This window comes from Lithobates pipiens, unplaced genomic scaffold, assembly GCF_037356315.1.
Source record: "Lithobates pipiens isolate NorthernLeopardFrog02 unplaced genomic scaffold, aLitPip1_a1.2 Scaffold_23, whole genome shotgun sequence".
NCBI lineage: Eukaryota > Metazoa > Chordata > Amphibia > Anura > Ranidae > Lithobates > Lithobates pipiens.
The window spans coordinates 254,613,440-254,901,797 of NW_027507785.1; the positions used below are offsets into that span (position 1 = coordinate 254,613,440).

General features: G+C 43.9%; 3 protein-coding genes across 8 annotated transcripts; 2 read left to right on the plus strand and 1 right to left on the minus strand.

Moving 5' to 3' along the window:
• Positions 1-6,004: 6,004 nt before the first annotated feature.
• On the plus strand, positions 6,005-177,623 carry AGL (amylo-alpha-1,6-glucosidase and 4-alpha-glucanotransferase). Of its 6 annotated transcripts, none has more exons than XM_077453051.1 (34): positions 6,005-6,076; positions 48,587-48,736; positions 72,189-72,399; positions 76,709-76,875; positions 79,516-79,719; positions 86,370-86,551; positions 90,222-90,357; positions 91,703-91,826; positions 94,563-94,665; positions 98,481-98,578; positions 101,689-101,828; positions 112,322-112,509; positions 119,416-119,539; positions 125,235-125,398; positions 129,104-129,205; positions 129,340-129,495; positions 130,394-130,544; positions 132,415-132,539; positions 132,628-132,740; positions 136,299-136,433; positions 141,772-141,902; positions 145,784-145,920; positions 147,629-147,762; positions 149,457-149,632; positions 150,040-150,142; positions 152,894-153,119; positions 154,323-154,434; positions 154,531-154,666; positions 157,904-158,016; positions 160,481-160,692; positions 165,928-166,025; positions 170,986-171,073; positions 171,154-171,287; positions 176,821-177,623. In XM_077453051.1, the coding sequence occupies exons 2-34, from the start codon at positions 48,655-48,657 to the stop codon at positions 176,936-176,938; spliced, it is 4,623 nt and encodes a 1,540-aa protein (XP_077309177.1). In that variant the 5' UTR covers positions 6,005-6,076; positions 48,587-48,654; the 3' UTR covers positions 176,939-177,623. The 6 variants fall into 6 exon arrangements, with proteins under 6 accessions (XP_077309177.1, XP_077309176.1, XP_077309175.1 ...); XM_077453050.1 differs by lacking the exon at positions 6,005-6,076 and adding an exon at positions 48,140-48,265; XM_077453049.1 differs by lacking the exon at positions 6,005-6,076 and adding an exon at positions 48,353-48,510.
• On the minus strand, positions 8,618-23,688 carry LOC143928273 (myelin-oligodendrocyte glycoprotein-like). Its single transcript, XM_077453056.1, has 3 exons — positions 23,456-23,688; positions 13,713-14,087; positions 8,618-9,150 (listed from the first exon to the last, which is right to left on the minus strand). Exons 1-3 carry the CDS (start codon positions 23,517-23,519, stop codon positions 9,041-9,043), a joined length of 549 nt encoding a protein of 182 aa, XP_077309182.1. The 5' UTR covers positions 23,520-23,688; the 3' UTR covers positions 8,618-9,040.
• Positions 177,624-238,745: 61,122 nt separating the features above from the next.
• Positions 238,746-280,377, plus strand: LOC143928274 (putative ferric-chelate reductase 1). Its single transcript, XM_077453057.1, has 6 exons — positions 238,746-238,904; positions 247,146-247,354; positions 253,132-253,271; positions 255,719-255,807; positions 266,417-266,504; positions 279,237-280,377. The coding sequence occupies exons 2-6, from the start codon at positions 247,159-247,161 to the stop codon at positions 279,315-279,317; spliced, it is 594 nt and encodes a 197-aa protein (XP_077309183.1). The 5' UTR covers positions 238,746-238,904; positions 247,146-247,158; the 3' UTR covers positions 279,318-280,377.
• Positions 280,378-288,358: the final 7,981 nt, after the last annotated feature.

Consider the following 288,358-nt stretch of genomic DNA (forward strand, 5'->3'; position numbering starts at 1 on the left):
AACCATACTGGACCATTCATGGTCCTGCTTCAGATGTGGGGCCATAGAAAATGGTACGGTACAGTTAGGGCAGAGCTACTGGCATCACACAATACATTCCACTGATTGGCGGACAGAAAAAACTTCAATGCTCAAGTGAAAGGCATTTTTTCTAAACCCCGTATGGCCCCTGGCGGTCTAACTTGCAGTGGAAATGCTCACCTGAATAGGCCGGACCATTCTAACCCTTCCAAACTGTACCGTCCTGAACCGTTCGGCTCAGTGGAAATGAGGCATTAGTGCTCTGGATTGAGATTATAAAGGGATATGCTTTGTTCATGTCTGAAGTTTACAACAACTTTAATATAGACCAATAACATATAGACTACTGTATATTGTCAAAATTATTGGGACGCCTGCCATGCACATGAACTTTAATGGCATCCCAGTTTAAGTCCATAGGGTTCAATATTGAGTTGGCCCACTCTTTGCAGCTATTACAGCTTCAACTGTTCTGGTAAGGCTGTCCACAAGGTTTAGGTGTGTGTCTATGGGAATGTTTGACCACTCTTCCAGAAGCACATTTGTGAGGTCAGGCACTGATGTTGGATGAGAAGGCCTGGCTTGCAGTCTCCGCTTTAATTCATCTTAAAAGTGTTCTATCGTGTTGAGGTCAGGACTCTGCAGGCTAGTTGAGTTTCTCTACCCCAAACTCGCTCATCCATGTCTTTATAGACCTTGTTTTGTGCACTGGTCCAAATCATTTGGCTCCAGGGCCTTCACAAGTGTAAGAGGTAGTCAAGAAATTAGATGTGTAATTTATGCTCCTAGAACGCCTGAAGGTGCTCCCTGCATGTTGGACGTCTGTATGTGGCCACGCTGTGTAATGCCCCGTACACACGAGCGGACTTTTCGACATCCAAAGTCCGACGGGCTGAGTCCGTCAGACTATCCGATCGTGTGTGGGCTGCAACGGACTTTAGTGAAGCTAAAGTCTGACGGACTTTAGAAATGAAGCATGCTTTAAATTTTCCCGACGGAACTCCGCCGGACCCGGTCCCCTTCGAAAAATCCGCTCGTGTGTGTGCTACTCCGACGGACTAAAACCGACGCTAGGGCAGCTATTGGCTACTGTCTAGGAACTTCCTACGTCGAATCCAGTCGTACGTCATCACGTTCGACTCCGTCGGAGTTTGGTGTGATGGTGTGTGGTCAAGTCCGTTCGGTCGAAAAGTTCGCCAGAACTCCGGCGGAACTCCGCTAGAACTCCGTCGGAAGTCTGTCAGACTTAATCCCTCTCGTGTGTACGGGGCATAAAAGTCTCACACATGTGGTATCGCCATACTCAGGAGGAGTAGCAGAATGTGTTTTGGGGTGTAATTTGTGGTATGCATATGCTGTGTGTGAGAAATAACCTGATAATATGACAATTTTGTGAAAAAAAAAAGAAAAAAAAATCTTCATTTTGCAAAGAATTGTGGGAAAAAATGACAACTTCAAAAAACTCACCATGCCTCTTTTTAAATACCATGGAATGTCTAATTTCCAAAAAGGGGTCATTTGGGGGCTATTTGTACTGTCTTGGCATGTTAGGGTCTCAAGAAATGAAATAGGCCGTCAGTACTTCAGGTGTGATCAATTTTCTGTGATTGGCACCATAGCTTGTGGACTCTATAACTTTCACAAAGACCAAATAATATACACTAATTCGGATTATTTTTACCAAAGATATGTAGCAGTATAAAATTTGGCCAATATTTATGAAGAAAAATTATTCATTTTCAAAATTTTATAACAGAAACAAAGAAAATTTTATTTTTTTACAGAATTTTCTGTCTTTTTTTATTTATAGCGCAAAAAATAGCGCAAAAAATAAAAAACCAGCGGTGATTAAATGCCACCAAAAGAATGCTCTATTTGTGTGAAAAAAAGGACAAACATTTCATACAGGTACAGTGTTGCATGACTGAGTAATTGTCATTCAAAGTGTGAGAGTGCTGAAAGCTGAAAATTGGTCTGGTTAGGAAGGGGGTTTAAGTGCCCAGTTGTCAAGTGGCTAAATACCCAGGGTCAGCCCAGCTAGGGAGGAGTTAATGGTGATGGAGTGTTAGGCTGTCGGGGAGTAACTGTCACTCAAAGTATCACAGTTCTGAAAAATGGCCTGGACAGGAAGGGGGGTTAACATGCTGGCCTTCAAGTGGGTAAAGCAATGAGATACCAAAGATATTTGCACTGACCATATAGGCTACAACCTAAAGCCAAAATGTTTTTTTTTTATGTGCTTTGGGTCTATAGTGCATTGTTCCACTTTCAGACTCTCCACCCCCCATCCTCAACGGCATTGTCTGGCCATGATGCTAGACCATAAGTGGTGGCAGCTAGAAGTGAAGACAGTGCAGTCAGCACCTGAACAAATGTGAAGAAGGACAGCACTGCAGGTGCACCGTACTATACATTCATAGTGCCTAATGCCGCGTACACACGATCGAACTGTATGACGTACTTAGTCCGTCATACAATCCGACGGACAATCCGGCGTACTTTCCACTGAACGGACTTGACCACACACGGATACACAAACAGTCCGACGAAAGCTTGCGCGATGACGTACAGCACGTACGACGGGACTAGAAATAGGAAGTCCAAGACACAGCAAAGCACCCTTTGGGCTCTTTCTGCTGACTTTGCGTTAGTGGAAGTTTGGTTAGAGACGATTCGCGCTTTTATTTTTATTTATTCTCGAATTGGAATATTAATCATAGGATGAGGATGAATAAAGACATTTGTGATAACTCTGTGAATATAAGCAGCAAAGCAACGTCACTTTTCTTGCATTATGAAGAAGAAAAGAATGTGCTATATAAAAAAAACACAAAATTAGCAGCATGACGAATATGCTAGCTTCAATACGAACACTAGTTTTACAAGACAGAGCGCTTCCGCCCTGTAAATCCTTTCTGGGCATGCACCATTCTTAGTCCGTCGGACTAGCATACTGACGACCGTATTGTCCGCTGAAACCAAAGTACGACGGAAAGATTTTTGTGCAAACCGAAATTCTTAGTACTCCGGACTGCATGCTGAAAAAGTCAGCTGAAGCCCACACACGAGCGGATTGTCCGTTGAAATGTGTTTCAACGGACTAAGTACGTCATACAGTTAGACCGTGTGTACGCGGCATAAGATATTGCTTCTCAGCTGTGCAACTGGGTTTAGAAAACAAAAAAAACAAAAAAACGGAACCTTCTGGTTTGCACCGCATTCTTTTTTAACATGCTGCACTTTAACCTTCTTAGAATGATCTCAACTATGATAGTGGCTGACCCTGGTTTGCTGAGCTGTCTGCTCTCACCCCTCTATCCTCCACTAACACTTGTCTATTGGGGCGAGGGCACTTTCTCTGTGCTACCTCATTATTTTCATCTGTTTTTTCATGCCTATATTTTAAATTTTTGAAACATTTATAGACAAAAGGGTGGCCACCAGGGTTGCCAACCTCCCGCAGCATTTTTTACTGACAAAACATAGAAAATTTAGCAGTGGTAAATTTATACTGAGCTAGAAGGCTGTCCCTTTCTAAAGCATTTTCCTTATGGGCTTTTTTTAGTTTTGGATAGAGTAGAGAGGGATTGGAAAACCTGTTAGCTTTTATAGCTTTTTGTGTTCCCATTAGGTAGATTCACCCTCTCTATGTGTTCTGTTTACCATTATTACCAAAAATGAAAGTAAAAAGAAAAAACAAATTTTGGGCTGTCGCCAGAACAATAATAGAGGCAAAATCTTCCAATGCAATAGTATTAATAAATATAAACTGCTAAATACCTTTTCTCATCAGCAGTATATAGCAGTCGTGTGACTTCTATCAGTGTCTAGTTAAAGCTTGAAAGGGGAAAATGTAATTGTCCTATGAGGATGCAGGACCCCTGATCCTTTGTCTGGACAGTGCTGATTGGCCCTGTGCTGATCACATGCACTCTCCCAAAACAAAACAAAAATCTCTCTAGCAATACACACCAAACTGAGTATGTGCAGCTTAAGCTATAGCCTCTGTACTATCTATGGATTGGGTACTGTGGAGGAAGGGGAGGATCAGAGAAGACAGGATCAAACAGCCTTTTTACACAATGCAGAGGATTAACCCCTTAGGTTCCACAGTGAGTATAACAAGCACGCTTTACAGCATATACTGATTTTACTGTTGTGGGTTTAGTAACACTATAACAGGCTTGCTGTGGCAAGAAGACAACACTGGACCAGCACTTTACCAAATGCATTGGCTAATGTACAGGCACACATTTAGACATGCACAACCAGAATGCAACATATTGGTATTGGTGTACAGCTGCAACCAGCAAATTAATCAATGACAGGTGATAGACACTGGGGCTGTGATCCTGTATCCCAACATCTGAGAAGTTACATGTGTCCAGGGGTGGTTATGCAGCCCAGGTCACAAACTATTTGCAACCAGGGCTGCTGGTCTGTCCTAGGGTTGCCACCTGTCCGGGATTCACCCGGACAGTTCGGGTTTGGAACCATGCGTCCCGATTTCAGACTGACTGAAACCCGGACACATTATTCAGACTGGACTATGACTTCCCAGCAGGGTTGCTGGCTGCAGTTGGCTAAGCAGAGAGTGTCTGTTACACTCTCTTTCACACTGCCCAAAGCCAACACTAATAATACTCCCACCTACAGATGGGAGAGGAAAGAGGGCTCAATCTGCTCCTCTTCCTCCCTTTCTACCCCTCTGTGTCTGCCCACACTCTAATCCCCAGGGGCCAGAAATTTGAAGTCCAGCAGCCTTAGCCACATCTGGATGAGAGTTGCTGACTGCCAAGGGGTGAGGGAGCTCACCATCCATCCGTGTCTGTGACTGAAGTCTCCCCCCTTCTCCCCTGCCTCTGAGTGAGTACACTAATGTAAATCAGGTTCTCAGAGCACCCCTTACATCAGTTCCCCTTTACACCAGAGGCCACAGTGTTCCCCCTTATATCAGAGTCCTCTCCATATACCAGAGTTCTCGGTGTTCCCCCTTAGATCAGGGTTCCCAGAGGATCCCTTATGTTAAAGTCCCCAGAGTTCTCCCTTACATCAGTCTGCAGAGTTCCCCCTTACAGTGAAAGGGAACTCTTAAGAGGAGCTCTGTAGATTCAGATGTAAAAGGGGGAACTCTGTGGATTCTGATGTAAAGGGGGAGGGGGGGGGGCTCTTGTTATTAATTTCATATGATTAGAAATGTTATTTAATAGCAAAATATATGTATAATTTTTACTATAAAAATAAATTGCTGTGCTCCGCTATAGTGTTCAGGTTTGACTTGAAGAAAAGGTGGCAACCCTAGTCTGTCCCCATATGCGTTTAACCACTTGGATGTGCGGTTACTAGGGGTGAGCTCAGGCACGTTCGCATGGTCCACGTGCAGAGCCCGCCAGGAAGTCGGCGCAGTGCTGCGCTAATCACAGGCAGTGAGACATTGCCCCAATCTCTGCAGCCGCACATCAGGGCAATGTCTCACTGCCTGTGATTAGCGCAGCGCTGCGCCGACTTCCTGGCGGGCTCTGCACATGGACCATTCGAACATGCCTGAGCTCATCCTTAGCGGTTACATGTTAAAGCTGTGGCCATTGTCAGCCTGGCATTGATTTTTACAGACTACTGGTCGCAGCTGCATGCAAAAGCCTGCGATTCCTGGGTGCAGAAACACTGGATTCTGGAGGTCTACGCCTGAATGTGTCCATGTGCATGAGCCCCATTAGAGGTATGTAGTGTCCACTCTTGGATCACTGTTCTACAATGTGGGCTTTAATGCATTAGACCTCCTGTGTTCTATAACTGATGGGTTTAGCTTTACTATTGGACTGTCCATCTAAAAACTCATAATAAACACATTAAAATGCTTTATAGGCATCTGCTGCAAACTTATCATAGCAAGCCAACCTAGTTCAACAACACAAGCAGCTGCTCAAAAAGCACAACTCTGTTCTCTGTTCGTGTGCTAATAAAGTTGCTTAGGACAACAAAAAATTGAACGAACTTTATTGTCCTTGAAGAGGCTGACAGTAGGAATTGTGGGAGCAGCCGAGGTGACTGGAAGGTGAGAGCTGTTTATAGATGGCTGTATGGATTTTGGTGTGTGTTTTAGGGGCGGGGCGATGTGTTTAACCCTTCATTGCCGCCTCCGTGACCACTGACTCGATTAGGACCCGTGTAAGAGGATTGTACGAGGAGAGGGAGAGACATTGATCTGTGAGCAAGAGGCTTCCAGGCGCAGGAGCGAAGCATCCTGGGATTTGTAGTCTGCAGGCAGCTGAAGGGTTTCATGTATTGATGTGTTTATTGTCATTCTTTACAGATCCTGTATACAATACGTATACACCTAATACTGTATATAGAGGGGGATATTATGGTATTTACTGTCTGTATTAAAGAGGTGCAGTTATATCCAGGACAGTGTCTTCCTGTACAGGATTTTATAATGATGAGAATGTAGAGTCTGCCATGGCACACCTCCACCAGTGTTCTGTCTGTCAGGTGATCCAATGATGTCATTACTTTGTAGTGCACGACCAAAACTGCCACGCCCTGCACTACAGTGACACGCCCTCCACCACAGTGACACGCCCTCCACCACAGTGACACGCCCTCCACCACAGTGACACGCCCACCACCACACTGACACTATCCACCATCACACTGACACGCCCTTCTTCACTCTCCAATACCATCGCACTCCTCTCTATCCATCACCACCACACTGACCCACTCCTCTCTATCCACCACCACTCACCCACTCCTCTCTATCCACCACCGCCGCACTCCTCTCTATCCACCACTGCCACACTCCTCTCTATCCACCGCCGCACTCCTCTCTAGCCACCGCACTGACCCACGCCTCTCTATCCTCCACCATTGACCCACGCCTCTCTATCCACCACTGCTGCACTAACGCACTCCTCTCTATCATCCACCACCGCACTCCTCTCTATCCACCACCGCCGCACTCCTCTCTATCCACCACTGCCACACTCCTCTCTATCCACCGCCGCACTCCTCTCTAGCCACCGCACTGACCCACGCCTCTCTATCCTCCACCATTGACCCACGCCTCTCTATCCACCACTGCTGCACTAACGCACTCCTCTCTATCATCCACCACCGCACTTCTCTCTATCCACCACCGCCACACTCCTCTCTATCCACCACCACCACACTCCTCTCTATCCACCACCACCGTACTCCTCTCTATCCACCGCCACCGCACTCCTCTCTATCCACCGCCGCTGCACTCCTCTCTATCCACCGCCGCCACACTCCTCTCTATCCACCGCCGCCACACTCCTCTCTATCCACCGCCGCCGCACTCCTCTCTATCCACCGCCGCCGCACTCCTCTCTATCCACCGCCGCCGCACTCCTCTCTATCCACCGCCGCCGCACTCCTCTCTATCCACCGCCGCCGCACTCCTCTCTATCCACCGCCGCCGCACTCCTCTCTATCCACCGCCGCCGCACTCCTCTCTATCCACCGCCGCCGCACTCCTCTCTATCCACCGCCGCCGCACTCCTCTCTATCCACCGCCGCCGCACTCCTCTCTATCCACCGCCGCCGCACTCCTCTCTATCCACCGCCGCCGCACTCAGCTCTATCCACTGCCACCACACTCCTCTCTATCCACCGCCACCACACTCCTCTCTATCCACCACAGCCGCACTCCTCTCGATCCACCACAGCCGCACTACTCTCGATCCACCACAGCCGCACTCTCGATCCACCGCCGCACTTCTGGGTATCCTCCACTGTCACACTCCTCTCTATCCACTTACTCCTCTCTATCCACCACCGCCGCACTCCTCTCTATCCACCACCGCCGCGCTAATGCACTCTTCTCTATTCACCACCACTGCCACCACCGCTGCACTGACCCACTCCTCTCTATCCATCACCGCCGCACTTCTCTCTATCCACCACAGCCGCACTCCTCTCTATCCACCACAGCCGCACTCCTCTCTATCCACCACAGCCGCACTCCTCTCTATCCACCACAGCCGCACTCCTCTCGATCCACCGCCGCACTTCTCGGTATCCACCACCGCCGCACTCCTCTCTATCCACTGCCACACTCCTCTCTATCCTCTTACTCCTCTCTATCCACCACCGCCGCACTCCTCTCTATCCACCGCCGCCGCACTCCTCTCTATCCACCGCCGCCGCACTCCTCTCTATCCACCGCCGCCGCACTCCTCTCTATCCACCGCCGCCGCACTCCTCTCTATCCACCGCCGCCGCACTCCTCTCTATCCACCACCGCCGCACTCCTCTCTATCGACCGTGGCCGCACTGACCCACGCCTCTCTATCTACCACTCCCGCACTCCTGTCTATCCACAACTGCCGCACTCCTCTCTATCTACCGCTGCACTCCTCTCTATCCACCGCCACCGCACTGACCCACGCCTCTCTATCCACCACTGGATAATTTGCTATTGTCACACAACTGGGTGGGCTCACTGCAAGCTGGGATCGCTACCTAGATGGCAGGTCACTTCCTCATAGAAGAACTTTGTTTGGCTCTGCACAATAGTGCTTTGTTTAGCCAGTGAAAGTCAAATAAAATAAAGGTTGTTAGGAGGAGGGGCTTGTTGTCATTAATTATTTATTTTATTACAGGTATTTACAGAGTGCTGACAATTTACGCTTTACATATATATATATATATATATATTTCACATGCACATAAGCCCCACCTTCAAGGAGCTTACAATCTAAGGTCATGCTCTAAAACTTACAAAAATGCATATTTTATGTGCTACCATTGAAGTCTATGGGGCTCGCTACGCATATTGATTCACCAAAAGCGCAGTACTATTTTTCCCAATGCAGGACGGTGTGGTGCGCTAATGTAAGCAGAAAAGATTGGCAATCCTCCTGTGGCAATTATGCACATTGTGTGAAATCACACAGGTTACATATAGGTTTAACACACGTATTACACACATAACTGATGGAGGTTACGTAGTAAATAGTTTGTTTTCAAGCAGGTTGCAGTTTCTTGTCTTCCATCATTTGAGTTGTTGATTTTGCTGCGACCCCCATCTGTAGAAAAGGTAAAGACAGAGCAAGAGGAAAAGGAGATACAGGAGCCACACCATCATAACCTGTTGTGTTTCACCTGAAGAGAAAAAGAAAAAAAGTTATTGGTATGCAAGTAGAAGGCAGTCATGTCATGTGTAGGGTGATTAGAATGTTGCTCGGGCTTCCTATGTTGCCTGTGTATCCAGTGCATTATGGATGTGAGAGTCACTTTCTCTGCCTACTGTTGTTTCTCTGAATATACCAACCTTCAAGACGTGATACTGTACTGGCGCTGATTCATCAACTCGATTGTAAACAGGAGCAGGGCCATCTGATATCACTGCCAGCCAATCAGATCATTTATTTTATTTTTTCAAAGATAGATCAAAAACCAGACTGGTTACTATCAACTCTACTTCTGTAAAACAGCTGCAGGATCAATGGCTGTTTGTGGCAGGAGAGAGAGATCCTTCCATCCCAGCTCCACTCCTTTTTTTGAAAGCCATTGCCGACAATCAGTATACTATACGAATGGCCTCGTAAAACTAAATTTTTTACCAGATGAGAAGATCTCAGTACACCAATTCGGAGACTAGTCTAATGCCCCGTACACACGATCCAAATATCGTATGACCGTTTATGGTCAATAATCGCAAGTAGAAATTGAATAGCTAAATAAAGTCACGAAAATTCTCGTACGATAGAAAAAAAAAAAATCGGAAGTGATGTCACATGTTGTAATGTATTTGTATTGTATTTTCGAACGACAACTATACTGACTAAATGAAAATTGTACGATCTGGAATCGTACGAGGAAGATTTCCGTGCATGTCCGATCGAATATTATCAGATGAACGGTCGTGATCGGCTGTCAAAAGTAGTGTACACATGATCTGAAGAATCGTACGATCCTTCCTCGGATGACCGTTTTCGTACGATATTCGGATAGTGTGTATGGACCATAAGGCTGGTCATACGCGGTGCAAATTTCTATCCTGCAATCACAGGTTGCATGAATGAAATTTCCCCCATCAGCACGGATCAGCAATTGTCGGCGCCCCCCCCCCGCCGGGAGAAGACCGTGATTGTCACTTGCAATAGTGGGAAGCAAATCTGGTGGGCTGATTGTACCCAATTGATCAATCAATCAATCAATCAACTTGGTATTTTCAGCCTTACCATTAATGGTTGGAATATCGGCCAGTTCCTGCTGAATCGGCTGAGATTCAAACTGTGTATGGCCAGCGTAACATCTTCAAAAGGAGGTTAGCAGTGGCACCCCCCACCGTGTGTCTTTAGGTTTGCATTAAAGTGGTTCTAAATTCATATATTTCTTTTTACTGTAACCACCTACTGTGAGTGGATGGCAGGTGTAGCTACAATCATGTACCGGTACTTTGGCTCTTTTTTCTGGGTTTGGGGGTGCACGCCCCCTGCCAACCCATGCTGTGATGGGGCACAGCATGACTTTGGCAGCTGATTTCAGTCAGTGATTTTGGCTGAAGGCAGCTGATCAGCTTTGTCCAATCACACACAGAGTTCTGTGTTTACAGACACATAGAATGCTGTGTGAATAGGACCAGCGATCTGGCTGTTTCTTTTCCCTGAAAGGCAGGGAGAAAAAACAACCAGATAGCACACATTACACATCTTTGGGCACACAGCTAACATCTTGATTGCTCTTAGATGTTAATCCCTTCTCAGCCAGTGTCATTAGTACAATGTTAGTGTACAGTATTATCACCGATCACTGTATTCGTGTCACTAGCGACATCAGTGTCAGTTAGTGACCCTCTCAGATAGAGTCTGTTAGTGCCAGATTGTCCATCACCCTATTACAGTATAAGTTGCTGATCACCACTATTACAGTATAGTGTCTATTGCTGAGTAAATTCCAGCATACAGTATGTAGCACAGATAGTTGACGCTATAGCTTTCATACAAACAAATAAATATACACTTATAAAGACATGGAGCAGAATATATTTTGGCTTAAATTTATGAAGAAATTCGATTTTTAGATTTTTTTTTTGGATATGTTTTAAAACAAAAATGAGAAAATATCACTTTTTTTTTTCCCCCAAAATTTTCAGTCCTTTTTGTTTATAAAATAAAAAACCCAGTGGTGATAAAATGGCACCAAAAGAAAGCTCTATTTCTGTGGGCGCTATGCTGATGCCTAAACTTTTTTTACTTAAAAGCAATGAATGAAAAAATGTTTAGGCATCAGTATCGCCCCCTCACCCCTCTTTTTGTTATCTGAGCCCTCATTCGATCCAGCGCTCTGCATGTCTGCAGCTCCCCCCCTCCCCCGCCTTTTCTTCTGGGTCTCCATGACTTTGCCAAGACACGGGAAGCCATTGCCTCCCCCTGCTGTCAATCAGAGGCAGTGACGCGGGGGTCCCGCTGTATTTTTCAATGAATGGAGCAGCGGGGCTCGGGAGCGAGCTTGCATGAGTGCCTCCTTGGGGAGCACTGACCAGAGAGGAGGAGCCAGGAGTGCCTGCGGGGGACCTGAAAAGAGGAGGTTGGTGGGCACTCTGTGCACAGAGCAGGTGAGTGTAGAGGTAGAGATGTTTTTTTAAATGTACCTTTATAATCTCTTCAAAGCGGAGTTCCACCCACTTTAAAAACTTTATCTCAATGTATATATCACTGGCCATATTTTCTTCAATGGGCATTCATTTTTATTTTTTTCTGTTATCTTACCTTGATTGTAAGCTTTTCCATATCGATTCCAGCTCTCCCACCCGCGGATATCTCCATCATACTGTCTCCTGGGAGCTTTGTGTCATAATTCCCAGGAGTCAGTGTGGCTCGCCTCTGCCACTTATCATTGCGAGATTACAAAACTGGATCTTCGTTGCCATCACAACAGGGGCGGGTACTTCAGATGACGACGCCCGTTGTGATGGCAATCTGATACATTTCCTGCACTGTGAATTGTGCATACTGCACATGTGCAAGAATGGGCAGCGCTGAATCCCAGAAGATTATGCTTGTGGGCTTCACATGCCCACAAGCAAGATGGGAAATACCAAGAAAAAAAATATAAGGTGATTTTTGATCTAAAATAGTAATTTTAGTATAGGAATAATGCTTGTCATTATTCTACATTATGATGTAAATATATAAATGTAAAAAAAAAAAGGTTGATATGTTGTTGGAACTTCGCTTTAAGCTAAGAAAACCTTCCACTGGCTGTTCCTTCTCCCTCCCCCTAAACACTTACCTGAGTTCTCTCTCGATCCAGTGCTTTTTGTAGGACACACAGGCTACATCCATTGGCTCCTGCTGCTGTCAGTCAAATCCTAAAAGCAGTGAGCATGGGCATGGCCAGCCGCGTTGTGTGTGTCTATGGACGCACACAACCTGGCACGGGAGTGTGCCAGCATATTGCTTGCTATGGGGGGGCACATGCCCGGAGAGGATTAGTGAACAGCGCCTGCAGGGGACTCCAGAAGAAGAGGTAACGGGCTACTCAGTGCAATATCCTTGCATATAGAAGGTAAGTACAGTCATGCTCAAAAGTTTGTACACCCTGGCAGAAATTTTGGCATTAATATTGAGTACTGCTTAGACCTTGAAGAAGGGCACATACCCCGGAAGCTTGTCCTGAAAAATTGTATGTTAGTGCAAATAAAAAAAGTATCACGGACAGTACTCAATTTTCTATGTCACAATTGCACTAATATGGCTACAATCACATCAGGCATTAATATTGAAAATATGACTGATCATGCCGAAAAACTGTATTTTATTAAAGATAGCAAACATGAAGCCATTTATCATCGCATAGTAACAGCACAGAAATCACCCAAATGGCCCTGATAAAAAGTTTACATACCCTGGAATGTTTGGCTTTGGTACAGACACAGAAGGTGGCACACACAGGTTAAAATGTCAATCAAAGGTTTATTTCCCACATTTGTGGCGTTTTAAAGTCAGCAGCTAAAAACACTGCAGCTGCTGACTTTTAATAATCGGACACTTACCTGTCCCAGGGTCCAGCGATGCGGGGGAATCGAATCCCTGCTCGTTTCCCCCTCCACTCGGCGACGCCGGCATTTTAACTGTGGGCGTCCGGCTTCACATCCAGGCACCCACCGTCAAGAGCCCAGGCGCTGAAGAAGGCAGATTTCGACCACGTAGCAACAGGCATAAAAAGGTAAGTAAAAAAAAAAAATAATTTCCAAATTTTTTTTTTGTTTTTTTTTTTCATGCACATGAACTCCACTTTAAATCACAATTAGTGTCTGTGTATAAATAGTCAATGAGTTTGTTAGCTCGCACTTGGATGCACTAAGCAGGCTAGGCACTGAGCCATAAGAAGGTACAAAAGATCAGTCAAAAGACCTGCGTGAGTTAAAAATAAAACATTTTCCAAATGTTTTTTTTTTAGTTTCTTTTAGGAATTCTAATGATTTTTTTTTCTGTGCAACACCACTTTAAATAAAAGACTTTTTTTGGCATGATCAGTCATATTTTCAATATTTATGCCAAAATTTCACAATTTCTGCCAGGGTATGCAAACTTTTGAGCACAACTGTATAATCTCTTTTTTTTATTTTTTTATTTTAGGAAAAGAAAGTGGAGCCTTTACTATCACTTCAAATACATTTAGAAAATCATTTGTATTTCATAAGTGATCGTCCTTACCACTCTTCCTCTGCTCCACTTGCAACTTCATGGAGCAGCACTTGTGTTCAGGTAGAGGACCCACTGAGGACTCTTTTATCCAACAGCTGTATTCTCCTGCGTCGTGCTGTGTAATATTCTTCACTGTCAGAGTCATCTCACCCTGAGTCCACCATTGCTCTGACATTGTAGCTCTGCCAATGTAGGCTTTGCTCTGGTTCATCATTTGGGATTTTGTATTTCGGAAGGACACCACAATTTCCTCCACTCCGACTGTTCTCTTCCATAGTACCACCCCAACGGTTTTAGGGGTTTTTGTTTGTAGGTGGCATGACAGGACTGCAGTGCCCCCTACAGGTGCAGCAACGTCATTACTTGATGAAGACAGAGGAATATCTGGATATCAGAAATAAAAGTTATAAAGACTTCACCTTTCGAATAAAATTCACTATGTAGACAGGGGGCCTCAGTAGGTTGAAAAACACTGAGGAGCTTCTAACATGCCTGTAGAACAATGGTCATCAACCCTGTCCTCAGGCCCACTACCAGGGCAGGTTTTATGTATTACCTTGGGGAGATGCAGACTACAATACTGCAATCACTGAGCAGCAAATGATATCACCTGTGATGTATTTCAGTTATGTTGCAAAACTGGCCTGTTAGTGAGCCCTGAGGACAGGGTTGATGACCACTGCTGTAAGACGTTTGCAGCACCACCAAAGCCTGACCAAAAGACTGCCATTCTGAGCATTCTCCTATTCTGCTTAGCTTGTAGGACAGCTAAGCTCCACCATAGCTGATACAAGGTCAAGGAGAGCCACTGTGGAAGTTTTGAACAAGGAAGAGGACTCCATCCCTACATACCTCAACTTTTTGAGATGGGAACCATGGACACCTATTAGGAAAGGTATGTAGGCATAGGACACACCCCCTGCCACTCTCTCTTAAAGTGGTTGTAAACCCTCCCCCACAACTTTATCCCATGTAAATCAGCATAAAAAACCCTAATGAACACTGCTTGTAGATATCTCCTTACTTGCTTAGTATTGTTGTAATCCTTTTTGTTCTTTAGAATGAAGTCACTGAGCATGCCCAGATCTCCCCTGATTTACGGGAAACTCTCTATGTGCTTGTCTATCTGTTATCAGGACTTCCTACGGCACAACACTGAACTCCCAGGAGACTTCGGAATCACTCAGATCTTCCTTCTACACACCATGTGACCATGTGACATGACATGCTGTGTAAACTTGGCCATTACTGCAGTCTTATCAGTTGAAGCTGATAAGACTGACAAAGGGAAACATTAGACATCAGCACAAGTAAATAGTATGAAATAAAACAAGTCAGGGAAGCAGGGTTGAACAGGGAAGCAGGGAAGCAGGGTTGCCATAGGAACGTTGGGTTGAGCAGGAGGCTTGGTTAACAGTAGAGGAAGTGCTCAATGTAAGGGCGGAAATACACTCCACTGTGGACCCCTGGAAACAAGTTTTTTTAAAGTTTCTTTAAACAGTAAGTAATATGCGATTTGGGCTGGATTACAGTGGCTATAGTCTGATAATTACTTATTATAATGGTCTAAATGAAGAGAAGCATCGGAGTGGGAGAGTTTACTTCCTCTTTAAAGAGAAATATACGAAACAATGATTAGTTAAACTCACTAGTGCTTTTTTTTTTTTTTTTTTTTTTTTTTTTTTTTAGTACTACTATTCCTTTATACTGGCTGTTGAAACTTACAAATGTATAAATTGAATGGAAGGTTTAGCACTGGGAAACACTTTATTTTACAGATAAAAAGTGAATTTTATACACAACTATATAGATCAGACCAAATTGAGGGACAAATGAGGAGGAACGAGGGACAGAGGGACTTTGTTCCAAATCAGGGACAGTCCCTTGAATTCAGGAGCAGTTTCATGAATTCAGAGGCAGTTTCATGAAATCAGGGGCAATTTCATGAAATCAGGGACAGTTCCATGAAATCAGGGGCAGTTTCATGAAATCAGGGGCAGTTTCATGAAATCAGGGGCAGTTTCATGAAATCAGGGGCAGTTCCATGAAATCAGGGACAGTTCCATGAAATCAGGGGCAGTTTCATGAAATCAGGGGCAGGAACGAGGGACAGAGGGACTTTGTTCCAAATCAGGGACAGTCCCTTGAATTCAGGAGCAGTTTCATGAATTCAGAGGCAGTTTCATGAAATCAGGGACAGTTCTATGAAATCAGGGGCAGTTTCATGAAATCAGGGGCAGTTTCATGAAATCAGGGACAGTTCCATGAAATCAGGGGCAGTTTCATGAAATCAGGGGCAGTTTCATGAAATCAGGGGCAGTTCCATGAAATCAGGGACAGTTCCATGAAATCAGGGGCAGTTTCATGAAATCAGGGGCAGTTTCATGAAATCAGGGGCAGTTCCATGAAATCAGGGACAGTTCCATGAAATCAGGGGCAGTTTCATGAAATCAGGGGCAGTTCCATGAAATCAGGGGCAGTTCCATGAAATCAGGGGCAGTTTCATGAAATCAGGGGCAGTTCCATGAAATCAGGGACAGTTCCATGAAATCAGGGGCAGTTCCATGAAATCAGGGACAGTTCCATAAAATCAGGGGCAGTTTCATGAAATCAGGGGCAGTTCCATGAAATCAGGGACAGTTCCATGAAATCAGGAACAGTTCTATGAAATCAGGGGCAGTTCCATGAAATCAGGGGCAGTTCCATGAAATCAGGGGCAGTTCCATGAAATCAGGGGCAGTTTCATGAAATCAGGGGCAGTTCCATGAAATCAGGGACAGTTCCATGAAATCAGGGGCAGTTCCATGAAATCAGGGACAGTTCCATGAAATCAGGGGCAGTTTCATGAAATCAGGGGCAGTTCCATGAAATCAGGGACAGTTCCATGAAATCAGGAACAGTTCTATGAAATCAGGGACAGTTCCATGAAATCAGGGACAGTTCCATGAAATCAGGGGCAGTTTCATGAAATCAGGGGCAGTTCCATGAAATCAGGGGCAGTTCCATGAAATCAGGGGCAGTTTCATGAAATCAGGGGCAGTTCCATGAAATCAGGGACAGTTCCATGAAATCAGGGGCAGTTTCATGAAATCAGGGGCAGTTCCATGAAATCAGGGGCAGTTCCATGAAATCAGGGACAGTTTCATGAAATCAGGGGCAATTGGGCAGGACAGAAGAATGCACAGAATGGAAGATTTTCAGCTAAACTGTGGGAATGCTGTAAATGGCCCACTGGCACACCGTTAAAATTAAAGTGAAACATCACTCTATCAATCAACTTTGATTATTCTTAAAGCGGGGTTCCCACTTAAAAAAAAATAGAAAATTAAAAGTGAGCAGCTATAAAAACTGACTTTTAATAATTGGACACTTACCTGTCCCAGGGTCCAGCAATGCAGGTGATCGAAGCCCCGCTTGTCTCCCCCTCCGTTTGGCGGCGCCAGCATTGTAAATGTGGGCGCCGGCTGTGGCCTCACAGCTGGGCACCCACTGTGCATACGCGAGCAGCGGAGTGCGCCGTGATTGGCCGCGCAGTCATCTGGGACCTGTCACGTGTCCCAGATGATTGACAAGGGGGAGGGGGCAGAGCTATGCCCTTCCTGTGCCGAGGGGAAGTGACGTCAAGAGCCCAGGCACTGAAGGAGATAGACTATGAGGGACACCCTAGCAACAGCCATTTAGAGATGAGTAAAAAAAAAAAAAAAAATTCCAATTTTTTTTTATTTTTTTTTTATTTTTTTTTAGGCACATTCGTAATTTTTTTCTTTTTCTTTTTGGGTGGAACACCACTTTAATCCTTATGCTTCTATCATTAGTAAATAGATAGGATAGTTTATTGTAATGACTTTTTTGTTTTTTACATTTCTTCAATTACTTCCTGGTTTCCATGCCTAGGCAAATGATGTCATACATCCCAGGAATCTTTAGGAGGGGAGGAGGGATTTTCTCATATAAGCATAGCCTCCTGCTTTCCTGCCTCAGCTAAGGGCAGATGGATTCCAGGAAGTAAATTCTACATGAATCATCTGCTTTTACTGGCTGCACTAGGAAATGCTGGGGGGGTGTTTCTCAAAGTGATTTCTCAACACAATAAAGCATGAAGACATAGATGGATGGGGCAGTTTGCTTTAAATATCAAAAATGTATTAAATAGCGTTACCATACTGGACCCCTCGACTAGTGAATTTTATTCAAAAGGTCAACATAGCTTTTAAAGTAGATATAAACTCTAACTGGATGGCATTTCTGAAGAAATATGTATAATAAACAGCTGCCATGTTTTTTTTTTCCTTTTGTAAAATGCTATTTTCCATTTTTTCCCCATCCTGTTTTTGCATCCCATCTCAGTGCTGCCAATGTCCCAAATCCTCCTTGAGCCACTTCCTGTCTACATGCACTTACCTCAGTACCTACTGCACATCATTGCTCTGGTCCATCTCCTGTCGGTGACAACAGTGGAACGTGCCTGCAAAGTGCACGCTGGCAAGGCCAATGATTCTCCAATGGGACCCATGTGACAGGGTGACAATGCAAATCTGTCACCCTATTACAGGGAGTATTTTGAGAAGGACTTTCATTGCAGGATTGCCAAATATTATTTTAATGAAATCTGCAGATTTCAAAAAATGTAAAATGATTTTGGAATATCATTCACTTTGTGATATTTTGCTTGCCTGGGTTTACATCTATTGATTAGGATCATATGATATTAGACTGGTAATGGACATTTCTAGTATACCTCCCAACTTTCTGAGAAAATGGGATACTTTGGCATGCAGGAAAAAACATGGCACTGTCCGCCTCTAGTTTTGTGAACTGTGAAGAATTCATTTTCAAAAATGATTGATCCACAGTTGTTTTTTTGTCGTTTTTCAGAATAACAAACGTGATCATTTAGTTGGTCTTGCCCAGGCTTCCTCTAGAGATCGCCAGGGGTTCCTTGCCCTGTGGCTGATTGACCTTCCATTTGATGGTGTTTGCATAGTTTTGGGTCAAAGAAAGAGCCAGCGGCACAACACCAATGATCTTTTAGTCTGCCTCTAAGGGTGGCATTTCTATCCCCACTGTAAAGTGGGCATTCTTCTTATGGGCCACCAAAGAGTGTGTTCCTCTAGGTAAAAAGGTTGAAAAAACATGATTTAGTGGCTGTATGTCTCTATGCTTTATTTGGTTGAAAAAGCATTTCTAGCTGCAGCTATCTTCAGTAAGGGCCAAAGATTTATGTAGAATTCACTGCCCTTAGCTCAGACATGCAGGCAGGAGGATGTGTTTAGCTGAGAAAGCCCCTCCTCCAGATGAAAGAAAAAATGTCCAATCACAGCCGGTCACATGTAAACACAGAGATGCCGGTAATCCGCACTCCTCGCCTCACACTGACACAGTGTGTGGTGAGGAGAGACGATCAGCGGCATCTCCTCGCAGAGGACATCTAGATATGTAATCAGGGCAGTGATCATCAGTGCCCTCATTACAATAAAGCCCCCACAGTGCCAGCAATGAGTGCCCACCAGTGTCAGCAATGAGTGCCCACCAGTGCCAGCAGTGAGTGCCCATTAGAAAGACCAGTCAGTGCTGCTCATCACTGCTGCCCATCAGTGTCGCCTATCAGTGCCCACTATCAGTGCTCATCAGTGTCCATAATTGCAGCATATTAGTGCCTCCTCATCAGGAAAAAATAAAAAAAACAGAAGTGATTAAATACCACCAAAATAAAGCTCTATTTGCATAAATAAAATGCCAACAATTTCACATGGTTACAGTGTTGTATGGCCACGCAATTGTCATTCAGAATGTGATGGCGCTATAAGCTGAAAAATGGCCTGGGCAGGAAGGGGGGGGGGGGAAGTGCCCTGTATTCAGGTGGTTAAAGAGAACCTGTCACTATAAAAAAATCATCATATGGGGACTTTTTGTGCCCTATGTGATGAAAAAAAAGTTAAAGGGGTTGTAAAGGTTCATTTTTTATTTTCTAAATAGGTTCCTTTAAACTAGTGCATTGTTGGTTTACTTACCTTTTCCTTCGATTTCCTTTCTAAATGTTTTTTTTCTTTGTTTTCTTTGTCTGAATTTCTCACTTCCTGTTCCTCCTCAGTAAGCTGTTCAGGCTAAATAAACACCGCTCAGATGATGGTGTGAAGTTTACTAAGGAGAAACAGGAAGTGAGAAATTCAAACAAAGAAAAAAAACATTTAGGCCCCTTTCACACTGACGATCCGTTCAGGCCCGCCTGTCAGTTTTTCAGGCGGACCTGAACGGGTGCTCCATAGAGCTTTATGGAGCGTCGGATGTCAGCGGTGACATGTCCGCTGATATCCGACCCGCTCCGATTGGAGGGGAGAGCGGCGCTGTGACAGGTCTGTCCCTGGGCAGTGTGCAGAGACAGACCTGTCATCTCCCTGCTCAGCGGGGATTGACGGAGTGATCCCCGCTGAGCAAACGGATATCCACGGGGCGGATCAGAACTGATCCGCTCCGTGTGAAAGGACCCTTAGAAAGGAAATCGAAGGAAAAGGTAAGTGAACCAACAATGCACTAGCTTAAAGGAACCTATTTAGAAAATAAAAAACAAACTTTTACAACCCCTTTTTGCAAAAAAAATAAAGTTACACCCAAGCACATAAAATACGCCTGCAAACATTTTTTGAGGACCCCCATCCCAACATATACGCACATGAGAACATAAACACATGCATCATGGGTGCCTATGCATGAAAACGTAGATTGCGATACACATGTTACATATCGCTGAGCACGCCGGAGTGAGAGCAATAATTCTAGCACAAGATCTCATCCGTAACACTAAACTGATTACCTATAGGGGCTTTTGAAGGGGTGCCTATAGAAAATATAGCTTGTTGCCATTTCACGGGTGCACACAAATTTAAGATTTACATGTTGGGTATCTATTTACTCGGTATAACCTCATGTTTTATATTTCACCAAAAAAGTGGCCAGTTTGCTGCATTTGTTTGCCCTAAAATTCCCTTTAGTGTGTTTTGTTCTGAAATTTTGCGTTTCCTAGACTCTTGCTGTAATATTGTGTGACATAAAAAATTGGTACTACCACTATTTTAATCCCTAGTGTGTCTGCTTTTAGAAAATATGTAATGTTTGTGGGTTTTACATATTCTTCAGGGCTAACATTTTTTTTTTTAAACGTGTGCAAAAACGGCTCTGGCAGAGAAAAGGTTAAAGAATAACTAAGGGCAAAACTTTCTTTTCAGTTATGAACAGAGCGGAGATAAAATTAGAACACCTGTCTGTTTTTATTGTGGTCTGTGTCCCCCTTTGTCCTGTTTACCATGTACTGCTGGGACCTTGAAGAAGGTGACATACCCGAAAAGCTTGTCCTGAAAAATTTAATGTTAGTGCAAAAAAAAGTATCACGGACAGTACTCAATTGTCTTTTTCAATTATCATTGAAAGTGAAAGTAATAGAAAACCCCACATTTTGGGTTTCCCCAGAAAAGTAATAGAGGGGAAACATTCAGAAGGGGACACTAGTTCTAGTGACCTGGGGGGTCCCCAAAGAATTCTCTTAATTTGCAGAGATTTCCTCACTTCCTGTTTGGCTATGGGGCAGGAAGTAAAAGGAGATCTCCCCAATCTTCCAAAATGGAAAAAAGTGCCTATAGTCCTACTTTAAAGTGGTTGTAAACCCATACAAACCACTTTGACCTACAGGTAAGCCTAGATTAAGGCTTACTTGTAGGTCCAAGAAATATCTCCTAAACCTATATGGTTTAGGAGATATTTACAAAAAGACAGGCACCGTAGACAGCGGCGCGCAGGTGCACTGAGCATGCCGCTGCTAACGGCGATATGCCATTAGTGGCGGATCCCGTGCGCATGCATGAGAGTGATGTCATCACTGCTCCGGCGCTGTGAGAGGCCAGAGCAGCGATACCCAGAAGAAGATGGATGCTCTGTGGTACAGGTGACATCGCTGGTTACTGTGTCAGGTAAGTGACACATAATGGGCTACTATGCGAAGCATAGTAGCCCATTATGCTTTATCTTTGCAGTGAGACAAAGAGGAAGTAAACTCATCAGGGTTTACTTCCACTTTAACCAGTTCCCGACCAGCGCACGCCGATGTACGTCGGCAGAATGGCACGGGCAGCGTCGAACCACCTCCTTTCCCCCCCCTCTACTCCCTTCCCCATCCCTCCTCCCCTTACCCACCTCTTTCCTACCCCCCCCCTCTCCTCCCTACCTTCCTACCCTATTCCCCTCCCCTTCCCACATCCCCCCCCCCTTTTTTTCTCCTTTTTCTGCCCTCTTTCTCTTTTCTTGTTTGTGCACTTACTTCTTACCCTTTCTTTTAATTATGACCCCTAGCCTGCTCACAATGACCTTAACCTATGATTGCAGGCCAAGAACTCGGGGTATTAGCTGGACTTGGAATAGTTCTGGCTTCTATGCCAGATCTGACCATGGAAGTGCTGTTTATGAGGTCGACTTACTGTTCACATTGAACCGAACGGTTGTTAGTTGTAATATCTGTTACTGTAAGGCATGTTCGGGAGGCTGCGACCTTCATTGTATATGTTGTCTTTTCCTGTTTTGGGGCTTTACCCCATAAGTGTGAAATGAATATGAATAAAAATAATATTTGAAAAAAAAAGAATGGCACGGGCAGGCATATTGGTGTACAGGTACGTCCAATCTTTAATGCCACCCTGCGGTCTGGAGCGCACCGCTGGTGGCGCGCTCGCGTGCTGGTCGGGACCCCCGTGAGTCCGGTCGCAGGTCCCGCGGACTCGATCGCCACGGGTATACCCACGATCGTATCACGAGTCGGCTGAACGGAGAGATGCCGTTGTAAACAGTATCTCCCCGTTCTGCCTAGCAACAAGTGACGCTGATCTCTGCTCCATGTGATTGGAACAGAGATCAGTGTTCACTAAATGAAAGCCCAGCCCCCAACAGTTAGTAACACACCCCTAGGAACACTTAACCCCTACACTGCCACCCACTAGTTAACCCCTTCACTGCCAGTGTCATTTACACAGGAATCACTTCATTTGTATAGCAGTGATTGCTGTATAAATGACAATGGTCCCAAAAATGTGTCAAAAATGTCCGATGTGTCCGCCATAATGTCGCAGTCACAATAAAAATCGCTGATCGCTGCCATTACTAGTAAAAAAAATGATTATTAAAAATGCCATAAAACTATCCCCTATTTTGTAAATGCTATAACTTTTGCGCAAACCAATCAATAATCGCTTATTGCGATTTTTTTTTTTTTTTACCAAAAATATGTAGAAGAATACGTATCGGCCTAAACTGAGGGAAAAAAATGTTTTTTTATATATTTTTGGGGGATATTTATTATAACAAAAAGTAAAAAATAATGAGTTTTTTTCAAAATTGTCGCTCTATTTTTGTTTATAGTGCAAAAAATAAAAACCGCAGGGGTGATCAAATACCACCAAAAGAAAGCTCTATTTGTGGGAAAAAAAGGACGTCAATTTTGTTTGGGAGCCACGTCGCACGACCGCGCAATTGTCATTTAAAGCGACGCAGTGCCCAATCGCAAAAAGTGGTCTGGTCTTTGGCCACCAAAATGGTCCCGGGCTGAAGTGGTTAAGGGCCACCATAATGCTGATGTGGCCTGTAATGAATTTGAGCTTGACACCACTGCTCTAACCCATGCTATAAAACATACTTCTATTAAATTATATTATTAATAATAATAATAATAATAATAATAATATTTATAAAAGTTCAGGAGGGGTGTCACTTACTTGCTAATCCTGCTGTGTGGATGACCGAGTAGATGCAAACTAATTCGGGGAGGACTGAGCCCATGGTTGGTCGTTTCTCCTTCCCTGGGAGAAGACTTTTAATAACGTTGTAAACCGATTGCAACTCCAACTAAGAACAGGAATTAGTTCTTAAATACATTTTGGTTTCACATTTGGTTTATTTATTATAATAATGTTGACTATTACTGTAACCAAGTACAGGAAACCAAACGTCACACATTGATAGGAAGTTGAAACTAAAGACTTAAAGGAGAACTGTGGTTTAAAATGAAACAATTGCGAGCAGGCAAGCTTTTTAAAATCTGAAGAGATAGACTACACTATATTGACAAAAGTATTGGTACACCTGCCTTTACACGCACAGTACATTTAATTGCATCCCAGTCTTAGTGTGTAGGGTTCAATGTTTGACCATTCTTCCAGAAGTGCATTTGTGAGGTCAGGCACTGATGTGGACGAGAAGGCCTGGCTCGCAGTTTCCGCTCAAATTCATCTCAAAGGTTTTCTGTTGGGTTGCACAGAGTCCTGGCCAGTCAAGTTCCTTCAACCCAAACGCACTCATCCACACTATATTGTCAAAAGTATTGGGCCACCCCTCCAAATAATTTGGTGGCGGGGAGGGGGGGGGGATTATGGTGTGGGGTTTATTTTTCAGGGGTTGGGCTTGGCCCCTTAGTTCCAGTAAAGAGAAGTCTTAAGGTGTCAGCATACCAAGACATTTTGGACAATTTCATGTTCCCAGCTTTGTGGGAACAGTCTGGGGATGGCCCCTTCATGTTCCTACAAGACTGCGTACCAGTGCACAAAGCAAGTTTCATAAAGACATGGATGAGCAAGTTTGGGGTGAAGGAACTTGACTGGTCTGCACAGAGTCCTGACCTCAACCTGACAGGACACCTTTGGGGGGAATTAGAGTGGAGACTGCGAGCCAAGCCTTCTCATCCACATCAGTGCCTGACCTCACAAATGCTCTTCTGAAAGAATGGTCAAACATACCCATAGACACACTCCTAAACCTTGTGAACAACCTTCCCAGAAGAGTTGAAGCTGTTATAGCTGCAAAGGGTGAGCATTCTCAATATTGAACCCTATGGACTAAGACTGGGATGCCATTAACCGCTTGCCACATGCCGGCCGTCGCACCACGAGCAGGTGGCGCGGCTGTCGTTCTGGGCGGGCATCATATAATGTCCGTCCATTTAAACAGGGAATGCGCACGATCGTGTGCGCTCATCCCTGTTTCTTAGATGGTGGTGTGTCACGGAGACACCGCTCGCCACCGAGGGGAGGAGAACAGCCATTGGGCGTTGCTGTTTAGCATGATGAAGGCTCACCCCACTTTGCACGGCACATGCGCACGAGCGCGCTGCACATGCACTTCGGTGGCAGCATGTTCCCGGGAACACTGCTCATCACTGACACTGGTAAACAGCCATTGGCTGGCAGCTGTTTACCACGTGATCGGCTATTATCCTTTCACAGCTGATCACTAAACACAGAGTGGTAACGAGATGTTACCAGGTTCTCCTCCTCACACATGATCGGTGAACCCGGTAACATCTCGTTACCGCTTAGTGTACACCAATCTCACTGATTTTCGCCCCCCCATAAAGAGGACCTGTCACCACCCATCAAAGTACCTGTCACAGTTCTTCTGAGTACCTGTCACAGTCCATATGAGTACCTGTCACAGACCATCTGAGTACCCGAGTACCTGTCACAGACCATCTGAGTACCCGAGTACCTGTCACAGACCATCTGAGTACCCGAGTACCTGTCACAGTCCATCTGTGTACCCGAGTACCTGTCACAGTCCATCTGAGTACCGGAGTACCTGAGTACCTGCCACAGTCCATATGAGTACCCGAGTACCTGCCACAGTCCATATGAGTACCCGAGTACCTGTCACAGGCCATATGAGTACTCGAGTACCTGTCACAGTCCATCTGAGTACCCGAGTACCTGAGTACCTGCCACAGTCCATATGAGTACCCGAGTACCTGCCACAGTCCATATGAGTACCCGAGTACCTGTCACAGTCCATATGAGTACCCGAGTACCTGTCACAGGCCATATGAGTACTCGAGTACCTGTCACCGCTCTTCAGAGTACCCAAATACCAGTCACCAGACCAGTACCCGAGTACCTGTTTACAGCTCATCAAGTTACCCGAGTATCTGTCTCCAACCCATCAGAGTACCCAAGTACCTAGTTGCAACTCATCAGAGTACCCAAGTACCTAGTTGCAACTCATCAGAGTACCCGAGTACCTATTTGCAGCCCATGCCTCATAGAATATACGTTAGGGTGTTTGCTTTCCAAAATGGGGTAATTTTGTGGGTAATTCCATTGTCCTGGTGCTTCAGGACCTTCAAACGTGTGATAGGTAGGAATGGAATGAGATGTGTAATTTATGCTCCTAGAACGCCTGAAGATACTAGTTCAATGTACAGGGCCTCTATATGTGACCATGCTGTGTAAAAGTCTCACACATGTGGTATCGCCATACTCGGGAAGAGTAGCAGAATGTATTTTGGGGTGATTTTTTGCTATATACATGCTATGTGTTATAAATATCTTATAAATTGACAACTTTGTGTAAAAAAAAAAAAAAAAAAATGTGTTTTCATTTTTTTTCCCACATTTTCCAAAAACTTCTGGAAAAAAATCAACCATTCAAAAGACTCATAGATTATACGTTGGGGTGTTTGCTTTCCAAAATGGGGTAATTTTGTGGAAAATTCCATTGTCCTGGTGCTCCAGGGCCTTCAAAAATGTGATGGTTGAGAAATGAGATATGCAATTTATGCCCGTAGAATGCCTGAAGGTGCTACTTTAATGTTGGTCCTCTGTATGTGGCCAGGCTGTGTAAAAGTCTCACACATGTGGTATTGCCATACTCGGGAAGAGTAGCGGAATGTATTTTGGGGTATAATTTGTTGTATGCATATGCTGTGTGTGAGAAATAAACTGATAATATGACAATTTTGTAAAAAAATAAATAAAAAAAACATCATTTTGCGAAGAATTACAACTTAAAAAAACTCACCACACTAATGACTTAATACCTTGGAATGTCTACTTTATAAACAGGGGTCATTTGGGGGGTATTTGTACCAGTGGCGGCTGGTGAAGTTTTAGGATGGGGGGTGCCAGACCCCACCCTTCCTTTTTGACCCCTCCCACTTGGTGAAAAATGGCATGGTGTGAATGAAATAGTGGGTGTGGCTCTAAGGTGGTGTGGTTAGCGTATGAGATGAACGAGGCATGGAGGGAGAGGAGGACAGCAGGCCCAGATCCTACCCAACAATAGAATTGTGTATTCTAGAAAGTTTAACAATCAGCAGATAAAGATATTCCAATCACCTGGTGTTCACACTTCAATCATCCAGGCACCATGGTTGTTATGGTGTCAGGATGATTGAAGCGCATTATTTCTATTATTACATTGTAATATAAAGTGAAATCATTCAACTCACCATAATGCAGAATCAGCGGGAGCCCTGAGCGTGTCACTAGTCAGGTCACCTGCCACCAGATGCCATCAGGCGTCCCCAGCAGAGTCCCTCCTTACATTAGGTTCCCCCAGAAGAGTCCCTCCTTACATGCAGCCTGCGCCCCATCAAATGCAGCCTGCGCCCATCAAATGCAGCCTCTGTCCCTTTAAAGGCAGCCTCTGTCCCAGCCTCTGTCCCACCAAATGCAGCCTCTGTCCCACAAAATGCAGCCTGCGTCCCCCCCCCCCCAAATGCAGCCTCTGTCCAACCAAATGCAGCCTCTGTCCAACCAAATGCAGCCTCTGTCCCACAAAATGCAGCCTGCGTCCCCCCAATGCAGCCTGCGTCTCTCCTAATGCAGCCTGCTTCCCACCAAATGCAGCCTCTGTCCCCCCTAATACAGCCTCTTTCCCCCCAAATGCACCCTCGGTCCCCCCAAATGCAGCCTCTGTCCAACCAAATGCAGCCTCTGTCCAACCAAATGCAGCCTCTGTCCCCCCCAATGCAGCCTCTGCCCCCCAATGCAGCCTCTGTCCCCCTAATGCAGCCTGCCTGTGTCCCATTAAATGCAGCCTCTGTCACTTAAAAAAACCCTGTCCCGTTCTCTGCACATCGGTACTTACCTTGCTGTTGTCCTCTCCTGCGGTGTCTCCTTCCACTGGCATCGGCAATTGAGCGGCATACTTCCTGTTTCCTCTCTTGGGCGCAATGGGAGAGAGAAACGGGAAGTGACATTAAACTTGGATGGCAGTCAAACCGCCCGGCCGTAGTAATATATACTACAGGCGCCAAGCGGAAGCTACTCAGTGCTTCAAGAAGCGCCGCAAGGCGGGATAAACGCCCGCAAATGAAGCACCACGTCTGCAATCTCATGATTGCATAAACGTGGCACTTCCCATAAGCACACTGTGTCCGGCATCCGAACACAGTGCACTTAAGGACTCTTTTTGTGGATTTTTTTTTTTTTTAAAGGGCCAGTTTTACATTTTTTCTTTTTGTATTTTCCTGACTTGTTAGTTTCTCAAGAAATGAGATACCTGATGTACTGAAGGCCTGATCAGATGTGATCAGTTTTCAGTGATTGGCAGCATAGTTTGTAGACACTATAACTTTCACAAAGACCAAATAATATACACTAATTTGGGTTATTTTTATCAAAGATATGTAGCAGTATAAATTTTGGCCAAAATGTATGAAAAAAAATACTAATTAGCAAAATTTTATGACCGAAACAAAGAAAAAGGCAATTTTTTCACAAAATAGTCTTTTTTTATTTATAGCACAAAAATAAAATAAAAACACTAGTGATTAAAGTGGTGTTGCCACCAAAAAAATAAGTTGCTTAAAATTCTTAAAAAAAAAAAAAAAAATAGCAATAATTACTCACCTCTAAATACCTGTTGCTAGGCGGTCCCTCGTAGTCTGCCTTCTTCCTTGCCCTAACTGGTGACGTCACTTCCCCTCGCACTGCACATTCACCTGGGACCTGCCACATGTCCCAGGTGACTGTACGGCATATCACGGCGCCCTGCGCCGCTCGTGTATGCATGAAGCCACAGCCGGGTGCCCAGAGTACGCATGACGGCGCCGCAAGCGGAGCGGGGAACGAGGGGGGGCTTCGTTCCCCCACATCGCTGGACCCTGGGACAGGTAAGTGTCCGATTATTAAAAGTCAGCAGCTGCAGTATTTGTAGTTGCTGACTTTTTTTCTTTTTTTTTTTAGGGGGTACCCCACTTTAAATACCACCAAAAGAAATCTCTATTTGTGTAGAAAAAAAGGACATATTTCATATGGGTACATTGTTACATGCCTGAGTAATTGTCATTCAAAGTGTGAGAGCACTGAAAGCTGAAAATTGGTCTGGGCAGGAAGGGGGTGCAAGTGCCCTATATTGAGCTGGTTAAAGTTCATGTGCGTGTAAAGGCAGGCGTCACAATACAATACTTTAGACAATATAGCGTACAGTATGTCTCTTCTGCAATAAAACCTTCTTACCTGCCTGTTTACAATCTTCCACAGAATATACACTGAGCTATGCATGTGCAGAGTGATGTACATTCTTGGCACACCTTGGTGCACACCTTGGTGCTGGGATGAACTTTTGTGCACATCCGCTGGAATGACATCATCTCAGCATAGCCAATCAAGATGGGTGCAGATTCCAAACCCTGGAGGAAGACTTGGCTGAGATGAAGGAGAGGTAAGTATAGCTCCACTTTAACCTCCCTGGCAGTATTTCCGAGTGTGGCTCAGGGTTCATTTTCAGTACCAATAGCGGTAACCCCGAGCCACACTCAGGATTGCATCACAGTATCCAGGTACAGGTACTTACCTTGTCCCTAGGATCCCGTGATGTACTCCCACTGTGTCCCCCAGCTGGATCCTCTGCCCAGTGCATCACTGTTCCGGGTTCCATACCCTGTGAACATCGCGACTCATTAGGGGGGAACCAGCAGCAAATTCAAAAAGTACAAAACACACATATAATACACTGCAATCTGCTAGGATTACATTACTGTATCAGATCATTTGACATTGGTTTTGTGCCTAGTGCTTTGTCCGGTGCCCTTCCTGCACTTTTACTATTCTTTCTGCCTGGAAACTTGAGAACGTCCATGGCATCCAAAAAGCGGTTTATGACCAGCTTGAAAACAGCGATAGTGAATTAGAATCACTTGCAGAATTGATAGTGATGTGTGATCAGAGACTGAAAGTGACGACAGCGATGATTCTGCGACTGAGCTCAATGATGTGCAAACTTCGGTATGGATCAGGCAGCGCCCCCTAAATTTCCATGTACTGGAGCATCTGGTATGAAAGTAGATGTTGAAGACGACAACCCCTTGGTATACTTACAATTATTTCTGACCAAAAATAGTGACTAAGCAACTATTAGCCACTACACGTCGCAAGTTTCCAAGAATCAGAAAGTGGGAACCAGTGACCAAAGGTGACATTTGGAAATTTCTGGGCCTAATAATACTTCAGGGAGTGGTGGGGAAACCCCTGGAGAAGTGGTATTGGACAACTAATAAATTGTCACTACATTCTTTGGCACATTCATGTCAGAGTACAGATTTTCCCTGATCATGAAATTTTTACAGTTTAAAGACAAAAAAGAATTTGATGAAATTACTCATCCTGCACCAAAACTCAAGAAAATTTGCGAAGCATCTCAAATGTTTCTAAAGAATTACCAACGGAGCTATGTGCCAGAAAGATATCAGTATAGATGAAATTCTAATGGCCTACAAGGGAAGGCTCAGCTGGATACAATGCATTGGGGGAGATTTACTAACTGGTGCACACATGATCCGGTGCAGTTGTGCATAGTAACCAGTAATCAGCCTCCAGGTTTTATTGGCAAAGCTTAATTGAACAAGCTAAAGAAGTTAGAAGCTGATTGGCTACCATGCACAGCTGCACCAGAATCTGTGTGCACCAGTTGTCATATTTTTTAACTCAAAAAAGTGTATTTCTCTTTCCTTCATTGACGGACACAGCTCCTTTAAATCTTGACCGTAGGCTTATCACACCACCTTCAGGAGAGGACTAGGCAGAACATGTAACACATGTAAAAATAACAAGACTGCATAGTTCCGCCCAGGGGGTGGTCCCTCTGGCTAAAACCCCCTCAGCCTGCTTCCTGCAGCTCAGTTTTTTTCTGCCTAGTGAAGGAGAAGGGCCTAGGCTCCCTGAAGGGACCATTGGTCCTCGGGCTTTTTTGGACTTTTCCGCAAGATTGTGATCCTGTGATCTTCTATCAACAGCCGGCTGGGTGACAGGCTGGATAATGTAGATCTTTGTAGTCTCCCCAGCCTGGCCATCCAGCGTGAGCAGGCCCTAGCTACGTGCTGGGCGGCCACGACATGCCCCTTCTGCTCCAGGGGCAGCCAGTGAGCTATATGCTCCGGGGCACACATATGACCGGGCTACTGCTGTCTGTGTCACAGTGTGCCCTGGCCAGCAGCCACCCCATACTGCTCGGGTGATGGGTCTGTGGTGGAATGCCTCCAGCTGTTCCGTACCTTGGCAGGGGCTGTGCTGGCGGTTTGGGTCTGTGTGTTGTTTTTTCTGCCCCTTTTTTCTCTCTGTGTCTGCGGTGCCTGTGAAAACTTTTCCTCAGCATGTGCCGGCGCCACTTTCCGGCGGCCACCGCCATTTTCCCTTAGTTTCTTTACGGAGCATGGCTGTCAGCCATTTTCTAGAGGTTCGGTGGCCATTTTACCGGGTGTTTTTTTAATACAGGAATGGCCGGCGACCATTTTCTTGTAGCCTGAGAGCGGTTTTACCTCCAGTGCTGGGCATTTCACCTCAGAAGAGAGCTCCAGGGCCTCTGGTCGCGGGAGGAATCCCAGTTGCCGATCAGTGTGCTCGAACTTCGGGTGATCAGACTATGCCTCTCCACATGGTCAACGAGGCTACAGGGGCATCCGATCAGGATCCAGCCAGACAACACCACTGCGGTGGCATATGTCAACCATCAAGGAGGAACAAGGAGCTCAGCCACAGCACGAGAGGTCGCTCACATTCTCCTGTGGGCAGAACGACACGTGCCGGCCCTGTCGGCCATATACATCCCGGGTGTAGAAAACTGGCAGGCGGACTACCTAAGTCGCCAGATGCTGTACCCAGAAGAATGGTCGTTGCATCCGGAGGTATTTAGGCTTTTTTGCATGTGGTGGGGCACACCAGATGTGGATCTCTTGGCCTCTCAGCTCAATCGAAAGGTACAGAGGTTTGTGTCCAGGACAAGAGACCCCTGGGCGGACACCTCAGACGCGTTGGTGGCTCGATGGGAGCAGTACCGGCTGATTTATGCCTTTCCTCCACTCAAACTATTACCACGTCTGCTACGCAGAGTGGAGGCCGAGGGGATTCCAGTCATACTGATTGCCCCAGATTGGCCTCAGCTTCCTTGGTACGCCGACCTAGTATGTCTGGTGGCTCCTTGGTGGTTGCCGTTGCGAGAAGACCTCCTATCGCTAGGTCAGATACTCCATCCTGCTTTACCGTCACTGGTTTTAAAGATGGCTGTTGAAAGCCAGGTGCTAAAGGACCAAGGTCTGTCAGACTCGGTAATTTCCACTATGCTGAGGGCACGGAAATCTTCTTCTCAGAAGATTTACCATTGTACATGGAAGGCCTATATCTCCATGTGTGAGGAGATGGGGTAGCATCAGTGCAATTATTCGGTTTCCAGGATCCTGCTGTTTTTACAGCGAGGAGTGGATCAAAAACTTGCCTTAAGCACCATCAAGGGACAGATATCAGCCTTAGCTGTCTTTTTCCAACACCCCTTGGCATCTCACTCATTGGTAAACACCTTTGTGCAAGGGGTTCGGCATGTAGTGCCTCCGGTTTGACCATCCCTACATTCAGAAACCGCCGTTTGAGAACATCAGCGAAATTCCCTTGTTGACTCTTTCCCAGAGAGTTGTCTTTCTAGTGGCTATTACATCTGCCAGGAAGGTTTCTGAGTTGGTGGCCTTGTCTTGCAAGTCGCCCTATCTGGTTATCCACAAGGATAAGGCGGTGCTACGTCTGTAACCCTCTTTTCTTCCAAAGGTGGTTTCGGCATTCCATCTCAATGAGGACATTGTATTACCATCCCTTTTGTCCTAAGCTGACACATCCAAAAGAAGTTGCCCTTCATTCCCTGGACGTGGTCTGGGCTCTGATGGTATATCTGTCTGCTACGGCTCACTTCCGGAAGTCAGACTCTCTGTTTGTTTCGGTGACTGGTCTGAAAAAAAGTCTGGCATGTAATTCCAAAAAATGGACCACCAGCCGCCAATGCAGGCTGTGTTGATGGGAGAATCAAGTAATTTTCTTTCGTAATTTTCTTTCGGTTGCAGGAGAGAAATTTGCACAGTTTATGGCCTGCCTAAGAGTATCTGAGTCAGCATTGGCCCGTGGTAGATTTACCAGGGGCACTATATCAGGGGTTGACAAATTTGCTTGGAATCTAGGAGCCAGCTAAAAAAGTTAGGAGCCAGGTCCGTGACGGCGATCTGGACCTGTCCCTGGCCTGACATGGATACGAGTGAGGGGAAGATAGCCCCCAGCCCCCCACCTGTCTCCAAGTCATTGCCCATAGCTCTTAGAGGGACATTTTATTTGTTTTATTTTTTTCAAATGACGATTTTTTTTAAATTGCATTTTAGTGTAAATATGAGATGTGAGGTCTCTCTGACCCCAGATCTCATATAGGACCTGTCATGCTTTTTTCTATTACAAGGGATTTTTACATTACTTGTAATAGGAATAAAAGTGACACACATTTTTTTTTTTAAAAGAACAGTGAAAAAAATAAAAATAAAAGTTAAAATAAGAAAAAAATTTTTTTTTAAATGCGCCCTGTCCCGCCAAGCTTGCGCGCAGAAGCGAACGCATATATGAAAGCGATGTTCAAACCACACATGTGAGGTATCGCTGCGATCAGTAGAGTAAGAGCAATAATTCTAGCCCTAGATCTTCTCTGTAACTCAAAATGTGCAACCTGTGGAATTTTTTAAACATCGCCTATGGAGATTTTAAAGGGTAAAAGTTTGTCTCCATTCCATGAGCGGGCGCAATTTTGAAGCATGACATGTTGGGTATCGATTTACTCGGCGTAAGATTATCTTTCACAATATAAAAAAAAAATTGGGCTAACTTTACTGTTGTCTTATTTTTTTTTTATTAAATAAATTATTTTTCCCCCCAAAAAAGTGCGCTTGTAAGTCCGCTGTGCAAATATGGTGTGACTGACATTATTGCAACGACCACCATTTTACTCTCTAGGGTGTTAGAATAAAAAAAAAAAAAATTAAAAATTATAATGTTTAGGGGTTCTAAGTAAAGGAGAAGGCTGGCAGGGCAAGCTCCATTAGCATTGCTGGTTGTAATTCCAACGGCCACCACAAAAGGGCGCCAGATTCCAGAAGGAACCATAGGATCACAGAAGGCCTCAAAGCCGGGGGCTCAATTACCGGCCGCCGGCGGCGCGGCCCAACGCGATCACGCCGGGGGTGTCCACGGAGACAGGATACCCCCAGCTGTGCTGCCCCAGGCGCCAGGTTGCTAATTCTAGTCGCAAATGCGATCCGGGTTTTGTCGAGCCCTGCACTATATAGTTGGTGTCATTGATTCAAGGCTTATGATTGTGCTCCAGGAATTTTTCCTCACTGTGGTGCATATGGAAATGTACATAGGGGGGTTATTTATGAAAGGCAAATCCACTTTACACTGCAAGTGCACTTGGAAGTGCAGTCGCCCTAAATCTGAGGGGTAGATCTGAAATGAGTGGAAGCTCTGCTAATTTTATCATCCAATCATGTGCAAGCTAAAATACTGTTTTTTATTTTCCTTGCATGTCCCCCTCGGATCCACTTCCATGTGCATTTTCAGTGCACTTTCAAGTGCACTTGCAGTACAAAGTGGATTTTCCTTTCGTAAATAACCCCCATTGTGTTTGTGTTGCCTTTGAAAGGCCCCATAAACAGCATAACATGCTTTAGGACTTTCCTGGCTTTCTTTTGTCTATGCATGAAAAAATGTATAATATTACTGGCAATGAGACGGAGCTGTTATGGGTGTGTACTGTACTCTGGAGTTCAAACATGCCTGTGCCAGCACCAGCTTTTGTGTTGTTTTCTATGCCACACACTGGTGTACTGAGCAGTGCAAAGAAAATTTCCAAGCACGGACCAAAGGTCAGGAGCCCGCCAGTTAACCACTTCAGCCCCAGCAGATTTTACCCCCTTCCTGACCAGAGAGCACTTTTTGCGATTCGGCACTGCATCACTTTAACTGACAGTTGTGCGGTTGTGCGTCGTGGCACCCAAACAAAATTGACGTCCTTTTTTTTCCTCACAAATAGAGCTTTCTTTTGGTTGTATTCGATCACCTCTGCAGTTATTTTTTGCGCTATAAACAAAAATAGAGCGACAATTTTGAAAAAAACACATTATTTTTTTACTTTTTGTTACAATAAATATCCCCCAAAAATATATAGAAAAAAATATTTTTTTCCTCAGTTTAGGCCGATTATGTATTCTTCTATGTATTTTTGGTTAAAAAAAAAAGAATCGCAATAAGTGTATATTGATTTCTTTGCACAAAAAAGTTAGTGTCTACAAAATAGGGGATAGTTTTATGGCATTTTTATTTAAAAATAATTTTTTTATTAGTAATGGTGGCGATGTACAATTTTTATTGGGACTGCGACATTATGGCGGACACATTGGACACTTTTGACACTATTTTGGGACCATTGTCATTTATACAGCAATAAAAATGCACTGATTACTGTGTAAATGACACTGGCAGTGAAGGGGTTAACCACTAGGGGGCGATGAAGGGGTTAAGTGTGTCATAGGGAGTGATTCTAACTGTGGGGGGGATGGGCTTCAAGACACGTGACAGCGATCACCGCTGACAGGGAGTGGTGATCTCTGTCATTACACAAGTCAGAATGGGGAAATGCCTTGTTTACATAGTTGTTCCGAGGCTCCGTGACACGATCACCGGGAGACCGGCGGACATCGAGTCACCCTGTACATAGCGGGCGTGCGTGCTATCTAGGGTTGCCACCTTTTTGTAAAGCCAAACCCGAACACTTTAGCAACGCGCGGGAATTCTTTTTGTAGTACACGCTATAGACACTCTATATGATTGTAGGAGACTTGGGACACCTTTGAGTTAGCCTAGGATAGTAGTAAGGAGGCGCAGATAGCGCGCTGCAGTGAACAGTGGCTGTTGCCAAATTGTGTTCAGTGGAGAGGGGGGTAGACTTAAAGGGACATGGTTAAATAAAACAAAAGCATTTGAGTGACCATAAAATATTAGATTATTAAAATAAATGTCACAGTTAAAATATGAACCTAACCTACCTTAAAAGTGGACACTATCAGTAGGGCAGTGGATGGTGTCAGTGGGAATGGGATGGTGTTAGTGGGGCAGAGGATGGTGTCAGTGGGCAGGGGACGTTGTCAGTGGGGCAGAGTGCGGTGTCAGTGGGGCAGAGTGCGTTGTCAGTGGGCAGTAGATGGTGTCAGTGGGCAGTAGATGGTGTCAGTGGGCAGAGTGAGGTGTCAGTGGGCAGAGTGCGGTGTCAGTGGGCAGAGTGCGGTGTCAGTGGGCAGTAGATTGTGTCAGTGGGCAGTAGATTGTGTCAGTGGGCAGTAGATGGTGTCAGTGGGCAGTAGATGGTGTCAGTGGGCAGTAGATTGTGTCAGTGGGCAGTAGATTGTGTCAGTGGGCAGTAGATTGTGTCAGTGGGCAAAGGATGGTGTCAGTGGGGCAGAGTGCGGTGTCAGTGGGCATGGGATGGTGTCAGTGGGGCAGAGTGCGGTGTCAGTGGGCATGGGATGGTGTTAGTGGGGCAGAGGATGGTGTCAGTGAGCAGGGGATGGTGTCAGTGGGCAGGGGACGTTGTCAGTGGGGCAGAGTGCAGTGTCAGTGGGGCAGTAGATGGTGTCAGTGGGGCAGTATATGGTGTTAGTGGGCAGAGTGCAGTGTCAGTGGGCAGAAGATGGTGTCAGTGGGCAGTAGATGGTGTCAGTGGGGCAGAGGATGGTGTCAGTGGGGCAGAGGATGGTGTCAGTGGGGCAGAGGATGGTGTTAGTGGTGCAGAGGATGGTGTCAGTGGACAGTGGATGGTGTCAGTGGGCTGGGGACGTTGTCAGTGGGCAGAGTGCGGTGTCAGTGGGGCAGAGTGCGGTGTCAGTGGGCAGTAGATCGCGGTGTCAGTGGGCAGTAGTTGGTGTCAGTGGGCAGTAGATGGTGTCAGTGGGCAGTACATGGTGTCAGTGGGCAGAATGCAGTGTCAGTGGGCAGAGGATGGTGTCAGTGGGGCAGAGTGCGGTGCCAGTGGGCATGGGATGGTGTCAGTGGGGCAGAGTGCGGTGTCAGTGGGCATGGGATGGTGTTAGTGGGGCAGGGGATGGTGCTAGTGGGGCAGAGGATGGTGTCAGTGGGCAGGGGACGGTGCCAGTGGTCAGGGGACGGTGTCAGTGGGGCAGAGTGCAGTGTCAGTGGGGCAGTAGATGGTGTTAGTGGGCAGTAGATGGTGTCAGTGGGCAGAGTGTGGTGTCAGTGGGCAGTAGATGGTGTCAGTGGGCAGTGGAGGGTGTCAGTGGGGCAGAGGATGGTGTCAGTGGGGCAGAGGATGGTGTCAGTGGGGCAGAGGATGGTGTCAGTGGGCAGGGGACGTTGTCAATGGGCAGAGTGCGGTGTCAGTGGGGTAGAGTGCGGTGTCAGTGGACAGAGTGCATTGCCAGTGGGCAGAGTGCGGTGCCAGTGGGCAGAGTGCATTGTCAGTGGGCAGAGTGCATTGTCAGTGGGCAGAGTGCATTGTCAGTGGGCAGAGTGCGGTGTCAGTGGGGCAGAGTGCAGTGTCAGTGGGCAGTAGATCGTGCCAGTGGGCAGAGTGCGGTGTCAGTGGGCAGAGTGCATTGTCAATGGGCAGAGTGCATTGTTAGTGGGCAGAGTGCGGTGTCAGTGGGCAGTAGATGGTGTCAGTGGGCAGTAGATGGTGTCATTGGGCAGAGTGCATTGTCATTGGGCAGAGTGCATTGTCATTGGGCAGAGTGCGGTGTCAGTGGGCAGAGTGCGGTGTCAGTGGGCAGAGTGCGGTGTCAGTGGGCAGAGTGCGGTGTCAGTGGGCAGAAGATGGTGTCAGTGGGCAGAATGCGGTGTCAGTGGTGCAGAGGATGGTGTCAGTGGTGCAGAGGATGGTGTCAGTGGGCAGGGGATGGTGTCAGTGGGCAGGGGACGTTGTCAATGGGCAGAGTGCGGTGTCAGTGGGCAGAGTGCGGTGTCAGTGGGCAGAGTGCATTGTCAGTGGGCAGGATGCATTGTCAATGGGCAGAGTGCATTGTCAATGGGCAGAGCGCATTGTCAATGGGCAGAGTGCATTGTCAGTGGGCAGTAGATGGTGTCAGTGGGCAGTAGATGGTGTCAGTGGGCAGAGTGAGATGTCAGTGGGCAGAGTGCATTGTCAGTGGGCAGAGTGCATTGTCAGTGGGCAGAGTGCATTGTCAGTGGGCAGAGTGCGGTGTCAGTGGGCAGTAGATGGTGTCAGTGGGCAGAATGCGATGTCAGTGGGCAGAGGATGGAGTCAGTGGGGCAGAGAATGGTGTTAGTGGTGCAGAGGATGGTGTCAGTGGGCAGGGGATGGTGTCAGTGGGCAAGGGACGTTGTCAATGGGCAGATTGTGGTGTCAGTGGGGCAGAGTGCGGTGTCAGTGGGGCAGAATGCGGTGTCAGAGGGCAGTAGATCATGTCAGTGGGCAGAGTGCGGTGTCAGTGGGCAGAGTGCATTGTCAGTGGGCAGAGTGCGGTGTCAGTGGGCAGAGTGCGGTGTCAGTGGGCAGAGTGCGGTGTCAGTGGGCAGAGTGCGGTGTCAGTGGGCAGTAGATGGTGTCAGTGGGCAGAGTGCGGTGTCAGTGGGCAGAGTGCGGTGTCAGTGGGCAGAGTGCGGTGTCAGTGGGCAGAGTGCGGTGTCAGTGGGCAGAAGATGGTGCCAGTGGGGCAGAGGATGGTGCCAGTGGGGCAGAGGATGGTGTCAGTGGGGCAGAGTGTGGTGTCAGTGGGCAGAGTGTGGTGTCAGTGGGCAGAGTGTGGTGTCAGTGGGCAGAGTGCGGTGTCAGTGGGCAGAGTGCATTGTCAGTGGGCAGAGTGCATTGTCAGTGGGCAGTAGATGGTGTCAGTGGGCAGAGTGCATTGTCAGTGGGCAGAGTGCGGTGTCAGTGGGCAGAGTGGGCAGAGTGTGGTGTCAGTGGGCAGTAGATGGTGTCAGTGGGCAGAATGTGGTGTCAGTGGGCAGATGATGGTGTCAGTGGGGCAGAGGATGGTGTCAGTGGGCAGAGTGCGGTGTCAGTGGGCAGAGTGCGGTGTCAGTGGGCAGAGTGCGGTGTCAGTGGGCAGAGTGAGGTGTCAGTGGGCAGAGTGAGGTGTCAGTGGGCAGAGTGCGGTGTCAGTGGCAGAGTGCATTGTCAGTGGGCAGAGTGAGGTGTCAGTGGGCAGAGTGAGGTGTCATTGGGCAGAGTGCATTGTCAATGGGCAGAGTGCGGTGTCAGTGGTCAGAGTGCGGTGTCAGTGGTCAGAGTGCGGTGTCAGTGGTCAGAGTGCGGTGTCAGTGGGCAGGGTGCATTGTCAATGGGCAGGGTGCATTGTCAATGGGCAGAGTGCATTGTCAATGGGCAGAGTGCATTGTCAGTGAGCAGAGTGCATTGTCAGTGGGCATAGTGCGGTGTCAGTGGGCAGTAGATGGTGTCAGTGGGCAGTAGATGGTGTCAGTGGGCAGAGTGTATTGTCAGTGGGCATAGTGCGGTGTCAGTGGGCAGTAGATGGTGTCAGTGGGCAGTAGATGGTGTCAGTGGGCAGAGTGTATTGTCAGTGGGCAGAGTGTATTGTCAGTGGGCAGTAGATGGTGTCAGTGGGCAGTAGATGGTGTCAGTGGGCAGAGTGCATTGTCAGTGGGCAGTAGATGGTGTCAGTGGGCAGAGTGCATTGTCAGTGGGCAGAGTGTGGTGTCAGTGGGCAGAGTGTGGTGTCAGTGGGCAGAGTGCGGTGTCAGTGGGCAGAGTGCGGTGTCAGTGGGCAGAGTGCGGTGTCAGTGGGCAGAGTGCGGTGTCAGTGGGCAGAGTGCGGTGTCAGTGGGCAGTAGATGGTGTCAGTGGGCAGTGGACTTTTAATTACTAAAAAAATCAATAAAAAAATCAAAGCAATCCACAGGCACCCCATAAATAGAGAAGAAACAATATTAAAGGCTACTGAGTGAGCACTGCACAATGAAGTAATGATGCCAGGATGGCACTGAAGGTAGAACTAGACTGCAATCTTTAATTAGCAGCCACGTCCTGGAAAGACCAGCATGACAGTCCCACACTGGAGAGCATGTGGACTGTGAACTGCAGGGAAGTAAAGGCCCTCAGCTCTGCACTTACCCAGCGGTCTGTCTGTGTCTCCTTAGCTTGCTCAGCAGGCTCTGTGTCTGTTCCTCTCGCTTTTTGGAAAGGTCACATGATCGGCTTGCAGAGCGGAAGAGCCGAGGCTGTGTGTCTACATTAGGGTTGCCACCTTTTCTTCAAGTTAAACCCGAACACTTTTGTGGCACACAGCAATTTTTTGTATAAACTATACATATATTTTGCTACTAAATAACATTTCTAATCATATGAAGTTAATAACAAGAGTCCCCCTTTACATCAGAGTCCACAGAGTTCCCCTTTTACATCTGAACTCGCAGAGTCCCCTATCAATGTAAGGGGGGATTCTGCAGACTCTGATGTAAGGGAGACCTCTGGGGCTTCTAACATTAGGGATGCACTGGGAACCCTGATTTAAGGGTGAACACTGAGAACTCTGATGTACGAAGAGGACTCTGATGTAAAGGGAAACACTACGGCCGCTGGTATAAAGGGGAACTCTGATGTAAGGGTGCTCTGAGAACCCTAATTTGCCTTACTGTACTTACTCAGAGGCAAGAGAGAGAATGGGGGAGACTTCAGTTACAGACAGGGATGGATGGATGGTGAGCTCACTCACACCTTAGCAGTCAGCACCAGATGGACTGAGGCTGCTGGACTTCAAATTTCCGGCTCCCACTTTCCTTTTCTGAGGCACAGCACCGGGGATTGGAGTGTGTGCAGACACAGAGGGGTAGGGGTGGGGTGGAAGAGGTGCAGATCAAGCCCTCTCTCCTCTCCCATCTGTATGTGTTTGGGGGGGGGGGGGGGTGGTTTGTTAGTGCTGGCTTTAGGTGCTGTGAAAGAGTGTAACAGACACTCTCAGCTGAGACAACCACTGAAAAGCCATAGTCCAGTCTAAATAATGCGTCCGGGTTTCAGACAGTCTGAAACCCGGACACATGAACCCAAACCCGAACTGTCTGGGTGAATCCTGGACAGGAGGCAACCCTAGTCTACATGGAGTAGGCACTGGCGACTGGCGTGTCTCTCCCCCCCTCACAGCCGCCCTGCAATGTAACACAACTTAAGTTACACAGTGCAGGAGACTCGGCCAGAGCGCCGGGCAGTGCAGGCAGGGAGGGAGACACCTGCACGGGGAACCCCAATACACAGTAATAATAGGAGACTCCTCAGCACTGTGTCCGGGGCTCAGGTGGACAGATCCCCGAACACAGGATTCAAAACCCGTACTGTCCGGGTGAATCCCGGGCAGGTGGCAACCCTAGTGCTATCCCCGGCTCTTATAGGGGATGTACAGGTATGCCCGTTTGCCCACCGCTGCCATTGTACCAACGTATATCGGGGCAGCGGTCGGCAAGTGGTTAAAGGAGAAGTACAGCCAAACAAGCTTTTTCTATGGATCACAGGAGTGCAGTTCGTTCTGCACTCCTGTGACCTGTTTTCAGCAGAAAGCGGGCTGAAGCCCGCTGTTGGCTGACATCACAGAGCCAGTCCCTGGGGAAAGACCACAACGATATGGTCGGAATCCACCCACTGAGAGCCTGAGCCGTCCGCAGGGGGTGGGGCAGACAGCGGTGACTGACACTCACCAGCTCTCTGCTCGGGGAGCCCTGAGCAATCGCAGTGTTTGATTGCTCGGTTCTCAGCCTTAGAGCCGGTGGGGGACAGATGCTGCATCCACCTAGGCAAGTATGATTCTGCAAAAAAATAAAACATACTTCGCTTTTAGGTTCCTCTGGTATTAAAGAGGATATGTGAACATACTTTGTGCTCCTTTTTATAATGCGTTATTTACATTGCAGCTTGTATTAATCTGTGACTTCTTATGAAACATTCTGGAAGTATGCCTGTGTGTTTATATGTTTATTTAAGGCTGTACTCCAGGCGGATATAAAATACACAAATGAAAGGATAAATTCACCTTGTGAAGTATATTACACCCATATATAGCATATTGTATTACGTGTCCCAGCATCTGCATTCCCCTGATCCCACCCAGTGACAGCGGGTTAGAAATCCTCTCCCCACACCCCGGGCAGAGACTCAGAACGGAGCTCTGCCTATGTAAACAAGGCAGAGTTCCGTTCTGACAGGGGGGAAAGGATGGATTCTGGGTACACCTATGCATTTTTAGTGCTTTTTGCATTTTTCAGATTTGCACTACAGAACGTGTTCAATAGGAAACCGCAGTGCAAATCTGCGAAATGCAAGAAGCACTAAAAATGCAAATCAGGCCTTCCTGAAAAGCAGAAATTAAAATCCATCTCTTCTCCTAGTAAAAGCAGCACACATAGTAAACACAAACACTAGCAAGGAACACAGTTAACCCTTTGATCGTCATTAGTACAGTGAAAGGGCATGTTTTTTAGCAATAATAATTGTAATTGTGACACTGGTTCCTGCAAGGTGTCAAAAGTGTCAGTTATTGTCTGATTGTCCGCCGTAATCTCGCAGTCCCACTATAAGTCGCTGATTGCTGCCATTACTAGCATAAAAATAAATCAATAAATACAAATTCCAGTATATATATATCCCATAGTTTGTAGATGCTATTATGTTTGTGTAAACCAATCACTATATGCTTATTGGGATTTTTTTTTGACCACAAACATGTAGCAGAATTCATATTGGCCTAAATTTATGAAGACATTTTATTTTTTATTTTTTTTATTGGATATGTTTTATAGTAGAAAGTAATATATATATATATATATATATATATATATATATATATATATATATATATACATATATAATATAATTTTTTTTTTCAAAATGGTCATTCTTTTGTTTATAGCGCAAAAAATAAAAAACGTGGTGGAGATCAAATATCACCAAAAGAAAGTTATATTTATGGGAAAAAAATTGTTAGTTAAAGTACTGCAGTGTTGTATCACAAAAAGTGGCCTGGTCATGTGGGGGGGGGGTAAATCTTCCAGAGGTCAAGTGGTCAGCTTTCAGCGCTGTCGCACTTTGACAATTCCGCGGTCATGTAACACTGTACCCAAACAATATTTTTATCATTTTCTTACCACAAATAGAGCTTTCTTTTGGTTATATTTGATCACCTCTGGGGTTTTTATTTTTTTGATAAACAAACTAAAAAAGACCAACGTTTTTGAAAACGTTTTTCTTAGTTTTTGTCATAAAATTTTGTTTTCCACTTCACTGGCGGGCATTAATGAGGCGGCACTGATACGGTGGCACCGATGGGCACTGATGAGGAGGCACTGATATGTAGAATTGATGGGCATTGATATACAGCACTGATGGGCACTGACAGGCAGCACTGATGGGCATTGGCAGGCGGCACTGATAGGTGGTACTGATTGGCACTGACAGGTGGCACTGATGAGCAGCACTGATGATGAGGCACTGATGTGTTACTGACAGTTGACTGATTGTCACTGTGGTGGGCACTTGAAGGCTTTTTTATTGGGGGAATACTGGGCACTGATTGGTAGCACATCTGGGGGGGGGCTGTGTTGATAATCAATGTGCTGATTATCAGCACAGACCCCCTCTCTGACAGGGAGAGCCGCCGTTCGGCTCCCCTTGTCAGCATGAAGCGAGAAATGCAGTTTACCAGCACTTCCTGGTTCACGCTGTGATCAGCTCTGATCGGTCACAGCTGATCACGTGGTAAGAAGTCTCTAACAGAGGCTTCTTATCACGATTGGAGATGCAGACTGACACGCCGCATTCGCGATCGCCACGCTGAGCCCCCCATGGGCGTGAAGTGGTTAAATACAGATAGTGTATGCACTTGAATTTGACTTGGTATCATCCTCTTGTAATCCCCTGTACAGCAGAGCTAAGACTGGAGGAGGAAGAAGCAGCACAAAGAGACAATCAGTTTTGCTGTGATACTCGTGTGTTAACACGCACTGCTCTTCTCCATCAGGGGAGAGATCAGAGTGACAGACAGGAGCTCAGTCTGCTGCTTCTCCATTCACTCTCTAATCACAGGCTGACGGAGGCCCAAGGCTTGCAAACGTAACTTATAGGGTTTGTGAACCCTCGTTTTTGTGGCCACAGGGTGAAGCGACGTAACATAAGGTTGTTTCACTCAGCCGCATCATTCTGCCACAATAAAACTGTGGTGGCTGGTCGGCAAGTGGTTAAAGACGCTGTGCAGGGAAGATCAGCATCTGAACCCAGAGAAGGTGGAGGCTTTTCCATGCATACACAAAGATGCCTATTAGAGAAATCTGAAGATTTCTAGGGCTATAATGAGGACACGGGGTGGGGGCAGTGGAGCTGTTAAAAGTTCTGCTGCAGGTAGTGGATATATATGGATTCTTTTTGGAGACTAAGGTTATTGATTAGTGTCACTTTAACTGCTTGCCGACCGTCTCACACCGATATACGTCAGCAGAAGGGCACATACAGGCATAGTAACGTACCTGTACATTGCCCCTTAAGAAGTGGCTTGCAGGCTCCGTGAGTGTGATTGTGGGTCCCACGGACTCGATGTCCACGGGGATACCCGCAATCGTCTCATGGAGAGGAAGAATGGGGAAATGCTGATGTAAACAAGCATTTCCGCCTAGTGACAGGACACTGATCACTGCTCCCTGTAATCAGGAGCGCTGGTCAGTGTCGTGTCACACACAGCCACTCCCCCACACAGTTAGAATCACTCCCTAGGACACACTTAACCCCTGCAGCTCCCCCTAGTGGTTAACCCCTTCCTTGCCAGTCACATTTACACAGTAATCAATGCATTTTTAATTGCACTGATCGCTGTATAAATGTGAATGGTCCCAAAATAGCGCCAAAAGTGTCCGATGTGTCCGCCATAATGTCGCAGTCATGATAAAAATCTCTGATCACCACCATTACTAGTAAAAAAAAAAAAATAATAAAAATGCCTTAACCACTTGACCACTGGGCACTTAAACACCCTTAATAACCAGACCAATTTTCAGATTTCGGTGCTCTCACATTTTGAATGACAATTACTCAGTCATGCAACACTGCACCTATATGAAATTTTTGTCCTTTTTTTCACACAAGTGGAGCTTTCTTTTGGTGGTATTTAATCACCGCTGGGTTTTTTATTTTTTGTGCTATAAAAGAAAAAATACTGAAAATTCGGTAAAAAAAAGAATTTTTCTTTGTTTCTGTTATAAAATTTAGCAGATTAGTCATTTTTTCTTCATAAATTTTGGCCAAAATTTATACTACTACATATCTTTGGTAAAAATAAGTACAAATTGGTGGATATTATTAGGTCTTTGTGACAGTTATAGAGTCCACAAGCTATGGTGCCAATATCTGAAAATTGATCACACCTGAAGTACTGACGGCCTATTTCAATTCTTGAGACCCCAACATGCCAGAAAAGTACAAATACCCCCCAAATGACCCCTTTTTGGAAAGAAGACATTCCAATGTATTTAGTAAGAGGCATGATGACTTTTTTGAAGTTGTCATTTTTTCCCACAATTCTTTGCAAAATCAAGATTTTTTTTACTTTTTATTTTTTCACAAAATTGTCATATTATCAGTTTATTTCTCACACACAGCATATGCATACCACAAATTACACCCCAAAACACATTCTGCTATTACTCCCGAGTATGGCAATACCACATGTGTGAGACTTTTACACAGCGTGGCCACATACAGAGGCCTAACGTGCAGGGAGCGCCATCAGGTGTTCTGGAGCACCCAGGACAATTCTGACATTTCTCTCCTACATGTAAAAATCATCATTTATTTTCTAGAAAATTACATAGAATCCCAAAACATTATATATGTTTTTTTAGCAAACACCCTGGAGAATACAATGGTGCAACTTTTTATCTCGCACGGTATTTGTGCAGCAATTTTTCGAATGCTTTTTTTTGGAAAAAAAATGTTTTGTGCTTAAAAAAAAAACACAGTAAAGTTAGCCCAATTTTTGCATAATGTGAAAGATGAAGTTACACCGAGTAAATAGATACCTAACATGTCACTCTTCAAAATTGCACGCGCTCGTGGAATGGCGCCAAACGTTGCTACTTAAAAATCCCCAAAGGCGACGATTTAATTTTTTTTTACTGGTTATATGTTTTGAGTTACAGAGGAGGTCTAGGGCTAGAATTATTGCTCTCGCTCTAACGTTCGCAGTGATACCTCACATGTGTGGTTTGAACACCGTTTGCATATGTGGGCGGGACTTACGTATGCGTTCGCTTCTGCATGCGAGCACATGGGGACAGGGGCGCTTTACATTTTTTTTTTTTTTTTTTTTTTTTATTGTTCATTTTACTTTATTTATTTTAGTTTGACATTTTTTTTACCCAAAAATAAATTTTTTGATCACTTTTATTCCTATTACAAGGAATGTAAACATCCCTTGTAATAGGAATATGGCATGACAGGTCCTCTTTACAGTGAGATATGGGGTCAATAAGACCCCGCATCTCACCTCTAAGCTGGGAAGCCTGAAAGAAAAAAAAAAATTCTGGCTTTGATCGTATTGGCGAGTCGTTTGAAGCACCAGAGGGCGGCGGGAGGGGGGGGGGGTGTCTATGGCTGGGTATTGCAGGGTATCACCGACTATGGATGGGTATCTCAGAGTATGGCTGGGTATCTCAGAGTATGGCGTTGCAGAGCATTGCGTTGCAGAGCATTGCAGGGTATTGGCGGGTGTTGCAGAGCATTGCAGAGTGTTGCAGGGTATTGGTGGGTGTTGCAGAGCATTGCAGAGTGTTGCATGGTATTGGCGGGTGTTGCAGATCATTGCAGAGTGTTGCAGGGCATTGCAGAGTGTTGCAGGGTATTGGCGGGTGTTGCAGAGCATTGTAGGGTATTGGCGGGTGTTGCAGGGCATTGCAGAGTGTTGCAGGGCATTGCAGAGTGTTGCAGGGCATTGCAGAGTGTTGCAGGGCATTGCAGGGTGTTGCAGGGCATTGCAGGGTGTTGCAGGGCATTGCAGAGTGTTGCAGGGTATTGCAGAGTGTTGCAGAGTATTGCAGAGTATTGCAGAGTAATGGCAGGGTATTGCAGAGTAATGGCAGGGTATTGCAGGGTATTGCAGAGTATTGCAGGGTATTGCAGAGTATTGCAGAGTATTGCAGAGTAATGGCAGGGTATTGCAGAGTATTAGCTGGCATTGCAGAGTATTAGCTGGCATTGCAGAGTATTGCAGGGTATTGCAGAGTAATGGCAGGGAATTGAGGGGTTAAATTTCGGTGAGCAGCGATGTGGGCACTGCAGATGCAGCCCACATCGCTGCTGACACCGATCTCTTCCCCCTCCGCTGTTCCGATCGGTACAGAGAGGGGGAGGGAGGAACCGGCGTCATAACGTGACGCCGGTTTGTTTACAAGTGATCACTCCGTCATTTGATGGAGCGATCACGTGGTAAACGGCCGCGATGAGCGGCCGTTTACCGTGATCCGTGATGCGACCCGGGGGGTCACGGATGCTCTCGAGTGCACGCCCCAGGGGGCGCGCGAGAGCGGAATTCTGGGAGGACGTCATATGACGGCCTCCCAGAGTTAAACAACCGCCCTGTAGCTGTCATTCGGCTATGGGCCGGTTGTTAAGCGGTTAAACTATCCCCTATTTTGTAACCGCTATAACTTTTGTTCAAATCAATCAATACACGCTTATTGCGATTTTTTTATTTTATTTTTTTTAACCAAAAATATGTAGAATACGTATCAGCCTAAACTGAGGAAAAAAAATGTTGTTTTATATATTTTTGGGGATATTTATTATAGCAAAAAGTAAAAAATAATGTGTTTTTGTTTCAAAATTGTCGCTATTTTTTTGTTTATATCGCAAAAAATAAAAACCGCAGAGGTGATCAAATACCTCCAAAAGAAAGCTCTATTTGTGGGGGAAAAAGGACGTCAATTTTGTTTGGGAAACACGCCGCACGACCGCACAATTGTCAGTTCAAGCGACGCAGTGCCGAATCGCAAAAAGTGCTCAGGTCTTTGCCAGCCAAATGGTCCGGGGCTGAAGTGGTTAAATATTTCTGTCTATTCCACAATACATTTTAGCATGCAGGGGAAACGCTGATGTGAGTGTTGTCCATTGTAGAGCTTTAGGTGTCTAAGGAAAAGACTGATGAATAGAGGAGCACATCAGAAGGTGTGATCTGTGGATGTCACCATGCATTCAGTGGGGGACTGGAGCTGAAGGAGCAGTAAAAGTCAGCTGTTTGTATTTTCCTGCAAGAAATGGGAGGGTTTAGGCTGTGTGTGTCTAGTACTTGGCGTGCGATTGGTGGGCTGAGATGCATTGAGCCCAATGGGAGGTTCCTGGTCTTTGCACTGTCCTGACTCCGTCCCTCTGTGCACGTCCTACATTCTGTCTGGGTCTCAGGGACATTTAGAGGGTCTTTGAAGGGGGAGAAAGGCGAGGAGGAGGTGAGATGCATATATATTTAGATTGTTTGCTGGATAACAAGCATTGTTTGGATGCCAGCATCATGTTATTACTGCTTCTTCTGTTTCCTGGGCACACTGTGTATCTGACAGGCTCAGTGCATGGCCATACACCTTCCTCTCTGATCCCCGCTGTACAGCCTCCAGATCAGTGCTGTAATCTTGCAATCATAGACTGGAAATCAGTTTTTTTTTCTCTTTATTGAGCTTTGACAGGCTTGCAAAATGTAAGTGTGCAGCTTCCACCATGACGTCTCATGATGATTGGATTTCTTTATTTATTTCCGTCTTTATGTTTTGCAGGGGTCACTTGTGTTTCTATGTCACCACTGCCTGCTGTCTAAGAAGAAAAGCAAAGCCAGGAAACCACAATGGAGCACACTAAGCAGGTCCGGGTTCTGATGCTTAATGATATGGAGAAGCTGGAGAAAAGACTCTTCAGGCTTGAACAAGGTAGGTTCAGCGATCCATTCTGCTCCTTCTGGCTCCGTGACTTAACGTTCCACTGAAGCTAAACCTACCAATACACTGGTGGGGGGGGGGGGGTTAGGTCTTAGGCAATTATTTGCTAATGATCTGACCTTTGAAAGAGGTTTTTGTTTTTCAAATTACACAACCTTTTTTAGCATTTGTTGTGTAAAACTTTCTTACGTCTATAGTTTAAGTTGAGAACAATGGAGAATGGATGGATTATTTCCAAAACACTGAGGCTGGGTTTACACTATTGCGAATTGGATGCGAGTTCTCCACATCCAATTCGCAATAGCAGGAGATTTTGACCGGCTCTCTATGGAGCCGATTCACTTATCTCCGCGTCGGCTCCAGTGTGAATTTGCTCAGGAGCCCTGTGCGTCTTTTGGTCCATATTCAGCCAGAAATTTGGCCTGAAATAGTGAACAGGGACGCACTGGACCACTGCTGTGAGCCGCATGTGAAGATAGTGTGAACCCAGCCTTAACCAACATTTTTTTTCATTCAGTTGATTTTTGTAAAAAGGGACCAAAACTATTTATATATCGTGCAGCAATCTTGCTCTGTGTATCTCAAATCAGGGGTATGCAACCTCTGTAAAAACAACAAAGAAAAGTTCCCAGCTCACTAGCCAGCCTGCAACAAACCGAATTGTCTGGTCTAACAATTCACGTTAAAAACAAGGAGTTTCATTTGCACACATTTGCAAATACATGCATAAGCTGCAGCGGCCACGTCACGGTACTCCAGTTTTATCTGCAGTCCTAGCTCTAGAATTTTTCTCCTGAGTTGGAGCACTTATATAATAATGCATAGGTTCAGTCCCGGTTCACATAGGTGCAATGCGGGAACACTGCAAATCCACTGTGGCTGCCCGCGTCGCACCTGACTTGCAAGGCAGTTCACACTGCCATATGCAAACTGCTGGGAGTGTCAATAAAATGTTAATGACACCCCCATTTTCATTTGCATATCGCAGTGTGAACTGACAGTTCGGACAGGAATTGGATCTGATTCTGGTGTGGACCACAAAAAAGGGTCCCATGCGAGTTTCCTCCAAATGCGATGCAAATTCAGCCATACTGTCTGTTTGGCTGAAATCGCATCGCAAGACATCGCATGTGATTTGCAGTGCAGTACAAATCACATGAGAACTCGCACAGCGCACCAGTGTAAACCCAACCTAAGAGCAGGTATGCCTGGAGAGAGGCCACCCATATTTAAAGGTATAGGGATGTGCTGGGGCACCCAGTAATAACACAATGGCAGCAAGGTATCCAGTGCATCTGGCCAATTACCAACAGTACAAATAAATGGCAACAACCCATCACTGGCCTTTGCAGCAAGGAACACATAGAGAGCCAACGCATATCAAAAAACAACAAACAAAAATTCATAGCTCACTTACCAGCCAACCTGCAAACCTCAGCACCCCAGCTGTTGTGGAACTACAAGTCCCATGAAGCATTGCAAGAGCGACAACCACGGGCATGATTCCAGAGGCCGAGGCATGATGGGACCCGTAGTTTTGCAACAGTTGGAGTGGTTGCCTACCCCTGATTTAAGATACATATAGCAGGATTGCTGCACCGTATAAACATTTTTGATACCTTTTTACAAAAATCTAGTGAATGAAAGAAATGTTGGTTCAGAGTTCTGTCTGAGGTTATACCTGCTATGGACAGACATATCCTCTACTCAGCTAATTAGCTTATATGATTATTATTATTATACAGGTTTTATATAGCGCCAACAGTTTGCGCAGCGCTCAACTTATATAGCTGTTTGAGACTTTAGTCAGGATGTAGTTATCTTCCTGCATGCTGGGAAATCTACACCCAAAAATACAGACATCCAGGTCATGCTTTTCATTTGTGCTTTGGTAATCCTTGCACTGGCCAATTATTGTGGAAAATGTCAAAATGGTCACATTGCTGGCACTGCAGTGTATGTTTAAGCCGGACGGTTCGAATCACAGCCAGTTTAGCAGGGACCAGCCTAGATCCGTACCATGTTTGGGCAGGATGATTGTGCCCAAGTCAATCTATCGATCGACTTTGGTATAGCCAACCTGTTGGATTTTTCATGTGGATATTGCCAGCGACTGTATAATAATAATCACTGCGGGGTTTATTTACTAAAGCTGAAAAGTACAAAATCAGGCTCCCTTCTGCATAGGCTTCCAGGTTTTATGGCCAAGCTGAGGTTAGAAGGTGATTGGTTTCTAAGGATGAGCTCCGACATGTTCGCACATCACACGTGCAGAGCCCGCCAGGAAGTCGGCACTGCACTGCGCAAATCACAAGCAGTGAGACATTGTCACGATGTGTGGCTGCAGAGATCGGGAAATGTCTCACTGCCTGTGATTAGCGCTGCGCCGACTTCCTGGCGGGCTCTGCACGTGTGGTGTGCGAACACGCCGGAGCTCATCCGTATTGGTTTCTATGCAGAAGATTTTGCACTCTCCAGCTTTACTAAATAAACCCCTGTGTGTTCTCCTGGCCAGGACAGGTCCCCTCCCCCTCCCAGGTTACACAGGTCACAGGGAGCTGTGACAAAGAGAAATGATTCTGTAGTGCTACAACTGATTGTAGGTATCATGGCTTTCTGTGGCCTACATAAGAGTTTGTATTCACACCATTTACATGCTAAATTGGTAGGAATTTGCAGGACAATAGTGGCAGTTCTCAGCTGTCCATCCGAATTAAGAAAATGTTTGTGCATCAGCCATAGAGAATAGTTCACAACAAGGTTTTCGGTCTAATAACCGCAGGCTAATGTTACATAATCGCAGAGCTGTAATAGCTACCAAAAGAAATTGCAAAATTCTAAATTGCAGTTAGTGTTTCCTTTGTGTTTGCAGAAGAGTCATTGTAGACCTAAAATTTGTTGAATGCCGTTCTCTAACCTTTGATATGACTTGTGCAGGAAAAAGGGCAAAAGACAGATACGGATTTGGCATTCCTTTATTTTATTATTTGTCTTTCATTGATCAATTATTTTAAAACTGCCTGCCAGCAAATGCCAGTATACAAGCCTGCATCTGTTGACCTGGTCCCAGCCCCCATCTGCTACCCACCCCCGGGCTTTGCTTGACATACATGTGTTAATTGGGTTTTAATTCAATTGGCCAGCTCTGCTAGGTTTATGTAAATGAACAAGTTTACTATAGAATTAATCATACAAAAGCAGCTTAACTTAGTACTGTACAACCACAGTTTTATACATAGTGCCGGAAAAATATCAGCGTTGGCCAATGAGCGTTTGCCAGCATTGGAAATTCTCACTATTTTTCAAGAGATTACTAACAAGATTTGAAATATCTGCTTCCGATAAGCGAACATTGTTGCTTCACTGGAGAAAGTGAAGACACTTTATTTGTCAATGTACCAATGTGGACTGATTTGGGGAAGTCCGAAAGTCACAGCAGGTCTGGCGAGGGCTGTGATATGATGTCCGTATCAATTACAGGTTTCTTTCGTGAATGGTTAGTCTAAAGCCCCATACACACTATCAGATTTTCTGCTTATTTTTGTCTTCAGATTTACTAAAACCATGTAGTGCAAGGGCCTGTCTGATTGCATGCAGATTGAAACTCCTAAGGTTTGACCTCATATTATATGGTTTTGGTAAATCTGAAGGAAAAAAAATCAGCATAAAATCTGATAGTGTGTATTTCCACCCCAAAATCAAAAATGTATTAATGTGCTTAAAAAAATTTGGAGGAAATTATTATTTTTTACTCACCTCTAAATGCCTGTTGCTAGGAGGTCCCTCATAGTCTGCCACCTTTGGCGCCCGGGCTCCTGACCTCACTTCCTTCGGCGCAAGAAGGGAGATCACCTCTCCCCCTCCCTCATGTCAATCATCTGGGACACATAACCGGTCCCAGTTGATTGCGCAGCCAGTCACGGCGCGCGTCTCGTGCATGCGCAGTGGGCGTCCACAGTTAAAATGCAGGCGCCGCCGAGCAGAGGGGGAGACGAGCGGGGCTTCAATCCCCCTCATCGCTGGACCCTGGGACAGGCTTGATTAATTGTTCCTCTGAAATTTGATTGGCCAGTTGCCATTTACAGAACCCATAGTTATGTTGATCTCTCTTCATTTGAGAATCAGGTACTGGCTTGGAGTCCGTTGCTCCTCCACAAATATCTAGTTAGAATTCCAAGGACAATCTGCACACCAATGTTGTCTTCACAGGCAAAGCTTGAATCATCTGACAAGCTTCACCCCCAGGACCACCTCTCATGGGCTTAATCATGATTAATACTATCAAGTTCCCACAATGCACTTGGCAGATAGAGACCATGTCACCTTTGCCTGTGATGTAAGTGACATGATGCAGCACAAAGCTTAATCTTTTTTATGGTAGGAAAGGCACTGTAGTGCTGAGACATGCCGAATTGTTTCAGGTGATTTGTAATCATAAATCTATTTAAACTGAGCTGATCGTGTTCACAGTGGTATGAACGGATTTAAGTGAACACACTCAGCCAAGTACAGATTTTTAAGGCTGACTAGTCTGGCCATACACAATACAATTGGATTGTGCTAGCTCTGAAACTCTTTACAAAAGTCAATGGCAACACATGATGCATCTTGGGCGGTTCAGCAGGGACAGGCCAAAATTTTAAACCATCTATGGGTAGGCTGAATATACTCAAGTCGATCCATCGATCAGCTTGGGTACAACCAACACGTCAGATTTTTGGCATGCAATTATTGCCATTAGCTATAGCCGCTAGCAATAATTATTGTGTTCTGCCAGCAGGGGACAGCACCCCCCATCCCTGCTGGGAGAACAAAGAAGCTCCACAGGATGCATTCTCCTATCAACACTAGCTGTGTTGATGGGGGAATCTAGTGATTTTCTTTCACTGCAGGAAAGAAAATCACACCATCTATGACCCGCCTTATTCATGCAGCGCTCTTCATTAAGGATGAGCCCCAGCGTGTTCGCAAAAAGCACGCGCAGAGCCCACCAGGAAGTTGGCACTGGGGAGCGTTAATCACAAGCAGTGAGACATTGGGGGGTATTTACTAAAGGAAAATCCACTTTGCACTGAAAGTGCACTTGGAAGTAAAGTCGCTGTAGATAGGAAAGGGACATGCAAGGAAAATCAAAAACAGCATTTTAGCTTGCACATGATTGGATGATAAAATCAGCAGAGCTTCCACTAATTTCAGATCTACCCCTTAGACTTAGAGCGACTGCACTTCCAAGTGAACTTTCAGTGCAAAGTGGATTTGCCTTTCGTAAATAACCCCCCATTGCCCCAATGTGAGGCTGCAGAGATCGGGAAATGTCTCACTGCTTGTGATTAGTGCTCCCCAGTGCCAACTTCCTGGCGGGCTCTGCATGTGCTGTTTGTGAACACGCCTGAGCTCATCCTTACTGTTCATACATGTGTTTTTTTTGTTAAAATTTTCAAGGACCCTATTCAGTGGGCTTGAATAGCAAACATGTCAATAGATAGGCAGTCCAATTGTACCCAAGTCAATCCATTGATCTACTTGGGTAGAACCATCAAGTCGGATCATCGGCATGCAATTTTTTGCCAGTGGCTATAGCAACTAGCAATAATCACTGCATTCTCCTAGTAGGGATGACTCCCTGCGACCCTCGCCAGCAGAATACAATAGCTCCGCAGGATGGGGGAATGAAAATCACCTCATTAATGGCCTGCCTAATTGATGTCAATAGAAGAGCCAATGCCCTCTCATGGTATGTTAGATTGCATCATCGTACTTGAATAGTACAAAGGGTTGACAGGCTGCAACTTAGATAAGGGATAACCATTAACATTAAATGTATGTCTAGACACCAACAGTTACCATTTATTAATCCACTTCACTGGCTTTATTTTTAATTGTTTAATTAAAGGGTTAGTTCACCTACCAAAAAACTACCTATGCATGTAAGTGGTGTTTTCTAGGTAAAAAAACAACTATGCAGCTCTGATTAAAGTTGAATAATGCCCATGCATGGCCATTTACATACCTCCCAAAGCCTGATTGGATTACTCCCAGGACATTGCTAAGTGGGTCTAGTCATTACTCCTCACCTCCACCATCACTGGAGGGAGCTCTCACATGATCAGGGGAGAGAAGGAGCTTGTCCTCACATCAATCAGAAAGAGCGCCCCCCCTATGATAGAGGAAGTGATCAGGAACGACTAGGCCTCACTTAGCAACATCCTGGGAGTAAGGATGAGGTCAGGCGTGTTCACGTGCTCCACATGCAGAGCCCGCCAGGAAGTGGGCGCAGCACTGCGCTATTCACAGGTAGCGAGACATTGCTCAATCTCTGCAACCGCACATTGGGGCAATGTCTCACTGCCTGTGATTAGCGCAGCGCTGCGCCGACTTCCTGGCGGGCTCTGCACCTGGAGCATGTGAACACGCCGGAGCTCATCCTTACCTGGGAGTATTCCACTCAGGCTTTGGGATGTATGTAAATGGCCTGCACCTATAGTAAGGGCATTATTCAACTTTACCCGGAGTTGCACGGTTTGTTTTTATCCACAAACACCCTTTGTCTGCATAGGTAGTTTTTTTCTTTTGTAAAGGTGATTGAACCCTATAAGGCTGGCTTCACACCTAGGCATTTTTATTGCTTTCTGCATTTTGCAGATTTGCACTACAGAACGTGTTCCATAGGAAACCATGGTACATGGACTGTAGTGCAAATCTGCAAAAAGCACTAAAAATGCCTAGGTGTGAATCCAGCCTAAGGGAGGGGGTAGAGGTTTTTATTATAGTCCCTTTTAGATTGTAAGCTTTCATTAGCTGGGCCCTCTCTCTGATCCCTATTGTATTGTAACTGTACTGTCCCCATCCCTTTTGTAAAGTGCTGAGCAAACTGTTGACACTATACAGTATAAATCCTGTAGAAGACTAAACTTTGTGGAACACTATTTGTTCTAAACACATATAAATAGCTTTTCCCATTGTTTATATAGTATAGATGATGCTTGCCTTTTGCATTTAGTTCTCTTTCAAATCAGGTAGGAGCCATTGCTGCCCGCTATAACACCCATTCCATATTATGTGTAATATGCCCAGCTGTCTGTTCTGGGTCAGGCACACTTTTTTATCAGTTTTTGAAGACACAGTGACAGGGTCAGGTAAGATGCCATACATCTATTATCTAATTCTTCTTTAATACTTTATTTCTGCCTGTGATTATCGCTGTGCAGTGCCCACTTCCTGGCGGGCTCTGCACGTGCGGGTTGCAGACACACCTGAGCTCATCCTTACTGTTATACCTGCAAAGAGTGGGGCAAATCAATATTGAACCCTACAGAATAAGACTGGGATGCCATTAAAGTTTGTGTCATGTAAAGGCAGGGCGTCCCAATACTTTTTACAATATAGTGTATTTGTGTGCATAGAGATGCATATTATTTTTGCCTTAGACAGATGCACTGTCATATGTCTATATGTGTTTTCTTTGTGCATTAACATGTGTGTTTTGATGTGCATTGGTGTGTTTTTTCAATGTGTTGTTAAAGTTAGGGATTTGCAGTGGATAGCATTAGCAGTCATTAAAGCAGTTGTAAACCTAGGGGAAAAAAAACTGCAAGACAAAGGCATAATGTGCTAGTATGCATCGCATACTAGCACATTATGAAATACTCACCTTAGAAGAAAGCCCTCTCAGCAGGGCGCCTGGTCACCGCTGAGAGGGCTGACATCTGCTTCCATGCTTTCTTGCAGGATCTCGGGCTCCGTCGCTATGAGTAGCCGGAGCCGCAATGACGTCACTCCTGCACATGCACGCGAGAGCCCTCGGGTTCCGCCAAGAAGCTCTGAAGATTCGGCACGGATCCTTAGATGGACCTTCAGAGCGCATGTGCCCCTGAAGTCAGAGGCTGGGTGGTTTAGGGTGAATATCTCCTAAACGATGCTCGTTTAGGAGATATTCATCTTACCTACAGGCAAGCCTTATTATAGGCTTACCTGTAGATAAAAATCACAAAGTTGGGTTTACAACCGCTTTAACCCACGTTTGTTAATACATGCTGGCAACACCTCAAAATGCACATTATATGCAATTTGTTGCGCTGCCACTGATTTCTATGGGCCTACCAAAGCATTAAATAGTAGAATAAAAGCAGACAAGTCATATTTTTCAAAACATACCATGATATAGCTCTGAAATGGGAATATACAAAATTTTTATCATAGACTACTCTTGTTGTAGTGTAAGTGGGCCTAATATTTATTAGTACACCACAATGTTTCTTTTTCATATTAAGTAACAAATGTCAAGTGATGATTTTTTGGCAAGTGCTGGAAGTCATATTGTAACAGTTATACATATTAAACATTTTAAACCTATTCAACACATTGTGAATATACAGTATAATATACTTATAATAAAATTATATGTAAATATACTGTATGTACAGTATATGCCCTTAGGGCCCTTCCACACTGGTCCATTGAAAAACGCAGTAAAAACACAGCACGTTGGTGCATTTTCTGGTTGCCTGGCTCCCAGCATGCACCTATGAAACATGGACACGTGACTCAAAAAAGTGCACCAAAAACATAACCATGGTGAATTTTTGATGTGTTTTTCTATTGATTTAAATGGGAGGTGCGTTTTTGGTGTCCTGTTTAAACAGGGCACCAAAGATGCAGCATGCAGCATATTTTGAAAACACACCGCACTGCAGCACATGGGTGAAAAGAGTCCGATAGGATTTTTAAAGGGAATATTTTTTTATTGTGTTTCTCTTGCACTTTATGAAGGGCAAAAACGCACCAGTGTGAAAGGGCCCTTGTTGTGACACAATTGATACACTGTAGAGAAGTATTCAGTTTAGTCCCATACACTCCTACAATCGCACTCATACACTCAAGAGACAATTTGATTGGGGTTGACTTACTAAAATTGCAGAGTGCAAAATCTGGTGCAGCTGTGGCTAGAAACCCTTCGGTCTGGTGTGTATTTTAAGGGGAACCCCCATGCTGCCCCCCCCCAAAAAAATCCATACCAGACCCTTATCCGAGCACGCAGCCCAATAGGTCAGGAAAGGTGGTGGGGATGAGTGAGCCCAGGGGTGGACTGACAACTCATTGGGCCCCTGGGCAATAAGAGATTATGGGGCCCCCAGGCAATCCGAGATTATGGGGCCACACAGTATACACACACACAGTACACACATACATGTACACACAGTATACACAGACATGTTTCTATTGGCTGAGAAGGTACTGGAGAGGTGGGGCAGCTATAGTCTCAGGATTTTTAGACAAAAAGGATGTCAGTAAGGGACATTTCAGAGACAGATGTAAAAAAAAAACACTGATTTTTACATACTGTCCCTAGTTTTACCGAGGCTGGCAACCCTGATGGGGCCCCCTTGTGGCTTGGGGCCCTCGGGCAGTGCCCGAGTGGCCCAATGGTCAGTCCGCCCCTGAGTGAGCCCCACCCCTTATGAACCGTAGCAGACCACATACCCTCAACAATAGGGGGGATGGGTGCTTTGGGGCAGGGGGGCCTTGCGCCCCCCCAAACCAAAGCACCTTGTCCCCACGTTGATGAGGACAAGGGCCTCTTCCTAAAAACCCTGGCTGTTGGTCATCTGGGTCTGCGGGCGTGGGGCTTATCGGAATCTGGAAGCCCCCTTTAATAAGGGGGACCCCTAGATCACGGCCACCCACCCTATGTGAATGAGTATTGCAGTTACCCCTACCCATTCACCTAAAAAAAAAAAAGTGTCAAAAATAAAACACAGTACACAGGTTTTTAAAGAAATATATTAACAGCTGTGGTGTCTATTAAGATTCCTTCTCCCTTCTCCGGCTCTTCTCCCTCCTCCGCTGATGTCTTCTGCCTCTGCCGGTTCTTCTCCCTTTGTCTGCTGTCTTCTGCCTCTGCCAGGTCTTGTCCACTGTCTTATTGCTCTTTTGCCAAGTCTTCTCCACTGTGTTCTCCATCTGTTCTTCTTCTGATGTTGCTCTCTCCCGCTCTAATGCTGGGTGCGCAATTTGCCACTACTTATATTGGCATGGAGCATATCACCTGGTGAACTAGCAGAGGCAGGTTCACCCAGTGAAGAACCAGCAGAGGCAGGACACGTCAGCGGAGGAGTCAGAAGAGCCAGAGAGGGGAGAAGAAATGGGAAGAGATGCCAGAGCTGCCTTAATAAATTGCTTTAAAAACCTGTGCACTGTTTTATTTTTGATGCTTTTTTTTAGGTGAATGGGTAGGGGTACAATGTACTTGATACTCATTCACATAGGGTGGGGGGCTTCCATATTCAGATAAGCCCCCAACCACAGACCCCAAAAACCAATGGCCAGGGTTGTCGGGAAGAGGCCCTTGTTCCCATTAACATGGGGGCAAGGAGATTTGGGGTGGGGGGAGCGCAGGGCCCCCCTTGCCCCAAAGAACCCACCCCCCCATGTTGAGGGAATGCCGCCAGGTACGGTTGGGGGGTGCTCTCGCTCATCTGGTATTGATTTTGGGGGGATCCTTAAAATATGAAACGATGCCAAAGACGCACAGGACCCTTCTGCAATTCGGACCACAGATGCCCCAAAGCTGTGTGAACTGGCTCCATTGAGAGCCACTTCACTTCACTCTCCTGTCATGCGAATTGGATGCAGGGGAACCCACATCCAGTTGGCATCAGTGTGAACTAGACATGGGCGGTGTCCAAAAATTTGTTTAGTTTCATTTCGTCCGAAAAAAAAATTGTAATTCGTGTTCAAAATTCAATTCGGATTCCTATGAAATATGAATTTTCGTTAGATTCATGAACTTTTCATTAAAATAACGAAAGTTCGTTATGATGAATTTACCATTATGAGGGACTCCCACCATCCCTGTGCTGTGCTGACTTCCTGGGTTTTTAACGTTTAGTTTTGTTAACTTTTCGTAAAAATAACAAAAGTTTGTTATGATGAATTTATCATTATGAGGGGTTCCCACCATCCCTGTGCTGTGCTGACTTCCTTTGATTGGTGAACAAAACACCAGTCACGTTTCTTTTAATTCGGACCTGAAATTCGTTAATGAAATTTCGTATTTTGTATGAAATTCGTAATCATAGAAATTCCCATAGGGTTCCCACCATCCCTGTGCTGAGTTCCCAGGTCTGTACACCTACTGTGTGTCCATTATGAGGGATTCCCACCATCCCTGTGCTGAGTTCCCGGGTCTGAGTGTACACCCGCTGTGCCAATTATGAGGGGTTCCCACCATCCCTGTGCTGTGCTGACTTCCTCTGATTGGTGAACAAAACACCAGTCATGTTTCTGTTACTTTGGATCCGAAATTCATAAACAAAATTTCGTATTTCGTACAGAATTCATATGCATCAAAAATTGTATTTCGGATTCGCGTGAATGTATGAATTTCCGGAAATTCGTATGAATTTTCGTTTTATACAAAACTATTCGCACATGTCTAGTGTGAACCCAGCCTTAACCAAGGTCCCATGAAGTCCAGCAGTAAGTATACAAAACAATGCCAAGGTGGTCAACAATTAGGAGTCCATTGCTGTAGTGTAGAACAGGCCATATTCTAATAAAAGGACAATCAACAAATAGTCGGTTGGCAGCTGTTTTTAACGCATTGGATGGTGTTTGGTGATGATGTGCATTTCTTTTATTCTCAGCAGGAGCCAAAATGCATTCTTTGTTTTTTGTGTATCTGGCAGTGCGGTGTGTTGTGAAGTGTTGCAGTGTGTTGTGCTGCATTATAATTCTTCTAGTTTTATTTTTACTCAGCCTGTTGGAAGTAATGTTTTCAATGGGTCTTCACTGAGCAACGCAATCCAACACGTTTTTCGTGAATGGGCCCTGAAAGTTATATTTGCAGTGCTATAGGCAAAACCTTATTTGTTCATTTTGGATGGAGTAAGGGAACCCTAAAACCCTATAACCTCTGTCAGTTTTTTTCTCACTATCTGTGCCCCATTGCTGACATTTCCCTTTACTTCCTGTGCCATAGCTGAACAGGAAGTGAGAGGAAATCCTTGTAAATTCAGGGAATTCCTCAGTGCCCCCAGGTCACCTGAACTAGTGTCCCCATTGGAAAATTTCCCCTCTATTACTTTTCTGGGGACACCCAAAATTTGGGATTTGTTTTTACTTTCACTGATGAAAGTAAACCGGACAAAAAGAGAGGGTGAATCAGGGGCACAAATGGCAATAAAAACTGATACGTACTCTAACCCCTCTTAAAGCAGGAGTAAACCCGCTGACGTTTTTTTTTTTTTTTTTTTTCAGACCTGCAAGGGAAAAGGCATACTGAGCTATTATGCACCGCATACTAGCTCATTATGAAATACTTACCTTAGAACGAGGCCCCGACATCTCGCCCGATCCACGCCGGGGGGGCTGACATGTTCCCTCGGCGTGTCTTCCGGGTATCGCGGCTCCGGCGCTGTGAGTGAGCCGTGATATCGCCACTTCCGCGCATGCACGCAGGAGATTTCTTTCCGGCAGGGTCCGGCGTCTGCTGGGCTTTCAGCTGAGAATCCCCTGTGTGCATGCACCTGTGCAGTCAGCGGCTCATTGCGAGGGGAATATCTCCTAAACCATACAGGTTTAGGAGATTTTTTTTACCTACAGGTAAGCCTTATTTTATATAGGCTTACCTGTAGGTAAAAGTAAAAAAAAAAAAAAAAAAAAAAGACTATATAACTGCTTTAACTAAAAAAAAACTAAACTAAACTAAAAAAAAAAAAAAAAATGCCTTTAGCTATATTTTAAAGGTAAACCCTGCTCATACACTTGCATTTTCTTTGCTCTTCTGATATTATATTCAGCCGCTGGGAGGGAAGAACGACTACCCTATGTAAGCTGGCACAAGCTTGCTTATCTCCACCCACATGTGCCAGCGCAAGGCCAAGCACTGAGCTTTAGCGCTGTCACATGAAGTCACATGTTCCTCCAAAAGTATCAGGAATTTTCATTGGTTCCTGTGGCTGAACAAAGCAGTGAAAGAAAAGAAAGTACGTCAAGGTCCAGCCTGAGAAGAAACCGTAAAGCAAAACTATTGTGTAGCATGGGAAAAACATACTGTATGGATGGAGCAAAATATGGCTTCCCCATTCACATGTATAAACAATTGTAGAATCTAGGCTTTAAAATGTTTAAGATCTAAAAAGTTAAAGAGATGTTACATTCCTTTTTAAGGCCGGGTTTACACTGGTGCGACACGACACTTGTCCTACTTTGGATCCGACATTGCCCTGCGACTTAAAGTCAGAGACGCGTCCGACTTCAGTAAACGGGGAGCCGACTTGGATCCCAGCCAATACCAGGCACTGTGTTTGGTATGAATCTTGAGGGGGAACTCCATGCTAAATTTTAAATAAAAAACTGGCATGGGTTCCCCCTCCAAGAGCATACCAGGTCCTTCGGACATGAGGGTCCCTCCAAAATCAATACCAAACACTTATCCGAGCACGCAGCCCGGCTGATCAGGAAAGGGGTTGGGGACGAGCAAGTGCCCCCCTCCTGAACTGTACCAGGCCACATGCCCTCAACATGGGGGGGTGGGTGCGTTGGGGCAGGGGGTGCACTGCGGCCCCCCCCACCCCAAAGCACCTTGTCCCCATGTTGACCCTGGCCGTTGGTTGTCGGGGTCTGCGGGTCCATCACCTATACCCTCAGCTTCTTTAGCAAGGCCGTGGTCATCTTGGAGGTGTGTTTGGGGTCGTAATGTTGACATACTGCCCTGTGGCCCAGTCTCCGAAGGGAGGGGATCATTTTCTGCTTCAGTATGTCATAGTACATGTTGGCATTCATGGCTCCCTCAATGAACAGTAGCTTCCCAGTGCCGGGAAGCACTTAGCAGCCCCAGACTATGACACTCCCACCACCATGTTTGACTGTAGGCAAGACACTTACCGTATATACTCGAGTATAGGTCGATCCGAATATAAGCCGAGGCCCCTAATTTACCACAAAAAAAAATGGGAAAACTTATTGACTCGTGTATAAGCCGAGGGTGAGACATGCCTGTCCATCCCTGTGTCCATCACTGTGTCCATCCCTGTGTCCATCCCTGTGTCCATCACTGTGTCCATCCCTGTGTCCATCACTGTGTCCATTCCTGTGTCCATCCCTGTGTCCATCACTGTGTCCATTCCTGTGTCCATCCCTGTGTCCATCCCTGTGTCCATCCCTGTGTCCATCCCTGTGACCATCCCTGTGTCCATTGCAGCCTACCTGTGTCCTGTGCATGCCTCCGGGTGCCAATCTGCAGCCTCTTTGTCCTTCTGCAGCCTCTTTGTCCTTCTGCATCCTCTGTGTGCCATTTTGCACCGATCTGCATGTATAAAAAACATACGGCGGCCATGCCAGGATCGCGGCACCTCTCCTCCTCGTCTGTGACAGACGGCGGCCATTCCACTGTTCAAAAGCAAATCAAAAACAAGCAAAATTTTTCCCAACACACTTACCAGCCAACCTGAAAAGCAACTGAAAAGAGTTTTTTTTGTGCACACATTTGCAAATAAAAGCATACCCCACTTTTAATTACACATTGGAATTTATTTACTAAAGCTGGAAAGTGCGAAATCAGGTTCACTTCTGCATAGAAACCAATGAGCTTCTAGGTTTTATTACCAAAGCCTAATTGAACAAGCTGGGGTTAGAAGCTCATTGGTTTCTATGCAGCAGTGAGCTTGATTTTGCACTTTACAGCTTTAGTAAATAAACCCCATTGTGTACTTAAAAGTGTATATGTATTGTATATGCTTAAGCCACAGTGCCCACGTCAAGGCTCCTCTGTATATACTGCGGTACTAACTCTAAATTTCCAGAGCCTCCATAATAGGAGCACATATAAGAATAGATATATTAAGGGCAGGTGTGCCTGGAGGGAACTCACCCCTCACTATAGACACAAAAGGACGCACGTGATGGCCAGCAAAAGCACAATGGCGGTGAAGGCATCCAGTGCACCCCTGCACCCAATTTCACAACTGTGCAAAAAAGTGGCAACCACCCCAACCTATAACTGGCCTTTGCAGTAAGGTGCAATGCAGATCATAAAGAAAGGATTTCCCAACACACCAGCCAACCTGCAAAGCAACCAAATTGACCCACCTAAAAGTTTACGTTAGAAACATTTTTTTTTTTTACACACATTTGCAAATGTATGGTTAAGCCGCATTGCCCACGTCAAGGCTCCTCTGTATATACTGCGGTCCTAACTGTAAATTTCCAGAGCCTCCATAGTAGGAGCACATACAGAAATAGATAGATTAAGGGCAGGTGTGCCTGGAGGGAGCCCACTCCTCTTTATAGGCACAGGGACACACGTGAGGCCCAGCAAAAGCACAATGGCAGCGAAGGCATCCAGTGCATCCGCATCCAATTCAACCAGCTGTACAAAAAAGTGGCAACCACCCCAACCTATAACTGGCCTTTACAGCAAGGGGCACCTCTTTATAAATATTATGGTTACAGTGTCTAAGTTACTAAGTGTGTAAGTGACAGATGTCTTACAATATTACATTGTTGTGTGACGTTCACGTGTCCCGTGTGACTAAAGTAATATAAGAAGCATTCTTCTCTCGGATCATCACACTAATGCACTGTAGCACTAATGTATTACAGTACATTAGTGTGATGATCCGAGAGAAGAATTCGTCTTATTTTTTTGGTAAGTGGGAAGCTCCCTCCCCCACCTTGTCTTAGGCAGGCTGGTTCAGCAGGAAGGGGGCCCGAGATTCGAAGTCTATGGGCAGGCTGAATATACCAAGCTGATCGATTAACTTGGGTACAACTAGCCTGCCAGATTTTACTTGCGATTGTCGCTAGCTGTTGTAATAGCCACTTGCAATAATCACGGTCTTCTCCCAGTGGGGGCGGCTTCCCCTGCCCCCCTGCTGGGAGAACACAATGGCTCGGCAGGAGAGATTCCTGCATTAACACTGTGTTGATGGGGGAATTGAGCAAATTTCTTTCTTGCAGCCCGTGGTTGTAGGAAAGAAATTTGCACTGTGTATGGCCAACCTAAGGAATGCTGATTAACCTATAAAGGAACCCTGGTTAAGAAAGGTTGGTCTAGGATATGTTTTCCCCCAAAAAAATGATTATTTTCTAAGAGACAAATTGGCACTTGCATAAGTCCTACCCTATAGACACTTATGTGCTAGTTTGCCTAATGGGAACATTGTTCATTGGAATGCTTATTTTGTATCTGAATCACGCAATGACCACTGGCCACCATTGATTGTTTGTAATCACCTTACTTCCAGTATACTGTGCCAGCTTGTAGGTATTTGTGACACCTTGGCTGCCAAGATTCTATACTTTGTCCAACTTCCGGAGTCTAGTGAGAACTACATCTAATGAAGATAACTTGTCAATCAATGCCGTACTGAATGGTACCAATGATTCAGATCCTGCATATTCTTCATTCTTCCTCTACCTGAACTCATTTGTTTTTTTGTAGCTATTTGTTTTTTACTAATGTGCAAATTAAGGGTGAAAATTATATAGAATGTAAAACTATTTGTATTTTCTGTACCTTCTCGGCAGTGCTACAGATTTCTATATTTTATTTAATTTTAAAACATATTTAGGGGTATACATTGTTTGATTGCTTAATCTAGTTATATTACTAAGTGTCTAAGCCCTTGTACACAAGATCAGAGATTCCGGAATGTGTCCTATCGGACCGTTTTGTCGGATAATCCGACTGTGTGGTATGCATCGGACTGTTTCCGTCTGACCCAATTTTCCAACTTGTTGGAAATATATTCCGACAAAATGGTCCGATCGGACATACTCCGATCATGTGTAGAGAATTCCGATCGGACAAAGTGCCACGCATGCTCAGATCAAATTCCTACATCAAAGCTATTGGCTACTAGCCTGAACGTAGTCCCGTCGTAACGAAATAACGTCATCACGTTCTGAACGATCGGATTTTCCGACAACTTGGTCCGACCGTGTGTATGCAACAGTTTCGGACACAGTCCATCGGACAAAATCCGTCGGACAAAGACCAACGGATTTGGTTGGCAGAATGTCCGATCGTGTGTACAAGGGCTAAGTGTCAGATGTCTTACAATATTACATTGTTGTGTGACGTTCACGTGTCCTGTGTGACTAAAGTAATATATGAAGCATGGGGTTCGCCTGACCTTATGTAAGGCTTTTCACGTTGCCGACATCTCCTGAATGGTGAAAGGCCAAGCTAATTTAAGACAAATATTCCTGGTGTCATCGCCCTCAGAAACAGGACACCGATGGCATATATCCTTGCAGGACAAGCTAATATTAGCAGACAGTGCAGTGGGCAGGCTGGAATGGGGCCTGGAGGTGACCTTTCAGTGTCATCTACTTATCTTACAATGAAATGAAAGTCATTTGCTGTCCAGTTATGCTTTTAGGATAAGAGAAATCTTATACATTTTTTTACAGATATGTTATATATATTATACAATTTTTTTATTTATTTTTTTTATTTGGGAAACTCATCAGGTGAGGATTACCGTATTTATTGGCGTATAACACGCGCCAGCGTATAAGGCCGCGTACACACGGGCGGACTGTTCGCCCAACTTTGTTTGTCAAACAGTTTCGGCAAACAGTCCGCTCAAAATTAGCATGGACGGACATGGCCACACACGGCACTTTTTGAGCGGACTGTTTCAGCGAACTGTTTGACAAACAGTTCGCTCAACTTTTGAAATGAACGGACTCGCCCACGTAAGGCGGAGGCAAATCCGCCCATTTCGAGCGCGTGTACAGGTAGGCGGGGCCCACGAGGGAGACGTCGCAGGCTCCGCCGCCTGGAATGGACTTAAAGGGGAACCCCAACGCCGAAAAAAATCGGCGTGGGGTCCCCCCAAAAGTCCACAACAGACCCTTGTCCGAGCACGCTACCCGGCCGGCCAGGAAAGGGGGGCGAGCGCGCCCCCCCTCCTGAGCCGTACCAGGCCGCGTGCCCTCAACATGGGGGGGTGCCTTGGGGAAGGGGGGGCCGCGCGCCCCCCCCACCCCAAAGCACCTTGTCCCCATGTTGATGAGGACAAGGGCCTCTTCCCGACAACCCTGGCCGTTGGTTGTCGGGGTCTGCGGGCGGGGGGCTTATCGGAATCCGGGAGCCCCCTTTAAGAAGGGGGCCCCCGGATACCGGCCCCCCACCCTATGTGAATGAGTATGGGGTACAATGTACCCCTACCCATTCACCTGTGAAATAAAGTACAAAAAAAAACACAACACAGAGAAAAAATATTTTATTGCACAGCTCCGGGGGTCTTCCGTCTTCGGGGGTCTTCTCGCCGGACTCCTCCGCTATCTTCGTGTAGCTCTTTTACTAGCGGAGGAGTCCGGCTTTCTTCCTCCCCGCCGCCGGCCTCTTCTCCCGACTTCGGGGGTCTTGTCCCCCTCTTCGGTTCTTCTGCCGGGCCACCGCGCCTTCTTATAGCTCTTTTACAGGCGGTGGCCCGGTCTTCTGTCGCTGTCGCCGTCGCCGCCTTCCGTTCTTGTTCTTCTTCTTGTTGTTGTTCTTCTTCTTCTCCAGGAGATGTTGACACGTCGCTCTCTCCGGCTGGAATGCCAGAGCCGCGCTGTGCGGTCACTTATATAGTGACAATGGGGCGGTGTCACATGGTATATGTCACATGGGTTGGTCACATGGGTTGATGTCACATGGGGACTATGACATCGTAAGGGGGCGGGGTCACCATGTGACCAACCCATGTGACATATACCATGTGACACCGCCCCATTGTCACTATATAAGTGACCGCACAGCGCGGCTCTGGCATTCCGGCCGGAGAGAGCGACGTGTCAACATCTCCTGGAGAAGAAGAAGAAGAACAACAAGAAGAAGAACAAGAACGGAAGGCGGCGACAGCGACAGCGGCGACAGAAGACCGGGCCACCGCCTGTAAAAGAGCTATAAGAAGGCGCGGTGGCCCGGCAGAAGAACCGAAGAGGGGGACAAGACCCCCGAAGTCGGGAGAAGAGGCCGGCGGCGGGGAGGAAGAAAGCCGGGCTCCTCCGCTAGTAAAAGAGCTACACGAAGATAGCGGAGGAGTCCGGCGAGAAGACCCCCGAAGACGGAAGACCCCCGGAGCTGTGCAATAAAATATTTTTTCTCTGTGTTGTGTTTTTTTTGTACTTTATTTCACAGGTGAATGGGTAGGGGTACATTGTACCCCATACTCATTCACATAGGGTGGGGGGCCGGTATCCGGGGGCCCCCTTCTTAAAGGGGGCTCCCGGATTCCGATAAGCCCCCCGCCCGCAGACCCCGACAACCAACGGCCAGGGTTGTCGGGAAGAGGCCCTTGTCCTCATCAACATGGGGACAAGGTGCTTTAGGGTGGGGGGGCCGCGCGGCCCCCCCTTCCCCAAGGCACCCCCCCATGTTGAGGGCACGCGGCCTGGTACGGCTCAGGAGGGGGGGCGCGCTCGCTCGCCCCCCTTTCCTGGCCGGCCGGGTAGCGTGCTCGGACAAGGGTCTGTTGTGGACTTTGGGGGAACCCCCACGCCGATTTTTTTCGGCGTTGGGGTTCCCCTTTAAGCCCATTCCAGGCGGCGGAGCCCGCGACGTCTTCGTCGCGGGCCCCGCCTACCTTCACACGCGCTCGAAATGAGCAGACTTTCCTCCGAGCGGGAACAGTTTGCTCATTTCGAAAGTAGCCTACACACGGGCGGACTGTTCGCTCAAACACAGTTTCAGCGGACAGTTTTTCGGAATTTCCGAAAGACTTTGTCCGTCAAACTGTCCGCTGAAACTGTCCGCTGAAAGCCCACACACGAGCGGACTGTCCGCCCAAACACTGTTCAGCGGACAAGGTTGGGCGAACAGTCCGCCCGTGTGTACGCGGCCTTACACGCACCCCAAGTTTAGGGGGGAATTTAAAAGTAAAAAACCTTTTAGGAGGGAAGTTTAAGGAAAAAAACTTACATTTAAATGCCCATCAATGCAGCTTTATCAGTGTCATTTGCAGCCTTCCATTGCAGCCTTGTCAGTCATTTGCAGCCTTGTCAGCGTCTTTGCCATTTAAAAATGGCGCTGCTGAGATACAGAGCAGATGTCCTGTGTATCTCGGCGGTGCTCGGTAGTTCTTGGCCGTTCTCGGTGGCTTTCGGGTATTTTTGGCCGTTCTTGGCTATTTTCGGCCGTTCTCTGCTATTTTTGGCCACACTCGGCCGTTCTTGGCGGCTTTCCGAAATTTTTTATCTCAATAGCACCTTTAGAAATATATTTACCTAGAAAAATGGTGACGTGTTCAATACTTATTTTACCCTCTGTATAAGTCCCCTTTCACACGATTGATCCGCTTGTCTGTTTTTTCAGGCAGATTGGATGGGGCCACCCATTGACTTCTATGGGAAGGTGGTTGTTAGCGGATATCCGAATCAACAAGACCTGCTCAAAACAGACAGATGGCGATATGTTCCCCATCCATCCTGTGGACTGGATGGGAATGGATGAAAACGGACAGGCGGTTCATTTTCATCCGATCTTCCCATAGAGGATGGCGGGGCTCTGACAGGTACATCTCTGCACTGTGAGCAGAGATGGACCTGTTATCCACCTGCTCAGTGGGGATCAACAGAGCGATCCCTGCTGAACTGGCGGAGTCTGTCAAAACGGATCCACCCCATGTGAAAGGGGCCTAAGAAGAAAATAAATACTCACCTCTTTGTACTAATGAGTGTTGCTCCATTAAAAAAAAATACTGTCTGCAGTTTTCTGAAATTATTTTTGGGAGTGTTGATCTCTTAGTCAGTCAAAAGCATGCAATGGTTCATCTCACTGACCGTTACGTTACTACAGTACACAGTGGGGGACAAGGCGATAGACACTCCAAAAAGAGCTGGTTTCTGAAGAAGCCAATGTTTTCTCTTCAACTGAGTGACATTCGGTAATGCCAGGTGCAAAGAAGATTTCTGTTTGCTATCTTCTTCACAGGCACACGTGTTATGGGCAATTTTTGTTTGATGGCAGGGTCACTTTAACTTAAGGGGGGGGGGGGGGGGGGTTAGTCCCGAAGCATGTGCTTCGTAACTTTCTCTATGCTTGTTGTTACATTACCTTACATTAGGCTTTATATGTGTGAATGACAGCCAGGAACATGCTGGGAATACCTCTTCTGCTTCACAAGGTTCCCAAGTTGGGTATACAATATGTGATTTACTTATTAAAGTAAATAAGCTGAACTCCAGGCAAAACCAAATACATAGGTAAAATCAGATTCCTTATATGTATTTTAATTATCAAAGGATTTGTATTTGTATCTACCCAGTCTTGAGGTTTACCCAACCTTGCCAGACACCACTGCAGTTAAAGCTGAATTCCAAGTATGGCTATTTTTGCATAGTTACACGTTACTATGCATACACCATACATGGCTGATTTACGTGGAGGTTGGAAATCACTATAGTAGGCACCGTTACTACAGTGATTGCCAATGGCTCCCGGGTCCTGTGCCGAGTGGCTGCCTTGCTGTTGAGTGAACACAGCAGGTTGCTCGGTACAGGCGCCATTCAAAGAACACTTTGGATCTTTTCAATATATGCAAAGTGTTCTCTGATTGGATAGGCTAAAGAGTGTGATGTCACTTCTCTACCTCACCTAATCAGAGGAGGCTTAACATAGGACCAGGACACAAGTGGTAATCACTGTAGTAGAGGGGCCTACTACAGTGATTTCCAGCTTCCACGAGGATCGGCTAGTATTACACATGCAAACTTACATAGGTCCAAGCTGGACCAATGTAACTATGCAAAAATAGCCATACCTGGAAGCCAGTTTTAAGCAACACAGCTGTGACAGTCCTACCCCTAGCTGTAATTGAAAAGGAAAGCATGAGCAGACTGATGAGTTCACCTCTCTGCTGTCTCCTCCTGTAAGCATGTTCCTTATGAGCACATGTGAATGCAGGACACCTGATTGGTTACATTTGCTGTCTCTTCTTCCTTTTCTTCTTTTCCTACATTAAGCTAAAAAATGTTCCAGTGGAAGTATTGCCCCCTATACTTACCTGAGTCCTAACCCGATCCAGCGCTGTGCTTGTCTGCAGCCATGCTGGCCTCTCTCTCTCCTCACAGGACAGAGAATCAACACGGGCGCCATTGGCTCCTACTGCTTTTAATCAAATCCTGTGAGCAGAGAGTGGGGGGGGGGGTGGGGCCAAGCTGCACTATGTGTGTCTATAGAGAAGTGGCTTCCTAGGTGGCACACTGAGAAGGGGAGGAGCCTGGAGCTCCGGCAGGGGACCCTAGAAGAGGAGGTTCAAGGCCAATACCTGTCCACAGATCAGGTATGACATTCATTATAAAAAAAAAAAACGTAAAAAAAAACTGAAGCTTTACAAATTCTTTAAAGCGGAGGTCCACCCTAAAGTGGACCTCCGCTCATCGGAACCCTCCCCCCCTCCGGCGCCACAATTGGCACCTTTCAGGGGGGAGGGGGGTGCAGATACCTGTACAGTACAGGTATTCTGCACCCACTTCCGGGATAGCACTCTGCGGAAAGGGGCGTAGATTACGCCCCTTTCCGCAAGTGCCCGCCCCTTTCTGCAAGTGCCCCGCTGCCTGCTGGGAAACACACAGATTCCAGAGGCAGCGGGGACCATCCTTATTGCGCAGCGCGATTCGCGCATGCGCAGTAGGGAACCGGGAAATGAAGCCGAAAGGCTCCATTTCCTGATTCCCATACCCAAGATGGCGGCGGCAGCACCCGACAAGACGATCTAGAGATCGGCTTCGGGTGCCGACATCGCGGGCGCGCTGGACAGGTAAGTGTCACTATTTTAAAAGTCAGCAGCTGCAGTATTTGTAGCTGCTGCTGGCTTTTTAAAAAAAAAAAAAAACGCGGAGTCCCGGCGGACTCCAGCTTTAAATCAAGTTAAATTCATATTTCTTGCACTAGTTGAATTTAAAAATACATTTAATGACTGTAAATTATTGTATAATGATTATATAATTGTTTTTTTTTTTTTATCTCTGCCTGGAGTTTAGCTTTAACTTGCCCTTTTATGTCATTTATACAATACAGAATGCAATAATAAATATGTGAAGTTCTTTCAATTTTTTTTACTGGTATTAAGAATCTTGTTAAATCTCAATGACAAGCGTTTGCCCATTCTTGACAAATTTTGACTGTATTTTGACAGTGATTTCCTATGATGGGCAGCTCCATGTTGGTGATAATGTGGTATTGTTTCTGATTGCGGTATTTCAGAAAAAAATACTGCATTATGGCTACATAGGAATTACTATATTAAGTAAAATTAAGGTTGCTATTTGTCAAGGATTGGCGAATGCTTCTCACATTCATCAGTTTTTTGTATAAATAGACTCCGTATCATTCAGTATGAAAGGCCAGTTACAATATTGTTCTGTACATTTATGATTCAGTCCAGGTAAGCTTTGCCGTGTCTCATATAAGGTCAGTAAGCATTACCGTCTTTTCTTATTCTAGGCTTTGAGCTACAATTTAGATTGGGTCCAACTCTACAAGGGAAGAATGTCACAGTGTATACCAATTATCCACCACCCAATGGCACCTTTGACCGGAACACTTTCCATCCATTACAGTGGCACAACCCACATGGCCGGGAAGAAGATTCAGACAAGTACTGCAAACTAGATCTCCAGATCGCTGGCTCATTTCAGTATCGCTTTGATCACGAGTAAGTGACAGAAAGACTGTACATTTCTTTTTAGTTCTTCCCTTCCACTTCTGAAGTTACATCATTTTTTTATTTAAATCCAAACTATAAGAAGTTTTATAAAGGTCACTTGTTTAAAATGTATTATTTAGAGTTTAATCAGCCGAACAAATCTTTGTTGGCCACTCCCTTTATTCATTTCATATCTTATCGTCTCTGAAGACGCCATGTGGATAAATATTTACTGAACAGTTTTTATCAAACACTCTTTGCATACTGAAATTACTTATATTCCATGTACAATCTCATACTATTGATAATTTCCAGGGAACCAAAGTGAAATTTCAAAATTCCAAAATGTTTAATTTCAGGATTGGCAACCTTATATATAGCAATATTTGTATTAATCCTGCTTGCTTACCTTGTTGTTATTAATTGTATTACAATATGACGTACTAATTATGTTTATTTATTTTGTATCATATCTCTGAAATTTTATTAAATGCAGTATATACCAATTATTGCATTATGCCCATTGCTGTCATTATACAATATCTTTCTTTATTATATTCAATGTCTCATCCTACCTGAGCAGTGTGTTTCATATAAAGTCCCAATGCCCACCTGTCCCCAATTTTCCCCCTTTTTTATATTTAACCTTATATTCCTGCTTTGTTTGCGTTCATTAGATTTCCTTTCACTTCCTGGTGTGTCACAGTAGCAGGAAATGTTTGCGATATTTCCAATGTTCAGCATTTAACCACTTCAGCCCCAGCCACTTCCCGACCAGGCCATTTTTTTGTGATTCGGCACTGCGATGTTTTAACTGACAATTGCACGGTTGTGCGACATGGCTCCCAAACAAAATTGACGTCCTTTTTTTCCCCACAAATACAGCTCTCTTTTGGTGGCATTTGATCACCTTTTGCGTTTTTTATATTTTTTTTCTTTGCGTTGTAAACAAAAAAAGAGCGACAATTTTGAAAAAATAAATAAATAAATACAATTTTTTTTACTTTCTGCTATAAAACATTTCCAAAATTAAAAAAAAAATATGAAATGTGTTTTGGCAGATATGTATTTTACTACATATTTTTGGTAAACAAAATCTGAATACGGTAAGTGTATATTGATTGGTTTGCACAAAAGTTATCATATCTACAAAATAGAGCATATATTTATGGCATTTTTTTAATTTTATTTTTTTACTAGTAATGACGGCGATCAGTGATTTTTAGTGGGACTGAGACATTGCGGCAGACAGATCGGACACCTTTTTTTGGTGACATTATTACAGTAATCAGTGCTGAAAACTGCACTGTTATTGTACCAATGACACTGGCAGGGAAGAGGTTAACAGGGGCAATCAAGGGGTTAAATGCGTTCCCTGCAGGTGTTTTCTAACTGTATGGGGGACTGTGTGACTGGGGAAACACACAGATCCGTCTTCCTGCATAGCAGAAAGACTGGATCTATGTGATTTCCCTTGTCAGAACTGAGATTTGCCTTGTCTACACAGCTGCCACTGTGGGGAACGATCACGGGTGGCCGGTGGACATTGAGTCCACCGGACCCGCTGATTGGCTCCCCGGCTGGCCAATGGGAGCACGTGCGTGACCACAAAAGCGAGTTCCCGAGCCGACATACACCTACGGCAATTTGTAGGATCTTGCCGCAATATAATGATGGTGGCTGCCAGCACAGCGCCCCAAGTGTGAAAGCATTCAATCTGTACACTCACTAATTTACATTGTAGCAAAGTGTCATTTCTTCAGTGTTGTCACATGAAAAGATAAAATAAAATATTTAAATATTTACAAAAATGTGAGGGATGTACTCACTTTTGTGAGATGGTGTGTGTGTGTGTTTATATATATATATATATATCATATTTATCGGCGTATAACACGCACCCCAAGTTTAGAAAGGGAATTTTAAGGAAAAAAAACGTACATATTAAATGCCCATCAATGCAGCCTTATCAGCGTCCATCTGCAGCCTTGCACACTGTCCATCTGCAGCCTTCCCCAGTGTCCATCTGCAGCCTTCCCCAGTGTCCATCTGCAGCCTTCCCCAGTGTCCATCTACAGCCTTTCTCAGTGTCCATCTGTAGCCTTCCCCAGTGTCCATCTGCAGCCTTTCTCAGTGTCCATCTGCAGCCTTCCCCAGTGTCCATCTACAGCCTTTCTCAGTGTCCATCTGTAGCCTTCCCCAGTGTCCATCTGCAGCCTTCCCCAGTGTCCATCTGCAGCCTTTCTCAGTGTCCATCTGCAGCCTTTCTCAGTGTCCATCTGTAGCCTTCCCCAGTGTCCGTCTGCAGCCTTGCAATGACCATCTGTAGCCTTCCCCAGTGTCTGTCTGCAGCCTTGCCCAAAATTACAGTATGTTTGGGTTTAGAATTTGCCTCCGCCACCGAGATATTCGGCTCCTCTCGCCGCCGACATAGACCGAGCCAAGCAAAGTGTACTGTGTACTCAGCTACTCCGCTCCGCTTGCAGTCACACCCCGTCCCGCCCCTTGGCCCAGCTCCTATGATGGACACAACACCAGGTCAATGGCCCCTTTCTCCCTGATCTGGACATCTCATAAAGGCTAGGAGGCGGGACTGGGCATCACTCTGAGTGGAGGGCAGCCAATGTCGGCGGCACTCCTGTTGCCCCCACAGACAGCGGGGATGGGTGTATAACATGCACCCGTGATTTTCCCCTGATTTTAAGGGGGAAAAAGTGCATGTTACACGCCGATATAAAAGGTGTGTGTATATATATATATATATATATATATAATCTTTTTTTTATAGTTTTCCATTTACTATTGTTAATTGTTTTGTACATTTTAGATGTTTTAAAGATAATGAAATTATGCCAGCTAATTTAAAAAGAATCACATTATCTACATTAAATCTGAACCATAGAAGCCATGGGGGCTGATTTACTAAAACTGGAGAGTGCAAAATCTTGTGTAGCTGTGCATAGTAGCGAATTGGCTTTGTTTCTTTTACCATAGCTTAAGGCCCCTTTCCAACTAGTGGACCAATCTGGTCCGCCTGTCCGTTTTTCAGCCGGCCCCAATCGGACCATCGAGTCCCCTATATGGAGTGCCCGACATCCAGATGGCAGTAGGGCGTTAACCTCCCTGGCGGTATGATTAGTTCTGGTTTTAGGTGGTGAAAGCGGTACAATTATTTTGCATGGAAATTTGGCGTTTTATATTGTAGTCCTGTAATTCTTAGGAATAACTCTCTTAAATCTGTTCAAACCAGAGTCTAGCAGACATCCCGGGTATGATAAAGTTTATAATATAATAAAGAATAATAAAAATTATTCAATAATGTAATCAAATCCTAAAACACTGAAAAGGGGACACTTTCTGGTTGCTGTGGACAATCTCCAAATTCCAGGCAGAAAAAACAGTATTTCTAATATAAAAGTGCATGCAAGGCACTGCACAGACCACTAGGGACAAAAGGGGTGTGTAATTTTGTAATACAGTACTGTAATCTGTAAGATTACAGTACTGTGTGTGTTTTGTGTCTTTTTACTTTTTTGAATTTGGTGCCGATCTCCGCTCCCGTGCGCCGTAACGTCGCAGGAAACGGAGCTCGGCGGCATTCGGGCACTGTGAATCGAGCGAAGGATGGCTTGATCACACAGCGTGGAGGACATCGCTGGATCCAGGGGACAAGGTAAGTAACTCTCCCTTGTGTGTTTTTACTTTTTTGAATTTGCCGCCGATCTCCGCTCCCGTGCGCCGTAACGTCGCAGGGAACGGAGTTTGGCGGCATTCGGGCACTGTGTGAATCGAGCGGAGGACAGCTCGATCACACAGCGTGGAGGACATCGCTGGATCCAGGGGACAAGGTAAGTAACTTCTCCCTGTGTCCTCCTTGTATCCAGCGATGCGATCCCGAGTCTGGCTCGGGGTTACCGCTCGTGGAACTAAAATCCCAATCCAAGCCAGACTCTGGATCGCCGCTAGGGAGGTTAATGGGCAGGCGGTCCGTTTACATCTGACCACCCACAGAAGAGAGTGGCCTGTGTCTGTGTCCACTCTGTATAAGTGGAGCAGACATGGTACAGCCATTCGCCTGCTCAGCGAGATCAGAGGAGAGATTCCCCTCTGAGCAGACAGACTCCAATGGAGCCCGCCCCGTGTGAAAGGGGCCTAATTGAACAAGCTGAAGTGAGAATCTACCATGCACAGCTGCACCATATTTTGCACTCTCCAGTTTTAGTAAATAAGCCCCATTAGGCACTGTATATTATATTGTGTCTGTTGATTGATTCTTGTAAAACAATTAACCATATAATGTGTGCTATCTCTTTTGCAGTGGACAGAAGAGTGGGGAAGGTTACATTGTAGTGGATCCAGTTTTGAGAATTGGAGCTGATAGCCGCATTCTCCCTTTGGATTGTATCACCCTTCAGACTTTTCTTGCAAAATGCCTGGGGCCATTTGATGAATGGGAAGACAGGCTGAAAGTTGCCAAGGAGTCAGGTATTACAGTTCTGCTGATCAACAAGCCATTGTCTTGTTTTCCCAGAGAAGACAATGGCTCTATTATTAATTTTACTGGTTTATCAGTCAGGGGTGGCAAAGGGGCAGATGCACCAAGGGACCTTGCTGTGAAAGGATTGTGCCACCTACATGCCTATAGGACCTCACTGCTCCTCTGTATGTATGATGTTTGCAGGCCCTCAAGGCTAGTTTTTATTAGCTGTACTGAAAAAAATGCATGAAATTACATTGATTACAATGCATTAAAGACCAAATGGAGATGCTGGCTGCAGTACACTTCACGTGCTCTTCAAAATATTGGTAGGAGTGCTATTGAATGCAGATCGTTGTCTCCCAATGTGCCTGCAGTGCAAAAAAAAAATAAAGGACATACAACAATAATGATAATGATAAACATATCATACCCTGTAAAATAGAATTGAATGCTTTAGCTGGCCATACACAGTTGGATTTCTGTTGTTCAGCCCTGTGGGATAGAAATGCATTGATTCCCCCCTATCCATGCTAAAAGCTGTGGAAGGACGGATCTCCCATACAGCTGCGGCTGTCAGAATACCTGGGCAGTAGCTGCACCTGATTGACTGCAGCCACTGTTGGGCCAGCAATTTTCTGCCAGGCCCCTTCAGTTTTCAGATCAAAGGATTTATAAGGGAGTGGCAGAAATTTGCTAAGCATATTGCCAGCTTTACACACTAAGCTTGTTCATCAAGGTTAGTAAGTAGTATAGTATTATTTAGTTTTTTTCCTGTAAAGATCCAGACCTGTTCTCTTTCTGCTCTGCCTGATTGCCACACCACAGTATTAACTACATTTTAGGCCTAATCGTAGTGATAACTGGAAAACTTTAGGCTGCATTCACACCTGTACGTTTGGAATCACAAGGGGAATTTTAATGGCACCTAAAAACGCAGTGGCTCAGACACGATTGTCGCCTGAAGGCACCAGATCCTTTTTTAGAGATAAGCTTCATGCAATGTGGTTTGGCGCGTGATAAATCATGGCAGAACCGCACCACGTTTTTCAAAACGCCCAGGTGTGAATGCAGCCTTATGCAAGCCATACACGGTCGAATTTCAAACTAATTTTCTTTTCAAAATCAGAAAATTTGTTTTTTTTCTGATCCGATGATGCCACCATTGATTTTCGAAATTCGGCCGACCAAGCCTTCAATTTCACCTCATGTTGCTACAGAAAATAATTTTCTTGGGCGGGAATCTTCTTTTCTCTCCTTACATTTTCTTTTCTCTTGGTACATTTTCTTTTATCTCCGTACATTTTCTTTTCTTTTTACATTTCTCGCACAATTCTCCCATCATTGATTAGAAAATTGTTCGTTTTTCAAAAAATTTCCAACATGTCCGATTCCTCAAATTTTATTTCCGCACGAAAATCGGCTGTTGCTGCAGCCCACTAATGGTGCGAAATTCATACGAAAATTCTTAGATACGATTTTCGAAAAGGAAATTCTTTCGAAATTCGAACCGTGTATGGCCGGCATTAGGCTTCATGTACAATAAACTACACTGCCAGCTCCTAAACTTGAGTTTAGGAGCTTTTGGCGTTTTTTTTGCCAAAGCTCCCAAACTCAACTCCATAAAAGCCTATGTGTCAATGTACACACAGGCTTTTAGCAGAGTTTAGGAGCTACCATGTTTAGGTGAGCTTCAACTTTCCTTTCCTGAATGCGGAGGAGTTGCGTTCAGGATAGGAACGCTTTTGACCACCGGCCGCGGGAAAATGCAAAAATGTGCCACAATTTTGCCATGTTTTGCATTTTCCCATGGTAAATGTAAGCCGCTACATTAGTGACTACTGGAGGTCGCTCCACAAGCTGGCTTGTCTATTCTGGCCGTTTAGGACTAAGCTGACTTCTGACCATTGGAAAGGCTCATTATCACTTCAAGAGATTGCCCAACTCTGGGCAGAAAAATGGCTCCTTGAGCCCTGTTTTTAAGTGCTACCCATAGGATTGTATGGGTATTGCTATTGTGCTTCTGACGTTGGTTTACAAAGCATTTGTGAAGATTTGGAAATCATTGTTTGAATTTTTATTTGGATGGCACAGTGTTTTGTGATTATTGTTGCTTTCATTAGGCTTTTGCTTGTATTTGTAGCGTTGCATTAAAAAAAAATAACCAAAATGAAGTGAAGCGCTTTGATTCTATTAGTAAGTAACTTTAGCATGTTTTGATTAAATACATAATTTTAGGCTAGGTTCACACTTGTGCGGTTGGTTGCTGTTGCGGTACCACACCTGTTCCCGCACCCGTAACCACCAGGCAAAAATGCTCAGCAGTTTAGGAGATGCATGGGCTTGCCATTTTTTCCTAATGGCACCCCCACACAATGGAAACTGCGTGGGGGTGCCACTCAGTTTCCCCGCACTGGGAACCACACTGGACTTGCAGTTTCCATGCGGGCCGCATTTTAAGAAAAGGGACCTTTTTCCTGCTTTTTCAGGAGGCACAGCAGCCCATTCAAATGAATCAAAGGACTATCCTTAGTGTTATTATAAATGGTACAAATCACAGAATAAAATGTGTTTTATTTATAATAAAAAATTAAGCGCTTAAATATTTTATTTATCATTATTATTATATTTCATTTAATACATTCTAGGTTACAACATGGTGCACTTTACCCCCCTCCAGACTCTGGGTAAATCACGATCTTGTTATTCTTTGGCTAACCAATTGGAGCTGAATCCTGATTTCTCCAGGGCAGGGAAGAAATACACATGGAATGATGTTGGAAAATTAGTGCACAAGATGAGAACAGAGTGGGATATGCTGTGCATCACTGATGTTGTATATAACCATACAGGTGAGAACTCATGTACTGTATATAAAGTCATATGTAAAAATGTGGGCACCTATCAGAGAGAGAGGTAGCAGGATCCCCACCTTATGACAATCTGCCAGACCTTCTCTGGTTTATTTACTTTATGGCTTGGATGTTGTGTTTCTCAATATAGTTATAGCAGGGACAGGTTGTTAGTTATATCATTTCTTTTGCTTACTTTAATTATAATGCAATCTAACTAAGACTGTCATATTATTGTGTAAGTTTGTTTTTGTAATTTTGAAATTTTGTAATAAAGGCATAATAAAGACTAATGCCGCGTACACACGATCAGACTATCCGGCAGACTTAGTCCGGCGGACAACCCGCCGGACTTTCCGTATGAGCGGACCTGCCCACACACGACTGGACTTTTCCAGCGGACAATCCGCCGGACTATGGCGGGAGTCCGCCGGACTTTTGAAATGAACGGACTTACCCACACACAGAGTAAAGTCCGTTCATTTTGAAGGTGACTCCAGGTAGACGGGACTAGCGAAGGAAGTCAATGTCACCACCTCGCTAGCCCCATCACCTGGTATGAATTTAAAGGGGAACCCCTACGCTGAAAAAACGGCACGGTGGTCTCCCCAAAGTCCATAGCAGACCCTTATCCGAGCATGCAGTCCGGCCTGTCAGGAAAGGGGGTAGGGACGAGCGAGCGAACCCCCTACCAGGCCGCGTGCCCTAAACATGGGGGGGTGCTTTGGGGAAGGGGGGGCCCTGCGGCCACCCCACCCCAAAGCACCTTGTCACCATGTTGATGAGGACAAGGGCCTCTTCCTGACAACCCTGGCCGTTGGTTGTTTAATAAGGGGGCCCCCGGATTCTGGCCCCCTACCCTATGTGAATGAGTATGGGGTACGATGTACCCCTACCCATTCACCTGGGGAAAAAAGTGTACATAAAAAAAAAAACACAACACAGGTTTTTAAAATACTTTATCAGACAGCTCCGGGGGTCTTCTTGCCGGACTACTCCGCTATCTTCTGCTCTTTTGCTAGCTCTTTTACTTTCTCCTTCGCCGCCGCCACCGTCCGGGGGTCTTCTTCCGACTTCGGGGGTCTTGTCCCGCTCTTCGGTTCTACTTGCTGGGCCTCCGCTTTCTTCTTCCAGCTCTTTTTTTTTAACAGAAACGTTTTTATTAATCAAAAAAAAAAAAAAAAAAGGCAACAGTACAACTTATGCACAATTCTCAATACAAACATATTTGACAGAGTTCGAACCTCAATCTTGATGTAAACAGGTAAGGAAAGAAGGAAGGTGTTACATTCAGACAGTAAGAGAGTGGGCACTCAACCATGGATCCCAGATACCGCCAAATTTCTTGGGGCATTTCCGCCCCATATATGTAAGTTTATATAGTGGCAGCACTGAGTCCACCATCGAGTGCCACTGGGAAACTGTAGGGGGAGACGACTGCTTCCACATCTGCAGGAGTGCTTTTCTAGCATAGAAGCAGAGATAAAACAGTAGGAGACTTCCATAGGTAGTCTGAACTACACTATCCGTTATGCCAAGGAGAAGCACCTTAGGATCCATGTCCACCGAGAGACCAGTAACAGCATTGATATCAGCAAGTATGTGTTGCCAATACTCCTGGATAAGTGGACACTCCCAGGTGACGTGGTAGAATGTACCAGTCGCCTGCTGACACTTAGGGCAAAGTTCCGACTGGGTGGGATAAATCCTAGCCAACCGTTGGGGAGTATAATAGGCTCTATGTAAAAATTTTAGCTGAATAAACCTGTCTCTTGCGGAGATTACCCTTGGGAGGTAATTTTGAATCGCTGAGTCCCACTCCTCCTCGGAGAGGGACGGGATGTCCCCTCTCCAGACTAGAAATAGGGGTGAGTCCTCACCGGGGTGCCCACAGGTGAGGCGTAGATATATAGAAGAGAGAATCCTGTCCACCCCACGGGAGGCAAGAAACCTCTCCACCCCTTGAGGCTCAACCAGGACCCTCCCGGGGAATTGGGCTTGCGAGGCATGCTTCAGCTGGAGGTATCGAAACAACATCCAGGAGGGAAGATCATAGGCCTCCCTAAGGTCTGGAAAGGGAATGAGAGTCCCCCGAGGCATGACATGCCCAAGGGTAAGTATTCCAAACCTGGACCACAGGCCAGGATCTGGGATAGAGGCAAAATGCCGAAGTTTGGGGTTGCCCCATAGCGGTGTATGAGGGGAAATAGAGTCATCAGCCTTAACAGTGGCGGCGACTCTGTCCCAAACTTGGATGGTAGTGCGCATCTGGACCGTTACATGGGGACTAGACTTAGATCCACAGTAAACCAACCCCGCCAAAGCTGCGTGGGAGCCCAAAATCGCCGCCTCTAGCGTAACCGCCGGGTTGGATTTAGGAAGAGAGAACCACCATCGAACTGTGACTAACACCGCCGCCCAATAGTACCGTCGGAAACAAGGTAGTGACAGTCCCCCCAAGGACAATGGCATCTGCAACTTGGCCCTGGAGATCCTCGGAACCCTACCACCCCATACAAAGGAGGAAACCACCCCGTCCAACTTACGGAAGAAAGTGTTAGGTATCGGGACGGGGGTATTACGGAACACATATAAAAATTTAGGGAGAAACATCATTTTAAGTAAATTGACCCTCCCTACCGGTGTCAGGGGCAACGTCTTCCAGATTTGACATTTCGCCAATAAGGCGTCCAGAACCGGGTATAAGTTATCCGCCAGGAACTGGGAGAGGTCCCTGGAGATCTCAATCCCCAGGTAACGGAAACGGGAGACCAGCTACAGAGGAGACGAGGAGGGTGGGGGGGGGGTGTAGAATCAGAGAGCAAAAAAAGACTGGATTTACCCCAGTTAATCCGCACCCCCGAGAATCCACCATACTCGTCAATTATGGATAAGGCCGACGTAAGCGAGTCCGAAGTATCCCCGAGATACAATAAGGCGTCGTCCGCATATAGCGAAATCCGCTCCACCAGGGGGCCTACCCTCAGCCCCTCCACCCCCTCCGCCGATCGCAGGAGAATCGCCATGGGCTCAATGGCCAGGGCGAAGAGTCCCGGAGACAGGGGGCAGCCCTGCCTAGTGCCCCTACCAAGACGAATAGGGGAAGAAAGGACACCACCGGTGCGTATTCGGGCCCTAGGGGAGGCATACAGTTGTTGTATCCAGGCCACAAATTTAGGACCAAACCCAAAGCGGTGTAGAACCTGCCAGAGAAAGCCCCACTCCACGGAGTCGAAGGCCTTCTCCGCATCCAGAGAGGCCACCGCCCCCGCATCCTCCCCCCTCCCCGCCCACGCTATATTCGTGAAAAGGCAACGCAAATTAATATCAGTGCCTTTCCCGGGCATGAAACCAGTTTGATCCCCATTGATTAGAGCCAGTATTACCGTGTTCAGCCTACCAGCCAGTATCTTCGCAAGTATCTTCGCATCGACATTTAACAAAGATATCGGCCTGTAGGATGAGCACAACTCCGGATCCTTCCCTGGCTTTGGTATTAACACAATGACGGCCTCCGAGAAGGAGTCGGGAAGTGTATCCATCTCCAAGGCCTTGGTGAGGTTAGCGTGATAATAAGGGACCACCACTTCCATATTAGCTCTGTAAAACTCAGAGGGGAGTCCGTCAGGACCTGGAGTCTTCCCCGCCTGAAGGGACTTAATTGCCCGCTGAACCTCGAGTACAGAAATAGGACTTTCCAGGGCCAACGCAGCCTCTCGAGTCAGGGCAGGGAAAGCCACCCGGTCCAGAAAAGACGTCAATTGCCCCTGGGAGTACACCGCCTTGGATTCGTATAGTTGAGTATAGTACTGCTCAAACCTGGCGTTAATTTGGGTAGGGTCAGAAAGGAGAGAACCATCCACCTCTCTAATGTTGGCTATGCAGGGGCTACCCGTCCGCTCCGCAGCCAGCCAAGCCAGCAACCTCCCCGGCCGTTCGCCTTGTTCGAAAATCCTTTGCGTCTGGGAGAGGAGGAAGCGACGGCAGGAAGCGGTGCGGAGTAACGCCAGCTCCCGATATGCGGTGAGCATATCCCCGTGAGAGCTCGGGCTAGGGGAGCGGGCGTAACGGTCCTCCAGGGCCATTGCTTTACGCTCTGCCTCCGATAGCGCTAGTCGCGAGGCCTTACGGATCAAAGCAATGTTGAACTGGTACCTACCCCTGGCATACGCTTTGAATGCATCCCAGACCGAGGCCGGCGATGCCGAGCCATCGTTATGGGTCCAATAGTCTCCCAGCTCTGACAGCATCAGCGGGGCTACCTGTTCGTCTGTGATCCAGTATCTGGAGAGTCTCCAGAGCCCCACCCCCGCCACCGAGTCAGTCCGGAGAGTCAGCATTACCGGGGCATGATCGGAGATACCCCGCGGTAGGATAGAGACCTCGGAAACCCTCTGCAGCAAAGGGGTACTCGCATAAACCAAGTCTATGCGCGATAAAGTGGCATGCGTAGCCGAATAACACGTATATTGTTTGGCTACGGGGTGTTTCCACCTCCACAAATCGTGTAGCCCAAATGTTGCAGCCCATCTGCCCAAACCCACATCCGTCACTCTCCCAGCCGCGAGTCTGTCGACACTCGGATCCGGGGGTATGTTGAAATCCCCAGCGAGGATCACATTAGTGACTGGATAGCCAGCCACTATAGCAAGGATCTTCCGGAGTATCGAGAGGTCCGCCAGCGGAGGGATATAGAGTCCAACCACCATCACTTCCACCCCATCACATAGAGCATGTAGAATAACATATTGGCCATCAGGGTCCAAATGCAAGTTAAACAATTGAAAAGGGAGCGTCTTATGCACCAGAACACTGACCCCCCTGGAATGAGAGGAGAAAGTGGAGTGGTAATAAGAGCCTACCCAGGGCTTCTTAAGCGAGAGGATACGAGAACCCGTAAGGTGTGTCTCCTGTAAAATACAGATGTGCGGGAGGTATTTCTTCAGGTAGGCAAAAACCAGGGACCGTTTGATTTTAGAGTTCAGCCCCCGCACATTCCAGGAGATCAACCTTAGGGGGGCCATATTAGGAAAGACAAAAACATTACAGTCCCAGCCTCAACTTCCCCTCCCCCACAGCCCAAGACTGAAGTATAAAAGCAGAACTCCATACCAGGAGATAGATAGCTCCTGCAGGTTGCAGTACAGTGAGAAAAGTGCATACAAACTTTCTTCCAGCTCTTTTACTAGCGTTGGCTCGGTCTTCTTTTGCTGTCGCTGCCGCCTTCTGCTTCTCCTTCTTTTTCCGAAGTTGACACAACGCACTCTCTGGCACAGCAATGAGGTGTGAATCACATGCAATGTCTGGCATCGCACCAGCGTGAACCGAGCCTTATTATTAGGCCTCATGCTCACTGGATGTTTTTTGACGTTTTTACAGCAGCTGTTTTTGGCTATAGATGTTTTTTTCTACAGTCATTAAACTCTCCATCATGTTTTCCTATGTGTCCATGCACAGGTTGGCTGTGATCAGCAGTTTTGGGCAGTGATGTTTTTGGGCAGTAAAAAATCCCCAAAACTAGTGGGTTCTGAGAGACGTTTTTTTCAGCTGCAAAAATGCTCAAACGCTGATAAACTTCAATAATAGCTCAAAAACGTCACTCACCAGTGTTTTTTAACATTTTTGATCCATTGAAAATAAAAAATAAAAAATTTTCTTAAAAAAAACCAGCTTTAACGCTAACGTGGAAAAACGCTAATATATGCTAAAAAACGCCATTGCAAAAACATTGAAAAAAGTTGAAAAACTCACTGCAAAGTTACTGATGTTTATATAATGTTATTTTAATGTCCAGTGAGGCCATAATGTTTTACGTAGCTATACCCACAAAAGAGGCCAGCCTGAAGTGATCTAGCCGGACTTAAAGTGTAACTTTAGGTATAAAATGAAGTCCTGCTTGATCACTTCAAGCTGGCTCCTTTTGCAGGTATAGCTATGTAATTCATTAAAAATAAGTGTCTATACTATTTAAAATCCAGTAATACACTGTCTCACTCTGCTCTGCACATGCTCAGTTGCTCTCCATTAGTCACTGTGCCAAGTTTGTAGAGGCCAATTTGCTGACAGCCTTAAAGCTGAATTAATCCCTACTGCCAAAAAAGATGCTTCTGTTTGATCAGCAACTACCATGGTGCTTCACATGTGATCATGTATGACACCAGACATTTGATGGTTTGACAAGTTGGTCACAGACACAAGCAAATATGACATTCCAGGAATGTAACTTTTTTTAAAACTATTAAATCAATGGGTTTAGTTCAGCTTTATGATTTACTGATGTTCAGGGGCTCTGGGCTTCAGCAAAATGGCAACCTCCAGCAAGAAGAAACAGGAGCAATGCGGGAGACAATTTATAGCACACACTAATTCTGGTAGCATAATTATTAATAAGGAATGGATGTTCCTTGCTAAAGAACATTATTTTTTGTTATGGGTAAAATTCCACTTTAATTTTCTGGCTAAAGTGACAGTGTGAGAATTGTACGTGGCCCATGTATAAGCATTGTAAAGTTATGTATAATATAATAATATTGTATCACAAAATATTTTTCCAATATAGTATAAGCGCTGTTTGTTGATGCTGTTTTTCTGCACTATAATGGTACCTTGGTGTCATTTTATTTTATTGTATGCAATTTTATATTTTACAGCTGCCAATAGCAAATGGATTCATGATCACCCAGAGTGTGGGTACAACCTGGTCAATTCTCCTCACCTCAAACCAGCCTGGTTACTGGACAGAGCATTATGGCACCTTACCTGTAAAGTGGCATCTGGAAAATATGCTACCCGGGGGCTTCCAGCACTCATCCAACATGACCAACAACTTAATGTGAGTTAGATGACCTTACATGCTTTAGAGACTTCAGTAAGATCCAACCTCGTCTTAATAGTACACCAAGCATTCATTTTCAGGGTTCGCAGTGAGGCAATGGAAGGTGCAATACACTTGCTGTACACCGTTTATAGTTAGAGGAAAAAATAGCAGTCAGACAAAGCAAACCTATGTAGGGAATAGCCACAGTTTTACATTTGAACCCTTGCATTAGCCCATACGCATGTTTCCCTTGCTCCCTTACTGCTCCATTCAGCTGCTGGAAGCAAAGAGAAATACCCAACCCTTTGAGTATAGGGTAGCTTTTCACATTCTCTGTTTTCAACTGAAACTTAGAACAGAGCCATTTGCATAGTCTAAAAGAAAGAGGAGAAGGTGGGGTGTGTCACTAAAAAGGAGAATGTGAAACACATGAAAAAAGAGCCCAACCCACTGGCTCCATATAAAATACATAATGTTCAAACACAGTGGGTTGATTTACTAAAATCTGGTGCAGCTCTGCATAGAAACCAATTGGCTTCCAGGTTTTTTTTTTGTTAAAATGTTGTTGAACAAGCTGGAGTTACAAGGGGATTGGCTACCATGCACAGCTGCACAGATTTTACAGTCTCCTGTTTTAGTAAATAAAACCCAATGTTTTACAGTTTACTGACTCTATAGGGTGATTTACTGAAACTGGAGAGTGCAAAATCTAGTGCTGCTCTGCATAGAAACCAATCATCTTCCAGGTTTTAGCCCTCGTTCACACTGAACACGGCTTTGAAATTTAACTCGCACAATTTCAAAGCCGCGTTTTATTCTGACTTCGGTGGGCGACTTGAAAGATATCTGTGCAGGTTCGCGCACATACGTCCATTACAATCGCCCCCAAAGTCATCAAAAGTAGTGCAGGAACTTCTTTTGGAAATCGGTGCCATAAAGTGGGTGTCGCACTGATTGGGATACTCCTATTGCCGGAAACAGGCTCCGATTTGACATGGAATTCGACCTATCAAATTGCACCGATGTGAATGGGGGTTTATTGTCAAAGCTTAATTGAACAAGCTGACGTTAGAAGGTGATTGGCTACCATGCACAGCTACACCAGATTCTGAGTGCTCTGGTTTTAGTAAATTGCCCCCTAAATGATAATTACAATTTTATTTTTTTAGCCCTGACCAAAAAAAATAAAGAAGGAAAATACAGTCAATACAGATGTACATTTTTATTTTAGGCCTGTCTAGTATGAAGTTGTATATGCATTGATGTCAGCAGATGGAGCTACAGATGATATATGGATGCTACACTGGTTGCTGATCCATTAGCTTTCATAAATCTACGCTCCTTGCTTGTTTTTATATCAGATATGTTCACTTCAGTTCAGCATTTCATTTCTAGAATGGATGAAATTGTATCTTGAAGCTAACTTTATGATGCCAGGGTGTTAGAAATAAACTACACTGTTGTGATTGATGTGGCCTGCTGTATGCCTGGAAATATACTACTGGCAGGACCAGCTTTGAATCCATTTATTTACCTGACCAGCTGACCAGGATGGCTTTGGGTCCCCTCAGGACCGAAGTGTGATCTTGGCGAGCCTCCTGTGAGTTTAGGCTGATGCATAGTTTCCTAAAAACTGGAGAGTGCACAATCTGGTGCAGCACTGCTAGAAAACAATCAGCTTTCAGGTTTGTTTGTTTTTTGTCAAAGCTTCATTGAACAAGCTAAAGTTATGCCGCGTACACACGACCAGACTTTTCGGCAGAATAGGTCAGACGGAATCATTCCGTCGCATAGTCTGATGATGTGTGGGATAGTCCGATCGTTTTTCTTTAAAAAGTTCAGACGGACCTAGAAATAGAACATGTTTCAAATCTGTCCGACTCAATTCCTATCGGGAAAACCGTTCGTCTGTATGCTGGTCCGACGGACCAAATACGACGCAAGTGCAGCTATTGGCTACTGACTATTGAAATTCCTTTTCTAGTCCTGTTGTACGTCATCACGTTCAAAGCGAACAGACTTTCGAATGGACTTTAGTTCATTCGGAAGTCCGTCGTAACTCCGTCGAAAGTCCGTCGTGTGTACGTGGCATTAGAAACTGAATAGCTACCATGCAGAGCTGCACCAAATTTTGCACTCACCAGTTTTAGTAAATCAACTCCTGTATCTGAAATAGCATGTACAAGATCCTGCATGTTTACAATCAGAGTGTAAAGATTTACAAGCCATGTACATTGAAAATAAAATATAGTCTGCATTTACTTATTGAATTGCATCCTACACAGTGGGGACTGGTTGCTTTGTATGGTCAGCAACTTCATTTTGTACTAATTTTCCTTCTACAGTTTTAAAGTAAAACACCTGTGTAATCGAGCTCTGATAGAAGCAGCCACATATTTAGTGAGTAGATTAAGCCCCAACACCAGACCAATCCTTTTGGGGACACAGATGACAAAATAGTCTGAAAGAGGTTTTAACCCTTTACCGGTCTAGAATGGAAAGAAAAAGTTTTGCTTTAATGACCTCAAAGTAATGTGAGAGAAGTTCTTGAATATAATATGTAAACCTGTCACAAAGCATATAAGGAAAAAATGTGTAAGCAGATGTTATAGAGAACTGAAATGATGTACACTTTTCCTGTAAATGGTGAGCTTGGCTTAACACCCTTTAGCTCCAAAGATCCCCCTGGTGGCCAGTTATGCCACATATAACCAGTCTATACATTTATTGGGGAAATTTCCCTTGGTTACTTCTGCCAGAGACAGAACAGGATATCTGTTACTAGAACAGGTTTTCTCATTGGAAGATCCCCCCCCCCTATTCCGGTTCCTGTGACAACTCAAACATTTTGGACTTCCCATTCTGTACTGGAGACAGTGGTCACCAGGACCAGTAGAGAATCTCCCCAGGTGGAACAAAAACCGTAATGAAACTTGACAGAAGTGATAACTTTTCCACAGTCTATGCAAAATTGAATTGACCGTATAAATGAACTGGCTTTCAAATATTAAATCTGGATCAAGGGATCATTTAGAAAACTAATTTTAAGTTAGGTAAAGGGCTAAAACAGACATTTACCTACAGAATGAAGCCATTAGTAAAATCATTGTTGTGCCTACATTTGCTGTGTAACTGAAAGCAAACTGTTTTCACGTTACTGGTTATTTCGAGCTGAGCCTTGTGTAGTATAATACCCATCCCTTCATGCATGCAATGCTCATATTGAGATACTAGATATTCAGGGGTTGAATATTTTAATTAAAGTGGAAGTAAACCCATTGATTTAAACAGATAAAAAAAAAGGCATGCCGGGAATGCTAACTGCACATTGGCTGTGCTCTCAGCCAAACTATCAAACCATCCAATGGCTGGTGTCATAACGAATCACATGTGCATAGCAGTTGAAGGTTAAACAGAGGCAAAGATGGCAGCTTCCTTGGCTGAAAACGATAGGGGAGTTTACTTCCACTTTAAGATAGATAGTTGACTTTGCAAGGGAATTTTCCCAAGAACTTGTGAACTGGTGAAGTTTCACTTTGCAAAAAATACCCAATCATGTGGCATCTTCCCTTGCAAAGTCAACAACCTATTTTGCTTTAGTAAATCAACCTCGTTAAGAAAAAGAAGACCAATGTGTGAGGACCTATATGTGACATACACATTTTTACATTTTTTTTCTCTGCAGAGTATTCGTGGCATCATATGGGAGGAGATCTACCCCAAGCTCAAATTATGGGAGTTTTACCAGATCAATGTGGCTAAAGCTGTGGAACAATTTCGAACTCTCCTTGCCTCTGGTATGCCACACAGTATCCCTGGTAGTAAGTAGACAGGAAAGATCCCTCCGGGCTGGAGACACAGTTATATATATACATTGTAGGTAGAACACATTGAAAGCACTTGCTTATCAAAGGGATAATTGTTTTTGCTGGCCACAGGTATTAAAGTGGAATTTCAGACTTTTCCTAACAATACTGAAACCTGCTCCCACCTCCCTTCTAAATCCAATTCTAATTACTTTGTGAAAGAAAAATGCTTAAGCCGTCTGGCTATGCATGTATCAAAATTCAGCTGGATTAGTAGGCATCAACCAAATTTCGATCAATGTATTGGCAGGATGGTTGTACAGAAGTGGATTCACCAGTGGACGTCTGTATTACCTCCCTATTGAATTTTTGCTGCTCAAACAGGACAGAGGGCTATAGCTTGCAGCTCTGATCAGTGTATTCTGACAGCATATTTCCACCATCAGAATAAATAGCTAGGAATAGGGTAATCAAGTCAGTTTTTGTTTCAACCCTCTGGCTCACCAAAATCATGTATGTGCTGCCTTATACTTATCTATTCTCAGAGGGGTCTGCTCTGGTCACATGATCTCCCCAGCAGCCGGCTTCAGAGGAGAGGAGAGATAACTGACAATGGCTAAAATGCCTCTGCAGTGACGTCACCCATAGGCTTTCTATGGGGCATCTGTTGTTGGCTGTCCCTCCTCTTCCCTGAAGCTGACCGCTGGGAGCTGATCACGTGACTGGACTGAAGCGCCCTTAGAATTGGTAAGTAGAATCAACTTTTTTTCAGGGTAGTTTAAAATAGAATTTAGAAGGGGGATGAGAACAGGTTTAAGCATAGTTAGGAATAGCCTGGATTTCTACTTTAAAGTGGTTTTAAACCTCAGACAAGAAATATGAACAAAGCATATCCCTCTATAGTGCGTACTTGTTTAAATTAAGAGCAGGTTGATCTGCTGGTGGAGTTCGCCCCTTGCAAAAGAGCCCTGAGAGCCCAAACTTCATTACCTAATAAATTATTAGTAGGATAGGTGTGGTGCTAAAAATGTTAACAACGTTCCTTGTGGTATATGTGTGTGTATATCCACTATACATTGCTGCAATAAAACAGTGGATTGGGTTAGAGATTGTTCAAGAAATGTTAGTCATACCAGTTAGTATAGGTGTGGGGTAGAAAGTAACCAATACTTAGGTCGATTTCATTCATGAAATCTATTTTCCATCATACTAGCTAAAATGAAAATGCGTGTTTATATTTAATGCACAGTTATTAAATGAAAGTCACCCCTCAATATTATTTTGGGGGGCTCACAGATTATGTAGTCACACATTCCAGTCAGTGATAAGTCTTAAAAGTGTTTGACGTTGTATGTTTTAGGTGCCCAGAAGAAAGGATCAAAAGCAGACCCAAAGAACCTAGTGATCATTCAGGACCCACAATTTAGGCGGTTTGGTTCTACAGTGGATATGGAAACAGCCCTCAGCACATTCATACCACACAGGTAAGAGCCAGGCTGGTTTCTCAAAGTCCACTTCTTGTCACTGTGCCTATGAGAAATTTGGAGGTCATCATTACTGATCTGAGAATGATCTTAGCCATGACTAAGGACTAACGTCCGAAACGTGTAGGCTGTTTTACAGCTCTGTACATGTATTTAATAATGGAATACTGTTTTGAATGTCATCCTGAGTGCTGACCATTTCTTTCCTTATACTGATGAATTCATGTGCCTGCATGCGACAGATACATAAACCAGGTGCAAGCACTGATGATTTTGGTATTGCGCCCTGATGGAATTCTAAGACCCCTTTCACACTGGGTCATTTTGCAGGTGCTATTGCGCTAAAAATAGTGACTGCAAACCGTTTGAAACAGCCGCTGCTGTGTCTCCACTGTGAAAGCCCCGAGGGCTCTCACGAGCGGTGTACTAGCAGGACGATTAAAAAAAGTCCTGCTAGTAGCATCTTATACCAACATTTTGGAATACCCCTAGTGGTGGACTTTTAAGGCACGTACAGTAAATATCAAATTTTAAAGATACAAAAAAGTTTTTTTATTGAAAAGATTAAGAAAATACATAAAACAAGGAATGCATAAATACACTGGTAATCTGTACGTATATTGGTTACTTTCAATACCCTACGCGTTTCGGAGAGACTGAATCTCCTTCTTCAGGGGGTATGTACAATTGTAAGAGATAATCTATTAGAACAGAAAATGAGACATACATTAGAAAAAATTCCTATCTTAGAAAAAAACGCATACATAGTATATTCCATATACATCGCTATTGTGATAATCATTTACATATTCAGAACAGTGTGTTGAATAGACATTCCATCAGATTTGTAATTAAAAACACAACAGAAAACCAGGGTGGGTGTTGCCGATGGTTTTTATACCCCCTTGGAGCCTTGCAATGTGGTCACTCTGACAGAAATGGCCGAGAGACCAGCAGGATGTCAAAAAGAGACCAAACCCCTAGCATTGATGGGCAGTTGGAGCTGAAAGCTCCCAACACGGGAGAGACACTGGGGCAAAGCAAACGGTCCTAAGTAAGAGTAAACAAAATAAGATATATTTTCAAACCCATCACGGGGAGAGCAGTGAAAAAGAATCCCCTCCCTCCCCACGATGTAAAGAGAAACATCCTTTATTATATAGAAGGGATAACTAGATATATAAATGCATACATGAAATGAAACATATCACATCTGAGATACAGTAGATAATCCTAGGGATGATGTTAACAAACAGAGCAGCTCCTAAAAAGATTTATATTTGTAACAGTGTTATGAGTGTATATTTATTTGTAACTAATATATAATAGGTAGGCCAGAAATATTCTGGTCAAACAGCCCGCTATGGCTGTCGAATATTATACAAATATATGGATTTGGTCCTATAGTGAGACATTTAAAAAAAATATTTTATAGAAGTCAAACTAATATATTGATCTTTAGTTATTGAATATAATAGGTGGCCAGGCGGCACTATAAGATGACCAAGATATTGAATATGCCACCATATTTTGCCAGTATCTTGTTATGATGATTTTAGGTGATTTTAATTAAGAGATATGGTAATCTTTATTAGAGAAAACCAATAAAATTTATAATAATAAACAAATGAAAAAAAGGGGAATTATAGATGCTAATAAAATTTAGTTGCCACCAATAATATAGATATATTCTATTCCTTAACCTCCCTGGCGGTATGATTATTTCAGATTTTAGGTGCTGAAAGCGGTACAATTATTTTGCATGAAAATTTGGCGTTTTATATTGTAGTCCTATAATTCTTAGCCCTTGTACACACGGTCAGAGAATAAAACTGCATGCAGGACACTGGACAGAACACTAGGGACAAAGGGAATGTGAAATAATTACATACAGCAATGTACTCTGTAAGATTACATTATACTGTATGTATACTGTGTGCTTCACTTTTCGAATTTGGCGCCGTTCTCCATCCCCGTGCGTCACAACGCTCGCAGGGAACGGGGCTCGGCTCCGTGATAGATCGAGTGATGCACGGCTCGCTTGTACAACGGGGGGACATCGCTGGATCCAAGGGAGAAGGTAAGTAAAGTCTCCCTGCATTCAGTGATGCGGTCCCGAGTCTGGCTCGGGGTTACCGCATTTGGTATAAAATCTCCACCCCGAGCCAGACTCGGGAATACCAACCAGGGGGGTTAATAGTTATCATTAAATGTAAACTATCCAAATATTAATTATTCATGTATTATTGTAGGAATTGATTTCATTATTTTCTTCCCTATATTATATCCGTTATTATATGAAATATTGTATTATGTTATAGACCATCGATATTATAAATAAATAGTGATTAATGAAAAATAAATAAATAATTTAAAGCTAAAAAGGAGCTAACCTTAGTATTACTAGTATCCACCTGTCCGTCACGGCATTCAGCACCAGAATGTGAGGGATGCTGAATGGGCGGAGGCTCCAATCCTTTATAGTGATCCCTGTCCAATCAGCTGCCGCAATTAAGCATCTTTGAAGTGGTGAAGGAGTGATGTGTATACCACTCCTCCACTGCTCAATCAATCAATCATGTGAAATCAATGGGACACTGCGGCGCCGACGGAACTCCTTTTCCAGTGTGAAAGGGGTCTAAAGAATGTTTAGAACCCCCTTTATAAATTCCCCTGAGTGTGCTTAAATTGTATCTTTCATTGTACTGAATTAGTGCACTTTGTTTACCCCTACAGTAATGGGCCTGCTGCCATTGAGGAATGCTGTAATTGGTTCCGCAAGAGGCTTGAAGAAATTAATGCTGAGAAGCACAAACAGGTTAACTTCCACCATGAACAGGTATAATTCACATCCTTCAACCACTTAATTACTGGATTCCTTTTCTTTCCAGTATGAATTCATTGTAGCTGTTTCTCTTTTATTTTATACAATGTCAGTTTGATATTCATACTGTAAAATTATATAAATATCTGCTTCTTATATAAGGACAACAAAGCAAAAATTAGCAACAAGGAAAAATTAGCAAATGAAATGCAGTACACACTGAAAGGCGAATTTACTGCTGACTCTGCAATGAGGCCCCCTGACCCCCTTATATGCGCTTTGCCTGCATTCCATCACCACTCCTTCCTCTGTCACAGTTGGCTTTGAAATCGCCAATGTCATTGTTACATAGTAGGTGAGGTTGAAAAAAGACACAAGTCCTTCAAGTCCAACCTATGTGTGTGATTATATGTCAGTATTACATTGTATATCTCTGTATGTTGTGGTTGTTCAGGTGCTTATCTAACAGTTCCTTGAAACTATCAATGACCCTGGCTGAGGCCACCGGCTGTGGAAGGGAATTACACATCTTTTCTGCTCTTACAGTAAAGAACACTCTATGTAGTTTAAGGTTAAACCTCTTTTTTCAAATTTTAATGAGTGGCCGCGAGTCTTGTTAAACTCCCTTTTGCAAAAAAGTTTTATCCCTATTGTGGGGTCACCAGTACGGTATTTGTATATTGAAATCATATCCCCTCTCAAGCGTCTCTTCTCCAGAGAGAATAAGTTCAGTGCTCGCAACCTTTCCTCATAACTACTATCCTCCAGACCCTTTATTAGCTTAGTTGCCCTTCTTTGTACTCACTCCATTTCCAGTACATCCTTCCTGAGGACTGGTGCCCAGAACTGGACAACATACTCCAGGTGCGGCCGGACCAGAGTCTTGTAGAGTGGGAGAATTATCGTTTCATCTCTGGAGTTGATCCCTTTTTCATGCATGCCAATATTCTGTTTGCTTTGTTAGCAGCAGCTTGGCATTGTATGCCATTACTGATCCTATCATCTACTAGGACCCCCAGGTCCTTTTCCATCCTAGATTCCCCCAGAGGTTTGCCCACCCAGTGTATAGATTGCATTCCTACTTTTGCCACCCAAATGCATTATTTTACATTTTTCTACATTGAACCTCATTTGCCATGTAGTTGCCCACCCCATGAATTTGTTCAGATCTTTTTACAAGGTTTCCACATCCTGCGGAGAAGTTATTGCCCTGCTTAGCGTAGTACCGTCTGCAAATACAGAGATTGAATTGTTTACCCCATCCTCCAGGTTGTTTATGAACAAATTAAATAGGATTGGTCCCAGCACAGAACCCTGGGGGACCCCACTACCCACCCCTGACCATTCCAAGTACTCCCCATTTATCACCACCCTCTGAACTTGCTCTTGTAGCCAGTTTTCAATCCATGTACTCACCCTATGGTCCATGCCAACGGTCCTTATTTTGTGCCGTAAATTTTTATGGGGAACTGTGTTAAATGCTTTTACAAAATCCAGTTACACCACATCTACGGGCCTTCCTTTATCTAGCTGACAACTCACCTCCTCATAGATGTCATGCCTCCAGAGAGTGGGGACCTTGCTTTTTGGGTCATATGACAGTGCTCAGGCCTAGTGATTGACTGTTATGCTCCAGCACTGTCACAGGGAAAGAGGTCACATGCTTCCCCCCCATACCCAGAAGTGTCAGGTAGTGTTACTGGCTGCCATGGGGGAAGGAGCAGTAGGAGGAGCACCCTCAGCATAGGTAAGTATACAGATTGTTCCATTACAGGGTAGAAAGAATAGGCTTAAGATGGAGGTGGGAGTAGATTTGGGTAGACTTAGTGTTTGGTTGAACTTCCACTTTAATTTAACCCTTCATATGAACACTAACCCGAACCTTGTCCGCTCTCTAACCTAACTATGAAGATTAAATTATAAGTAAAGGCAAAACTTTTTTTAGTTTTGGATAGAGTAGAGAGGGATAAAAATGCTTGTCAGTTTTTATTGCTGTCTGTGTCCTCGTTACGGAGAGTCGCCCTCTATTTGTCCTGTTTACCATTATCATTGAAAATGAAAGTAAAAGAAAATCCCAAATTTTGTGTTCTCCCCAAAAAAATAATAGAGGGGAAATTTAACCTGGGAGCCTCAATGAATTCCCATTGCATTGACTTCCTGTTTGGATATGGAACAGGAAGTGAAGGGAAATTTCTGAAATGGGACACAGATGGCGAAAAAAATCTGGCAGGGGTTATAAGGCTCCCTTGCTCTATGTAAAATAAAAAAAAAAAGTTTTGGCTATAGCTCTACTTTAACCTGTTCACCGTTTTCAGGTCCGATTTCAGTCCGAATTTTTGGCTGAATTCAGACCTGAAATGGACCAGAGGACGCACAGGAACTCCTGTGCAATTTGCTTTGGAGATGTGTGAACCGGCTCCATAGAGACCCACAATCTCCTGATATGTGAATTGGATGTGGAGAAATCCACATTCAATTTGCAATAGTGTGAACCCAGCCTTAAACCTAAACCCTAAAACTTAAAGTGGTTGTAAACCCTTACAACACACTTTTATCCAAGAAATATAGATATTTGCCGAAAGACAGGCACTGCTGTCTACGGCGCATGCGCCATAGACAGCGGCACGCAGGCGCACTGAGCGCACCACCATCAACGGTGATATGCCACGCGTGGCGGCTCCCATGCACATGCGCGGGAGTGACGTCATTGCGGCTTTGCCGAATAACAGCGGCGGAGCAGCGAGACCCACCGAGAAGATGGATGCGCTGGACTACAGGGGACAGCGGTAACTTCGCTGGCTGCTGTGTCAGGTAAGTGACACATAATGGGCTACTATGCGATGCATAGTAGTCCATTATGCTTTGCCTTTGCAGGGAATGAAAGAGGAAGTAAACTCATCAGGGTTTACTTCCTCTTTAACCTGTCACTTAACAACTAAAAAAACCTCAAAAGCTTAGGTTAACCCTAAGACCTCTTTCACACTGGAACTGCCCGTGCGTTACCGCTAAAGCGCCGCTAAACAGCAGCGCTGTTTAAGTGCCGCGTTTTGGCCACAAGCGGGGAACTTTTAACCCCAGCTAGCTGCCAAAGGAGTTAAAATCGCCTGTGTCATGGTGCTTTCGAAGCACTTTTCAGGCGCTTTGGAAGCGCTGGCCATTCATTTCTATGGGCAGGGCGTTTTGGGAGCACTGTGGCCCGTTCACAGTAGAATGCTGTGAGGGAAACCCCCATTCTGTGTGCATTTCCCGCACCGTATTAAAACCGTACTGCCCTTGTGATCTGTTGTGGGCTTTAGTGCAAAGGTAACGACACCCCAAACACAGTTTGCATGCACAGTGCGTTTGCCAGCACTGGATTGCGTGGTGCAAATGTACCATGTGATCTGTCCGCAGTGCGTTTCCAAGAGTAGTGCATGTACTCCTTTTGGTGTAGTTGTGGTGTTATTTCAGCCCATTCAAAATGACTAGGCTGAAATGGCACTGCTCAGTACTGCATGTGAATCGCACAGGAACTCTAGCCTTAGCCTAAGTATAAAGTGCAGGCACCACCAGGGTTCTGTACAGTCCTGGTGTTATTAAGTGCTAGGAATTTGGTAACTCAAAAAAAAACAAAAAAACATTATCCAGTATAAAGTAGTATAAAGAAGACCCTGCAAGTCCTCTGCGCTATCTCTGTATACTTTGAAGAATCTAGCAACATTATGACATATGATGATATTGGCAAATAACACTGTTGGTATTCAGTATCACATATCACAGCTTGATGAATCAGGCACAGAATTTGCATTCCATAGACTGCAATATCTCAGTAATATCTTTTCTTTGTTTAGGCCGTAAACTGCCTTTTGGGCACCGTGACTTATGAGCGTCTAGCAAATAATGGCCCAAAGCTTGGAGCCATAACAAAGAAGGATCCTATAGTCACCAGGTAAACAGTCCTTTAAAGGGTAACTCCACTTTTTGTGGAAAACAAAAGTAGCAAATATAAATAAATAATAATGTAGCATATACAATGCTTAGTGTCAAATTGTAATTGAATGTTAAAATCATGTCTAAAGGCATACAGACCCAGTACACTCCTTATCAGAGCCCTGCAGGTGCAGCAGGTGTCTGATAATTATAAAACAACTCCCATACAGACTCACTCGGCACACGAAAACAACAGCTATTTCTTCAGAATAAGAAAAGGTGGGAATCTAAAAGGAAGTTTGTTAAAGTCCTCCCAACGTACATAGATCACCCAGAGGGGAATGTTTTTTTTTTCTCAACAAAAATTGAGTTATTCTTTAAATTTCTATTTTTCTTTTTTTTTAAGGGGGGGAAGGGAGGTGGGAACATAACCATATATTCACACATTAAGAATCTGGTATTAAATTTAGTAGAATTCATAACATAGTGACATATATCTGTCAAGTCCAAGTGTAAAAACCGATATTACCAAAAGTATTGGGCCGCCCCTGCCTTTACACGCACAGTCTTTGTAGGGTTCAATATTGATTTGGCCCACCCTTTGCAGCTATAACAGCTTCAACTCTTCTGGAAAGGCTGCCCACAAAGTTTAGGAGTGTGTCTATGGGAATGTTTGACCATCCATCAAGCAGCGCATTTTTAAGGTCAGGCACTGATGTGGATGAGAAGCCTTGTCTCCACTCAAACTCATCCCACAGGTGTTCTATCAGGTTGAGGTCAGGACTCTGCAGGCCAGTCAAGTTCCTCCACCCCAAACTCGCTCATCCATGTGGTTATGGACCTTATTTATGCAATGGTGTTGAACCAGGAAGGGGCCATCCCAAAACTGTTTCTTCAAAGTTGGGAGCAGAAAATTGTCCAAAAAACAAACCTACACCATAATCCCCCCCCCCCCCAAAAAAAAGATTTGGATTAGTGCACAAAGCAAGGGTCCATAAAGACATGGATAAGCGAGTTTGGGGTGGAGGAACTTGACTGGCCTGCACAAAGTCCTGGCTTCAACAACTTTGGGATGAATTAGAGCAGAAACTGCGAGCCAGGCCTTCTTGGCCAACATCAATACCTGACCTCACAAATGCGCTTCTGGAAGAAATTTCAAACATTCCTATAGACACACTCCTAAACCTTGTGGACAGCCTTCCCAGAAGAGTTGAACCTGTTATAGCTGCAAAGGGTGGGCCAACTCAATATTGAACCCAACGGACTAAAGCCCCCATACACACTATTGGATTTTCTGCAGATTTTTGTCTTCATATTTACCAAGTAGTGCAAGTGCCTGCCTGATTGCATACAAATTGAAACTCTAAGCCCTTGTACACACGGTCGGACATTCTGCCAACCAAATCCGTTGGATTTTGTCCGAAGGATTTTGTCAGAACGAATTTTGTCCGAAACTGTTGCATACACAAGGTCGGACAAAGTGAGCCGCGCTTCTGCTCATTTACTGAGCTCTAGAGAAACTGCACTTTGCAAGGTGCACAGTCTATTTGCCTTTAGTAAATCAACCCCAGTACAGGCATACCCCACTTTTAAGTACACAATGGGGTTTATTTACTAAAGCTGGAAAGTGCAAAATCAGTCTCACTTCTGCATAGAAACCAATGAGCTTCCAGGTTTTATGACAAACGTTTAATTGAACAAGCTGGGGTTAGAAGCTCTTTGTTTTCTATGCAGAGGTGAGCCTGATTTTGCACTTTCCAGCTTTAGTAAATAAACGCCATTGTGTATTAAAAGTGGGGTATGCCTGTATGTAAAAGATTAGGAAATAATGTTGTATTTTACTTTTATTTCATGACAGAATTTTTTTTAGAACAAAGCTTTTATTTCCTTGTATTTTCTTTGTCTTTTTTATAGTTTGTACAGAACAAAGTAGCTGTAAAACACAATGGGGGTTATTTACAAAAGGCAAATCCATTTTGCACTGCAAGTGCACTTGAAAGTGCAGTTGCTGTAAATCTAAGGGGTAGATCTGAAATGAGGGGAAGCTCTGCTGATTTTATCATCCAATCACGTGCAAGCTAAAATACTGTTTTTTATTTTCCTTGCATGTCCCCCTCAGATCTACAGCGACTGCACTTCCAAGTGCACTTTCAGTGCAAAGTGGATTTTCCTTTAGTAAATAACTTGTTTTCAGTCAGTGCAAATCTTTATGAGAAAATACAGAAAGAGAGTACAAAAATAGTAAAATTACACATTCGGGGGGGAGGGGGGGGTGGGTTGATTTACTAAAATTAGAGAGTGCAAGATCTGGTGCAGCTGTGCATGGTAGCCATTTTCTAACCAGCTTGTTCAATCAATCTTTGGCAAGAAAATAAAAAAACAACTTGAAGCTGATTGGTTTCTGTGGAGAGCTGCACCAGATTTTGCACTTCTAGTAAATCAATGTCCTCATACTACAATATACAGAATGAATCATAGAACAGGATTCCATATTGTTTCCGATACTACGATCCATAGCACATGGGAAAGATGATGGTTACAGTCTTCACTCCCAGTAGCTAAATATTAATTGCAATGGATCTGAATCCAAAGCATTCCCCAAAAACATCTGCTATATAATTAGTTATTTGTCTCCAGAATTTTAAGATGGGGGAACAGGACCAGGGACCAGGGGCGTTGCAACCTGTTCCCCACATTTAGGGCAGGAGCTCATGTCATTCATACCCCATCATCTAAAATGAAAAGATAAACAAGCCCTATGTAGGATTTTACACTTGGGGGTTGAATTACTAAAACTGGAGAGTTCCAAATCCGGTGCAGCTGTGCATGGTAGCCAATCAACTTCTAACTTCAGCTTGTTCAATTAAGCTTCGACAAAAAAGTGGAAGCTGATTATTTCAGAGCTGCACCAGATTTTGCACTTCCCAGTTATAGTAAATCAACCCCTGTGTTTCCCTCCAGGATTCATTGGTAATGACAATATTTAGTTAATAGCTTGCTGACTATATACTCCATTGGGAAATCAGACCCCAATTTTGATACATTCGATATTTGTAACGGGAATGCACTGAGATTATTTAGGGAACGGTATATAGTATATATGGAAACACATATTGTTATCGTTTGCAGATACTTCACTTTCCCATTTGCAAAAATGTCTTTGGAAGAGGAGGAACTACTAATGCACCAGCAAGACAAAGCATGCTACTTCATGGCTCACAATGGCTGGGTGATGGGGGATGACCCTCTGAGAAACTTTGCTGGACCAGGTACTTGCCATTATTTACTAGAGTAAATCAGACTTGTGCAGTTTATACTGTTTTAATTAGAGTCCCAGGTCTGCAGATTTACCATGTTCTGCTTGACTATATAGTCTATAGCCACAAGGTTGATATATTTTAGCATCAACCAGTCACCAAATTGTCGGATTCAAATGATTATGTGGTATTGTCCACATGGATGATTTCATGTAGTACTGGATCCTGTGTACTTGTATATTCAGCACAGGGTTATGTGCAGCTAAGGAGTCCTCATGAGCTCTCACCAGGCAAGTACTCCAGAAAACACAAGCCATAGTTGACAGGTAGCTTTCTCTGGTTCGTGTAACATGTATATCAGGTAGAGAAGAACACTGGACTCCCTAGCATTGAAAAACATTGTTTAAATCATTATTACAGTTTATAATTATTGTTATAAGTAAAAAGTGGGAATACTGTCATCTGAAAGGCTCCAATCCATATAATGCATTTTAAACAAACACCTTCCTCCATACGGTTGATGCAAAAGGGTCAGTTTAACACATTGATTCTCAACCGGGGTTCCTCCAGAGGTTGCTAGGGGTTCCTTCAGCATTGGACAATTTCTGTCTTTCAGATAAGTTCCCACTCACATCATTGATCTTTTTAACTATGTGTAAGGATGTAATTCTTCCCAGTGACCTCAAGTGTAAGGACTATTTTTCCACTGACCATCACACTAATTTATCATGAGTTGCAGACTTCTAATTCCCTGAGACCAAAAGACTATTTCAAGGGTTCCTCTGTGTTGAAAAGGTTGAGAAAGGCTTGTTTATCATATAGTTAATAAACTCTCCATGTTGTCTAGTATGAAGATAAGGACAGTGTTTAGAATGCTTGATAAATGTACAGCAGAAACGCTATCTTATCTTGATGTATAAAGTGAACCACTCATCTAAGGTTACATGCACAGGAGCGGTTTGGCCTGTCACTGGGTTCACTGAAACCTCCTCAAACTGCACATGCTTTTCCTGTTCATGGTTTGCTGGAAAGGCTTATCTATTCTGAGTGGGATCACCCACATAAACATTTTTTTTTCCTCCTAAAAAGTTTTCTACACTTTATCCTATGGAGAAAAAATTTACTAAGATGTGGGATATACCGGAAGTTGACGCCGCCATTTCCTCAGTAAACAAAAGCCTGACTTGTCCTGTTGACAACGCTCAGATGCTTAGGGATCCAACTGATAAGAAAATGGAATTCCTATAAAAAAATGTTTTCTCCTTGGCAGGTTCAGTAGCACAACCTGCAGTGTCAGCAATAGGAGTCTGTCAATATTTGAGAGACCATGTTAAACAGGTGCTTAAAGCTTTACCTGAACAGCAAGCCGGGGGTTAGCTAACCTTCCAGCGGCTCTGTGTTTTGCTGTTGATGCTATCAGAGATTCTATCCTTCAGGCCTCTCACCTTATGCTTGAATTGATACACATGCGTAGAATCTTGTGGCTGAAAAATTGGTCAAACGAATCACCATGTAAGAAACTCCTGGCAGGATTTTCCTTTTCATGGTGCAAAACTGTTTGGAGAGGTCTTGGACAATTATATCCAGAGGATCTCTAAAAGCACCCTTTTACCAGTCAAGAAAAGGAGTAAACGCTCCTCCTTTAAACTGGTGCTTTCTCCAGTGCCAAGGCCACAGCCTCCAGGCAGTCACGACGGCCTCCTCCGTCAGGCTCTAAGGTTAAAACTGAGAGTCAACCCCAGGGACAAAAGAAGTCCTGGGGGAGAAGGTCTTCAAGACAAAACGCTAAGCCCTTGTACACACGGTCGGAGATTCAGACGGAATGTGTCCGATCAGACCGTTTTGTCGGATATTCCAACTGTGTGTGGTCTACATCGGACTGTTTCCGTCGGAGTATCCGACGGACCAAGTTTTCCAACTTGTTGGTAAAATTTTCCGACAAAATGCTCCGATCGGACATACTCCGATCATGTGTAGAGAATTCCGATCGGACAAAGTGCCACGCATGCTCAGATCAAATTCCTACACCAAAGCTATTGGCTACTAGCGTGAACGTAGTCCCGTTGTAACGAAATAACGTCATCATGTCGGATTTTCCGACAACTTTGTCCGACCGTGTGTATGCAACAGTTTCGGACAAAATCCGACGGACAAAATCCGATGGATTTGGTTGTCGGAATCTCTGACCGTGTGTACAAGGGCTAAGACCTCCTTATGAAGGGGTGCCCCCCGCTCACTCGAGTGTGGGGAAGACTACTAAAATTCTCAGGGCTCTGGCAGGAGGAATTTTGGGACAAAAGGGTGGTCTCCACAATAACTCTAGGTTACAAACTAGAATTCCGAGAATTCCCTTCTCCTCGTTTCCTCAGATCAAATGTACCCAGAGACCCAGAGAAAAAGAAGTCTCTCCTTCTAGCGTTGGAGCGACTATTGTTGCAAAAAGTTATCATGGTAGTTCCCATGCAAGAGCAGGGAATGGGGTTTTATTCAAACCTTTTCATGGTACCAAAGCCAAACGGAGATGTCAGACCCACTCTAGATCTCAAAGATCTAAACCGATTTCTAGAAATACGGTCCTTTCGCATGGAATCGATCCGATCGGTAGTCTCCATCCTACAAGGAGGAGAATTTCTGGCATCAATAGACATCAAGGATGCGTACCTGCATGTACCTATTTTCCCTGCTCATCAAAAGTTCCTGCGTTTCGAAGTAGAAAAATGCCACTTTCAGTTTGTAGCTCTGCGTTTCGGGCTAGCTACTGCACCTCGGGTGTTTACAAAGATCTTTGCCTTTCCTCTGGCCAGATTAAGGGCCCAAGGTATAACGATAATAGCATACCTAGATGACTTGCTCTTGATAGACCGGTCGGTAGCCCGTTTGGAACCAAAATTTGGTCACCACAATCAATTACCTGGAATGCCTAGGTTGGGTTCTCAACTTAGAGAAGTCTTCTTTAAAACCAGTAAGAAGACTATTTGGGGTCATAGATACAGCCCAGCAGAGGGTATTCCTACCCCAAGCAAAGATCAGTGCTATAAGAGAACTGATTCAGGTAGTTAGGGCAAAGAAGGGTCCTTCTATTCGTCTTTGTATGAGGTTGTTGGGGAAGATGGTGACTTCATTCGAAGCAGTTCCCTCCGCTCAGTTTCATTCAAGGCTACTGCAAAACAGTATCCTATCGGCCTGGAACAAGAAGGTTCAGGCGTTAAATTTTCTGATGCATCTGTCCCCTACAACGCGTCGAAGCCTCAGCTGGTTGATACCCGAAAAACTGCGGAAAGGAAAATCCTTTTTACCAGTTACCTGGACAGTGGTAACAACAGATGCCAGTCTTTCAGGTTGGGGAGCAGTCCTGGAACAGTCAACTGTCCAAGGAAGATGGTCCAGGACCGAAAGGGTCTTACCCATCAACATTCTGGAGATCCGTGCAGCGTATCTAGCCCTAAAAGCCTAGACACTCAGGTTGCAGGGTTACCCTGTCAGGATCCAGTCCAACAATGCCACAGCAGTGGCTTATATCAATCACCAAGGGGGCACCAAGAGTCCTGCAGCTCAGGAAGAAGTAAACCAGATCTTGATCTGGGCAGAAAGACGTGTGCCATGCATATTGGCAGTCTTCATTCCGGGGGTAGAGAACTGGCAGGTGGACTACTTGAGCTGCCAGCAGTTAGTCCCAGGGGAATGGTCTCTCCATCCCGACGTCTTTTTGGTCATATGCCAGAGAGGGGGGGGGGGGGGGGGTTCCAGATGTAGATCTCTTTGTGTCCAGGTTCAATAATAAGGTCGACAACTTTGTGTCAAGAATGAGGGATCCTCTTGCATGCGGGACAGATGCGTTGGTTACTCCATGGCATCAGTTCTCTCTGATTTATGCGTTCCCTCCTATTCTGCTACTGCCAAGACTGCTTTGCAGGATCAGGCAGGAAAATAAGTTGGTGCTTCTGGTGGCCCCAGCATGGCCCAGAAGAGCTTGGTATGCAGAAATATTGAAGATGGCGGTAGGCTCTCCTTGGACCCTACTATACCGTCCAGACCTGCTATCCCAGGGACCGGTATTCCATCCTACCTTACAAACGCTAAATTTAACGGTTTGGCTATTGAAACCCACATTCTGAAGAATCGTGGGCTTTTGGGCCCTGTGATATCTACCTTAATTAATGCAAGAAAGCCAGCTTCCAGAATGATTTATCATAAAGTCTGGAAAGCATATGTCTCCTGGCGTGAATCCAGGGGTTGGCACCCCAGAAAATATAACATAGGCAGAATCCTCAAATTTCTGCAAAATAGGTTAGAGATGAAACTGGCCTTGAGTACCATCAAGGGCCAAGTCTCGGCCTTATCGGTTCTGTTTCAACGTCCACTTGCTTCACACTCTTTGGTCCGAAGCTTTATACAAGGGGTAACGCGCCTTAATCCTCAAGTTAGGGCGCCTCTGAACCCCTGGGATTTGAATTTGGTTCTGTCAGCTTTACAGAAGCAGCCTTTTGAACCTTTTGAACCGATACATCAAATTCCTGTTGACAAGGAAATTCATTTTTCTGGTGGCCATTTCTTCTGCCAGAAGGCTATCAGAATTAGCAGCCCTCTCTTTTAAAGAACCATATCTGATAATGCACAAGGATAGATTGGTGTTTTATGCCCTCATCCTAGTTTTCTACCAAAGGTGGTCTCAGGTTTTCATCTGAACCAAGATATTGTTCTGCCTTTCTTTTTTCCAAATCCCTGTTCTACGGAAGAGAAGTCACTACATTCTTTGGATGTAGTGAGAGCAGTCAGAGCCTATCTGGAAGCGACGGCTCAGGTTCGCAAAACTGATGTTTTGTTCGTATTGCCAGAGAGGACAGGCAGCATCAAAATCTACCATTGCTAAATGGATTAAACAAGTAATTGTTCAAGCTTTTGGTTTGAAGCAAAGGATCCAACCTTTTCAGATCAAGGCGCACTCCACTAGGGCTGTTAGTGCTTCGTGGGCGTTGCATCCCCAGACCTCCATGGCTCAAATCTGCAAAGCTACAACCTGGTCATCAATCCATACATTCACCAAATTTTATCAAGTGGATGTGATGAGGCATGAGGATTTCGCCTTTGGGCATAGTGTGCTGCAGACAGCGGTACATGGTCCTCAGGTCTGAGTACACCCTATGTTGTGTGGTTCCCCTCCCCTCAGATAGCATTGCTCTGGGACATCCCACCAGTAATTACTGAGTCTCTGTGTCCCGTGATGTACGAGAAAGATAAATGTAAATTCAAGCAAATTATAATGTCTAGAGGTTCCATTGTGTATACAGAACTTTCTGCTACCACGGTTCTTGCCATATTGTTTGGCAGAATAGTTCTTACAAGAAAATAAAGAACTTTCAGTAGACTTTCAGTAGACGCATTTCATTACTACTCATAATTACAGAGTAGAAAGTGGGTTGAGAGGAGTCCTAAACACTGTACATCAGGTAATCGGCATGCAGATTGCTTCCAAAATTCCCAGAGAACACAGAAAAGGTTTTATAAGAACATAAGCTTTAGGTGCCTGCTCTGGGATCATGTAGATTTCTTAGACCCCATTCACACTGTGCCGCCACTGGCGTCAGCGGTTAAGCGGCGCTATTTTTAGCGCCGCTTTACCGTAGTTTTAGAGGCGCTATTCGGCTGCTAGCAGCCAAAAAGGGGTTAAATCACAACCGCATCGGCGTTTTGCTGGCCGTATGACATCGCTGCCCCATTGATTTCAGCGGGGAGCAGCGGTGGAGGAGCGGTGAGTTCCAAAGCTCCAAAGAAGCTGCTGGCAGGACTTTTTCTGATGCCCTGCCAGTGCAACGCTCCAGTGTGAAAGCCCGAGGGCTTTCACACTGGAGTGAATTAAGCAGCTGTTTTAGGGCGGTTTGCAGGTTCTATATTTAACGCTATAGTGCCTGCAAAACACCCCAGTGTGAAAGGGGTCTTAAAGCAGAGCTCCACCTTAAAAAAAAGTTATTAAAAACCAGCATCTACAAATACTGCAGCTGCTGACTTTTAATAAATGGACACTTACCTGTTCCAGGGTGCCCGCAATGTCGTCAGCAGATGACAAGCAATCACCCTCGGCTGCCCCCACTGCCATCCTCGGTCAGGGAATCAGGAAGTGAAGCGTTGCGGCTTCACTGCCCGGTTCCCTACTGCACATGAGTCACTCTGCGTGGCTTCATTGGTCCCCGTTGTGTTCTGGGAACTGTGTGTTTCCCAGAACGGGGGGGGGGGGTCGGGGGGGGGATATCCGGGCATCAGAAGTGGATGCAGATACCTGTATTATACAGGTATCTGCACCACCCTCCCCCCTGAAAGGTGCCAATTGTGGCACCAGAGGGGGGGGGGGATCTGATGAGCGAAAGTTCCACTTTAGGGTGGAGCTCCGCTTTAAGGTGAGTCTGCTTTGCTATGTACCTGTCCTGTAGTACATGTTGGCATACTTCAGTTTTATCAAAATGTTTTAAATGTATTTGAAAAAAGGAATTCTAATCTTCATTACAATCAAAACTGAAAATAGTTCCAGTTACTACTTATCCTATTAATGCTTTTCCTTCTTGTTGCATATTGTCAACTCATGTATACAAGTTTAACTGATCTTAGAAATATATGAGCAGCCATACAGTATAAAATGTGTTGGAAAACTAGAGTGCAATAAAATATTATTATATGGTACAATTACTTTCATGTTTAGGTGCCTCTGAATAATGTTCACAAATAGCAGTTTGGTAGATTTCACTTTCTGGAAACATGTACTGCATGCTAGCCAATGCCGTGCTGTAGAACTCTGCTGCTTTGGCCAGCCGGTAATGTGAGAGGTGATAGGGTCATTGACAGGCCACTTTTGTAATGTAATAGAGTTCTGATTTTTATGACCCAGATATGCTGAACACACAGAAATGCTAAACGTCTCAATGCATAAATATATTTATAAAAAAAATTTGATAACTGTTAGTTTAGAAAAATGTATTAATGGGGTAAAACTTTATCCTCCTTTGCAGTTATGTTTTTAGATATGCCTTTAAGCGAATTTAAGAATTGAAAATGAACAATTGAAAAGATAAGAATACTCTGATCTGAATGGCCTTGTTATCAATGTGTAAAGTTTAAAAAAAAAATAAAAAAAAAAAAAAAAAATATATATATATATATAACATATTTGCTCATTGCGTGCTAGGGTTCGGCTTCCTGCTTTGCAGAGTAGTGCACAATGATTGCGATTTACTACCCCTTCTCACAATGCAAAGCTATGAGTGGACCAACTTATCGCGTAGATTGCACTCCCTGTCTGGCTAATCTCATAAATGAGGCAAATAAATTGCCCAAATCAAGGATGCATGTTAATGAAGGAACCGAGTTCTCCCTGCTCGCTGTGCCCCTTCCTGCATGTATTTTGATTTACGCCATTCTTAAATACCTTTAAAATCGAATTCTTTGCAAAGTTCAAGTGGCTGTGATTCTTCCTTCCAACTACAGGCATACACCACTTTTAAGTACACAATGGGGTTTATTTACTAAAGCTGGAAAGTGCAAAATCAGGCTCACTGCTGCACAGAAACCAATGAGCTTCTAACCCCACCTTTTTCAGTTTAAGGGATTGTAAAGTAATTTTTTATTTTTTTTGTAACCTCCCTGGCGGTACGATTATTTCGGATTTTAGGTGCTAAAAGCGGTACCATTATTTTGCATGAAAATTTGGCGTTTTATATTGTAGTCCTGCAATTCTTAGGAATACCTCACTTAAATCTGTCCAAACCAGAGTCTAGCAGACATCCCGGGTATAATAAAGTTTGAAAAATGAAATCATAAATTATAATATAATAAATAATTATAAATAATTGTACCAAATAATAATATAACAATAATAAAAATTATTCAATAATGTAATCAAATCAAAAACACTGAAATTTGCTCAGTTGCAGAATTGTCACTGTCATTACTTTTCAGTATTTGATGACGGATCTCCCCACAAATCCCTATCGCTCAATTCTGCGAGTGATTCCAATTTATTATTGCTGTTTTCTAGCTGATCTAAAACCATTTTTGATGTAAAGGGACAGTTTTGGTTGCTATGGACAATCTCCAGTTTCCAGGCATAAAGAACAGTTTTTATTACATAAAACTGCATGCAGGACACTGGGCCGACCACTAGGGACAACGGGGATGTGAAATATTTACATACAGCAATGTAATCTGTAAGATTACATTATATTGTATGTTTACTGTTTGTTTCACTTTTTGAATTTGGCGCCGATCTCCGTCCCCGTGCGTCACAACGCTCGCAGGGAATGGAGATCGGCGATGTGATGCATCGAGCGAGACACGGCTCGCTCGTACAGCGGGGAGACAACGCTGGATCCGAGGGAGAAGGTAAGTAAACCTCCTACTGGATCCAGCGATGCGGTCCCGAGTCTGGCTCGGGATACCGCTTTTGGTATGAAAATTCCACCCCGAGCCAGACTCGGGAATACCGCCAGGGGGGTTAAATAACAAACATGTTATACTTACCTCCACTGTGTACCTTGTTTAGCACAGAATGGCCCCAAACCTGCTCTTCTGGGGTCCCTCGGCGGCTGTCTCTGCTTCCTGACGCAGGTACTTCTCACGTTCATGCGAGCTCCCGTCCCATGGTGAGAAGCACCTGCGGGTGCGCTCTCGTGATACAGCCGGCAGGCTATAGCCGCTCGCTGTATCACACGGCCCTGCCCGCTGGCGCACTGCATCAGTGGATGTGATTGACAGCAGCGCGAGCCAATGGCTGCGCTGCTTTCCATCCACTCCAGCCAATCAGCGGCCAGGCTGAGCAGTGAAGAGGACGGCGGGGGATTTTCGAGGGGTCAGGTAAGTAAAACGGGGCGGGGGGGGGGGGCTGGGGGCAGTGTCAGATGTTTTTTCACCTTAATGCATAGAATGCATTAAGGTGAAAAAATATTTACCTTTACAACCCCTTTAAGCCTGGTAATAAAACCTGGAAGCTCATTGGTTTCTATGCAGAAGGGAGCCTGATTTTGCACTTTTCAGCTAGTAAGTAAACCCCATTGTGTACTTAAAAGTGGGGTATGCCTGTATTCAGTGTTGGCTAGTCAGAAAAGTAAAGCCTCATACGCATGGTAAGATTGTTGGCAGGGAATTGTCTGTTGACAGACTGTTGTCCTAAAATCTTACCGTTAGTATGCTCCTTTTGACAATTGTTGTCCAATTTTCGGCCAACAAATATTGGATGACAGGCTAGTAAATTTTTGGTGGACAACAGTTTGACGTCAGATTTTCGTATGGTCAGTACACAAATCCGTCACACAAAAGTCAAAAGTACAAACGCGCATGCTCGGAATCAATGCTCACGAAACACAAAATTAGCAGAAGGGGCCCATAGGGTGGTGCTGAAGAGCTGAAATTCCTTGTAGTACGGCACTACGTTCGTGTTTGTGGCACGACAATTGTGTACCGTTGGTATGCGAGACAAGATCCAGGCACACGCCCTTTTGACAAAAATCAGGCGCTCAGCTGGTCAACAATCGTACTGTGTGTATAAGGCTTAAAACAGCAAGCTGACATCATAAAGCAGAGATGTACACCGCTCGGGGACAACATATGCCAGGAGATATTGCACCTGTCTCAGTGGTAGGGACAGGTGGAAGTTGTAGTGACACAACTTTTATTGTAAGCATAACAGGGCTCATCAGTTAGAATTACATACTGCAGTTAGTAAAGCCCGCTCATTACGGTGCTGGACGTCATGTAGTCTGAAGTTATAAAATGCAGAGTAGGTAGGAACCATGCAGTAGGGAACAAAGTAAAAAGAGCTTTGCTATTATGCAGCCAGGATGGGAAGAAATATTTAGGATCATCCAGTGGGGTCAGGCTAGAGTTGTGCTTTGATATAATAGGAAAAATGTGAATGTGCAAGCATTTAAAGAAGATCTGTCAGTATAATTTTTATTTTACAGTTCTCTCCCCTATGGCACAAAATACATGTAATACTGTCCTGTGTTTCTGTGCTCTTTGACCTTAATTATGAGGTCTGACCTGCCCCCCTCTGCTCCTGATGTGGCTGACAACAGCCATGAAGGAGACGGCTGATTCATAGCTGCAGCTTCTCTTGCCTGTGAGCACATTCCCGAGAAAGTAGAATTTGTCTCAGGAAAGTACACATATCGGAGACAAGCTACAGCTATAAATCCCCTATCTCCTTCATGGCTGTGTACGGAGCGGCCTCGGCAGGAGGGGAGGGAGGTTTGTCAGGCTTCATAACTAGGGTTAGAAAGCATCAAGCAACATGAAGTCAGAACTGTAAAATTACTATGATAGAACCTCTTTACAATATTAAAGTCATATCAAAATTATTGTGGAAATATCACAAAAGATATGCTTATTAAAAATATATATTTTCCTTTTAAAGAGTAAACCTTTCAGCTGTACATTTTAAATCAGCCAACGTTAGTTTTTAAATATATTTTACACATTGTAGGATGCTACAGTATATATCCTTATGATCTCACTTTTTTCAGATTCCAATGTGTACCTGCGCAGAGAACTGATCTGCTGGGGGGACAGTGTAAAGCTGAGGTATGGGGACAAGCCCTCAGACTGTCCTTATCTGTGGGAACATATGAAGAAGTATACAGAGATCACTGCTAAGCATTTTCATGGAGTGCGCCTTGACAACTGCCACTCCACACCAATTCACGTGGCAGAGGTAAGCAACTTCATAACACTTTCTGATCAAATATTGAGTGATGTTTTTTGTAGATGTTCTACATCTTGTCCAGGTATGAAAGAAAATACTTCAGTTGTCACTCAGTGATGTAGTTCAGAGAATAGTACAGGCATACCCCACTTTTAAGTACACAATGGGGTTTATTTACTAAAGCTGAAAAGTGCAAAATCAGACTCAGTTCTGCATAGAATCCAATGAGCTTCTAACCCCAGATTGTTCAATTAAGCTTTTGTAATAAAACCTGGAAGCTCATTGGTTTCTATGCAGAAGTGAGCCTGATTTTTCACTTTTCATCTTTAGTAAATAAACCCCATTGTGTACTTAAAAGTGGGGTATGCCTGTAATGTACTTCAAACTGTGGTGGCAAAAGAATATATTTAATCTGTAGTGGAACTCCAATTAAAACTTGTATTTCTTTTGGATACAGTAGAGAAAAGTTAGAACCTCTGTCTAGCTTTTATTGTTGTCTAGGTCCTCCTTGAGGAGGGTTCTACTAATTGTTAGCAGGAAAGAAAGTGAGGGGATCTAATTAAAGGGGCTACTGAGTAGTTTAATTAGTAAATTTCAAAAGTTAAGTAATGAAAGAGGTTCTAAATCTCACTCTAAAAAAAAGTTTTTCTTGCTATTGTCTCATTTTTCTTTCTTTGTAGTTAAACATAAAAACCTGACATTAGGGTTGATTTACTAAAACTGGAGAGTGCACAATGTGGTACAGCTCTGCATAGAAACCAATCAGCTTCTAACTTCAGCTTATTCAATTAAGCTTTGACAAAAAAAAAACTGGAAGCCGATTGGTTACTATGCAGAGGTGCACCAGATTTTGCACTCTCCGGGTTTATTAACTCAACCCCACAGTGTGGCAAAAGGACAGCATCATTTTATGTTGGCGAACCCCTTAAAACTGCTTGTATGCACATATGTGACAACGAGGCGGTGGGCTTTCAAACTGAGTTGCCCCGTATGTGTGTACATTCTTGTTCTCTGCACTCAAATGACTCCCTACAGCACCGTGGCATTGACAGCTCCTGGTCATTGTTTACTAACAGGAGCCAGTGGCACAGGTGATAGCCAAGAGTAATGCCTTGGGCATTGCAAACTTTTGAAGGGCTGACTCCAGCTGGCTGGAAATGGTTAAAGTGTATGGAATTCTTAATCTTTTTTCAGTATTTTTGACATTATGTACACAGTTTTATTCAGCAAATCGTTCTTGAGAATACGTTCCGAAGGTTTTCTGCCTGGAGATACTACCTGACAACACTAAACCATTACCTTGCAATTAGAAGCAAAATTGTCAGTTTACTGTGTGTGCTCCTTCAGTTGGCTGTTGGGTTGCCTATCTAATAGACCTCATGGCAGCCCAGCAAAAAAACGAAAAGTTTATTAAATTGTATTTCTTTATATTAAAATTAGGGATCGGCCAATATGTTTTTTCTGGTGGTGATACGATACCGATACGTCGACCACCTCTCCTGCCGATAGCCGATATTTTTGGCCGATATATTGTACATTAAATACATTTTTTTTACACTGTCATTTTAAATTTTTATGTTTTTTAATCACTGTTATTGCTCTCACACGGAAAGTTAACATCCCTTGTGACAGTAATAGGCATTGACAGGTACTCTTTATGGAGAGATTGGGGGTCTATAGACCCCAGACCCCTCCTTTGCACTTCAAAGTATTCAAAATGTCATGTTGAATACTTTATTTTTTAAAACTGGTGCCTTTAAGATGCCAGTAATCCGGGACATCGCTTTCAGATTACTAGATCCGAGACCCAAATGAAGCATCCCCTTTTTTTGGGTCTACGGGCAGCAGGCGGACATGCCGGCTTGTTGCTCGGGCCTCCCAGTGGGGCGGGAGAGTCCGAACGAGCAGCGGGAGGGGTGGGGACGTCCCCTCCTGTTGCTTGTAATAACAGCCGAGCGGCTTCTGAGCCACATCGGTTGTTATTACAATAAATCTGACCGTCCGCTCTAAACAATGGTATTGGCTGCATGCATCACCTCGGTAACACCCCTTGAAACAATATCAGTCTAGTTTCAGACCGATACCGATTTTTCAGAAAAATGCTGATATCGGCCGCCGATAATTGGCCTTCCCGATAATCGTTTGATCCCTAATTAAAATAACAAACATGTTATACTTAACTACTCTGTACCAATGGTATTGCACAGAGCAGCCCGATCCTCCTTTTCTCACCAGCGTTCCTGGCTTCTCCTTTTGAGCAATAAGAAAGCCACTTTCTATGGGGGCACTAATATGGACTTGCTTTCGAGCTGCCCTGTCTGCATCTATTGACACAGAAAGGGCAGCACAGTCCCAGGAAAAGAGAGCGGGGGGCTCCCTTGTCACAGAATTTGATTGACAGCAGCAGGAGCTAATGGCTACTACTATTTCAGTCTGTACAATGAGAAGGGAGAAAGCAGATAGAGCTCTTGTGCACATTGCTGAATCAAGATACGGCTTGGGTAAGTATGAGGGGGGAGCTTAAGGGATCCTCTGTCAGAAAAGGTTTTTTGCCTTAAAGCGGAGGTCCACCCTAAAGTGGAGCTTCCGCTCATTGGAACCCATTGGAGCTCATTGGAACCCTCCCCCCCTCCGGCGCCACAATTGGCACCTTTCATGGGGGAGGGGGGTGCAGGTACCTGTACAGTACAGGTATCTGCACCCACTTCCGGCATAGATATCTGCAGAAGGTACGCCCCTTTCCGCAGAATCTACGCCCCTTTCCGAAGGTCCCCCGCTGTCTGCTGGGAAACACACGGATCCCAGAGACAGCGGAGACCATCCTTATTGCGCAGCGCGACTCGCGCATGCGCAGTAGGGAACCGGGAAATCAAGCCGCAAGGATCCACTTCCTGATTCCCATACCCAAGATGGCAGCGGCAGCACCTGAGAGACGATCGAGAGATCGGCTTCGGGTGCCGACATCGCGGGCGCGCTGGGCGGGTAAGTGTCATTATTTTAAAAGTCAGCAGCTGCAGTATTTGTAGCTGCTGGCATTAAAAAAAAAAAACGGCGGACTCCCGCTTTAATGCATAGAATGCATTAAGGTAAAAGATCTTCAGCCTTTACAAATCCCTTGAAAGAGCACACAGCATGCAACAGGAAGTGCTTTTAGTGGCAGGATCTCCAGCTAGAAAACCTTTGAAACAAAGTCACAAAATATCATTCGTTTAAGCCTCATGCACACGAGACGCAGTTAAACGCGCGTTCAGATGCAGTTGGACAGTTTTTTCAACTGCACCTGAACTCATTCAATGTTATCCTATGTGTCCATGCACACAGTCTCGTTTTTTTCCGTTTATATGCAGTTGCGTTTAATCTCGTTTTTCCAGAAGCAAAAAAATGCGTTCAGAAACAAAAATTTCTGCGTTTCAGACGCAAAACGCGGCAAAACGCGGTAAAACGCGGCAAAACGCCGCTACCGCGTTTAGCCGCGTTTGCGTTTATATGCGTTTTTAAAGGTGACCTTTTTTTTTACATTAAAAATCTCAAAAATGATTGCAAATGATGAAAAACCATTAGAAAAATATTTTAAACAATTGCAATTGCAAGTGGACAATCCACAACTTGTGGCAAGTGACGTGGCAAGTGGACAATCCACAACTTGTGGCAAGTGACATGGCAGGTGGCAAGTGATGTGGCAAGTGGACAATCCACAACTTGTGGCAAGTGACGTGGCAGGTGAAGTGGCAAGTGACGTGGAAAGTGGACAATAGACAACTTGTGGCAGGTGACGTGGCAAGTGACCTGGCAGGTGACGCGGCAAGTGACTTGGCAGGTGACGTGGCAAGTGGAAAATCAACAACTTGTGGCAGGTGACTGGCATCTGACGTGGCAAGTGGACAATAGACAACTTGTGGCAGGTGACGTGGCAAGTGACCTGGCAGGTGACGCGGCAAGTGACTTGGCAGGTGACGTGGCAAGTGGAAAATCAACAACTTGTGGCAGGTGACTGGTATGTGACGTGGCAAGTGGACAATCCATAACTTGTGGCAGGTGACGTGGCAAGTGACGTGGCAAGTGGACAATCCACTTGTGGCAGGGGACGTGGCAAGTGACGTGGCAAGTGGACAATCCACTTGTGGAAGGTGATGTGGCAAGTGACGTGGCGAGTGGACAATCCACAACTTGTGTCAGCTGACGTGGCAAGTGGACAATCCACAACTTGTGGCAGGTGATGGGGCAAGTGATGTGGCAAGTGGACAATCCACTTGTGGCAGGGGATGTGGCAAGTGACGTGGCGAGTGGACAATCCACAACTTGTGTCAGGTGACGTGGCAAGTGGACAATCCACAACTTGTGGCAGGTGATGTGGCAAGTGATGTGGCAAGTGGACAATCCACTTGTGGCAGGTGACGTGGCAGGGGACGTGGCAAGGGACGTGGCAAGTGGACAATCCACAACTTGTGGCAGGTGATGTGGCTGGTGACGTGGCAAGTGGACAATCCACATCTTGTGGCAGGTGACGTGGCAGGTGACGTGGAAAGTGGTGTGGCAAGTGGACAATCCACAACTTGTGGCAGGTGATGTGGCTGGTGACGTGGTAAGTGGACAATCCACAACTTGTGGCAGATGGCATGGCAGGTGACGTGGAAAGTGGACAATCCACATCTTGTGGCAAGTGACGTGGCAGGTGATGTGGCAAGTGACGTGGCAAGTGGACAATCCACAACTTGTGGCAGGTGATGTGGCAAGTGATGTGGCAGGTGATGTGACAAGTGGACAATCCACATCTTGTGGCAAGTGACGTGGCAGCTGACGTGGCAAGTGACGTGGCAGGTGACGTAGCAAGTGACATGGCAAGTGGACAATCCACATCTCGTGGCAAGTGACGTGGCAGGTGATGTGGCAAGTGACGTGGCAAGTGGACAATCCACAACTTGTGGCAGGTGACGTGGCAGGTGATGTGGCAAGTGACGTGGCAGCTGACGTGGCAAGTGGACAATCCAAAACTTGTGGCAGGTGACGTGGCAAGTGACGTGGCAGGTGACGTGGCAAGTAATGTGGCAAGTGGACAATCCACAGCATGTGGCAAGTGACGTGGCAAGTGGACAATCCACAACTTGTGGCAGGTGACGTGGCAGGTGACGTGGCAAGTGAACAATCCACAACTTGTGGCAGGTGACGTGGCAAGTGACGTGGCAGGTGAAGTGGCAAGTGACGCGGCAAGTAGACAATCCACAACTTGTGGCAGGTGATGTGGCAAGTGACGTGGCAGGTGATGTGGCAAGTCACGTGGCAAGTGGACAATCCACAACTTGTGGCAGGTGATGTGGCTGGTGACGTGTCAAGTGGACAATCCACAGCTTGTGGCAGGTGGCATGGCAGATGACGTGGAAAGTGGACAATCCACATCTTGTGGCAAGTGACGTGGCAGCTGACGTGGCAAGTGGACAATCCAAAACTTGTGGCAGGTGACGTGGCAAGTGATGTGGCAGGTGACGTGGCAAGTGATGTGGCAAGTGGACAATCCACAGCTTGTGGCAAGTGACGTGGCAAGTGGACAATCCACAACTTGTGGCAGGTGACGTGGCAGGTGACGTGGCAAGTGAACAATCCACAACTTGTGGCAGGTGACGTGGCAGGTGATGTGGCAAGTGACGCGGCAAGTAGACAATCCACAACTTGTGGCAGGTGATGTGGCTGGTGACGTGGCAAGTGGACAATCCACAGCTTGTGGCAGGTGGCATGGCAGATGACGTGGAAAGTGGACAATCCACATCTCGTGGCAAGTGACGTGGCAGGTGATGTGGCAAGTGACGTGGCAAGTGGACAATCCACAATTTGTGGCAGGTGACGTGGCAGGTGATGTGGCAAGTGGACAATCCCCAACTTGTGGCAAGTGACGTGGCAAGTGGACAATCCACAACTTGTGGCAGGTGCCGTGGCAAGTGACACGGCAAATGCAAGTGTACAACTGCTCTCTATGCTGCTGCTGCTCACTCTGATCAAAATAGCAGAAATAGTTAAAAAAAATGCTTTGAGAGCTTGGGGAGGGTCTACATGATGTTATCTTTATAAACGCGTCTAAACGCAAACGCGTCTAAACGCGTCTAAACGCGTCTAAACGCGACATGCAAACGCGGCAAAACGCGCGTTTCTAAACGCGCGTTTCAGCTTTTTTTTAACAGAGGTTTTTAGAAAACTATATTCAGTGTGGCATGATACTACACATACTGAAAATGGATTTTAGGTTTACATACACGCTTATTAGACACATACATTTCCCCGTAAGATCTCTGTAAATAACAATGTGTACTTTTATTACTGTAGGACATTCATTGTCCATATGTACTTTTGTTGCTAATGATACTTAACTTTTTCACATACATTTACCCGCCAGCTTTATGGCCTGGGAATGAGAGGTGATAATTATTTTTTGTCAAGTGACTTTTTTCGTATGTTTAAAATTTTCCTAAAAGTTAGAAAAAAAAATTGGCACACAGCTTTTTTTTTTTTTTTTTTTATAACATCAGTATATATAGGGGTTGATTTATTAAAAGGCTAATAGACAATACTTTGCTTAGCAAATGTGGTGAAGCTTCACTTTGTAAGGACTACCCAATAAGGTGCAATGGACATAAAAAACGAAATCTGTATTTTTGGTTGTAATGATTGGATGATGGAAATTAGCAGAGCTTCACCACATTTATTAAGCTCAGCAGAAAATGAGTGCAACTGCACTTGCAAAGTGCACAGTCTTTTTGCATTTAGTAAATCAACCCCATAGTATCATTTGTGCTTTGATACTCTAGTGATGCTGGGAGGGTACATGACTTAGTACTATATAAATATATTATATTATATAGAGTGTAAGTATATGGTGTGTAGAGCTATATGAGAAACAATATTACACCTGACACTTTGTATCTGTAGGAAATGCTGGCCGTAGCCCGGTCAGTGAGGCCCAATCTGTATGTGATTGCTGAGCTCTTCACAGGCAGTGAATATATCGACAATGTGTTTGTCAACCGCCTGGGGATAACCAGCCTCATTCGAGGTATCTGCTTTGTGAAGCTGCTCTAATGTACTTTAATGCTGCAGACAAATACTAAACACTGCCATGTTTTTCTCTCTCCTTCTTAACTCCTTCCATCTTAATCTCTCCATCTTTCCTTCCTGAATGAAACTTTCTGCTCTGCATCCTTTGCATGTGTTTCGGCTTCATTCTCTGCTCCGAACACCTCCCCCACTCCATTCATCGCCTTCATTTCTCAAATTAACTTTTATTTTCTATTTCTTTGTCATATCCTACCTCCCCATACTCACCTTTGTTACTTTTTATTGCTTCTTCTTCATCATCTTTCTTGCTAAGTCATCTTACTCTCTTATATTTCTTTGTGTCCTCTCTGTCTGGGTTGTTGTTCATGTTTTTTCTTTACTCTTGTAATTTTGTTTCCTACACCTTTTCCTATTTCTTTTTCTATCCACTTGTGCTTTTTACTGCCCATATCCTGGTTTCCTCTGCTCTGCGCTCTCTTCTCCTTTTTATCTTCCTAACTGTCTCTTTCTTTCTTTCTTTTTCTTACTCTCATTCGCTTTCTTTTTCTTTCTTTCTTTCTTTCTTTCTTTCTTTCTTTCTTTCTTTCTTTCTTTCTTTCCTTCTTTCTTTCTTTCTTTCTTTCTCCATCACGTGGTTTCCTCTGCTCTGTGCTCTCTTCTCCTTTTTATCTTCCTAACCGCCTTTCTTTCTTTCTTTCTTACTCTCTTTCTCTCTTTTTTCTTTATCTTTTTTTCTCTCTTTTTCTTTCTTTCTTTCTCCATCTCTTGGTTTCCTCTGCTCTTCACTGTCTTCTCCTTTTATCTTCCTAACTGCCTTTTCTTTCTTTCTTTCTTTCTTTTTTTCTTTCAATTTCTTACTCTCGTTCTCTTTCTTTTTCTTTCTCTCTTTTTTTTTTCTTTCTCTTTTTTTTTCTTCCTTTTTCTTTATTTCTTTTTCCTTCTCTCTCTCTCTTTTTCTTTCTTTTTTTTTTCTTTCTTTCTCCATCTCTTGGTTTCCTCTGCTCTGTGCTCTCTTCTCCTTTATATCTTCCTAACTGCCTTTCTTTCTTTCTTTTTTTTTCTTTCTATCTTTTTCTTACTCTCTTTCTCTTTATTTTTCTTTCTTGCTTTCTTTCTCTCTTTTTCTTCGTTCCTTTCTCCATCTCTTGGTTTCCTCTGCTCTGCACTCTCTTCTCCTTTTATCTTCCTAACTGCCTTTTCTTTCTCTCTTACTTTCTTTCTTTCTTTCTTTTTTTTTTCGTTTTCTTACTCTCATCCTCTTTTTCTTTCTCTCTTTTTTCTTTCTCTTTTTTCTTTCTTTCTTTCTTTCTTTCTTTCTTTCTTTCTTTCTTTCTTTCTTTCTTTCTTTCTTTCTTTCTTTCTTTCTTTCTTTCTTTCTTTCTTTCTTTCTTTCTTTCTTTCTTTCTCAATTTCTTGGTTTTCTCTGCTCTGTGCTGTCTTGTCCTTCTTCCTTTTGTACATGTTATTCTTCATTTTCTGGTCTCCACTGCTCTGACCTATTTCGCATGCTCTCCATCTTGTACTTTTTGCCTCCTGTTTCCTGGTTTTCTTATTTCCCTTTCTCTATCTAACCATTTATACTTTGTCCTTCCTATCTGCTGGTTTCCCCTGCTCCTGTCACCCCCTATCTAACCATTTGTACATTCTACATCCCACCCCTTGATTTTCTCTGCTCTGTTCTGTCTTCTCCTCCTTCTCTCTTTCTAACCACTTGTACTCTTTACTTCTCATCTCCTGGTTTCTTTCTGCTCTATGCTGTCTTTCCTTTCCTTGTGTCTCCTGCTGTCCCTTGGCTGTGCTGTTTGTAGTACTTGCTGGATGCTGCGAGGAAGTTGCGTCCGGACTTGTATGTGGTGGCTGAACTGTTCACTGGGAGTGAGGAGTTGGACAATGTATTTGTCACTAGGCTGGGCATAAATTCCCTCATAAGAGGTAGGCGCTTTTTTTTTTTTTTTGCATGTATTAACTCTGCAGCAACTCCTGCTTTTCTAACAAGATAATAACTGGAAATGTACTATATGCTTATGCAACACACATTTGCCTTTGAGCCTTTGCAAATCCTCAGCACAATTTAAAATTAAATGACTCATCTCCAGCCAAACTATTTTTTTTAGTTTTGTATAAAGGGGTGAAGGGTTAGAACCTGTTAGTTTTTTATTAGTGTTCCTGTTGGAGAGATTTCCCCTAACTACCTGTCCCCCAAAAAAGTTGTCACAAGGACAGGAATTGATGGGACATTTCTGTAGTGGGAGCAGTGACAACAACAAAAGCATGTTTATCTAATAGATTGGGGAAGGGTTAGACAGATATATTTGTCAGGTTATTATTTTTACCTGTGTATTCCTGTCCACTGGTGTCACCAGTGATGACATGGATGGCACCAAAATCTTTGATACAAGTTCCAACCCTTCCATTTTCTATCTAAAACTAAAAAAACAATTTGGCTGGAGTTGGGCTTTATGCCAAAATATAAACATATAAATATATATTTGTGTGTATATATATATATATATATATATATATATATATATATATATATATATATATATATATATATATATATATATATATAAAATTATAAATGATAGTTATGTATATATTTGTATCTTCTGTTTGCGTTTTGTCATTTAAGTTCTTGTGTTTGGATTGGGGGCAACAGTGTTATTTTATGAAACATACACATTCACTGAAATACATGCACTGACATTTCCACATCCTTAACCACTTTCAGACCAGACCATTTTGCTGGTCAAAGACCAGACCACTTTTTGCGATTCGGCACTGTGTCGCTTTAACTGACAATTGCGCGGTCGTGCGACATGGCTCCCAAACAAAATTGACGTCCTTTCTTTCCCACAAATAGAGCTTTCTTTCAGTGGTATTTGATCACCGCTGCTGTTTTTATTTTTTGCGCTATAAACAAAAATAGAGCGACAATTTTGAAAAAAACACATTATTTTTTACTTTTTGTTATAATAAATATCCCCCAAAAATATATAAAAAAAAATGTTTTCCCTCAGTTTAGGCCGATACGTATTCTTCTACATATTTTTGGTAAAAAAAATCGCAATAAGCGATTATTGATTGGTTTGCGCAAAAGTTATAGCATTTACAAAATAGGGATAGTTTTATAGCATTTTTATTAATAATTTTATATTATTTTTTTTACTAGTAATGGAGGCGATCAGCGATTTTTTATTGTGACTGCGACATTTTGGGGGACCCATCGGACATTTTTGACACATTTTTGGGACCATTGTCATTTATACAGTAATCACTGCTATATAAATGCAGTGATTCCTGTGTAAATGACACTGGCAGTGAAGGGGTTAACCAGTGGGTGGCAGTGTAGGGGTTAAGTGTTCCTAGGGGCGTGTTACTAACTGTGGGGGGGTTGGGCTTTCATTTAGTGAACACTGATCTCTGCTCCAATCACATGGAGCAGAGATCAGCGTCACTAGTTGCAAGGCAGAATGGAGAAATGTTGTTTACAACGGCACTTCTCCATTTGGCTGCTCCGTGAGACGATCGCAGAGATGCCCGCGGTGATCGAGTCCGCGGGTCCCGCGACCGGACTCATGGGGCTCCCGACCAGCGCGGGAGTGCGCCGCCGCCGGTGCGCTCCCGATGGCAGGGCGGCAAATTTAAAGGGACGTACATGTACGCCCATTTGCCTGCCCGTGCCATTCGGTCGACGTACATCGTCGTGCGCTGGTCGGCAAGTGGTTAAAGTGGTAGTAAACTGCAGCAAAAAAACCCGGGCAGGTTAAGTCATAATGTGCTAGAATGCACCGCATACTTACCTGAAAATGTCACCACTGTAAGCGCTTCCATCTTCACCCCATCTTCCTTCCGGATTTGAGGGCTTCGGTATGAATGGGCGAGCCGCGATGACTTCACTCCTGTGCATGCATGCACCAGTCAAAGAACCATGCGGGCATGCCGTTCCCACAGAGCACATGTACTGGTGACATCACTGGCTGGTTCTAAAGTAAATATCTCTTAAATGGTGCACATTTAGTAGATATTTACTGTACCTATAGGTAAGCCTTATTATAGGCTTACCTATTGGTAAAAATCAACCAAGGGAGATTACTGCCACGTTAAGTTGCTACAATAAAGCGTCTTTGTATTATTCTGACATCAATTACAATATTAAACATCAATTACAATTACAACATTTAAAAAAAATTGTGTGGGATAAGACGCCGCTCAGACCAACCCAATGCTTCAGGAAGAAAAAAAATCAGAAGAAAAAAGTAAAAGGCATGAAGTAAAATGTCAATGTTTTTTTTTTTCATTATTTAGTGATGAAACAATGAAGTAAAATGAAAAATGTGTTATAGGGATGAAACTCGCACACTACTATGTGTTGTTTAAATTGAAAAATAGAACATCAAACTCCAATGAATATAGTGAAAAAGAAATTCAGAGTAAACTCAAAAAACACAAAAATATAAAGAATGCAACCACTTAGTATTGTACTAAAAATCACTGCATAAACAAATTAAAAAAGAAGGGGGGAGTAATGCGCTTATTCAATATAGTGTGCTGTTAACATTAAATCCAAAAATAAACAAAACTAAAATACAAAAAAAGTCTGAGTAAAACCAAATGGTAGTAATCAGTTTATATAGAGATGGATGTCTTGTAGAACAGTAACTTGATAGAAGGAAAGCAAAGCATCAGTCCAACATCGACCTCCAACAATGACCAAAAGGGTCAAACAAGGCTCATCAGATAGCGAATGGGGAATCCTGCTAGTGGATCTGCAGAGACATTCAGGTCCCAAGCAAAGACAAAATGCTGCATGGAATCTTAACACCAACACATCCATCAATCACCACTGGGTAGTTCCATATATAGAGAAAAGCTTGCTCCAAAAAAACGAATATTTCTTGTGTAGATGTCACTTAAAGGAAACAAAAAACAACCATAGTGCAATATAGCCAGATAAAGTAAAACTTGTTTATTAAAAAAAAAAACTGCTTACATCAGGTAAGGACAAAATCCGCAATATAAAATGGGAGTAGTGACACACTCGCACCCTCACCACGCTTCCGTAATAGGCACCGCAAATGACATTACAAGGCTCCACCCAGTGACTCTTGCGTCACTGGTCACGTGACTTCCTCAGGGATCAAAAATGAAAAATGACATCAATAAATAATTATAATTTAAAAAAAAATCTATAATCAATGCATTCACTTTTTACTTCATGCCTTTTACTTTTTCTTTTTGTGCTTTTTTTCTTCCTGAAGACTGATCTATTTATCTCTATTACACATAACTAATGATGCACATATAAACCTTTATCCTGCTCATCTTCCCCACCTCTGTGGCCAAGCCCAGTAAGCAGGGCAAAACATGTCAGGGGATGTGGCTGGAGCAGCGCTGGCTGAGGCCATACAAAGCCATATCCACATCTGAAGTGCTGGGTTGGTTTGAGCGGCGTCTTATCCCATATATGGACACCCGTTATCCTCCAACTTTGAGTGGCGCTCCAAGTTTATACGTGATCACATGAAAAAGATTTGGCTGCACTATCACAAGTGTTAACATTTTGTTAAATTCATTGATATTTATTATAAATTCAAAATATATTAGATAGTCTTATGTTACACCTAGTATTATAATGTAATAAATAAAAGATTATGTTAGAATTATATCTGTGCTTTCATGCATTCAATCAGAGGCCATGAGTGCGTACAACAGCCATGAAGAAGGACGACTTGTGTATCGCTATGGTGGAGAGCCTGTGGGATCATTCGTACAACCCTGCCTGAGGCCGCTGTTTCCGGGAATTGCTCATGCACTATTTATGGATGTTACACATGACAATGAAAGTCCAATAGCAGTAAGAACATTTTTACAAATTAAGGAATCATGATAAGGCTATAATGTACAAATAGAGGCTCAAAGAGGATTTCCATTTTATTCAGAAATCCCTTCTTCTGATCTTGTCTAAGTAGCTAATGGGGTCATTTAATGGGGCCATCCTCTCTTAAAGTGGAGTTCCACCCATAATTTAATCTTTATCTCAATCTGCATATTCGTGCAAGTTTAACAAAATTTGGCAATTTTTTTGCTTACTTTCTGTAGCTTGTTGCTAGGGTGTCTCCTGTATTCTGCCGCCTTCTGGGCCACGGGAATGTACATCATTTTTTGTGGCACCTATGCTCCTGGGAGATGTGTTTCATCATTCCCAGGAGTCAGTGGGCATTGCCGCAGGATTGCATTGTGTTATTTCACAACAGGAAATGATGCAATGAAGGCAGATCTAAGCGCCAGATTGATTGAGTACCTTCGTTGCCATAACAACGGGGCGGGTACTTCCTTCGTCGCCGCCCATTGTGATGTCAACCAGACACAATGTCTGCGCTATACCCTGTAGCAGAACAGATGACTAAAAAAAAATACAGTATCTCGCAAAAGTGAGTACACCCCTCACATTTTTGTAAATATTTTATTATATCTTTTCATGTGATAACACTGAAGAAATTACACTTTGCTACAATGTAAAATAGTGATGTACAGCTTGTATAATAGTGTAAATTTCCTGTAAATTTCCTGGCGCCTCAAAATAACTCAACACACAGCCATGTCTAAACTGCTGGCAACAAAAGTGTGTACACCCCTAAGTGAAAATGTCCAAATTGGGCCCAATTAGCCATTTTCCCTCCCCGATATCATGTGACTTGTTAGTGTTACAAGGACTCAGATGTGAATGGGGGAGCAGATATGTTAAATTTGGTGTTATCGCTCTCAATCTCTCATACTGGTCACTGAAAGTTCAACTTGGCACCTCATGGCAAAGAACTCTCTGAGGATCTGAAAAAAGAAAACATTGTTGCTCCACATAAAGATGGTATAGGCTTTGAGAAGATTGCCAAGACCCTGAAACTGAGCTGCAGCACGGTGGCCAAGACCATAAAGCGGTTTAACAGGACAGGTTCCACTGAGAACAGTGCTCACCATGGTTGACCAAAGAAGTTGAGTGCATGTGCTTGGCGTCATATCCAGAGGTTGTCTTTTGGAAATGGACGTATGAGTGCCTCCAGCATTGCTGCAGTAGTTGAAGGGGTGGGGGTTCAGCCGGTCAGTGCTTGGACCATACGCATCAAACTGCATCAAATTGGTCTGCATGGCTGTCGTCCCAGAAGGAATATCTTCTAAAGATGATGCACAAGAAAGCCTGCAAACAGTTTGCTGAAGACAAGCAGACTAAGGACATGGATTACTGGAACCATGTCCTGTAGCCTGATAAGACCAAGATAAACTTATTTGGTTGAGATGGTGTCAAGCGTGTGTGGCAGCAACCAGGGGAGGAGTACAAAGACAAGTGTGTCTTGCCTACAGTCAAGCATGGTGGTGGGAGTGTCATGGTCTGGGGCTGCATGAGTGCTTCCGGCACTGGGGAGCTACAGTTCATTGAGGGAATCGTTAATGCCAACATGTTCTGTGACATACTGAAGCAGCAGGGCATGATCCCTTCCCTTCGGCGATTGGGCCACAGGGCAGTATTCCAACATGATAACGCCCCCCACACACACCTCCAAGACAACCACTGCCTTGCTAAAGAAGCTGAGGGTAAAGGTGATTGACTTGGCCAAGCATGTCTCCAGACCTAAACCCTATTGAGCATCTGTGGTGCATCCTCAAATGGAAGGTGGATGAGCACAAGGTCTCTAACATCAGCCAGCTCCGTGATGTTATCATGGAGGAGTGGAAGAGGACTCCAGTGGCAACCTATGCAGCTCTGGTGAACTCCATGGCCAAGAGGGTTAAGGCATTGCTGTAAAATAATGATGACCACACAAAATATTGACACTTTGGGCCCAACTTGGACATTTTCACATAGGGGTGTACTCACTTTTGTTGCCAGTGTTTTTAGACATTAATGGCTGTGTGTTGAGTTATTTTGAGTGGACAGCAAATTTACACTGTTATACAAGCTGTACGCTCACTACTTTACATTGTAGCAAAGTGTAATTTCTTCAGTCTTGTCACATGAAAAAATATAATAAAACATTTACAAAAATGTGAGGGGTGTACTCACTTTTGTGAGATACTGTATGTATGTAACGAAACATCCCACGCTTCATTTGAGTGCTTCCGTCAGCACACTGCTTCCTCCAGTCTGGCACTTCAGATATCACATATTACAGCCCATATGTTGCAAGAACCAGGCGAGACTAGCTCAGTTACAAAACTGCAACATGGAACTGTTTATTGAAACACAGGTACACAGAGATATTCAAACTTCTCCTCAGTATACTGTCCAATCAGCAAGGAGAGCTGTTGGAAGAATTTGCTCCCTCCCCTCTCACAGCTAATCTAAATACCCATAATACCCAAGGCAGACAGACACAATAGAACAATGGAATACAGCCACACCCCAAACGACCCAACACAGAGCACACCATAGTATGAGACAATATATATATACATACAACATTCCAGTGTGGATGTACAGTGATCTAGTACAGATCAGATTGGGGTTCTCAGACACCCTGTGCCCCTATTAGAGACACAGGGTGACTTAGACATAGGAGGTGCATGGGGAGCTGAAACAAGGGTTTCCCAACCTCCACAAGGGATTCTGGGTTCCATGGGCCCCCTGCCTAAAGTGACTCCCATCACACTGTATGTGGGTGAAACTCTGCTTTAAAGCTTCATGTTTGTCAAGGAGTGAAGCTGCATCATTTGCAGTACCACTTGCTAGCAAAATCTGGTATTGCTGCTCAACCCTTCAGTATATTGGAGTGGTCAGTACTTCAGACTTTAGGAAAGGATATGGGACATTTTGTGTTTAACACTTCCTTACAATTTAGATTAAAGCAGTTGTATACCCATTTTTCAATTTTTACCTACAGGTAATCCTATAATAAGGCTTACCTGTTGGTAAAATGAATATCTCCTAAACCTGTATAGTTTAGGAGATATTCACTTTGCATGCAGCCGCTGACATCAGCGGTGCATTCTGTGTAAATTGCCCGGCTGAAGGTCCGGCAGACGCTGCCGGACCTTGCCAGGAAGAAGTCTTCCGCCCGCATGTGTGGGAGTGATGTCATTGCGGCTCTGGCCACTCACAGCGCCGGAGCTGTGAATCCGGAAGACACACTGAGGGAAAAATGTCAACTCCCTCGGCATGGCCTGGGATTAGATACCGACTCCTCGTTCTAAGGTAAGTATTTCATAATGAGCTAGTATGCGGTGCATACTAGCTCATTATGCCTTTGTTTTACAGGTTATTTTTTTTTCCTGCGGGTATACAACCGCTTTAAGCTACTGTGCCCGAAAAATTGGTTCCTACTTAAAAATGGACTTCTTGCAAATGGGTAGGTGCACAGGTGAAATACAAAGAAGAGACCTTGTTTCACCTGCCAAATGATTTGTATTTGGGGATCTGGACTGTGCAGGAGAAGCTTATCTCTGCATGAGCCCATCCTTCTGTCCCTCTACTTTCTGCTCGTTGTAGGACAGCACACCTCATAGCTAAATGGGTCAGAAGTAGAATTTCACATCACATGACATTGACATGCTTTTTTTCCTTTTGCAGCATCGATCTGCTTATGATTTGTTGCCAAGTTCTGCCATTGTGTCCATGGCATGCTGTGCCACAGGTAGTACACGGGGATATGATGAACTGGTTCCACATCAGGTTGGTTGAGAACTTTTCCATATATATAACATGTATTTTATTGTGGAGTTTTTGTTTTATTAGCATGCACAAAGATTAATGCGTAGTTGCACAGTATTAGAATTCAAATTTTACAAACGGCTTCTTCCTGACAGATTTCAGTGGTAACAGAGGAGAGATTCTATACAAAATGGAATCCAAATCTAAATGCGCCTAGTTCCTCAGAAGTGAGTGGAGCGAGTGGGATCATTACGGGCAAGAGAGCTCTGAACAGACTTCACCAAGAGCTGGCAGCCCACGGATTTATTCAGGTAATATTTTCTGGGTCCACGGTTCCTCTACATATTCATGTCACACATCTTGTGTCTTAGCCCTTAGCCCTTAGCCCTAGTACACACGGTTGGAAATTCAGACGGAAAAGATCCGATCGGACCATGTTTTTGGATAATCCGACCGTGTGTGGGCTACATCGAACTTTTTCAGTCCGAATGTCCGACCAACAAAGTTTGAGAGCTGGATATAAAATTTTCCGACAACATGATCCAATTGGACTTTGTCCGATCGTTTGTAGAGAATTCCGATTGGACAAAATGCCATGCATGCTCAGATCAAATTACGAGACCAAAGCTATTGGCTACTAGCCGCAACGTAGTCCCGTTGCAACGAACGAACGTCATCACGTTCCGAACTATCGGATTTTCCGACAACTTTGTCCGACCGTGTGTATGCAACACCAGTTTCGGACAAAATCTGTTGGAAAAAATCTGACGGATTTTGTTGTCGGAATGTCCCACAATGTGTACAAGGGCTAAGTGTTTACTGTCTTTATGTATTTCTGTAACTATGGGGTTGATTTACTAAAACTGGAGAGTGCAAAATCTGGTGCAGCTCTGCATAAAAAACAATCAGCTTCCAGGTTTTTTTTGGCAAAGCTTAATTGAACAAGCTGAAGTTAGAAGCTGACTGTCATGCAGAGCTGCACCAGATTTTGCACTCTCCAGTTTTAATAAATCAACCCCTGTATGTCTTGTTCACCAGTCTACACTAATACAACTAATTACTGACTCCACTGGTATATTTTAATCACCATCTGAACATTTCTGTTTCTCCGATTTATAAAAGCTTTTCCATCTTCCTATTTTTTTTTTATCTTTGTGATAACTTTTGAGAGAAATATGAAATTCTGATTGTCTCTCTGTCTTGCTTTAGGTTTATGTGGATCAGGTGGATGAGGATATTGTGGCAGTTACTCGGCATTGTCCCCATACACACCAGTCAGTAGTTGCTGTATCAAGGACGGCATTTAGAGATCCTAAAACATCTTTCTACAGCAAAGAGGTGCCACAGATGTGCATTCCAGGTATTGCTCTAATATCCCATACATGTCTTGTTTATAGTCTGCTCTGCAGAAGTTGTTTAACCAGTTGAGATCCGCGCTATAGCCAAATGACGGCTACAGCGCGGACCTCCTTTGCCGGGACTACGTCTATTGACGTCGTCCCGTGCACGAGCGGCCTGCGCGCCCCCTGAGGGGTGCGCTTGGCGCGCTCTGTGATCGGGGAGTCTATGAGACTCGCCTGATCACGGATCCGAGCAAGGGGTCGATCCCGACCCCTTACCAATGACAGCTGATCATGTGATATAACGGAGCCGGTAATCGGCTATTATTCCTCCTCGCGCTGACAGCGCAAGGAGAAAAAAAAAGAGCCGATCACCGGCGGCCGTGATCGGGACATCAGTCCCGATCACGGCCAGCCCTGCCAGTGCTCACCTGCCCCCTGCCATTGCCACCTTATCAATAAATAAGTGCCCCCCGTCAGTGCCACCCAGCAGTGCCCATAGTGCCACCCAGCAGTGCCCACAGTGCCACCCATCAGTGCCCACAGTGCCACCCATCAGTGCCCGCAATCTGCCTCAACAACGGTGCTGCACCCCAGTGCCACATATCCGTGCCCATCAGTGTCATCTACCAGTGCCCATCAGTGCCACCCATCAGTGCCCAGCAGTGCCACCTATCAGTTCCACCTATCAGTGCCCATCAGTCCCATCTATCAGTGGTACCTATCAGTGCCCCTTAGTGCCATCCATCTGTGCCACCCATCCGTGCCATCTTATCTGTGCCCATCAGTGCCACCTTATCTGTGCCCATCAGTACTACCTTATCTGTGCCTATCAGTACTACCTTATCTGTGCCTATTGGTGCCACCTTAACTATGCCTATCAGTGCCCACCAGTCCAGCCTATCAGTGCCCACCAGTGCGGCCTATCAGTGCTGCCTCATCAGCGCACTTCATGAAGGAGAAAAATGACCTGTTTGCAAAATTTTATAACAAACTATTAAACATGATTTTTTATTTTATTTTTATTTTGCATCTTTTTTTGTTTGTTTAGCAAAAAATAAAATTCCCAGCTGTAATTAAATACCACCAAAAGAAATCTCTATTTGTGGGAAAAAAAGGATAAAAATTTCATTTGGGTACAGTGTTGTATGGCCGCGCAATTGTCATTCAAAGTGCATCAGCGCTGAAAGCTGAAAATTGGTCTGGGCAGGAGGGGGGTTTAAGTGCCCAGTAAGCAAGTGGTTAATGGGTAGATTTGCGTATGTGAAAAGTTCAAACTTTAAAACACAAGTTGGCTTATATAAAAGCTATTTTTCACTTTTTATACTCTTATTAGAAAAACTTAAAATTTTTATTTTCATTAACATGTTACTAAACTCACAACATTAAAATCATTCTTTATATTCAGTAAAGCATGCTTGTTATACTCACTGTGGAACCTAAGGGGTTAATCCTACGAATTGTGTAACTAGGCTGTATGCATAGATTCTCTTCTTCCACTGACTCCAAAACAGGTCCGGATAAGGCAGAGTTACTGGAGTCAGGCTGCACATGTTCAGCTCGGTGTGTATTGCTAGAGAGCATATAATCTGCACAAGGCCAATCAGCACTGTCCAGACAGAGGGTCAGGGGTCCTGCAGCCTGATAGGACAATTGTGGGAAAAGGAAAACTTCTCCTAAAAGCCCTAATACATGCATGTATGAATATGAGTTGGGGAGATAAGATTGTAAGCTTCTTGAGGGCAAGGACTGATGTGATTGTATAATAAATATGTAAAGAGCTGCGTAAATTGACAACCTGTAATCAGTACCTGTATTCATTAAAATAATAATTGTCGGGTACTTTTAAATGAATAAGCATGATTTTTATACAAATTTCTCTTTGTGAAGGTAAAATTGAAGAAGTAATACTAGAAGCCAGAACAGTGGAGCAGAAATGTGAGCCATACAAAAAAGATGCAAATACCATAAATGGCTTACCACAATACACTGTGGACATCAAAGAGCACATTCAGGTAATTATGTTATGAATCTGCATTTTGGTGTCAGTGTCAGTTAATGCACAGTTTGATTCATAATTTCATATGTGCTTTCTTATTTTAGCTCAAAGACAGCAAAATTGTGAGACAAGCCGGAGTTGCCACAAAGGGGCCCAATGAATATGTCCAGGAAATAGACTTTGAGAATCTGACTCCAGGAAGCGTGATTGTATTCAGGTATTGATTTGGCCATCTGTCAAAAGGAAAGGAAATCGAATCAAAGAAAAGATCAAATTAGAGATTACCTTTTTGGTAAATGTTGACATCAAATAAGTGGCATCTGTTTGATGTTTGCTCCAGTTTTCAGAAAAAAATGCTATCTGACCACTAGTCTATGCCAGAATTTTAATGTCCCTTTTTTGCACTTGCATACTTTAAAAGGCCGTACACACAGGCCGAATAACAGGCAAAATTCGGTTCATGTGTATTTCTGTTGAAGGGGTATGACTGAAAAGGCCTGCCGATCAGCACCCTTCCGAGCTCCTCAGCCTGTCTCAGGTGGACTTCTGTCAAAGTGGCATGACCGAAGAAGTTCTGATGATCGGCACCTGATCAGCGCCCGCAGCCAAGGGCCCTGACTGGTGTGTTCTGGCGGGGCGGCAGTCCCCCTATCAGAACACAATAGCTCAGTTCACTGTACAAACATTGCATAGTTAGTACAGCGGCTCCTCTTCAGTTTTTTTCTATTCAGCCACCGGGGTTGAATGGAAAAAACTTCTAGTGTGTACTAGGATTAAAGGTCAAAGGAGACAATAAATACAATTGCGATACAAGTGAGATTGTAATTGAATGTTAATACAATTATCTTTCTTTTTCAACCTGCAGCCACTGTAATATTCTATAAATACAATGCAATATGGCTACCTGGAGTTGTTCTGTACACAGAATTTGTACTGACCACTCCCCAGAAACATAATTTCCTGCTTGTGATTGGCTCACCAATTTTCTCAGAAGTCTGCCTAAGATATACAGTGGATATAAAAAGTCTACACACCCCTGTTAAAATGTTAGGTTTCTGTGATGTAAAAAAAAAAATGAGACAAACATAAATCATTTAATAACTTTTTTCACCTTTAATGTGACCTATAAACTGTACAACTCAAACTTGAAAAACAAACTGAAATCTTTTGGGGGTGGGGGGTAAGAATAAAAAAATAAAATAATGTTGTTGCATAAGTGTGCACACCCTCTTGTATCCGGGGATGTAGCTGTATTCAGAATAAGGCAATCACATTCAAACTCATGTTAAATAGGAGTCTGTACACAGCTTCCATCATTTAAAGTGCCTCTGACTAACCCTAAATAAAGTTCAGCTGTTCTAGTAGGTCTTGAATGACATTTTCTTAGTCGCATCCTACAGCAAAAGCCATGATCCTCAGAGATCTTCCAAAGCATCAGAGGGATCTCATTGTTAGGAGGTATCAGTCAGAAGGGTACAAATGAATTTCCAAGGCATTAGATATACCATGGAACACAGTGAAGACAATCATTATCAAGTGGAGAAAATTTGGCACAACAGTAAGCCCTTGTACACACGGTCCGAGATTCCGACGGAATGTGTCCTATCGGACCGTTTCGTCGAATATTCCGACTGTGTGTGGTCTCCATCGGACTGTTTCCGTCGGAATATCCAACGGACCAACTTTTCCAACTTGCCGGTAAAATTTTCCGACGAAATGCTCCGATCGGACATACTTCGATCATGTGTAGCCTACTCCGACGGACAAAGTGCCACTCATGCTCAGATCAAATTCCTAGAATAAAAAATTTGGCTACTAGCCTGAACGTAGTCCCGTCGTAACAAAATAACGTCATCACGTTATGTACAATCGGATTTTCCGACAACTTTGTCCGACTGTGTGTATGCAACAGTTTCGGGCAAAATCCAATGGATTTGGTTGTTAGAATGTCCGACCGTGTGTACAAGGGCTAAAATTACCAAGAACTGGACGTCCCTCCAAAATTGATGAAAAGAAGAGAAGAAAACTGCTCGGGGAGGCTGCCAAGAGGCCTACAGAAACATTAAAGGAGCTGCAGGAATACCTGGCAAGTACTGGCTGTGTTGTACATGTGACAAAAATCTCCCGTATTCTTCACATGTCTGGGCTATGGGGTAGAATGGCAAGACGGAAGCCTTTTCTTATGAAGAAAAACATTCAAGCCTGGCTAAATTTAGCAAAAACACATCTGCAGTCTCCCGAATGCATGTGGGAAAATATGATATGGTCTGATGAAACCAAGGTTGAACTTTTTGGCCATAATTCCAAAAGATATGTTTGGCCCAAAAACAACACCGCACATTACCAAAAGAGCACCATGCCCACCATGAAGCATGGTAGTGGCAGCATCATGCTTTGAGGCTGTTTTTCTTCAGCTGGAACAGGGACCTTAGTCAAGGTAGAGGGAATTATGAACGGTTCCAAATATCAGTCAATATTGCCTCAAAACCTTCAGGCTTCTGCTAGAAAGCTGAACATGAAGAGGAACTTCAATTTTCAGCATGACAACGACCCAAAGCATACACCCAAATCAACAAAGGAATAGCTTCACCAGAAGAAGATTAAAGTTTTGAAATGGCCCAGCCAGAGCCCAGACCTGAATCCGATTGAAAATTTGTGGGGTGATCTGAAGAGGGCTGTGCACAGGAGATGCCATTGCATTCTGACAGATTGTGAGTGTTTTAGCAAAGAAGAGTGGGCAAATATTGGCAAGTCAAGATGTGCCATTCTGATAGACTCATACCCAAAAAGGCTGAGTTCTGTAGTAAAATCAAAAAGGTATTTCAACAAAATATTAGTTTAACCTCCCTGGCAGTATTCCCGAGTGTGGCTCGGGGTTAAATTTCAGTACCATTAACGGTAACCCCCGAGCCACACTCAGGATTGCATTGTAGTATCCTGATACAGGTTACTTACCTTGTCACCAGGATCATGTGATGTCCTCTGTGGTATCCTCCGCCCGTTGCTCTGTGTGCCGGGCTCCGTTCCCTGCGAGCGCCGTGACACATGGGGGTGGAGCCCTGCGGCAAATTCAAATAGGACAAAAAAAACAAAATACATAAAGTACATTAATCTTACAGATTACATTACTGTATCAAATAATTTCACATCCCCTTTGTCCCTAATGCTTTGTCCAATGCCCTGCATGCAGTTTTATATTATACATACTGTTCTTTCTGCCTGGAAACTTGAGATTGTCCGTGGCAACCAAAAAGTGTCCCTTTAAGTCAAAAGTGGTTTTAGACCAGCTTAAAACCAGTGATAGGAAATTAGAACACTTGCAGAATTTAGAGATAGTGAATCAAATTCATTTTTGATTTTGTGTTTCAAACTTTATCATACCCGGGATGTCTACTAGACTCTTGTTTGGAGAGGGCCCAGAAAAATTGCATGTTAACATATAGAAACCTAACTAAAGAGGTTTTTTGTGTGCCTCTGATCTACAGTTGGTATATGTCCTACAAATATAAATAAGCTTCAAGTATTGGGGGTTGTATAAAAACAACTTGCCACTCTGGGGATATATTGTCTTGGGATGTGAAAGTCATAAGTCCTAGGCTGAGCATTTAATTGGAAATGCAAATGCACCATTGGTCACTAGGGGTTTCAGCTTACTGTAATTCTTACTAATTAGGTGCCAAGTTGCTATAAATTGATTTGATAAGTGTATTCCAAAGATAAGTGAGTCATTTGTATTGTTGTTATTTTAGATTGATCTGTACTCTCATATTTACAGGGTGAGTTTGGATCCCAATGCTCAGAAAGCTGTCGGTATCCTCCGCAATCATTTGATACAATTTACCCCGCACTTCAAGGCAGGCAGTTTGCAAGATGACCAGGTTTATCCGATCCTAAAGGTGCCTTTTGCTGAGTGAGTATTCGAAACAAGGATACAATTCATTTGGGAAAGGATATTTTCTCAGATTATAGTTTACGTTTCTTCAGGCCATCATTACTATTTTTACCACTGGGTTTAGTAGAATAAGCAAAATTCCAGAAATATACCGTATATACTCGAGTATAGGCCGACCCGAATATAAGCCGAGGCCCCCAATTTACCCCCCAAAAAACTGGCAAACTTATTGACTCGTGTATAAGCCGAGGGTGAGACATGCCTGTCCATCCCTGTGTGTGTGTCCGTCCATCCCTGTGTGTCCGTCCATCCCTGTGTGTCCGTCCATCCATCCCTGTGTGTGTGTGTGTCCATCCATCCATCCATCCCTGTGTGTGTGTGTGTCCATCCATCCATCCATCCCTGTGTGTGTGTGTCTCCATCCATCCATCCCTGTGTGTGTGTGTCTCCATCCATCCATCCATCCCTGTGTGTGTGTCTCCATCCATCCATCCATCCCTGTGTGTGTGTGTATCCATCCATCCCTGTGTGTGTGTGTGTGTGTGTGTGTGTGTGTGTGTGTGTGTGTGTGTGTCCAGCCTACCTGTGTCCCGAGCCTCCGTCCCGTGCCTTGCCTCCTTGCCTCCGTCCCGTGCCGTGCCTTGCCTCCTTGCCTCCGTCCCGTCCCGTGCCTTGCCAGGATCGCCGCTCTTCGTCGGCGCCTCGGCGGCCATTCTACCCTTCAAACGCCGCGCCTCCGCCTCCGCCTTCGCCTGTGATAGGCGGAACACTGAATTTCCCAGCAGCCTGTGTTCCGCCTATCACGGACATCGTCTCATCCTCGTCCGTAGTACGAGGATGAGACGATGTCCGTGATAGGCGGAACACAGGCTGCTGGGAAATTCAGTGTTCCGCCTATCACAGGCGAAGGCGGAGGCGGAGGCGCGGCGTTTGAAGGGTAGAATGGCCGCTGTCTGTCTGCTCGACACGCTGATCGAGCAGGCAGACAGCGATGACTCGAGTATAAGCCGAGGGGGGCACTTTCAGCCTCAAAAAAGAGGCTGAAAATCTCGGCTTATACTCGAGTATATACGGTACAGTGCTGTGAAAAAGTATTTGCCTCCTTCCTGATTTTTTTGCATATTTCTCACACTTAAATGATTCAGATCATCAAAAAATGTTTACTATTACACAAAGATAACCTGAGTAAATCCAAGAGGCAGTTTTTAAATTATTATTTCATTTATTAAGGGAAAAAAGCTGTTCAAACCTGCCTGGCCCTATGTGAAAAGGTAATTGCCCCCTCCCATGCTGAATCATGAATGAACTGTGATTAACCACAATTTTTTGGAAAGCTGAGTTAAATTTCACTTGCCAGATTACTGCCAGACCTATTGAATCAAGAAACTACATAAATAGAAGCTGTCTAACAAAGTGAATCACACTAACAGATCACAAAAAGCCACACATCATGCCACAATCTAAAAAAAATCAAGAACAGATTAGAAACAAAGTAATGTACATGTATCGGTCTAGGAAGGGTTTCAACGCCATTTTAAGTGAACCACGGGGAGAACCATTATCCACAAATGGAGATAACTTGGAACAGTGGTGAACCTTCCCAGGAGTGGCTAACCTACAAAAATTACTTCAAGAGCATGAAGACGACTCATCCAGGAGGTCATAAAAGAACCCAGAACAACATCTAAAGAACTACAGGCCTCACATGACTCAGGTAAGATCAGTGTTCATGATTCAACAATAAGAAAGAGATTGGGCAAAAATGGCATCCATGGGAGAGTTCCAAGGCCAAAGCCACTGCTGACCAAAAAAGAAAAAAGGCATCTCACATTTACCAAAAAACATCTTAATTATCTTGAAGACTTTTAGGCAAATATTCTGTGGACTGATGAGACAAAAATATAATTTCAGCTTCAGAACCTGGACAACTTACCATAATTGATGGAACCATGAATTCTGAGCTCTACCAGAAAATCCTAAAGGAGAATGTCCGGCCATCAGTTTGTGACCTCAAGCTCAAGTGCACTTGGGTTATGCAGCAGGGCAATGATCCGAAATACAACATCAAGTCCACTTCCAAATGGTTCAAACAATGAAAAATTTAGGTTTTGGAGTGGCCTAGTCAAAGCCCGGACTTAAATCCAACTGAGATACTGTATCATGACCTTACACAGGCCATTCATTCTGGAAGACCCTCCAGTGTGGCTGAATTAAAACAATTCTGCAAAGAAGAGTGGGCCAAAATTGCTCCACAGCAATGTGAAAGACTCATTGCCAGTTATCGCAAACGTTTCATTGCTGTTGTTGCCGCCAAGGGTGGCATAACCAGTGTATTAGGTTTAGGGGACAATTACTTTTTCACATAAAGCCAGGCAGGTTTGCACTGCATTTTGTATTTACTCGGGTTATCTTTGTCTAAGAATACATTTTTTTTTTGATGATCTGAGTCATTTAAGTGTGACAAATATGTAAAAAAAATCAGAAAGGGGGCAAAAACGTTTTCACAGCATTGTAAGTGTAAAGGTACTTTCATACTGCTCTGTAGCAAAATCACAGTAAAAACGCATATGCATATTTACCGTGATTTTGCTGTTTCAGATGCATTTGCTGTACGTTTCTGGTGTGTTTATGGGTTGCCTATACCGATGAAAAATGAACTCAATGTGACTCAAAAACTCACCAAAATGCAAAATCGCAGTGTGTTTTTAACGCGATTGTACTGCAATTTCCATTCATTTCAATGGTGCAGTTGTTAAAACAGCATCAAAGATGCAGCATGCAAGACTTTTCAAAACGCACTGCACCTATAATGCAGTGGTGTGAAAAGTTCCATAGGATTTGAAGGGAAACATTTTTCTTGTGTTTTTTTCTTGCAAGGAAAAAATGCAGGAAAATCGAATCAGCGTGAAAGGGCCTTTATATTTCAGATGGATTTTCAGATAGATAATGTTAATATGAAATACATTTTGCACTTTTAGATCAGTTTTAAAGAACTACTGAGCAATAGCTTAAAAAATCTAGGAATGTACAAGCTTCCTATGCTATAATATTAGTGCACTCCATGATCCCTGATTGATGTTTCCATCCACTGTTCTGCAATGGCCAATGCAATGACCAAATGGTGCAGCAAGTGGGCAGGTCAACCTACTAAACCTTTTTATTTGCCTTAAAAAAATGGGAGTATGTGTACATTGCTTTTGGGCTGTACAATGCATTGGCAATATTCCTGTAGTCTTGGGTAATACTTAATTGCTGGACAGGTTCACCTCCACCTAAAAGCAGAACTGCAATGTATATGAGCACCACAAACCAAGCGCTATTGAATTCATTATTAATACTCAAAGCAAACTCCCCCATCCATCCATGTCTCCATGCGTTATTTTACTGAAAAAAGCCCTTTAGAAAAGTACCCTCTAGCATTTCTGGTCATGGTTATCTAGAGTAAGGGCAGATAAAAATGTAGCATTTACTTGTTCCATCTGCCCTTAGCTCCGGAAGACTCCTGGGATGTATCGCATCATTTTCCTAGGCCTGGAAACCAAGGCGTAACTAAAGAAATGTAAAAAAAAAAACACTTTAAAACAAGTAAATATAATATACCTTCCTATCTATTTACTAATTATCTATTTAGTAATTATAGTGGCATTATAGCCACCTTCCGCCGCTCTTCCCAGGCCTCCCATCCCAAAGACCGCTGTGCAAATACAGTGTGACATAAAATATTGCAAGAATCGCCATTTTATTCTCTAGATTCTCTGCTAAAAATAAATATATATATATATATATATATATATATATATATATATTATAATGTTTGGGGGTTCTGAGTAATTTTCTAGCAAAAAAATATGGATTTTAAAGAGGAAGTAAACCCTGATGGGTTTACTTCCTCTTTTTTTCCCTGCAAAGGTAAAGCATAATGGACTACTATGCATCGCATAGTAGCTCATTATGTGTCACTTACCTGACACAGGAGCCAGCGAAGTCGCCGCTGATCCCTGTAGTCCGCCGCATCCATCTTGCTGGTGGCGTCTCGCAGCTCCGACCAATGACAGCGGCGAAGCCGCGATGACGTCACTCCCGCGCGTGCGCACGGGAGTCGCGTCTCGCAGCTCCGCTGCTGCCATTCGGCGAAGCCGCGATGACGTCACTCCCGCGCATGCGCACGGGAGTCGACAAATTAGGCAAATCCATTCTTGGACTTGCCGCAGTTAGTGCGCCTGCGCGCCGCTGTCTACGGCGCATGCGCCGTAGACAGCGGTGCCTGTTTTCGGGCAAATATCTCCTAAACCATATAGGTTTAGGAGATATTGCTTGGACCTACAGGTAAGCCTTAATCTAGGGGTTTACTTCCTCTTTAACATGCAAGCAACAAATGTCAGAAATAGGCTTAGTCATGAAAGGGTTTTAAGTAGCGTTTTTGGTTTGTGGTGCTCAAATGCAGTGTATTTCCGATTTAACAGCTCTTGTGTTGAAATAAATGTAAATAGGAAGAAATATCGGATTACATTTGCTGCTGAATGATTCAGGCAATAAGGACTGGTTCTTTCCTTGAAAAGTTAAAGAGCAACTCCAGGCTCCTTCAGAAAAAAATAAAAGTCAGCAGGTATGAATACATCATAGCTGCTGACTTTTAATATTAGGACACTTACCTGTCTACGAATCCATTTGTGTCTTCACCCCAGCCAAATTTTCAATCAGCTTTCGGATGCTGCCACCGCCATTTCTTGTAAGGGAGACTGGCAGTGAAGCCTTGCTGCTTCACAGCCAGTTCCCTACCATACATGCGCAAAGTGGGGAAGGAGGAGGGGAGCCGAAGTTCCAGGTGACTTCCCTATGGCGAGATCAGCTGGAAGTGGGAGCAGGTACCTGTCAAAACCAGGTACCCGCTTCCCCCCCTGAAAGGTGCCAAATGTGGTAACAGAGGGGGGGAAAGAGGCAAACAAGCGGAGCTTCCCAATTTTGACTTAAAGCTCTGCTTTAAGTCAGATGGATGGTCTAATGGAGTCAGCTATGTCAGGGTTTCCAAATAATACAGATAGTGATAAGCTTTCATACTTTCAAATGGAGTATTGTAAAAGCTTTGTGGGTATTGTTAATAATAGTGTGCACTTGAGGGTTACATGATAACGTGAGGGGAAACTTGAATTCAAAATTAAAAAAAAAACACTATTTTAATTTAATTACTGTCTTCTTGATTGGTTTGGTTGTTTTGAAACTTATAAACATACTGATTGTACCAGCAGCTTTTTTTTGTATGTGTCCAGAATCCCGACAAAACTTTAGTTTATGTCCCCTTGGTTAGGAAATTGCGGAAATGCGGTGTTACATCTATTTCCTTCTCCTTCTCTTGCAGTATTGCTGCTAAGCTGACTCTGGCTGACCTGAACCAAGTGTTGTATCGATGTGATACAGAGGAACAAGAGGATGGTGGTGGATGTTACAACATCCCAAACTGGAAACCTTTGAAATATGCTGGTCTGCAAGGTAAGTGTGATATTATCTCGTGTGTACAGGCACCCCACTTTTAAGTACACAATGGGGTTTATTTACTAAAGCTGAAAAGTGCAAAATCAGGCTCACTTCTGCATAGAAACTAGGGAAGCACCGAATGGGTTTTTTGGTGCCGAAAACCGATACCGAAAATGAAAAATACACTAGGCCGAAAACCAAAACCGATACCGAAACAGCACCGTTACCAAAAATGACTGTTTTTCAAAAAATATTTTTTATACAGGAATGGTCAGAGACTGGGGACATGGTATGGGAGGTGGTCAGAGACTGGGGATATGGTACAGGAGGTGGTCAGAGACTGGCGACATGGTACAGGAGGTGGTCAGAGACTGGCGACATGGTACAGGAGGTGGTCAGAGACTGGCGACATGGTACAGGAGGTGGTCAGAGACTGGTGACATGGTACAGGAGGTGGTCAGAGACTGGCGATATGGTACAGGAGTTGGTCAGAGACTGGCGGCATGGTACAGGAGGTGGTCAGAGACTGGGGACATGGTACAGGAGGTGGTCAGAGACTGGGGACATGGTTCAGGAGGTGGTCAGAGACTGGCGACATGGTACAGGAGGTGGTCAGAGACTGATGACATGGTACAGGAGGTGGTCAGAGACTGGCGATATGGTACAGGAGTTGGTCAGAGACTGGCGGCATGGTACAGGAGGTGGTCAGAGACTGGGGACATGGTACAGGAGGTGGTCAGAGACTGGGGACATGGTTCAGGAGGTGGTCAGAGACTGGCGACATGGTTCAGGAGGTGGTCAGAGACTGATGACATGGTACAGGAGGTGGTCAGAGACTGGCGATATGGTACAGGAGTTGGTCAGAGACTGGCGGCATGGTACAGGAGGTGGTCAGAGACTGGCGGCATTGTACAGGAGGTGGTCAGAGACTGGCGGCATGGTACAGGAGGTGGTCAGAGACTGGCAGCATGGTACAGGAGGTGGTCAGAGACTGGCGGCATGGTACAGGAGGTGGTCAGAGACTGGCGGCATGGTACAGGAGGTGGTCAGAGACTGGCGGCATGGTACAGCAGGTGGTCAGAGACTGGCGGCATGGTACAGGAGGTGGTCAGAGACTGGCGGCATTGGTACAGGAGGTGGTCAGAGACTGGCGGCATGAAAAAAAGAGATAAGTGTGTTGTCCCCTCTGCAGCCAGTGTGCTGTCCCCCCGTGCAGCCAGTGTGTTGTCCCCCCGTGCAGCCAGTGATGCAGCGAAGAGAGAGGAGAGCCGCTTCCGCCGTCTGGTTCAATAGAGCGCCGGGAACATCACAGCTTTCAATAGCTGTGTGTTCCCCCGTCGCGCGCCGTCGCATACAGCCCCTCCCCCTTGTCCGGGGAACTGTGATAGACAGATCACCCGTCCAAACTTATAGATCTCCCATGATGGGCGGCACCAGGGGCGGGGCGGGCTCCGCCCCACCCAGGCCCCGTCCCATTTTCGGCTCAATTTTTGGCTGTTTTTTCCTTTCGGAAAATTGCCAAAAAGGGCATTTTCGGCCGATATGTTTCGGCGGCCGAAATTTCGGTGCATCCCTAATAGAAACCAATGAGCTTCCATGTTTTATTACAAAAGCTTAATTGAACAAGCTGAGGTTAGAAGCTCATTGGATTATAATATGCAGAAGTGAGCCTGATTTTGCACTTTTCAGCTTTAGTAAATAAACCCCATTGTGTACTTAAAAGTGGGGTATGCTTGTACACAGTCCAAACTCATCAGACGCACACACCAGATTGTTCATACAATATACAAGTAATGCATATTACACATCACAATTGTTTGCTTTTCTACCATCATTTACCTCCCTGGCAGTATGATTATGTCAGATTTTTGAATGTCAAAGCAGTACATTGTTTTGTATGGAAATTTGGCGTTTTATATTGTAGGCCTGTAATTCTTAGGAATAACTCACTTAAATCGGTCCAAACAAGAGTCTAGTAGCCATTCCAGGTATGATAAAGTTTGAAACACACAACCATTAATTATATTATAATAAATAACTATAAATAATTATAAAAAAATAATAATATAATACATTGTATTCATAGTTACATAGTTACATAGTTAGTCATGTTGAAACCACAAAAAAAAAAAAAAAAATATCATACAATCCCATATACTCAATTCTATACCCACAGTTGATCCAGAGGAAGGCAAAAAACCCCAGCAGAGCATGATCCAATGTGCTAAAGCAGGGGAAAAAAATCCTTCCTGATCCCCCAAGAGGCAATTGGATTTTCCCCAGATCAACTTTACCTATAAATGTTAGTGCCCAGTTATATTATGTACACTTAGGAAATAATCCAGGCCTTTCTTAAAGCAATCTACTGAGCTGCCCAGAACCACCTCTGGAGGGAGTCTATTCCACAATTTCACAGCTCTTACTGTGAAGAAACCTTTCCATATTTGGAGATGAAATCTCTTTTCCTCTATGCATAAAGAGTGCCCCCTTGTCCTCTTTGTTGACTGTAAGGTGAATAACTCAACACCAAGTTCACTATATGGACCCCTTATATATTTGTACATGTTGATCATATCCCCCTTTAATCTCCTCTTATCAAGAGTGAATAAATTCAGTTCCTCTAATCCAGTGATGGCGAACCTTGGCACCCCAGATGTTTTAGAACTACATTTCCCTTGATGCTCATGCACTCTGCAGTGTAGCTGAGCATCGTGGGAAATGTAGTTCCAAAACATCTGGGGTGCCAAGGTTCGCCATCACTGCTCTAATCTTTCCTCATAGCTGAACTCCTCCATGCCTCTTATCAGTTTGGTTGCCCTTTTCTGCACTTTCTCCAGTTCCCTGATATCCTTTTTGAGAACTGGTGCCCAAAACTGAACTGCATATTCCAGATGAGGTCTTACTAATGGGGGCAGAATGATATCTCTCTCTCTGAAGTTCATACCTCTCTTAATACAAGAAAGGACTTTGCCCGCTTTGGAAACAGCAGCTTGGCTTTGCATGCTATTATTGAGCTTATGGTCTACCAAAACCCCCAGATCCTTCTCCACTATGTATCCCCCCAGTTGTACTCCCCCTAGTATGTATGATGCATGCATATTCTTAGCCCCCAAGTTCATAACTTTACATTTCTCAACATTAAACCTCATCTGCCACATAGTCACCCAATTAGACAGAGCATTGAGGTCGGATATTCAATAATGTAACCAAACCAAAAACACTGAAATTTGCTCAGTCGCTGTCGTCACTTTCAGTGTATGATGATGACTTTCCCCATGAATCACTATCGCTCAATTCTGCAAGTGATTCTAATTCAATATCACACTTTTCTAGCTGGTCTAAAACTGCTTTTGATGTAGAGGGACGCTTTTTGGATGTTATGGACGTTCTCAATTTCCAGGCAGAAAGAACGGTATATATAATATAAAAGTGCAGGAAGGGCACTGGACAAAAGGGAGGTGAAATGGTTTGATACAGTAATGTAATCTTACAGATTACGGTGTACTGTATGTGTTATGTTTTGTGTACATTTTTTAATTTGCTGCCAGGCTCCACCGCCATACATCGCAACGTTTGCAGGGAATGGAGCCCGTAAAAGTGATAAATCAAGCGGAGGACACAGCGGGGGGACATCATAGGATCCTGGGGACAAGGTAAGTAACCTGTACCAGGATACTGCGATGCAATCCCAAGTGTGACTCGGGGTTACCACTCTTGGTACTGAAAATTCACCCCAAGCCACACTCGGGAATACCGTCAGGGAGGTTAAAAGCCATTAACAAAACGTATACAGTGGTCGTGTGGCAAATTTCTCAAATAAGGTAACAAAGAAAGTCTCACATTTCTAACCTTTGTGTTTGACATTACTTAAATAATAACATGTTTTTCTTTGCCAGGTTTAATGTCTGTCATGGTGGACATCAGGCCTAAGAATGATCTGGGGCATCCATTTTGTGATAATCTGAGGTCTGGAGACTGGATGATTGACTATGTTAGCAACCGACTCGTTGCTCGTGGAGGGGCATGTGCAGAAGTAAGTGATGGAAAAGCATGTTTGGAATGACCATTATAGGTAGTGTTGCACTGATACCAATATTGGGGCTGATGCTAAGCTAATAATACTAAGGTTAAGTTCCCACTGGCAATAAGAACAGGCATTTGAGAGGCGTTAAAAAGGCCCCAGTAGTGCTGTTCGCACTAAGCGTTAGCGTCACTTCTAAATTGAAGCCTCATGTCGAGTCAGGAGGTGTTTGAAGCCTTTCAACGTCTCGCAGATGCTCTGGCAGGCAGTTGCAGAGTGATTTTGGGCAGTTAAGATTCGTTCATTTGCTGTAATTGAATAGGCATTTGTGGAGCACATTTAAAGCTCGTCAAACACTTCAAAACTGCCCTTAGGGCATTTAGGAAGCATTTTTAACTCCTCGTTAATGCTTGTAAAACGCCTGTCTAATGGCCATACTAAAGCTCACTGATGCCTGTCTGACGCCCATATTAACGCCATACAAACTCTATGGGAGCATTTGCTGAGCGTTAGAAATTTAATCAAGTGTGAACAAGCCTAAGATTATTTGCAAATGCTCGGATACTGAAACTGATACCTATGAGTTTGGTCCGGTAAGATTTGAAATTGCACTCTATAGATTAGAATGGGACTATTGAGAAAGCAATGCGTTTTTGCTTTGAATTGGCTTTTGTACTGATTTTTCTGTGGGAGGCAGGAGGTGTTTTGTGCAGAGATAGAAAGAGAGCCTGCCGCTGGTGTTTGTGTTCAACAGCTGCCTCAACTTCCTACTGGCTGTGCTTCCTTTGGATCCATCTTTTTAGTGAAGCCCTTTGTGAATCAGCGAAGCTGTTGCTGGCTGGTAGTGTCTGTCTTTCAGAGACCTTTTGGGGGTGCTTTCCATGATTCATCCCTCAACACCGCTCCCTGATAATGTGTGTTGATTGGCGGCTTCACACATCATTCTGGAGGTTACTGACAGACTCCGCTCTGCTGATTTCCTCTACACACATAGAGAGAGACAAAAATGCTGCTGTAAAATTGCATCAAAAAACAGACTGGTATTCATATACAACTGCATGTGAATTGCATGGTTGAATCGCACTACAAATGGTGCGATTTTACATTGCATATATGTGAACCTAGCCTAAAAACAGGTATCAGTAATTGGTATTAGCGAGTACTTGAGAAAAAGTATTGGTACTCGTACTTAAAAAACTGGTATCGGTGCCTCCCTAATTATAGATTTGTTTTAATTCCACCATTGCCAGCAGCTATATAACTTACTTTCCCTGCTGCTACAGATAGGGAGCTGAGTAAAAATAGCTCCATAGGGAAGCATAGGATGCACTCCATGTATCAGTACCGGACAATCTCGCATGGAGGAAGGAATCCATAGCTCTGTGTAAGCTTTGAATCTAGCAACGTACATATTTTGCAGGACTTTACTTTTCTCTTGATGAGGAAAGTAAATGTATGCTAACGAGGAGGGCTAAGCTAAAGTGAACCCATAGTTTTGCATTGTGTAGGGAAAGCACAGGTTTAGTGTAATGAATATTGTTGCAGTGGATCAATATTGCACATTTTCATTAAATAATGGATTGTCCTGTGCATGGGTGGCGGTTTCTGATTTCAATATATTACTGTATATTACAATATATTACTGTGTGTATATTGTGTCATATATTGTGTCATAATGCTTGTACTGTTTGACACTAAAGACATGAACTTTGTTTTTAAGGTTGGCAAATGGTTTACAGCAATGTTCGCCTACTTGAAGCAGTTTCCACGCTACCTTATACCATGTTACTTTGATGCCATAATGATTGGAGCATACACCACACTCTTGGAATCTACATGGAAACAAATGTCTAGGTAAAATAAAAATAAAAACAAAATAATTAATACAGGCATATATGGACACACTGTATTTTAGCCCCTTAAAGTGATTGTAAAGGTTATTATTCTTTTTTTCTGTTTCTAAAATCATAAACATATTATAATTAACTTTTATTGCACAGAACAACTTTGAGCCTCCTCTTCTGGAGTCTCCTGCTGGTGCTGTCCGTTCCTCCACTTCTGTATCCTCCTCAATAGCAAGCTGCTAGGGGGCACAAGTGTGGGCTAACCCCTGAGCCAGGCTATGTGCCTCCATAGGCACGCTCTATACGGCTCAGCAATGTCCCCTGCTCCCTCCTTACAGGATTCGACTGACAGCAGCATGATCCAATGGCTTCTACTGCTGCCTCTGTATCCTGTGAGGCGAGAAACAGAGAGCAGCAATGCTGCACATGGGCACAGCACTGGATCGAGATAGTACTCAAGCAAGTATTTATTGTTGATGGAGGGGGAGATGTAACAACTGGGGCATTTTTTACCTTAATACAGCGAATGCATTAAGGTGAAGAAATGTGCTACCTTTACAACAATTTTAACTTACTCTAGAATTCCTGAAATCATTTTCAGTTAAATTAATGTAATTACCATGATTTTTAATTAGATTTTTGAGTCCAGTTTGAGTTTATTGGCACCCAATACTGGAAAAGAGATCAGCAGTGGGTGTGCCAGTTCTGTAAGCTGATGTAGAGGCAGATATTTATGTAAATATATACAGGAAAGAGAGACAGAAGGTTGGGTGTCACCTCTATAGTCATATTAAGTAAGGGTTCCAAGAAAACGCAGAAGGTGGAGCAAACTTACAGTGTAACTGGAGGGGTAAAAGTGGTGTCACCCTCCTTATGCTGTCATGCCAAACAGCAGTTATGGAACAATGGTTTTGGCATCACTTCGCAAGTCTTTCCCAAGGTAAAATTGTACTTAATCTATGTCTGCAGTTCTATAGCATTGCATAGCATTAACAGTGTTTTATAACATTTACAGCCATGCCCACAAGTTACTGTGTGGCTGCACATATACTATCCCTGTTGAAAGAATACAATACATTCTTACTTTACCTTACTTGCCCAAAAAACAGTAATCAACCTATAATGTGTTCAAAAGCAATTTCTTTAGCACAATAATAGACAAGGAAAACATAATAAAATCATTTGCTTATTTCAATAAAGAGAAATTCATATAATACACACAATGAAAATAAAACAACTTTCAGTGGGGAAGGGTTAGGACTTCTGCTATGCTTTTAAAGTGTTCATAAAGGCTAATAACAATTATTCCTAAACATTGTGCCACCCCCATCCTCCTACCTATCCTACCTGTATATTATGGATCAACATAAATTACCTTTTTTTTTTTAAATCCGCTTGCGTGATCCCGCGACTCCAGCACCCCATTTAAGGGAGTGCTTGACAATGGATGTAAATGCACCCACCTGCTCCCATTACTCAGCCGTTCTCTGTGCCCCCTTTCCCCTGCAGTAGCTGTTCTCTTAAATAGGGAAGCCAGATCTGGTGGATCAAGTGACTGGACCTGATATCATTCGCAGCTAAGACAAACCACTGAACACATCCGCCCATACTTTTAGAGTATCTATACATAGCTGAATAAATATATAACCTAAGTATTTCTATTTTCTATTTATTGGCCTTTAACTGATTTGTCCCTTTCTAAAGCTTTGTACAGAACGGGTCTACATTTGTGAAGCACTTGGCTCTGGGATCGGTGCAGATGTGTGGAGTTGGCAGATTTCCTACCCTGCCAGTTTTGTCTCCCTCTCTTCCAGATGTGCCCTATCGAGTCAATCTCATAACACAGGAGAAGGAGCAGTGTTGTCCTTCATTAGCTGCTGGTAAGTATTCCACCGTGTATAATGGCTGGATATGTAGGTAGATGTTGCCGAGGCTGATATATTCCATCACTGTGTGTGATTAAAGTGGAAAACCTTTACCTTTGGCTGTTCAGGGAGGTCTGGTGTGAGACATCCCAGCTGATCGGTATCGGGGATCAAATGTAGATTTTTATCAATAATAGTGAAAAACTTTTTCAAAAGACACACGTAATTCATGTGCACTAGAAGCCTAAAGTCGAGATCAGTGCACAATAGACTATGATGGGATAAGATGGGCAGTCAAAGATGAGTAAACAATACTATAGATTTATGGACATGTTTTACCACCAGTCAATAATTCGATTTTGGGCTCAATGCTAGTAGAATTTCTCATATACAGTTTACATTGGTCTTTATTTCTCTTGCAGGTCTTCCACATTTCTCCGCTGGGATTTTCCGTTGCTGGGGCAGAGACACATTCATCTCTCTGAGAGGGTTACTGCTAATCCCTGGATGCCACATTGAGGCCAGGTTAGGGAAGATTCTTAGTTTACAATAACGGTTTATAATATCCTCTATAATCTTATACTGTTTTGATATTTTTAAAGTGGTTGTATACCCTTTTTTTGTATTTTTACCTACAGGTAAGCTTATAATAAGACTAACCTGTAGGTAAAATGAATATCTCCTAAACCTGTACGGTTTAGGACAGGGGTAGGCAAGCTTTTGAGCACAGTATTGCAAAACATGTTTTCACAGAAATTGGGCGTGCCGATTTTATAACAAAAAATGTCAACTTCAAACTCTTAATCACGAAAAGGATTTTTTATAAAGTAATTGCTGTAAATTGCTTTAGTAGTGAGAAATTAACATCCTGCAGTCTCACACCTCAGATCAGCCCCAATTCCTGCACCTTCACATCTCAGAACACTGTATCCCCTGTTCATCTGCCCCACCACTGTACTACCCTGCACATCTGCCCCACCAATGTACCCCCTTTCTCATCTGCCCCACCACTGTACCCCCTGCATATCTGCCCCACCTCTGTACCCCCCTACTCATCTGCCCCACCTCTGTACCCCCCTACTCATCTGTCCTACCACAGTACCACCCTGCTCTTTTGTCCCACCACTGTACCACCCTGCTCTTCTGTCCCACCACTGTAACCCCCTGCTCATCTGCCCCACCAATGTCCCCCCTTTCTCATCTGCCCTGCCACTGTACCTCCCCGCACTTCTGTCTCACTGATGAACCATCTTCTCATCTGTACTAACAATGGACTTATCTGCTCATCTGCCCCACCACTGTAACCCCCTGCTCATGTGTTCCACCCATGTACCTCCATTCTCCTCTGCACATCTGCCCTGCCTTTGTACCCCACTGCTCATGTGTTCCACCCATGTACCTCCTTTCTACTCTGCACATCTGCCCTACCACTGTAACCCCCTGCTCATGTGTTCCACCCATGTACCTCCTTTCTACTCTGCACATCTGCCCTACCACTGTAACCCCCTGCTCATGTGTTCCACCCATGTACCTCCTTTCTACTCTGCACATCTGCCCTACCACTGTAACCCCCTGCTCATGTGTTCACCCATGTACCTCCTTTCTCCTCTGCACATCTGTCCCACCACTGTAACCCCCTGCTCATCTGCCCCATCACTGTAACCCGCTTTCTCATCTGCTCCACCAATGTACCTCCTGCACATCTGTCTCACTCCTGTAACCCCCTGCTCTACTGCCCCACCTCTGTTCCTCCTGCTCTTCTGCCCCACCTCTGTACCCCTTGATCTCCTGCCCCACCACTGTGACCCACTGCTCATCTGTCCCACCAATATACCTCCTTTCACATCTGCCCCACTGCTCTACCTCCCTGCTTTTTTGTCCCACCACTGAACCCCCTTTTCATCTGCCCCAACACAAAAAACCCCCCTGCTCATCTGGCCCAACACTGTACCCCCCTGCTCTTCTGTCCCTCCTGCTCATTTTCCCCACCGCTGTACCCTCTTCTCATCTATGATAGGCGTGATATGCAGAGTGGTGAAAGGAAGCAGAGATGAGACACATCTACTTGTCCTGACACACTCATCCTGCTGACCCACCTCTCGCATCCAGCCCACTTGCTTGTATGGGATGTATGTGATGTCACATACAAGCCTCTGAAATTGAAGCGCAATGATGAGCTCAGGTCAGAGGCGTTTTCTGAAAGCAGTGGGCCTGTGTGCAGGATCATAAGTTGGGCCCCGCAGCTGAGAAAAAGTGCAGCGCTCTGCGCCACAGGAAAATTTGGGTGTGATTTTTATTGCGCTGAATACTGGCTCTGGCTTAAAGGGACACAGAGTGCAGGGTTCAGCAGTAAGTGACCCAACACTAATTCCACAAACTGTCACCTGATTGGGGTTTTCTCAATCACAGTGAAATCCTTTCATTCTGAGATTGGTAGTGGCAACAAAGCGAGTCATCTTCCTCCAGATGGTGGGCGGGGCTAGCAGGACAGTGATTGGCTTTAGCAGTGACCAATGACAGTCCTCCTCCTTCTGGAAACAGGGACCGCCCCCCTAGCAGAACTGCACCCAATCTCTTTCCCATCACAAAAGCTGACGATCACAGCTATGGCAAAGTTAGAAAACCAATGTTTGCCATCTTTTACAATGTGCGGGGTCACAGTGCCTCCCCCTCAGTGCACGCGCGGCGTGGGGAATTCTGGAACTGGAATGCATTAGTATCTCACTGACACTTCCCTGCAATGCTCTGCTGATGAGGCTTTGTGTGCCGCTTGTGGCACCAGTGTCGGGGATTGCCTACCCCTGGTTTAGGAGATACTCACTTTGCATGCAGCTGCTGACGTCAATGGCACATGTGCTGCGAAGGTCTGGCAGCGTCTGCCAGACCTTGCCGGAAAGAAGTCTCCCGCGTTCAACCGCGAGAGGGACAACATCGCGGCTCTGGCCATTTACAGTGCCGGAGCCGCGAACCCGGAAGACGCGCTGAGGGGAAATGTCAGCTCCCTCGGACTGGACGAGGATCAGCTGCCAACGCCCTTCCCAGCGAGCGTAGGCTTATATATGCAGCCTTAATGTAAGTGGGTCTTTATTCGTTGGGCCACATATATGCCCCGCTGTGTTTGTGCACCTGGATACACTAAGTAGCTGTGATGGTATGTACAGTTTACTAACCCATATCAAAGTTGCAAAACTGTTTTCAGGTGTTCATTTTTGTTTTACCCTCCGTAATGAAGGGATTAAAGAGCTTGTTTGTCTATTGTTGTCATTATACATTCAGGAACATTATTCTCGCATTTGCTGGAACCCTGAGACATGGGCTCATCCCCAACCTTCTTGGTCAGGGCACCTACTCTAGGTATAACTGCCGTGATGCTGTGTGGTGGTGGCTTCAGTGTATACAAGATTACTGCAACATAGTTCCAAAAGGCAAAGAGATCCTCAAGTGTCCAGTCTCCAGGATGTACCCCAAAGATGATTCTCCTCCTACAGCTGCAGGGACAGTGGTAAGCTTTATAAATTTTTTTTTTTTATATATATATATATTTTTTCACTGAAATTTAGCTTCCAGTACCAGGTTGGACGCCCTTTTGCCTTCAGAACTACCTAATTCTCCATGCATAGATTTAACAAGGTGTTGGAAACATTCCTCTGAGATTTTGGTCCATATTGACTTGATAACATCCATGATGCCAATCTTCCGTTCCACCACGACCCAAAGGTGCTCTATTGGATTGAGATCTGGTGACTGTGGAAGCCAATGGAGTACATTAAGCTCATTGTCATGTTCAAGAAACTAGCGGTGGGATGATTTGAGCTTTGTGACATGGTGCATTATCCTGCTGGAAGGAGCCATCAGAAGATGGGCACACTGTAGTCATAAAGGGATGGAGATGGTCAGCAACAATACTCAGCTAGGCTGTGACATTTAAACATTGCTCAATTGGTTCTAGGGGGACAAAGTGTGCTAAGAAAATATGCCCCGCACCATTACACCACCACCAGCCTGAGCCATTGATACAAGGCAGGATGGATCCATGCTTTCATGTTGTTTACGCCAAATTCTGACCAAACCATGTGTATGGTGCCGCTGAAATCAAGGCTCATCAGACCAGGCAACTTTTTTCCAGTTTTCTATTGTCCAATTTAGGTGAGCCTGTGCCAACTGTAGCCTCAGTTTCCTGTTCTTAGCTGACAAGTGTGGTCTTCTGCTGCTGTATGGGTCTCCCTCTGCTCCAAAAACACTCTAAAGAAGCTCATATACCAAATTTTGGCACTGAGCCAAGCAGGTTTTGCGATGAGCATTTTTGTGCATTTTGTAACACAGAAAAAAAGCTGTAAACCCGTTACTGCTACCCTCATTTGGGGTACCAAAGTGTGTCATATGTCCTAGTGCATTTTTTTTGTGTCTGTAGAAATGGGGCCAAAATAAGTTGCATTTCTGCCCATATTTCTGCTACCCCCAGATGTGAACGGATGCCTCAGATTTATAATCAGTCAGATTATTCAGATTTAGCCAAACAATTTATGGAAAAATCCATTAAAATAAGGATGGTCTTGAAAGTATGGTACTAGTGTGGTAACTTTAAGTAAAAAACATTTCTCACACACACACACAAACACACATGTGTGTCTATACAGTATGTTAGGTCTTAAAAATACACTGTGGTATTGATTACTATTTTAGGATTGTCTGTATTTTTATATAGGATCAGCCACTCTATGATGTTATCCAAGAGGCTCTGCAGCGTCACGCTCAGGGAATCAACTTCCGAGAGAGGAATGCTGGACCTCAAATAGACCGCAACATGAGGGATGAAGGTGAGTGTATTACAGCATTAATTACTGTATAACGTCTGTTATTTTTAATTCTATTTGAGCTTTCCTTTCTTAATACTCTTTGATATTGGTGTGCAGGATTTAATATCAATGCAGGCGTTGACCCAGTGACAGGCTTCGTGTTTGGCGGTAATAGGTTAAACTGTGGCACCTGGATGGATAAAATGGGGGAGAGTGAACGTGCCCGAAATAAAGGAATTCCAGCAACACCAAGGTACATAAATCCCTCAACTGTAGTACAGCTTGTGAGAGTTTGCTATCTATTCACAAGGAAAGATTATGTTAAGCTTGAGGCTTGGTTCACACTGCAGCTATGCGGGAACCCTGCAAATCCACTGCAGGTTCCTGCATCGCATATCTCCCAGTGGCAGTTCACACTACCCTATGCAAACTGCTGGGAGTGTCAATTAAAAGTTAATGACACCCCCAAATCAGTTTGCATATCGCAGTGCGAACCGAAAATCCGTACAGGCATCTGATCACACCCATGCGATCCAATTCTGCTGCAGAACAAAAAAAGGGTCCTGTGCAAGTTCGGTAGAAATGCGATACAAATTCAGCCATATTATCTGTATGGCTGAAATCGTATTGCACAGAGATTGCATGCGATTTTCACTGCAGTGCGTTGTGAATCACATCCGATGTCAGTGGGATCCGACCCCTAATGCCCATGCATCCTGATACTATGGGAGGATTTACTAAAATTGGTGCTCTCAGAATCTGGTGCAATCGGCTTCTAACTTCAGCTTGTTTAATTAAGCTTTGACAAGAAAATCTGGAAGCTGATTGGCTATTATACACAGCTGCACCAGATTTTGCACTTTCCAGCTTTAGTAAATCACCCTCTAAGGGCCGGTTCACACTATTGCGATGGCAGACATCGCATTTAATTCGCAGCACACTACTGTTCACATTACATGTAATGTCTGTGCGGTGCGATGTCAGCCATACAGATAGTATGACTGATATTGTACCGCATTCGGTGCAAACACGCACAGGGCGCTTTTTCCTGTTCGGACCAGAGTTGGATCGCATGTGTGTTCCCACTTATGCGATCCAATTCATGTCCAAACTGTCAGTTCGCAGTGCGATATGTGAGCTGAAATGGGGGTGTCGTTAACATATAATATAATATAATATGACACTCCCCAGCAGTTCGCATATGGCAGTGTGAACTGCCGTGCATGTTGGGTGCGTTGCGGGAACCCGCAGTTGATTCGCAGGGTTCTCGCATCGCAATAGTGTGAATCGGCCCTAAGAGTCCATAACCTTTCCTATCCAGTACATGCATGTTTTTTTCCCAGTATATTAAAGTGTTAATACACCCTCAGTGTGAGATGCAATGTACTGTATACAGTACTACAGGAATTACCATGTTTCTGTTTTGCTTTCAGTCTGCGTCTGTCACTTGTTTACATTCTGCCTTAGACATTTCTCTGTTTTGAGGGTGGCTACAGTCCTTTGCAGGGTCCCACAGAGACACCCCTACAGAGCCACCCTTACGTGTGTGCCTCAGCCTGTGACATGGCACACATGCACCTTGTTATCAATGCATAGGGTATCATGGCAGACATATGACCATAATGTATCGTCTAACGTGCGCTCATCTCAGCTTGGGACAGAGGCAAGCATGCGCTGCGCAATCAATGAGGATGAGGGACCATCTGTATAGCTATGTGGGTGGGTCGGGGGGGGGGCAAATGTGCTTTGCTATCAGAGGGGGTGAGGAACCTAATATTGCTCAGGTGAGCAGTCATGTAACCTCTACAGTGTGCGCTCCCTGTCCCTTCCTGTCCAAAGGGCCAAGCAGCAACACTGATCCACAAGAATAGAGTGTCAACAAAAAAGAGATTGGGGATATAGTTTCAAACAGTAGATGCTTTAAAATTCCTTGGTGGATGTGAATACTTCAAGATACGAAATGCTACTCTAAAGTTAAAACAGAAAAATGTATTTTATGTTTTGTATGTGTGTCGCACGGGCAAAAGCCTCTTACACACGATCAGATTTTCGCATGAACGAACATCCTTTTTTTTTTGCATGCTAGTCTCATGTCGAAAGTGAAGAAGTTACTAACCATATTAAAATTCTTGTACGATGGAATACAACTTCAGAAGTGGCGTAATGTGTTCACTGACTAGTTTTGTATGCATTCTTTTGTTTGTAAAAATGCGTAGTCTTGCTCTTACGATTTTTTTCATTCGAAAATCGTACTGTTTAATCGAAAATCAGACGTTGAGGTCGTGTACGACAACATTTTTATAGTCTGCACATCCAGCTTTTGTCTGACTGAAATTCTGACTGTAAAACTGAAATCGGCTGTGGAAAGCACCGTACTAACGATCTGAAAATCGGCGGACAGCTTGTCGTACAAAATTTTCCATCCGATTTTCGTGTACGGGTCCTAAGTCTGCCAGCTGACATCCTTTCATAGGTACAAAATGGGGTTGATTAACTAAAACTGGAGAGTGCAATATCTGGTGCAACTATGCATGGTAGCCAATCAGCTTCCAGGTTTTTTTGTCAAAGCTTAAAGCGGGATTCCACCCTAAAGTGGAACTTCTGCTGATCGGAACCCTCCCCCCTCCGGTGTCACAATTGGCACCTTTCAGGGGGGAGGGGGGTGCAGATACCTGTCAAAGACAGGTATTTACACCCACTTCCGGGCATAGACTCCCACGGGAGTCTATGCCTCTTCCTGTCCCTGCGCACTGTCTGCTGGGGCACACACGGGTCCCAGAGACAGCGCGGACAATTCCTATTGCGCTCTGCGACTCGCGCATGCGCAGTAGGGAACCGGGAAGTGAAGCCGCAGCGCTTCACTTCCTGATTCCCTCACCTAGAATGGTCGTGGCAGCAGCCGAGAGCCGAGCGATTGATCGGCCTCGGCTGCCGGCATCGCTGGACCCCGGGACAGGTGAGAGTCCATTTATTAAAAGTCAGCAGCTGCAGTATTTGTAGCTGCTGGCTTTTAATATTTTTTTCCACAGTGCAATCCCACTTTAATTAAACAAGCAGAAGTTAGAAGCTGATTGGCTACCATGCACAACTGCACCAGGTTCTTCAGCTTGTTCAATAAAGCTTTAACAATAAAACCTGGAAGCTGATTGGTTTTTATGTGGAGCTGCACCAGATTTTGCACTCTCCAGTTTTAGAAAATCAACCCCATTATGTGAATTTATTTCATCTTTGTAATTTGACAGCAGGTGGTTTTGTTTCAACCTTTCTAGACTCCGAGATGTAACCTCCTGCTCCTACTTTGGGAAGAATATATAGTAATATTTAAAATAAACGTGAAGAGGCTTGATTTTATTTCCTATGATGCGTTAGTAAAACTACAGAACAAGCCTGGCTAGTACAGTACATGTCCCAGCTGTAAATTACTGAACTTGTCTGCACTACTAGTGTGAATACAGCAGGTGGCGATGTTTCAACGTTCATTTCTTATTAGGGATGGATCTGCAGTAGAAATTGTCGGCCTTAGTAAATCTACAATGCGCTGGTTAACTGAGCTCAGTAAGAAGAATGTGTATCCATACAAAGGAGTCAAAGTGCAGAGAGAAGGTGAGAAATTGATACAACTTCTAACATCTCAAATAATGTATAATATGCTGTATATTTCCTGCTTTCTCAGGTTCATATTGTTATTTTTCACAAAGGTAATTAGAAGCCCTGTTTAAAGGGGTGTTCCAGCGGAAATGTTTTTTTTTTTTTAAAGTCAGCAGCTACAAACACTGTAGCTGCTGACTTTTAATAAGGACACTTACCTGTCCAAGCGCCGCCATCCTCACTAAGGGAAACAGGCAGTGGAGCCTTGCGGCTTTAGTTTTGAAAGTTTTTAAAGGCATTCGTTTTTGTTTTTTTCACTAAACTGAGACTATATCATCCACCATAAAAAATAAAAATAAAAAATGCAAACATGTTATTGTCTTGTATCATTTCTTTAAAGTGGAACTTCACTCCCCACATCAAGATTATTTTTAATCCTTGTGCTGGTAACATTAGTACATAGAAAAGTATTAACTTGTTTTAACCACTTAAGCCCCGGACCATTTTCCAGCTAAAGGACCAGGCCCCTTTTTGCCATTCGGCACTGCGTCGCTTTAACTGACAATTGTGCGGTCGTACGACGTGACTCCCAAACAAAATTGGTGTCCTTTTTTTCCCACAAATAGAGCTTTCTTTTGGTGGTATTTGATCACCTCTGCGTTTTTTATTTTTTGCGCTATAAACAAAAATAGAGTGTAAATTTTGAAAAAAATGCTATATTTTTTACTTTTTGCTATAATAAATATCCCCCAAAATATATAAAAAAAACATTTTTTTTCCTCAGTTTAGGCCGATACGTATTCTACATATTTTTGGTAAAAAAAATCACAATAAGTTATAGAGTTATAGCATCTACAAAATAGGGGTTTTATGGCATTTTTATTAATATTTTTTTTTTACTAGTAATGGCGACGATCAGTGATTTTTATTGTGACTGTGACAATATGGCGGACACGGATAATTTTGATACATTTTTGGCACCATTGGCATTAATACAGTAATCAGTGCACTGATTACTGTAAAAATGTCAGTGGCAGTGAAAGGGTTAACCACTAGGTGGCAGTGTAGGGGTTAAGTGTGTGTGTGTTTGTGTTTTTTTTTAACTGTAGTGGGGCGTAGCTTGGCGCCTGACGTCACTGATCGTCTTTCCCTATAACAGGGAACAGCCAGTAGGAAGCATGAGGAGAGGTTTGTTTACACTTACCTCTCCTCGTTCTTCGGCTCTGTGACCCAAACGCGGGACACCGGCGGCGATCGGGTCTGCGGGTCCCGTGGCCACGGTCACGGAGCTGAGCTCCGGACCAGGTCGTGAGTGTGCCGCCGGCGGGACACGCACGACCCACGGCTGGGCACTTAAAGGGAACGTACAGGTATGTGATTGTGCCCAGCTGTGCCATTCTGCCGACGTACATCGGCGTGAGGCGGTCCTTAAGCGGTTAAACTTTTTTTTTTTTTTACATTTGTTACGTCCTGGTTTCTTGCCTAGGCAAATGATGTCATACATCCCAGGAGTCTTCAAGTGGGTCAACAACTGAGTTACTTTATACGTAACTTAGGAGTCTTCATTAGAGAAGGAGGGGTTCTCAGCTCAACATTCTCCTGCATGAATGCTTGAGCTAAGGGCAGATGGATTCCAGGAAGTAAAGGTTGCATGGATCATTTGCCCTTACAAAAGATGGCCACGGTTATAGCTACTAGGGCATGTTTTTCAAAGTACAGTGGAACCTCGGATTGCGAGTAACGCGGTTAATGAGTGCTTGGCAATACGAGCTATTATTTTTTTTAAATCCTGACTCAGGTTGCGAGTGTTGTCTCACAAAACAAGCAGGATTCAAGCCTCTACGGTGTGCAGTACTGCATTTGGCCAGAGGCGGGGGGGGGGGGCACCAGAGACATTCGGAGCCGCTTGGAATACTCTGAATCACTCTTTTCCCGAGTGCATCCGAGCGGTCTCCAAGTATTTCCGAGCCTCTCCAGCACCCCCCCCCCCCCCCAGCCACATGCGGTAATGCATGCAATAGAAGTCAATGTAGAACGAATTATCTTTGTTTCCATTGACTTCTATGGGGAAACTCGCTTTGATATGCGAGTGCTTTGGATTACAAGCATTCTCCTGGAATGGATTATGCTCGTAATCCAAGGTTCCACTGTAATTTCTCAACAAAATAAAGCATGGAAACATATGGGGGGGGGGGGGGGGGGGGTGGTGAAGGAGTTTGCTTTGAATATTAAAAATTATTTAAATAGTGTTTTTGGTTTGCGGTGTTCAGATGCAGTGGAGATCCGCTTTGATGGTCTACAACACATGCCTGTAAAGTACGATTATACATTCTTAGCAGAAATGTCAGTAACGCTACAATGCATTTCCTGTAGGACGGATTTCCTAACACATGTAGGGAGTGTCATTGGATTACGTTTGAAGTGTCTTCATTATGGTTGCAACATCTGAGTTGATTCTTGTTTCTGCTGTTTAATTCAGGGAGAGAGGTGTTATTGGCTTTCTCTGAGTGGAACCAGCACATTCAGGATCATTTTGAGAAGTACTTTTATGTCTCAGACGATCCTTCTGACCCCAATGAACAGCGTCCAGATCTGGTTCACAAACGTGGCATTTACAAGGACAGCTATGGAGCCTCCAGCCCCTGGTGTGACTACCAGCTGCGGCCAAATTTTCCTGTGGCCATGGTCGTGGTGAGTGTGAAATGTATGATTTCATTTAGGAGACATAAAACCTTCTGTTTGCTAAATATGTTCTCCAGGTTCATTTACATAGAAATATACACTATTCATTACTCAGGTACTTTAAGTCCTAGGACCACATTTTTGATCAGTTTGACAATCAATATAGTGAAATGATCAGATTTGATATGCACTCGAATGATGTCGTTTTCCCAGTAGGAAGTGTTCTCTTTTTTTGTAAGGGAGGAACAGTGTAAGCAAGGCATGATCTGCAAACCTCCAATTAACGTTTGAATCATAATCATGACACAACCTGCATGGAGTTTGCCTGAGACTGACGGTCTCTTCAAGAAAAATCCAGTTTGTCTTTGGCTAAAACTGCTGCCTTCTGTTCTAGGAACAGGTATTCCTTTATCTCTCTGCTCACTTCTGTATGGTTTTCCAGTTTTGAGATATCCTCTGACATCCTTCCTGGTGGTGAAGAAGGATGTTTAATTTGTCACTAAAGTCACATGATCAATAATCAAACAATCCATAAGAACCTACAACAAAGCCGAAGCTGGGGTGTGCCTTCCTATTTTTATAGATCATTCAATGATTGAGTAAAACTACAGCACTACAACCACATATGAACGGGGCTGGTGCAAGGATTTTTGACACCCTAGGCCAGTGATGGCGAACCTTGGCAACCCAGATGTTTTGAAACTACATTTCCCATGATGCTTAACTACACTGTAGAGTGCATGAGCATCATGGGAAATGTAGTTCCAAGACATCTGGGGTGCCAAGGTTTGCCATCACTGCCCTAGGCAAAACCTAATTTTACCGCTCCGCCCCGAGTTTAGATTTCTGATTGTGCAGTGCAGTCTCCTGTCATCACTGACTCATCCAGATCTATGACAGCCATCACTACACAGATGTGACAGGTACACTTGGCCTTGATTCACACTATAAATTGCATGTAATTCACACGAGATTCTGTGTGGTGTGATTTAAGCCTTTCATTTTGAATGGGCTCAAATTTTGTCACATTGTACAAAAGTTGTGCAGCACCTATTTTGGAACTGCACTGCAAGCGCATTGCATGGTCCATTTGTACCATGTGATCAGATGCAGGCAAAACATTACAGACATTCACTACAGATTGCAAGGGCAATGCAATTTAAATGTGGTGTGGAAAATGCACATGGATGGTGGGTTTCCTGCACCGTGTTATAGTGTGAAATAGGACTAAGAGCCTGATGTGTGAGGGCCAGCCCTGTCTATGCCAGCAATCACCAGGCAGGATGGACAGGATGAATCCCTAGATCCCTCATCTATGTGTACTCCAGGCCTGGCCAGTGATCAGGGATAGTAGATCAGAGATGGCTGAACAGTGATTTGTACAATTATGGAGGATTTCCCCCTCCAAAATACAAACAAATGTAGCAGCAATAAAGATTAAAGAATTGCTGCTACTAATAAAATAAGTTAGAATGTGAGATGTAGCATGAATGGACCACAATAGTAATATAATACATTTATTGAAATCCATCTAAAAAAAAACAATGTGTCACAATGATTAACAATAATAAATATTAAATATCAAATATCCCACAACGCCACTCAAGACAATGTTGTTTTAACACACGGGGGGGGTTTATTTACTAAAGGCTAATCCACTTTGCATTACAAGTGCACTTGGAAGTGCAGTGGCTGTAGATCTGAGGGGGACATGGGGACGGACCGTGTGGCATATGAACTGGGCAGAGAGAGAGGCAGAGTTGGCTGGCTGTAGTGGTACATGATCAGATACTGGTAGTGTTGACGGTGAAACACAGACAGACAGGTCACTGGCACTGATGATTGAGGCACACAGTAGTGCAAGGGATGTTTCCTTTCCTTCCTCCATTCGATTCAGTCGGGACACAGACACAGTCCTCCGCCGCCGCTGACACTGTATGGAGGGACTTGGGAGCGGCTGCCTGTTGTGTTGAGACTGACTTAGTTGCTGGCTGCAGAGAGAGGGAAAAAGGTCACCAGCGGCCGGGCGCCCTAGGCGGCTGTCTAGTCTGCCTAGTGGTAGCGCCACCCCTGCATCTAAATACTAAGTGCAATAATAACAAAGCAATCATACACCTCATAACAGTACAAACTGTGCTCTAAGAGATGATGTGCTACACAGTACAGACAAAGATATATATCCACAGGTGCCAAAAATCAAGACATACAAGCACACTTGGGAAGCTTGAGCTGATGATCCACCCCTCTTGGTAGAAAACCACCTTTTGGTATCAGGGGATTGTAACCTCATCAATTCATAGTGCTGATTTATTGCCAGTCTCTCTCAAGACAGGTAAAAAAGACTTGGGAGGCTTAAGCTGATGATTTGCCCCTGCTAGTAGGAAGCTGCCTTTAAAGTATCAGAGAAGTGTGTCCTCCTCAATTTATATTCCTTCTACAAAAGAGACCATACATATCGTGATACCGCCAAATAAAATTAAATATTCATAAACAGTGCAATCAATTTCTCCGGGATAGTGGTATTACCCTATATTAGTCTTTTTTGTATGAGCTCTATGAATTAGTGAGGACACACTTCTATGATACCTGAAGCCGGTTTCCTACCAGGAGGAGCAATCTACAGCTTGAGCTTCAATAGTGTGTTCCCCTGTCTTGAGAAATATTTGCAATTTAAATTGGTGAGTGTATGTCCAAGTGTTCAGTGGAGAGAAGCACTTTGTGATTTGCTGGTATCTTTTCAGCTAAGGAGAGATTGACGTGGGCATGAAGTGAAGGATTAACATCGCTTGAGTTGTTATTTTTGAAACTTTGGAGGAGATTTACTAAAACTGCAGCACTCAAAATCTGGTGCAGCTGTGCATGGTAACCAATCAGCTTCTAACTTCAGCTTATTCAATGAAGCTTTGACAATAAAACCTGGAAGCTGATCCGGTGCCGCTCTGCAAGGAAACCAATGTTGCACTCTCCAGTTTTAGTAAATCTCCCCTTTTTGTTTCATTTTAAACACAAGGGACTATTTCTGGTACTTTTGGATATATATTGAACACAGAATCTTTGTCTGCACTGTCACACATTATCTCTTAGTGCAGAGTTTATTTTATGATATGATAGCTTTATAATATTATTATTGCGCTTAGTATTTATTTGAGGTTGGGGTGCTGTATTGTATTCAGAGTTTTTTTATTAACTGTAGTTGCACATATTTAGGAGTTTATAATATAGCTGCTGATTTATTATTATTATTATTATTTTTTTTTTATGATTCACTAAAGCCCCATACACACGGGCCGAATATCGGGCGGAACCAGCCGATACAGTAGATACCAGCCGACATTTGTCCTGTGTGTGCAGGTCCTTGTTTGACAGAAGCTGATCTTGCGACCATCTTCTATCAAAAGAGCATGCTGAAAAACCAGCAGCCAATCGCATCTGATCAGCACTCACAGCCAATGGCTATGAGCACTGACCTGTGTGTTCTGGCGGGGGGGGGGGGGGGGGGATATCCCCCTGTCAGAACACAAAAGCTCAGCAGTGAGTATGATAGGTTATAAGTATCAGCCTTTTGCCATCACTCTTATCACTATCCATCTAATACAGTGTTTATAAAAATACTTTTTTATAGATCACTTATGTGTTACCGTATATACTCGAGTATAAGCCGAGATTTTCAGCCTCTTTTTTGAGGCTGAAAGTGCCCCCCTCGGCTTATACTCGAGTCATCGCTGTCTGCCTGCTCGATCAGCGTATCGAGCAGACAGACAGCGGCCATTCTAACATTCAAACGCCGCGCCTCCGCCTCCGCCTTCGCCTGTGATAGGCGGAACACTGAATTTCCCAGCAGCCTGTGTTCCGCCTATCACGGACATCGTCTCATCCTCGTACTACGGACGAGGATGAGACGATGTCCGTGATAGGCGGAACACAGGCTGCTGGGAAATTGAGTGTTCCGCCTATCACGGACATCCGATAGGCGGAACACTCAATTTCCCAGCAGTCAGTGGGAAATTGAGTGTTCCGCCTATCACCGACGGAGGCGCGGCTTTTGAATCCTAGAATGGCCGCCGACGAAGAGCTGAAGGACGGAGGCTCGGCTCGGGACGGGACGGGCCGGGCCGGGACGGGCCGGGACGGGACGCAGGCTGGACGGGACGCAGGCTGGACGGACGCAGGCTGGACGGACACAGGCTGGACGGACACAGGCAGGCTGGACACAGGTAGGCTGCACGGACACACACACACACACACACACACACACACACACACACACACACACGGATGCATGGACACACACACACACACACACACACGGATGCATGGACACACACACACACACACACACACACACACGGATGCATGGACACACACACACACACACACACACACACGGATGGATGGACACACACACAGGGATGGATGGACCCACAGGGATGGACGGACACACAGGGATGGACAGGCATGTCTCACCCTCGGCTTATACACGAGTCAATAATTTTTTCCAGTTTTTTGGGGGTAAATTGGGGGCCTCGGCTTATATTCGGGTCGGCCTATACTCGAGTATATACGGTAATGTCTTTGTACGGTACCATTAAAGTCTGCAATAGGCTCCAAAAAATATTCTCTTTATAATCCTTATTCAACGATTGTTCTGTCCCTTTTATGTGACTTTATTGACTTGGCCAAGGTGGAAGTGGATATGCACGTAGGTTAGCAATACTGAAATATTGGAAACAAAAACAAGGAGAGTAGGGATCCTATGGAAGATCTGTTCCAGGGAGAAGAGGAAGAAGTATATGAGCAAGCAAATGTGGATTTATTATTGTGGAAAAATTTTGGACTAGAAGGCTATGAGAATTACTCCTGTTGACAGACTGGTAACTTTGATAATAAGAAGATAATAAGAATTGTGGATGGGGGGGACGCAAAGAGTCTGCATACATAATGTGCAAATATGGCTGCCCCCATCTAGTATCATTTTACAACTGACATACAGAAACAAGTTTTTAAAACATTAATATATATCGGTTATGATTTTTACATCACATTTTTACATCTTTTAAATGTTTATCTATTAAATTGTAAATCCCACACATTTCATAAAGCAGCTGCCTCGAATATCCCTGAGGCTGCATGGTAAATGCACGACATTTTTCCTTGTAATAATGACCCTTTTATGTTCCCAACGAAGAAGTATATGGGGCAGATGTGAATCATCATATAGATAATTTTCTTCTACATTTATTTCAGGCACCAGAGCTTTTCACCCCTCTTAGAGCGTGGAAAGCTCTTGAAATTGTACAGAAAAAGCTTATGGGACCTCTAGGAATGAAAACTTTAGACTCGGAGTAAGTGTTTCAAACAGTATTGTTGCTTTATTGACCGTATTTATTAATAGATTCTAAAATGTATCTTCTATTAGAATGTTTCAGTTTTAGATTAACCCTTTCCCTGCCCGGCCCTCTGCTCCATTTTTACACTCAGGTGGCCAGGCCATTTTTTCATTGCTTTTTATTTTTCCTTTAGAGCTTTCAGAGTTTGTTAAAGACCCCCCCCCCCCCCCCAAACCATATATTTTCTGAAAGCACCTGACCAATAGAATACAAAAAGGTTCTACAGATTTATAGGGCACAATGATATTTGCGCAAATGTTTATGAAACAGTATTTTCGTTAAAAATACACTAAAATCGTTATTGACAAATAAAAAACATAGTACATTTTACAAAATTCCTACCAAATATAAAAGCTCAACTTGTATTGAGTTAACCAATTCAGCCCCGGAAGAATTTACCCTCCTCCTGACCAGAGCACTTTTTGCGATTCAGCACTGCGTTGTTTTAACTGACAGTTGCATGGCCGTGCAACGTTGCACACAAACAAAAATGACGTCCTTTTTTTCCCAACGAATAGGGATTTCTTTGGGTGGCATTTAATCGCCTCTGCGGTTTTTTATTTTTTGCGCTATAAACAAAAAAAGTGCCACAATTTTGAAAAAAAAACACAAAAAAATTGTACTTTTTGCTATAATAAATATCCCCATTTTTTTTTTTTAAAGCTATTTTTTTCTTACCTTAGGGCTTAGGCTGATATGTATTCATCTACATATTTTTGGTTAAAAAAAAATCACAATAAGCATACATTGATTTGGTTTGCGCAAAAATTATAGCATCTACAAAATAGGGAATAGTTTTATAGCATTTTTATTATTATTATTTTTTTCACTAGTAATGCCGCCAATTTGCGATTTTTATTGTGACTGCAACATTATGGCGGACACATCGGACAATTTCGACACATTTTTGGGACCATTAATACAGCGATCAATGCTATAAAAATGCAATGATTACTGTAAAAATGTCACTGGCAGTTAAGGGGTTAAAACTGGGGGAGATCTAGGGGTTAACTGTGTTCCCTGGGAGGTGATTCTAACTGAAGGGGGAGGGGACTGACTAGAGGAAGTGACGGCTCGTGGTTCCTAGCTAATAGGAACACACGATCTGTCACTTCTCTCAGAACAGAACAAGGAAGTGTGTGTTTACACACTCGTCCCTGTTCTGTGTCCCTGCTCATGATCGCTTGTGGGCGGCATTCATCGCAACCGTTGGCCGTGAGCATCAGCACCCCCGCTGTGCAGCGTGAGCGCTCCTGCTATCTTGACCCCACGAGCTGACGTATAACTGTGGCGGTTGGTCGGGAAGTGGTTGATAAATAACAAATATATGCAATTTTTAAATGCCACCTTTTTGCAAAATGGTGAAAGCTGAAAGTATGCAAAAATGTAAGTAAATAACCACATTTCTCAAAAAATCTCAAGGTTTTTATTGTTCCCTTACAGCTTTCAGAGTTTGTTAATGACCCCCCCCCCCAAACCATATATTTTTCTGAAAGCATAGGACCAGTATAGAAGGTTCTACTGATTTTTAAGGCCCCGCGATATTTGCGCAAATGTTTACCAAAGCAATATTTTCACTAAAATCAATATTCGCAGATACAAACACAGCAAATTTTACAAAATTCCTACTAAATATAAAAGCTTAACCTGTATTGAGTTAATAAATATTTGTAAATTTTAAATTGCGCCTTTTTGAGAAATAGTGAAAATCGGGCGTACGCAAAAATTTCTTTCAAAATCTGGAGGTTTACCTTTTTCACTTACAGCTTTCAGAATTTGTAAAAGACCCCCAAACCATACATTCTATGAAAGCACATGCCAGTAGAATAAAAAAAAGGTGCTACTGATTTTTAAGGCACTGCAATATTTGCGCAAATGTTTATCAAAACAATATTGTCGCTAAAAATACATTAAAATCATTATTAGTTGATTCATAAATGGCAACATTTACAAAATTCCTTCCAAATATAAAAGTGAAAACTGTATTGAGTTATTAAATAACAAATATTTGTACATTTTAAATTACACCTTTTTGTGACATGGTGAAAACAGAAGGTACCCTGTTTCCCCGAAAATAAGACCTAGCGTGATTGTCGGTGACGGCTGCAATGTAAGCCCTACACCCCAAATAAGCCCTACCCCGTTTCCCAGAAAATAAGCCCTACCCTGAAAATAAAACCTACAAGGACTTTAACTAGGGCTTATTTGGGGGGTCGGGCTTATATTGCAGCCATCACCGACAATCACTCTAGGTCTAATTTTTGGGGAAACAGGGTATGCAAAACTGTAAATAAAAACAATTTACTCAAAAAATTCGTAGGTTATCATTTTTCACTTACAGCTTGAGGAATTTGAAAAGACCCCTGAAACTAGACATTTTCTGAAAGTATATGATCTGTAGAACAGGGATATGCAATTAGCGGACCTCCAGCTGTTGCAGAACTACAAGTCCCATGAGGCATAGCAAGACTCTGACAGCCACAAGCATGACACCCAGAGACAGAGGCATGATGGGACTTGTAGTTTTGCAACAGCTGAAGGTCCGCTAATTGCAGATCCCTGCTGTAGAAAAAACAAAAGTGCTACTGATTTTTTTGTGGTAATACAGGGGCACTGAATCATACTCCATTGTTTGGTGGCTGATATGCATTGTTTTTATTTTCTTTTTTTTTTTTTTTTTAGTCTATCTGTTTTACATGCCTCAACCTGTTTTTTTCTATGGGTGACAATGTGTGTGGATAGATCGCCTGATGTATGCCACCTATCACAATGTGTGCCTTTTTTCTTTTTTCTGTTTGTCTTTTTGTTGAAAAATATAAAAAAAAATATATAAAATATATATATAAAAAAAAAAAGAAAGTCGGGTAGTGTGTCGCAACTTATGGTGCATGTCTTGCAACCTGGCCAGTGATGACAGACTTGCACAAGCTGTTTACTACATCCTTCCCTACTCTTAGTGAAAAAAGGCAAAAATATGGCCTGTCACACAGAGATACAATCTTTGTTTAACCACTTCACCTCTAGAGCATTTTCTTTTTCTTTTTGCACACATGTAAAAAAAAAAATCTAAATTTTGGGCTATAAAATTACTTAAAAGCCCCAGAATATTATATATTTTCTGAAAGCAAAGGTTCTGTATAATAAGATAATGATAGCAATTTTTTTATTTGTACAACATTTTATCAAACATTTTTTCGGGAATAATAATATAAATCCAATTTTAGTGCAAACACGCACGATATAATGCACAATTTTTTTGGGATAAAATGTAGAAGATAGAATTGCATCAAGTAAATAGACACCAAATATGTCAAGTCTTAAAATTGCATGCGACTGATCTTGTGAAAAACTGGGGTACCCAAAAATCTCCTTCGGTGACACTTTAAAAGCATTTAGTGCTTATCATTTTAGCGTTCACTGTGAATTATGGCCCTAGCATTATTGCTTTCACTTCGACATTTGTGGCAATACCTTACACGTGTGGTGCAGTCACTGTGTACATACATGTGTGCACCATGTGCCGCATTTTTGGGAGTGTGCCGGGAAATAGGGGCTACGTCCATTTTTTTAAATTGATTTTATTATAATCTTTTTAAATTTAACATTATTGCTATTACAATGGGGTTAATAAATCCCCATTTGATTGCATTGGGCAGGTGACAGGTACTCGTTATGTAGAACTCAGGGGTCCCTTAGACAGCGCTCACACTATAAAAGTGATGTGTATAGCCTCCCAGATCACTTTTACTTTACAGCCATGAGCTGGCTAAGCAAAACAAGCACAAGCTTGTGGATGCTACTGCAGTGACAAGCTTGTGCCTAACCCTTCACTCTCTGGACACACTGTGTACATTCAAAGAGCTTAGCAGGTTAACAAATAAACATTTAATCCATGACAAAGGACTTTTAAAGCACTGTGGGTTAGCTAAAGAGAGAGCACAGCAGGAGAAGCTTGCTTTGCAGCTGGTTTTGTATGATTTCTACCATTTGCTGAGCCTTGTATTAATGGAGGAGTCACTGCTGTAATAACTCAATCTAGTTCTTATGTACAATAGGCTTCTTTGCAGCACAGATGAAATGGCTGAATATGTGAAAAGGAGAGTCTCGTCTGCTGACTGGAGAGAAGACTGCATACCATAAATATGCATATTTTATTGATTTAAAAGAAAAAAACAAATGTAAATTTTTTTTTTGTCCTGACTGCAACAAAGCTCATCTTTAAGGCTGCTTTCACACTGGTGCGAGAGCAGCGTCGGCGGTAAAGCGCCGCTATTTTTAGCGGCGCTTTACCGTCGTTTTAGCGGCGGTGTGCGGGCGCTAGCGGGGTGGTTTTAACCCCCGCTAGCGGCCGAAAAGGGGTTAAACCCGCCCGCAAAGCGCCGCTGCAGCGGCGCTTTGCCGGCGGTATTGCCGCGGTGTCCCATTGATTTCAATGGGTAGCAGCGGTATAGGAGCGGTGAATACACCGCTCCTTCACCGCTGCAAAGATGCGGCTGGCAGGACTTTTTTCACCGTCCTGCCAGCGCATCGCTCCAGTGTGAAAGCCCTCCGGCTTTCACACTGGAGTTAAAGGGGCCGGTTTTTTTCAGGCGTTACACAGGCGCTATTTATAGCGCTGTAACGCCTGAATACCGCCCCAGTGTGAAAGCAGCCTTAAAGTGCATACACCAAATCCTTCTAAAGTTACTCCTTTTTTTTCCTGGAATGATAGATTTCTAATTAGCATATTTACAACTACTAATTTGTTGAATACGGTAAATATGCATTTAGTAAACAATTGGAGAAGCAGAGTGAAAGAGTCAAAGCCTGAATTCATGTACTTGATACCTTTTGGTAGTAATTAACTGACAGAGAATGTATCACATTGCACTGTTTGTACTCTGTGTGAACGCTAATGAATTATTTGTCTTTTTAGCGACATGGTATACTGTGGAGTATATGACAACGCCCTGGATAATGATAATTACAACCTTGCAAAAGGATTTAATTACCACCAAGGACCAGTGAGTTCAATGCTAAATGAATTTACATTGAGATATGTCCATGCTGGGCAGAGTTGTGAATTGTGTGTCTTCTTTTTCAGGAATGGCTCTGGCCCATCGGGTATTTTCTGCGTGCCAAGCTGCACTTTGCAAAGCTTATAGACCATGAAACATACCAGAAGACAGTGGTTTTAGTGAAGAATGTTCTGTCCCATCACTACATACATCTAGAAAGGTGAGGCAAGTGAGATGAGGTTGTGTTCACATCAGATTTCTATCCAGAAATCTTTTTAGCTTTGGCTGTAGATTATTTACAGCAATTGCTACACAAAATCACCAGAACAAGGAGCGAAAAATCTCAGCCATCGCACATCAAACAAGCCTAGCGTATAATAGGTGATAACAGTCCTAGCCTAATTCCATCCAACCTATGCCCCCAACATGTTGCGCCCCAATTATGGGATTTAGTCACAGAGGTAAGCTTATCTCCATGACTAAACCCTGTGGGTGGGACAAAACATGTGGGGGGTGTGACATGGATAGAGTTAGGTTGGGGCTGCTATCACCTATTACATGCTGGGCTTTCTATGGTGTGCAGTGGCTGAGATTTTTCTCATCTTGTTCTGCGGATTACCTGGAGTCACGGTGGACTCCTAGCCTGACCTGCACCCTCAGTGGAATACACCGAATTGAGGACATAAATGCCAGGGCAGAGACCCTAAAGTCATTTTAGGTTCACAGTTGCTACATGAGGTTACTGTGCATTGGATTTTGGCATTAAGAGACAGATGCTGGTATATTAGGGCCTTTGGTGCCTAAACAAGTAAAATGTAATATGTGTAGTACTACAAGGGGGTTTATTGGAACAGGGGTTAAAAACACATACAGAATGTAAAAAGAATGTAAAAGCAAAACAAGCTTATCGTGTAATGGCTCATCCGCCAAAAGTCCTCAGTCCTGCATAGTCCGCCGGGTCCAGGCTCCCTGAGAAGCGATGGAGGTTCTTGCGATGGAAAAGAAGCACACACCAGCCAGCATGGAACGCTCCAACGGAAATGACATCACCAGTAGAGGAAGAAGTGGCTGGGAAAAGAACAGGCTACATGCTCAGAGCTCTCTGCTCCTTCTGAAGGCCTGTAGTGGTAATTCAGGCAACTGCTATATGTAGGGATAGATGTGCGACCATATTTGTGGAACTAGAGGGACCAGCACTGCCGGTCAAAGGGCACATGACACAGAGGCCAGAGGTGAATAAAAGAAATGCACCTGAACTTGCAAAAAGTAGTGCGGGAACTACTTTCAAAATCAGTGCGGCACAGATGAAGTCGGAGTTGCACCTATTTGACTGCTTCCATTGCGGACAATAGGGTGCAACTTGTCATGCGATTTGAAACTATCAAATCATATGAGAAGTCCCATTGGTGTAATCTGAGACATAAACTTGGTCTATAACTTGAGCACACCCAGTTCCCAACAACCAAACTGATTACTATTGTTGAATTTAGGTGGTTCTACTTGATCTAAGATCACCCAAAGGCTAATGTGGTCCTGATCATACGTTACGCTAAGGACTGTTTCACACAGGCTTTAGCTTGTATAAGAGCAGTGTGAACAGCAAGCTTTGACAAAGCATTTGTGGAGCTTTCAGAAAGCATTATTAAAGCTTTTAAAGTATCATTCAGTTTATAAATGTTAAACACAGATCCTAATGAGAGTGTTGATTGCCACTTTAAACAAGCTGCTAGCAGGCTTTCAACATGCTTTAGGCTGAGTTCACACTATTGCGAATTGGACGCTTTCCTCGCATCCAGTTCGCATAGCAGGAGATGGTGATCAGCTCTCTATGGAGCCAGTTCACACATCTCCGCAGCGGCTCTGGTGCAAATTGCAAAGGAGTCCTGTGTGTCTTTTGATCCCTTTCAGGCCTGAATTCAGCCCAAAATTCGGGCTGAAATTGGACCTGAAGCGCTGAACGGAGATGCGCCGTACTCCTGCTGTGAGCCGCTGCGATCTTCAGTGTGAACCCAGCCTCAAGAAGTTCTGAAGCCTGCTAGCAGCTTGTTCAAAGTGGCAATTGGCACTTCCATTAGAATCTGTGTTCAACATTTAAAAAGTGAAGGTGAATGCTACAGGCAGTCCACTAGTTACAAACATCCGACTTACAAACGACCCCTACTTACAGAGAGAGACAACAGGAAGTGAACGGAAACCTACCCCTAGGAAGGGAAATTCACTCCTGTAAGAGTTATGGGAAAAAGGTGTCTCCACTAAAGCTTTATCACCAAGACTTGTTTCCACAACAACCCAAAATGTTCAAAATCCAATTGTCATTGGGACAGAAAGTGAGGTGAAATCTTCTGAACAGGGGTACAGACGGCAAAATAAACGTTACAGGGGTGTTAACCATTCCCTATGCTATCCAAAAAGCTTCAAAAATATTTTTTTTGGCTGGAGCTACACTTAAAAAATGTACCTGTTCCAACTTACAAACAGATTTGACTTAAGAACAATCCTACAGACCTGATCTTGTTTGTAACCCGGGGACCACCTGTACTTTAAAAGCTTCAGCCCAGGAAGAATTTACGCCCTTCCTGACCAGAGCACTTTTTGCGATATGGCACTACATCGCTTTAACTGACAATTGCGCGGCCGTGCAATGTTGCACCCAAAACAAAATTGATGTCCTTTTTTCCCACAAATAGCTCTTTCTTTTGGTGGTATTTGATCGCCTCTGCGGTTTTTATTTTTTGCGCTATAAACAAGAAAACAACAATTTTAGAAAAAAAATATTTTTTACTTTTTGCTATAATAAATGTCCCCAAAAAAATATATAAAAACAAATTTTTTCTTCAGTTTAGGCCGATCTGTATTATTCTACATTTTTTTTGGTAAAAAAAAATCACAATAAGTGTATATTGATTGGTTTGTGCAAAAGTTATAGCATCTACTAAATGAAGGATAGATTTATGGCATTTTATTAATTTTTTTTATTAGTAATGTCAGCGATCTCAGATTTTTATGGTGATTGCGACATTATGGTGGACACCTTTGACACTATTTTGGGACCATTGTCATTTATACAGCGATCAGTGCTATAAAAATGCACTGATTACTGTATAAATGACACTGGCAGGGAAGTGGTTAAACACTAGGGGGCGATCAAGGGGTTAAGTGTGTCATAGGGAGTGATTCTAACTGGGGGGGGGGGGGGGGAATGGGCTACCTAGGACATGACAGCAACCACTGCTCCCAATGACAGAGACCAGTAGATCTCTGTCATGTCACTAGGCAGACCGGGGAAATGCCTTGTTTGCATCCTTGTTCTGCCGCGACATGACACGATCACAGGTCCCGCGGTCACGGAGCACGCGGCACATGTGCCCACAGGGGATTTAACTGTACGCCCATTTGTGTAGCCATGCCATTGTGCCGACGTATATCGTCGTGCACTGGTCGGCAAGCGGTTAAAAGCTTCAACAAAGCTTGCTAAAGCTCTGCAAATGCTTTGTCAAAGCTTGCTGTTCACACAGCTCTTATACAAGCTGAAGCCTATTGCTGCGTACACATGATTGGACTATCCGGCGGACTCTGTGTGGGCTCCAGCTGACCTTTTCTTCCCAAAAGTCCGGCGGACTTTAAAATAAGACTTGATTTAAAATTGTCCGGCAGACAATCCGCTTGTCTGTGTGCTAGTCCGCCGGACTTTCAAAATGAACAGACTTGCCCACACATGGACTAAAGTCCGTTCATTTTGAATGTGACTTCAGGTACGACGGGACTAGTGAAGGAAGTCAATGTCGCGCTTCCATCGGCGAGATTGACACCTTGCGAGCCCCATCGCCTGGTATGGGTTTTTAGGGCAATACCTACGCCGAAAAAACGCCCCAAAGTGCATACCAGACCCTTATCCGAGCACGCAGCCTAGCCGGTCAGGAAAGGGGGTGGGAAAGCATGCCCTGGGACTGTGACATCATAAGGGGCGGGTTCACCGGGTGACTTCACCTGGTGACCCTGCCCCTTATGCCTATATAAGTCCCCGTGAAACGCGTCCCGGCATTACATCGGGAGATAGCGTCGTGTCAACATCGTAAGAAGAGAAGAAGGAAGAAGAAGACTGCTACGGCGAATGAGAAGACCGGCCAATGCTAGTAAAAGAGCTGGAAGAAGATAATGGAGGAGCCCGGCAGAAGAACCAGAGAGCGAGAGAAGAGGCCGGAAAGCGTGCAGAAGTCGGAAGAAGACCCCCGAAGTCAGAAAAAGACCCCTGGAGCTGGCTAATAAACTACTTTAAATACCTATGTAGTGTGTTTTTTTTAATTGACCCTTTTTCCCTCAGGTGAATGGGTAGGGGTACGATGTACCCCATACTCATTCACATAAGGTGGAAGGTCAGGATCTGTGGGCCCCCTTATTAAAGGGGACTCCCAGATTCCGATAAGCCCCCCGCCTGCAGACCCTGAAACCAATGGCCAGAGTTGTTGGGAAGAGGCCCTTGTTCCCCAAAGCACCCACCCCCCCCATGTTGAGGGCATGTGGCCTGGTATGGTTCAGGACGGCGGGGTGCTCACTCGTCACCACCCCCTTTCCTGACTGGCCGGGCTGCGTGCTCGGATAAGGGTCTGGTATAGACTTTGGGGGGACCCCCACGCCGTTTTTTTTTTGCTGTAGGGGTTACCCTTAAAACCCATACCAGGCGACGGAGCTCACAAGGTGTCAATCTCGCCGATGGAAGCGGCGACATTGATTTCCTTCGCTAGTCTCATCGTACCGGAAGTCACGTTCAAAATGAACAGACTTTAGGTTAGACCGTTCATTTGGAAAGTCCGGTGAACCTCCGCCAGATGTCCGGCAGATTGTCCACCGGAAAGTTCGTTCGTGTGTGGTTGTGTGTGTGCAAGTCCGCTCGTTCGGAAATTCCGGCGGACCTCCGCTGCAAAGTCCGGCGGTTTTTCTGCCGGATAGTCCGATCGTGTTTACGGGGCATGAGTGAAACTGGCCTTCATGTTTGCAACCCTCTCCTGCCTCCTCCAATTCCCTAATGGGCGTCATGGACCATCATAGGGATGAACCAACAGAAAACAACCTCCTTGTCTCTAACGCACAGAATGTATACTATTAAAAAAACAAGTTGTAAGAAGTTTTTTGCAGACAACAATCAGATCTAAATCTGCATTGAATGTTTGAATATGATGATACAGGAATCAGGGATAGGAAGCTACGCTGCAAATGGCTCAGGACATTTCTTCTGATGTTCTATGGAGCTGTGTGTGCCTATCCTGTAGGAAATTACACAGAGCTCAGAGATAAAGGTACATTTTGTTAAAATCCTGCCTTAACATATAGATGTAGGGCTTATGATATAGCATTAGGAGCATTAGTATTTTGCTTATTGTGGCATCTCTTCACTGAATGATGACTGGTAATATGATGACGTGGGTTGCATTTAGTACACAGTGAAGTTGATTTACCAAAACTGGAGAGTGCAAAATCTGGTGCAGCTGTGCATGATAACCAATGAGCTTCCAGGTTTTATTGTCAAAGCGTAATTAAACAAGCTGACGTTAGAAACTGATTGGCTACGATGCACAGCTGCATCTGATTTTGCTCTCCTCAGTTTTAGTAAATCAGCCCCAAAGCCCTTTTGATTTAAGACTAAACATTAGGTACATCATGACCCTTTATGTTATAAGTTTCAAACTAAGTGACTGATATCTTATGTACAAATACTGTCTCTGGCTTTTTGTAATAATTTAAATTCTCACCCACAGATCCTCCTGGAAAGGTCTCCCGGAACTCACCAATGAGAATGGGCAATATTGCCCATTCAGCTGCGAGACGCAGGCCTGGTCCCTATCCGTAATACTGGAAGTCTTGCATGACCTTTAGATATAGTGGTCATCTTGTATGAGCAATAAATTATTGATGGTTCTGTATCTTTCCTCTGAAGAGGATCTTTCTGTATGTTGAAGAGGACTGATACCCTTAATATCTGCTAGCTGGTGACTTTACTGTGATAGGAAAACCATATAACAGGGACACTAACTGTTAACGCTTTAGTCACTGAAACAAATATGAGTTGCTTTGTTTACTTTGCACATTACACCTGTCTCAGCCGTCATTAAATAATCATGTTTGTGCCACCATTTAAAATCTACAGCCCACCATTGTATACAATGTTTTATCCTTTTCTTACACTTCTTAATAAATGTAAATAAAATCACAGAGACCCCGAAGCTTAGGGCGTTCCATTGGAAGCAATGGTGTATAGATGGCCACTGCTGGGTCTGTTGCTTAGGGTCAGTGTTGTGATATAGGGATCAGACTTTCTTAAAATTATCTGTAAAATTAAAATTGCATGATTAGAACGAGTTGCAGTCAGGTGGGACTAGTAGTGGCGGAAATAACAAACTGTTTAATCCCAGGCTGTTACATCACAATAGATCAATGTTTTCCTATAGCCATGGCAGAAGTGTTTGATCAGAACAAATAGAATGTTTGAGGCACTGCATTGCTCAAGGCTTCTTGTTTACAGTCTGCTGTATATCTGTGCAATAAAACTATATAACACTCACTGTTTTTATTGGACTTTTTATTGTCTTTCACCACTTAAGGACCGGAAGGTCTTACCCTCTTCATGACCAGGCAATTTTTTGTGATACGGCACTGCGTTACTTTAACCGACAATTGCACAGGCGTGCATTGCTGTACCCAGATAATGTCCTTTTGATGTCCCTTTTTCCTCACAAACAGAGCTTTCTTTTGGTGGTATTTGATCACCTCTGCGGTTATTTTTTGCGCTATAAACAAAAGACTGACAATTTTGAACGAAAAACAATATTTTTTACTTTCTGCTATAATACATGTCCAAAAAAAATATTTAAAAAAACAACTGCAACAGATCGGACACTTTTGGCACTTTTTTTGGGACCAGTGACATTATTACAGTGATCAGAGCTAAAAATATTCACTGATCAATGTATAAATCTGAAAAGGGGTTCACACTAGGGGGCTATCAAGGTGTTAAGTGTGTCCTAGGAATGTGTTTCTAACTGTGTGGGGAGGATGGACTGACTGGGAGTACAGAGAGATCGCTGTTCCTCATCACTAGGAACAGGCGATCACACTGTACTCCCCTGTCAGAACTTTGATCTGCTTTTACATTGACAGATCCCTGTTCTGCCTCTCTGAGGAGTGATCGCGGGTGGCCGGCGGACATCGCGGCTGCCAGATCCACACGATGGCTCCCTGCTGCCACAGTATCTCGTGCACAAAACAACATACAGGTCATTTTGCACAATAGAGTATGTATATGTGGTGGGCGGTCCTTAAGTGGTTAAACTGGTTGTAAACCCTCACATATACTGAGTGAGGTAACTCGCCACAGGTGATACACAGGGAGGAAACAAATCCTCTTACGTACATTGTACCTGTTTATCTACAGTCTTTTCCTCTCTACATGTGTTCAAAATGCTGAATTTTTAGGCTTGTCTGAGAGTTTAGAAAACAGGGGGTGGAGAGCTGAAGTTACTCTGGGAAGCTCAGTGAAGAGAGCTCTGACAGCTGATTGGTGGGAAGAAGCACACCCCTTCACACAGCACAAAAAACAGAGCTGAGGCTGTCAATCAATTGGAGGTCCCTCCCCGTCACCATTTTTCTGTTGGTGTCAGGAAAACTTGTCAGATGTAATTCATGCTTATAGCAGAGGAACAAAGCAGCAGACAAAAGTGATATGTAGTGCTCTTAATTGAAACAAGTACACACTATAAAGGGAAATGCTTTGTTCATATTTTATGTCTGGGGTTTACAACCATTTCAATGCTGAACTTTAGAAAACTGCTAAGATCAAATGAAAATGTATATAAGAGATGTGTTTTATCAGTCAAAAGATTTGCATCTCTCTATCCTGTTCTGAAATCTGCACAGTCATACCACACATGATTGTCCTGTCTAGAAAAACATGAGATTTGTTTTCTAAGTTACACCCACAGGAGAAGTTGTCCTTCTCCCAGCCTGTAATTGAATAATAAAAGGATAAGCAGCATACTGATGAGCTTATCTCTCTGTACAGCTGTCTTGGCTGCTTGTGCTTCTTTATCAAAACACTCAACACCAGTTAACAAATATGCTGTATGTTAAAAAAAAAAAAAAGACAATTAAAAAGGTCCATTTTGCCGCTTTTACATACTGCATTTATGGGTGTTTCTCGGCAGTTAAAGCGTTTAAAGTGTTTTTTTTATAGATAACCTTAGGAGACCCTCCCAAATGCCCACAATGCATGAAAAACAAATGATTAACTATTTCAGCCTTTATGTGAAAGAAGAGAGAGCAGCGTGCTTGTAGATAGCTTTTTGTTTTTATGTATCTTTCTCTCCCTTCCCCTTTCTCTCTCGCCCTCTGTCTCTCCCCCTCCCTTCCTCTCACTCACTTTCTCTCTAGCCCTCTCTCTCGCCCTCTGTCTCTCCCTCTCTGTCTCTCCCTTTCTCTCTCTTCTCTCTCTCTCTCGCCCTCTCTCCCTCGCCCTCTGTCTCCCCCCCCTCTCTCTTTCTCTCGCCCTCTGTCTCCCCCTCTCTTCCTCTCCTCTCGCCCTCTCCCCCCTCTCTTCCTCTCGCCCTCTCCCCACTCTCGTCCTCTCGCTCTCTCCCCCTATCTTCCTCTCGCTCTCTCCCTTTCGCCCTCTGTCTCTCCCTCTCCCCCTCTCTTCCTCTCACTTTCTCTCTCCCCCCTCTCTCTCTCTCACCCTCTGTCTTTCTCTCTCCCCCTCTCTTCCTCTCTCTCTCTCGCCATCTGTCTCCCTCCCCACTCTTTCTCTCCATCTGTCTATACCTCCCCCTCTCTCGTCCTCTGTCTATCCCTCCCCCTCTGTCTATCCCTCCCCTCTCTCTCGCCATCTGTCTCTCCCTCCCCCCTCTCTCTCACCCTCTGTCTCTCCCTCCTCCCCTCTCTCTCACCCTCTGTCTCTCCCTCCCCCCTCTCTCTCTCTCGCCCTCTGTCTCTCCCTCCCCCCTCTCTCTCTCTCGCCCTCTGTCTCTCCCTCCCCCTCTCTCTCATCCTCTGTCTCTCCTTCCCCCTCTCTCTTGCCCTCTATCTCTCCCTCTCTCTCGCCCTCTGTCTCTCCCTTCCCCTCTCTCTCTTGCCCTCTGTCTCTCTCTCCCCCTCTCTCTCTCGCCCTCTGTCTCTCCCTCCCCCTCTCTCACCCTCTGTCTCTCTCTCGGCCTCTGCCTCGCCCTTCCCCCTCTCTCTTGCCCTCTGCCTCGCCCTCCCCCCTCTCTCTCGCCCTCTGTCTCTCCCTCCCCCCTCTCTCTCCCTCCCCCCTCTCTCTCGCCCTCCCCCATCTCTCTTGCCCTCTGTCTCTCCCCCCCCTCTCTCTCTCGCCCTCTGTCTCTCCCCCCTCTCTCTCTCGCCTTTTGTCTCTCCCTCCCCCCTCTCTCTCACGCCCTCCGTCTCTCCCTCTCCCCCCTCTTCCTCTCACTCTCTCTCCCCCTCACTCTCCCTCCCCACTCCACAGTGGGTCAAGCTGGCAGGCAACAGAATATGGTGAAAATTGTGTTTTTTCCACATTTTACATGTTCAATTATTATCAGAATTTTTTTCCCCTTTAAAAGTGCTTATAAACGTAAATGCGAGTTTTACACTCGGTTACAAGCATTTGGTGTTTGAAATGCCAGTAAACGACAGTCGTGAACGCGATTTATCTGCTTTAAAAAAAATGGCAGTAACCTCAACTGCCTCTAAACTACTATAAACAGTACATGTAAACATAAGATAACATTGAGGAGAGATCAGGGGTTGCTCAAAAAAAACACCCAACTGCTCCTAAGGCCGGGTTCACACTAGTGCAAATTGGATGTGGATTTCACCAAATCCAATTCACATTACAGGAGATTGTGACCAGCTCCCTATGGAGCCAGTTCACACATCTCCGTGTCGGCTGTGGAGCGGCTTGCACAGGGGTCCTGTGTGTCTTTGGCTCCATTTCAAGGGCAAATTCAGGCAAAAATTTGGCCCTTGTTCGTCCCTCAAACAGAGAACAGGGACACACCGGACCCCTGCTGCGAGCCGCATCCGGCAGCAGTGTGAACCCAGCCCAAGGCCTGATTGCAGGTTGCATAGTGCAGGTGCATTTTGCGTTTTTCAATACATGCTTTTCATCCATTGAAGTCTATGGAACCAAAAGCCAGAAAGTCCCTGGCCCTTTCCATAAAATGCACAGATGTGAACTACATCCAAAGGAACCCATTTTTTTTTTTTTTCTATAATTCTTTCTATTAAGCTTAAAGATAAAGATTACATCAACAAAGCCTATTGGGCATACCCAGGTTTGAATTGAAAACAAGGTGAAAAAAAATCAAAAAAACAAAACACACAATTATAACCTATCAACACAGGGTATTTGGTAACCAAGGCCAACGATGACTTTGTTTGCCGTAGCTGAAGACTGTCCCTCAGTGCACAAAACCCGGCAAGAGAATATTCCGAAGTAAAACAGCTCATACTATGAAGGCGTTGTTAATGACTCAACAGTATCTGGACTCTGTGCAAATGTCCCACACCTTGGAGAATTTTTGTAGGCATCCCCTAGATTCATAAGTAAATTTGTACAATGGGATCATTTTGTTAACATAAGAGTTCAAATAATCTAAGGTAGGTACCTGGGGAGATTTCCATTTAAAGTGGATGTAAACCTGCTCTCATCCTTTCTAAACTACTGCCATAGAGGTTATCTATAAGGATATACAAGCCTCCTCCATGTATCCCTACCTGTCAAATGTCTCCCCTCTGTCTGTTATGAGACCCGAAAAACTGCAGATTCTGTGGGTGGGTCTGTTGTCCGGAGCTCGGTGGGTGGAGTTGTGATGTCAGTAGACTCCCCTCCCACCTCTACACCCCCCCTTGTCAACATGCTTTTCTCCTGTGTATTTCATACACTGAACTTCTGCTATGATCACTAATATCCAGTCAAAACCCAAAAGGGGATCTGAAGTACACAGAATGTCTCTCTCAGGCTCGTGCATGAGATATGTAAATCACCTGTCACTCACAGCAAGGGGAAGAACTGACTCCCATTTCTCTGTATGTCAGTTTTATCTCACTGAAAAAAGAGCTGGATTAATTCTTCATGGCAAGAATGGGCACAGATGACATTAAATCCTAAGTTATTTTTTTTTTTTTATTGTTTTTTATTGAAAAAGAAATTTGGTTTATACATACATAGAGCATGGTTTTCCAAACATAGAAAAAGTGTACATATCACAACACAAAATACAGGTTTTTTCTTCAAAAATATTACTTAGCGCCGAAGGCGCAACCATACCTAACACTCTAGTTATCCCTAACACACCTGCAAATCTATCCCCCCCCCCCCCCCCCGTAACCCTGTTCTTCGAACACACGCTGCTAAATCCAGTCAAGCCTATTTGGCTAGCCGGTAACGGAGTGGCAAATCCCTTCAGGAACAGAAATAAGGAGCATCCGGGAAACTCCCAGACCACACCAGGCCTAAGCCGAGTGGGTGCGCCCTAAATCTTATCCTCCACTATCTCGTCCAGGGGGTAACCAATGTCTCTCAACCATGGATTCCATAGCAACTTGAATTTTTTTAAGTTATTTTGTCTAATATACATTGCTCGTTCACACCAACTTATAGAATTTATGGCATTTATCCATGCTTGCAGTGCTGGAAGGTTTTTTGCCTGCCAGTTCATCGCAATTAGGCGTCTGGCCTGATACAGGCATCTTAATATAGATATTTTTATTACAGCGGAGATTCTACCCCTTTCCATAATCCCTAATAGACAAGTCCTAGCTTCAGGTTCCAAGATGGTATTAAAGATCCTATTAATTCTATGTACAATTTCTATCCAGTACCGGTATAATTTTGGGCACTTCCATACCATATGAAGCAGGTCCCCTGGTGCTCCACATCTAGGGCACTCACCGTTAGACTTTCTACTTATCTTCCACATTTTTTTAGGGGTGTAGTATGCCCTATATAGAAAGAGCTTGTGGGACATGCGCTGCGATGGGGAGATAGACACCAGGTTCCCCTGTGCTAGGATCTCATCCCATTGTTCCTGCCCAATTGGTCCCAGGTCTTCCTCCCATCCCCTCCTGCTCTTATCCGGTCCCTCTCCATTCAAAACTTTATCCTTGAGTTTTGTATATAAACTAGAAATCTGACCCTTTGTTTGTCCTTGCTCGAGGAATCCCTGAAACAGGGGATTCTTCGTCCTCTCAATAACAAGTGTGCCGTACTGTGCATGTATCCCATGTCTCACTTGCAAATATATATAAAATGTTTTATTGGAGATGCCGAATTCCTGACGAAGGTCTTCGAAAGATTTCATAGTATTCCCCTGGTAGAGATGCACCAGTCTACTAATCCCCCTCCTCTCCCACTCCAGAGACCGATCTATACTATTTAATTCGGCCAATTCTCCATTGTTCCATAGGGGGGTATACTCAGTTACCCCCTCATAGCCCAAGAGTTGCTTAGCTATCTGCCACACTTTCCTCGCCAAAACATTGGTAGGGCATTTACAAGCAAATGAGTTGGCCTCCAAGACTTCAACTAGAGTTTTATGATATGCATTATTAATCATCAATTTGTGATTCGGGCAACCACCCCCCTCCAGTCCAGCCCCAGTTAAATGCTGGAGCTGGGCTGATAGAAAGTATGTTCTTGGATGTGGTATCGCTACTCCTCCCTTTTCCACAGGGAGCTGCAGCGTCCGCAGCCGAATCCGAGGCTGTCTCTTTTTCCATATTAATTCTCGAATTAATCCCTCCAGTCTGTTAAACCATTTCTGGTTAATCAAGACTGGGGAGTTGTGGAGGATATATAAGATCTGTGGCTGCCAAATCATTTTTACTAAATTACAGTGCCCCGCCACAGACAGGGGAAGGCGACACCAGCTATTGACCTTCTGCTTCAGTTTTACCAGTAATGGTACCAGATTCTCCTCAACATACCGGTCTATATCTCTGGGAATCCAGACACCCAAGTATTTCAGCTTAGGTACCACTTCTAGTCCCACAACTGTAGGCGATGTTTGATCTTCAGACTCCGACAGTGGCATAAGGGCTGATTTACTCCAATTAATGACCAAACCTGATTGTTGCCCAAATTCCTCAATCAGCCGTACTACACTGTTCAGAGTGGAGCGCACATCGCCAATAAAAAACAAGACATCATCTGCAAATAAAGCCAGCTTCTCCTCCTCCAGTCTGCGCCGGAATCCCTGGATGTCCGGGCGTGATCTCGCCATCACAGCCAGGGGTTCCATAGCCAGCACGAACAAGAGGGGAGACAACGGGCATCCCTGCCTCGTACCCCTTTCTAGATGAAACATATCGGAAAATAGGGTCCCCATTTTAATCTTAGCCCTGGGTCCCCTATATAGTAGTTTTACCCATTGGATAAATAGGGGACCAAAGCCGAAGCGTTCCAATACGCCCCAGAGATAGCCCCACTCCAGGCTGTCAAAAGCTTTAGTAGCATCTAAAGCTAATATGGCACCTGGGTTATTATTGTCTCTAGGTATTTGTAAGTTTAGAAAGACCCTCCTAATATTAGTGTTAGTTGTTCTGCCCGGGATAAACCCGGACTGGTCTGGATGTATTAATTTATGAATATAGCTATTTAACCGAATTGCTAGGGCCTTGGCTAGGATTTTTATATCTGAGCATAACAGAGATATTGGCCGGTATGACGAGACCTCTTGTTGATCCTTCCCCTCTTTAAGAATTAAAGTGATATTAGCCTCCAGCATTGAAGCGGGAAGCTCTCCCGCCTCTAATGCATGGTTTAGCGTTTCCAGTAGTGCAGGCATCAGCTGTTCACTGTATCGTTTATAAATTTCTACTGGAAGCCCATCGGGACCAGGAGATTTATAATTGGGCATGCTGTTCATCGCACATTTTAGTTCTTCCAAAGTAAGTGGTAAGTCTAGATTCAGTTTATCCTGGTCTGAAAGCACAGGGATAGCTGTTTGATTCAAAAAATTAGTGGTCAAGCCCTCACAATCCTGTATAGTTGATTTATATAAGGTTCTGTAATAATCACCAAGTACCTTCATAACCTCGGGGGGCCTAGAGACAAGGTCGCCCTTCTGTGTTTTAATTGCCTGTATTCCTGTGGGGGGGCCATTGGCTTGAACCAATAAGGAAAGAACTCGACCCACCTTCTCCCCTTCGCCAAAATAATATTGACGTTGGAAAATACGTTGGTTCTCTACCCTTTTTAGAAGTGCCATTTTATATATCTGTTGGTTATCCTCCCAAGTCTGTTGTTTCCCCGTCGATGGATCCTCCACAAACTCTCTCTCAGCCTGGATAACATCATTTCAAATTTTCCCCTCTTGGTCTCGAGATTCCCGTTTTGTTATTGCAATTTTCTGTATGAGTATTCCTCTAAGAAAGGCTTTTAGGGAATCCCAAACCATTCCAGGTGCCGCTGTCCCTCTGTTAGTCTGGAGAAATTCCCCTATTTGATCCCGTAAGAGGTTAGATCTATCAATTAGTTCCAACCAAGCAGGGTTTATTCTCCACTCTCTCAGTGGGACGCACTCTCCCGTGTTCAAAGTTATAGCCAAAGGGGAATGGTCTGAGATCCCACGTACCCCGTATTCTATGTCTGCCACCACTCCAACTGCCTCATTGTTCCCCAAACCCATGTCTATTCTTGATAGCGTCTGGTGGGTACTGGAAAAACAGGAATACTGCCTATCCTGAGGGTGTCGCATACGCCAGATGTCTCTTAAACCAACTTCCAGTAGAAATTCATGTAATCGACCTGTTCTGTTCCCAGTTGGACAAGGGAATCTGTCCAAGCGCTTATCTATGATTTCATTGAAATCGCCGGCAATTATCCACGGGACGCCCATTTTACCCAAACTGAACATGAGAAATTTATCCATAACCTCTAGTTTAAAAGGAGGGGGTATATAGATATTCGCTAGAACGTATTCCTGCCCAGCCACCAGGCAGTGCAAGAAGACAAATCTCCCCTCCCCATCTATCTGGGACTCTTTACATAAAAAATCTGTACCCTTCCATACTAACACACTCACACCGCGGGAATACGATGAATAAAAGGAATGATAATATGCCTGGAATTTCCGGTCATGAAGCAGAGGGGCCGTGGTTGGGATTAGGTGGGTTTCCTGCAGAAAAAGCAAACCAGGTCCCCTTCCTTCCATCTCCAACATCACAGACCCCCGTTTCTTAGGGTCTCCCAAGCCCCTCACGTTCCACGAAGTTAAATTCCACCTACCCATCAGCTCCAATGATATTCCACCTACCCATCAGCTCCAATGATTGGTATACCCATGGAGGGGAGAGGATAAGGGGGGAGGGAACCGCTTCCTCTCCCCATCGCCTCTCCCCATCCCAACCTGTCCCCCATCACTGCCCCGTTACTCACAGCACGTGTTCGAAGACTCCCCTCCCTCCCTCCCCCCACCCGACCCTGCCCATCAGAGCCACCCTTAGGGGTCTCAATTGTAGCCGGTATAATATACCCCATTCAAAAGTGTCTGAACTCGCCATCCCCCCCACATGATCTTATCACACCCCTTTAATATACTTCTAAGGTGGGATCATAATCCCTCCATAACACCAATCATGCCCTACCATAAAAAAAAAGAAAAAAAAAGGGGGGGGGGGAAAGGGGGGGGAGGGGAAGTGCCTCTGTAGCTTCAAAAACTCAGTAGTCACAATATTATTATTATACAGCGTTGCTTACCTTCAAAATATATATGTATCCCCCCCCCCAACCCTCCCCCCCAAATCCCACTCTCCCAACTCAACTATAAAACCTCATTACCGCTTCTAGTGTAGAATTGTGTGGACTATTTATTTGCCATATGGCATCGCAGTGTTCTATGATCGTTAATACTTTACCCCAGCCTTAGTCAATTTGTTATATCGTTTTACCTACCTCGCCCAAGCAGCGAGCAGCGACATTATAACTCACATTCCTTCACCGAGATGGGTTCACAAATAAAATTATTTCCGGTAATATACATACACAAGTTTACATTCTCCCTTACAACCCCCCCCCAGCCCCCGCACCCCCACCTTCCCACCGCGCCTATAACCATATCTTAATACACAATGTGGATCACCCTATAGTGTTCGATTACTCATAGTACGTTAACCCCAATCACTAATCTATTCATTGTGTCCCTCTACCACTCCATTGAACAAAAAAAAAAAAAAAAGGGATATATTCCTTTCCTTTTCCCTCCTCTCCCTCCCTCAAATCCCACCCTCCCGGCTCATCCATAAAACCTTGTTTACCACTCCTAATGTGAAATTGTATAAACTATTAATTCGCCTTGTGATATCACAGTGCTCTATAATCCATAGTGTTTTACCCCATTCCTAATCAATTTATTATATCATTTTGCCCGTCTCACCCAAGCAACGAGCTGTAACATTAGAGCTCCCCATTCCTTCCCCGAGATGGGTTCATAAGCAAAGTTATTTCCAGTAATATACATACAGAAGTTTACATTCCCCCTTGCAACCCCCCCCAACCCCCACACCCCCATCTTCCCACCTCTCCTATAGCCATTCCTTTATACACAATATAGATCACCCTATAGTGTTCAGTTACTCGTGATACATTAACCCCAATCATTAGGCTATGCATTGTATCCATCTACGTCTACCCCCCTATTAAGCATTAATAACACAAAAACAAAACAGAAAACCCCCCCAAAAAAACTAGTACAGGCCGACTCTAAGCATCATTAAAGGGCCTCCTTGTGATCCTCCAGCCAGTTCACGGCCTCCTGCGGGGAGTTAAAAGAAATTGTTGAGCCCAAAGCAGACACTCGGAGTCGGGCTGGATACAATAGGGCATACATTATCTTATGCTTTTGCAGGGTGCGTTTGACAGGAATAAACTCCGCTCTCTGTTTCTGTAAGTCCGGTGAAAAATCTGGATAAAATGATACCCTAATCCCCTTATAGAAGATGTCTCCCAATCCCCTGACCCTCCGCATCAAAATCATTCGATCATTATAATTGATAAATTTCAGTATCATTGGCCTGCAGCGTCCCTCTGATAGGTGAGATCTAAGAGGAACTCTGTGGGCTCTTTCGATGCTAGAGGGCGAGGAGAAGGAGACATCTCCCAATAATTCCTTGAACCAGTTTTCCCAAAAAATTATGGGGTCAGGACCCTCGCTTCCCTCTGGCAGGCCAATTAGTCGCACATTATTCCTGCGGTTCTTGTTGTCCATGTCATCAATTTTGGATGCCTGTGCGACAATTTGTTTCTGAAGTGTAGCTATTTTTTCCTGCAGGGGGGATAATTCGTCTTCCACCATACTTAATCTTCCCTCTAGAGCATCTATTCTATCGATGGTGTTACTTAATAGTTGGCTCATAGCATGCAGTTCATTTTGAATATTTCTCAATTGGCTGTCCAGCCCAGAAATAGAACTCTTACAGTCATTAACCGCCAGCAGTATCTCTCGTAAAGTCGGTTCACCACCCCCCCCCCCCCCCGGGTTTTTGGGCCATCCTGCTTTCCTCCTGGGATAGCTCACCTACCCCGCCTCTTGGCAATGGGGTACCAGGATCTAGTGAAGAGTGACCTGCACTTCTTCTGTCCCCCAATGACCCCTGCATTTTAAATTGGCCTGGCGGATGGTGTTGGACTTTCCTACCTGGGGAAGTTGCATGTGCAAAGCGCTCAAGTTTCGAAGCCGCAGAGGCTTGATTTAATTTTTCTTTGGCAGCACGCGTTTTTTGATTCCCCTCTCCATGGGATATATCCTCTACCGCTCTTTTGCCAAGCATGGTAAAGTCCACGTGGAAAAATCACTAAGCCAGCGGAGGGTAGTAATATAGCAGTTTATATCGCTAAATCAAATCTCCCCAGCAAAAGACCCAGCTTTTGATTCAAGAGAACCTGGGGGGGGGGGGGGGAGCCAGCCAATTTACCAGACGCACAGTGCCAGAATCCCACGTTAATTATGTTTGTGGGGTGAGCTCACTTCAGCCAACGGTTATCAAAAGCAAAGCAGGTAGGGAGAAGCAAACATTCCAACCAAACAGGGATAACCAGTGCACCTCTCCGCTGTCTATTGCCAACCGAGCCACAGTCTCCACCACACAGGTTCTATCTTCCGTCCCGCTAGATTATATAACATTTCTCACCACTCCACAGCCAGGATTTATCATCAATGGAGTTGGCAAATGTCACCGGGAGGTTTGCATCCGTCCGAGGCAGTCGCAGGACTCTCTCCGCGTGTCCTCGTGCAGCGTCTAAGAGTTCGTCTGTCTTCGGATCTCCGACCGGGTTCTCGCGATAGCGAAGCCTTCCGCGGAGCCCTTCCTCGGATACTTTCGGCAATCTCCGTCAGTGCTGGGCAGCAATAGTGGTAGTGCACGCTCCAGGTTGGACGCTCATTACGGAGCTCCGATAGGGGGAGTCAGGAAACAGCAGCTGTAGCCACCAGCGGATTACATTCCTCTCATCGCAGGGCGGAGGCAGGGAGTTCGGACACACTCACACTCCTTCTCACTCACTCACGCCCATCTCCATCCGGCCACACCCCCCACACACTTGACATTAAATCCTAAGTTACAATAAATGTGAAACAAAAAGTGTAGAGCTAAAAAGATGAATGTACAAAATCTAGAAACAATTTGTACGAAAAGTGTAAGGTGTAAGCAACCTGTGTTGAACCACAGAGAAGTCTCACACTTATTCTGAAATCCATGTAAACAACAATATATATAATGTATAATTCCCAGTGGAGTACACATACAACTTATATGTGGAAAATGTGATATCAATAAAGTGACGTGACATAAATATTTAATAATTAATAATGTCATCAATCAATCTATACAAGAGTCCTAATGTAATATTTAGGCAAAGTCAACCAATTTTCTCTTGGAGACCCAGGATTAAGGCGAAAAATGTTGGACCCACCTCGTACGACAGTGGGTCTAGAATGCGTGTAGTCACAAAGGGATTGTGCTCCAGCTCTTAATGAAAATGGATCTCAGCATACAATCCTCCCATAGACGTCCTCAATCTCAGACGAAGATAAGCGATCCAGGTGGTCACCGGCCGATGTTTTCCATAGTCCAAAGAGGTAATATCTCCAAAGCCGGGTGTATCAAAGCTTTAGTTTTGGATAAGAGCTCCAAAGAATAGCATGTAAACCGAAAAAAGAAAAAGAAGGGGGGGCTCCGGATAGTGTAGGTCAAAATAAACCAGTTGGTTTTATTAAAATATACGCATTTAACAAAAATATAAAAGCGATGGTAGTTAAACCCAGAAAGTCCCACAACACATGCAGGAAAGGGGCAGGATCTGCCGTGCATCGCCAGCATTGTCGCCAGCAACTCAAATGTAACCTCTGAGGTGTTACAGCTTAAAAATTTTCTTGGAATTTATCTATTAGCCTGTCTCTAGCTGAGACCAAGCTACACATGGGGTAGTCTCATACGTCTTCCCAGTCCTCTGTATCTAATTCTGGAACCTCTGCGCGCCAGCACGACAGGAGCCTATCTAAGCCGTCATGTATGGTGAGCTGAAGAGTCCTGTATATGGAGGAGAGTAGTTTCTCTAGTATGTCCGCATGTATTATGGATTCAGTTCATGACGGGATGATGGTTACAGGCTGGTTACCAAATTGCATCTGAAAGGCATGTTGCAGCTGGAGATTGTAGGAAACCATGTTAAATGGACTGTAGTGTGTTTCTGGGAATCTGAAAATGCGTAAAATAATGCATTTTTTTTTTACTGCGTTTCTGCTAGCCACGTTTGTGAAGCCATTAGCAATTAATGACACAATGCACATTTGTAGCATGTTTTTTGCATGATCCTGGAATGCGTAAGTGTGAATGGGACCTTAACTTTCTTTTTAAAGTATTACTAGATAATACAATAGTATTAGTTAGGTTCACGTAAGAATGAATGACAAAGTAGGAAATACATATCCTTGCTCTACTAATGGACGCTGTGTCTTGATTCTTAGTAATATGGGCAGGTTTAAACAAGTATGTGACAAAGAGCCATTGTTGTGGCTCTGGGTGTGGACTGTGCAACTATATGGTATTATTTTCAGTGGGTGAAAGAGTCCAGTGGGGGATTCTAAAACCCGGGAGACTGTGATGCTTTCTGAAATAACAAAATATTGAATGTCACCAGAAATGAGTTGTAAGTGAGAAGTATACAAAAAGTCTATTTAAAAGACCATATCATGCACGATAGCAAACATATATATAAACAATGTCAACACATTACCTATTTCCTCTTCAACATAAAAAAAAAAAAAAAACGTGGATATTCAAATGCATATTAAATCGCACATAAAAGGCACATTTTAATAGTTTGTTTAAATTGATTCACGTGTTATACTGTGCCAGAAATTTTAGGCTGGGATCTTTGTATTAACCCTGCGCTCCAATTTTGAATTCAGGTGACCATTTTTGTAATTTTTACACTTTTTTTTTATAATTTTTCACTTACAGCTTTCAAAGTTTTTAATAGACCCCCAAACTATACATTTTTTGAAACATCAGAACCAGTAGAATAAAAAGAAAGTACTAATCCCACCCCGACATCAGAGGAGTCTGATGCGGACAGCAGGAACATAGATGTGCACTATTCACAGACAGCCTTCTACTTTTTGTCACTTCCCCTTTGATTTCCACGCCTAACATTTTTGCCCTGCTTGACAAATTTGGACAAGTGTCTGGTATAAAGGTGAATGCTTCAAAATCTCTGGCCTTAAATATTTCAGTCCCCCTGAGCTTAGTAAACACCTTACAGAATCACTTTCCATTCACATGGTGCTCTACCTCATTGCCATGCTTGGGCATTAATCTCCCATCTAGCATAGAAGCCCTTTATACTGCTAAATATCCATCCGCTTTCAAGAAACTGACCGAGGAGTTAGTTATTTGGTCGCGACTTGGCCTCTCCTGGTTAGGCCGCGTCTTTGCGATCAAGATGACCTTTCTACCCCGCCTCCTCTACCTTTTTAGGTCTCTCCCCATCCCGATTAGGAAATCACAAATCCAAACCCTTCAGTCTAAAATTCAGAAATTTATCTGGGGCCCAAAAGGCTGTAGAGGCTCAAAACATCTTTTGTATAGACTAAAAACTCAAGGGGGCTTAGCCTTACTGAACATTTGGTGGTATTATCAGGCAGCACAGCTGGCTCAGAATTCTATTGTCTACTCATGGGGTCCCAAACCTGATTGGGTATCTATGGAGAGACAGGCTATAGCTCTTCACACCATTGAATATCTAATTTGGTCCCCCCCTAAAAATAGACCCCCTATTATGGCCCCCAATCTCTCTCACTCATTGGCCCTGTGTGATCAGTTACACAAAAATCCCTCATTGATCTCAGCCCTCTGCCCCCTAGCGCACATTTTTCATAACCCGGACTTCCCACCAGGTATGAATATCCTTGCATTTAGTTGGTGGCTCAATAAAGGATTGTTCAGAATTGGCAACTTTTTTACCTCATCGGGCCCCATCTCACTTGCTTTCTGCTTGAAAAAACTCGAGAATTAGTGATGGACGAACTTCCGACGGGACGTTTCACGAACGCGGAGCGGGAATGCGGCCGATAGTTCGCGAACCGTAACGTTCATGGCGGGCCCCATTGACTTCAATGGGAGGCGAACTTTGCAAACCTACAGGTCAAATTTGCAGCCACAAAATAATTACTAGCTGTGCAAACAAAGTCCCAGCACATGGCCAATGACATAACACATGTATGAGGTGAATCTGGGATCGACAACTACAAGCATTCTTTTTTTATATGTGAAATTGTTGTGACAATTCAGGACTGTGGAGCACATGAAGGCAATGGAGGAGAGGGAAGGTCAGGGTAGGCAAAGAAGAGGGTGCAGGAGATGATCACCAGCAGCGTGACATACAGCAATGACACCTGCACCGTGATAGAGTGATCTGACAACAGCACCGTGATAGAGAGCACTGACATCAGCAGCGTGACATAAAGCACTAACACCAGCACCGTGACATACAGCACTGACAGCAGCACAGTGATAGAGAGCACTGACATCAGCAGCGTGACATACAGCAATGACACCTGCACCGTGATAGAGTGATCTGACAACAGCACCGTGATAGAGAGCACTGATATCAGCAGCGTGACATAAAGCACTAACACCAGCACCGTGATATACAGCACTGACAGCAGCACCATGATAGAGAGCACTGACATCAGCAGCGTGACATACAGCAATGACACCTGCACCGTGATTGAGTGATCTGACAACAGCACCGTGATAGAGAGCACTGACATCAGCAGCGTGACATAAAGCACTAACACCAGCACTGTGGCATACAGCACTGACAGCAGCACCGTGATAGAGAGCACTGACATCAGCAGCGTGACATAAAGCACTCACACCAGCACCGTGATATACAGCACTGACACCAGCACCGTGATATACAGCACTGACACCTGCACCGTAAGCAGCTCCAGGAGGAAGTCAGCATAGCACAGGGATGGTGGGAGCCCCTCATAATGAGCATAGCACAGGGATGGTGGGAGCCCCTCATAATGAGCATAGCACAGGAATGGTGGGAGCCCCTCATAATATGCACAGCAGAGGTACAGCCCCAGGAGGAAGTCAGCACAGCACAGGGATGGTGGGAGCCCCTCATAATAAGCAGCCCCAGGAGGAAGTCAGCACAGCACATGGATGGTGGGAGCCCCTCATAATAAGCAGCCCCAGTAGAAATATGACACCGCTCAACCTCTTCAAACAGGAGGGTACGGGCATATAGTACGGTGTGCTTTTTTTGGACAAGGAAGTGAGCCAAATGAAGAAAGAAGGTCTGTGTGCTCGATTAAAAAAATTGTTTATAGACATATACATGGTCTACTGGTCACATGTGTTGAATTCCTCCGAGATCCATGCCTCATTCATTTTTAGAAATGTGAGGTAGTTAACACTGTCGTGAGCTAGGCGAGTACGCTTATCGGTCACGATCCCCCCTGCTGCGCTGAACGTCCTTTCGGACAGGACACAGAGGTCAAGCCTGCCCACCCAGTAGTCCAGGGGTTCATCACTCCTCAGAGCATTCACATCGGCCGTTAACCCGATGTAGTCGGACACCTGACGGTCTAGGCGTTCCCTGATGCTGGATCCGGATGACACCTGTCGATGGGTCGGCTGAAAGAATGACCTCATATACGAAGTCACCAACACATCTTCAAACCGGCCTCTTCTTTCAGGTGCTGTTGGATTGGTACCCGCAACTCCTTCTCTGGGAGTGGGAATTGCTCCTCTGCCAGTGCACGCAAAAGCAGAATGCAGCATTTCTCGAAGCAAGGCCTGGAAGTGCTCCATTCTGACAGCCCTCTGTGATGGCGGTAACATTTCCGCCATTTTGTGTTTGTACCGGGGGTCTAAGTATGTTGTCACCCAGTACTGGTCCTTGACCCTTATGCTTTTTATACGGGGGTCCCTATTAAAACACTGGAGCATGAAGGCCCCCATTTGCACTAAACTGGAAGTGGTGTTGTGGCCTGGCTCCTGCTCATCATCCAGGATAATGTCGTCCTCTTCATTCTCCTCTCCCCATCCACGCACAACAACAGGGATCCCAGAAAGGTTTAAAGCATGCTCTTCTTGCTCCTCCTCATCCGCCCCGGCACCATCCTCCTCTGACTCCTCTTCAGACTCCTGTTGTTCACTTGTCTCAGATAGAGTAGCCCCCCCTGGGAATTCATCCAGCATTGCGACTTCCTCATCTTCCCGCTCCTGCTCCTCCACAGCTTGATCAATGACACGAAGCAATGCACGCTCCATAAAGAAGGCATAAGGTACCATGTCACTGATGGCACCATGGCTGCGACTGACCAGTTTGGTGATCTCCTCAAATGGCCGCAGAAGTCTGCATGCGTCGCGCATGAGCAGCCACTGGCGCGGTGAAAAAACCCCCAGCTCCCCAGAACCTGTTCTGCCGCAGAGTTCATACAGGTAGACATTAACTGCATGTTTCTGCTGGAGCAGCCTATCAAGCATATAGAAGGTTGAGTTCCATCGCGTTGGGCAATCGCAAATAAGACGTCTGACCGGCAGATTGTGTCGCCGCTGAATGTCAGCAAGGCGAGCCATGGCCGTGTAAGATCTTCTGAAATGGGCCGAGATTTTCCTTGCCTGCCGCAAGATGCCCTGGACCCCCAGGGTATTTGACAACGAATCGCTGCATGACCAAGTTTAAGATGTGTGCCATGCATGGCACGTGCGTAATTTTGCCCTGTTTCAATGCGCTAAGCAGATTGGCACTGTTGTCACACACCACTTTACCAACTGTCAAATTGAGCGGTGTTAGCCACTGATCTGCCTGTGAACGCAAAGCTGAAAGGAGTGCTGGGCCAGTGTGGCTCTTGGCTTTCAGGCACAACAGACGCAGCACGGCATGGCAACATCTCACCTGGCATATCGAATAGGTTCTGGGGAGCTTGGGCGGTGCAGCGGAAGAGACGCTAGCAGCGCAAAAGGAGGAGTCAGCCGAGGAGGAGAGGGAGGAGGATGGAGTAGGAGGAGGAGGAGGAGAAAAAGAGCCAGGCCTGCATGCAATCCGTGGCGGTAAAACCAAATCTACACGGGTGCCACGGGTTACATGCTTGACGGCCGTCAGAAGGTTCGCCCAGTGGGCAGTAAAAGTGATATACCTTCCCTGCCCGTGTTTGCTAGACCACGTGTCTGTGGTCAGATGTATCTTGGCACCGACACTGTGTGCCAGAGATACATTCACTTGCCGCTGAACATGGCCACATAGCTCTGGGATGCCCTTCTCTGAGAAATACTTCCTTCCTGGGACCTTCCATTGTGGTGTTCTAATGGCCACAAATTTGCGAAAGGCCTCCGAGTCCACCAGTTTATATGGCAGTAGTTGGCGGGCTATGAGTTCTGACAAGCCAGCCGTCAACCGTTGGGCAAGAGAGTTATCCGGCGTCATCATTTTTTTTATGCTCGAACATTAGGCCCACGGAAGCCTGCCTTTTGCAGAAAAACGTGAGCTTGGCGTGATGGAAGGTGGAGTGGAGGACAATTGTGAGGAGAGAGGAGAAGGAGAAGTAGAAGACGAGGCTGGACGGTGAGAGCCTGGAGTGTGGCTTTGTGTGTTCCGTTGCTCCCACTGGGCTTGGTGATGGCTGCTTATGTGCCTTCTTAGGTGAGTGTTTGGCTTACCGCGACGAATGCGTTGACTGCAAAGATTGCAGATGGCAACGCTATTGTCAGCAGCGGACATGTTAAAAAAAGCCTACACTGCAGAGCCATGTGCCGGTGTCCTGGGAGTGCCAGATGTGACCGTACATGGTCGATGACTCGCTCCTGATATATTTGCAGTCTGCTTTGTCCCTCCTGTGCAATGTAAGTTATTCTTGCTTCTCCTCCCTATCTGCTGGTCCATATCTCCCTCTGAACTCCCCTCCTCTTCCTCTCTTGTGGGCACCCACGTGACATCACTAGACACGTCATCATCGACGTCACCCCCCACCGCTATAAGTAGAGATCTCGGAGTAGGCAGCAACACTGGGGACTAACCTCCTCCTTGGGCTGATCTGGGTACTGTCGTCAGACTGCTGAGTAGCGGTTGTTGCTACTCCTCTTCCTGATCCAATACCAAGAGTGGCTGCGCATCAGAAATGTCTTGATATGGATCGGAAAATAATTCCTGTGACTCAAGCGGAAGGTATGTGGTAGTGGTGGTGGTGTTGTTGGTGGTAGTGTCTTTGGGGGTGCACATAGCAGAGAGTGAAGAAGAGGGTGCAGATCGAGAGGATGAGGAGGGTGCAGAAGAGTAAGGCTGAGTGAGCCACTCAACCAAGTCTGGTGCGTCCTTTAAATAAATTGAACGCACCTTCTGCAACTTCCCACTTTGGCTCAAGCCTGTTGCTCCTGCCCTACCCCTACCACCCCTGCGGAAGGGCCTGCCTCTTCCTCTGCCTGTAATTTTTTAAATGACCCTGTGACAAAACTCTCAGTCCCTATACTGATGAAGGACTGCTGCAGTATAGGGCAGCGGTCAGCAGTAGTGCACCTCAACCCTATGTATTGTGGACCTATACCAGTCCTTATGGAATAGCAGACTGTACCTCACTCAACCCTATGTACTGTAGCACCCTAGAGCTTACCAGTCCTTATAAGGACCTTTGTGGAACAAGTAGGTTGTGAATGATTAGCAGACTGTACGTCAGTCCCTATACTGATGAAGGACTGCTGCAGTATAGGGCAGCGGTCAGCAGTAGTGCACCTCAACCCTATGTATTGTGGACCTATACCAGTCCTTATGGAATAGCAGACTGTACCTCACTCAACCCTATGTACTGTAGCACCCTAGACCTTACCAGTTCTTATAAGGACCTTTGTGGAACAAGTAGGTTGTGAATGATTAGCAGACTGTACGTCAGTCCCTATACTGATGAAGGACTGCTGCAGTATAGGGCAGCGGTCAGCAGTAGTGCACCTTAACCCTATGTATTGTGGACCTATACCAGTCCTTATGGAATAGCAGACTGTACCTCACTCAAAAAAAAAGCAAAGAGGAAGAAACTGCGCTACGGAATAAAAATGATATTGGTCGGAAGCTGCAATTCAAATGTACACCAAAAATACACAAAACAGAAAGAGAAAAAAAGGAGAACTGCGCTAACCTCAAATGCCCAAAGTGAATGGGGTATGTGTATGTGCCAAACCCACGATATGAGTCTTAGTGTCTTATTGTCTCTAAGACCACCTCAAAGATATAATGCATACTATTATATATACAAATAAATAAAATTAAATACAAAAATGGGACACAGATACGTGTCAATAATGTGAATTACCCAAACGCAGTACAAATTGTGTAGAACTCTGTGCATATACCCCTAAAGTAAAAAATTATTTTGTTTTCAGTTTTTTTACATATAATAAATTATCAAGAAGTATTCTGAGAAACTCTATATAATGTCCATATAATTATATACCAAAATATTATAAAATGTCCATATGGTAAATAAACACCGGTGAAGAAAAACTTCATGTGAAGAGCTGAATTAGAAGTGCACAAATTAAAAATCTTCTCCAGAAATATAATGTGCTTTTCCCATCACCGAATGAATGAATTGGCTCCTTACCAGATCCAAGCGACCCCCCGTTACAGAGGGTCACCACAGGCAAAAACAATCAAAGGATATCCGGGTAACGGTTCCCCCTCAGGCGATCCCGAATCTTTCACGCAATAGGGCTATGGCTGTTGCTCCACATATCACTCCCAACTCAACGTGGTATCACATAGGGAAAAACATAGGCTCCAGATAGTGTAAAACCAATGATTTTAATTTGCAAAAAACGAACGTATACACTTACATAAAAGACTTTAAAAGCAGGTTCAAAACAGAATCGTGCACCGGCCGGACACACGCCAACGCAGAGACCAACCCGTCCTTCCTGGTCTAAAAAGAACGAACACGACTGGGGGGACGTCGACACGTTCGCACCGCCCTACGCGTTTCGTAATAATTTACGTCGTCCAGGGGCACGGGCGGCGTGCGACGTCACCCCTTTTATAACCAACAACATAACCAAGCCTCGCTTTGGGTCAGCGGCCATCTTAGATGTCACATAAGCATTAGAAATCAATGACCATGGGCCAAGCCTCACTCTCGATCCACGAACGTCATGTGTATATGTATATCCCCAACGAACGTCCTATGATTATGGACCAAGCCTCGTTCCCCAACGAGCGTCATATGGTTATGAACCAAGCCTCACTTCCAGGTAATGGCCATATTGGAAGAGAGACGTAGCAAGTTACCCTTATTTTAAATTACCTTTCTTGTATCCAGAAACAAGGTAGAGTATAGGTCCCGAATAGAGCATAGACTAAAATAAAAATATAAAAGTGAAATGAATAAGATAAAAGATAAAAATGAAATAAAAATAAAAATAAGAATAAAATGAGGTGAAGTATCCCAAATTGGTATAGAGGTACACCAAAAAATGTATTTCTTGATGTATTCACATGTCCATCAAACTCAGTTGAGAAATAGGGCAACATAAACATGTATTTCCAATTCCTTACTACCTCATATGTGCCCCAGAGATTAGCCTTGGGCATCCCAAACAAATGTTGAGGAATACAACTAAACGTGAATCCCCGCATCTAGAGGGCCGCCTAACCCAAAGCTAGGCCTACCACCCAACAGAGGCCAAAGAGAGTGGAGAAAAACAAGGATATATTCTACAATAGCATGTACCAAAAAACAACAAAATAGAAGCACAGTAGAATAATATTTTACAATAACTAGTACAGAAACCGCAGTAAAAAAACACATTGCATCACAAAGGGTCACCTCAAGAATTATTAATAAAGGCATTTACATCGGTGTCCACATTAAGGCCAAACGGAGCATATGTCTTTAATTTGTGGATCCAGGCCATTTCAAGCTTGGATATTTCCCTAACCAAGGACCCACCCCTCCAATGGGGCCTATATTTGTCTAAACCGACAAATAGGGTGCCTGATGGATCTCTCTTATGTGTTTGGTCATAATGCCTGGACACAGGGTGTTTGTCAAACCCACGTCTGATGTTGCGTTCAGCCTGACGCGAAGTGCCCTCTTGGTCCGCCCTATATATTGGAGGCCACAAGGGCACTGTAAAAGGTAAACCACAGCCTCCGAAGAGCAAGTAATAAAAGACTCTATTTCATATGTTCTAGCAGTGCTTGAGGATACAATATTAGAAATCTTAGAGCCCCTATATGAATTCAAGGTGCAAACCTGACAGTTTTTGCACTTGTAATAACCAATTAGATTTTGAAAAAAACATCTATTAGCCCTAGGTGGGTCTTGTACACTAGGGGCAATCTTGCTCCCCAATGAAGAGGCCCCTTTAAAAATTATTTGTGGTTTATCAGGTAAGATTGTATTCAAAACCTGGTCACTAGTGAGTAAGTGCCAATGTTTTTGAATCAAGTTTCTCACACCGCGATGTTGGACTGAGAAAGTCGTGACAAACGGTACACCACCCTGTATATTAGCCCTGATGTTTTGTCTATCTACCAATAATGAAGACCTATCTCTAGTGCGAGCAGTCTTCATTGTTACATCGAGGGAAACGGGATCATATCCCTTTTCCAAAAATCTACCTGCCAAAATCGCTGCCTGTTCATCATACTTTACAATATCCGAACAGTTCCGTCTGAGGCGTAAAAATTGCCCCAGGGGAACAGCTTTTAGCCAAGGTTGAAAATGGCAACTATCTGTAGGGATGTACGAGTTCCTATCAGTAGATTTGAAATATGTAGATGTAATAAACTCATCTCCAACCCTCCTAATGTTAAGATCAAGGAAATTGACCTCATCCTGACTGGCCTCAAAGCTTAATTTAATCCCTCTATTATTCTCATTTAGACTGGCCATAAACAACCGCAAATCTGGTTCTGTTCCATCCCAAAGGAGGAGGACATCATCGATATACCTCGCCCACAGGACTATCTCAGACCTCCTAGGGGCATCGATGACGTCCTCCTCCCATTTGGCCATGAACAGGTTGGCCAGGCTAGGGGCATATTTTGCCCCCATGGCCACGCCCCTGTCCTGGCGGTAAAATTGCTGGTCGAACCAGAAATAGTTGTGTCCGGCCGCATATTCCAAAAGTTCTATTAGGAAATCAATCTGGGGTGAGGGAAGGCCCGACCCCCTCTCCAAGAATAGTCTCACTGCCTCCACTCCTAAAGAGTGGGGGATGATGGTATATAATGAATTAACGTCTGCCGTAACCAACCATAGACCTTCCCCAGGGGTGATACCAGACAAAAGATTAATTATGTGCTTAGTATCTTTAACATACGACGGGACCTTTTGGACCAAAGGTTGCAAATAATGGTCTATGTATTTGCCCACCCGGGACGTCACCGAGTCAATACCACTGACAATAGGTCGCCCCGGGGGGCAAACTTGGTTCTTGTGTAGCTTCGGGAGGTAGTAGATAACAGGTGTACGGGGGGCACAAGGTATCAAAAAAAGTTTTTCTTTTTCATTTAAAATGCCCCTCCGATGACCTCCTTCCACAATCCTACCCAGTTCCTTCTTGTACTTATCCACTGGGTCCCGATTAAGGACAGTGTATGTTTCACTATCCTCCAAAATGCGATACATCTCTTTCATGTAATCGCATCGGTCTAGTACCACAATCCCCCCCCTTTATCGGCCGGTCTGATGACCAGGGACTTATTATTACACAAAGTATCTAAGCCCATCTCCAAGTCTCTACGCATTTTGACTTTCTTAACCCTGATATCCTCCAGGTCGCGTAGTACCACATCCCTAAATACCTTAATACTGTGTGCAAGGGATCCTGGAGGATTAAAAAGGGACGCATTTGAAAGGTTGGAGTGCTGAAACTCCGTTATTCTCGTGGTATTCTCTCTGATGGGGTTACCCATCATGTACCGTTTTATATTCAATTTGCGGACAAACTTATGTACATCCATATAAGTTTGGAACTTGCTCAGACATCTGGGTGGAGCAAATTTCAAACCCTTGTCAAGTATTTTGGTTTCAGAAGCCGTGAGTTCCTGTTTGCTTAGATTAAAGATCCCAGTTCCTATGGCCTCTTTCTTTTTTGTTGATTGGGCTCGCCTCCCCCCTCTAACCCCTCTCTTTGTTCGACGGACCTTTTCAGGCCTCTGTTGTCCCTGGGAAAAAAATGTTGGCTATTATTCCCACTGGTGTGGGGCCCTCCCTCATAGGCGGACTGTTGATATCCTTGTCTATATCCTGGACTCCCCTGGATATAGGAATTAGGATGTCGTCTAGGGTCCATCCCCCAATTCCCTCCTGCTCGGCCCGATCCCCTGGGGGTCTCAGAGTCAGAGAGGGGGAAAAACGATTTTGAATGGGAACATTATAATTGTAATTCCTATCATCTCTATTCTGATAAGGGAGGTTCTCTTGGTTAGGACCCCGAATCCAATCTGGGGGCCCATAGGTCCCTGAATGACTAGATCGTCCTGTTCTCGGGGAGAAAGGTGCTTGATGAGGATACGGCCCACTCAACTTAGGACCTTTCTTGGGGATTCTCTGTTGAGGAGCTCCCACATATTGATTTCTAGTCTGGTTTGGAGTCCTTTGACTATTCACAGGTCTCCTGAAACCATAACTGGTACCGGGATTAGGTTGGGTGTTATTCGGGGGTAGTTGTGCGGAGTTGCCTCCCATTGCTCCCAGTGAATTCAGTTGCTGTGATGTGTCCATCTGGACCTCCACCACCTCCTCCAAATCTAAATTCCTCTGCCAAGAAAACACCATCCCAGTGTTATAATCCTCCTTATCCCTATTATATTTCCGTTTTTTCTTAATTTTCTGATCCTTTTCTTCTTTTTCGAGCACCTTCAGTAGGTTGTGAATGATTAGCAGACTGCAGCAGAAGGGCAGCAGTCAAGTATAATATTCTTTCTATATTTGGAAGAAAGAATATTATACGTTTACAAGCCTATTACCATACCAGTCCTGAAAAGAACCTTTGTGGACCTAATAGTAACAGCTACTGATTAAACTGACTGTCCCTCACTGCCTCACACACAGCTTCCTGCCTGTACCTATATAAACTGACAAAACAGAGGCTGCTGGAACAATAACTTGAATTGCACTTTTGTGGACCTAATAGTAACAGCTAATGATTACACTGACTGTCCCTGCAGCACACAGCGTCCTGTCCCTTTCTCTACACTGACAAAAGACACTCAGGCTGCTGCAACAATCACTAGCACAGCACTGCCTCAAACCTATATCCTGAACTACACCTAACACCTATACCATGATACCAGTCCTTAAAAGAACTTTTGTGGACCTAATAAATAGCGATTTGGGTCACAGAAGTCTCTCCCTGCTCCACACAGCAACCTCTCCCTATAGTGACAGAAGAAAGAATGTAAAATGGCCACCGGATCGGGTCCATTTATAAGTTAGGGGGAATGTCCAAGTGTCCATGTGCTGTAAGGTCTCAATTGGCTGTCCTGTACCCCATGATGGATGTGTCATCATAGGTCAAAGTTCTTTTACACAGTAAACACGGAAGTCCGCCGGGCGAACGGCGGCAATAGTCCGCCGATCGGGCGGATGGCAAACAGCCGAAATTCGCCACGAAAGACCGCCGGGCGAACCGTTCGGCCATCCCTACTCGAGATGCCCCCTTCGGAAAAATTCAGACTCTCCCAACTTACACATTTTCTCCATTCTATATGGACCAATAAGCCCGATCCCCCGAAACCACATCATATGAGACTTGGTGCGCAGACATCGCAGGTCAGAGGGGAGGGATATCAGTAATATATTCCTCCTTGGGCACATCATTAGCTAAACCTCTATACGCCACTGCCTGGGAAAACAATCTTAATATATCGTGGAACCGAGATTTATGGTTTACCTGTTTCCAAAGATCATTTACCGGGATCCTCAACGTGTCCCTAATTGAAACTAGCCTCAAAATAATTACCCGTTGGTACAGGGTTCCCGCGCTACTTGCTAAGATCTATCCTGATGTGTCCCCGTTATGCTTCCGTGGCTGCGGTTACGTAGGTTCTTTATTCCACACATGGTGGACGTGCCCACGCATTAGGGGCCTTTGGAATAAAGTCTTCACCCTCATTCGTAAGCTTGTGTCGGTTCAGGTTTCCTAAACCCCTGAGATAGCGCTACTCAACCTCAAAGTAGAAAATGCAGACAGATTTTCACAGGCACTAAGTTTTTTTATCCTACTGGGTACCAAAATCACCATAGCAGCTCACGGGAAACAAACTGCAGTCCCATTCGCTGCAGTGAAACGTAAAATCTCTTGGATAATGACACAAAAGAAGAATGTAAGTCACATTCAGGATAAGTCCCGTACTTTTGAGAGGGTTTGGGAACCCTGGGCCTCCTCCCAAAATATTTCCCTTTTCCTGGGCCTATAATCTCAATCCATGTGAATTCCCCTGGTTGACCCTCCTTCCTTCCTTCACCCTCCTCTCTTTGCCTCCCCTACTTTTCCCTTATTCTCCCCCTCCCTTCTTTTATACCTCTTCCCCTGATCTGTAACCTTTACCTCATGAGTTTACTGATCCTATCTCTCACACTTTCCTCATCTAGCCTGCGATTGATATTCTTTCCCTTTCTGACTATTTCTTCTTTCTTGCTTTATGGCTGGAGCTCCGGGCTCCTCGGGCCCTTTTGGGATACTGGGAGCTAAGACCCTTGTTCGGCTCTTTCCTCGCCGAACAGCCCGTTTTAGTTATGATTGTTGGTTCTATTTACTCTTTGTTGGCTACCCAGTTGGGCCTCTAACAGCTCCGTTCATGTCCAGACATGGGTCTATAGTCAGGGACTAGGGGGGGGGGGGAAGGAGCCCCCTGCCACAGCAAGTGCCCTTTCGGGGTGGTGGGGGATCCTCTGACTCACCTCCCTTGTCCACTTGTAATAGGGTGTAGGTGAGGGATACACCCAATCCTGTCAATGAGCCTCTGGACCGGTTTATATTAAGGCCATAAATAATCCGCCAATTGACCTTTATACTCCTTCTACTTAGCTCCAGTGTTTATTTGTTTATTTTGGAAAACTGTTTCACCTTCTAACACTGTATTCAGTATTTTCAGTCCTGCAGAACTAGTCAATACCATAAGTCACGTACACTGATGCCCAGGGCTGGACTGGGACAAAAATTTGGCCCTGGACTTCATCCAGACCAGCCTACTTTAATTTTGCAAACAAGCACAAAAACAGTATATAAAACGATACGTAATTGTGCAAAAAAACATAAGTAGCATAACATAAGGAGTCCTCACTAAACTCGTTTATTATTTCACTTATTCTCCTCTGTATTTTTCTCATCTTTCTCACATCACTGCGCGAAGTTGAGGGCGAGCCGCGCAGCCATTACTTTGTCACTGAAACCGGCCCATTGAGCCATCGGCCCACCGGGAAACTCCCTGTAGTCCCAATGGCCAGTACATGCCTGCTGATGCCTGTTGTAATCTGTGACTAAATGTTGTTTCAACACGTAATGTTGTTTTGTTGCTGTAACATGCTTATCTTTTTTTCAAAATTACTAATTTTTAGTTCCCATGATGGTTGCACAAATGTTTATCAAAACGATATTTTCAATAAAAATACACTAAAATTTAACACACACAAACACAATGTTGCTTACACAATTCCTGCTAGATCTAAAAATAAAGCTGTATTGCGTTAATAAATAATAATAAATACATATTTTTGTAATTTGCTAACCTGTCTTTGAAAGATAACTTCCAAATATGGAAGGTAAATGGCCTGGAGGGGAGGATAATGGGGCTACAAACTCGCTGGTCTGGTATGATTTTTAAGGAGGGCCCTTAGACTTTTTATATTTAACCTCCCTGGTGGTTTTCCTAAGTGTGGCTCGGGGTTAAATTTCAGTACCGTTAGTGGTAACCCCGAGCCACACTGAGGATTGCATTGCAGGATCCTGGTGCAGTGTACTTACATTGTGCCCAGGATCCTGCGATGTCCCCCGCTGTGTCTGCGGCGGCAAATTAAAAAAATTGAAAATTCATAACACATACAGTACACTGTAATCTTACAGATTACATTACTGTATGAAAATATTTCACATCCCTTTTATCCCTAGTGCTTTGTCCAATGGTCTGCATGCAGTTTTATATTATATATACTGTTGTCCATAGCAATCCAAAAGTGTCCCTTTACATCAAAAGGGGTTTTAGACCAGCTAGAAAACAGCGATAGTAAATTAGAACACTTGCAGAATTGAGCGATAGTGAATTGTGGGAAAGTTAATTTTATTATTATTATATTATTATTTTTTATAATTATTTATTATATGCAAATTTATGATTTTGTGTTTCAAACTTTATCATACCCGGGATATCTACTAGACTCTTGTTTGGACATATTTAAGTGTGTTATTGCTAAGAATTACAGGCCTACAATAAAAAAATGTCAAATTTCTATGCAAAACAATTGTACCGCTTTGAGGCGCAAAAATCTGACATAATCATACCGCCAGGGATGTTAAAGACAATACACATAAAAAAAGTGGGGGAGGGGTGGCATGGGTGCCCCCTAAAATTCAAAGCAGACCCTTATTCAGGCACACTTAGGTGGGCAGGAAAGGTAAGGCAGTGAGTGTACAGCCCCCTCCTCCTGAACCAACGCCTAGGCCACATGTTTTCAACATCAGGAGAATAGCTCACACACATACACAAAAATAGGTTGCTTTCAAATCTTGCAAGGCTACTTAAAAACACCTTATCTTAATAAGCAAATATAGGGATTTAGTCAAACCGTGCTTAAGCCCACCACTGCGTCAAAGTATACATATTCATAGAATGAAAGATAAATCGCTCTTCTCAAAACCATGGGGCATACTCACTCCTTAAGGCTGGGTTCACACCGCTGCGGGTGGGAGACCCGGATGTGATTCGCACCGCACTGCAGTGCAAATCACATCCGATCTCTGTAGCGATGCGAGTTCAGCCATACAGATAGTATGGCTGAATTCGCATCGCACCCGCCGCAAACTCGCACAGGACCCTTTTTTTGGTCCGCAGCAGAATCGGATCGCATGGGTGTTCACACCATGCGATCCGATTCCTGTCCGAGTTTGCAGATCGCACTGCGATATGCAGACTGATCTGGGGGTGTCATTAAGATTTCATTGACACTCCCAGCAGTCCGCATAGGGCAGTGTGAACTGCCGGCGGGAGGCATGCGATGCGGGAAAACGCCGCGGATTCGCAGCGTTCCCGCATCACTACGGTGTAAACCCAGCCTAAATGGGAGAAGTGTGCTAGCTGTGGATTCCTCTGCTTAAACAGCACTATAAAGGGACTCCTGCTGCCTTGAAAAAGTATTCATACCCCTTGAAACTGTCCACATTTTGTCATATTACAACCAAAAACATAAATGTATTTTATTGGGATTTTATGTGGTAGACCAACACAAAGTGGCACATAATTGTGAAATATAAGGAAAATGATAAATGGTTTTCCATTTTTTTTTACAAATAAATATGTGAAAAGTGTGGTGTGCATTTGTATTCAGCCCCCTTTACTCTGATAGGGTAAATAGAGTCCACCTGTGTGTAATTTAATCTCAGTATTAATACTGTACATTGGTGAGCAAACAGCATAATGAAGGCCAAGGAACACATCAGACAGGTCAGGGATAAAGTTGAAGTAGAGTGAAGTAAAGTAGAAGTATAAAGTAGGGTTAGGTGATAAAGAAATATCCCAAGCTTTGAACATCTCATAGAGCACTGTTCAATCCATCATCTGAAAATGGAAAGAGTATGGCACAACTTCAAACCTACCAAGACATGACTGTCCACCTAAACTGAAAGGCCGGACAAGAAGAGCATTAATCAGAGAAGCAGCCAAGAGGCCCATGGTAACTCTGAAGGAGTTTCAGAGAGCCACAGCTCAGGTGGGAGAATCTGTCCACAAGACAATTATTAGTCGTGTGAAGGGTAAGGGAAAGATGGGGGGGGGGGACAAAGGGAGGGAGGGAAGGGGGAAGAAGGAAGATCAAAAACTGATAGGAATTGGAGTGAGAATAGAAAAGAATGAAAATAGTAGTAAGGAGGAAATTAAGGGGAGGAAAGGAGAGAGAGACAGAGGAGAGCGAGGAAAAAAAGGTAAAGGGAAGAGGAAGGGGAGGGAAAGGAGAGGTGGGGGGAGAGAAGGCTGGGTGGGAAGGAAGAGTAGAAGGGGGAAAGGATGAGGAGGGAAAGGGGGGGCAAAAGGGAAGGGGAGGGGGAGAGGGAGAAGGGGGAAAAAAGGAGGGGAGAAAGGGAGGGAAAACGAGGAAGGAGGGAAGAAGGGAGGGACAAAAAAAGGGGGAGGGGATGGGGAAGAGAGGGAAGGGGGGGGGAGAGGAGAAGGGGGGGGGACAAAAGGACCCAGGAATAGTGTGAAACAACATACAAAACCAAGGACTTCAAACACCAGTTGTCACGGGAAACACTCACCAGGCTGTACACAAAATCATGAAAGAATTGGCTGGGTTGGATGTAATGAAGGGCGATGCAAAAAGCAGGTAGGAGATAACAATAGCAGCCAAGTTAGATCCACTTCAAGCAGGAACCATTTAGAGTAATATGAGTATACAAGGCTAATTTATATATACAGCCCAGAATAGCAGATGGATCTGTAAGAGATATAAACAAGATGATTACAGCAAGGCAGAGGGGATTGGGGGGGCACCCTAAACATACATTTCTAAGGTTGGTGCTGCTATAAAGACCAATATACAAATTGAACCACAAAGAATAGCGCACACATACACAAAAGTTACCTTTCAATGATCACATGTATAATATATGATGTTTTCTGTTTGCACATGGCACTTTATGTTTAAAATATTGTAGCTCTGCACTTTTTTATTGGAATTCTATGATAGGGCAGGTCACCTTTGTGCCAGCAGCTTCACCTCTGAAGAGCTCATCGCATTTTCTTGAGATCAGAAAATTTCTGGGTGTGTATTTTATTATTGACTTCAACAGTGCCTTTGATCTATTTCACCCTCTTTTTACAGATACATTTAAGATTTATTTTTTGTCCTCCCAATCAAGGAAATCATGTTACTTTTTCAATGGTTTATTATCATGTGTACGTGGCATAAGGGTAAAATAAATCTAAATGCCTAAACCCAATTTTGCAATTTTGACATGTGTTAGTAAAACCGTACATATCATCACAGCTACTTTGTGCATCCAGTTGGATTAAACCTTGTTTTGCTCAGGACAAATTAGGCTTTAATTTGGTGGTAAATGGTAATGGATATCTTCAGATTTTTTCTTTTTTTTTTCAATAAATTTTTATTGTTTTATAAAGGATATACAAAGGCAAGTGGTACAGGACATGTTGACTTTTACAGTTGTAATTTACAGTCAATGCAATAGAGGGAGGGAAGAGGGGAGAGGGAAAGAAAGGGTGAAAAAGAAACGGATAAGTAGGTGGTTACACAAACAATAATGCAAATACTGGTTACTACACAGGATATATCTTATCAGGGTTAAGATCTAGTTCACAGAATTCTTATATTTGTTGGTCCAAATTTTCCATTGCTTATCAAATAGATCGCACTTCAATGTATTTATGGCAAGAGCACGCTCTATAGTGTGGTGTTGGTTCACTCTTCTAATTAGGTCAGAGATGTTTACCGTCATGGCAGTTTTCCAATGTTGTAATATCATGGATCTAGCAGAAAGAAGGATGTTGGAAATAACAATCCGCATATCATGCGGAAATTGTTCAATACCCATATGTAAAATTCCTAGGGATGGATTGGGGCGAGTGACAATACCCGTGAGCGATGTTATAAGTTGGAATACTTGATTCCAGTAACTAACCAAGTTGGGACACTCCCAAAACATGTGCAGTAGATGTCCTAGCTGTCCACAATTTCTCCAACATGTATTTGGGCAGATGGAGAAAATGTTGCCAGTCTACACGGTGTGTATTGCCACCTGTTAATTATTCTAATAGTCATTGCCCAATGATTAATAGAATGGGAGGCTTTTTGGATTTCTCGAAATGTGGTTGTCCACTGATCATCTGTAAATGTTTTCCCTAAATCCGCCTCCCATTTATCAATCGATTTTGTTTTCACAAAGGATTGTTTAGCATGTAGAAGGGAGTAAAAAAGCGAAATGCCTTTCCTGGTGGGGCGTTCTCGAGTTAAGAAGTTCCATGCACTGGATGGCATTGTTATAATAGGGGGAGGGTTACGTTTTAGAAAATGTGCCACTTGGATACATGTAAACTGGTACTTGTTGGGGAGATTGTATTGAGCCATAATCTGTGTGCTGGAAAGAGCTGTACCATTAGACAATAGGTCTTGGATGGTATGTATACCGTGGTTGGGGAACTGTTTTAGGGACAGCATAGGGATTTTATGCTCGAGCCGGCTAAGCGGAAATTTGTATTCCACAGCATTTTGAGAGTTATGGGTATGATGTAGGAAGAACCTCCATGCTTGTAGGGAGGCTATAAGGGTGGGAGCCATGGAATGGAGAGCCCAGGGTTTCCATACATCACTCACGAGCAATGCCACTAGATCTGGTATTGGGGCTATATGCCTTTCCAGCTCAACCCAAGGTGGTGAATCTATAGTTTTGAACCAGTGTTGGAGTTGGTCCAGTCTAGATGCCCACAAATAATCAGAAACATCAATCAGTCCTACTCCACCTACTCGGTTATGCGGAATCAGGTTGCTAGGAGAGCAGCGAGCTTTTTTACCATTCCATATGAATTTCCACAGAGTAGTAGACAAGGTCTTAAGGAAATGGGTTGGGATAGGTATAGGTATGGATCTGAACATATACAATATGAGAGGGAGAACTAACATCTTACATGCTGCCAATCTACCCATCCAGGATAATTCAGTCTTGGCTATACATTTGAGCGTTTCATCTATCTTTAGAAGCAATGACTTAATATTGACGGAGACTAGAGTTTTCGTGGAATTGGTGATTTTTATACCTAAGTAGGGTATGCCATCTTCTTTCCATACATATGGAAGGGTGGTTTGAAGTTGGAGTTTGATACGTTTGTCAATTCTTAAATCTAGAATCAATGATTTGGCGAAATTAACTTTATAGTACGAAATCTCACCAAAGTTTTTTAAAGTTTCATGGACTAAGGGGAGAGATCTGGACGGGTTTGTCAGCATCAGTACAACGTCATCGGCAAACAGGTTAATAACGTGGTTACGAGATCCTAACACGTGTCCAGTAATATCGGCCTGGGATCTAATGGCCTCCGCCAGAGGCTCTATCATAAGGTTAAAAAAGGTTGGAGATAATGGACACCCCTGACGAGTGCCATTAGAAGTAGGGAAAGGTGTAGAAAGCATTCCAGCTGTTAAGACTTGGGCGGATGGATTGGAATATAAAGCCAACATTGCGTTAGAGATAAGACCTTGAAAGCCAAATTTTTGTAGAACTTCCTTCATATAACACCACTCCACGCTATCAAACGCCTTCTCTGCGTCTACGGAGAGCAGCAGAGAAGGAGTTTTAGTTAAATTAGCATAATGAACAATGTTAATAATACGTCTTGTAGCATCAGAAGTTTGTCTCCCCCTGATGAAGCCCATCTGGTCGCTTTTAATTAAGGAAGGCATAAACTCTGACAGTCTAAGGGCGATAAGTTTGGCGTAGATCTTTATATCCGTGTTCAGGAGAGAAATAGGTCTAAAATTACTAGGGGTAGTGGGATCTTTGCCAGGTTTGGGTATAGTGGTCACGTATGCTTTTAACATTTCATTTGGAAAGGATGCTGAGTGTGCTGCCTGTGTGAACATCTTTTGGAGATATGTGGAAAGAATAGTGGAAAAGGTTTTAAAATATTCATTATTTAGTCCATCAGGACCTGGGGATTTCCCATGAGGGAGTGAAGTAATGACTGATGTTATTTCATGGTTTGTGAACGGTGAATTCAGCAATTCAAGCTGTGATTCGGAGAGTTTAGGAAGATCTAAATCTTTGAGGAAATGCTGTATTTTGGGAACAGTGGGTTGAGGAGTGTGGGGGTCGGTGTTAAGGTTGTAAAGCTCACTATAATATTGTGCAAATTGGTTTGCGATTTCTTGAGGATTGATTACTTTATGAAGGGATGTAGGGTGTATCAGGTGGGAAATCCTAGTTTTGGTGCGTATTGCTCTAATCCTATTGGCAAGATATTTACCTGCTCTATTTGCACAGGCATAGGTACGTAGCTTCAAGCGTCTAAGGTAGAAATCATAGTTTTGGGCCAAGTGATCTCTCAATTTTTCTCTAAGAGAGGTTATTTGGGTAGTCTGCTGGTGAGAGGGAGATGCTTTATTGAGGGTTTCTAAATTGTGGATATCGGAAGTAATGGAGTCTATGGTTGCAGTATACTTCTTGTTAGCTCTAGCTCCTAGCTGGATAAGGATGCCTCTAATAAACGCTTTGTGGGCGTTCCAGAGTGTGAAGGGACTCTCTACTGAATGTTCATTTTGTTGGAAATATGTTTTAAGGTTTTGAGAAATCAGTTCTTTGGTATCGGGGTCCTGTAGTAATCTAACACTGCAGCGCCAGATGGGTGATGAGGGAGAGACACCCTTCTTATGAATAGAAAGTGATATCGCAGAATGGTCAGACCATGTAATATCATGTATCTCAGAGGATGAAACATTTTGTAAGGTCCATTGATCTGATAAAAAGAAGTCTATTCTGGAATAAGACCCATGTACATGGGAGAAGAAGGTAAAGTCTTTCTCGTTGCCATGTGTGCATCGCCATACGTCGTACAGTTTTTCAGAGTGCAGGACCGTATTTAGGCAGGTGTTGTTGTTGCGTTTAACATTAGAAGTGTCAAGTTGTGGGTCGACAATGAGGTTAAAATCGCCACAAATAATGAGACTACCGTATTGGATAGGTTGTATTTTACGGATTAGTCTATTCAAAAACCTAATCTGTCGGGTGTTTGGAGCGTATAAAGATACAATGGTGTACGGTTTCGAATTAATATCACCCTGAAGAATAATATAGCGACCATTGTCGGCTGTGATGGATTTCTTGAGATGGAAGGAGACCGTGTCACGGATGGCAAGAAGGACACCTCCGCTTTTTTTATTCGGGTTATTTGCCAGGAATATATGTGGGTAGTTTTTATGTGTACATTTGGGATGGTTGTCCTGTTGAAAATGAGTTTCCTGTACACATAAAATATCCGCCTTTAGTTTCTGAGCTTCGGTCCACAGCGAGTAGCGTTTCACAGGGTGGTTGAGGCCTTTGGCATTAATGGAAACAAAGGTAATGGTCATATTTCAGGTAGGAAAAAAAGATGTGTAAGTGTACTCACAGAATCCTTCGAGAATTAGTAGAGTCATCTGAGCTCCATGAGATTGACAGAAGAGATGCCGCTATGGTATTTAGAGATGTAGTAGAACAGGGGATGAAGAGTCCATCATGTGTAGGTCCAGTGCTAATGGAACAAAGGGTGTAACCACAAGAATAAACAATAACGTATAGAATAATAAAAATAGAATCATATAAGCGATCCATATGCAAACAAAGCTGCAAAAATGACAAATGTCAGGGGTAAGAACAAGGAAAGATGAAGAAATCCTTGTGCCCAGGGAGAGAACATATTTGTCAACGGTGCGTGATTATTTATTGCCATCAGTGACATTTTTGGGGGCTCGTCTGCGTGAAACTACTTGCCACTCATCCGGAATAAGGCGTAGTTGTGTTGCAGGTGGTTCCAGAGGGTTTTGTTGTGGAAGTATGCCCCATTGACGCAGGAGTGCGATACCTTCAGCTAAAGTAGTAACTGTGTGCGTGGTACCATCATGTGAGATGGACAATTTTGCTGGGTAACGCCATTTATGTGGTATATTGTGGTTGCGCAGGGTCTTAGTGATGGTTGCTAAGTTTCTGCGCAATTGCAGAGTATGTCTTGATAGGTCAGGGAGGAGGATCAATTCAGCATATTGAGATATGTTGTTGCCTCGAGTACGAAACGCAGTCATAATTTGTTCCTTGATATGATAGTAATGCATCTTGAGCAAAACATCCTGAGGGGTACCTTCAGGTAGAAATGCTGGCTTGGGGATTCTGTGAATCCTGTCAATGGTCAGTTCCTGAGGAGATAATGTAGGGATAATGGTGGAAAATAGCGTGTGTACATACTGCATTAATTGGTGTGGAGGTATGGCTTCAGGAATACCTCTGATTTTAATATTGCACCTCCTAGAGCGGTCCTCAAGGTCTGCTACTTTACTCTTTAGCCATGTTATTTCTTCATCATGGGATTTGTGGGCCTCTACTAAAGTATTGAAGGAAGTTGTGCATTCCCCCATGTTACGTTCCATTTGGTCCACTCTATTACCTAGGGCCAATACTTCTCTATGGCAGTTAGTGATTTCTACAGTGAGGTCAGCTTGTATGGAGGCTTTGAGTGACATAAGCATCTCCTTAAGGACCGTATCTGAGACCGGTCGATCGGATGTGGGGTAGGCCGCAATCAGGTCGGATGCCGGTGGATGTATAGCATGGCCTATGGGAGCGGATCCGCTTACCTCCATGTCCGCTCGGTTTACCTCTGGAGAAGATATCCGTTGCCTTTGTTTGGCTGGGCTTCTAGTCGTGGGGCTATTCGTTCCCGAGGAGGAATCGCTGAGGGAAGTCGTTCGGAGGTGAGATTGTTGCGAGGCCTGCTCTTGAGTTTCAGTCACGCACGAACCGGCGCCATTTTGTGTGATTCCGTGCTCCTTGAAAAGGTTCGGAAGTTTCCGCGGCGGTTGTTGACTCTTTCTATTTTTTGGCATCTTCGGTAGAAGCGAAGGTGTCTACCCTGCGTTATAGATAGGTTTATGTGGAAATATGTCACCAATGGAGTCGTTATAGGGTTGTTCTCTCCGGTGGTCGAACGGAGCTCTCAGCTCAAGCGTCCATCTTAGCGCTCGGTCGCCACGCCCCCCCCAGAATTTTTCTTAATATCAAAGATAAACTGGCCCAAAATAGTAAAATAAAAACAGTTTTTTTTAATTACCTGTATATTTCTTGCTACTACCATAACCTACCACCACAGAACAACCCAAAACAAATTCTCCTGCTCCTGATGATTGCAGCAATACCACATATGTGTATGTTTGTTGTTGTACCTGTAGTGCACCCCAGACAAAACAGTGATCAGTTTGCTTTTTTTTAATCTTACCTAAAACACACTGATACTAATTTGAAAAAAAAAAAAAAAACCTGTTCAAAAAATACTGACTCTGAACTTTTATCCTGACCTTGACCCAAACACTAACCCTGGCACTGACCTAGATCAAACCTTGATCTAGGTATTTTTTTTTTTTCTTCACACGCTTTTTTTTTCTATCTCTGCAAGGACAAAGAGTGATACAATGTATCTCTCTCATCCATTCACAGAGACAGAAAACATAGTGACGGCCTTCACAGTGACTGATCACTGTGATAGCCAATCAGAGGCTATCATGGCGATCAGGTGACCCAGAATCGGCCATTCCTGGTCCTGATTGTTGTGTGGCACACTCCCAGCACAAAGGGAGATACGCAAGTATGCGGTCCCACAGAAAAAAGCCCATTTCAGTGGGATCACATATATGCGCATGGATGGCGTGAAGGGGTTAATAACATTCCTTATGTACAATTGTATCCAAAGCCAAGTATCAAAACCCCGGTTTTGTTTTGTTTTGCCATTGGGGATATTTTTCTTTTTTTCCTGTCCTCTAGCTAGAACAGGAAGTAAAAGCAATCTCTCCAAAATGAGTTAGGTAACAAGGGAAAGACCCCTTTCACACTGGGGCGTTTTTTGGGCGTTTTAGCGTTAAAAAAAGCACATGTAAAGCGCTTGAAAGAAGCTGCAACTGCAATCCCAATGTAAAAGCCAGAGTGCTCTCACAATGAGATCCCTTTCACACTGGGGCATTTTTCAGGCGATTTAGCGTTAAAAAAAGCGCATGAAAGAAGCCGCAACTGCAATCCCAATGCAAAAGCCTGAGTGCTTTCACACTCAGGCGCTGCGCTGGCAGGGCGTCAAAAAAAGTCCTGCAAGCAGCTTCTGTGCAGCGCTTTTGGAGCGGTGAATACAACGCTCCTAAAGCGCCCCTTCCTATTGAAATCAATGGGAAGCGCTTGTAAAATGCCTGAAAAGCGCTATTGGCAGCAGCGTTTTGTGGACGCTTTTAACCCTTTATTTGGCCACTAGCAGGGGTTAAAAGCACCCCAATAATGCTCGAAAAACGCTGGTAAAGCGCTGCTAGTTTAAACGGCGCTTTACGAGCATTTTTCGGGCGCTGACATTGTGAAAGGGCTCTTAAAGCACTTGGGCTTTCACATTGGGACTGCAGATGAGGCTTCTTTCAAGCGCTTTACAGACACTTTTTTTAACGCTAAAGTGCCTGAAAAAGGCCCCAGTGTGAAATTGTGAGGATTAATTACCTATGCAACTTGTTTAATTGCCTGGATATATTAAACTTCATGTAAACTTAAAATCTTTTTTCGGTATGTTTGGCATCATGTCTAACTGAACAGTTTTCGAAAGCAGATCATTTTCGAGTCTTGCAAAAGTTTCTTACTTGAAGATCCTGCCAGTAAGAACACTTCCTATTACAGGTGGCACACGTAGATCTCCAGGTAAGAAAATTTGCACAATTTTTTTTTAAAACACTCTATAGACACAGAAATGAGGCATGATGTCAAAAATACTAAAAACGTGTTATTTTAAAGTATCCAAAGATACACAGACCAAGAGATATTTGGCCTGCATTTACATCTGCTAAAACCATTTTAGGAGAACTACTATTTACTGTTAGTAGAAAAATAAAAAAATGTGTAAGAGAATGTACACAGTCATGGGCAAAAATATTGGCACCCCTGCATTTCTGTCAGATAATGCACCACTTCGCCCAGAAAATTGTTGCAATGCCTAAATATTTAGGCATCCTCATGTTTATTTCTTTTGTTTGGTATGACACAAAAAATGGAGAAGCAAAAAGCCAAATCTGACATATTCCACAAAAAATAAGATAAAAGTATTTAGAGGAGCGTAGAGAATGGGACTTTGTAGGTGCAGAGTCAAATGGAGAAAATCAATATAAAAAATATTCCTTTATTAGAAAAATAGAGTAAAAATACATCTATTCCATAAAACCAAATAGACAAGGGAAAGAAGGTACAAATTATGGCTGATGCCAAATATTTTACAGCTCAGACAACACAGCAGTAGATGACAAGCTTCCCAACATGTTTCACCCTTGAAACAGGCTTCCTCAGGGTATGCTGGTCGTTTGTGTTCTAATAAGAAAATAAACAAGTCCACAAATTAAATAACATCACAAAATTACAATAATTACATCAACAGAATATAATAGTTATCGTGCAATTGTGCCTCCACTATGAGAATGTCATTGCCTACCCGTGTTTCTAAAAACAAAGAGACCAGAAACTGCCAGGATATCTAGATGTGCCGCTATGTCAGAGAAGCCGTGTGCCAGAGGTGGCCATAGATATATATAGAAAAGAGCAGCTAAAAAAGAGGAAAAAAATAAATAAATATATATATATATATATATATATATATATATATATATATATATATATATATATATATACACCCCAATAAACCGAACCCTAAACTAAAGGGATGATGTTCTATCCCTTGAACAGAGGGAGGGGAGAAAGAGGGGTACAGCAGAAAACAAAAGTAACTTACAGACACAAATTAGAGGGCAGATTGACACCAGGGGTGACACATCAACCAGGGTCCAAATACTTAGAGTATCTAAGGGACACAATAGAAACACCATGTTATAGCTCACTAAGCAAAGTCAGTAATAAGAATCCTGTGACACACATACATGCTGCTTGCTATTATTCAGGTATTCCTATTGAATCTTGTATTCTGTGAGGAATTAGCTCTTCTACTATGACTCTTTTACTTGATTTACTTTATTTTTAGTACTGACTTTGCTTAGTGAGCTATAACATGGTGTTTCTATTGTGTCCCTTAGGTATTTTGACCCTGGTTGATGTGTCACCCCTCGTGTCAATCGGCCGTCTAACTTGTATCTGTAAGTTACTTTTGTTTTCTGCTGTATCCATCTTTCTTCTCTCCCTTTGTTCAAGGGATAGAACATCATCCCTTTAGTTTAAGCTCATGGTCACAATATCTTGTAGCGTCGAATAGATGTTTTACTACACCATTTTCTTGTGATCAAGAGCTTCCATCCATCTATATACAGGTCCTTCTCCAAAAATTTGCATATTGTGATAAAGTTCATTATTTTCTGTAATGTACTGATAAACATTAGACTTTCATATATTTTAGATTCATTACACACAACTGAAGTAGTTCAAGCCTTTTCTTGTTTTAATATTGATGATTTTGGCATACAGCTCCTGAAAACCCAAAAATCCTATCTAAAAAAATTAGCATATTTCATCCGACCAATAAAAGAAAAGTGTTTTTAATACAAAAAAAGTCAACCTTCAAATAATTATGTTCAGTTATGCACTCAATACTTGGTCGGGAATCCTTTTGCAGAAATGACTGCTTCAATGCGGCGTGGCATGGAGGCAACCAGCCTGTGGCACTGCTGAGGTGTTATGGAGGCCTAGGATGCTTCGATAGCGGCCTTAAGCTCATCCAGAGTGTTGGGTCTTGCGTCTCTCAACTTTCTCTTCCCAATATCCCACAGATTCTCTATGGGGTTTAGGTCAGGAGAGTTGGCAGGCCAATTGAGCACAGTAATACCATGGTCAGTAAACCATTTACCAGTGGTTTTGGCACTGTGAGCAGGTGCCAGGTCGTGCTGAAAAATGAAATCTTCATCTCCATAAAGCTTTTCAGCAGATGGAAGCATGAAGTGCTCCAAAATCTCCTGATAGCTAGCTGCATTGACCCTGCCCTTGATAAAACACAGAGGACCAACACCAGCAGCTGACATGGCACCCCAGACCATCACTGACTGTGGGTACTTGACACTGGACCTCAGGCATTTTGGCATTTCCCTCTCCCCAGTCTTCCTCCAGACTCTGGCACCTTGATTTCCGAATGACATGCAAAATTTGCTTTCATCCGAAAAAAGTACTTTGGACCACTGAGCAACAGTTCAGTGCTGCTTCTCTGTAGCCCAGGTCAGGCGCTTCTGCCGCTGTTTCTGGTTCAAAAGTGGCTTGACCTGGGGAATGCGGCACCTGTAGCCCATTTCCTGCACACGCCTGTTCACGGTGGCTCTGGATGTTTCTACTCCAGACTCAGTCCACTGCTTCCGCAGGTCCTCCAAGGTCTGGAATCGGTCCTTCTCCACAATCTTCTTCAGGGTACGGTCACCTCTTCTCGTTGTGCAGCGTTTTCTGCCACACTTTTTCCTTCCCACAGACTTCCCACTGAGGTGCCTTGATACAGCACTCTGGGAACAGCCTATTCGTTCAGAAATTTCTTTTTTCGGTGTCTTACCCTCTTGCTTGAGGGTGTCAATGATGACCTTCTGGACAGCAGTCAGGTCGGCAGTCTTACCCATGATTGCGGTTTTGAGTAATGAACCAGGCTGGGAGTTTTTAAAAGCCTCAGGAATCTTTTGCAGGTGTTTAGAGTTAATTAGTTGATTCAGATGATTAGGTTAATAGCTTGTTTAGAGAACCTTTTCATGATATGCTAATTTTTTGAGATAGGAATTTAGGGTTTTCATGAGCTGTATGCCAAAATCATCAATATTAAAACAAGAAAAGGCTTGAACTACTTCAGTTGTGTGTAATGAATCTAAAATATATGAAAGTCTAATGTTTATCAGTACATTACAGAAAATAATGAACTTTATCACAATATGCTAATTTTTTGAGAAGGACCTGTATACGATATCAAATATTCCTTGTTAAAGACATGTTATAAAAAATTTCTGTTCTCCATTTTGTAGCAATATATAGTTGTAGAGTTACATAATTGTTCAAGTGAGAAATTGAACTCTGGTAATGCATATTGATTAACATTTGAATTATTAGTTTCTAAATTGTTTTTAAATTCGTAAGTCCTTTTTAGGAGTAATACTATGGCCAAATTGTGTGGGGAGGATTGGGAGGGTTTGATGACGAAGATACATCTTTCCTAGAGCTCAGCAGGAGATAAGGAGGCTAATTTGGACAAATCCTTTGCTAAACTCCAGAGATTAATTGAAAAAAAAGTTTGGAGTTTTCTGGCACAAAAAATACTTTGAAAAATACATAGAAAATCAAGTAACCCCGTGGGGGCTAAGATTTCAGATTTTTCCAAATATTAAAAAAGTTGATGATACCCTTATGAATGGGAATCGAAATTACAATCATGCTCCTTTGAATTAATGTCCCTTTTAAGTGTGCAATATGAAACTGAACTTAATGAATTAGATGAACTAATTAGCAAATGGTACGCTGAACATTTGTCCCTGGCGAGCTTGACCTCCTTTCATGAGAAGGAGCGTGAACTAAGGGAACATATTGAACAGTATACTATTGAAATAATAAACAATAAAGAGACTAAATTTTCACGTGATCAGTCAGCTCATAATATGGGTTTTGCATATAAATGGAATCAGTCATCTCAGAGCCAACAAAGACGTTTTACTAAATCAAATAGTTCGACACAAGCGACTGTTTCTCCTTCTCTTTCTAGCCAAACCGCTGTGTATCAAGATATTGCGAGTGAAAGATCTTCAAAAAAGCGAAAGGGAGATTCAAATATCTCGTTTTCAGATAATCCTAAACCCGCACCGGTACCTGCGCACGAATGCGATTCACCTGTGGTTCGACCAAAAACTCATAATTATGTTCTAACACTATTCACCTTCCTGTAAGAAATTCACAAAGTGCCAAGGGTTGTAAAACCAGTGGCGCAGCGGGCTCTTTATCTATTCCTATTTCTTCTTCAACCATTGCACTGATCACAACGACCACAAAGGTAAGTGATTCTATTTTACCTTCAAATACTAAAACTGATCCCAAAGTGTCGTCCATTTTTTTAACCTTGGGGACAGTGGAACTTTAAAACCTGATAAATCAGTAAGTTTCAGTGATCTGGCTCCTGAGCAAAATAAACAATTTACAATTTTGAACCTTTTGTCTCATTGGCTGACGGCTGATGAATATAGGGTCCTTCATTTGGGCCTTACTTTCTGTCCTGATGCCAATGTTGATCGATTTGATCTTATCAAAGATATTCACCTTTTTGACCGACGGCTAATGTTTAAAACCAAATTTATGTATAATGGTGCGCTCTGGTCAACTTCCTTTTACGCAATCTACAATGGAAAGTACAGGAATACCAGTCCTGCGACTACTATAGGGGATATATGCCGAACACCATGCCGTGCAAAAATACAAAAATAGTATGTGAACAATAAGCAAAAAGTTATATAAAGTGCTAAAAAATGTATGTGCACTAACCAAAAGATACGAAAAAATACTCAGCACTAATCACAAAAGTATGTGCAAATAAACCTTAATGTTTAACCATTTCCTGCCCAGGCCAATTCTGACATTTCTCTCCTACATGTAAAATTCCTAATTTTTTTGCTAGAAAATTACATAGAACCCCCAAAAATTATATATGTTTTTTTAGCAAAGACCCTAGAGAATACAATGGCGGTCATTGCAACTTTTTATCTCGCACGGTATTTGCGCAGCAATTTTTCGAACGCGTTTTTTTCAGAAAAAAAAACAGTTTCATGCTAAAAAAAAAACAAATCAGTAAAGTTAGCCCAATTTTTTTGCATAATGTAAAAGAGGAGGATACGCCGAGTAAATAGATACCCAACATGTCACGCTTCAAAATTGCACGCGCTCGTGGAATGGCGCCAAACTTTGGTATTTAAAAATCCCCATAGGCGACGCTTTAAAATTTTTTACTGGTTACATGTTTTGGGTTACAGAGGAGGTCTAGGGCTAGAATTATTGCTCTCGCTCCAACGTTCGCGGCGATACCTCACATGTGTGGTTTGAACACCGTTTTCATATGTGGGCGGGACTTACGTATGCGTTCGCTTCTGTGTGCGAGCTCACGGGGACAGGGGCGCTTAAAAAATTTTTTTTTTCTTTTTTATTGTTAATTTTATTTTTATTTTTTTAGTTTTACACTTAAAAAAAAAAAAAAAAAAATTGATGACTTTTATTCCTATTACAAGGAATGTAAACATCCCTTGTAATAGGAATATGGCACGATCGGACCTATTTACAGTGAAATATGGGGTCAATAAGACCCCATATCTCACCTCTAGGCTGGGCAGAATAAAAAAAAAAAAAAAAAAAAACGATCCTGGCTTCCTAGCCAGATTGGCGCCGTTAATTTGAATAACGAGGCCGGGCGTGATGTCATAACATCGCGCCCGGCCTCCGAACGATCATAGAGACTCCGGGGACAATCTAGTCCACCGGAAATCTCTATGATCACATCCTGGGGCCGGCGGATCCTGTGACCGACTCACCGATGGAAACGCCTCCCGCCGCCCGTAAGAACGATCAAGCGGCGGAACAGCCGCTATGATCGTTCTTATGGTGTAGGGAATCGCCGGCTGAAAACGGCAATATCTAAATGATGTCTGTGGACTCAGGCATCATTTAGATATAACCACTGAAACCCCAGGCCGTCAATAGACGTACTGCGGTTTTGAAGTGGTTAAAACCATCTATCACTAACCTGCCCAAATCGCCCACCTTAGTACCTCTACCGGTAATAAGGATCTCACAATTAGAGAAGTTCAGGCCATACAGGATCTTATGGAACTTTAGGAAGAGAGTGGCGACTCTGTGGATTCGCCCCTTGGTCCTCCAGTAAGGATTAGAGAATCATCCTCAGATAGCTGTTTTCCTCCTCCACAGCTATTCAAACCTAGATCTAGGAGTTTTCCAACCTTGGGAAACAATCCGAACATCTGGTCCTTTGTACAACAAATAACTAAGGAAGTGGAGGAGATGGAATGTCCAAGGACTATCCCTGATAATCTCCTCAGCTAAGGAAAGCTCTGACATCTTTAAAAAACAATAAAGAACTGATAATTAAACCAGCTGATAAAGGTGGTAACCTGGTAGTGTTGGATCGTAGAAAATATGAAAGTATCTATCTACATATTCTTCAAAATCGTGAATGGTATAAGCCCATTTCACAGACAGTTATTCAATATTGTTGTAGAGAATATAGAAACATTATTGCCAAGGCACTGTGTAACAATTTGATTGATAGACAGACATGGACTTTTCTAAATATTCAAGAACCCAAAGTTCCTACTTTCTACACCCTACCTAAGGTTCATAAATCTGTAACCGATCCCCCTGGTCGACCCATCATCTCGGGATGTGGTTGTTTAACCAAAAATGTCAGTAGCCTAATAGCCACCTACCTATCCCCTCATATTAAATCATTATTTTCCTTTGTTCATAATATGAATGATCTCATTAAATTAATTGAGGGTATTTCAGTACCCAAAAATACATGGCTTGTCACCATTGACGTAGAAAGCTTATACAACACAATCCCACATGAATTGGGACTAAAGGTTGTGGCTGAACAATTACAAGGATTTGGTCCTACTGCTGACCACTACAACGAGTTCATTTTTGGATTGAGATTTATCCTGACAAGGAATGTGTTTATGTTTGATTCCTCCCACTATCTCCAGGTACAGGAAGTTGCGACGGGGACTCGTTGTGCCGCTTCATATGCCAACCTGTACCTGGGGGGGGGGGGGTGGGAGAGGAACCTATTTGCAAGGGATGACATCAAGAAATATCTGGACTGTGTGGAAACTTCTCATCGCTACATAGATGATATTCTATTGATATGAACAGGTTCTCAACAAGAATTGATGGAATTTATGGTCGTTCTTGGTGACAATTCCTATAATCTCAAGTTTACTATGTCTTGCAATCAAAAGGTTGTTAATTTTCTTGATATTCAAATTTTTTGTGGATCCTTGGGCACCACTCTATTTAGAAAGCCATCAGCTAGTAATGCGGTCTTGCATGCTTCTAGTTCCCATCCAGGGCCCTTAATCAACAGTATTCCGTATAGTCAATATCTAAGACTGTGACGGAATTGCAGTTGTGATATTGACTTTTGGAATGATGCTAATTTGCTGTATATTCGCCTCAGAGAGAGAGGATACACACATAATACTCTCAAAAAAGCATTTAATCGAGTACAAATTCAAGTTAGAGAGGATTTGATCCATAAGAAAAAAGACCAAACAGTGAAGATAATTACATCTTAGGCCGCGTACACACGGGCGGACTGTCTGGCCAACTAAGTCCATCAGACAATCCGACAGACAGTCCGTCCTACTTTTGAATGAACGGACTTGACCACACACGATGAACAGACAGTCCGCTGAAAGCTTGCGCGATGACGTGTACAGCACGTACGACGGGACTAGAAATACGACGTCCAATACACTGCAATGCAACCTTCGGCCGTGTAAATCCTTTCTGAGCATGCGCCATACTTAGTCCGTCCAACTTGCCTACACACGAGCGGACTGTCCGCTGAAACCAAAGTTGGACGGACAATATTACGGAAATTCCGAAAGACTTAGGCCGCGTACACACGGGCGGATTGTCTGGCCAACTAAGTTCGTCAGACAATCCGACAGACAGTCCGTCCAAATTTTGAATGAACGGACTTGACCACACACGATGAGCAGAAAGTCCGCTGAAAGCGTGCGTGATGACGTGTACAGCACGTGCGACGAGAATAGAAAAACGACGTCCTATACACTGCAATGCAACCTTCGGCCGTGTAAATCCTTTCTGAGCATGCGCCATACTTAGTTCGTCCAACTTGCCTACACACGAGCGGACTGTCCGCTGAAACCAAGTTTGGACGGACAAAACCAAGTTTGAACGGACTGTATTACGGAAATTCCGTAAGACTTTGTTCGTCAGACAGTCCGCTGAAAAAGTCCGCTGAAGCCCACACACGAGCGGATTGTCCGCTGAAACACGGTTCAATGGACTAAGTTGGACAGACAATCCGCCCGTGTGTACGCGGCCTTAGTCCGCCAGACTGTCCGCTGAAAAAGTCCGCTGAAGCCCACACACGAGCGGACTGTCCGCTGAAACACGTTTCAGCGGACCAAGTCCGTCAGACAGTCCGCCCGTGTGTACGCGGCCTTACTCTAAGCAACATAAACAAGTGAGACAGATTATTGAAAAATATTGGCCACTACTTTTGGCAGATCCAATTTCTAGTAAATATGTAGAATAACATACAGAAGGGCCAAATCTCTTAAGGATCTATTGACTCGAGGTCATTATAATACTTCTCTACCTCTGAGTCTACACCCTGGCACTTAACAACAAAATTATTCTGCCTAATGGACAGCTCCATAGGAATAAGCATAGAGTGACGTGCCAAACACCTGGCATTGTATATCTTATGCAGTGCACATGCAAATGTTTCTATATTGGGAAGACAAAACGTCCCTTTCATAAGAGGATAAACGATCATGTCTCCCTAATTACAAAACGCAGAATGGAAACACCAATAAGTCTTCATGTTGGATTGTTCCATAGCTTTAATTTCAATACCATCCAATTCATGGCCCTTGAACATATCCCTGCTGATGTTAACCACTTAAGGCCCCGACCAATTTGCAGCCAAAGGACCAAGCCCTTTTTGGGATTCGGCACTGCGTCATTTTAATTGACAATTGCGCGGTTGTGCGACATGGTTTCCAAACAAAATTGGCATCATTTTTTCCCACAAATAGAGTTTTCATTTGGTGCTATTTGATCACCTCTGTGGTTTTTATTTTTTGCGCTATAAACAAAAATAGAGCGACAATTTTGAAAAAAATGCAATATTTTGTACTTTTTGCTATAATAAATATCCCCCAAAAATATATAATACATTTTTTTTGCTCAGTTTAGGCCGATACGTATTCTTCTACATATTTTTGGTAAAAAAAATTGCAATAAGCAATTATTGATTGGTTTGCGCAAAAGTTATAGCGTTTACAAAATAGGGGATAGTTTTATAGCATTTTTATTAATATTTTTTTTACTAGTAATGGCGGCGATCAGCAATTTTTATTGTGACTGCGGCATTATAGCGGACACATCGGACATTTTTGACATATTTTTGGGGCCATTGTCATTTATACAGCAATCAGTGCTATTTAAATGCACTGATTCCTGTGTAAATGACACTGGCAGTGAAGGAGTTAACCACTAGGGGGCAGTGTAGGTGTTATGTATGACATTATGTTTTTTTTATTGTAGGGGGCATGGCCTGGCATGTGACATCACTGATCGTCCTTCCCTATAAAAGGGAACAAACTATCGGTGACAGCCACAGTAGGTAGCACGGGAGAGGTTTGTTTACACAGACCTCTCCTCGTTCTTCAGCTCTGTGACCCGATCGCCGCTGGTGTCCCACGATCTGCTGGTGCCGTGGCCACGGTCACGGAGCTCCCGACCCACGGCTGGGCACTTAAAAAGCAACGTACAGGTACGTGCTTGTGCCCAGCCATGCCATTCAGCTGACATACAGTGCCTTGCCAAAGTATTCGGCCCCCTTGAACTTTTCAACCTTTTGCCACATTTCAGGCTTCAAACATAAAGATATAACATTTTTATTTTTTTGTGAAGAATCACCAACAAGTAGGACACAATTGTGAAGTGGAACAAAATCTATTGGATTTTTGAAACTTTTTTAACTAATAAAAAATGAAAAGTGGGGCGTGCAAAATTATTCGGCCCCCTTGCGTTAATACTTTGTAGAGCCACCTTTTGCTGCGATTACAGCTGCAAGTCGCTTGGGGTATGTCTCTATCAGTTTTGCACATCGAGAGACTGAAATTCTTGCCCATTCTTCCTTGCAAAACAGCTCGAGCTCAGTGAGGTTGGATGGAGAGCGTTTGTGAACAGCAGTTTTCAGCTCTTTCCACAGATTCTCGATTGGATTCAGGTCTGGACTTTGACTTGGCCATTCTAACACCTGGATACGTTTATTTATGAACCATTCCTTTGTAGATTTTGCTGTATGTTTGGGATCATTGTCTTGTTGGAAGATAAATCTCCATCCCAGTTTCAGGTCTTTTGCAGACTCCAACAGGTTTTCATCCAGAATGGTCCTTTATTTGGCTGCATCCATCTTCCACTCAATTTTAACCATCTTCCCTGTCCCTGCTGAAGAAAAGCAGGCCCAACCATGATGCTGCCACCACCATGTTTGACAGTGGGGATGGTGTGTTGAGGGTGATGAGCTGTGTTGCTTTTACGCCAAACATATCGTTTTGCATTGTGGGCAAAAAGTTTGATTTTGGTTTCATCTGACCAGAGCACCTTCTTCCACATGTTTGGTGTGTCTCCCAGGTGGCTTGTGGCAAACTTTAGACAAGACTTTTTATGGATATCTTTGAGAAATGGCTTTCTTCTTGCCACTCTTCCATAAAGGCCAGATTTGTGCAGTGTACGACTGATTGTTGTCCTATGGACAGACTCTCCCACCTCAGCTGTAGTTCTCTGCAGTTCATCCAGAGTGATAATGGGCCTCTTGGCTGCATCTCTGATCAGTCTTCTCCTTGTCTGAGCTGAAAGTTTAGAGGGACGGCCAGGTCTTGGTAGATTTGCAGTGGTCTGATACTCCTTCCATTTCAAAATGATCGCTTGCACAGTGCTCCTTATGATGTTTAAAGCTTGGGAAATCTTTTTGTATCCAAATCCGGCTTTAAACTTCTCCACAACAGTATTACAGACCTGCCTGGTGTGTTCCTTGGTCTTCATGGTGCTCTCTGCGCTTTCAACAGAACCCTGAGACTATCACAGAGCAGGTGCATTTATGCAGAGACTTGATTACACACAGGTGGATTCTATTTATCACCTTCAGTCATTTAGGACAACATTGGATCATTCAGAGATCCTTGCTGAACTTCTGGAGTGAGTTTGCTGCACTGAAAGTAAAGGGGCCGAATAATTTTGCACACACCACTTTTCAGTTTTTTATTTGCTAAAAAAGTTGAAAATATCCAATAGATTTCGTTCCACTTCACAATTGTGTCCCACTTGTTGGTGATTCTTCACAAAAAATAAAAATTTTATATCTTTATGTTTGAAGCCTGAAATGTGGCAAAAGGTTGAAAAGTTCAAGGGGGCCGAAATACTTTCGCAAGGCACTGTACATCTGCGTGAGGTGGTCCTTAAGTGGTTAAAGATGGCAGCAATGATCAAAAACTTTTACAACTAGAATCCCACTGGATCTATTTATTGAAGGCAACTGTTTTTCCTGGGTTGAATAAAATGCTAAGCTACAAACCTTTTCTATATTATATTGGTTCAGAAATAGTGGGACTTATTAATCTGCCTGCCCTGGAATTGTATCCCTTTCTCTATTTTTTGGATAGGGTGGGGCCCCCTCCCAGGGAGCAAGAGACCCCCTCGGCTCACCAGCTCATCGGCTGGCCAAGATTTGGAACAGCGATCTCCGACGATCACCATGAGCTTACTATGTCTCACGGAGGTATTCTTCCGAAAAGTGAAACTGGGTCCAGTAGAACCATCTTTTCCCATGCTCCTCCGTTTTATCCCTTATTGTGGCAGTCAGGTCTTCCATTCGTTCAATGTCATTTACCCTTGCGAACCACTGGGTCACCGTAGGAGCAGATTGCTGTTTCCACTGACTTGGGATGCAGGCCCTAGCTGCATTGAGGAGATGTTTAAGTAAGGACTTATGAAAACGCTTTCTCCACATGGGAGTTAGATTGAGAAGAACTGCTGCGGGATCATTGGCCAAGGATATGTCTGTGAACTTGTGGATGAGTCGCAGGACAGGCTGCCAGAATGTTTGTAGTTTAGGACATTCCCCAAAAATTTGGAGAATGGTGCCAGCCTGTTGCTCACAGCGCCAGCAGCGGTCAGATTGACCGGGGAATATTTTGGCCAATACCGCCGGTGTACGATACCAGCGTGTGATCAGCTTATATGAGATCTCCTGATATTTACTGCAGAGTGACGACTTATGGGCGAAAAAGAGTATTCTGTCCTTCTGTGGTTTGGAGAATGTAGTTTGTAAGTCCCTTTCCCATTTGGCTAGGAAGGGCGGATCCGTGGAGGATTGTGCGTCTGTCAGGATTTGGTAGGACCTAGAGAGGGAACCGCGAATTGGGCCATTGCCCAAGCAAAGTTCCTCTAAGGGGTGGAGTTGTCTAGAGAAGAATGAATGGTTAGGTAGTGATCCGAGAAAATGGATGAGCTGTCTAGTTCTCCAGCTATCCAACGCAACAGGTACTTGCTCTAGCAGTATGTTCCCCGTGGGAATCCAGCCCGTGGGTCCAAGAAATAAGGCTGCTCTCATAAGCCCTTTCGGGGCTTGCCTGGTAAAGGCAGTCAACCACCCGTGTCATGTGTGTCGCTGTGTAATATAGAGCAGGGTCCAGGAAGCTAATACCTCCCCGCAATTTTGGTCGCAATAGTATTGCCCTACCAATACGCGGATGTTTACCCCGCCAGAGGAACTTGATAAAGGTTGAGCGAACCGCATGAAAGAAAGTCTGGGGTATTTTGATAGGTAAGGCTTGTAGTAGATACAGAAGTCGTGGCATTGCGTTCATCTTCAACACATTACAGCGTCCGAACCATGACAGGGCTAGGGGGTCCCATCTTTTAAGGTGCGCGGTAAGCGCCGTCAAGAGGGGCTGAAAATTCAGGGAAAAAATTTCCTTGGTGTTGGCCGGTATTCTGGTGCCCAAATACTGTATAGACCGGGTGGCCCATTTAAACAGGAAAAACAGTCGTATACCTGCCAGTGTGCGTTCTGATACGGAAACGTTCAGAGCCTCCAATTTTTGAAGATTGACTTTAAATTTGGATAAGGTACCGTATCGTTTTAATTCGTGTAGCAACGAGGGCAGGGACGTTATTGGTTTTGTGATAAAAAATAGGAGGTCGTCTGCGTATGCAGCCACTTTGTGGTGATAATAATCTGACTGAACCCCGCTAACATTAGTCTTTTATATGTCGAAGAAATGGCTCCAGTGAGAGAACGAAAAGAAGTGGGGAAAGTGGGCATTCCTGCCTGGTCCCGTTAGAGATCGCAAAAGATTCAGAATCTATCCCATTCATCCGGACCGTGGCAGTAGGGCTAGAATAGAGAGCAGCTATCCAGTCCATTATCGATTTAGGCATTCCGAATGACCGTAACGCTTCCCAGAGAAACACCCAGTCCACCCTGTAAAATGCTTTTTCAGCATCAGTGGACAGGAGTAAGAGTGGGGTGCCTGTTCTCTTCGCCTTCTCTATGACGTTAAGCGTCCGGACGGTGTTGTTCCTCGCCTCTCTGGACTGTATAAAACCCACCTGGTCAAGAGCAACCAGGTGCTGCATAAAACTGCTGAGCCTGGAAGCTATGATTTTCGTGAGAAGCTTAACGTCACAGTTCAGAAGAGAGATGGGTCTGTAGCTGGCACACAACAATGGGTCCTTTCCAGGCTTAGCGATCACAGAGATAGATGCCCGTGGCATGTCTGGAGGAATGCCATGCCCCTCCAGAATGGTGTTAAAGGCTTTAATGAATTGGGAGGCTAAAAGCGTCTGAAAGGTTTTGTAATACATAAGCATAAAGCCGTCAGGCCCCGGGGCTGTGTGTCTGCTATGGCTGCAGTCAGTTATTCTATGCGGAGAGGTTGGGATAGTAGTTCCTAGTCAGTCTCAGAGAGCACAGGGAGTTTGGCCTCTCGAAGATATTTCTGAATATTGGAGATGGTGGTGGCAGAAGTGGTAGCTGCCTGAGACTGATCTAGATTGTAGAGCTTTGAATAAAAATCTCGGAAAGCCACTGCAAGGTCTGGGGAGGCATGTATCTTGGACCCCGTCGGGGTTAATAAAGCCGGAATGTACGATTGTGCTTGTTTCGCTCTAAGTGCATTGGCCAGTAAGCGGCCACACTTGTCACCATACTCCTAAAACGAGCGGTGCGCCTTGAGTAGGACATGTTTGGCCTGATATAGAGAATGGTTTCTAAATGCCTCTCTAGTCTGGAGCATCTCTGCTTCTAGCGTGGGATCAGATCTCATTTTATGCCTCTGCTCCAGCTGGTGGAGTTTCGTTAGTAGGTCTGTCAGAGTTTTGGCACGGCGTTGCTTGGCCGTATGTCCCAGTTTAATAAAGATCCCCCTGATGTAGCATTTATGTGCTGCCCAGACAGAGAGAGGGTTAGACATGGAACCTGTATTATTTGCATAGTAGGCACGTAGATGTGTGCTGATCTCTGCTGCCCCATCGGGGTCTTTAAGGAGCATTTCGTTCAGGCGTCAGAGTGGCGTCTTCTGGTGTGAGTGTGGAATTGTGAGTTCCAGAAGAACCGGGGCATGATCGGAAAGCATTATCTGGGCGATCGCTGCTTTAGAAGCGAAGGGAAAGGTGGAGTGTTGGATTAGGAAAAAATCAATCCTGGAATAGGATCCGTGAGTGGGAGAGTAAAAGGAAAAATCCCGTTCTCGTGGATGGAAAATTCTCCAAATATCCACCAGTTGATGACTATGTAGCAACTCTTTGAGGTCACGTCTTGCGCTTTGGGGTAAAGAGGATGATTGTACCGAAGGGTCCTTAGAGGGATCTAAGGTAAGATTGAAGTCCCCACCCACAATGAGAGTGCCCTCACAGAACGTCTCAAGTGTTGTTAGAAAAGTTGTGCTTGATTCGTATTGGGTAGATAATAGTTCGCAAGGGTAAATGTGTGAGAATCTATTTTTCCTTTTAGAAGCAGGAACCTGCCCTCTGGATCTCGAAGTTCATCCAAATACTGCCAATGTAGGGATTTGGATAGTAAAATGCTTGTCCCTTTGGATTTGGAAGAAGCAGATGGAATATGGTAGGCCACCGGGAAATGCTTGTTAGTAAGCTTTGGTACCTTGTCCGCCCGAAAATGTGTCTCTTGGAGAAAGACTATGTGTGCCCTATGTCTCCAGAGTTCAGACAAACAGCTGGTTCGCTTTTCGGGAGAATTCATTCCTTTGATGTTCCAAGAAAGGAACTTAAGAGCCATGGCGGCAGAGTACCTGCTCCCTGAAAGGGGGGTGGGGAGGGGGAATGAAGGGGGAGGGGAGGGGAAAGGAAAGGGGTGAATGAGGGGGAAGAACAAGGGTGAAATTAGGTGGCAAGTAAGAGCTGGGTGAAAAGGGGGATAGAGGGGTGAAAAGAGAGAAGAAGAACTATCAAAGGGTGTATCTCCAGTAAGGAAAACTACTGCCACCAGGGCAGAGTGTTCCTAAAGTGGGAGGTGGTAAGGCACAGTCAAACGCAGAGCCCCAGCCATTGGGACCCCCGCAGCAACAGCAGAAAATAAACGATAAAACATTATAACCATATGACAAAATAACAGCACCAACGTGGCAAATAGTACGTTTAACTGAAATCCCATATAGGGAAACCAAATACAGCATGTGGGAATTCGTAAAATAACAGGACCCATACCCAGCAACTGTTATTAAAGGCCCCAGTGTCGGGTCTAACAAGCCTAAAGTCCCATGGGGAATGTGATGGGAAATGTAAGGGGAGCCATCCCACTCCCCCCAATAAACATCCCCCGGACCTCCCGATAACCGACTTCCAAAACCTAGCTTTCATGCTCCCTCCGAGGCCCTCTTTCCCCTGTCCTGCCCCCCCATGAGAAAACTCCAGCACTCCCCTGCCAGGGAGTGAGGGCATCCCTCCAAACAAGTTCCCTTGCACGTGGCCACTCTGGGTGTGGGTTTCGCTCCCCGGGGAGACCCGAAGGCCCCCCCCGAAAGGCGAACAAGCAGCTCCGGTATTCCTAAAAAGGCAAGGGGGAGGAAAAAAAAAGAGGGGGTGAAGGAGAAGGGGGGGGGGATGTAGCATAGGTAAGATATGACACAGAGGTCAAAAGCCCTTTCCCCAATAAACAGCATGACAATGGTAAGTGTGCCTCCATGTAAAAACCATGTAGATAAGTACTTCCCCCTCTAAGCGTAATAGTAGTGAAGTCCACAGTTTTCTACTGACACTGCGTTACCAGCCCGACAGCAGTGTATCGGTCAGAGACATCAAAAGTACATAAAAAAAAAGGGGGGGGGAACCCATAAAGAGGGGGGAAGGAAAGCAATAACCATCCCCACCCCCTCCCAGGGTCCCCCCCCCCAAGTCAGAGGGAGCACAAGGTGTCCTATTCGTTCCGGGAGGCTAGGTGAGCCCTTCTTCTGGGAAAAACAGGCTTGCTTCAAAGTGGACTCGATCACTGAGGGTGACTAGCTAGCCACGACAAAGACTGTCCGTAAAAAAAAAAAAAAACTGAAAAAACAAAAACAGTCTGGCCTTTTAGGGAAGGGAGGATATCCGAGTACCTGGCTCCATAGAATCAAGGGGCCGGTCTCCGTGGATCTCGTGATAGACCTCTCTGCATGCGACATCCGGCCCTGGCTCCCTGTTGTCCTCCAGCAGGGGGGGGGGGGCGATTTTGCGCGTTAAATGGAGCGTTCATCAGGAGCCAATTGGGGACAGCGACTGGGTCCATTGCAGCAAAGGCAAACAGGTGCAGTAACTCTGAGGGATGACGTAGAGTGAAGGTCTCAGTCCCCTTGCGTACAATCAGATGGAATGGGTGACCCCACTTGTATGTGAGACCTTTCTCGCTGATGCCGTCTAAAATAGGTTTTAGCACCCGCCTCATCAATAGGGTTCGCCGGGAGATATCCGGAAGCAGGTGTATGGCAGCGCCATCAAACTCCAGAATTCCCACCCGCCATGCCTGTCTCAGGATTTCTTCCTTAAGATTAAAGGAGTGCAAACAGCAGAGGACATCCCTGGGCCTATCTGGCAGGTTAGGGTTAGGACCAAGAGTCCTGTGATCACGGTCCAAGGTGATAGCTGTGTCTTGTGGATGGTCCAAGTACTGATTGAAGACAGAGGTCACCGTCGACCGGAGGTCAGACTGCGTGACAGAATCTGGGATTCCTCGCAGGCGAATATTCTGTCTGCGACTACGATTTTCCAGATCATCAATAAGCAATTGTAGTTGGAGATATTGATCACTGATATTTGTTTGTGCGGCCTGGACCTCTTGTACCCTGTGAGATAACACTTCCTGTGCCTGCTCCACAGTTGAGACCTGTGTATCTATGGCTGCGACTTCCTGTTTAAGGGCTTGCATCTCCCCCCTCATTGCTAGCTCCATTCTAGTGGCCAGTGTTTCAAAGTCATTTCTAGTGGGTAGCTGTTGCAAGAGAACCCATAACTTGTGCGTGGGGTCAGCCTGCAGTGCATCCTCATACTGCTGAGCATGGGTATCATGTGTACTCACAGTGTCCTGTATGCTGGAGCCATATAGATGTTCAGAAGCAGGGAGGGAGGGATGGGCAAATGGTGAAGCCTGCTCTGAGCCAAACAATCCCTCTGTCCGGTCTGGCGATGCAGCTAGCGATCTTGGGAGGCAGGGAGACAGATCGCTGAGGGGGGAGCAGGGCGTCATCGTGAAATCATCCTCCCTCAGCTGTCCTCCGCTCTGGATTACCCTCTCCCTCTGCGAATCATCTACAGCATGTCCCGCCAGCGCCATCTTGGAATTTGCCGAGGTAGAGGCCGACTGTTTAAAGTGTTTAATATAACGATCCATGCTGCGGGACAGGTGCAAAGTGCCACAGGCCTTTGTGTGAGTTGGTAGTGTGTCGGTTATCCGGTGTGTTGAAACTGCTGCGCTGCATGGGTGCCGCCGGCCGGGAGCTCACAGAGTTAACGTCCTCTCGCTGCCATGCCGAAGCCACGCCAACCCCTTTCATGGATTTTCTTATTAGAAGGCGGTGTATATCGTGAACGACCAGCATCCCCTGAAGAAGCCTGTTTCAAGGGCGAAGCATGTTGGGAAGCTTGTCATCTACTGCTGTGTTGTTTGAGCTATAAAATATTTGGCATCAGCCATAATTTGTACCTTCTTTCCTTTGTCTATTTGGTTTTATGGGATAGATGTATTTTTACTCTATTTTTCTAATAAAGGAATATTTTTTATATTGATTTTCTCCATTTGACTCTGCACCTACCTCCCGTTCTCTACGCTCCTCTATTTAAATTTGGGGATGTGGTGCTAAAAATAAGTTGGTATGCTCATGGTCACAATATCTTGTATAGATAAAATTATTGCCACTTTTTTTAAGAATTTTAAGAAATAATTGCATTGCAAGTTTGTGATGCTCCTGTAATTTGTAATTAAACGCACCTGTATCAATTAGCGGGTGCTAACAATATAGAGATCACACTGGAAATGTGTTAAAATGGTGAAAAATTTACTCAACCCTTCTATTGTATGTCTCCATGTGCCACACGGAGCATGGAGAAGAGAAAGAGCAGCAAAGAATTGTCTAAGGATTTGAGAACAAAAATTATGGAAAAGTATGGACAATCTCAAGGTTACAAGTCCATCTCTAGATCTTAATGTTGCTGTGTCTGCTGTGCACAACATTGTCAAGAAGTTTACAGCCCAAGGCACTGTAGCTACTCTCCCTGGACTTGGACAAAAGAGAAAAATTGAACAAAGAGTTCGCCAAAGCTTACCTGAGGAAACCAAAATCCTTTTGGGAGAATGTGATGTGGACAAACTAAACAAAATTATAGCTCTTTGGTAAAGCCCATTATTCTACTCCTTTCAGAAAAATAAATGAGGCCTTTTAAGAAAATAATAAAGTCCCTACTGTCAAACATGGTGGAGGTTCACTGATATTTTGGGGTTGCTTTGCTGCTTCTGGCACTGGATATCTTAACTGTGTGTATGGCATTATGAAATCTGAAGATTACCAAACAATTCTGGGGTGCAATGTAGGGCCCAGTGCCAGAAAGCTGAGTTTCTGTCTGAGGTCATGGGTCTTGCAGCAGGTCAAAAAGCACCCAGAAAGGGTTTAAAGTGGTTGTAAACCCTTTGTAACAACACCCCGCCCCCCCCCCCCAAAAAAAACAAAAAAAAAACTGCAAGATAAAGGCATAATGAGCTAGTATGATAGAATTACTTACCTGAGATCGAAGCCCCTGCAGCCATCCTCGTCTGCCCCTCCAGCCGGCAACATCTCTCCCGGGGGTTACTTGCTGGCTCCAGTGCTGTGATTGGCCGGAGCCGCGATTACAACTAATTTAAGACAAAATGCTGGAAAGTACTGAACTGGCCAGATCTAAATCCCATAGAGCACCTGTGGAAAGATCTCAAAACAGCAGTTGGGAAATAGAACCCTTTCGATCTAGGAGACCTGGAGCAGTTGTCGAAAAAAGAGTGGTCCAAAATTCCAGTAGAGAAGTGTATGAAACTCATTAATGGTCACAGGTAGCGATTGATTTCAGTTATTTTTTACATGGGGTATGGTACCAAATATTAAAGAGGAAGTAAACCCTGATGGGTTTACTTCCTCTTTTTTTCCCTGCAAAGGTAAAGCATAATGGACTACTATGCATCGCATAGTAGCTCATTATGTGTCACTTACCTGACACAGGAGCCAGCGAAGTCGCCGCTGTCCCCTGTAGTCCGCCGCATCCATGTTGCTTGTGGCGTCTCGCAGCTCCGACGAATCACAGCGGCGCAACCGCGATGACGTCACTCCCGCGCATGCGCACGGGAGTCGCACCTCGCAGCTCCGCCGCTGTCATACGGCGAAGCCGCGATGACGTCACTCCCGCGCATGCGCACGGGAGTCGACAAATTTGGCAAATCCATTCTTGGATTTGCCGCATTTAGTGCGCCTGCGCGCCGCTGTCTACGGCGCATGCGCCGTAGACAGCGGTGCCCATTTTCGGGCAAATATCTCCTAAACCATATAGGTTTAGGAGATATTGCTTGGACCTACAGGTAAGCCTTAATCTAGGCTTACCTATAGGTCCAAGTTGTTTGGAAGGGTTTACTTCCTCTTTAAATTAAAGGTGCCAACAATTTTGTCCAGTCAATTTTTGGAGTTGTGGCTGAAATATTTTAGATTTGACTTTTTGTTTCCACCCTTTTTCATATCATACCAATACAAGCAAAAGAAATAAATGTGAGAATGCCTAAACATTTGTAATTGCAACAAATTTCTGGGTGAAGTGGTGCAATATCTGACAGAAATGCAGGGGTGCCAATATTTTTGGCCATTACTGGATATGCAAATGTACAACTCCCAGAGGGGAGAAGACAGCATAGCACAATAGAACATAAACTTTATATACAACCCTGTCTGGACACCTAGACTTCATGTGTTCATGCTGCACATCAGAGTTCTCACTAACTTCATTATTATAAAACCACATGATCTATTTTCAGTGATTAATGTGAGACGGAATAACAAGTATTACATGAAAGGTGGTGTATTTCTCAATAGAAGTTCCCACACCAAAATGACTCTGCATTAGCATGTGGTTTCCACAGAGCGGAGAGTAGGAAAGGAGAAGCAGCTAAAATTTACTAGACAACAAGTCTATCTAAGAGTGTTCACACACCGATCAAGCTCTGCAAGGTTAGTATACTATAATATTATTTATGGATGAATTCGTTATGATGCAGTATTGTCATATTGTAAACTGGAACAACAGAGCACATCATTTTTATTTTGTGTAAGACATTTTACCCCATACTATAGTAGCTTATGCAATTTTATCTATCTATCTATCTATCTATCTATCTATCTATCTATCTATCTATCTATCTATCTATCTATCTATCTATCTATCTATCTACTGTATCTATCTATCTAACCCTATGAAATTGTTTACTATACTGTATATTGTTGATGAGAAAATTTGGTTTACCTACTTGAGGTTGTACACAAGCTGTAAGGTAAAATAACAAGTATAACTAACTCTGCTGGCAAGTCTCACTTTACTACCAATCCATAAATATGCCATTGGATATTTGCCTTAATGATAATGTACCTTTGCTACCATTTCATTACTATACAAATTAATAAGGGTTGTTACTGATTAAAATTTTCGTGTTCGATTAATCAGGTTTTTTTTTTAATTGAGTAATCGACTAATTTCGATTTATTATAACGCACATACAGATCCAACTACTTTTAGCTGATCTCCTTGCATTGCAACTCTGCATTAGTCAGTGGTAAATGTGGTATACACTATATACAATCGCCCAACACTAGTTAGCTTCCACAATCAATGACTTAACTTCACAGTTCACACAAATACGTTTTAAATTCAAACTGTAGCATTGACGTAAGTAATTTTTTTCCAGTAGCATGACAATCCCTCCACCTCCAGTCTAACTAATCACTCTCATCTTATGGCATGAACCCCTGTGCAAACCCTGTGCAAACAGGTGGTCATGCAAGCTGGGTTAACACGGACCATAAACTTCTCTCACGTCTCCTTAGATCTCAGCAAGGACGCAAGGTCAAGGGTAGAAAGAAAAGATCTAAGTGATCACCACTTAAGTATAAGATTAAATTTTTGTGTTCAAACACAAACTACTCACATAAAGATGATAAAATCACAGCATGTAAAGCCGACAATCGTTTTAGTTCCATTGGGCAGCAGTGGGTGACGTCATGCGTAGCCCCTCCCCTGTACGCGTTACGTTCAATCAGAACTTCAACATCACCGGACTCCTCCCCCCTTCCCTTCGTTAGCAGACGGAGGCACTTGGGGAAGGGGGAGGAGTCCAGTGACGTCGATGTCCGTGACGTCACCGGATCTCTGATGGAACTCCCTAAAGACCCGGAAGCCAGCGGAGAGGTGAGAAAGAATTTTGATCGATCAAAAAAATGAATCCATTAATCAAGAAATGAAACTTTAATTTCCACATCCCTAAAATGAATTGCCAACATTTGGATTTGTTTTCTGATTGTACATATTAGCCAAGACGCATTCACTACAAGGAATTGCCAAACCAATACACTTGAGTTATAACTTTGTAACAAATCTGCTCAAGTTGCTGAATGTACAGAAATTGTGTTGGAAGAGTCTAGCGATGATGGACCTCCATAAACACTAAACTGCTGTAGAGCAATACATCCTTATGCTCTCCATTATTGTAAGCATGTATGAAATAGAGCAGCTGAGGAGTCAGGATGGCATCCAAGTGAATCAGTTCCCAGTGGGCCCCATCCCCCTGAGGCCCGTGTACCCTGCACACATTACATTCATAGAGGATTTGCCACTGGTAATGACTTTCCCTCTTCCAGTCTAAATAATGCTGTGTAAGATATTACAGGAAAGGTGGTGTATTTCTCAATAGAAGTTCCCACACCAAAATGACTCTGCATTAGCATGTGGTTTCCACAGAGCGGAGAGTAGGAAAGGAGAAGCAGCTAAAATTTACTAGACAACAAGTCTATCTAAGAGTGTTCACACACCGATCAAGCTCTGCAAGGTTAGTATACTATAATATTATTTATGGATGAATTAGTTATGATGGAGTATTGTCATATTGTACACTGGAACAACAGAGCACATAATTTTTATTTTGTGTAAGACATTTTACCGCATACTATAGTAGCATATGCAATTTTATCTATCTATCTATCTATCTATCTATCTATCTATCTATCTATCTATCTATCTATCTATCTATCTATCTATCTATCTACTGTATCTATCTATCTAACCCTATGAAATTGTTTACTATACTGTATATTGTTGATGAGAAAATTTGGTTTACCTACTTGAGGTTGTACACAAGCTGTAAGGTAAAATAACAAGTATAACTAACTCTGCTGGCAAGTCTCACTTTACTACCAATCCATAAATATGCCATTGGATATTTGCCTTAATGATAATGTACCTTTGCTACCATTTCATTACTATACAAATTAATTAGGGCTGTTACTGATTAAAATTTTCATGTTCGATGAATCATTTTTTTTTAAAAATTGATTAATCGACTAATTTCGATTTATTATAACGCACATACAGATCCAACTACTTTTAGCTGATCTCCTTGCATTGCAACTCTGCATTAGTCAGTGGTAAATGTGGTATACACTATATACAATCGCCCAAAACTAGTTAGCTTCCACAATCCATGACTTAACTTCACAGTTCACACAAATACGTTTTAAATTCAAACTGTAGCATTGACGTAAGTCATTTTTTTCCAGTAGCATGACAATCCCTCCACCTCCGGTCTAACTAATCACTCTCATCTTATGGCATGAACCCCTGTGCAAACCCTGCGCAAACAGGTGGTCATGCAAGCTGGGTTAACACGGACCATAAACTTCTCTCACGTCTCCTTAGATCTCAGCAAGGACGCCAGGTCAAGGGTAGAAAGAAAAGATCTAAGTGCTCACTGCTTAAGTATAATTTTTGTGTTCAAACACAAACTACTCACATAAAGATGATAAAATCACAGCATGTAAAGCCGACAATCGTTTTAGTTCCATAGGGCAGCAGTGGGTGACGTCATGCGTAGCCCCTCCCCTGTACACGTTACGTTCAATTAGAACTTCAACGTCACCAACGTTCCAGTCTAAATAATGCTGTGCAAGATATTACAGGAGGCTGATGTGAAGACACATTCAGGCACTTTTTTTAGTTCTAGGTATTATGGCCTTACTAGAGTTTTAATTACTGGACTAATGCCCGGTGCACACGGTCGGACATTCTGATGACAAAATCCGTTGGATTTTTTCAGACGGATTTTGGCCCAAACTTGTCTTGCTTACACACGGTCGGACAAAGTTGTCGGAAAATCCGATCGTTCAGAATGAGGTGACATAAACCATGTACAATGGGACTATAAAGAGGGCAGTAGCCAATAGCTTTCGTCTCGTAATTTATTCTGAGCATGCATGGCACTTTGTCCGTAGGAATTTTCTACACGCGACTGGAAGTTAAACGATCGGATTTTGTTGTCGGAAAATTTTAGATCCAGCTCTCAAACTTTGTGTGTTTCGAAAATTCAGATGGAAAAAGTCCCACACACGATCGGATTTTCCGACAACACAATCTGACCGCACATTTTCCGTCGGAAAGTCCGACCGCGTGTACAGGGCATAAGGCTACTTTCACACTGAGGCGCTTTGCAGGCGCTAAAGTGCTAAAAATAGCGCCTGCAAAGTGCCCTGAAAGAGCTCCTCAATTCACTCCAATGTGAAATCCTTGAGGGCTTTCACACTGGAGTGGTGCGCTTGCAGGACGGTCAAAAAAGTCCTGTAAGCCGCATCTTTGGATTGCTGTAGGAGTGGTGTATTCACCCACATATTCCTCCCACTGAAACCAACAATGGGGCATAATTCCTGCTACTGACATTAAAGCGGAACTTCAGTCATTTATTCACCTTTCCATCTATTAAATTCTCTGTCCTTGTTGTATTACTTTGGATAGTAATTTTTTTTCTGCCAGTAAATTATACAGCCCACTTCCTATTCCTTGTCCGGTAAATCGCCTAGGCTTATGGCATAATGCACAGCTCTCTCTCTAACTCTGCTGAGAGTTTGCAAGGAAGGGAGGGCTTATGAGTCATAAGAGGGCCAATGAGAGCTGCAGTACTGGAGGTGTGCCTCTTTGTGTCTGTTTAAAGCCAGGACGTGAACAGGTAGCACCTTCAGCTGCCCACAGTTAAAATGTTTGCAGCCAGACTCAGTGGAGGGAGATTTCTGCAGTATATTTGGCAAGTACAAAATCACAGTATCTTTAAAATAATATGCAACGTGGTTGGAGGGAAGCTTCAGAATGGCAAAGATGTTTTTATTACAAATTATGTGAGCAGACTGCAGTTCCTCTTTAACAACAGGGGACTATTTCTCCCATTGACACAAACAATGGAGTACTATTCCTCCCACTGATGTCAATGATGGGGCACTATTCCTCCCACTGATACCAACAATGGGAAACGTTTCCTCCCATTGATACCAATAACGGGACACTATTTCTCCCACTGATACCGATGATGGGAATTCCCACTGATACCAATGATGGGACACTATTTCTCCCACTGATACCAATGATGGGACATTATTTCTCCCACTGATACCAATGATGGGAAACTATTTCTCCCACTGATACCAATGATGGGACACTATTTCTCCCACTGAAACCAATGAGGGGACACTATTTCTCCCACTGATACCAATGATGGGACACTATTTCTCCCACTGATACCAATCATGGGACACTATTTCTCCTACTGATACCAATGATGGGACACTATTTCTCCCACTGAAACCAATGAGAGGACACTATTTCTCCCACTGATACCAATGATGGGACACTATTTCTCCCACTGAAACCAATGAGGGGACACTATTTCTCCCACTGATACCAATGATGGGACACTAATTCTCCCACTGATACCAATGATGGGACACTATTTCTCCCACTGAAACCAATGAGGGGACACTATTTCTCCCACTGATACCAATGATGGGACACTATTTCTCCCACTGATACCAATGATGGGACACTATTTCTCCCACTGAAACCAATGAGGGGACACTATTTCTCCCACTGATACCAATGATGGGACACTATTTCTCCCACTGATACCAATCATGGGACACTATTTCTCCTACTGATACCAATGATGGGACACTATTTCTCCCACTGAAACCAATGAGGGGACACTATTTCTCCCACTGATACCAATGATGGGACACTATTTCTACCACTGAAACCAATGATGGGACACTATTTCTCCCACTGAAACCAATGAGGGGACACTATTTCTCCCACTGATACCAATGATGGGACACTATTTCTCCCACTGAAACCAATCATGGGACACTATTTCTCCTACTGATACCAATGATGGGACACTATTTCTCCCACTGAAACCAATGAGGGGACACTATTTCTCCCACTGATACCAATGATCGGACACTATTTCTACCACTGAAACCAATGATGGGACACTATTTCTCCCACTGAAACCAATGAGGGGACACTATTTCTCCCACTGATACCAATGATGGGACACTATTTCTCCCACTGATACCAATCATGGGACACTATTTCTCCTACTGATACCAATGATGGGACACTATTTCTCCCACTGAAACCAATGAGAGGACACTATTTCTCCCACTGATACCAATGATGGGACACTATTTCTCCCACTGAAACCAATGAGGGGACACTATTTCTCCCACTGATACCAATGATGGGACACTAATTCTCCCACTGATACCAATGATGGGACACTATTTCTCCCACTGAAACCAATGAGGGGACACTATTTCTCCCACTGATAACAATGATGGGACACTATTTCTCCCACTGATACCAATGATGGGACACTATTTCTCCCACTGAAACCAATGAGGGGACACTATTTCTCCCACTGATACCAATGATGGGACACTATTTCTCCCACTGATACCAATCATGGGACACTATTTCTCCTACTGATACCAATGATGGGACACTATTTCTCCCACTGAAACCAATGAGGGGACACTATTTCTCCCACTGATACCAATGATGGGACACTATTTCTACCACTGAAACCAATGAGGGGACACTATTTCTCCCACTGAAACCAATGAGGGGACACTATTTCTCCCACTGATACCAATGATGGGACACTATTTCTCCCACTGAAACCAATGAGGGGACACTATTTCTCCCACTGATACCAATGATGGGACACTATTTCTCCCACTGATACCAATGATGGGACACTATTTCTCCCACTGAAACCAATGAGGGGACACTATTTCTCCCACTGATACCAATGATGGGACACTATTTCTCCCACTGATACCAATGATGGGACACTATTTCTCCCACTGATACCAATGATGGGACACTATTTCTCCCACTGATACCAATGATGGGACACTATTTCTCCCACTGATACCAATGATGGGACACTATTTCTCCCACTGATACCAATGATGGGACACTATTTCTCCCACTGAAACCAATGAGGGGACACTATTTCTCCCACGGATACCAATGATGGGACACTATTTATCCCACTGAAACCAATGAGGGGACACTATTTCTCCCACTGATACCAATGATGGGACACTATTTCTCCCACTGATACCAATGATGGGACACTATTTCTCCCACTGAAACCAATGATGGGACACTATTTCTCCCACTGATACCAATGATGGGACACTATTTCTCCCACTGATACCAATGATGGGACACTATTTCTCCCACTGATACCAATGATCGGACACTATTTCTCCCACTGAAACCAATGAGGGGGCACTATTTCTCCCACGGATACCAATGATGGGACACTATTTCTCCCACTGATACCAATGATGGCACACTATTTCTCCCACTGATACCAATGATGGGACACTATTTCTCCCACTGATACCAATGATGGGACACTATTTCTCCCACTGAAACCAATGATGGGACACTATTTCTCCCACTGATACCAATGAGGGGACACTATTTCTCCCACTGATACCAATGATGGGACACTATTTCTCCCACTGATACCAATGATGGGACACTATTTCTCCCACTGAAACCAATGATGGGACACTATTTCTCCCACTGATACCAATGATGGGACACTATTTCTCCCACTGATACCAATGATGGGACATTATTTCTCCCACTGATACCAATGATGGGACACTATTTCTCCCACTGAAACCAATGAGGGGACACTATTTCTCCCACTGATACCAATGATGGGACACTATTTCTCCCACTGATACCAATGATGGCACACTATTTCTCCCACTGATACCAATGATGGGACACTAATTCTCCCACTGATACCAATGATGGGACACTATTTCTCCCACTGAAACCAATGAGGGGACACTATTTCTCCCACTGATACCAATGATGGGACACTATTTCTCCCACTGATACCAATGATGGGACACTATTTCTCCCACTGAAACCAATGAGGGGACACTATTTCTCCCACTGATACCAATGATGGGACACTATTTCTCCCACTGATACCAATCATGGGACACTATTTCTCCTACTGATACCAATGATGGGACACTATTTCTCCCACTGAAACCAATGAGGGGACACTATTTCTCCCACTGATACCAATGATGGGACACTATTTCTACCACTGAAACCAATGAGGGGACACTATTTCTCCCACTGAAACCAATGAGGGGACACTATTTCTCCCACTGATACCAATGATGGGACACTATTTCTCCCACTGAAACCAATCATGGGACACTATTTCTCCTACTGATACCAATGATGGGACACTATTTCTCCCACTGAAACCAATGAGGGGACACTATTTCTCCCACTGATACCAATGATCGGACACTATTTCTACCACTGAAACCAATGATGGGACACTATTTCTCCCACTGAAACCAATGAGGGGACACTATTTCTCCCACTGATACCAATGATGGGACACTATTTCTCCCACTGATACCAATCATGGGACACTATTTCTCCTACTGATACCAATGATGGGACACTATTTCTCCCACTGAAACCAATGAGAGGACACTATTTCTCCCACTGATACCAATGATGGGACACTATTTCTCCCACTGAAACCAATGAGGGGACACTATTTCTCCCACTGATACCAATGATGGGACACTAATTCTCCCACTGATACCAATGATGGGACACTATTTCTCCCACTGAAACCAATGAGGGGACACTATTTCTCCCACTGATACCAATGATGGGACACTATTTCTCCCACTGATACCAATGATGGGACACTATTTCTCCCACTGAAACCAATGAGGGGACACTATTTCTCCCACTGATACCAATGATGGGACACTATTTCTCCCACTGATACCAATCATGGGACACTATTTCTCCTACTGATACCAATGATGGGACACTATTTCTCCCACTGAAACCAATGAGGGGACACTATTTCTCCCACTGATACCAATGATGGGACACTATTTCTACCACTGAAACCAATGAGGGGACACTATTTCTCCCACTGAAACCAATGAGGGGACACTATTTCTCCCACTGATACCAATGATGGGACACTATTTCTCCCACTGAAACCAATGAGGGGACACTATTTCTCCCACTGATACCAATGATGGGACACTATTTCTCCCACTGATACCAATGATGGGACACTATTTCTCCCACTGAAACCAATGAGGGGACACTATTTCTCCCACTGATACCAATGATGGGACACTATTTCTCCCACTGATACCAATGATGGGATACTATTTCTCCCACTGATACCAATGATGGGACACTATTTCTCCCACTGATACCAATGATGGGACACTATTTCTCCCACTGATACCAATGATGGGACACTATTTCTCCCACTGATACCAATGATGGGACACTATTTCTCCCACTGAAACCAATGAGGGGACACTATTTCTCCCACGGATACCAATGATGGGACACTATTTATCCCACTGAAACCAATGAGGGGACACTATTTCTCCCACTGATACCAATGATGGGACACTATTTCTCCCACTGATACCAATGATGGGACACTATTTCTCCCACTGAAACCAATGATGGGACACTATTTCTCCCACTGATACCAATGATGGGACACTATTTCTCCCACTGATACCAATGATGGGACACTATTTCTCCCACTGATACCAATGATCGGACACTATTTCTCCCACTGAAACCAATGAGGGGGCACTATTTCTCCCACGGATACCAATGATGGGACACTATTTCTCCCACTGATACCAATGATGGCACACTATTTCTCCCACTGATACCAATGATGGGACACTATTTCTCCCACTGATACCAATGATGGGACACTATTTCTCCCACTGAAACCAATGATGGGACACTATTTCTCCCACTGATACCAATGAGGGGACACTATTTCTCCCACTGATACCAATGATGGGACACTATTTCTCCCACTGATACCAATGATGGGACACTATTTCTCCCACTGAAACCAATGATGGGACACTATTTCTCCCACTGAAACCAATGATGGGACACTATTTCTCCCACTGATACCAATGATGGGACATTATTTCTCCCACTGATACCAATGATGGGACACTATTTCTCCCACTGAAACCAATGAGGGGACACTATTTCTCCCACTGATACCAATGATGGGACACTATTTCTCCCACTGATACCAATGATGGCACACTATTTCTCCCACTGATACCAATGATGGGACACTATTTCTCCCACTGAAACCAATGAGGGGACACTATTTCTCCCACGGATACCAATGATGGGACACTATTTCTCCCACTGAAGCCAATGAGGGGACACTATTTCTCCCACTGATACCAATGATGGGACACTGTTCCTCCTGCTGACACCGATGATAGGCACGATTCCTCTCGCTGACACCAACAACAGGCTGCTATTCCTCCCCTTAACGCCAAAGCATTGTTTATTCCCACTGACACCAGGACAGTTTCTACCCCCAATGGCCACACCCCGGCCCCCCAAAAGTCTGAAGAACAGTAAACTGGCCCTTAGTTTAGAAAGTTTGGAGACCCCTGCTCTATATTCTTGTCTCAGCAGAGGAAATCTGATTAATTGCTATAAGAAGTTGCACTAATTTTCTTCTCATTTATGTTGCTTGTTTTTTTTAATAATTAACCCTTTAGCATACAACTGATGCAACCAACATGTCTCAAAAATGAGTTGCATATACTGTATACAGCAAATTTGTTTCTTTATAATGTATATTTGTCTATATCAGGGGCACAACAGATATGGAGCTATCATTAAAGAACATCTTCCTGTTGGTTACCATCTTCCCAACGCTTATTTATGCCTATCCTGGTGGAAAAGTGGAAGCCTCCTGCTCAACAATGATTCCTGGTCACGGTCAGTCAGCTCAAACCACTTTTGCTCCATATAGCCTGACTTTAAAAAGTACCAACTATACTGGAATACTAGCATTCTTAGGTAAGTATACTAGCTTAAAATAGAACTATTAGATAACATAAATCTGCCTATAAAAAAAAATATTACCGGTATATTCTAATATTAAAAGGAATGTATTGTTTTTGTATATGCTTTTTTTTTAAATTATGTTCAAAACAAAAAATATATTTATTAGAATGAATTATATACAATATTTACATTTTCATCCAGTAGGTGGAACTCTAGATTATTTTTCACATGTTTACTTGACTATTTTTAGATGCTTAGATGAGAATTCATAAAGCGTTTGTTAACCCCCCCAAAAAAATTGATCCTGTTTCTTTAACCGCTTGCCGACCAGCCACCGCAGTTGTACTGCAGCAACATGGCTTGGCTGCGCGAATTGCCGTCATGTTATGCTGGGCTGCTCTCCCACGGAGCCGATGCGAGTGCCCGGTGGTTGAAATCACCGCTGGGCTCCCGCAATCGCTCAGGGCACACCAAGAATCCGGATCTGCGTGTGTAAACACACAATTTCCGGTTCTCTGAGGGGAGAATAGACAGATCGTCTGTTCATACAGAGTATGAACAGCGATCTGTCATCTCCCCTGCACAGTTCCATCCCCCCTTCAGTTAGAACACACACTAGGACACACTTAACTCATTCACTGCCACCTAGTGGTTAACCCCTTCACTGCCAGTGACATGTTTACAGTAATCAATGCAATTTTATAGCACTGGTCCCAAAAATGTGTCAAAATTGTCCAACGTGTCCGCAATAATGTCACAGCCCTGATAAAAATCGCTGATCGCCGTCATTACTAGTAAAAAATAAAATTTATAATAGAAAAGTCATAAAACGATCCCCTATTTTGTAGATGCTATAACTTATGCGCAAACCAATCAATATACGCATATTGTGATTTTCTTAACCAAAAATATGTAGAAGAATACATATCGGCCTAAACTGGGGAAAACATTTTTTTATATATATTTTCGGGGGATATTTATTATAGCAAAAATTAAAAAATACTGATTTTGTTTCAAAATTGTTGCTCTTTTTTTGTTTATAGCACAAAAAATAAAATCCGCAGAGGTGATAAAATACCACCAAGAGAAAGCTCTATTTCTGGGAAAAAAAGGACGTCAATTTTGTTTGGGTGCAATGTCACAGGACCGCGCAATTGTCAGTTAAATCGACACAGTGCAGAATTGCAAAAAAGTGCTCTAGTCAGGAAGGGGGTAAAATCTTCCGGAGCTGAAGCAGTTAAAGCATGTTATACAGCACAGTACTTGTGCTGTGTGATTTGGCCCCCTGTAACACCTGAAATACCTGGTTGATCCTGCCAGTTTCTGCCCTCCCCCAAACTGATCACGGTGTATCATGGCTGATAAAACCTGGCACCGTGGTCAGTACCTCCATCATCCACAGCCTGCTATCTGCAGCTTTCCTCTCTGCTCCTGTGTCCTCCTCCCCCCTCCCCTCTCTGCCTTTCAGCTCTCTATGTGAGCTGCCCCTCCCCTCCCCTTCTATCACCATTCCGAACAGCTCGCAAATTACTGCTCCCAATCACTGCCAGCCTCTCTGCTAGGATGACATGATGTATATACTATATGCCATTTTCTAAAATTCTTCTTATAAATAGAGTTTTTCTTGTTCCTGATCAGTGGTAACGTGCAGGGCCAGTGCTAGACTATTTTGTGCCCTAGGCAAGACCAGCTACTTGCAACCCCAAGCCTCCCCCCCCCCCCATCAGCAATGTTATATCTGTGAAGAAATATAGGAGATGAAAAAACTCAAACCAACAGAGATAGTGACCCACAGCAGAACCTGAAAGTGCTCAGGGCAGCAGCATACCGAGCTCCAGGCATTGGAGCCAACATGGAGAGTGGGACAATGACATGGACTACTGTAGGTCAAAGTCAAACAGTAAGAACCAGCAGCCATGGCTGCACCCTAGACAGCAGTGTGCCCTAGGTGGCTGCCTAGTTCGCCTAGTGGTAGCACCGGCACTGGTCACGTGACCGCCGGGCGCTGTCTTCCTCCGATGTTTGTATTACAGAGGAGGTCACGTGACCAGCCGGCAGACATCAGAGAGCGAGCTTAGCCACTCCCTGTGTAATACATACAGTGGAGGAAGACAGCACCGGGTGGTCACATGACCGCTCTTTGGGGATAAGAAAAACTGTATAAGTATTTATAAGAATTTTAGAAAATGGCATATAGTATAGTCTTCATGTAATCCTAGCAGCGGGGCTGGCAGTGGCTATGTGCACTGCTTTAACAACCCCCTTTAAATAAAAACACACCACGGAATGAATACATTATCCCAACTGCCTACCTACTCTGTTCACACAGGGAATCTGAGGGAAAACAGCTTTTGCTTTCCTGAGAATATTTATTATGGTCTGTGATGGGCGGCACAGTGGTGTAGTGGATAGCACTCTCACCTAGCAGTAAGAAGGGTCGCTGGTTTGAATCCCAACCATGACACTACCTGCCTGGAGTTTGCATGTTCTCCCTGTGCCTGCGTGGGTTTCCTCCAGGTACTCTGGTTTCCTCCCACAATCCAAAGGCATGCAGGTAGGTTAATTGAATGGGGACCTTGGATTGTGGGCTCATTGAGGGTAGGGACCAATGTGAGTGTGCAATGTACAGGGATAGGGACAATTGTAGTCACTCACTCAGGTTGAACTGGATGGACTGGTGTCTTTATTCAACCTTACTATGAAAAAAACTATGATACCAGTGTCATGGATCAAAACATTAAACAGCCCACAGGCAGTGAACCAAAAAAAAAAAGCTCACACCGCAATACCCACTCTAAGACCCCTTTCACATTGGGGCACTTTGCAGGCTCCACAGAGCTAAAAATAGCACCTGCAAAGCGACCTGAAACAGCCGCTGCTGTGTCTCCAATGTGAAAGCCTGAAGGCTTTCACACTGGAGTGGTGTGCTTGCAGGATGGGGTTAAAACCGCCCCGCTAGAGGCCGAATAGCGCCGCTAACACGATGGTAAAGCAATGCTTTACTGCCAATGGCCACAACATTCCAGTGTGAAAGTAGCCTTAGTTTGGAGCTGACCCCCCCTTCTACTTTTCTCTCCATAAGATGTCAGTCTGAATGAGAACATTCTCTGATTGCAGAGCATCAATGCGCCCCCCCCCCCCCAATAAGAAGCATCATCACAGCACTCTTCATTCATAGAGTGTTGCTGCAGAGAGTGCATGTGATCAAGGCTTTGTGCCGAAACGTGTAAGTTGTTTTTATCCACTTATATGTAGCAATACAGATTATTCATTTTACTGGATTCTGGAGCTGCCGGCTACCTTTTCTTCTGAATACTTGTTACAGCGGATGGAGATCCTTTAAGCCTGTGCACCCAGCTGAAAGACTCCCCTTCGGATTTATCAGGAGTCTCCTTTGTTGAGAGCGCTGCTCTTGTGTGTCGTTTGCCTACATTGATGCAGAGAGTGCCAGTGACATTATCATGTCTGAGGACCTCTTGTGGTTGGAAAGACTGGAAGAGGGCATGGCATGTCATGTGACTGGCCAGAACACATCAGAGTATGGTAAATATAAAGCCTGGCAAAAGTGAAAACTATTCAACCACTTCAGCTCCAGAAGGTTTACCCCCCTTCAAGACCAGGCCATTTTTTGTGATACGGCACTGCATTACTTTTACTGACAATTGCACGGTTGTGCAATGCTGTACCCAAAAAAAAAGTATGTTCTTTTTTTTCCCCACAAATAGAGTTTTCTTTTGGTGGTATTTAATCACCTTTTTGTTTTTTGCACTGTATACAAAAAATATACGTGACCTATCACAGCAGATCACGTGACAGTGGTAAACAATGGGTGGCTTCCTTTTATGCTATCCATTGTATACAATTGTGTTGCTAGCTGTGATTGGTCACCGTGATCACACAGTACAGACAGGGCCAATCACAGCCCATCTGTTCCATGTGATTAGCTTTGGCAAATCACAGCTAATCACAACAAAAGACAGAGTCAGTTTCAGTAAAAATGGTTACTTATAAGAATGAAAATCATTGGTATAAGCGATCATATTGTGTAAAAAACAAAACAAAATCCTGATCACTTCCGCAGAGAAATACAGTGTTACTATGGCAACACTGTATTGCTCTGATCACAGTGTGTAAAGAAAAAAAAGGAAAAAAAATTAAGAAAAAATTAAGAAAAATAAAAAAAACTGTTAGGCCGCGTACACACGCGGGGACTGTTCGGCCAACTTTGTCCGCTGAACAGTGTTTCGGCGGACAGTCCGCCCGTGTGTGGACGTTCAGCGGACAGTTTCAGCGAACAGTCCGCTGAACAAGGTTTTTTGGAATTTCCGAAAAACTGTCCGCTGAAACCTTGTTTCAGCGAACAGTTCCCTCGTGTGTAGGCTTGTTCGACAAACTAAGTTCCGCGCATGCTCAGAAAGGATTTACACGCCGAAAGTTATAATGCAGTGTATAGGACGTCGTATTTTTCGTCCCGTCGTACGTGCCGTTCACGTCATCGCGCGCGGTTTCAGCAAACTGTTCGTACGTCGTGTGTGGCCATGTCCGTCCATGCTCATTTTGAGCGGACTGTTTGCCGAAACTGTTTGACGGACAAAGTTGGCCGAACAGTCCCCGCGTGTGTACGCGGCCTCACAGTTATATGATAATGCTGTACTGCACTGGTGATGGTATGTAGAAAAAAAAACATTCTGAAAACATTTTTTTTTTATTTTCTTTACATTTCTTTATTTTTCAAAATATTTTAACAAGAATTGCAACTTCAAGAATCTCACAAAGCCTCTTACTAAATACCTTGGACTGTCTACTTTTAAAAAAGGGGTAATTTATGGGGATATTTGTATTGTTCTTGTGTTTTCAGACCTCAAGAAATTAGATGAGGTTGTCAGTACATCAGAATTGATCGATTTTCAAATATACAGTATATACCATAGTTTGTGAACTCTATAACTTTCTTATAGATGAAATATTAAACACTAATTTGAGTTATTTTCACCAAGAAAATGTAGCAGAATACATTTTGACCTAAATTCATGAAAAAAGTTTTTTTTATTTGCAAAATGTTATAACAGAAATAAAGAAAAAATGTATTTTTTGGATTATTTAGCAAAAAATTAAAAAAACCCAGTGGTGATTAAGTACCATCAAAAGAAAGCTCTTTTTGCGCGATAAAAAATAAATAAAAATGTCTTATGGCTACAGTGTTGCATGACCACCCAATTGGCATTCAAAGTGAGACTGCGCTGAAAGCTGAAAATTGGCCTGGGCAAGAAGGGGATAAAAGTGCCCAGTATTGTAGTGGGTAGATGAGCAGGCTGCCTTAATTTGTTTCAGGTTAAGAACATTTGCAGCAGATACATAAAATATCTGTTGTTCTTGCCAGAAAGCCATTGTCCTTGTCACTTATTACATATTGTTATTCCGTAAATGAATCATTCCATCAGTCCACCATGTAATGGAAATGTTTGAAGTCCAGCCTGTGTGACAACCATGGCTCCCTACATAGATACAAAAAAAAAGGCTGATACAGCAATGACATCTAAAGAATCCTAAGCAGCAATATATTATATTTTACTTTATGGATTTAGGTACATTTGAAAATGGAACAACTATACACCTTATGCTGAGGTGGGCTAAAGGGGATAAAAAAGCCGCCTACATTTTAAATACATTTGTGCCGTAAAAATCAACATGACATAATGTGCCCAACAAATCAGTAAGTGGGTAAAAGTTTGTTTCGCTGCCTAATTTTTACACCCATGTTAATTAACACTCTTTATTTTATCTTGCAGTTACTCTCAGCAAAGAACAAAATGGGTCCGACTACAAAGGTTTCATGATTCAGGCCCGTGCTCCTAATGGTAACACCAGCCTAGGCACTTTTGTGGTCAATAACTCGGATATACAAACCCTTACATGCAGCTCCCCTGCAGTGAGTCTAATATAACTTCTCCTATATATCTCCTATCATCCTGTCAGAATACAATAGCACAGCGTGGGGCAGATCACTGCACCAACATCATTTGTGTTGGTACGGTGATCTGTCAGTGTGCACCCAGCTTAAAGCGGGAGTTTTTGTTTTTTTAAAGTCAGGAGCTACAAATATTGCAGCTGCTGATTTTTAAAATATGGACACTTACCTGCCCAACGCGCGCCCGCGATGTCGGCACCCAAAGCAGATCTGTCGCTCGGCTCTCGGGTGCAGCCGCCGTTATCTTTGGTATGAGAATCAGGAAGTGAAACCTTGCATGCGCGAGTCGGGCTTCGCAATACGGATGGTCCCTGCTGTCTCTGGGATCCTTGTTCCCAGCAAACAGCGGGGGGGACAGGAAGTGGCGTAAATACCCGCCAATTCTGTGGCTATCTATGACCGGAAGTTGGTGCAGATACCTGTATTATACAGGTATCTGCACCCCCCTCCCCCCTGAAAGGTGCCAATTGAAAGCACTTGGGGAGGGGAGGGTTCCGATGAGCGGAAGTTCCACTTTAGGGTGGAGCTTTGCTTTAAGTGAGATAAGGCAGGGAGAGAGCTATGGAATAGGAGGGAGAAGAGTCACAGAAGTGAGAGAGGTCGTAAAATTGTTGGATAGTGATTTTTGAAAACTAAGGTCCACATTTAGTTCATTATCCTTGGTGTCAAAAAAGAATTATCATTCTTAGTACAAATGCTTTCCTTTCCTGAGTAGTTTTGAAGTTGAATCCATTAGTCAGAAAATGATTTTATTCTGGCCACTGGAATAAATAAACACTCAAGTACTGAAAAAGGTTTAGAAACATTAACAGTGGCGGCTCGTCCATGCAGGGCGCAGAGGTGCCACCCCCCTATTCATGTGTCCGGCTCCCTAATCTGCATGTGAGGTGTCGGATGCATGTATTTCTATGGAGTGTTTATGCGTTTATGTCGGTGACATAAAAGAACAAAAGGGGGGAAAAAAATAAAATTAGACCTGTGACCTGTACAGGACTCTCCACATCCTATGAGAAATCAAGAGTATATACAGGTGTCCTTCCAGTGGTGGTGTAGAGTCTGGTCTCAAGCCTTGTTCAGCGGGAGCCAGGCAGACAGGTGCAGAATCAGGATCAGTTCCAAGGTCGGAAATAGGCAGAAGTCTGTAATGTGCTGGTGATGGGGTACCAAATCAGGAGACGTGGTCATAAATCCAAGCCGGGGTCGATAACATAAGCAAGAAGCAGATATAGCAAGCAGGGGTGATCCGAGAGAGGGGTTAGATGTACCAAGGTTAGCAGACATAGATAAGAATTAGGGACACAGGAACCAAGGCTGAAGACAATCCAACACTGAAGGCAGGCAGACTATCAGTTTAAATAGGCTGCTGCCAGAACCTTTGGATGCGCGTGCACGCGCTTGCACATATGCGCCAATGCGCAGCCTTGCTCGTCTTTGGATTCTATGCTTGTGACTCTACACATGCGCACTCGAATTAACACTTGCTGAATGGGGTTTTAGCAGCTGCTGAATAGGAATGAGCATTTACTGCACGGGAATGAGCACCTGCTGCATGAGATCCCTGATACATATATTCATACAATGCAGAGAGACATTATGTAGTTATTCAAGGCATTTCACTTAATTCGGGACAGACATTCAAGAGTGTAAGGTGTGCCCCTCTAGTTATGCTTGAGCTGGACTCTAATGGTCATTGGAAAGACTCTCTGACCAGTCGGGTAGTCAAGAAACCATGCACCATGTATGGTTTATCAAGAATACAATTCTTTATTTCCTGAACATTGAATATATGCACTTAGAAATTACACAAAGCGCAATGGGGAAGGCCCCTTGGGCAACCAATCATATACATCCACATCAATAAGCAACATTTTTAGGTGATTTCTGCCCAGAAAATAATTTCTGTGGAACATTTAATCTCTAATCATGTTTGGAACATAAAACCGCAGCACAATGTTCCTAACACGCCCCATATGTTCTAAGTATGCAAAACCCAAATGTCAGCTGTGACCACAGGAGCATCCTGCTTCTTGCAGACTGGCACTTCAGAAGAAACTTGCAAAGCATAGCTTGTGGAGCAGTTTCACTAACCTTCAGTATATATATCTATGCAAGCAGATTCTAAATGTAAAAGGAAGTGTATAAACTTAAAGGGTGACTCTTCCTATCCTTACAAAGAAAACTGAAATTATACCAAAAAAGAGCAATCAATCAGAGACAGTGTGTGGAGATTCAACATATGCTCTCCATACTTTATCAAATGTACGAAGTTCACTTCTACTAGCGTAAGTTGCCTTATAATGGGTATTCAGCTTCATATTTGATGAGAACGATGAATACTGGAATGATGCTTTACCTTTTTCATGCTTCTTATCCAATGAATGTTTTGATATAATATGATGTTTCTACAGAGTGCAGTGAGTCACACATCAAGAGACTTAAAATCGAGTGTACAGGCGATCTGGATACCCCCAAAAACAAAAACTGATATACAGTTCAGGTAATGATTCATAAATACATATGCTTTCTTAATGTATTATATTTAGGCTACATTCACACTATTGCATTTTAAATCGTGGGAAGATTTGCCGCGGATTCGGCAACAATTTGACAGCGCCGAGGTGTGAATGACAAAACGTGGGACTTGCATTCGAGATGCCATTAATTTGAATGACACCTCAAATCGCGGTGCGGGCCTGCCGCGAGTGTCCCTCATCGCAAATAGTTCAGGAGCTACTTTTGGGCGGCGTGCGTCCCTTGATGGGGATTGCAGCGCGATTTATCACACGACAATGGCGGCAGACCCGCACCGCGATTCAAGGTGTCATTCAAATGAGTGCGATCTCAAATGCGAGTCCCAAGTTTTATGCATACCCCGGTGCTGTCGAATCACAGGCAGCCCTGCCTGCGATTCAAAACGATGTAATGTGAATGCAGCCTAAGTTTTAAAATTACATTTTTTTTTTTTTTTGTATAAATGCTCCTTTTTTTTATAGATCAAGTAAATATTAACGTGTAATTATAGCTAAAAATTTTCTTTCAGATTTGAAGACAGTAGGGAAGTGTAACAAAAAAACTCTAGTCAGTTTGGTTTAGTCTATATTTGTCCAATTGGGGAGATTTTACTTTTTATTTCATTTATGGTCCTAGAAATACAGTTATTACCAGAATAGGTATTCCCACTGAAAGATTTACCCACAGCACTTGCTCAGATGACAAGTGCAAAATTTGAGTTTTCCCATAACATTGTTTTTTGTATGACAATGGTCAGCAGGACATTTAGCCCTTGTACACACGGTCGGAGAATCCGTCGGAATGTGTCCTATCGGACCGTGTTGTCGGATAATCCGACTGTGTGTGATATGCATCGGACTGTTTCCGGACCAAATTTTACAACATGTTGGAAATATTTCCCGACCAACTGGTCCGATAAGACATACTCCGATCATGTGTAGAGAATACCGATCGGACAAAGTGCCACGCATGCTCAGATCAAATTCCTACATCAAAGCTATTGGCTACTAGCCTGAACGTAGTCCCATCGTAACGAAATTACGTCATCACGTTCTGAAAGATCGGATTTTTTGACAACTTTGTTCGACCGTGTGTATGCAACAGTTTTGGACTAGATCCGTCGGACAGAATCCGACGGCCAAAATCTGACGGATTTGGTTGTCGAAATGTCTGACCATGTGTACAAGGGCTTAGAGAGGGTGAATCTCATTGTCACGGTCCCGGCAGCAGTAAAAACCTCACAGGGATTCTGATCCTTCCCTATTCCAAAACCCTGGTTAAAACAGGCTGCTTTAAGATCACGTTTACCAAACTAACTTGAAGTATAAATAAAGCTTCCCGAGAGCAGATGTTTAGCAAGTTTATGTTCAGTAAGCCTAGGTTCACATATAAATTGCATGTGTTCTGGCATCCCCAGAACCTGCACCACATGGCTCTGTGCAGCTGCCCTTCAGTTGCGTTTTGAGAAAAGGGTTGGGGATGTTTTCCCTGCATTTTCTGAAGGGAAGGGGTTTCTGTGCTTGTGCCACACACAAAATGTGGTGGTGTAAACCTAGGCTAAGGGTCAGGTCACCCAGTAAAAATGTGGTAGCCACTGGGTAATGTAGGGTTGAATACCTTAGGCTTCTTGGTCAATACACCATGGATATAGATCTACTCTAATTTTTTTTGATCTTTCCTGTTTCAGCCATGAAGATCATTAAAATCTTTGCTCATTCTTAGGTCTAATGTTACTTTGCCTTCTGGCTCCTATGTTTGTTGCTTGATAGAATCTGTTGGGGGGTGCAGGAGACCATTTTCGTAATGTTTTTTTCAAGATTTTTGTGACCACCTTGGTGACAAAGTCTGGAATCCATACTTGTTGGTGACCAAGTTGACGTTCTTGGGGACTAATTCACTAAGAATAAGGAGAAAAAGTAGTCACTCTACATTTAGTTCCTCCCAATTAAGCCAATTTAGGCCTCAACTAGGTGAACATGTGAATGGAAAAGTGAGCATTAGTAAATTCCAATTCGGCATAGTCATGGTTCCATAACTGGCAATTGCCAACAAGTTTCCTATATGGAACTGCACTGCAGTATTTAGCTATGATCATGTGTGTACATGTATGCCAAGAAACCAATTTTATATGGGGTGTGCTCTACCTGGTGTGTAGCTATTTATTTATTTATATTACAATTATTGTACATTGTTTGTTTTCTTCTTTTGCTAACGATTGCTCTTCTGAATGACTATTACAGAGTAATGTCTGCTATTCTGTGAGGCTACATGTGTTTATTATTTACAGTTACATATCTGTTATATGTAAAAAAAAAAAAAAAGAATGTTACATTTCTTTTTTAGGAGATTATAGAGTTCTAATTATCTATGTTCATTCTTTAATCATACTAAACTATAGACATGTGCAATGGCAAAAAAAATTTTGTTTTTGTTTATTTTTTTTTTGTTTTTTTCAGAAATTAGAAAATTTGGAAATTAGAAAATTAGAAAATTCGTAATTCATAAAATCAGAATTTTAGAATTTCAGGATTTTTGAATTTTCACATTTTCAAAATTTAAAATTATCGAATTTCTGAATTTTCAAAGGAGTAATAACTAACTAACTAACTAATAATAACTAACTATTAAATTATAGGTATTGGAATTTTCTTTCAAATTTGTCGGTTAGTGAACATACAAATTTATTTGAAGTTCTGAATTATCCGAAATAACGAATGCCATATCTAAACTAGTGGAACGGAACAAATGTATAATAAATAATAATAATAATTTTTTTATTATTATTATTATTATTTATTATTATTAATTCATGACATTCCATTTGTTTAGTTATGGCATTCAGATAATTCGTAACTTCGGGTAAATTCGTATTCGTTACATTCGCTAACAGCCAAATTTGGAAGGAAATTCCAATACCTATAATTTAATAGTAATAGTTAAAGGGGGTTCCGGCCACAATTTTTTTTTTTAAAGGTCAGAAGCTACAAACACTGTAGCTGTTGACTTTTAATAAGGACACTTACCTGTCCAGTGAGCCAGCGATGTCGGCCACCAAGGCCGATCCGTCCATTGGATCGGCTGCTGGCGCCTCCATCTTAAAGCGGGACTGTACTGGGGAAAAAAATATTAAAAGCCAGCAGCTATAAATACTACAGCTGCTGACTTTTAATAAATGGACACTCACCTGTCCCGGGGTCCAGCGATGCCGGCAGCCAAGGCCGATCGATCGCTTGGCTCTTGGCTGCTGCCGCCACCATTCTAGGTGAGGGAATCAGGAAGTGAAGCGAATCAGCTTCACTAACCGGTTCCCTACTGCGCATGCGCGAGTAGCGCAGCGCAATAGGAATTGTCCATGCTGTCTCTGGGACCCGTGTGTGTCCCAGCAGACAGCGCGGCAGGACAGGAAGAGGCATAGACTCCCACGGGAGTCTATGCCTGGAAGTGTGTGTAAATACCTGTCTTTGACAGGTATCTCCACCCTTCTTCCCCCTGAAAGATGCCAATTGTGACACCGGAGGGGGGGAGGGTTCCGATCAGCGGAAGTTCCACTTTAGGGTGGAACCCCGCTTTAACGAAGGGAAACAGGCAGTGGAGCCTTGCGGCGTCACTGCCCGTTTCCTACTGCGCATGTGCGAGTTGCGCTGCGCTTTGTGAATGGTTCCGTTGTTTTCTGGGACACACACATGTCTCAGAAGGCACGGGGGGCGCTCGCAGAAGAGGAGAACACGCCGCGGGATAGGAAGAGGCAGATTAGGAAGACTGCCTAGCAACAGTGGTTTCAGGTAAGTTACATTTTTTTTAAATATTTTTAAGAATATTAATGACATTTTTTATTTTAGGGTGGCCCTCCAATTTAAGTTAGTATTAGTTCGTTATTATTTCAGATTTTTTAATTTTCAGGTTTTTTAATTTTCGTTCTTATTTTCGGATTTTTGTTCTTTTGAATTTTCGGATTTTCATTCTTATTTTTGGATTTTTGAATTTCCGAATTTTGGGATTTTTGCATTTCTGCAAATTTTGAATTTACGAATGTTGAAAGTTTGAATTTGTGGAATTTCGATTTTCCGAATTTTCCGAATCTTTCGAATTTTGAATTTTCATATTTCCGAATCTTCAAACTTAGAATACGGATATTTGAGTATTTCTGAATTAACAAATTTGCCATATGATAATGTAAAGCAGCATGTCCCTGCTCTTTCTTTCTGTGGTGCGGTTAGAGATGTTCACATATAAACCATGCAAGCACTGATTGCTATTAGAAAAATGTCAAAGCTCTCGTAAGAGAAGGAATATTTCCAATACTGAATTACAGCAGAGTACAATTAGGGGCATGTGTCTACAGTTCAGTGAGGGTTACATAAAGCAAATAAGGTCAATATGTCTGCTGTTGTGGCTGGAGGGGGAGAGCACAAACATGCTTTGCAGTTATAAGGCTGTAACCTACCTATCCTGCTGTGTGCTACTGGGTTGTATGGCTGGCTGGCTGCAGAATGAGGAGGTGGGATTTATTGTGATGTGGGCTTGTTCAAATTTACATACAGGCCTAATGTACCCTCTCACATTCACTGCAATTCTTAAAGCATGATGAGAAGTGTAGTTTGATTATAATGTAAAGAGAGAGGACAGGATATGATGTAATCCCTGTTCTCACAGCTCCTCCTTGGCAGAATAGATGCCGCATTTTTTTAAATTACAGAGAGGACTTCCTGAAAATTCAATTAGACTTTTCTCTTAAATGGTAATTTCAAAAAGGGAATAACTGTTTAGTGTAGGGAGGTGTACTAATAGGGGATTTTTTGCCAATTCCGGAGTTCTGCTTTAAGTGCAGGATTAAACAAACAGACAAGATATAAAATTTGCCAAAATAAAAGGCAGCACAATAACTATACCCCTCTAAATTCACACACATACAGTTCCTCACAAAAGTGAGTACACCCCTCACATTTTTGTAAATATTTTATTATATCTTTTCATGGGACAACACTGAAGAAATTACACTTTTCTACAATGTAAAGTAGTGAGTATACAGCTTATATAACAGTGTAAATTTGCTGTCCTCTCAAAATAACCCAACACAGAAAATGTCCAAATTGGGCCCAACTTGTCAATATTTTTGTGGCCACCATTATTTCCAGCACCGCCATAACCCTCTTGGGCATGGAGTTCACCAGAGCTTCACAGGTTGCCACTGGAATCCTCTTCCACACCTCCATGACGACATCACAGAGCTGGTGTATGTTAGAGACCTTGCGCTCCTCCACCTTCCATTTGAGGATACCCCACAGATGCTCAATAAGGTTTAGGTCTGGAGACATGCCTTTACCCTCAGCTTCTTTATCATGCTGGAATACTGCCCAGCGGCCCAGTCTCCGAATTGAGGGGACCATGCTCTGCTGCAGTATGTCACAGTACATGTTGGCATTCATGATTCCCTCAATGTACTGTAGCTCCCCAGTGCCGGCATCTTTATGTAGAGCAACAATTCTTTTTTTCAGATCCTCAGAGAGTTCTTTGCCATGAGGTGCCATGTTGAACTTCCAGTGATGAGTATGAGAGTGTGAGAGCGATAACACCAAATTTAACACGTGAAAACAAAAAGTGTAGCGCCAAAGAAATGAATATAAAAAGTCTCAAAACTATTTTTAAACAAATATAAACAACCCGCGTTGAACCACAGAAAAGTCTCACACTTATTGTGAGATAAGTGCAATCAACATTATGTACAATGTATAATGTCCATTAAAATGCACATACAACTTATACATGAGTGATAAGTTAGCAGTGAAATAACGTGATGTGGGTCCTAAAAAATAGACTATTATCAGTCTATAAAGGAGTCCTCATATAGTGTTTAGACAAAACTGGCCAATTTTCTCTTGGAAACCTTGGATTAAGGCAGCAGGGAAATCAACGGCAGCAATCTATTTGTCTGTAGTAATATCTGGAGACACAGCACTCTATAAGTGTAAGATGGATACCCTTACCAGAAATGTTGGACCCACGTGCCCTACAACAGTGGGTCTAAAATGCTTGTAATCCCAAAGGATTTATGCTCCAACTTCTGATGGGTCCCGATATGCAGTCCTCCCATGGACATCCTCGGTCTCGGATAGGAGTGAGTGATCCCAATGGTCTCCAGCTGATGTTTTCCACACTCAAGGGCGATGATATTTCAAGGATTCGATGTATCCAAGCTCTAGTTTTGAATAAAGGCTCGAACGGATGGCATATAAAACGAAAAAAGAAAAAAGAGGGTGCTCCGGATGGTGTAGGTCAAAACAAACCAGTTGGTTTTATTAAAATTATACGTATATGACAGATATAAAAAGTGATCACAAAAAGCAAAATCGATAGAAAAAAGCAATGTGGGGTGCAAGTAATGCTTCCCCGACGCGTTTCGACACAAGCGGTCATCAACAGGGGCATACTGTGTCCCCCCACATTGCAGCTCTTATAAATGCCTAATACCAAATTTAACACACCTGCTCCCCATTCATACCTAAGACCTTGTAACACTAATGAGTCACATGACACCGAGGAGGGAAAATGGCTAATTGGGCCCAATTTGGACATTTTCACTTAGGGTTGTACTCACTTTTATTGCCAGCGGTTTAGACATTAATGGCTGTGTGTTGAGTTATTTTGAGGGGGTGTCAAATTTACACTGTTATACAAGCTGTACATTTACTACTTTACATTGTAGCAAAGCGAAATTTCTTCAGTATTGTCACATGAAAAGATATAATAAAATATTTACAGAAATGTGAGGGGTGTACTCAGTTTTGTTGTAAATTTGCTTTATAAAAACAATTTAGGAAACTAGATCAACATTAGGCGTTGTCTAACACATGAGATTTGCAAGTAACAATCAAAAAGAGAAGGGTCAGCTGATGCTCACAAACAACAAACGCATGGTCACCCTGGGCAAAGACACACAAAAATTCCACTTTTGATGGCCAAAATGCAAAACAATTACAGCAAACAGAGAAAACATTCATCACACCACAGACAATGTAGGTCATTATGCACACTATAGCACCCTGCCCACAAATTATCTGGCCTATTTTCAGGCAAATCAACCCGCACTAGTGCAGGCCTTTATTATAACATACAGTGCCTTGTGAAAGTATTCGGCCCCTTTGAACTTTTCAACCTTTCGCCACATTTCAGGCTTCAAACATAAAGATATACAATTTTTATTTTTTGTGAAGAATCACCAACAAGTGGGACACAATTGTGAAGTGGAACGAAATCTATTGGATTTTTGAAACTTTTTTAACTAATAAAAAAATGAAAAGTGGGGTGTGCAAAATTATTCGGCCCCCTTGCGTTAATACTTTGTAGAGCCACCATTTGCTGCGATTACAGCTGCAAGTCGCTTGGGGTATGTCTCTATCAGTTTTGCACATCGAGAGACTGAAATTCTTGCCCATTCTTCCTTGCAAAACAGCTCGAGCTCAGTGAGGTTGGATGGAGAGCGTTTGTGAACAGCAGTTTTCAGCTCTTTCCACATATTCTCGATTGGATTCAGGTCTGGACTTTGACTTGGGCATTCTAACACCTGTATACGTTTATTTGTGAACCATTCCTTTGTAGATTTTGCTGTATGTTTGGGATCATTGTCTTGTTGGAAGATAAATCTCCGTCCCAGTTTCAGGTCTTTTGCAGACTCCAACAGGTTTTCATCCAGAATGGTCCTGTATCCATCTTCCCCTCAATTCTAACCATCTTCCCTGTCCCTGCTGAAGAAAAGCAGGCCCAAACCATGATGCTGCCACCACCGTGTTTGACAGTGGGGATGGTGTGTTGAGGGTGATGAGCTGTGTTGCTTTTACGCCAAACATATCGTTTTGCATTGTAGGCAAAAAGTTCGATTTTGGTTTCATCTGACCAGAGCACCTTCTTCCACATGTTTGGTGTGTCTCCCAGGTGGCTTGTGGCAAACTTTAGACGAGACTTTTTATGGATATCTTTGAGAAATGGATTTCTTCTTGCCACTCTTCCATAAAGGCCAGATTTGTGCAGTGTACGACTGATTGTTGTCCTATGGACAGACTCTCCCACCTCAGCTGTAGTTCTCTGCAGTTTCATCCAGAGTGATCATGGGCCTCTTGGCTGCATCTTTGATCAGTCTTCTCCTTGTCTGAGCTGAAAGCTTAGAGGGATGGCCAGGTCTTGGTAGATTTGCAGTGGTCTGATACTCCTTCCATTTCAAAATGATCGCTTGCACAGTGCTCCTTGGGATGTTTAAAGCTTGGGAAATTTTTTTGTATCCAAATCCAGCTTTAAACTTCTCCACAACAGTATTACGGATCTGCCTCGTGTGTTCCTTGGTCTTCATGATGCTCTCTGTGCTTTCAACAGAACCCTGAGACTATCACAGATCAGGTGCATTTATACAGAGACTTGATTACACACAGGTGGATTCTATTTATCACCATCAGTCATTTAGGACAACATTGGATCATTAAGAGATCCTCGCTGAACCTCTGGAGTGAGTTTGCTGCACTGAAAGTAAAGGGGCCGAATAATTTTGCACGCACCACTTTTCAGTTTTTTATTTGCTAAAAAAGTTTAAAATATCCAATAGATTTCGTTCCACTTCACAATTGTGTCCCACTTGTTGGTGATTCTTCACAAAAAATTCAAATTTTATATCTTTATGTTTGAAGCCTGAAATGTGGCAAACGGTTGAAAAGTTCAAGGGGGCCGAACACTTTCGCAAGGCACTGTAGGTTGGCTTGATAGCACACCTACACCCACCTAGTAAAGGACACGCCCACCAGTATTAATTCTGTTTCTTCATGTATGTTTCAAGTAATCACACCTGTTGATCAGGAAAACACACTCTTAGCAAATTAAAGAATGCATCATCTATATAATCATATGTATCTGTGCAGTGTATAATGGAAAAGATCAAATGTCCAAGTCTCTGGCCTTGATTAGTGATACCAAAAACAAAACAATTCAAATTGTAAGTTGTTTGGCATGTGGAGGGTACAAAGCAGGAATGTCAACTTTGTGAGGGCTGCTTCACACAAAGTGTTGATCAACACATTCATCATCAGCATTCAACATTTAAATATGGATGCAGAATCACACCATACTTATAAATCCATATTTGACCCAAAAAATCTGTTAACAGTTGTTTGGTGTAAAACCCACACTCGCTTTATTTATGCAATGTAATTTATTTTGTTTCCATTATGTGAAACCCGTCAGAAATATAATACCTTGTAAAAAAGAAGCTATAACACCACAACAGAGGAAGAACATACAAACCTCTAACCAGATAGTGGCATGTTTGAGATTCGAATCAACAACCCCGGTGTTGCAAGGCAGAAGTGCTAACCAGTTTGCCACTGTGCTGCCACATGCATGGAGCCTTCATCTTTGTGGTATTAGACAGCCCTATGTCCCTGGGGTGCAAAAAGATAATCAATGCAGATGTACCCTGGAAGTCCTGAGTGCCATTGATCAACCTGTTTCTGTGATATGCCATCTAGTTCCAAGGCTGGTTATGGCTGACTACTGTCAGCATGCTGCTATAGGATAATCTCACATTTTGGGACTTTTTGCTTGGTAAGAGGCTGCAATTGGTGCTGGTGTGGCATTCACAAGGCTGCTTCTTGTCCTTCCCCATGGAACATATATGGCAAGATTTGCAATGGCAGAATGGTGGAACCCTCCTACACCTAAATACTACATTTCTTTAGGCATTTATCTATAGGTGCTGGAATTGCATCAGACAGGGGTTCTGTTTCTTGTTTTATTCTGTGATATTTTATGTTTATTGGTGTGTGAGTATAGAATAGTGGTTTTACCCTCTGAATTTTGGCAATGACATTTTGATTTGGATTAATGATGTTGGTACACATATTAAATTTTTGTGGTGAAAATTATGATAATTTGGAAATACTAAACACACAAAAGTGTTACTCATTCAATATTTGCATCAGCAATGGTATTCTGTGTGTGCTTTGTGAAGACAGCTGTGAGAGTTTTGGTTTCGATTTATGTGAGATGGAGAGCAACAAGTGCATTATCTACCATTTACTTATCAATTGTCAAACAGCTAAGTCTCTGAGCACGTATCAGTGTATCCAGAGCTATGGCTCAAATGACAATGTGGCTGAGCACGGTCAGTGTAACAAAAGATATTTCACAAATGGCAAAGTCCCTGGACATATATATATATATATATATATATATATATATATATATGTATATATATATATATATATATATATATATATATATATATATATATATATATGTATATATATATATATATATATATAAAAAGAGAGGGAGAGGGAGAGGGAGAGAGATAGAGAGAGAGAGAGGGAGAGAGATAGAGAGAGAGAATATAGGGAGGGAGAGAGAGAGAGAGAGAATATCTGTTCCAAAAACAGGAAAACAATTACATATTACTCTGGGCTGCGTTGAAGTGCAACAATTGTAACAATTATTTTCTGTGTGTCCTATTAGTGACTGGTGTTTGACAGTGCAATAAAATGCCAGTTAACACCCATAGTGTGAATCAGCCTTTATAAATGATATAATATTAAAACAATATTAATTATATATTTTAGAGCCACTGTGTTAACTTCATTTAACATATTTTGGACGAATGTGCGTAGTGACGTCTTACCTGTGGTTTCTTCAGGCTCCCAGCTCATGGTAAGTGAAACGTGATAAACCAACAGTTACGTGTTTCGTCATAGCTGTGTAAATGCGCCCAAAAACCTACAGCTGCAGTTAGCCTACATGTTGACTTCCAAGTGATGACTGTTGTGTCTTGTACGGGTTTATTCTCTTTTTTTCTTTGTTCATTTTTTAATATGATCCTTACAAACAAGGAAACCAAAAACCTTTGCTGGAGACATCAGTCTACTTGTTTTACATAATTATTTCTCAGTCAATCTGCTAAGGGTCTTCAGAAAGGGAGAGTGTTTGTTTTTTAACTGAGCAGTAAAGAGTCTTGTGATTCCTTTGAACAACCCTTCCCATTACAGCCAACAGTGCTGCTACTGCGTTTACTCAAAAGTGCTTTGTGGTGGAAAGGTAAAGAGATAAAGCAGAAAACAATGCACATACCGATATATCCTGCTGCTCCATGCACTGGTCTGAAATGTTTTTTTAATAGTAATTAGGGTCCAGCAAACACGGTATATTTGAATGATGAATGCAGGACCGGCTAAGGCAGGGGAGCCTCTCATGCCTCATTGCCCCTGCAGTTTCCTGTGCAGGACCAAATTATAAAAACGACAGATTACACTGCTACTGGATCTGATGCCCATCAAATTGAATGTGTGAGAAACTGCCCTTTAAATCTATACACATAATTTGTCGTAGTGACTTTACATACTGTATATCAGTGACGTCCCCAATCCATGCGCTCGGCCCCTAATCTACATGCAGGATATCGGATGCAGGGATTCCAATGGTTTTTATTTTAAAGCACATGAGACTGAGGCTCTAATTGGCTTAAAAAAGGGTGGGCTTGGGGCTCAGAGCAATGCATCCTGAGCCCACTCATTTGTGTGACAATAGCGAATTGGTGACCCGACTGACTGCATGTGCATTGTTTGCCGCGCCCCCCGCATCCTCCCCCAAAAAAATACCAGATACTAGATTTTTTGTCTAATTATGGTCAGGACCAAAAAAAATAAAACATTTTTTTTTTCCGGCTGCTATCAATCTATCCAATGAGGACCTGAGACGGCGGCCGGAGCTGCTGTGCTTGTTCTCGCCGCTGGAAAGATCAGGTTCAGGTAAGTAAAAGGGGGGCTCTGGGGGGCTGCGGCGCTACAGAAGGTTTTTCACCTTACGGCCACACTGCTGCTGGTAAAAGGATGTTTAGGAGCAGCTGGGCATTTTTTCAGCTGCCCCTGAACGCTCCTCTATGCTATCTTATGAGTACATGTACACAGGGTCATTTATAGTCGTTTCTAGGCAGTTGAGTTTAGAAGCCTTTTGTAATGCAAAAAAATGGGTGCAGACGGATGTTCAGAGGCACTTGAAACACCAAAAGCCTGTAACAGCTTGTAAACGCTGCTAAGCGTTGTAACTTGCATTTAGCGGTGTTTTGATTACAGGCGTTTTCCATTTTAACAAAAAAAAAACATGGCTAAACGCAGCATGTTTCTAGCTGTCAAGTTAAATCGTTCAGGAGAGGTTAAACAACGTGCCGTTTACATGAAACCGAATGCATTAACGTGAAAAACCTTGAGGGTTTACAACCTCTTCAAGCTGAAATTTACAAACAGCTGAATGACCCTCAGTATTGACATCACAGTGAGGCAATCCCTTCCAAACTTTTTACAGACAAAGCAGTTCCTCTCTATAGGCTGCTTCTGCCATGCTTTAGCCTAACCCCTTCACACCTAATGCCGCGTACACACAACCGGACTTTTCGTCAGACTAGGTCCGACGGACTTTCAGCGGAGGTTCGACTGACTTTCTGAACGAAATGGACTTGGCCACACATGACCGGACTAAGTCCGTTTGAAAGTCTGTTTATTTTGAACGAGATGACGTAAACGGAACTAAACAAGGAAGTTCAATAGCCAGTAGCCAATTGCTGCCCTTGCGTTGTATTTGGTCTGTCGGACTAGCACACAGATGAACGGTTTTCCCGATTTTTAGTCCGTCGGACTTGAGTCCATCGGATAGATTTGAAACATGTTTTATTTCTAGGTGCGTCAGACTTTTGGGGAAAAAAAGACCGCTGGAGCCCACACACGATCGAATTTTCTGACGGATTCTGGTCCGCCGGACCAAGTCTGCCAGAAAGTCCGATCGTGTGTACGTGGCATAAATGTAAAATAATTCTTAAGGCCTAAGCACAATTTTGCAACTTTAACATATGTTAGTAAAACCATACATATCATCACAACTACTTTGTGCATCCAGGTGAATTATACCTTGTTTTTTTTTTTCATGACAAATTGGGCTTTTATTTTTTGGTAAATGGCTATGGATAGCTCCTGATTTTTTTTTTTATTATCAATAATAATGTTGTTTGTACCCGAAGTACAGCCCAGAAACAATAGTACACATTCTACTTTTTTTTCTTTGTCCTACCTAAAACAAACTGACAATGATGATAATTTGCAGGAAAAATAGAAAAATCTGCGCTTAGTAAAAACCAATAAAAAAAATCAGCAGCTGAACACCATAACCAGGATACTGGGCACAAAGAAAACAAAAGAAATAAAGTGCAGCTCTTGGCCACTAAATGTGAATGTGGCCTGACAAATTGTGCATAAAAAATAAATATAAATCAAAAAAACTGTGAAATCAAATACACAAATATTGTGAAAAAATCTTAATGAAAAAATCTTATAAAACTCAACTGTCCAATGAGATAATAAAACAAACTGTGAATTCAAATGACCATATATAAATTGATGCAAGAAAATATATATAAGTAATGTCCCGTGTGAATATGAAGCAGAAGTAGCTGAAACTTGTTTGTTCAATAAAATTATACTTGACCACGTGGACCCTTCACCTCTAAACACCAATAATAGATGGAGGCTTACCCGATCCTCAGTGACCCCCTGTTAGGGGAGGTCAAACTGCGCAGATTCGACAATTTTTTTTTTGATTTATATTATTTTTTCTGCACAATTTGTCAGGCCACATTCACATTTAGTGGCCAAGCGCTGCACTTTATTTCTTTTGTTTAATGATAATAATTTGTACACACAAAGAATATCTGCTCATGGATAAAAGTATATGTTAGCAGACAGCACCAACAGGCTGATTACCAGGGGCGGCTGGTGCTCATGGGGGGGGGGGGGCAAACAAACCACCTGCCCCCCCTCCCTGTTTGGTGGGTTGGTCGGTCAAACCCCCCACCCCCTTGTCACTCAGTCAACCCTCAACTCCCCGTGGCTCGGGCAATCATCCATCAGCCCTGCACATACCCCATCCCTGCATCTCCTCCTCTATGCCCCCCTGCTCCTGGCCAATATGGTCGCTTCTCCTCTTGGCCAATTGGGTCTTAAGACCCGCTTCCTGATTGTCCAAGAGGAGAAGCAGGAAGACAACAGCAAATATTAATTCGTTATTGTAACACAAGTGGGTGGGCTTGGGATGCAGTGCTTTGTTGCCCAAGCCCACCTTTTTTTGAAGCCAATTACAGCCTTATGCCGCGTACACACGACCGGACTTTTTGACAGCAAAGGTCCGACGGAACAAGTCCGTCGGACAATTCGATCGCTTGTGGGCTCCATCGGACCTTTGCTTGCCAAAAATCCAGCAGACTTTAGAAATAGAACATGTTTTAAATTTTCCCACTGGTACTCCGCCGGACCGAGAAATCTGTTCGTGTGTATGCTAATCCGACAGACAAAAACCGACACTAGGGCAACTATTGGCTACTGGCTATGAACTTCCTTATTCTAGTTCGGTCGTACGTCATCACGTTCAAATCCATCAGACTTTGGTGTGATTGTGTGTGTTCAAGTCCGTTCATTCAGAAAGTCCACCGGAACTCTGCCAAAAGTCAGTTCGGGGGAAGACTGATGGACCTAGTCCGTCGAAAAGACCTGTGGTGTGTACACGGCATTAGGCTCTAATCACGTGCTTTAAAGAAAAAAAAAAACAAACCCTGTGTGCATGTACATCTTTTCCATAGAAGCTGGCGTGGGGATTCTACGCTATTAATTTAATATTTTGACTTTTATGATCTTTGGTTAGCGCAGCACCTTGTTTTGTTTTATGTATGTTGTTTATAGTGTGTAATCAGCAGTGGCGGCTGCTTCATTAGGGCCGAAGCCATGGATTTCTCTGGGGTTGTACACCCCGGTATATCCGATCAACCCCTAACCTTTAAGAGATCCCTGAAAACTCACTTATTCAGGGAAGCCTATCCCACACCCACCTAACAACTGTCCCGAGCCACCCCCATCAAATCATTCCCCGCATATATTACCTTTTGTACCATCAACCCCTCCCTTTAGAATGTAAGCGCTATGAGCAGGGCCCTCCTGTCCCTTCTGTATTGAACTGTATTGTAATTGTGTTGTCCCCCCTCTACATTGTAAAGCGATGCGTAAACTGTTGATGCTATATAAATTGTGTATAATGATATAATATATAATAATATTTTTCCACAAAAGCTGGTGTGGGGATTCTACACTATTCATTTTATATTTGGACTTTTATGTGTTCTTTATACTACAGACTTTTTTGAATAGTCAGTTAGAGCTGCACCTTTCTTTGTTTTATGAATGATACTAATTAAAAAAAAAGAAATCTCGCCCAAAATATACTGACCCTGACCTTTGACCCTTAGTTGACCCAACCAATAACCCCGGCACAACTGATCCAGTTGTGGCAAGATAGCTGGAACTTACAGGCTCAGCAGAATTAGAAGACAGCGTCTCAATCAAAATGACACCTTGCAGATCACTTTAATCCAAAACTTGTACAGATCTTCACAGAGGAACATCAGATTGGTCAAAAAATTATAATATGTCTAGCTCTTCCAATTACCTGTGTTCAGAACAGAAACTAAAAACACACTGAAAAAGGGTGGGACTAACTGTACACAGCATCTCCTAGCTACAGAGTGAGGAAGAGAAAAAAATATTTAAAAACAAACAAACGCCAATGCATGTGTAACATGATATAACATATACAATTGCTATACAAGCTATATTGCAAATTAGTTTAATAAAAAATTACCTTTCCTTTTTTTTTAAACTGCAGCGCTGTAATTTTCCATTAAAGTGGACCTTCATTCTGACTCTGAGGTTGTCATCCCCTGCACCCTCCCTCTCTTAGCAATGAACATTGTTTTTTTTTGCCAGCACTTTTTTCTGCTCTTCTCGTCCAGACACGACTTTGGCACAACACCCAGCACTTGCAAACGATGCAAGTATTGCTATGCATGTGCAAAAACAGCTAGAGGAAACTGAAAATCATGCTCAGAAGTGTCGTAGGGCTCGGATCCTGGGAGCACTGTGGCACCCCAGTACCTGCACATGTTTTGCCATGCATGTGTAAAGACCACTAATAAGGAAGCTTGAAACCTTTGCTGTCTTTGGCTGTGTGTGGCGTTTCCACTGGGCATATGCAGATACACTGATAGGCTCTGCCAGGACCGAAAGGACAGGCAGAGCCCATGGGTGCATCTGTGCACATGCCATAATGGTGGTACTGTAAGTCCTCCTAGTTTTGATAGGTAACCGATCCCACTTCCGCTCGGATTGCCTAACTGCTCTCCCCTTCCCTCTCACAGTCTTCTGGGACATGTCACAGGTCCCGGAAGACTGCAGGACCTTTAACAAAGTGCAGCACGACTTCCACATGTGCAGTGTGCAACCGGCTGTGAAGCTGCAAGCAGCACAGCCAGCTGCCCACAGTTAAGATGCCAGGGCCAGGAACCTGAAGGCTAGTGCAGAGCTAGCCTGGTTGAGGACAGCACTGGATGCCTGGACAGGTAAGTGTCCTGTTATTAAAAGTCAGCAGCTTCAACCACTGTGGTCCTTTTGGTCAGATAATCCAAAGAAGAAGAAGGGTATATCCCTCTTCTATAATTCCCTGCAAACCAAAATGACTTTCTTCAACTCTCCCCCTCTCTGTAAGTGCTAGAATGAACTTAATTCTCTGATGGCCAATGTCATGCCAAGCAATTGCATCTAACTATTCTAGCTCCAAATGTATTACCCACTGGGAAACTGCCCAAAAAATCATTTGAGATGGTATCGAACTAGAGTTGCCACCTCATCCCTTTAAACCCAAACACATATGAATTACACAGATTCTGAGGCTAATTAAATGCAGATAAGGCATCAAGTGAGTTTAATTACCACCTTAATCAGCCTCAGAACCTGTGTAATTCATATGTGTTTGGGTTTAAAGGGATGAGGTGGCAACCCTATATCGAACCCCCTTTCACATCTCCAAATTTTCTAAGGATGGCAATAACACCTGTTAGAGGGGCTGCGGTCAGGTAGGCACCCTGAAACATATGTTATGGTCGTGCCCCAGTCTGAGAAGGTTCTGCAACTCTATTTTTAGACTCATATCAAAGATAACAGGCATACACCTAAGAGCAAAAGCTGAACAAGCGCTACTTAGCATAGATAAAGGAAAACTCCATCCGCAAATTAAATTTGTATCCCAAACTATCATTATAATAGCCTGCACCCAAATGGCAAAACATTGGAAATCCACTTCTATCCCTAGTCTATCACAGGTTAAGAAACAAATAAATGTCATATATAGCGTTGAAAGGACAATAGCATACATAAGCTTCCATAATTAATTTCATGATAGATGGTTAATATGGCAAGAGTCCAGGGGTCTCCAAACTATGGGCCTCCAGTTGTTCAGAAACTGGAGGGAAACAACTCCAGTTATTCAGAAACTACAATTCCCATCATGCCTAGTCATGTCTGTGAATATCAGTTTTACAATGCCTCAGGGGAAATGTAGTTCAGCAACAGCTGAAAGGCCATAGTTTGGAGATCCTTGGGCAAGACTATAGAAATAGGACCTCTTAGTTCTCCATAAGCAAAACTTACCCCTCTCTCTGTGCACTCAACCTATTACACCCTTCCAATCTCATCTTCCTGGCGGGTTTCTCCCCATGAGGATTATACTTTGTTATTTCTTGAATCTGGTGACATATCAGTGCACATAAATATATATGTTCTACTAAAATACTGTTATCTGTGTTTGAGCATAGGTTCACCCTCATTGGGTATATAGTACATATCATTTATATTGTAAACTGCATACTTTCAATAAAAAACATTTTGATAAAAAGTCAGCAGCTTCAGGATTTGTAGCTGACTTTGAATAAATTTTTTCCAGAATGGACTGCTTTAAATACAAAGATCTCTAACCTGAAGGTGGCACCGTGTCTCCTTGCACTCTTATAGAAATGCCCCCCCCCCCCCCCCAATTGCAGGACCTACTGCTGCTTTCTGCGGAGCAAAAGATACTAAAATCCTCCATATTGACACCATGTCCATGTCCCTGCCCTTTTTTGACCTACTCAGCCACCTTGAGGACAGAACACTTGCTAACAAGATCTTACCACAATTGCACCAAAAATGAAAGGGAATGTGAACCAGCGTTTTGCTTCATTCATTATAAGATCCAAGTAACTCATGAAATGTTCTTGCCACTTGCAGCAGCTGCTTGTTTTGTCAACCCTACTGTCTGCTGAAACCCTTGTTGATGTGGCAGATGATAATATTCAGGAACTGCTTAAGAAGGCAGAGATGGTTACCCATGCTGTAAGTAAATTTCACATTTCCGCACTTACAAGATGAGGATCTGTCTGACTCTGAAGATGATGTGTAATAGGAGAATATTGAAAACTCACAGGGAGCGGAAGAAACACCATCCACATCAAAGCAGCCAATCCTTTGTTTTGTTTTTCAACATACTGCAGAAGACCCAGACAGAGGATCTCCCAAAACAGGCAGCATGGAGTAGTAGATCAATCTGACTGGTAATCCAGTGCACACAATCCATTTTGTGAAGGCCTCCTCCCTGGCCTCAGTGGCCTGTTGTTCCTTAGAGTCAATTTTGTATTTTGAAGCACCTAAAAAAGCAGTGTAAATAGTTTGCTGTGGTGCACTGGCTTGACTTGGCTTGTTATTGGAGGTTTTCTGTATCTGTGGGGTTAAATTCGGGGAAAAAAAACCAAGTTATTATGGTTTTACCTTCTCTCTCACCTCACACAGTCAGTTCCAAGTTGTCTCTCTATAATATACTACATGTATGGCCCCTCCCAGCTGCGGCCCTAGGCATTTAGACACCCTGTGCCGTGCAAAAATTATTGACAGTGCCCCTCCCTGACCACATCCCTCTATATATATTTTGGTGAGATTCTTCAATTCGGGGAAAGCAGCAGCTGATACATATTATGAAATCACTCCCATTAAGATTCAGTGACTAAGTGTACAACATGGACAGGAAAACAAACAGCTATTACTTCAGAAATGCACTGCAATGCAAAGAGATCTGGATAATCTGAGGACAGCGATGAGGCCTGTAATGCTGCACAGTGCTCTGAACAGTGGCTGTAATGCTATACAGTGCTCTGGACGGTGGCTGTAATGCTACACAGTGCTCTGGACAGTGGTCTGAGGAGGCCTGTAATGCTGCAGAGTGCTCTGGATGGTGGTTTGAATATACCTGTAAAGCTGCACAGTGCTCTGGATGGTCTGTGAACAGTGAGGAGGCCTGTAATGCTGCACAGTTCTCTGACGGTGCAGCATTACATCTCTAGACCTTGGTCTGAGGAGGCCCGTATTACTGCCCATTGATCTGGATGGTGGTCTGAGAGGCCTGATGCTGCACAGTGCTCTAGATATCAGTGGTCAGAGGAGGCCTGTAATGCACACACAGTGCTCTGGACGGACGGTGGTCAGAGGAGGCCTGTAATGCACACACAGTGCTCTGGACGGACAGTAGTCAGAGGAGGCCTGTAATGGTGCACAGTGCTGGATGGTGGTCTCAGATCTCAAGGATGGCCTGTAATGCACAGTGCTCTTGATGCCGGTGGTCAGAGGAGGCCTGCAATGCTGCACAGTGCTGGATGGTGGTCTCATGTCTGAGGGATGGCCTGTAATGCACAGTGCCCGGGATGCTGGTGGTCAGAGAAGGCCTGTAAAGCACACACAGTGCTCTTGATGGATAGTGGTCTGAGGGGAGGCCTCAGGCCGGTAATTGTAATGTACACACTCACAGTGCTCTTGTCTACACTGGACGGTCATCGTTGTGAGTCAGGAGTGGGACTGAGACTCTCATCAGGAGGCTGCGCAGTGCTCCTCTGCTCTAGATCGTCGTCTGAGGACTTGGAGGAGGCCTGTATTGCTTGGTGCACAGTGCTGCAACTGCTGCTAAGTGATGCATGCTGCAGACTCGACTCGCTTGCTGGTAGCAAAAGCAGGTGGAGCTCCATGGAAATGGGAAGTTCCCAGGGTAAAAGTCTCTGCCTCACATTTTCGTTTTCGAAAACTGAATTGAATTTTGTCATAGTTTTCATTAGTGGACAAAAATGTAGTGTACTTGTTATTTAGTTTTCATCACTGTAAAAATGTTGATGAAAACATTTTCATTGACAAAATTAACACTAATTTGTAGCTGCTGAGTACATTTTTTGCAGGAGACTGGAGTTCCTCATTAACCACTTCCCGCACGAAGGCCATCATATGATGGACTTTGAGTGGGGATATCTGAATGATGCCTGCAGCTACAGGCATGATTCAGATATCATCTTTCAGACGGCTATTCTGTGCACTGTAAGAACAATCACAGTGGCCATTTTTTGTGATACAGCGCTGTGTCACTTTAACTGACATTTGTGCGGACATGCGACGCTGTACCCAAACAAAATTGATGTCCTTTTTTCCCACAAATAGACCTTTATTTTGGTGGTATTTTATCATCTCTGCGGTTTTTATTTTTGTGCTATAAACAAAAAAAGAACGAAAATTTTGAAATAAAAACACAAAATGCTTTCTGCTTTAAAACATTTCCAAAAAATGTGTTAAAAACACATTTATTCATCAGTTTGGGCCAATATGTATTCTGCTACATATTGTTGGTAAACCAAAAAATCGCAATAAGGGTATTATGATTGGTTTGAGCAAAATTTATCGTGTCTACAAAAATAGGGGATAGATTTATGGCATTTTTTTGATTATTTTTTTTTTTACAAGTAATAGCGGCGATCAGTTTTTTTTAGCAGGACTACGGCATTGCGGCGGACAGATTCGGACACCTAACTGACATTTTTGACACTTTTTTTGGGAACCAGTGACATTATTACAGTAATCAGTGCTAAAAATATTGTTATTGTACTAATGACACTGGCAGGGAAGGGGTTAACTGATCAAGGGGTTAAATGTGTTCCCTCACTGTGTGTTCTAACTGCATTGGGGAAGGGCTCACTGCGACAACACACAGATCCGTCTTTCTGCATAGCATAAAGAAAGGATCTGTGTGATCTCCCCTGTCAGACCTGAGATTTGCCTTGTTTACACAGTTCAAATCCCAGTTCTGTCACTGCGGGGAATGATAATTGGTGGCCATTTTAACACATGAATATGCTTTGATCTAAACCATTCCATTGTAGCTTTGGCTGTATGTTTAGGGTCCTTGTCCAACTGGAAGGTGAATCTCTGCCCCAGTCTCAAGTCTTTTGCAACAGGCTTTCTTCTAATATTGCCAAGTCTTTGGCTCCATCCATCTTCCCATCAACTTTGACAAGCTTCCCTGTCCCTGCTGAAGAAAAGCATCCTCACAACATGATGCTCCCACCACCATGTATCACAGTGGGGATGGTGCGTGCAGGGTGATGTGCAGTTTTAGTTTTCTGCCACACATAGCATTTTGCTTTTAGGCCAAAAAGTTCAATTTTGGTCTCATCTGACCAGAGCACCTTCTTCCACATGTTTGCTATGTCCCCCGCATGGCTTCTTGCAAACTGCAAACGGGACTTCTTATCAGTGTTAATTTTGGCAGCAAATTTCAATTTTGTTTCAGTCTTAGAACTAAAATGGCATTTTAGTTTTAGTCCCATTTTAGTCTTCTGCAATTGTTTTAGTCGTATTTAGTTGACTAAATCTCCATTACATTTTAGTCGATTAAAATCTCCAGTACATTTTAGTCGTCTAAAATCGAATGGGTGCAATTAAATTGTAATCCATTAGTTAACATTTCTCTACAATTTCCAAACTCATTATATACTGCTGGAGTGAAAAATCTAATATGTTATTTATTATGGTATTGAGGTATGGACATGCACTACAGACCAGTGTTAATTTTGAAGTCAAATTTCAATTTAGTTTTAGTCTTTTGAATGAAATGGCATTGTAGTTTTAGTCCCATTTTATTCTTTTGACTAAAATGGCATTTTAGTTTTAGTCGTATTTAAGTCATCTCATTTTTTTTAAGTTTTAGTCGTATTTTAGTCGACTAAAATAATATTCATTTAGTCGACTAGAATGTTTTAGTCATTTTAATCAATAAAATTAACACTGCTTCTTATGGCTTTCTTCTTGCCACTCTTCCATAAAGGCCAGATTTGCGGAGTGCACAACTAATAGTCCTGTGGACAGATTCTCCCACCTGCACTCTGGATATGTGCAGCTCCACCAGAGTTACCATGGACCTCTGCTGCTTTGGCTCTGATTAATGCTGTCCTTGCCTGTTTAGGTGAACGGCCATGTCTTGGCAGATTTACAGTTGTGCCATACTCTTTCCATTTTTGGATGATGGATTGAACAGTGCTCTGTGAGATGTTCTAAGCTTGGGGTATTTTTTTTTATAACTTAACCCTATTTTAAACTTCTCCACAACTTTATCCCTGTCCTGTCTGTTGTGTTTCTTGGCCTTGATAATGCTATTTGTTCACAAAGGTTCTCTAACAAACCTATGAGGGCTTCACAGAACAGCTGTATTTATACTGAGATTAAATGACACACAGGTAGACTCTATTTACTAATTAGGTGACTTCTGAATGCAATTGTTTCCACTAGATTTTAGTTGGAGAGTATTAGAGTAAAGGGGGCTGAATACAAATGCACGCCACACTTTTAAGATATTTATTTGTAAAAAAATTGGAAAACCATTTGTCATTTTCCTTCCACTTCTTAATTATGTGCCACTTTTTGTTGGTCTATCACATAAAATCCCAATAAAATACATTTATGTTTTTAGTTGTAACATAACAAAATGTCAAGGGGTACGAATACTTTTTTAAGGCACTGTACAGTATAAAACCTACTAGTCTCTGAATCATTGAATCACTGACCCTTTCTGAATATGGGGTGAGCAAAGTCAGGGCTCCTTATCTTCATATCTCCTCTATGTCTGTGACTCAAAGTCTTAAAATCATGGGATCAGCATAACAGCCAGGTGACCAGCAGTTTTATGCCCTGTACACACAGTCGGACTTTCCGACGACAAAATCCATCGGATTTTTTCCGACGGATTTTGGCCCAAACTTGTCTAGCATACACATGGTCGCACAAAGTTGTCGGAAAATCCAATCGTTCTGAATGCGGTGACGTAGAACACATACTGGACTATAAACAGGCCAGTAGCCAATAGCTTTTGTCTCGTAATTCATTCTGAGCATGCGTGGCACTTTGTCCATCGGAATTGTCTACATGCGATTGGAATTTAAACAATCGGATTTTGTTGACGGAAAATTTTAGATCCAGCTCTTAAACTTTGTGTGTTGGAAATTCCGACTGAAAAAGTTTGATGGAGCCCACACACGATCGGATTTTCCAACAACACGATCCGATCGCACATTTTCCGCCGGAAAGTCCAACCGTCTGTACAGGGCATTAGAAGAAAAGTTTAATTCTCTTTGCGTTCGTTTCCTTTAAATACTAAATTATTGTTTGTTCTTTTATCTTTTAGATTCCTACAGTGTTGCAGCTTCTGATCTGCAGCTCCACTCTAATATATGTGCTACTTCTCAATGGAAGAAGTGAAGACTGAAAAGCAGAATTTAACCGAATATTGCTTGGATTTTATTCTATCAAAATGTTTTTATAGCTTACTTGTGTAGCTAAACTTATTGTCTAATTACAGTTTCCTTAAAGTAGACCTTCAGTCATTTTTTCAACTTTCCATCTATTAAATCTTCTGCCCTTGTTGTTTTAACTTTGGATAGTAAAACATTTTTTTTTCTGCCAGTAAATACCTTATACAGCCCACTTCCTTTTTCTTGTCTATTACAAAGCTTAGGCTTATGACATCATCCACAGCTTTGTCTCTCACTCTAGTGAGAGTTTGCCGGGAAGGGATGAGTCCTAAGAGGGCCAATGAGAGCTGCAGAGCTGGAGGGATTGCCTCTGTGTAAATCCAGGAAGTGAACAGGCAGCAGCTTCAGCTGCCCACAGTTAAAATGGTTACAGCCAGACTCAGTGGAGGGAGATTTCTGCAGCATATTTGGCAAGTACAGAATCACAGTATATATAAAATAATATGTAAAGTGGTTGGAGGGAAGCTTCAGAATGGCAAAGATGTTTTTATTACAAATTATGTGAGCAGACTGCAGTTCCTCTTTAACTCCCATGAACATTGTGTATTTTGCTGGTAACCTCACATATGCAGTTTATCAACGACTTTTGTGGCCCTTTGTGCAGAAAGCTGTTTGAGGGACCTCTCAGTCCTGTTCCCGCCTTAGAGAACCCCCCCCCCTCCATATTTTTTATCTAACACACTTGTTTACTATATCTTCTGTCCACTATCATGACTGGGACTTTAACCACCTCAATACCAGACAACTTTCACCCCCTTCCTGCCCAGGCCATTTATAAGTTCTCAGCACTGTCATGCTTTGAATGACAATTACTCAGTCATGGAACACTGTACCCAAAGTAAAATTTTGGATCATTTTGTTTAAACAGATAAAGCTTTCTTTTTGTTTGTGGTATTTAATTACCACTGTTTTTTTTTTTTTTGCTTTATAAATTAAAAAATGCCAAACATTTTGAAAAAAAAAAACAGTTTATGTTATAACATTTTGGAAATAAATAATCTTTCTTTAAACATGTAGGCCAAAATGTATTCTGCTACATTTCTTTTCTAAAAATAATTCCAAATCAGTGTATATTATTTATTCTATATGAAAGTTCTAGAGTCTACAATCTATAGTATATATACTATCTCTATTGCCGCGTACACACGACCGGACTTTTTGACAGCAAAGGTCCGACAGAAGGAGTCCGGACAATTTGATCGTGTGTGGGCTTCATCGGACCTTTGCTTGCCGAAAATCCGGCAGACTTTAGAAATAGAACATGTTTTAAATTTTTCCACCGGAACTCCGCCGGACCGAGAAATCCATTCGTGTGTATGCTAGTCTGATGGACAAAAACCGACGCTAGGGCAGCTTTTGGCTACTGGCTATGAACTGCCTTATTCTATTCCGATCGTACGTCATCACATTCAAATCCGTTGGTGTGATTGTGTGTGGCCAAGTCCGTTCATTCGGAAAGCCCGTCGGAACTCCGCCGAAAGTCCTTTGGAAAGACCGCCGGACCTAGTCCCTCGAAAAGTCCGGCCGTGTATACGCGGCATTACTCATTTGTAGAGGGCCAAACATGGCAGGACAGTACAAATCCCCCCCAAATAACCCCTTTCTGGAAAGTAGACCATACAAGCTGGTTAGTAAGAGGCACAGTGAGTTTTTTCAAGTTGTAATTTTTTGTCATAATTTTGGGAAAATTAGGAAATTAAATAAAATTTGTTTTTTCCCACCAAGTTGTCATTTTAACAAGTTATCCATGTCTTTATGGACCTTGCTTTGTACACTGGTGCACAGTCATGTTGGAACAAGAAGGGGCCATCCCCAAACTGTTCCCACAAAGTTGGGAGCATGGAAATGTTTAAAAAGTCTTGGTATGCTGATGCTTTAAGAGTTCCCTTCACTAAAACTAAGGGGCCAAGTCCAACCCCTGAAAAACAGCCCCACTTCATAATCCTCCCTACACCAAGTGATTTGGACCAGTGCAAGGTCCATAAAGACATGAATGAGAGAGTTTGGGATAGAGAAACTTAACTGGCCTGTGTCCTGACCTCAACCCGATATAACACACTTGGGAAGAATTAGAGCGGAGACTAGTGATGGACGAACTTCCGACGGGACGTTTTGCGAATGCGGACCGCGAACGCGGCCGATAGTTCGCGGCGGGCCCCATTGACTTCAATGGGAGGCGAACTTTGCAAACCTACAGGTCAAATTTGCAGCCACTAAATAATTACTAGCTGTGCAAACATAGTCCCACCACATGGCCAATGACATAACACATGTATGAGGTGAATCTGGGATTGACAACTACAAGCATTCTTTTTTTATATGTGAAATTGTGACAATTCAGGACTGTGGAGCCCATGAAGGCAATGGAGGAGAGGTAAGGTCAGGGTAGGCAAAGAAGAGGGTGCAGGAGATGATCACCAGCAGCGTGACATACAGCAATGACACCTGCACCGTGATAGAGTGATCTGACACAAGCACCGTGATAGAGAGCACTGACATCAGCAGCGTGACATACAGCAATGACACCTGCACCTTGATAGAGGGATCTGACACCAGCACCGTGATAGAGAGCACTGACATCAGCAGCGTGACATACAGCAATGACACCTGCACCATGATAGAGTGATCTGACACCAGCACCGTGATAGAGAGCACTGACATCAGCAGCGTGACATAAAGCACTGACACCAGCACCGTGATATACAGCACTGACACCAGCACCGTGATATACAGCACTGACACCTGCACCGTAAGCAGCCCCAGGAGGAAGTCAGCATAGCACAGGGATGGTGGGAGCCCCTCATAATGAGCATAGCACATGGATGGTGGGAGCCCCTCATAATATGCACAGCAGAGGTACAGCCCCAGGAGTAAGTCAGCATAGCACAGGGATGGTGGGAGCCCCTCATAATAAGCAGCCCCAGGAAGAAGTCAGCACAGCACAGGGATGGTGGGAGCCCCTCATAATAAGCAGCCCCAGGAGGAAGTCAGCATAGCACAGGGATGGTGGGAGCCCCTCATAATGTGCATAGCACAGGGATGGTGGGAGCCCCTCATAATGAGCATAGCACAGGGATGGTGGGAGCCCCTCATAATGAGCATAGCACAGGGATGGTGGGAGCCCCTCATAATAAGCAGCCCCAGGAGGAAGTCAGCATAGCACAGGGATGGTGGAAGCCCATCATAATGAGCATAGCACAGGGATGGTGGGAGCCCCTCATAATATGCACAGCAGAGGTACAGCCCCAGGAGGAAGTCAGCACAGCACAGGGATGGTGGGAGCCCCTCATAATAAGCAGCCCCAGGAGGAAGTCAGCACAGCACAGGGATTGTGGGAGCCCCTCATAATGAGCATAGCACAGGGATGGTGGGAGCCCCTCATAATGAGCATAGCACAGGGATGGTGGGAGCCCCTCATAATATGCACAGCAGAGGTACAGCCCCAGGAGGAAGTCAGCACAGCACAGGGATGTGGGAGCCCCTCATAATAAGCAGCCCCAGGAGGAAGTCAGCATAGCACAGGGATGGTGGGAGCCCCTCATAATGAGCATAGCACAGGGATGGTGGGAGCCCCTCATAATATGCACAGCAGAGGTACAGTCCCAGGAGGAAGTCAGCACAGCACAGGGATGGTGGGAGCCCCTCATAATAGGCAGCCCCAGGAGAAAATATGACACAACCTCTTCAAACAGGAGGATACGGGCAAATAGTGCGGTGTGCTTTTTTTGTACAAGGAAGTGAGCCAAATGAAGAAAGAAGGTCTGTGTGCTCGATTAAAAAAAATCGTTTATAGACATATACATGGTCTACTGGTCACATGTGTTGAATTCCTCCGAGATCCATGCCTCATTCATTTTTAGAAATGTGAGGTAGTTAACACTGTCGTGAGCTAGGCGAGTACGCTTATCAGTCACGATCCCCCTGCTGCGCTGAACGTCCTTTCGGACAGGACACTGGACGAGGGGCAAGCCAACAGTTCGATTGCAAATTGGGCAAGCTCTGGCCAGAGGTCAAGCCTGCCGTAGTCCAGGGGTTCATCACTCCTCAGAGCGTCCACATCGGCCGTTAACCCGATGTAGTCGGACACCTGACGGTCTAGGCGTTCCCTGATGCTGGATCTGGATGACACCTGTCGATGGGTCGGCTGAAAGAATGACCTCATATCAGAAGTCACCAACACATCTTCAAACCGGCCTCTTCTTGCAGGCGCTGTTGGTTTGGTACCCGCAACTCCTTCTCTGGGAGTGGGAATTGCTCCTCTGCCAGCGCATGCATAATTCTGCAGCATTTCTCGAAGCAAGGCCTAGAAGTGCTCCATTCTGACAGCCCTCTGTGACGGCGGTAACATTTCCGCCATTTTGTGTTTGTACCGGGGGTCTAAGTACGTTGCCACCCAGTACTGGTCCTTGACCCTTATGCCTTTCATGCGGGGGTCCCTATTAAAACACTGGAGCATGAAGGCCCCCATTTTCACTAAACTGGAAGCGGTGTGGTGGCCTGGCTCCTGCTCATCATCCAGCATAATGTCGTCCTCTTCATTCTCCTCTCCCCATCCACGCACAACAACAGGGATCCCAGAAAGGTTTAAAGCATGCTCTTCTTGCTCCTCCTCATCCGCCCCGGCACCATCCTCCTCTGACTCCTCTTCAGACTTCTGTTGTCTCAGATAGAGTAGCCCCCCCTGGGAATTCATCCAGCATTGCGACTTCCTCATCTTCCCGCTCCTGATCCTCCACAGCTTGATCAATGACACGACGCAATGCACGCTCCATAAAGAAGGCATAAGGTACCATGTCACTGATGGCACCATGGCTGCGACTGACCAATTTGGTGATCTCCTCAAATGGCCGCAGAAGTCTGCATGCGTCGCGCATGAGCAGCCACTGGTGCGGTAAAAAAAAAACAGCTCCCCAGGACCTGTTCTGCCGCAGAGTTCATACAGGTAGACGTTAACTGCACGTTTCTGCTGGAGCAGCCTATCAAGCATATAGAAGGTTGAGTTCCATAGTGTCGGGCAATCGCAAATAAGACGTCTGACCGGCAGATTGTGTCGCCGCTGAATGTCAGCAAGGCGAGCCATGGCCGTGTAAGATCTCCTGAAATGGGCCGAGATTTTCCTTGCCTGCCGCAAGATGTCCTGGACCCCAGGGTATTTGACAACGAATCGCTGCATGACCAAGTTTAAGACGTGTGCCATGCATGGTACGTGCGTAATTTTGCCCTGTTTCAATGCGCTAAGCAGATTGCAACCGTTGTCACACACAACTTTACCAACTGTCAAATTGAGCGGTATTAGCCACTGATCTGCCTGTGAATGCAAAGCTGAAAGGAGTGCCGGGCCAGTGTGGCTCTTGGCTTCCAGGCACAACAGACGCAGCACGGCATGGCAACGTCTCACCTGGCATGTCGAATAGGTTCTGGGGAGCTTGGGTGGCCCAGCGGAAGAGACGCTAGCAGCGGAAAAGGAGGAGTCAGGCAAGGAGGAGAGGGAGGAGGATGGAGTAGGAGGAGGAGGAGGAGAAGAAGAGCCAGGCCTGCATGCAATCTGTGGTGGTAAAACCAAATCTACACGGGTGCCACGGGTTACATGCTTGACGGCCGTCAGAAGGTTCACCCAATGGGCAGTAAAAGTGATATACCTTCCCTGCCCGTGTTTGCTAGACCACGTGTCTGTGGTCAGATGTATCTTGGCACCGACACTGTGTGCCAGAGATACATTCACTTGACGCTGAACATGGCCATATAGCTCTGGGATGCTCTTCTGTAAGAAATACTTCCTTCCTGGGACCTTCCATTGTGGTGTTCCAATGGCCACAAATTTTCGAAAGGCCTCCGAGTCCACCAGTTTATATGGCAGTAGTTGGCGGGCTATCAGTTCTGACAAGCCAGCCGTCAACCGTTGGGCAAGAGGGTTATCCGGTGTCATAATTTTTTTACGCTCGAACATTAGGACCACGGAAGCCTGCCTTTTTGCAGAAAAACATGAGCTTGGCGTGATAGATGGTGGAGTGGAGGACAATTGTGAGGAGAGAGGAGAAGGAGAAGTAGAAAACGAGGCTGGACGGTGAGAGCCTGGAGCGTGGCTTTGTGTGTTCCGTTCCTCCCACTGGGCTCGGTGATGGCAGCTCATGTGCCTTCTTAAGGCGGTCGTCCCTAGGTAAGTGTTGGGCTTACCGCCACTAATGCGTTGACTGCAAAGATTGCAGATGGCAACACTATTGTCAGCAGCGGACACGTTAAAAAAAGCCCACACTGCGGAGCCATGTGCCGGCGTCCTGGGAGCGCCAGATGTGACCGTGCATGGTTGATGTCTCACTCCTGATACATTAGCAGTCTGCTTTGTCCCTCCTGTGCAATGTAAGTTATTCCTGCTTCTCCTCCCTATCTGCTGGTCCATATCTCCCTCTGAACTCCCCTCCTCTTCCTCTCTTGTGGGCACCCACATGACATCACTAGACACGTCATCATCGACGTCACCTTCCCCACCGATATAAATAGAGATCTCGGAGTAGGGAGCAACACCGGGGACCAACCTCCTCCTTGGGTTGATCTGGGTACTGTCGTCAGACTGCTGAGTGGCGGTTGTTGCTACCTCCTCTTCCTGATCCAATGCCAAGAGTGGCTGCGCATCAGAAATGTCTTGATATGGATCGGAAAATAATTCCTGTGACTCAACGGAAGGTATGTGGTGGTGGTGGTGGTGGTGTTGTTGGTGGTAGTGTCTTTGGGGGTGCACATAGCAGAGAGTGAAGAAGAGGGTGCAGATCGAGAGGATGAGGAGGGTGCAGAAGAGTAAGGCTGAGTGAGCCAGTCAACCAATTCTGGTGCTTCCTTTGACGTATTCGCACGCACCTTCTGAAATTTCCCACTTTGGCTCAAGCCTGTTGCTCCTGCCCTACCCCTACCACCCCTGCGGAAGGGCCTGCCTCTTCCTCTGCCTGTCATTTTTTAAATGACCCTGTGACAAAACTCTCAGTCCCTATACTGATAAAGGACTGCTGCAGAATGGGGCAGCAGTCAGCAGTAGTGCACCTCAACCCTATATATTGTGGACCTATACCAGTCCTTAAGGATTAGCAGACTGTACCTCACTCAACCCTATATACTCTAGTACGCTATACCTTACCAGTCCTTAGAAGGACCTTTGTTGAACTAGTAGGTTGTGATTAGCAGACTGTACCTCACTCAACCCTATATACTGTACTACGCTATACCTTACCAGTCCTTAGAAGGACCATTGTGGAAATAGTAGGTTGTGATTAGCAGACTGTACCTCAGTCCCTATACTGATAAAGGACTGCTGCAGAATAGGGCAGCAGTTAGCAGTAGGGCACCTCAACCCTATATATTGTGGACCTATACCAGTCCTTAAGGATTAGCAGACTGTACCTCACTCAACCCTATATACTGTAGTACACTATACCTTACCAGTCCTTAGAAGGACCTTTGTGGAACTAGTAGGTTGTGATTAGCAGACTGTACCTCAGTCCCTATACTGATAAAGGACTGCTGCAGAATTGGGCAGCAGTCAGCAGTAGTGCACCTCAACCCTATATATTGTGGACCTATACCAGTCCTTAAGGATTGGCAAACTGTACCTCACTCAACCCTATATACTGTAGTACACTATACCTTACCAGTCCTTATAAGGACCTTTGTGGAACTAGTAGGTTGTGATTAGCAGACTGTACCTCAGTCCCTATAGTGATAAAGAACTGCTGCAGAATAGGGCAGCAGTCAGCAGTAGTGCACCTCAACCCTATATATTGTGGACCTATACCAGTCCTTAAGGATTAGCAGACTGTACCTAACGCAACCCTATATACTGTAGTACACTATACCTTACCAGTCCCTAGAAGGACCTTTGTGGAACTAGTAGGTTGGGATTAGCAGACTGTACCTCAGTCCCTATACTGATAAAGGACTGCTGCAGAATTGGGCAGCAGTCAGCAGTAGTGCACCTCAACCCTATATATTGTGGACCTATACCAGTCCTTAAGGATTAGCAGACTGTACCTCACTCAACCCTATATACTGTAGTACACTATACCTTACCAGTCCTTAGAAGGACCTTTGTGGAACTAGTAGGTTGGGATTAGCAGACTGTACCTCAGTCCCTATACTGATAAAGGACTGCTGCAGAATTGGGCAGCAGTCAGCAGTAGTGCACCTCAACCCTATATATTGTGGACCTATACAAGTCCTTAAGGATTAGCAGACTGTACCTCACTCAACCCTATATACTGTAGTACACTATACCTTACCAGTCCTTATAAGGACCTTTGTGCAACTAGTAGGTTGTGATTAGCAGACTGTACCTCAGTCCCTATTGTGATAAAGGACTGCTGCAGAATAGGGCAGCAGTCAACAGTAGTGCACCTCAACCCTATATATTGTGGACCTATACCAGTCCTTAAGGATTAGCAGACTGTACCTCACTCAACCCTATATACTGTAGTACACTATACCTTACCAGTCCTTAGAAGGACCTTTGTGGAACTAGTAGATTGTGATTAGCAGACTGTACCTCAGTCCCTATACTGATAAAGGACTGCTGCAGAATTGGGCAGCAGTCAGCAGTAGTGCACCTCAACCCTATATATTGTGGACCTATACCAGTCCTTAAGGATTAGCAGACTGTACCTCACTCAACCCTATATACTCTATTACGCTATACCTTACCAGTCCTTAGAAGGACCTTTGTGCAACTAGTAGGTTGTGATTAGCAGACTGTACCTCAGTCCCTATACTGATAAAGGACTGCTGCAGAATTGGGCAGCAGTCAGCAGTAGTGCACCTCAACCCTATATATTGTGGACCTATAACAGTCCTTAAGGATTAGCAGACTGTACCTCACTCAACCCTATATACTCTAGTACGCTATACCTTACCAGTCCTTAGAAGGACCTTTGTGCAACTAGTAGGTTGTGATTAGCAGACTGTACCTCAGTCCCTATACTGATAAAGGACTGCTGCAGAATTGGGCAGCAGTCAG

Excerpts from the sequence above, each read along its gene's own strand:
- LOC143928273 (XM_077453056.1), bottom strand. The coding sequence starts at position 23,519 with ATGGGCTCAGTCCTCCCCGAATTAGTTTGCATCTACTCGGTCATCCAC. Across the intron at positions 14,088-23,455 it reads CCACACAGCAGGATTAGCAA|ATATTCCTCTGTCTTCATCA; the intron begins GTAAGTGACACC and ends TCTGATATCCAG. Across the intron at positions 9,151-13,712 it reads AGTGGAGCAGAGGAAGAGTG|GTGAAACACAACAGGTTATG; the intron begins GTAAGGACGATC and ends TTTTCTCTTCAG.
- AGL (XM_077453051.1), top strand. The coding sequence starts at position 48,655 with ATGGAGCACACTAAGCAGGTCCGGGTTCTGATGCTTAATGATATGGAG. Across the intron at positions 79,720-86,369 it reads TGTTGTATATAACCATACAG|CTGCCAATAGCAAATGGATT; the intron begins GTGAGAACTCAT and ends TATATTTTACAG. Across the intron at positions 125,399-129,103 it reads ACAATGAAAGTCCAATAGCA|CATCGATCTGCTTATGATTT; the intron begins GTAAGAACATTT and ends TTCCTTTTGCAG.
- LOC143928274 (XM_077453057.1), top strand. The coding sequence starts at position 247,159 with ATGGAGCTATCATTAAAGAACATCTTCCTGTTGGTTACCATCTTCCCA. Across the intron at positions 247,355-253,131 it reads TGGAATACTAGCATTCTTAG|TTACTCTCAGCAAAGAACAA; the intron begins GTAAGTATACTA and ends TTTATCTTGCAG. Across the intron at positions 255,808-266,416 it reads AAAACTGATATACAGTTCAG|AGCCACTGTGTTAACTTCAT; the intron begins GTAATGATTCAT and ends TATATATTTTAG.